At 46.7% G+C, this 278,455-nt stretch overlaps 1 protein-coding gene across 1 annotated transcript; it reads right to left on the bottom strand.

Annotated features, from left to right (window-relative positions):
- Positions 1-7,928: 7,928 nt before the first annotated feature.
- On the bottom strand, positions 7,929-234,285 carry LOC119449969 (glutamate receptor 1). The gene is made up of 17 exons (XM_037713288.2): positions 233,205-234,285; positions 168,782-168,928; positions 136,026-136,150; positions 134,041-134,164; positions 70,893-71,143; positions 68,924-69,082; positions 66,996-67,196; positions 64,655-64,762; positions 63,989-64,102; positions 54,165-54,380; positions 44,251-44,606; positions 31,378-31,576; positions 27,599-27,843; positions 26,111-26,219; positions 24,371-24,508; positions 16,749-16,844; positions 7,929-14,886 (listed from the first exon to the last, which is right to left on the bottom strand). The coding sequence occupies exons 1-17, from the start codon at positions 233,341-233,343 to the stop codon at positions 14,806-14,808; spliced, it is 2,808 nt and encodes a 935-aa protein (XP_037569216.1). The 5' UTR covers positions 233,344-234,285; the 3' UTR covers positions 7,929-14,805.
- Between the last annotated feature and the right edge of the window lie 44,170 nt (positions 234,286-278,455).

The raw sequence follows: 278,455 nt of genomic DNA on the forward strand, positions 1-278,455 counted from the left end.
AGGGGGAATGAGGGAGGATTAACGCAATGCGCTGAGGCTTACTCCGGCGCAGTTACTTTGCCCGCCGCAACAACACCACGGCGCGGTCTATAGCTGCGCTTTTGAGAACGGCTCTACACATGAGCGTGCTCGTTGCTCTCGTCGTATGTCATCGGACGCTCGTCGCTGGGCTTGCGACAATCGGCTCATGTTCAACGGTGACTGTTGGACGCAATGCGCGTTTGCCTAATAACTGGAAGTTAGTTTCCTGCATCGTATTACATCTAATTAACTTCTTCGCTAGTACTCAGAGGAATGAACGTGAGCGATGTAATCTGAAATGGCGTTCATTAGAGATACTGAATAAAAAAAAAAGGTATAAAATTGACCATGAATGCCTCGTGCAAGCTGAACGACGTTTCGATAGATGAACCTGTCTTCGCCACAGGTGCCATGACATCTTCAGAGAGTTTCATGTGGCAGGTAGGGTGGCGTCTTACATGGGTAAGAGACAGCGCATGCGTCATATATAACAAACAAAATATGCAAAATTTATTAAACGCCTTTTGAAACTAACCAATCATTTCGAAATAGTGCGAGAGGGATTCCGCATTTTCCGCATCAGCCATCTTCATGTACACATGGCACAGGACGTAGGTGGTTTTTGTTTGGAAATGTATTTTCGAACGGCGGATTTCACGCTAAAGTCCCAGGTCGCGTGCCTGCAGTAAATTGCAGCCGGTCGCAAACATTCGCAACGCCAACATTTATTTCGTGAACTTACGCAGAGCACGTCGCAGGCGCTTGGTACTCACTCTACATGGCATTTCATTCTGTTCAAAGTGGCGCTAGTACTGCTTTTAAGGTAGCTGTGAGACTGACTTGGAGCGTTACACAGCTGGTTGTCACAAAGTGCTGAACTTGCTATGCCAGAAAGCGATATCTTGGCGTCGACGAGTCATTTAAAAATTAAGCATCAGAGCACATTCAGTGGCATTGTTGTTTGCGACATATGCGCAAGCTTAGTTTATTGTTTATCACCACATGAAGATTGCATTGCATCCGTGTTTCAACGAGAAGTCAGCCTGGCATGTTTTGCAGACGTTAGGTTTCCTGCCACAAAAAGCATTCGCATGCGTGTAAATACGTGTAGCTAAGTCGGTAATGCTAAGTCGGTAAGTATAATGTAATGGTAATTAAGTTTCTTACCCTTAGTAATTTTGATTGGGCTTAAGTTGTGTAATCACAATTATTCATAATTAGGCTTAACTCACCTTATTTACCCCTTATTATTACTCATTTTAATTATTAATTTATTGTTAATCAATCGAAATTAGGCTTAAGCCATCTAAATTACCTATATTTAAATCTGATTAGGCTTAAGCAATTTAACCTTAGTATCGATCAGGCTAAATAGCTAATTAGTCTCCATTATGCTTACTTACAGTCCATTAATCTTAAGGAGTCTTATTTAGGCTTAATTAATTTTACTGTAACTAATCTTATCAGTCTTTTATTAACCTTAATTGCACTTAATAGCTCGTCAGTACTTACTATATATAGTCATAATCGTAAATCTCAGTAATCATATACGTAGTCATAAGGCATTCTCATATGTACCCCCATAGGACCTCATGTATATACCTATGGAGTGCATCGTGTTACGCGTTGCATACAGATTTTCGAGGAAATTAGCCCTAGAATGCGTACGCATTAAAATTAATATGTTCAAGTGTTTTAGGGGCAGCATACCTTTTGTGGGTTCCAGAAAACAAGCATGCGCAATGCAGAAGACAGCTTCCGATAGAAATGAGGTTGATATGACGGATTTGTAGCGCCGACTTTATACGTACCGATGATGTAACCCAAGGACTGGAGTCCAGTCGAGTGGAAAATATGCTGTCATGACCCCTTTTTAAATGCAATAATGTAAATCGCCAAGAAAGCTCGGAGTATTCGAGACATCCACGCTGAAGCTTTTATGAGGCGCAACCATGAAAAGGAGAGGGTTGGAACATGAAAGAAAGTCTTTCATCGAAAATGACGCCATAACATTGTACTTTTATGTTCTAATCCTTCCTGTCCTCGTAGTTATGCATCCGAATTAACTTCAACTTGAACATCCACCAACTAGCCCGAGCCTCCATCCTTATGCGACCCATTCATGTTGCAAAAGAAGAGACCGTGGCCGAAGATTTCTATCTGCTTTGCAGCTTTTCTCTGAACGAAATACAATGAGAAGTGAAGTTTACCATTCGTAGTATGGGAAAGATAGAAATTTGCACGACGATATCGCAACCTGTTTCCGCTTATATAGAGACCACAGTTCGATCCGCTAGGCAAAAACGTACGCGTGTGACGTCGAAGTTCTTCGGAACTCCTCGGCGCTATACCCGAAAGTCATGGGTTGGCTTCTGCGATCATCGCCCCTCAGCACTGCCGATTCACCTTCTACAGGCGCTCGTTTGGCCTCATTTCATGTCGCGCACGCTTGTCGCCAGCAGGTCTGCGACCATTATCGCGTCCCGGAGCAAGACCACTGGGTTGCCAAGGGAACGGAATGAAAATCGGGTTAGGCTTCCTCGCGCGCCGTCGGCGGGGCCTATATCTAGCAGCTGCGCGCCTTCGGTGATCCGCTAGCGTATCGCGGCCTGTGGTTTTGCTGCGTAGCGCCGTCGTCTTGAGTTCGCTAACGTCCGCTTCTGCTTCTTGCTCCAAGCGTTTGTTGGAATAAATAATGCACGGAGGAGCAAGAAATTCCACAGGACGAAGGTCCTGTGGAAAGGGCCATGCAGCTGTGGAGGCCAGTATGTGGCCGGAAACGTGATACAAGCGAAGAAACGAGGTAAAAACAAAAGGAGCAGCACAAGGCAATCGCGAAGATAAACGGATATAGGCTGAGCGTGGCAGAACAAGCCACAGGGCAGGGACGCTGGATGAAACAGAGAGGAACAAATGCCCACAGCGACGCCCGGGCAGAACGAAGCCGAACGGGTCGGGTAGATTGGAACCGAATCGCGATGAAGGCGGAAGGGAGGAACCCGCGGCGAAACGAATGCGAATGGGAAAGTGACTGTGACGCGGTAAAGCCAGGGGACGACGGGTGGCGTGGAAAAGCTGTGACAACGCGATAATAGCAAAACAGACCGTGGTGGGAAGCCGAGCGAGCGAATAAAGAAAAAACAAAGGGACTCGGTCGTCGCGGTGCGCCAAAGCTAGAACCTTTTCGCGGAGTAGTTTGAACGAGATGGCGCTTTTAGGCAGCGCGCCGCACGTTGACTCAGCGAAATCGCACGAATACGAAACAATAACCGCTTCTGCCCTGCAACTGCTGTCGGAAATGCAACTGGGTATTCGCTAACGCGCTGTGCTTCATTCATGCTGCAAAATGTGGAACAGCAGAGGGAAGGCGTGGACAGTATAGTTGGCTGCAAAATAGTAGCTGTCATATTAAGGAATGGAATGAATGTGTGTGACCTAGTCCGCGGACCGTTGCTACATAACGACTGCCTGTGTTGCCCGCCATTCCTCACGATGCACGGCTTTCCTCGGAGTAAAAAAAACTTCACTGTTCCGCCAGCGTTGTATCGCTAACCTCTAAAGAAAGTACTTCAACCAGGGAACGTTGGCAAGAGTGTGTACCGCTCATTACACAGTGACAATTAAAGGGAGCAGCACCGCTTCCTGGCGTAGTAAGTTGCTCGCACTTTGTTCATATCCACCCCAACTCACACGCAAACTTACGCCCACTATATAGCCCACGTATCAAGAAAAAGTGAATGGGCTAACTCTTAAATGAATGCGCCGAATCATGGGTGACAGTGACTGCACAGACTACGCATGGATGTTCGAAGCTGAACGTTTCGTAACAGTCCACACAGATAGGGATTGACTAGTGATAATACGTCTTTGCTACAAGCAATTACAAAGTACAGGTCGTCTACGTTCCAAGCCTTGTGCGCAGCAAGAACAAATCTATCGTAATTGAGGCTCTAGAGCACTGCACGGGCCGATTTTTTCCGATTTTACGTTGGGCTGCCCGCCCGAGCCCGACCAAGTGTCCAAGCGACCAAGACCCGGGCCCGGCCCGGGCCCGGAAATAATCTACGTTACCCGCCCGGCCCGGCCCGCCACCCCTTTACCTTAGGCCCAAGCCCGGCCCGAGACCGAAAAAGATCACCGAGCGGCATTAAAAGAATAAAATAAAGAAGAGAATGAAAGGAATTTATTCTTAAGGCATAAATACATGTCATATGCAGTTATGAACATAATTTGAGCGGTATGAACGCAAATACCAGCGCGCGAAGTGGTACAAATGACCCTGCCGAGCAGTATGGGCGTCTTGCGCTAGAGATTGAGGTTTAGTAGCGGCGCCTGGTGGCGGCGAGAAAAGTTATCTGGGTAGTACCAGCTTGGGTAGTATTGAGCCCTGGCTGTGGCGAAGCACGTTTCTAGCCCAAGTTTTGCGTCGATTCGCACTTTTTTCTGCCCTGTTGCGAGTGCGAAAAGGCTGCTCACTTCTCACAGACCACGCCGACCACGCTGCGAGCTGGCCGCGTAACGAAAACGGACTCTCCGTGTGCCGTGGGACGTAATGCTGGAAGCAGACGGAATCGGCGACACCGATCCGGAGAGACCTATAGCCGCGAAGCCTGCGCGTGACCACGGAAATGCATGGCGCGCCGATGCGTGCTATAACGCTGAGAAGCGCGTCATGCGACAACTGGGCTCCTCTCTCGCGCTATTTCTGAACACGCTGGGCCACCTAGTGGCCCTGCCGAGAAGTTCGCGCGTAGCCTCCGAGATGAGAAGCGTGACGCGCCGGTGCCTGCGAACGCTGAGAATTGCTTCCTCGCTTGCCGTACGCTCAGTGCCACATACTCGGTGACAAAATTTGGCGAGACGATCATTGAAGAGCGGCACATACCTAGTGCATTCATGGCGCAGCTCGCTAAAGCGTTGTCGTGGAAGGCGTTCATTGAAAAGCGGCTCATACGCAGTGCATATGGGGCGCCGCCTGCAAATGCGTGGGGTTGCTGTCTTTGAGGAACCCTTTGCGACGTGGGTTCGATTCCGCTCAGCATCGGAGAAATTTAAGGGATATTTTAACACGAAAGTGTTTTATGCCGGGGTCCACCAAGACTTCACTGACGTATTTCCGTCACGGAAATACGTCATAGAACATAATACAAAGAAAGAAACCAGAAGAAAAAGTTCCACAAACATGCAAAATTTGGAAATCGAACCCACGACCTCTCGGTCCGCGACGATAGATCGCCGAGCGTTTAACCCATTGCGCCACAAACGCATTTGCAGAGAGCTGCACAGACGCGCCTTATATATCTAACACTCCTCCGTGTACCCGAGCTCTTGCTCGGGGCCGGTGCCGCCGCCTACGAGCAGAAAAGAGAAGTACTGCATTATGACACTAACGCGCACCGACAGTGAACGCTTCGGTGGTCTCAGCACTACGACGCCTCGATGCCAGCATTCGAAGGGACGCTGGCATCAAGAAGCACTACCAACGCCACCTAGGTGGCGTTCACCGTACTCAGCACAGCGGAGCGTGGCCTCCGCAATTAGCTCTGAAAATGTTTCTGAAGTTGATCGCGGAGGCTGCAATTACGACGCGCTGTACGCGCTGATTTGACTCGGTGACGATTCAGTTACGTGCTTTGTCTTGCGTGTTGTATTAGTGTGTCAGTTACGTGCTTCGTCTTTCGCGTTGTGCTAGCGTGTGCAGCGTAGTGCAGCTTCCATATGCACGACGGTTGCTCATGGTCATCGACGTTGGTAGTCGTGATGGAGGAGACGTGCCACCAGGCGTCAGCGTGGGTGCATCAACGCCTAAGGGCGCTTTAGCCACAAAACACCAATAGACATTATATATCAATGTGCAATAAACATTACACTACTTCTGTGAAGACACGTTTCACTTTCGTGTTCTATACCGATTCCTATATAAGAGGGATCAACCACATTTTTTCGTCATTGTAGGGCGGCACATTCCCAGTCACACATACCTATAGTCACCCGAGTTGGCGTCGAAGACGTTCATGGAAGAGTGGCACACACCTGCTGGCACATATATCCAGTGAGCCAAGTTGGCATCATTCAGGTTCATTCAGGTAGGCAGATTCATTGACAGTTCGTTGAAATAAGGTTCGTTGAAAGCGGCATGTATGTACACATTGGCTCATACTCTGTGCCCGATGTTGATTCGATGATTGGTTTCGAACCCTCTTTTCTTAGTAAAGCTGCCCGATGCGCAAACCATTCGACCACGGACTACCCAGTGACCCATGTAGGCGGTAGATAGATAGATAGATAGATAGATAGATAGATAGATAGATAGCCCTCGGAAAGTGCGGGAAGTACCCAAAGAATGCTAACACAGTTAGTTACAAGTTACTTCCGTGATTAACAGTTTTGCTACTGTGTCCTTCACCCTCACCCCATCGTGACACTATTCTTGCGAAACTGCTGACATCTTCTCCGTCTGAACGTCTCGTACATTTACAAGTGAAGCTTGTCTATGTATAGCCTGAAGGTCCGTGTCTGTTCGCAGAAACCATCATATCGGCAATGGCTCGAGCGTCATCGTCTTCCACTGCTGGCACGTTGGCGCCCCTCGGCGCAACCGCGCGAACGCGCTAGTGCCGTTGTTCCCGCGTTCGTCGTCGTCGTCTTCCACAGCAGGTTCCGTTGCCGCTGATCATTCCAGCGTAGAATTTCACTTCTCGTCTGTCGTCGTAATGGGAAGGCCGCGTTTACGGGGGGTATGAGCCATTGCTTAAGGGGGTATGAACCATTAATTGTCTTACGTGACGGACAGGTTTATTTTTCAGCAATTTAATTTTGAGGAATTGCAAGCGGCAATGGCGGGCGGATGCTGCTAACCACGCCACCGAGCGAACTCGAGACATTGAACGCAAGCGTTTGCGGTTTGAGAAGAACTTGTCCTTCATCAGTGTGATCCGCTCCGACGAAGAGCGAAACAATGCCTTGAATGAACATTACTCTACTAGTGGAGGCCTTGGTGAATTTAGAGTTTGCGGTATGTTTACAGTTGACAAGAACTTTATTGAAAGGTCCTAAGGAAAAAGATTGGTGGGAGACCAAGGCTCCCTAATCAAATTGGTGGCCCCGCCCATGACGGAACCGGGAGGTGGTGGCTCTCGGCGACGTCGCGGGCCCTCTGGACGGCCTGCCGTTGATGCGTAAAGCCCATGCTTTGCAGTAGGGTGTCCCACTTGGACTTGTCGTGAATATTTATGTTTACAAAATTGCCGGAAGACGGCTAACCTCTATAAATTTTAATCCACGGGGACAGCACGGAAGAAGCCTACATGACAACGGCAAAAAAAATATGCATAAACGAATGATGAGACACTTGTATTGCTATAATAATAAAAAAAACACGTGTTTAGGTTTCCCTGGGTACGAGACAATTTCAGCCAGCCTGCAGAATTCAACTCATGCGCGTCGTAGGCATTTGGGCGACACAGATTCTTCGATTCACGTTCCTGCCTGGCAAATAAATTCCAATAGCGAGTTCCACATTTTCCGATGCATCACCCAACGAGGGTAACTCGACGAGTGAATGGTGACCTAAAAGCAGATAGTGGTCAGTTGCTTTTTTTCTAGTTTTTTCGTATCCGATCTGCAGTAAGTGCAGTTCACGGTGATAGTAAGTTGAAGCAAGAAGAGCGAATAGCGCTTGCGTTGAACAAATGTTGTGTGTACTAAAATAGAAAGAGAGAGAGAGAGAGAGAGAAAACTTCGTCGGAGCATAGAAGCTCGATACATGGTTCGTCTTTATTTCCGGTAGGTCCTTAAAGCTTGTGTGAGCTGTCACCCTCATGCGCGCAGTGCCGAATAGTGGCGATTTACCTTTATGCGGGCCTTCCGAAAAGAAGAAAGAAAGCAAGCCAAGACCTCTGTTTTGGAAATAACAGTTTATTGGCCGCTGCACCTCCACTGAAGTGGACTCAAAGGAAACTCGCGTTCACAAGGTGTCGAGACCTGCTGCCGACATGCATTGCGGGGCAGCTTCTTGTCATCACAATGCCTCGACGAGATTGGTCCGCGGTTTGCCCCGGCTTTGTATATCTCTTACTTTTTCTTTATTACCACAACAATAGTACAGAACAATGTTTCGCGACGTCGATTTATCGTTAGCCTCGAGGATTTGCTGTACGATTCTCTTGGAGCAAGAGTCGCGTGCTCTAATCACGATCGAACAACATTTCACAGAAGGTTCAGCATCGTCAAATGTAATGTGCAATTTATCATCTATGCGGTTTGTACTCTTTCAGAAAAAAAAGAAGAAAAAAGACATTGAGTACTGGGCTGGAATCGCCGGTGCTGAACACCTTCGCTCCCGACATCTGATACCAAGTTTGTTAAAGGTGATCGCTTCGCGCCTATTAACCACGATGGCGTGGCGAAGCTATACCGTCGCCACACATGTCATGCCTTAAACACAAAATTTATCCACATAGCACACAAGTGCAGTCACAAAACACGGCAACGTTCGGGAGTCGCAGGTTGTCCTGGTCTGCCGTTTTCCTATCTAAACCATTCCTGTGGACGGCGTCTGCGCTGCGTTCAGACGCAGGTGACGCTTGCCACTTTCCCGTAGCTTTGATCTTGACTTTTGCGACTACGGCTCCGCCGCATCTATAGGAGATAAACTTTTTTGGTAACATATTGTAACGCTTTAGGAAATGTCGCTTCTGTGCTTTTCGCACAACGCGAGGTTGCCACGAGCCGTATTCCGCACGTCATATACTAGTCCACACATATCGCGTGCGACGTGGAGCGAGCAGACCCAAAACTAAATTGGGCGCACTCTTGTTTGCGCGGTCTCCCACCTTCCTCACGCACGCGGTAATTGAGGACAGTACGTGCGGCCTCCTGGCATCGGTGAGCGCGCGGCGTACGGTATGCACGGGAAAACTGTTTTAGGGTTGTGGGTGCGCTGTTATAGTTGTCATGTGCGTAACTATCACGAGCAAAAGCTTACGGACCACGCTAACGAGCAGAAACAAAAGTTGTTCCCGGCCTGAGCGCAGAGCCTAAAATTGTCATATTAGCACCCGCGAAAAAAAAAAAAAAAAGGCTGGGAGGAGGGGGTAACGTCTACTTTGTTTCAGAATAATTCAGTACTCAGTAAGCGCTAGAGTTAGCACCAGCCAATCAGGAGCGAAAACACGCGAAAGCGCGTGTCCCTAAACTCCGCATCCACACGCGTCTAAGCGTTGTCTGCTCAGTCTCGAGTACGCTCTAAGAAGCAGCCTCGAGCGCTATAACCTGTCTCGTAGATTTCAATGCAGCGCTAGATTATCTTGAAAATAATCTAGGGTGCATGTTCTTTCGGCAAATAAATTTGTTTCTTCCATGGCCGCCGTGGACCCCAATCATTCGCTGTCGATAGCAAGCTGCCCGCGCCCTTCAATGATTTTGCCAGGGTTGTGTTCGATTGAAAAACGTATCTCGTGCCACTGAGATCACCCTATACTCACTTGATTTCTTAAGCACGACCCTATAAGGTCTCCTAAAATCTAGTGCATGACGAGCCTTTTTGTCTTCCCAACTGGATCAGAGGTAAAATACAACCGCAAACACCATACTTGAACCTCATGAATTGCAACCTCCTTCATACGTGCCAAATGCGCTCTTATTTTTATATCAGCAGTGTGAGAGTGCCTGCATTTCATGTGGCTGCTTTGGCTTTACACATTCATTTCTTAATTGGGGTGAAAAAAAAAGAACCTAGTCCCACTGTGCAACACACGCGAACACGTACAAAACCGGGAGTAACGTACATAACTGCAGAGCTTCGAGTGACTCATAAAATTAGATTAACTGGGCAAATTCAGAAGAAATTATTTTTCAACAGCGCTTTTCACGTTTGGTTACAAACAGATGGATCATGGATTGGCATGCACAACATGACGAGAAGTTTCACCTGTACGTTTTTTTTTCTTGTTTGTTTTTTCTAGTCACTATCTAAGTAAACATGATAAGAAGAACGCCACTTGTTAATCTTACGTTATATCTTGTGGTAAACATTTGAGCTCCACACAAGGGTACACAACACGTGGAAGGACTCGCGCGAAGGTAAATGGAACCATTGCCACACAAATATAACAGTCCCTGCTAAATGAATGGTTCGCATGATTTAAGGTCTGACTTGACAAACGTGAAGTCGAAAGGAAGATTTGTCATGCATTGTTTGGGTCTTTCCGCATGCGAGTTGTATATATAGCATTTTTTTAGCACTTTCGATTACTCGTAACCTTTTGTAAACAAACACTTCGGGTGAGTGGAAATGAATCAGCGAGGGAAGCTTTCACGAAGGCAACGTGACATCGTACACTATCTACAAGGAATAGAACGTGTGGGCACTACGTTAAAATGGGTGGCTGGGTACAACGGCAACAACTCGTGAAAAACAGCGATGGTAGTATTTACAACGGTGGCCTTGTCTGCACTACAAGCTTTTGTCGGGGTCACGCGGGGCCATCCGACGGCAGCCGGAGAAGGGTCAAGAGTTCACGAACTCACTGTACAATATTTTGTTCACTGTGCATTGGAGGATATGTTGGTGTCATGTCGAAGCACCGCGATGTTTTCTTTTGGTTACTGAACAACGTTAAAAACAGACGCTTATTATTACACTAGTGGCATACACTCGCTATTGTAACAACATACACGCATACACGCACACACACGCACGAGCACAAAAGCGCAACGTGATAGAAGCTCTGCGATACTTAAGTTTCGCGTACACACTACGAACCAAGGGAGTGCGGGCAAGCCTTTTGGCGGGACTAACTGCTTGTTCCATGTTTAAAAGAGTACGGACAGGAGATTTTTCAACTTGTCCTATGTTTGCATTTAAGTTCGAACCCTCTGGACTTTAGAAAACGTACTGGTAAGAAGAGCCAGATCATCTTGAAGTATTTATTATGACACCTCTTTTTACGAAGCAGGGGCCGAGTTCACTGAGACTTTTGAGTTCATTGAGACGTAAGTGTTATTGGCTATTGAGCTGCGGCCTTCCCCAATAATATGTCCAGCATCACCATTGGCTGAAATTTGTTCTTACGAAAGATTCTAGCGTAAGAGATTTTTGTGAATACGGGTGTAGTTTCGGTTTGTTTCAGTATTCAGGACGTGTGTGGGTCAAGATGTCACGCTACACTGGCTGTATACATGCCTGTGATCGCTGTATCTGCTAGAAGCGAGCGAAACGCGAAGAAGCGCGTGCATAACCCTTGTTTAATTATTACTTTGGAATGATATGATCGTACCTATCCTTATTGGTACGTGATGTCAGCGAATTTTGCTCTGTCTTGACGATGACGCCGGGTCCGGCATTTCGATATACGATTTTAGTGTCAAATTAAGATATCCTATAAGTGTCTCCCAACCTCTGTACTTGTTAAATTTCACCATTTTATACGTACTTGGGAAATGCGTGCGAGGAAGTTCACACAACTTGATAAATATGTGTCAGTAGGCCTTCAACATGTTCGAGAGGTCACGTGACTTCCCGGTAGAGTATACGTTAACGCCACTGGGCATATTCAGCGTGAAATATCTCCGCTGGGGAGTCGAAAACTCTTAAAAATGAAGTCAGATGTTGCGCCACGCATGTGACTTCCGATTAAAGAAGTTGACAGCACTGAAATAATTAGCAAGTCTCGCCACAGGACTTACCAGCAACCCATGGCTTTTAAGAGTGCAGGCTGCGCGCACTTTCTATCCTACAAACGCGAACGACCAAAACGCTAAGCCTTGCGAGTGAGTAGAGTGTGTGCTACGTTTGTTAACCACGGAGGCGAGCAACTCGCCGACGAGATGGGTAACAAAAACACATTTGTTCCAGTTGGCTCTGTGTTGAAGTAAACATGAGCACGTTGAGACGACGTCCTAAGCGCTGCATGATGCCTGTACAGACAATCAAGAGCGGCCGTATAAAAGCGCGGGTATTCTTACATTTCCCTCTCTTACGCATATTCACAAACAATTTTGTCGCGCAGAAAAGCGCGGTCAATGGGGCAGGTGTGGATAGGGACCATGCACGATGAAAGAAAGTTCAATGTTCCGGGAGTTGTAATGCAAATCTAGAGCTGACCGGGGGTTTACACGACGCTACGAAATATCTTGGAAATGTATTGTATTTGCGGTATACTATTTAGGAGCAAGAACAGAAAAGAAAAGAAAACGAAAAGAACATCCTCATGTAAAATGAAATGGAGTGACGCATACTTTGCGACCAGCAAGATGGAATCTAATTCTTTGGGACTTATCAGTTTGAGTAGGTGTCGATCGCGTGCGTCGCGAGATTTTTGTGATTATCGGAGTTACTGCACAGTGTATATTTTTAAGTTTGAACACGCATGTTATCTTCAGATATCACGCATTACCCACCGTGGTTGCTTAGTGGTTGTGGTGTTGGGCTGCTAAGCGCGAGGTCGCGGGATCAAATCCCGGCCCCGACGGCCGCATTTCGATGGGGGAGAAATGCAGAAAACACCCGTGTTACTTAGATTTAAGTGCACGTTAAAGAATCCCAGGTGGTCTAAATTAATCCTGAGTTCCCTACTACGGGTGTGCCTCATAATCAGATGGTGGTTTTGGCACGTAAAACCCCATAATTTAGACATCACGCATTGCGGAGTTCTTCTCGCACAACATTTTTTTTTCGTAGGTCGTCATTAATCTTGTTAATGACGACTTGACGCAACCCAGAAGTAGAGCTTTCCATAACTGGCGAAGACCGTTTTTTCCAGGGAGCCGGACAGTTGGGATGCCTTCGTACCTCTAAATATAAGTAGATGCAACAGCGCTCAACACTCTCTGGAGAAATATAGTACATAAGTCCTGCATTGTTTTCGAACAAACATGCTTTAAAAATTAAAATAGAAACACACATACAAAAAGAAAACACGAAGGATTTGTAACAAGTATCATGCGGCGATTGGAACTATGGACGCGGCGAACGCATAAACTTTGCGCTTGAAAAAGAAAAAAAAAAGAACGAAATAACGTAAGAAAAAACCTGTAGTGGGTGCTTGTGAACCTCCGTGAAAGAGGAAGCAGCGTATATGGCTTTGCGGTAGGTCTGATCCGGGTACTTATATTGCGCGCACCGCCCTCTGCCACCCCGGGGTAGAATGACCGTGCACGTGGCAGGCAACCACTCTCGTGCAACCGTTATTCTTTTGAACGCTGCGAATAACTGTCCTTTTTTGCTACTATTACTTGTCCTCCTCTTAGCGGTTCTGCCACTGACATATGTTTTGCACCCTGTGCCTGCTTTAACTACTTGTGAGTAAATTAGGAAGAGCTCCACATTTGGTTTCCGTGATGTAACAAGGAGTACTGCTTAGCGTAGCTTACGCCACGAAGCTGCGATTCACTTGGTGCTCGCTTTGAACCAGTCGTATCAAAAGAAATGCAATCCGTTGTTTATTGCGCTCTTAAGAAATCGTGATCCCATACCACGGTTACGATGTCATCAACTCTCTAATTAAGCTAGAAAAAACAAAACAACAGAGTGAAAAAAAATGTCAGTACTTCTTTGTTAGCTGAAGAGGGCCTCTCAAAAATGTGAGAGCTTCACCGAACTGCCTTCTTACAAATCAGACCTTTTGTGTGGCAAGATATAGAACTGGGCGAGTTTGTTTGGATAGCATGATTGTAAATGCCGCAAAAAACAAGGGACAACTAAAGAAGGACTACACACAGAAAAGAGCGTCTTTCTGTTGTTGCAAAGAGCGCTTGCGTGAATATGATGGCGCGAAGCGCGTGATGACGTCATCCGGCGAATAAACCCGCCGAAGCGGTGATGCGTCCTGTCAGACTGATGGAAACTAACAAACAGGAGGGGTTCGAAGACGCGTTATCGTGTTACTTTCTGGAATTCACCTATGTCAACCATTATTATCTCAACTGCCAAAGTCAATCACACACCCTGGACGTCCTAAGCGCGATAGAAAGGCGCACTCGTTTTCTTTTCTCGTTTTTTTTAACTTGCATGGTAAGAACCTACGAACTCTGTGCACGTAATGTTCAAACACTGTAACTATTTGCTTGCGCACACTGAAATTTCGACCCACATCTTTTTTTCTTCGCATTTTCATTCCCGGAGAACAATTTGAAACTGAGACAGCTTGTGGGAACAAGACAAGTAGAACAGTTCATGCTGTTCGTGGATTCCTCAATGTTGTTGATTTGCAGAATGCCAACGCTGACTCATATAAACAAATAAAATGAAATAGAAATAATAAAGGAAAGCAAGAACAAAAGAAAGAAAGGAAAAGAAAGTGGCGGTGGGAACTGGCGGTCAACGCTCAAATTCAAACTGTATGGACAGGAGGGTGCAAGCGAAAATGAGGCAAGAACAAGCGAAGTAAAAAAAAAAAAAAAAAACCCTTAAGCACTTCGCGACCATCGTGAAACAGGAAACAACAAACAAACAGGTGTTTCTTTTAGCGCCGAGGAATATAAGTGGTCCCAACGGCCAACGCGAGAGAAAGCATTCACATTCACGCATACACGACGAGCTCCTAGAGGGTCCCCCGCACACAAACGTTGACGGATCCCGGAGACGAAGACGCAGCCCACGTCGCTTCACGGCACAGTTGCTCCCGTCGTCGTTGACGCCGGAGGCCGTCCAGGCGTCTCGAATTGATTTCTTTCTTCGCCGTCTCATGGTACTTGCGCCAAAAACGCGGTCCAGGAATCGCTCTGTGCGCACGCGCACTTAGCGTTCTTGCGTGACACCGTGCCAAAAGAAACTTGGAAGTTTTAGACTTGAGTGTGCGTGTTGACTCCCGGGAACTCTCCGAAGCCGTCAACTTGGCCTAGGTTAGGCGCCGGATTATAGAGCTGTCAGAGGGCAGGTATGAGTGGTGGAGGTAGAAAGAAAGAAAGACAGAAATGACGGTGAGATGACCACTTCCGCAGCTCAGTATGGTCCGTCAACGTGCAAAGGGTGTGTGCTGCCCTAACGATATTTCTAATGGTGAATAATTGCCGAGGCACGCCGGGAAGGCAGAGAAAACAACGCAAGATCCGAGTGTGGGAGTAGCTTAAAAAATGATATCGGTAACCTTATGATGTCACTAGTATCACTATGTTTTCAGTAGCGGCGTAAGAACGCGCAAAATGTGCGTCACCCAACGAATCTTATCACATGTGGACATTTTTTTAATGATATGGTCCTCTCGAATTGGCGCCGGCTACTTATTTTCAATTAAAAATACGCAAATTGTTTGCTTGTATAGTTGGCTTTGTTGCAAGCATTGTGTATATGCAGGAAAGTATGATCTACAGGTGGAAGTGAAAGGATGCGATGAACACTAAAGCCACAAGACTTTAGTGTTGCGTTCCTTAACTGAATGAGGAAAAAAAAAAAAATAGAAAAAAATGTTCGAACACATAATAATGATTATTATTACAAGGCACAACAAAGAATAAAAAGATAAATGTCAAGAATACTTGCAAATAAGAAAGTCTAGCACAAGACATAAACAACATCTACAATTCTAGAACAGGCATACTGTACACTGTGAGACTACAGAGAAATATTTAGAACATAAAACTACAGTGAAATTGCTTCGAAATTACTTCTGTCTTAAAAACATTGCGCTTCGGCTCTTTTTCTATTTCTCATTCCATTACTTATGACGTAATTTCGACGGTGTAGGCGCTTTTGTATATACATGGCCATGTTCTTACAGCGTGCTGTGTCGCACGTAATAAAGGGACAATAAAGAGAAACACTGAGCCAGCTTAGACTGAAAGTATTCTTTCAAAACCATGTGTTCGTTAGGTTTTCTGTAAGATATTTTTTACCAGTGTATGTATACGTTAAGTTTTCTGTAAGATATTTTTACCAGCGTGGCGGCTGAGAGAAGATGAGTGGCTACGTTTATTGAGGGAAGCTGGTATGGCCATGGACGCTGGTGCGTTCACAACAGCTGAGGAATCGCTTGGATGGCGACCGTCTAGCTGGGAGCCGAGCACGTCCTTCGAACTCTGTCGAACTATATGCCAAAACCTTAGCGCCGGTAAGTGTTTTCTCGTATTTGGGCCATTTCGGCGCAGTGAATGTTCCCATAATTTGCTAAGTTCAGTATTTCTTTGTTGTATGATACAAGGTAGTCCATCGCTATCGACAAAAAATTAGCTAGGCGTGAGCAGACGGCGTCAGAATCCATGACGTCATGGCTGGCTTGTGCAGAAACTTGAAGGCGGGGATTTTAAATTTTGCGTCTTCTCCCGCGTATCAAGCTACTTCTCACTGTAACAGTGGCTTTTTTGTGCATTCTATAAATGTAATTTACTTATAAAGCTTGTTTTTCTCTCTCTTTAATGTCCCTTTAACAGCTCTTACACTCACGGAGCTGCTCGTTCATGGAAACTATCTGTCTTTTGACGACAAGCATTAGCTAATAGCATGGTAACTATTATGATAGGCCGGTGCCTGTGCCTACTAATTGCTTCATCGTAAGAACTGCATTATGGCTACGGCTGCCGACTAGTCCAACCCACTTTTAATTTTCGAATGCTGCCGTACATTCTCTTCTTTCGTGCTTGCTGTGAGCGAATGAGCGTTGTGTTAAACAGCATTGGCAGAATCATCGCGAGCAGCTGACCTGTTCGTGTGCAGGGGTGTCTACGGGGGTGGCTACGAACGAACACAAAAAAGAGAGGGGGCGTCATAATTACAGAGTATCCTGGCGTACCCTTCCTCGCTCTCCATGGTCTATGCCGCGGTCTCCATTCTGCGTGCCTGTGATTGACATGCGGACCTTTGCCTTCATGGCGTCGTACATGCTCATCTGCGGAGAAATAAGAGAGAAATAGACATTACAAAACATATAGCAACTAGAAGAAAGCCCAGTTGGCTAGCTTACGTTGGAAGAAGAGAAAAGATTATTAGAGAAATGAAAGAGAGAGAGAGGGGTAAGATAGATAGATAGATAGAGAGAGAGAGAGAGAGAAGTTGAGAGGAGGGAGGAAGGTAGAGAGAAAAAGAAAGAGCAGAATGGTAAATGCGGTCGATGCGGAAGCGCAGGAACAGCGTCACGCATTCAAATGCCTTCACACAGGACATTCGTTATATATAAGCTCGGAAGAAGGGCTGATAAGTGGCGAGGTCGGTGTTTAAGTATGCTCCGAACGGGTACCGTTCTGTCGTGCAGTTTCCCCAATGTTTTACAGAGGCAAAGCTCCTGCAAGTGAAATCGCGGACTGTAGCGCAACAAGTGGTCGACAGGTGGACGAAGTGAATAAATAACAGCTAGAGAACTTACCGTTCTTCAATTCAATGTCTGACAGTGGTGCAGACGTCTACGCTTTTCCATAGGGTGCACCGCCCGTGCACCCTATGGCTATGGTAAAGGCACCCGTGCCATTTCCCGTGTACCGCCTGACAGCAGTGCACGGGAAACTTTAGCCCCAGTCACGTGTCTACAGATCTGCCTAAAAGTCGTCAAGTTGTTTCTTTTTCGTTTCTGCGTGTTCGCAGCGCGATACGTTTCGGTAGAGTAAGCAGCCTTGTGATATCTGGCTGTAGAAGCCTCGAAAAGCTTTTTTTTTGCGGATTATTTCTGTTTATATGCATACGAGGGTGAAATCTGCGCTTGTTCGTGAGAAATATGCAGTACATGTTTTTCCCAAGTTTCTGGTCGTGTGTTGAATCCTAGAAGCAGCTTAGTTGTTTCCTCCACGACTCCTGTGTTTCGAAACTTTCGTAAGCAGCTGTGCCTCATGTGAAAGCGTTGCATACATATAGACCAGTACAGTTGCTAACAAGCTGCCCTGGTCCTCTTCTGACTGAGTAAATCAGCTCACACGTATCGTATACCTCAGCATGTTTATTCAAAAATGTCGGTTATTAGCTTTTCAACCTATCATTGCAAGTGTTGCTATTATTGTAACTTGTATTAAATATGGAACGAACTTGCATTGTACTATATTGTTTTATGAATTTACGTTCGAACGAAGAAAAAAAAAAGGATGTCGTACAGTAAAAGACACAAGGACGCCTTTGAGGAGGATCTTAGTGTTACAAAATTGATTAGGGAATGCGAGTGGGAATATTAAAATTTAGAACGTCTGGTAGCTAGCACTCCCATGGGTTGCCTTGCTTGCTTTTTTATATTTTACTTAAAGTGTGGCGCTTTGTTTCAGGGCATTATTTAAATGAGCCTCAAATACTCTTCTTGACGTGTTATCAGCTTGCCAAAGGTTTATAACAAGTAGAGAAAAAAAGAAAAAAAAAGAGAGAAGAAGTAGAAGGAGAATCCTGTTATATACGCCAAACTTCCCATCGCTCGGTGTTTGTTTTTCTAAGCCACGACGGACTGGAAGGGAAATTCGTTTAGTAACGTTTAGTGCACATCCGTAACATATAGCCTTCGTTGCTTATGACGTCACGTTTATTCCACCGTGAATCGGCAGTGCATGACCTTTTTTAAGATATTTAGTATTGCACCGCAGTGCATTGCGCCGTAATCTTAATGGACTAGTCAAAACGTATTATTGGGCTAGTTGGTTCATTACAGCGGCAAACGACGCCAAATAATACGAGGGACGAGAACGCGTACTTATGCACTCGCAGGAGGCTTGTTCTTTTTCCCTTCCCTTTGTACTCGTGCGTGTCTTGGGTTCATTCTCGCACAACCAGTATTTATGCTGCGTGTTCAAGGAATAAACGTTCAGTTGTTAGTGCGCCTTGCGATCGTCCCCGTCTCCTTTTCGCGTCCCTCATGTTATCTGGCGCCGTTTGTTGTCCCTTTAAGGACTACCTACTTCTCTGTAGTGGCCAATATTGGTCTCGCTTCCAACGCCACCGAAGTTATAACAATCTTGGTCGTAATAATTCCAAGAATTGTATCTTTTCTCGGGAGCATGAAAGACCACAGCGTTGGATAAAAATGGCTCTCCTTCTTAGTCACCCATTAGAGGTACTGTCCACTTCTGCGGAAAAGCTATTGCAACTTTCATAGCCCCCGGGAATAGCCCCAGCGAGGGTAAAAAAAGAAAAAAAAAAGAAAAGAAAGAAAAAAAAAACAGCAGTAACGTGGCAGCGTAGAAAAGGTCGAAGGTGGGAAGCAACTCGGAAAGGAATTGTCTCTCTGGGGTCCAACGTCATCGTCGTCTTGGAAAATTTCCTAAAACGGCGGCCGCTGTGGCGGCGGACCTTTTACCGTCGTGAGTGGCAGAAAGCGTTCATCATCTCCGAGTTGCCGCGTCTGCAAGTTTCTCCGTAATACCCCCTCCTCTCTCCTCCCGTTTCCTTCCGCCTCTTCCACCTCTGCCGATCACATCGCACTCGGAGAGGAATGACAGTGGAGACAAACTGCGAGGTTGCTGGCTGCAGAAACAAAGATCAGCCCGCCGTCAGGGCCAAATCGTGCGGATCTCACTCCACTTTTCATCTTCTTAAGAGAGAGAGGCAGACAGACACAGACCGGGGAAAGGGAGCGGGCGTAGAGAAGAGGCCATTGTCTTCGGCAAAACGCCAAAGCGCTCGGGGAGTGATGCTTCGGTGTCTTATCTGGCGCCCCGTGGAGAAGACGGCGCAGGAAAACAATGAACAATCCATGCTAAGCAGCGCAAAGAAAGAACGTGAAAAAAAAAGAAGTGGACGCGCCGACTAGGTCGGCGATTTCATACATCGCCAATGCGCCGCCTGGTTTCCAGGAAACAGTCACGGGCGTATAGCAAAGCAAAGCAGCTGCAACAGTGGAAGCGAGGACGATGATAAATGCGCTTCCGTCCCGGTTCTGCGTCTGTGCGTGCCCGTGCGTCCAAGGAAAGAGAGAGAGAGAGAGAAGAGAGAGAGAGAGAGAGAGAGAGAGAGAGAGAGGAGGTGCAAGAACGCGGAAAGACGGTGGGTGGGAAAAAGAAAAAGGCAAGTCGAGCGGCGCAGAAGGCGCGCGGCGTGGGACGTTGCGAGCAAGGAGGGTTGTATGAATTATTCAAGCGAAACTGTAGCATGATGTTCCCGCTTTTCGCATTATTTCGCGAGCTCTTCCTCTTCACTTTCTCCTCCCGCTGTTCCGAAAGGAGGGCACGCCTGCGCGCCGCCAGCCCTGGCACCTTTCCCGCCGCGAGGATTTGCTGTTTCTGCTGAGCTGGCTGTTTCGAAACGCACGGCGAACAAAGGGAGTCGAGCCTCCCTTTCCCTATACATAGTACGAAAGGAGGGGGAGGGGTGTGACAAAGGGAAGATGGCACCGTGATGGACATAAAGCGAGAGAGATTGAAAATGAGGCGATGCAAGAGTTTCTGGCCCTCCACATACAACAGAGACGCGCACGGGAAAACGAGCCAAAGATGAGCTTCCCTCCCGTCGCCAACCACGGTCCTGAATCGTAATCGTTGCCAAAACGGATTACGCGGCGAGAATTATTCTCACTCCGGCCTTTTCGCTTCGTCCCTGTAGGAAGCAAGGCGGTAAGGAAGGTGAGGGCGCCAGCTTTAATTTAACCGCAACGGTTATGAGAACTGGGTGGCAGCAGCGGCGGTGGTGCTGGTTCTGGTGAAGGACAGGGCTCGGAAATGAAAGGCCTTCAGAATTAACTTGTTAAAATGGAAAAAGGAAAATTATCTGGGCAAGATAGTTGTACCCAGTGGGGGCCAAAGGGGGTAGAGATTCAAGCGCAATGTAGGACACAAGGCTGATATAAATTGGAACGTTGTGTTCCATTATGTTTCCATGGAAGAGTGAGAGAGACAAGCGTAACATGGGGGCAAAATGTTACGGTCAGTTTACATACGTACACATAACAAAGACTTTTTTTTTTGCTGCAATGATAAGAATAAAGTACAAGGTACACCTATCTTAGTCTTACGCAAGTTGCAATTTATGATGTGGAGTCTGTGCAGTCAGCGTGCGAGTGCATTCAAGTAAAAAATGAATACCAGCTTTGCGAGAGTGGATAAAGACAGCTAGGAGTAGAGCTTTTACAATTCCAGGAAGACACAGCCACTTAGGAATTGAAAAAAAAAATTCTTTTGGCTTATAAATTTTCAAACTAAAAGTTTTTACCAACCAACCAATAAATTTTCAACAGTCAATTGTCAAAATTCACCTTAAAATTAGAAAATAAATATTTAACAGTAACAAGCTATCGGGGGCGAGGACTTACGGAGTCGCCATCTGTCGGAAGCGCCTCGCTTGCGTAGTATGAAGGATAACGCGGCGCGCTCCTCATAGGTTTGGCTGTCGGCGCTCAATGAATACACCGCGCAGGAGCCCTTCTGGCCATTTCTGTAAGTATTCTCCAAACGAGGGAAGTTTCTTACTGTCCAAATAACAATCTTGGGCAAACAGAAAGCGCAGAATAGTTTACAGGCGCTATCTCTTTACCGAATAGTTACAGTGAACGCCAATTGCGTGCGGTCGCTGCCATGGAGTCCCCCGAACCAGCTTCTTGCTTGAAAGGTAGGCACTCACTGAAAGCTGACTATGTGAAATATGTTATTATAGTGTGCTGTCTGTATAACCAAATGGAGCATAACAGAATGAATCCTGAATGCAGCAATTGCACGGGTTCGCAGCGACCTACTGCGCTTCTCCATGCATTTCCGCGCATAATGTTTCGCTTTCGCTGCGAGCGCCTTTTCGCACCGTGCCGTGAGCTTTAGGCCGCAGCATATGAACATTTGACAGTACACAAGCAACCGTTGTTGCGTGGACGCTATCAGAGCTGTTCAAAAATAATTTCGTTATAACTAGGGACTTCGACGCTATACAGCGACTCGTGATGTGCCATCGTGACGATTCAATATTTTTTTTTCTTTTCTTCGAAATTTTTGAACGTTTCAATATCGTTATTTCTCAAGTTGCGTCGCGCTGTATGTTTATTGGTCTTCTCAGCGTGGAATTTCCTGCTGCTTCTTTTTGTTAATCCAGTAAATTCATTGTTTGGTGCTAACACAGACATGAGCATATGCCATGCCTTTTTTGATGTGCTTTTTACCGTTCCCTTTCCATTCCGTTGAACTTCCCAGTATCTAGCATCAACAAGTTCATAGACGAAATCTTCATGACATTAATCGGGCAGGGCACGCGGGCGAGCTTCTCAGTGCGCGCTTTCTACTACTCACCGAGCATCGCAGCCCCTATGCCGTAGCATAAATCTTCCTCGCGTAAGTGCCTGCTACACACCAGAGTTGTAGCCGATGGCTGCGTGCCGGTTCTGAGTTTCGCAATCCAAGCCACACGCAGCTTCTTGGCCTGCGGTTACGTGTGAAGGCTGACACCGGGCTCCGCTGCGTATACGCGTCCGGCACTGCGGTACCGAGCAATAGTCTACCATGTCGGACGCCTTCAAAGGCATCCGCTGCCTATCATAGTGATTTCAAGTGTTGTCAAGCAGACATCCGAAGCGGGAAAACATCCCCACTTAATGAGGTGGGACTAAACTTTCGTTTTCAGCTCGCTTTGGCGCTTCCGAAGCAGACGACGCGGCCGCTGTGTCCACGTGATCCCTCATACCACGTCACGCCGACGGTGGCGCCAGCTTTTCCAGTGGTGGAGCTCGCCCCCAATAGACAGGAACTATATATAAGTGGTGGTTATTTACGTAACGAATGACTTTTTCTAAAGGCCCCGCAAAATGGAGAATTTTGGGCTCACAAACATTTGTTACCCGGTTCCACGGCTTTCGCTTCCCTGGAATTTACCACAATGTGCTTCCTCAGAGCGCGAGAGAGGGAAAGAATGGAAAAGTGAAACCAGCGCGTGATTTATGAAAAGTCGAAGCGCGCGAGACGGTTGCGGCCACGGGGAACGCGATCCAACAAGGAGTAATTGCGAAGCAGTCACACAATACAGATTCTTTTCTTGCGCTTTGCCTGTTGTATGAAATTGATGATGCTTTAGACGGCTCGACTATTGCACGCGCACGAGCCGAAGGCTTTGCTATTCTTTGTGTGCCACCTCCGCGGATGCCATACAAAATACTTTTGACTTCAGTGCGTGGCTATCCATAGGCGCTTGTTTATTGGATCTGGTTCTTTTGATTTCCTTTTATGTTGTAAAAAATGTAACGCCTTGCAGCCTGCATTCAGACTGGGCAAGCCACTATTACACGTTGTTTTTATTGCCCGGTGGAAACACGAGTGTAAATAATATCCTGTGTCTCTTGCGATTTTGTTTGTGTGATTTATTGTCATGGAACTCGTGCTGTTCTGATCTCTGTTCTTGTTAAACATTCATATTCTCCCTGTTCATTGTCATTGCTTCTTGCGCCGTCATCAGACCCATATCGCAGATCCAACTTTCTCTGCAGTCAAGTTTTTGACCTGTATTCGTGTACTTCGAACAGTATAACAATTTACCCAGGTCACGCAAATGTTTTCCTCGTTTGTAAACTAAAGACCGTCATTTGGTGGTTTGTAAGTCTCACGCGTACAAGAGACATACATTTGATGATGCTGAGTAGTTTCCCTTCTTTAAACGGTTACACACACTGATCCTTGCGTCATTCCTTACACGGACATATCTCGCTGTAATAAGTCTGGGAATATGATCTGAGAACAACTAAGATCAAGTGATCTCAGTAGGTCGCTGGTCTTGTGTACTTAACGTACGGTAGACTGTTAAACTTCGCACAGTTAGGAAATCCGATAGGAGTGCACGAACGGTGTGGCAAAGAACAACAATATAGATTTATATACCTTAAGCTGTGTCAACGATGCACCTGAGCTCCCTTGCGCATGACACATTCCGAAAACATGCATGGGCACGTGGTGTGCATAGACCTCGACACACCCGTCTGAAGCTCGGGAATGGTACGTTACGAAATGCGTTAGCGCCCTTCGGAGCGCTAAAACTGCTATAAGTTTTAGTGGAGTGCTAAAACTGCTAAAATTGCTTCGGAGCGCTAAAACTGCTATCTCACACTGCTAAAGCTAGTTTGAGATAACTTCCTTTTGAGCATGCGTTGCCGGATAGTCTTGTCTCTGCTATTTCGTCATTCTCGCTATGCAATTGGCTTTCAATGTTGCCTTTTATCAGCCATACACCCTACGCCAGGTGAGCCACAGTAGTCACCGAAATAAGACGCGTCTCATCGCATTAGGTAACCGGCCGCTCAGTACAACGACTGCCTTCGCTACACATAGGGCACCGCGACTAGCGGTGACCTGTCGTTAGGCACCGCTTTCCGAGAAATAAATTTTCTCGAACAGGTGACCTTGACTAGACGGCGAAAATGTACAGAGCCGCATAAGACTCCAGCGCGCTTATATATAGGCAAGTTTGCTGGGTACGGTAGTAGTACATAGCCGAGAGAACTCCGCAATAAAAACGCTGTCAGTTGTCGGCATCAAGCGAGTGCGTACTTACCTTAGATCTGGATGCCTCGAGCCTCGACTTGTAGCAGAACTCAAGCAGGGCCACCACCATAGCTAGCACGAGGCCACCGATGAGAATGTAGAAGCATCCGGCGACGTTACTCAGCGTCAACTCGTTCTGTGTCGACTCCTGGTGGGAAAAGGCGTCAGTCACGCTGTTCAAGTTTGCTCGAAGCAGTAAAAATTCCGTGTTTGTTTCACTGTAGACAAAGGCAACCTACGAAACAAGTGCCGAATTGCTGACCCATGCGTTATTTTGATGAAAAGTGGATCTCCATACTTCAGATAATTGAAAAAAAAAAAGATAGCTCAGTGTAAGATAACTTCAAAGTTTTAATTATTATTCATTCGATTCCTTTCTAAGCGGCACATTGTATAGGGTCGTAGGACATAAAAGGGAACACATTGTACGTATTCAAATAACTAATGGCTTCAGAGCTGGCTTATTAAAATGATTATTATAGGCAGTTCCCCTGTCAAAGAATGTTATCTCTTCGTATTGATTTCGGTGGAAAACAATGACAATCGACTGTCCTGAACGTGAGTAGGCGTTCGATACTGAATATGGCAAATCAATTCTGTGGAAATACGGTAAGAGGATCAATTGGTCCACAAGTTGTTGCATCTAAGTGTGCTTTGTCGTCGGCTGTGTGCCACGAAGCACACCAACGTTATGATTGATAACCTTCTTGGATATTTTGTTGCGGGTCTGTTCTGCTTTGCAGACAATAGCGCTCATCAATGTGAGCTGGTACGTGTCCCGTTTGCCAGATATGACCCGCTCCGTGTTACGGGTCAGTGCTTTGTCATATAAAGTGAATGGCTGTTTTATCGAGCGTTTTGCAATCCTAATGATTTATCTGCAATCTAGGGTAATACTGTGCGATGCCTACCGAAGTATATGTGTGATCAGGTTCTGTGCTCCATTTGAGTATAATAATGCAAGTGTTAAAAATTTGCCCCAGACTTGTGCAAGATTTTGTCCAACTGCACGTCTTAGGCATCCGAATAGCCATCCATTCTCACTTTTCTTTCATTTGCCTTTGAAAGACAGATAAAATCTCAGCGACGCCGACGAAGTAGCCACATATCTCCACACAGAATATAATATCTCTCTGATGGTTACAGAGGTTGTCCGATGAGCACCGATTGCTCACGTTGGCGCACTTCTTATTGTGATCAATGTTTAGTGGTTGCTCTGTGCATACACTATAAACCACGTGCATACACCACGTGCATACACTATAAACCAGCTAATAAATAGGTGTAGCACATGACCATCCTTAAGCATATGCTGTGATGACTGCCATTTTCCTTTTTATTTCTTTTTTTAACGTGAGTTATTGTTTTCTTTCGTGAGACATCACCGGTGAGCGTACGCATAATACTGAACGTCTCGAAGGCAATGCACTTGATGTCGGCCTGAAATTCAGTGTGGGCAAACGGCGCAAGGTAACACCCTTCTTCCCCTTGTACGTGTTTGATTGCGCTGTTTAGCCACAATGAATTTACCACAATTTACCACAACTGACTAGCTCAGTTGTCACTGCTTCTATATACAGTGCCGGCCCGGAAGCCGGCGATATGACGCGACAATGGACGGACATCACTGTCGGAGGCAAGCGGCGCTAACAGCTGTTCACCGGTTCGTGCTGTGACGTGTTGAGCGCCACAGAATGCACCTCTGCCGAAGAAGCCGCGCGCAATGACGACAGTCGCCAGGGCTGCTCACCTTGCTGTCGCCCGTCTTGCACTCGCTCCTATCGTACCACCATTTGTTTTCGAGGCGCGCCAGGTCTCCGTTCTCTTTGAAAGTCAGCACGGCCAGGTTAAGGCGGTCCCTGTCAGTCGAAGAAGGAACGTCATGCGTCAGCGTGTCGCATTGGCAGCGCCGAAAAATGGAGTGAACTTTTACGGTTATGGTACAGGTTTTGTGGAAAGCCTTATTTTATAGTTCACTTCATTTTCTTTTCTTTTCCTGTTACACCTCTGGCTTATCTTTTATTCATATTTTTTGGGGGGTGCCTTCGATGTAGCTTCACCCACATCGGGCGTCCACTTTTCTCTTCATATTTGCTTTGCATGGTTATTTTTATACTTGTAAGTATGAATACTTTTCGGGAACAAACTTCTCGCCTGCATTTAGGAGGCCAACGTGACGCTGACAAGTATTCAAACTTCAGCAACGAAGAATCGAATCCACTGCGGTGATTAAGTACTGTGACTTCCTGCTGCTGAGTAAAATGCAATTAGTTCGGTTCATGGCCACGGTTGCTGCAATGCGATGGCGGCGTATTCGTAAAACCGCTCGTGTACTTAGATTTAGGTGATTGTCAAAGAAACCCATTGAGTGAAGATCAACCCGGAGCCCTCCACTGCGGGGCATAGACGGTTCGGTTCAGTAAAATCAATCAATCAATCAATCAATCAATCAATCAATCAATCAATCAATCAATCAATCAATCAATCAATCAATCAATCGGTACAAATTATTCTGATCTCAACTAACACGTGTGTGCTCTCGAGAAAATACAGCTCAAATCATCTTTCTGCAATTTTCCACGGGCATTGTAGACTAATATAGACCATGCGTAGTGCAGACCGCGCAACGTGCGATGGAACGAAAAATGTGTAACGTTAAGAGAACCCGCCGTGGTTGATCTGTGGCTATGGTGTTGGGCTGCTCAGCACGAGGTCGCGGGATCGAATCCCGGCCACGGCGGCCGCATTTCGATGGGGGCGAAATGAGAAAACACCCGTGTACTTATTTAAGTGCACGTTAAAGAACCCCAGATGGTCCAAATTTCCGGAATCCAATAAAATCGTGGTTTTGGCACATAAAACCCCATAATTTAACGTTAAGAGACAAGACAGCGGTGTGGATTAAAGAGCAAATGGGGGTAGCCAGTATTCTAGTTGGCATTAAGATGTAGAAGATAGAGCTTGTTAGGCCATATAATTAGTAGGGTAGATAATTGGTGGTCTATTAGAGCTATAAAATGGGTGTCAAGGGAAGGAAAACGCAGTAGAGGACGGCAGATAGTTAGGTGATGTGATGAAATTTGAAAAATTGCGGGCACAGCTTGGTGTCAGCTAGGCACAAGACAGGGGTAACTGCATGCAGGTCGCTGGGCGAGCTGATGATGATGATTATGTTGGAGTCGACCGTGTTAGCTGGGCGTGCTATAAATGTTTGGCCTTCACCCGAGGCGTCGCGTACCTGAGTGTAGATCCGAGGGGTGTGGCCACCCCGTATCCCTTGGCGTCCAGATTCCCGCCCACCTTCATGGTGTCGCAGGGCTGGCGCTCGTTGATGTAGTCGTTTTTTGTGGACTCCATGAGGAAGGCGTACTTGCCCTTGGACTCGCGCACGCGCCGAATGCCTTCCTCGTACGATGAAGTAAACACCCGGCTGTTTGAGTTCATGAACTCCCACATGCGGGCGTAGACTGCGATTTTTGACCTCTGCGTAAGGACAGGCACGGGGAAGAAGAGGACGACGAGGAAGAGGGATTGAAATACAGTGTAATTTTTTTTTTGCCTATTTGAAAGCCTACCATTTCGCCCAACGGGCGTCGTCACAGGATGCTTAATGCGCAAATAATTCAAGGTCGAGTGGCAACCCACGAGTACAGGACTAAAATGCGATACAGTTGACTCCCGGTATATTTCGACCTCGGCTAATTAGACTTCTCACTTCATTCGAACGCGCTGGTGAAAGCTCCGGTGAAAAACCACACATTGCTTTGGAGCAAAAATTCGCGTAGTTCGAACTCGAAAGCCTGTCGCTTCGATTAATTCGACTTCCATGAATGACTTCCACGACATGAGCGCAGCGGTTACCAGTAGCTTGAACACACTACTGCTTCCCTATAGCCGTGAAGCTGTTACATATTTAATTTCTTTTTATTTTGTAGTGACCCACGCTTCTTCCGCCCGTGAAGCCATCCGTTCCCGCTAGGTTCGTGCCGTGCTACGCTGAGTCAGCGTTTGAACATGTCGGTGGTCTTCGCCTCAGGCTTGTTGAGTGTTGCTTCAAGAGCAAGAAACAAAAATACATTGCAGACTGCTGCAGGGAATAAAAATATTTAAATTCGTTCATTTTGCCACCGTTTGTTAACTCACCCTTTCGGATAGTTCGACTAACTCATGCGGCCTGTAAGGTGTCGAATGAAGGGGAGCCGGCTGTAGTAGGGAATAACATTGAATTACGCGTGAAGCGATAGTAATGTAGGGAGATATACATATCAGACAGGCAGGTTAACATGACTTAGGCGCAGCTATTATTAGATTAAAGATGAAAAGGGTTACAATCACAGCAGATAACGTTAACATAACGGTCGTCATAGTAACATAAAAGTCCTGGTAACATCCTGTCACACTAACAGCATGTAAACGTCACACATGAATACGCTGAGTTGACGTGAAAATTAAGAAATTGAACAATTTATGACTGACCTTGCATAAGACAAGAATTAGGTAAAACATCTACGAAGAGAAACCGATAAAAGAAGAAAGAAAATGTGTTGATGCAGTTGGTCGGATGGCCAGTTTTCTTCCGTGCAACATTGAGTTTTGCTTTTGGCTAGACGACATAATGATGGCCATTGTCGTTGAGCTACTGCACCAACAGCTTATGGCAACACCATTCGGTGGTGCAGCGCGATACAGCATGCATATCCATATAACAGCTGACACCGCAAAAAGACGGTAGTGCTGCGTCCCCTGCATAGTAGACTTGGCCCACTCGCGAATTCCTCCGGAACAGACGTATCTAGACTCGGCAGGTAATCTAAATTCAACAAGCTGAAAGATGAACGTTGTTTGTTTTTCGGCTACGTTTATTTTGGTAGGAGAGAAGCTCGGCTCGAGAACTCCCGCGAAGAACAACAAAATATCAGGGGGGGGGGGGGGGGAAGCGTGGAAATGCAGTGACAAAGATATAATGGACCATTACAACCAAACTTTGATAACGTGCTCCCAAGCCCCCTTCGTGTCATACCTATACCGGTTAAAAGAAAGTCGGCTTGTGACCACAACTCATGTAATGTACTCTAGAACGTGTGACATGCAAAGCTTAATAGAGCATAGCTTGCTACGCGTCCAGGCCAACAGTATAATGCTTCACACCAATAAAAAAGAGAGAAAAATAAAACCGTCGTTCAGGCATAGCGCGTTCTAGTCATGCAAAGAGGAGATGGAGAGAGAGAGTGACAAAAGAATACGGCGGTAGGACACCGACTCGCGCTGTTTCGCCTTTCGGCTTCTGCGTCACCACCGCGCTAACACCCCGGAGAGAAAATGAACGAAAACAAAAATAAAATTGTCTCGGCACGCGCAGCCGTTCCCGGCGATAGGAGAAAGCCTTTGAAGGGCGGGCTGCTGATACGACGAAAACGTCTTTTGCTTAGTCTAGTTTTCTGGCCCAGGAAAGCGAGCGACCAGCGGTAGCGCCCTAGGGATTCGCCCTAAACCGGTGACAAAGCGGGAGCGCCGGTGTTCAAAGCAATCAAGCGGTGCCAGGAAGCGAAGCGAGGTTTGCCCGTTTAGTACGGACCCCTTCTCCGCGGCTGCTCAATCTAGACGGCCCGATTTATACCGCACGATCCCGTAGTTTATCCACTAGAACTCACAGCGGGAATCCGTGAAGAACTATAAGAGACGCGGTGAGGTTGCTCGGATTTGACTATATAAGCTTCGGCTTTTAAATACGAAAAGTTCCGGGTTTAGTTCATCGAGAGCGGTCGTAAATCGATGCGCCGAAAAAGCGCAATCCGAGCAATCGCTAGTGCCACGCCGGACTATACTTCAGCTGATCTTAGCACACACGCAAAAAAAAAAAATAAAATAATAATGTCGAATCAAAGCTTTTTAAGTGAACCACGTCGCCAACGAGGGGTTGCTTTTTTGGGGGCATTTCGAGTCTACTATGTATCCTGCTTTAGCGGCTTACAGTGCCTAGTAAAAGCTATCAGTGTTGTTTTGCTTTTTAAAGCTCTACACCAGCCCCGACGCTGCTGCTTCTGTCTTGCGGAATAGCACACGCACAAGACAACGCTCACATAACTAATCGGCTTATATATGTAGCACTGTTTGTAGTAACCCCTACAGATGCGCCGGTTGCCGACTGTGTTCCATATACGAAATTACGCAGTGAAGCAATAAATGGTACCTAAATATTCCTGCAACAAATATACTCCTTTAAGTGCATATTTTTTTATTAAAGCGAATCTTTATATGTATTTTGTTCCGCGTCTGCTCATTCGGCTGCTTACCGACTAAGGTGGCTCGTTCCTGAGGGTACTGCAATAGTCAACAGGGCCGATCAGGGAGGCAATCGCTATGCTGGAGAACGCACTGCAGAAGATGAACAGTGCTATAGCATTTAGTGAACCGCTTCATGAAAGCTTTCCTTCACATAAATTCCGAAATACGCGCTGGGTATATATATATATATATATATATATATATATATATATATATATATTAAATTATGTTATAGGCGCTTTTTCCTGTTGCCTTATCAAATAGGCAGGAGAGTTACCACCAACGACCCTACTTGTTTTTATATTTAGTTGCTGTTTGGATATATGACGACTAGCAGGCAATAGGTTAACAACAATACAGCAGAAAGAAATAGAACGAGAGTATTCCTACTATTTTCATATAGTTGTATAGAACGATAAGACAACGTCGTCCTCGAGCGGAAAGCCTTTTCCTTTTTTCTAACAATGAGTCGCTGTTTTGCAATCGGCGCATCAGGTGGAACTTCCGGATTTCCTCTTACATTTCTCTGTTCGCCGAGATGTTGAAGACAACAGCGTACTTTAGGGTGCTCGGTTATACAAGGTGGGGAGTCACACACAAGAAAAATTGAGAAACAAATGTTGGCGCGCGAAAGAGTCTTAGCGTGAACAACACCCAGGTCGTAAGCAGTCAAAGGTATACGACGACAACAGGAGCGACACAAGAGAAGTGTAACCGAAATGCCGTGCTTACCCTGAAGAATTCTTGCGTGGAGGAGTACCACAGCGTGCCGTACTCGACCTCGGTCTGCTTGGCGAGGTCGTCGGCCGAGTTGATGGGCGTCACCATCCGCTCGACGGTCAGGAAGGCGGCCAAATTGGCCGTGTACGATGAGATGATGATGAGCGTGAAGAACCACCAAACGCTGCCCACCATGCGGCCCGACACGGACCTGCGACGCGAGCGTGGCCATGCAGGGTGCGCTTCAACGGCCCTGCCAGAGCGGCGCAGAAGCTCTGCGCTACGGTGTCGCCGCGTTGAGATGTACCGTGAATGACTGGCAACGACACCTCACTTCCGGCGCGTCTCAAACGTCTCTTCACGATAATAGAGAGTTTTAGCTTGTCCGGTATTCCCGTAAAGGCAGGCCGACAGGGCGTTTTACCGGAGGGACGGAGGCGTAAACGGGAGCGGACGGAGCGGTGCGGCCACCTGATGGAGCAGAGCTCAACCAAACAAACACAGAGCTAATATTGAAGTAACCAAATGTATTCTTTTTCGCTGCTGGTATGTATTTTCGCAGCGGCGTAATTGTGTCACGATTCTCCGCTGCCGGAACTTTACACCAGCCGTGAAGTAGAATCCACTTGCACGGTTGATGCAATATTGGCTCTGTGTTTGTCTGGTTCGGCTCTGCGCCACGAGGTGACGCCACCCGTCAAGCCTCTCACTTTTGCGCCTCCCGCACAACCAGTAAAACGCCCAGTCCGCCTGCGTTTACCGGAATACTGGACAAGGAAAAACTCTCTAATATAGTTTTAAACAGTTCGTATACGTATTACCCGTTTACGGAATACTGGGTTACTGTAGACGTAGACGCAAGTAGCCGAGTTGGTGGCGTCATCTTGTGGCATAGAGTTGAACTGAATAGTACGCATGTATATTACTGCCGTGACTAACCATATTGTATACTTAGAGGCTGCTGTAAAGCGTAGGCAACGAGGTAATAATCGTCGACGTGCATTTCTGTTTTATTTTTCATGTACGGCGAATACGAATGTCATATAAAACCATTTCTAGCGCGTTGTTTTCTAACAAAGCATCACGAGAGGTTGCTGCCAGCGTTGGTACTGCTTTCCACATCTCTGGTATAACTCGGTATTCCGTGAACGGTTTACATTACTCTATAGGCAAGCTCCATTTTACCATAGTGGCAATTAAGACTCGGATGATCCGTAATTGTCATTTCAAACACATACTGTACATTTCATTTGGACAGTCGTAACTTCGGCGCTTCTAAGAAAATAAGTAAACAGGGACCGTATTCACGGTCCCTGTGAAAGCGCTGTAAGTGTTCCTGGTATAATATTTTTTTAGGAAAATAATGGCATCAAAAATGCAGATATCAAGAGAAAATGCGCACTTTTCGTCAATTTTCCGAAAAATTTCATGGCCATTAAGGTGTTAAAGGTAGGGTGAGGGATGAGTAAGAAAGTGTCCGCCTCGCTCCTTCCAACAATTCTTTACGGTGCCTTTTGGCTTTGATGTCAACTAAATACGCACAGTCATGACTAAGTAGGGTGTTGCGCTAACATTAGATCCTTTCTTTGTCTCCATAAATTCTTACGGATGACATCGCGCCGTGGCATGCACGGTTCTACAAGAAGCAAGTTTATTGTGCCTCTATGGCGGTCCCAAGATGATTTGTGTGAACGCTGCTTTCTCAATTTCAACAATCAGTTTTCAGTTTGCTCCACGTTCTACCCACACCGCCGTGAATATGAGATTACACGTGATGCGCGCCACTCCTCCCTGCTCCCATTTCTTTCCTATACTTACGTTATCAGTACTATCATGCGCTCAAGAAACCGCCCTATCAGCGTAGGCAGATTTCAAGGCGCTACTTTTGTTCTCTGGAAGTCGCCATTTATCGGTATTATTTTAGCTCATAAAGGATAGAGCACAATATTGTAAAAAATGAGACGTAAAAGCGAGCCATCCTGCGGCGGCCACTTTGCTGGCTAGTCCGTTCATTGTTACTTCAGTGAAAAAAAAAAATCCCCCTGAGAAGTTCAGGAGCTAACCTAACTTGATTCTTGGAAGACTTTAAGAACCTAACGCGCGCTTCTCTTTCTCCTAGGAGGTTCGCATGATATTAATAATGATAAAAAATCAAGCAAAGTGCAGCGGCGTTCATTGCAACACGAGCAACTTTTTCGAATAAGCTCGGCAATTAAATATCAATCAAGGACTAAAAAAAAAAAGGGGGGGGGGAGTGATAACAGCCCAGCTGGGGAGACTTGCGTAGCTTGTGCCGTCAAGACAGATCATGGTCACCTGCACAGCACTTTTTTGTACTGTGGTTTCCTGGTTGCCAAAGCTCCAAAAGCTAGCTATAGATCTTGTGAATGTCGAAATAGAGACACATATTCAATTACTCTAATTAACTTGTCAACTTGCCTAATTACCTAAACGAGCTTAGTCATTTAGTGTTCGCAGATGACAGGCGCGAAGGAAGCGCGTGCTCTCGCGCAAGAATTCATAAACAGAATCGTGTGGGTTGTGATATATCTGGTTGGCTGCTAATTCAGGCATGCTGTACCTACTCCGTTCTCCTCAGTGGTCATCATTTCCCGCCTTGTCGTGAAGCGTCCCGCAGTGCTGATACCTTTTAATAAAATGAGAAGCAGACACACTTGAATCTGGCGAACACGTGTCATTCTTAGGCGGGAACTACGAGAATTCTTGCTTTCTTCCTTGCTAAAGCTACCTTTGTGAGTAGCTTTTTTTTGCACCAAGCACTGGTAAAGTTTTCTTTACGCTTTTTATTTAGTCTTAGGAACAGCGAATAAAATCAATGCTACAGAGCCGACGGATGTAAAAGAGAGCGGGGGAAAGTGCGGCTCACAACAAGATTACCTTCGTCAGCGCTAGTAGATTTCTCGTCCGAATTTCGCGGCAACCAGGCGAGACAGGTGTTACAGGTAAATCCAATTACGAGTTGACAGTCACACTTCGTCTCTATACCTACGCACATCCCCCGCCCACGATCTGGACTTGGGAGTGTCTCTGCATTATGCTTACCGATGTGGCACTGAGCCAATTTTGGCCACGCAGATTTGACAGCAAGCGTGCACGCGGTTTCACAATTTCGTCGTGCCCTCCTCCCGCGTTCGCTTCACCTTCGTTTCCTATACGCTTGGTTGATGGTGGTGGTGGGGATGGTGAGAGTGGTGGAAGCAGCCTGGTTTAGCCTACCAGTGTACGTATACGATCAGTTTCTAAACCTGTTGTGAATCCACCTAAACGTCGCGTCAGGAATACGATAGCCCGCATCACTATTATAACCCAATCCGGTTTTGTGAATTATGCATTGTGTGCTCGGTGGATCCCGCAGAGACATTGAGTTATGCTAAACCGAAATGTAACCTGAGCGTGGTATCAAAGTTCGTTTTGTTGCGAACTGCGGTTTCATAATGCACAGCTTCGTTTCAACCATCAAACGAAGTGTGCATTCCTGCCAGCTCGTCTAAATGCAAATCGTATTCTCTTATCGAGGCGAATAGGCAAATAGGCAAGCCTTATTTTATCTCTTGCAAGCAACGACGCAAACTAATATATTGTCTTATGTGCAGTCACCGTGTAAGAAAGAAGACTGATCCGTCAATATTTGATCAGCAAATTTCGTTTCTTGTGACGTAAAATGTGCCAATTCGAACGTTCTGGGAACAACGCGTTAGCAAGTGTCGGCTTTTATTTACATTCTATTTCGATGTTTTGTATTGTTTGCTTATTTATTTGAACCGGCCTATATCTACTATGCACTGTTCGCCTGAGCGAGAAGGTGATAGCTGGCATCAGATATGATGCCAACGTCTGGATTTTTCCAAGAGGGACCCCTCAACACCGCAAAGCTATATGACAGCTTGGTCATCTACCTTATAAGAAGCACAACATTAACCTAATCTATGCACCTCACCGGAAAAAAAAACCACTGGGGTTGCCTTTTAATGCATGTACAATTTTTTTATTTATTAAACGTCTCTCTCTCTTATACACACACCTTAATTAAAAAATTAATGAAATCTGACAAACTAGCAAGCCGCGCCGCCACGCGTGGCTCCGAATGCTATCCTGGACATCGTCAAATTCCGCCATATTGTCGAATCTGCCATTTTGTCAGCTTTGATTGGCTAAAGCGCTGGCTATGCCGTCCGTCTTAGGTTTAAAACGGTAACGTGGCGAAATTTGACAACGTGATGGAGTATAACAGCGTTCAAAATAGTAGCCGCATAACCAGTTAGCCTACCTTGCTGGACCTCGGTGTTGCAGCTACGTTTATTGCTGCCACTTAAAGAGCCGAGTAAACCCCTTTAAACCATAATATTTCGTGTCATAGCCAACCATGAAAGCGTTCGTGATTATCTGGAAAAGAAAGGGAGGAAGGAGGCCGGGGTTCTGATTTCTTGGTGTAGGAACAGGAATAGTCTACGCCAAGCGAAAGCAGCGTTCAGTTACCGACAGCCACAATGCTTTGAGGGATCCCCAGATGAGGCTAAGCAGCATTGCGCTCGGTGAGTACTTTGTATGGAGACCACTTGGGAACGTGTAATGGCTGGTGGCTCTCTGATGTCGCGTAATATGTAGTTCAGAGTTGTCCGCATTGAGCGAGACACTTACGTTGTCAGTGGCGAGAGACGTCTCCATCATGTAGTCCTAAACAAGAACTATTCAAACCACTATTTCTAGGTGATCGTATATGTGCGTGTGTCTGTGGATGAGGAGAGTGGAGGAAGGGCTTGAGGGTGAGGTGTGGAGGAGACAATGGCGCTATTGGTGGCTTCCATCGTGTCGTGTAATGGGTGTACGACACACCGGCAAATGGTCGTCATCTCCGCCGACTCTTCCTGGTAACATTCGCAGTCATGCAGGCAGACATACTGGAAGAACGACATGTAGTGCGTGTGCGAGAGAAAGGGGTTGTGCTGATGTGAGCAACGGGGGGGGGGGGGGAGGGGAAGGGTATATGTGTTTGAGGAGAAGACATGTACGGCGCACCGCCGCAGGTTGAGAAGGAGCCTTACGGAGGAGGCTCTCTCTCGGTGAATCGCAAATGACGCAGACACATGGGACGTTGGAAGGCGGCGGATGAGTATTTACAGCCGTCTTCGCGGAGCGCGCCTTTCCCGCTACGCGGCCGCGTCGCTGATGTGAGTATGCATCTTTTAGGGGGCGCCGAGAGCACGAGTGATTTGTGATGCGGTGCGCACGTAGCAGGCTATACGAGCCTAATGGAAAAGTGCGCCCAGTGCAGGGGAAACGCGCGTTAAGAAACGTATACGAGAGCCGACATATTTATTTCACGGGTTGGTTTTCCACGCTGCCGCGATTCCTTGTGTCGCTTCGGTTCTTGACCGACTGTGTTCATGCGTTTCCTAAGTGACGCGTTGTAAGAACGACGGTGACTTTTTCTGCTCTGGTAAAGCGAGGAAAGGTGATGTCAGACATTCTGGGGAAATTGTACTAGACAAGTTATTCGTGCTTAGTCATTGCACTGGAATGGTTTCTAGCTATGCTGAGAGAAAGATAACAGCGTTCGCCTTGCTTTTCCTGCAAAGCAGCGAGAAACAGCAAAGCTGTAATTCTGCCATTAGCCAAAGCCCATAACTGTATGTAGTGCTGATTGTCTCTCTAATTTTGTATATTCTGTTACTCTGCTTTTGAAACCAGCCATACAAACGCTATTGCTTAATGCAGTCCAGATAGTGCAGCCTTGTACCTCGCCTTTGTTTTTCTTGTTGGCGAGTTTTCATTATCAACAACACTCGCACAGATTCCCTGTTTGAACTTACCGCTTCGGCAGTATTGATGTTCTACAGTCAGATCAGCGACGCCATGTGCGAAAAGAATTGAAGACTTATTCGACACGCTTAAATCGTCATCTTTCGCGCATTCTATTGATATGTATTTTAGGAAAGAAAGGGAAACAACGACGTAATTCTATAGCTAGAACACTACCTGTTTGAATGATCATGTTCGCATTCGACGTGGCTTGTCTGCGTTAGTGTGCCTCTATTCGGTTATTGTTGTTAGTGTCGTAGTGCTGTTATTATTATTTTTTTCCTTGGCCGCACTCACGCTTTCATCACTATCACGCATGGAGAAGTGATCATACTTAAGTGGAACTAGGATGAAGCTTGCACAAACTTGCTAAATGGGGGCGATCAAGTCTTCTCATAGTGTGTTCGCTCTTATATGCTTCCTGTCCGAAATTTTGTTTTCTCGTGTTTTCCTCAGCTTGGCGCAAAGCTTTGTCCAGCAATCGCACTCGAATCTGATAAAGCGCTTGTCCTGTCTTTCTCTTGCTATGTCGTTTTCTGCGCCCGATATTGCGAATAAGTTCCAGCTCGCCTGGCTCGCCATATGTGTACAACGTACATCCGTCAGGCCTCATGCGCGCGATCCCATTTAGACCTATAGTGCGAAGCGTAGCCGCCAGCGCGGCAGCCGCGTAAGTACTGTAGGTAAAGAGGGGGAGGGTGGTGAGGGGTGTGGGTGAGATACGAAGTAGAGGACAGAGACAGGCGCGGAAAGAGGATGGCGGGCAGGACAGGTATCCGGAGCGGCGAGCAAGCGGGGGTCGTCGCGCAGCGATTCGGTCATCATCACAGCGAGCCTCGCGCTCTGCTGCGGCAGCAGTCTCTCATCGACCCTGGACGACAGTCTGCGGCGGGAATCGGGAAGCCTGCCCCAGAAGCGAGCACAACAACTTGCCTCCGCCGTTTGATCAGGCCCTCCATCCCCACCTGCCTTCACCTCTCTGTCACTCTCCTCCCCCTCCCTCCGACCCCTCCCCCCTTCTCCTCCTCGGCTGCCTCCTCTTCCTAACACGACTTCGATTCCAGCACCGCTCGAGCCATATATGCGGGTCTTATCGCGTTCCTCACGCGTGTCAGCCGGTCGGTGGCCACTGACAGCTGACCGGCTGTAACCGCTTCGCCGGTCGTTCGGCTACGAATGTCCTCGCCTCTGGAGGGAGGAAATAACCACGCCGGCCTCTCAGAGTCGTAGTACGTTACTTCCCCTAGAAGGCGTCAAGGTTTCGCGAAGCGTACACCACCATGAGGAGTGCGTTATGTAAGAAGCTTCCTGCATTGAACCGTAAGGTGCAGCGTCAGCGCGCTGATTTATGATGGAAGCTGGTTCGCACTGGATGGGTACTCATTTCGGTGCCTTCGTCGTAGTGATAGCGCTGTATGTCTTCCGGTGGAGCTAAAATGTATCGAGCAAGAATGACCGAATGTCTTCTTTCTTTTTTTTTCTTTTTTTTCGTAGGGGCAGCGTAACTGGAGAAAAAGCTATGTTAACTTCGGACGCGTTTATCACACCTTCTAATGCACGTTTATTTTATTATGTTTTTATTAGGGTTCTGGCTTTATAATATGCGTCGCCCTTCACAGGAACAAAGCAGTTGCATGCCCACCCGAAATTGTCTTAGGAATACGTGAATAAATGAACGGTAACTGCTAGAAAAATGTTTTTATGCTGCGTGTATACCTTTACAATGCTTGCTTCAGTACGTGAACTTCCTTGCCCCCTCCCCCTTTCATTTTTTTCTTTTCTTTTTTGTTAGACAGAGCGGAGCAGCTGCTAGTGGTATCACAGAGACGTACATGAGTTGCGTTACGTAGATATTTTTGAATATTCTAACACTAAATATTTGTCCAAGCATTGAAAATGTCCTACTGCTGTCCCGATAAGTATTATGCATCTCGTGCTCATCTCATTACTAAATTTTTTTCAGCACGTAATTTCTTCAGCAACTATAACCGGCATGACGATTAAGGTTAAAAATATAGTTTAATATTAGACTTGCCTACGGTCCCGGTGCGTTGAGCACATAACTGCCCTGAGTATCGGTATCTCGTAGTACAACGCCGTAAGTTTTCAAGCATCAAACTGTCGGCCATTCGTGAGCACATAACAATTCATGCTTTTAGGGAGCGACGCCCATTACCATCATAACGTCCTTTATACTGGTGCATTTTATATAAGAAGACATCAGCTGTGATGTCTGAGCAGAATGGGCACTTTTAGAAATCTCAAAGGAAAAAAAAATAATCAATTATTTTTAAACGAAGCGGGCTTGCGCGATTTCGACATTATTCTTACAGCATCAGCAGACTAATGACGAGCTGTATTTAGTGCTCTAAGGTGAAAAAAGAAAGAATGATATCCGCGGAATTAGTTATCATTAATGCTTAATGCAATCTCAAATAAGGGTTGCGGTAATTTGTAAATATACTTATGCAGTCATAACATCTTCAAGTACCTAAATAGGTTGCTCTTCTGGCGCGAACGTACAGAAAAGTATTGAGAAGACGAGGAACTAAGAGACAAGCTAACTAAAGAAACAGAGCTAGGGCGATAATGGCGGCAACTAAAGGACCTGAGGCGTTCCGATCAATAGCGACACACAGCCGGCTTAGTTGCGCTCCGAGTAAAGAACGAAGCAGGTAAGGAAGGCAGAAATTAAGGGCGCCCAACGCTGAAAGACATTCTTGTTAAGAGCAATATTCAAAGAGGACTCCCCTCTTTCGGCTTTATAGCCTGTAGTAAATAAAATGGAAGGCCATAACGAGGTGCTCGAGCCTAACAACGCGCGAATTCCGCTGCACTTTGGCGATATCGGAACGGCGCGGCGTTTCCTCCTGAGCTATAGTTGCGGCAGCATAATACCGTCTTCTGCCAGTAAGCAGCAGCTACAGCTAGCCTTGTCATCGTTCACTTTCACGAAACTGCGCCAGTCTCCTTTTGATCCCTCGCTTCCCGCATCCTGCGGGGGAAAAAAGGAGAGAGAGAGAGAGAAAAAAGGAAGAATCTTTGCCAAATGCGCCACCGCGATACAGCAGAGCCTGTCAGAGCAAATCGCCGCCATGTCATGGCGCCCTTACTTCTCCAGTCCCGTTTCCACCCGTATCGCTCGCGGCCTCCACAGAAGCGCGCCGTGGACTCTGTAGACTATATATCCTTTGTTCATCTGCTAGCGCAGCGAGGGGGGGGGGGGGGGGGACATATCTCTGCCTCGGGTGCAGGTCTTTGTCAACACGCCTTCTATTCGCACAACGGCCGCATCGATACAAGTCGTTGGTTGTGTGCGTACAGGATCCTTTGGTCTTCTCGTGTATTTGCTCCCAAACATTTTTTTAGTCCTGTCTCCTGTACCGCACCTCCTTCGCGCATCGGTAGCTGGGTGGGCATATTGGCGGCGGCGTTGCGAGGAACTTTAGAATTTGCCTAATATATCGACGAGGGCAAAATCTTGAAGAAAACTTTAGCCTCTCGCGGCATTCTAGAATGTCGATCTGTCGGGATTCGGAACGTCGAGGCAGTGGAGACGCAAGTGAGTTGAGTGTGCGGCGCGCGCTAAACTGTATAGCGAGCCGCGTGCCAAACAGCTGCGTGTTTGTTATAGATCGGAGCCGGCGCTTTCTCTCTCAGCACATTTGTTGCTGTTGCTGCTGCTGTGGGATGCTTAAACGAAGCCGGGAGTTGTCGAGTGCACGCCCCGCCCTATTTATGCACGGACGACGAGAAGGGTCGTTAGCATGAATGCGCCGAATATACATTCCTGCCCTTAGCACATCGTGGGCCTCTTCGTGCGAGCGATCTTTTTATTGCGATAGCAATTATATGGACACTCAAAAGCAGATTTCTGCCGTCGGCGTCGCCGTCGCCGTCGGCGTCGCCGTCGCCGTCGCCGTCGCCGTCGCCGTCGCCGTGAGGTTCCGTATGACGTCATTTGGAGATGAAATCGTCGCCGGTAAGTGGTTCTTGAGGGAAAGGGAAAGGTTGGCGCTATCTTCTGCAGCCCTTGAGGGAGCACGGCTCAGCGCGCGCCGAACGCTGTATGTGCGAGTGAAAGGGCGCGAGGGGCGCGTCTTTCACGGGGAGTGAACGCACGGCGGAGAACAAACGCGCGTTCTGCGCCGTGCTCGCTTAAGGGCTGCAGAAGTAGGCGTCTCTTTTCTCCTTTACAATCACCATATATGTAGAGCAAACGCGCCTTCTTCGGACACGCGAGAGGCCGTGGGGGAGGGGGAGGGAAGGGAGGCGACGTTTAGCTGCGGCACCAAGTGCCTATTTATATCAGAGGCTCCAGCAACAGTCACCAACGCCGCACGCATTTTGAGCTAACGCGGGCAAAACGCCGATGGCGTCGACAACAGTTCTGCGTGTTGTTGCTACCAAAGCCGCTCACCTTACTTCGTATGACATTGCTGTGTTGCTATCGCATTCATTGCTTCGCCCTTAGGGCGAAACTGTGACATTTTCTTTCTCCTTGTCTTTCTTATTTCTTTCTGGGCTGGCTGACACGGAAAGAAGCTTTGGTCGATTGCGCTTAGCCGGAAATGTTTTTGCTCTGACAATGTAAACAGGCATTGTAGCGGAAGCTTACTCTTCGATATGTTTGCCTTCACTGGCATCGTTTGCAGTAGTTGTGCGTGCGCGATAATTTTTTTCCCTCGTTATGAGTGGCCGGTGTCTGCTTAGAGCATCGACTCGACATAATGAAAGGCTAATAGCGCGTGCTTGTCCCTGTTCGCTTTTTTAAGACACTTGTAAGCGTTTTACAGCTGGGTCTCATCAACTTCGTGTCAAAATTTGTAGAAAAACTTACTCCATGGGGCACATAGTTAAACGAATGAGCGAGGAATCAGGAACAAAAATCATATCGCAACACCCCGTTCCTCTCACGAGCAAGAATTTCGCTACGACTGGCCTGGTTCAGGTATAAGAGAAAGCGTTTGGCAAAATTTCGCTCCTTTGATTTCTGACTCACCGCTCTTTGGTGTCATGCAAGGCGGACCTGATGACTTCTGCTCCTCAAGTTTTCTATTTTGTTCGGCATTGTAATAAATGTTATTCTTGTCACACAACAGCTTTAGGGCTAAGTTACCCATCAGCTATCCGTCAGTACCTGCAGGAAAATATTCGTCACCACCGATAAACTTTTGGACCATTATATAACTTTAACTTGGTGCGTTCTAACGAAATTCTAGTGTTATCCCAGGAACGTTTGTTAAAATCGTAAAGCGTGAATGCGCAAATAATTACTTTGTTGTTGAAATCAAGTGGTGCTACACTTCCTTCGCAGCCTTCCACTGCCCTAAAATGGCGTTTTACGTGCCAAAACCACGATCTGATTATGAGGCACGCCGTAGTGGGGGACTCAGGAATAATTTGGACCACCTGGGGTTCTTTAACTTGCACCTAAATCTAAGTACACGGGTGTTTTCGCAATTCTCCCCCATCGAAATGTGGCCGCCGTGGCCTTCCTCTGTCTGTTTAACTGATAAATCATACTATTGCTCTCACATAGTTATCTGTTAAACTGCTGTTCTTTATCTTCGGTGCATCCGAAACTTTGTTCTGAATTTCCCTCTGTCTATCGCTTATACGCAGACAAAAAGGCATTAGGGAGAGGACAGACCTTGTACGCTAAACGGTGACGCAGTCTTATTTTCACGGCATTACAAGAGCAATCTGTATTCGGCGCGTCCGTGCTTGCAGCCTTTTTTCGATAAAACGTTACTCTACAATTACAGCCCGTCGCATGCAACCACCATTATCAGCGGGAGCTGCAATTTCGGTATACAGTAGCGCTAACCCGGGGTGAACCACCGCTGATGTCTCGTGATATAGATATATACCCGTACATGGGTGATCCGCTCAGCAACACTTATCGAGATCACGGCTACTGAGTTTCGACACAATGAAGAATGCTAATAACGATCGTCTTCTGCTCGGGGTGGAAAAATATACGAAGAGAAAGAAAGGTTGAAAAAGACTATTTGATTTCGCCCTGGAAGTTGTTTAACTCGGAAGCAGCTCGCTGTGCAAGCACTTTCAGGAATCCTATCAAACTTAAGTTCGCTCACGTAATTTCCGTACCGGATTTTTCACAGAAAGTTTATGGGACGCCAAGAGCAAGAGCGATTGGGCATTAAAAACATAAAGAACGTGATGCTGGCTATAATGGAAGGGTGAAGTGAAATAATTCATCGGTCACCAGTATCAGGTCTATAGTACAGAAAATTAGAAGAAAAAAGAAGCATTGTGTACGTGGTTGAAAATTTTTGCTTAGCTACACGGCGACAAAGGCAGAGAGACTTGTGCACGCTCGGGAAAGAGTGTTTGGTAATCTTCTATAACTCAGATATTTGCCGGCACATAGTGGCAACACTTGATGACAACACCGCACGGGGGTGTGAGTTTCGTTCCAGTTATTGACACGAAGGAGATCAAAGACTCTGGCCACAAATGCGCCCGCGCTTTGCTCGTAAGTGTCTCATAATCATTGAAACTTCGTAATCATGCTAGATAAGCATCATGACATACGCTACCTTACAGAAGTAAAGGGCGCACTGCATTCTACATGTAAGCAGCCTTCCGCTCATACGTGTCTGAAACATCATCACAAGGTGAGATAAGCAACATAGGCCGCATTGCATCGTCCACAAGTGAAAGCTGTAACTGATTTAGCCTCCGCTGCCTTCCTCTGAGGCGTGCTTTATAGATTTCGGATCTTCATCACGATTCGAGATAAGCGCCACACGTCCCTTTGTTCGGAACGGAAGCCAAAGCTGCAGTAATGCATTTATGAATGCATTTAACTTACCGGGGGCCTTCCACTCAAACTTGTCTCACACCTTGTAGTATTGCGTAGGACCGAAGGCTATAAGGCATTTCCCTGACGTGCTGTATCGCGCAACATGCTTGCTAAGTGCGTGAACAGAGAGTCGAGAGTGAAGTTGCGTTTCGTGCTGCACTCGGGTGTGACACTGCGTGTGTGTGTTGGACGAGGGCCTGCGCGGGCGGCCTGCGCGTGTGTGTGTCCCGTACCTGGGGCAGATGTCGCATCCCTGCTGCATGAAAGCGCCCAGGGAGAACCAGAGACTGTTGTAGAGCGAGAAGTCGTTGGACACCGAGGGCCCCACGAAGGTCTCCTCGTATCGCCACTCGCGAGGCGAGAACCGGCTGACGAGGAAGAGCACCACCGAGACGCCCACGTAGGCGAATATGATGCACATCCAGATCTCTCGCGACAGCGGGTTCATGAAGGAGAACACTCCGGGCTTCTTTTTCATGGGCTTCTTGATCATGATGCTGATGCCCAACGACATGAAGGGCTTGGTGAAGTCGATCACCCGTTCCCGGGCCGAGGTGATGGTCAGAGGCGCGATCGCCATGTTGGCCTCCTGGAAGAGAAAGCACACCGCGGGGGTTGATGTGGGAGGATAACGTGACACTCGTTCCATTACCGTTGAACGAATGCAACGGAAAAGAACAGATCGTGCGAATGAGTTCTTTCTTGAAATTGACAAGGTGGTGAAATATTCATGAAAGCGAATTTTGACGTCTCACCTGAAAACGGCCCATGCGAGTTTCTAATACGAGGTACCATTAGAGAACTCGCAGCAGTTTCCTTTATAGTTACGGTGGTAGCTACGTGGGACTTTAGGACACCATGCGTCTACGTTTTACTTAGCCAAGAAGTACCTAGCTATACGTAGCACGTGTTCAGGTGGTAGCTACATGGTACCTTAAGGTACAATGTAAGCTACCCCCTTAGGTACCTAACATACCACGGAGATACGGCCTTAGACAACTTAATATACCACGTTGCTACAAAGAAAAGTGCTATAGGTCTTAACACATTGTGGCTGGCGCAGCGTAGCGAAGGAGCTTTATCACCAGTAAACCCGATTTACCTATATACGTAAGGCGCTAACACGAGCTAACAGCTGGCTGGAAGACAGGGGTAAATGAAGATCACTGGGAGAGGCCCTGGTTCTTCAATGAACATAAAATAGGAGGATGATAACGATGATGATGTTGATGATGATGATGAACGAGCTAAGGGTACTTTGATGGTGCAACGTACGAAGAACTCACTCTTTAATCTTCGTTCACTTTGCGGATTTCCGCAGAATTAATTAAACTAATCAATCCTTTGTTGCCGATTCATTCGCATTCTCCCCACCATCTGCTGCACTCAATCCTAGAAAAAGGTGGTAGCGTAGATTTCAGCCCGCGAACGCTGGCACACATACCATATTTTGCGTTGCTTGTTTTCTTTCTCTGTTCCTGTACCGAACACCTTTTAAATATTTGACAGGCGTGTTTGCCACACCTGTCAGGTTCTCTTATGGTGACACTTTGAAGCTGAACTACAGTATTTGACATACTTATACTCCAGTTACTAAGCAGATAGCCTTTTAGGCAAAATATATTATTCTAACAAGCCCGTTAACAGTCATCAGTTAATACGCACTGCCACGAAAACTCTACGAAAAGAAGGGGGGGGAATAAATAAGGCATCTCGTCGTTTTTTTGCTCACTTAGAGTTCTTGTTCATCGATTTCTTGAACGAGCTGATTACACTGCCGCAAGTTTCTTCTACATTTCCACTGTCGTCGTCGACGGAGCATATGCGCTAGCATGCATCGATTGAAGACATATGGGACGTAAATTCGACTCGCAGCGGGACGCCTGCAATATACGAATGAAAAAAAAAAAATAAGCGACACCATCAACGGGGATGCATTAAAGCTATTGTGCAAGCTTCAGTGGGCGCCCGAAAACGAAAACAGCGTTAACATAAACAAAAACAAACTCCCTTGCTGCCCTGATATGTTTTCAATGCACGTGCTCAAGAAATCAATACTTTTCAAAAAAATAAAGGGGAGAAGGGAAGGCAGCAGTTCATGCTCCTGCTGTTTCTGATGTTGCCTCGTTGTACGGAAGGACATTCGTGCGTGGGCAGAGCTGGGGGGTTTGAGGGAGGGGTAAGATGAGAAGAGGGAGTTTTCTATGAATGATAAGTTCTGGTTTTCCAGCTATGGGGAAACAGCGTGAGGAGTGGAAGCTAGGCTAGGCTGGATGGTGGCACGCTTGCTTGGGCCCATCATTAGGGTTGCTAGCCGCCGTCGCTGTTATAATTTTCAAATACGGGCGCTTTCTCTCGTTTCATGACGGCACCAGACGCAAGGACGCAATCGGAAAGCCGAGACTCTGTCGTAAGAGCCGGGAAACTAATAGCAGCCGCACGTGTTTCTGTATTATCATTTCTTCTTATGTTCTCAGCGTTCTAGCTTTCCTTCGGGGCTGCCGAGCCGAGCAGGCCCGCTCTCGAGATACAGCCTCGTCCCACAGTCTCGACCCCAATTCGTTTCCTTTTCCATCAGTATCCTTTTTCACATCTCTCCCGACTAAACAGTCCCGAATTCGTGCGCGCGTGTTCGCCGCGAATGAAATGCCCCGCTCTTTTCTCGATGCTATTGATCCGTTCCTTTATGCCGCGAGGTGGAAAGAATAAATGCGAGATAGCACAGCCTTGCGGTTTAAGCCGGAACTGTCGCTACTTCAATGTCGTGCGGATGGTGGGGGAGATGTTGGAAGGAAGCGGGCACAGCCAACTGGGGGAGTGGCAAGACCGCGGAGGGGGGGGGGGGGGGGGGAGGTGTGTGTGTGCTCTTGTCGCTGAAGGACATGTCTCGCCACAGGGGTATCGCCGCGCCGCGACCGCCCGCATGTACAATACGTTCCCTCGAAGAATCACGCAATTTGCGCAAACAAGGGCTTCCTGATTCGGGCGCAATTTTTTGCCCCAGCGCGTTCTGCGAGCCCAGTTTCCTTGCTTTTCATCTCACTCCAACTTCTTTTCCGCCCACTCCCTTTCTTTCTTTTTTTTCCCACCCTCTCTTAGCTTGGGAGGCCCGCGGTCGTGTGAGGCTGTTCTGCTCCATTATGCTAATTACACTTGAGTGTAGAGCACTGTGCACGCACCCACGCCCAAACAGATTTAATTAGCGGGCGCCGCCAAAACTTTCATAATGAAGAAAAGAAAGCGCAAAGAAGGCGGCGAGGAGATGGAATTATGTTTAAGGAGGAGGGTGTAGGAGGGACGGAGGGGAGAGGATGTGTAGTGCAAGATAAAATTGGACCTCTCTAGGCGGCTGTGAAATTGGAATTTCCCGACTATACAATGACTGCAGCGCATGCACCTCTTTCATTACCGGGGTGCCATTCGGCACCGTACATTGTCACACGGCCAGCCGTAATTGTCTTTTGTCAGTAGCCGGACATTACGATCGAGAGAAAGGCTTTTGATATTCAGATGATGCGATTTTGGTGCTCGTGCTGACAGCGAAACCAGGGACACGGAATGAAATAGATAGCGGATCGTCTGTATAGCTGGAATGGCGTTTCGAACGAAACACAGAAAGCGCATGCTCTATTGTCTGATGCAGGAACTGCAAGCTTCGCGTATACTGAGTTCAGTGAACGGCTCTGCCTACGTAACGCGTGAAACTTTTGCTCTCCTTCAACGTGAGGAGGTATAGCAAAAGCGGTCGATCGAGTTTACATTTTCGAGACGCGTCTACTTGATCCCCGGCATCGAACTCATGCTACTGAAAGCCGGCCCGAGCATTCAAAAACCTTTCAAGCCCACTTTCAACGGCTGTGTTTGGAAAGTTTCCTTCCCTCGAAGCTGTCGCACTGGGTATCATTTCGTTCGCTGTCACAACTCGCCGGCTCGCGTTTCCGAAAATATGTTATGCGTGGTGGGGCTTGCTAATCCTGCGCTTGAATCCTCGTTAAGCCATTAAATCCTGCGTCTCTTTCACGGTTGGAAATCCCACGTTGTTGGATCCGATGAGAACGCCAGGAATCGCAACGTACCCGTGCTGTATTTTCGGTCCGGGGACCGTGGGGAGTCTAGTTCACAATCACAGTTAAGAAGCTTATATGCCGAACGTTTTCACCACTCCTCGACAACTCTCATTTATTTTAATCACGGAGTTTAGCGGTCCAGAGCAGCACACGGTTTATGAGAAGCGTCATATAGCTGAATGCTGCTAGTTAATATTGAACATATCTATACGACGTGTGCCTAAACTGCACGCGAGTGAAAACGAAACTGGGGGTCTCATGATAAGTAGCAGAAGACCATAGCTACCGCGCCAACGGTGCGGCGTGTTTTAGCTCTCGAGCCAGAGAAGTAATGATCCCGAAAATTTCCATTCAAAATTGCCAAAGACGAGTCCCCACTTGTTAAAGCAGGAATTCACGTCGCATTGCTCGCTCGAAACGAGCCACGGTCGTCAGCTCATTTCAGGGCACGCAGCCGCTTACGAATTTTGTAAATAACAGTGCACATTTCTACAGTTCATATGTTCCGCGTCCATTTATGCGCAAGGAGCTGAAATTGGGCGAACTCATTTCCTCAACTTTATGAAGTGAGACGACCTTTTTGAACTTGGGAGTAAAAGCGGGCGTTGGCTCCGGTTCGTTGCAGAGCAATATAACTAGTAGAAAATCAATTCTCGTGATGGAAGCAAACAACTAAGAATTCTTTAGGGACGAACTTATAGTTCAGTGAAGGGGTACTTGTGTTCTGGGGGGGAAGGACGAGGGGGGCGGCAGAGGGTGGAAGGGGTGAGGGAGTAGCCTTTTTGTGTATACCATAACCGCGAAAACCGTGTACTCTTTTTCTACAAACGGATTGAACGAATACTATTTTCTTGTAGTATGCGTAGCTCTATATAGGATAATGTGGACGCTTGTGTAGAGTATTGCGACGTAGCGTTTACACGACCTTTAATACGCCCCGAAGACGCGGCGGACCGATCACACTCGAGGCACAGATTAGTCTCAAGATGAGTCCCCACAAGCGATGAAGACGACGAAGCCGATGAGATGATGAACATGTGCAGCCAACGAAGAAGTCACCAAGAAATGCCCACAGTATGTGTAGTCTGGGCTTTATAGACACAACGTAAGCGGCGAACATTCTATAGGCACCATCCAATGCCAACACGCCCCCGCACATGACCCTGTCCCGGCCATTTAAGGAAGTGTAAAATTTTGTGCGGTGCATACGGCCTCCAAGACAAAGAGCTTAGTCGACGCTGGCCCGAACCTGGCTTAGCCAGCGTTATAGGGTAAATGTGATCATCACCAGTACTCGCCTGGCGCCCGAATGACGTTACAATAAACTCGATGCCCTCGGGAAATCGAAACACAAATGATGGCATCCTAAATTATTCATCACGTGCTGAAGATCTGAGGTTGCACGACGTGATTACTATAGGTGAGTGGCTGTGTATTGAATAAATCGAAATGCATAGCTTTCGTGCCGGGAAGTGCATCAAGCTTTACGAAGAAGCTTGCTTCTCAGTCAAGCTTGGCAGCGACTTCGATAGTGGCGACAACATCAGCGTAGTCGTTCTCGAACAGCTCTCTCTACTGAGAATAACGCGTCATGTTCACTTAGAACACTCTGCGTTGCGTATTTTCAAATCTTAGCTAACCTACACATATCTTCAAGAAACAAAAAAAAAGAAAAAAAAAGAAAAGAAAAGAAATCACGCCCCACATTCTGTATCTGCGAAGTCCTCTAAAAGAACTATGTGTTCCTTGTTTTCGCTTTCTCTCGTTTTCTCCTCATGAAGACTGCACTTTCACATCTTCACGTTCCCCGCGTTTCCAATTCCTTCCGCTAATTATCTGCATGGAAGCAAACATTTGCTCGCCTAACGCTTAGTTCACGAGGTATCGTGGCTTTTTATGGCGCGACGAAGAGGCATTCTTCAGCCGCGGCCGTGGGAAGACGCTGAAAAAAAAAACGAATAAAAAATTAAATGAAAGAGGGGTTGTCGAGGTACTTCGCTTTGTCCTCGGTACTTCAACTCTAACGTCTCCTGAGGATTTCGCAGACGGAACTTCAGAAAAACTGAGAAAGCGTTCTTGACGCCGCATTCAACTGCGCCGTTACGGAGTGACTTTGGTGGTCCTGCATTCGCTAAAAATTTTTTTTAGGCACCGCAAGAGTATGCTTCGAATATATCTTGCATCATTAAGGTTGCACGGGCGCTTTCTTGAACTTCCTGCAAAGGCTTTCGGCTGCCGGTTCGCTCTGCGAAAGATTACTGAAGAGCGGCCAAATGAAAGAAGAATGAACAATGCAGGAACGGTGGTACTGCTGCAGGAAAGTTCATCGAAAAAAATTATGAAGCCCATGCGCTTGTTTTCAAGCGCACTATATGTCTGCGTCTTGAGGCGACATGCATAGGCGTGTAGTAGCGCAGTGGAAATATTGGAGACCCGGCAGTTTACACCGACATCCGAACTTGTGAGAGTACCCTTACCCTATATGGCAGTTGATATAGCTTTAAAATTTCTTCTGGCCTATATATATATATATATATATATATATATATATAACACCCTGACGAATGTGATGCGTAACGCACGACCTATATAATGATGAAAGATTATTCTGCAAGCCATCATTATAAATATTGGTTGCTCTGAACGCACAAATACGAATTATTTTTTCCCCCAGAATTGACGATAATGCTCATAGCGCACGCTATGCACAATACGGCTAGCTGATTTTCAAGACGAACGTCCAGTTAGTACTTTGCCGTGGATCACGGCTGGGCTATCATATATAGACTTGCAAATTGTGTTTATATTTAGTATCTTCTTTGCGCGCCGTGTTAGACTGTGAGACGCTTTTTCTTCGGTAACATGGAAGGACTGCAGCAGTTGCGTTGGATTTATTGCCATTTAATGTGGTTTATTCAAGAGGGAACTCTACAGTATACAGTGCATGCATACACTGTCATCAGAGTGGAGCACTAAAAGACGAACACCCAAGCCGTATTAAACACAATGCAGTTGCAACAATTCTTAAACTTTACCGATAGAAAAAAAGTTGTCGCAGTTTCGCCTGAAAGGCGAAGCATCAATTGCGATAGCAAACTTGTAGAGAGCTATACGGAGTAATGATACTAGCTTTATCAGCTGTATAAACTTGGACATGCAGCAGCATCGGCAACACGCAGAACTGTTGTTGACGCCATCGGCGTTTTGCCCGCGTTCGCTCAAAATGCGTGCGGCGTTGGTGACTGTTGCCGGAGCCTTTGATATAAATAGGCACTTCGTGCCGCAGCTAAACGTCGCCTCCCTTCCCTCCCCCTCCCCCACGGCCTCTCGCGCGTCGGAAGAAGGCGCGTTTGCTCTACATATATGGTGATTGTAAAGGAGAAAAGAGACGCTACTTCTGCAGCCCTTAAGCGAGCACGGCGCAGAACGCGCGTTTGTTCTCCGCCGTGCGTTCACTCCCCGTGAAAGACGCGCCCCTCGCGCTCTTTCACTCGCACATACAGCGTTCGGCGCGCGGCGACGATTTCTTCTCCAAATGACGTCATACCGAACCTCACGGCGACGGCGACGGCGACGCCGACGGCAGAAATCTGCTTTTGAGTGTCCATATAATTGCTATCGCAATAAAAAAAAAGGAATGCATCTCATAAGGCCCGTCGAGCAGACATTTATGCATACCGATCTAGCCTACAGTAACTTATTTCACATCCTTTAAGATTGGATCATATTGTTCATGTTGTATATAGTGTGCATGTTCTCAGGATAGGGACTAAAAATATTTTGTTGCATTTTCTCACTTGCTTTCACAACGAAGCTCTTACTGCAACTACAAGCTCTCGGAAACGTTATATGCGTGTTGTCAGTGTTCTGGAATAACTAGGTAATTCACCTAGCTTATTTTCAGAGTAAATTGGAGGCATGCTATGGTATAAACTATGCAGGAAAATTTCGATGTGTGTAGGGCTAAATTAAAGTTTATCAACCCTTGTTTAGCCTCTTTAGAGGCGTTATATGAAACTATTGCAATACTTCACTTCTCCGAGAGAACCAAAGACGGCAGCAATCTTATATTTTGAAAGAATGGGGGAGATGTTATGGGTGATGCCTACCGAAGGTTCAAAATGTGTAGGTGTGATGTCACAGATAGAGAGATAAAAATAACTGAAAATGTGTTGACTATTTGCATACTATCACAGCGCAGCCAGTCTGACGATGATTATGATGGGTATGATGATGGCACCTACTCACTTTAGGAAATTGGCCGAAAATGGACGGGGGAGGGGGGGATTTTAGAAACGTTTTAGGGGTATAAATTGAGAAACCTTCGCTTAGGTTAAATAAGTAAAAGCACTTAGAATATAGAGACACATTTGTACACAGTCAGCTAGTATGGCGGATAGCCTAGCCTAACAAACCCTGCGTCGTCTTCTTCGTCCCATTGATGAAAATGAGAAAAATCGGCGTCCACTGCAGCACGAAGCTCCAAATCAAACATACATGCATTTTTCAGAAAGAAAAGTTCTTTCCGAGAAACCCGTATGGGTTTCTACATGTAGCGTCGTGCTGCAGTAAAATTTGATACCAACGTTTTTCTTCCACAAAACTTCCTCCGCCTTACAGACTTTCGCAGAACCGATTTGCCGCATTCGTCGCTTTGATGATCGTCGTCATTGTGGCTCTGCTCGTAGCACTGTGCCAACGTGAACTTTGAAAATAATTAATGAATACTCTTTCTCTCAATATTTTAATGAAGTACACCAGGGCGTAGTCAGTCTTCCCGGTCTCTTCAGTTGAACAATGTATGTTTTTTTTTAAAATTCGTCACAAGTGGCCACAGTGTCCATAACACGTAATGGTTCTGGATAGCTACCTCCCTTTGAATTGTCCAGGGTCTTAATCTATTAATAATATTTATCCCATTCTTCGAGTAGGTAACAAACCCCCCACGGCTTCAGCCTTTCATGCAGGCGCGGCGCACACTGTAGCTGCATGGTTCGCGGGGCCGCCTTGATACACGCGTACTGATTGCAGTAGACCTCTCTGCCCATTAATAATGCAATAGCGTGCGCGGTAGCTGTCTCTCCTATCCCAGCAGCATATTCCGGCTCCGCGGAAGCCCATAAAAATTTCCGTAAGATGATCGCCGATCCTTTCCGCATGCACGATACAGTAGGCGTTAAGGAACTTGAGAAAACAAAAATGAACCAGATCCAGCTCGGTCAAAAAAAAAAGAATAAAAAAAAAAGAAAAAAGAACTAACAGAAAACTAGTTTAGGATGAGAGTTTCAGGTTAACTTTTTCTCCACTAACATTAAACTACAACGCCAAGCCGCTTGCACGCTTTAGAGGCACCTTGACACCGGTTTCAATTCAGGAGCATTGGGTAGGCATGTGTAATGAGGAAATGGTTTGTAGAGGTTGCAAGCAAGTACGCACCCGGCTGCTCTACGTAGCTGACGTGGAAAAAAAAAAAACTCAGAACGATAGAAAGACACCATGTCATGCTAATGCATAATGTAGGTGTGACAAAAAGGCACAAGAAGGCTAGTAAACTGAAAAAGAAATCACTGACTAAATACACATTCAGCAAGGAGTGAACTATACGAGTCGCTTTTACTATGCTCATTAGTAAACTGAACACGATTTGAAGCAGACGAAAAAGCAAAAAAAAAAAAAACTACTTCTTGAACCCGATAGTGTTTCCTTTCTTTCTTTCTTTCTTTCTTTCTTTCTTTCTTTCTTTCTTTCTTTCTTTCTTTCTTTCTTTCTTTCTTTCTTTCTTTCTTACTTAATTCGTCAGTTTATCGCTCCAGCGTTTCTGAGCTGCTGGGCCAACTCACGAGATAAGTTGCCCTCTTTCTATAGAACAAAGCCGTTGTTTTCCTCAGTCAAGTCCCTAACGTTACAAAAGTTTCTTTCGCATAAGTCGAAAGACACATTTGCCGCACAAATAGCACAAACAAGAAAACAGATTGACGACGGCACTTACTTTTTTTTGTGCGTGTCCTGCTTGCGGTAAATGTGCATTTCAGCAAAGTAGGCCAAGATGCACTTCTCTTTCGCGTAACGGAGGGACTCACCTGGCGAATGAGCTCGCCGACCATCCCGTTCCATCCGGCCTGCGAGTTGGCGTCTTGACCACCGTACTTCGAGTCGTTGACCAGCTTGAGCGTGTAGTTGAACTTGAGGTTGTCGGCGATGAGGTCGGCCAGGTCCTTGCAGTAGCCCTCGAACACGTCGTTGCCCGTCAGCACCTGGCCCGGCTCGGGCTTCTTGTACATCAGATAGGGCTCTTCCTGGCGCGCACAAACCACGGGGCATGCCTCAGCGCGCGCAGCCAGAGCTATAGTGGGCAATAACTAAGCCCCCAGACCGCGCTCTCCTAAATCTCGACTTCAGCGAAAGCGATGTGCTTACATTATACAGATATTACGTCACGTTTCTTTTTTTATCCCGTAGCCAACCAGAAGTGCCTCTGGTTGACCTTCCTGTCTTTCTGTACATCCTTTTCTCTCTCTCTCTCTCTCTCTCTCTCTCTCTCTCGACGTCACGAAATTGCCGAGTCTTATCAATGCCTCCAGCGTGTCACCGGACAATTTCCGCAATAATAAAAGTTTTTAAAGTGGTGCACGCTTTCTTTCTACACTTATACTCGATGGCGATATTCGCGTAAGTAGGAAAAGTCTACCTAATGTTACGTATATCTTTATCATAGTAACTCCATAAGAAGCCGGCATTTGAAACTAGTGAGCGAACGAAGCTAATTCAGGAGAAAGAACGGTAGGCATCATGTCTGTTACGCTCAATCACTTTCTGCCAGCGTAAAAGAGCATTGTGACGTCACAGTGACCTTGATTTTATATATGGTAGAAACCTATAGTACGAGCTTTGGTTCTTAAATGTGCGTCTGATATTATTCGTTAAAGTAACACGTGTATATCTACCACCATACTTTTTCTTGCGGTTCGTGCATTTCCCGTCCACGAATTCTTATGAAACAACTGCGTTCATAATCAGATTGAAAACCACCACTAGTAGGTCACGTTTCGCGTAAATGTTTGTAAAAGGTGGAATAAAACTTACCAGCCGAAGTGTTATCTATTTTAACCTCTCCACAGTACAGTATTTGTAACAGACAGAACAGGAGTAAGCGACCTTAACGACTAAGCAGAAGATGTAGAGCACATTTAGTTTTGATTCGGTATTCGAACGTAAAGACAGGCTTTTGTGTTGCATTGGACGAAGAAAAAGAAGAGGGAAAACGTAGCGTTGAAAACTGATTTTAAGTTGAACTTCGATTTCTCGCTAATATGAATAAACAGCGCCAGCGTAAGGGTCGTCGCCACATAAATTTTCAGTTGAAAGCTCACGCTGAGACCTTAGTGCTAGACAACATGAGATACGTGAAATACAAGGTAGTAGGGCTTTTTCGCACCATTAGGTTGCCTGATACAAGACAGGCGATCTCCCGCTTACGGCACCGTTGAGGCCAGGTTAGGCTCGCGAACAGCGAGCATGTAATAAGGAAGTGATGGAGGCGATAATGGCTACACCTGCTTGTGCGCTCTCGCTTTAATTACGCTTCTTAGGCAACGTCCGCCACCTTGTGAGGGTAAAACGATATGTGTGAGGGCGCGCATTTGCATAATTTCGCACATTTCTTATTGAATGGTGTCAGCCACACGCACACACAAAAAAAAAAGACAGGTAAAGAAAAGAGAGAGAAGAAAGTATAGATAAACGACTATGTAGCCTGCAGACAATCCGCAGGCTACATCACTGTGACCAAGGCTATAATTGATGGCTGTGGCCCGGCACAATCCACGATCTGCTGACTTAAGGCTCCGTCTGCGCACGCGCAAGTTCCAGGGCTCGTGCGCTAAAGGTAGCCTGCAAGATCAGCTTCTCGAAGGACGTGAGTTTGATGCTTCTGTTGCATAGAGATTTGTGCGAATAACGCTTTGGCTAATAACAACTGTGGGAGGAGAGAACACATGCTCGTGCGGACTCGGAACACAAGATCAAGCACAACCACAGCCACGCAAACACACAAAAGTGTGTACTAAGTCACTAGCAAAACAAAACAAGAAAAGTAGCAGTTTCGCCCGAAAGGCGAAGTGTCGATTATGATAGCAAATTAGTAGGCAGCTGTATACGAAGTAAGAATATTAGTTTTATCGGCCATATAAACTTGCAAACATTCGCTTACTAACTAAATTTAATTAGCAAGCACGGCGCCATGCGCGCACAGGTATACATGGAACACATCTCACTCGATGACCGCGGACACTCTCTGTCAAAGCCCTGGGGTGAGGAAGCATGACAGCAGCAGCAGCAGCGAGGTAATTGACCTTCGTGCTGCCTCTCGCTTCAACGCGAAGTGTCGAAACCACAGCGCATACGAAGCTGGCCACTCTCGGCGCACTTTGTCCACATCGCACATTGCCTTGAAGATTATGGCGCCCGCGCGGCCGTGCCACACGCAGCAACACCCCCCCCCCCCCCCATCCCTCCCCTCCCCCCGGTGCCTCGCGCGCGACTGAAGACGGCGGGCTTCCTCTCCGCTTTCATCGCTTGCGCGCGAGAGATTTAGCCGCGATCGTCGGCCGACCCTTGCAAGCTTTCACTCGCACACACAGCATACGTCGCGCCGCGATGATGTTATCATGCGTGGACATTATACGAAACGTCACGGCGACGACGACGGCAGAAATGTGCGTGGATTGGCCATATAATTGCCATCGCAATAAAACAGCTTTTATTCGGCAGTATATGACACGCTTTGCTGCTAAACATTACTTCTATTCATAACGCTGCTGAAGTTCGTGCCCAAGTGTTTCGCTTTATTTGGCAATTTCTTTTGAAATTTTTTGTTGTTGCTGTGAGTTTATTTTTCATTCATAGATTTTTTTTTCTTGACGCAAGCAATGTAGGTAGGCAGGGATAACGGGGTTCATATGGAGAAGCGTGAAGCAGTATACTTTCCGCTACTTTATTTCGCTTCAGGTGAAAATATAAATACATTCGTATGTGACAAAACTTGGAATAACGACAGAAAAGAGCAAGTTATCGCGCGCGAACACTGCCACAAACTTGCAAATAAAAGAAAGAGAACATGAACAAATAATTACGGCAACACGCACAGAAGAAACTCAGTCAATGCTTTTCCTTTGTTCCGCGATAATTTGGAAACTATAGTGTACTGATGTATCAGAAATATTCGCTAGGAAATAAATAAAGCGTCACCAAATTATCAGGGAGACGCGCGCAAAGGAAAACCGGGAGATACGTTCCTTACTGCGTGTATGAGTGAGAGAGAGGGAAAGGCAGACAATAAGGTAAACGCAGTGAGGTTAACCAGGCTAAGGACGATTGGCTATACCTTGCACAGAAAAGGTAACAAAGGGAACAGAAACATGAGGAGGACCAATGAAAGGTTCACGGCACGCCCGGAAACACACTCAAGCGTTTATCGTTAATTCAGTCACGAACGGTCATCTAAGCTGGTGTATTTTAAGAAAAGACACAGCACATCTGTGGATGCATACATCGCAGATTCCACGACTCCACAATCTTCTCTTCTGTGCTTATTGTGCTGCCTACTTTCATGGTTATTTGGGAAATAAAAAGGTCGTATATCGCCCAACCGGGATAGGCAGACTTATCAAAGTTCTTTTACGTCGCTGATTAGGGCACCATTATGGGCGGAAAAGAACGAATGGAGACATTTAAATATATTGAAACAGTTCTGCGCGCAGTTGGAAGAATTCTCGCCACTCACATGCCTCCTTGCGAATCGATCCCGCTCATTTTAGTTCACGAAATACAAAGATCAGCAGGCTAAGCGAGTTTAAAGGTAAAACCAAACGAAGACAAAGATAAGCTTTCAAAGCAATCCATGTTTTCATTTTGGTTGTCTCTCTCTCTCTCTCTCTCTCGACACGAACACAACAAACTGTGCTCGCACGGAGGTCGCATCGTCGCGCAACTTCCCGACACGGCGCGTGACGTCTCTCTGACGCGGCGCCTACGGCGCCGTACGACGGCAATCATCGGAACCATCGGAGCGGAACGACGTCAAAGGCGTTCAGACCGGCACACAGGCTCGACGAGACAGGACGACACGAGGCGTCCAATGCTCGACGAAGAGGCAGCTTAGAATAACAAAGGAAAGTAGACGCGGCGCGCTGGGCCACCACTTTATTTATTTTCCTTTGCCGGCCTGACTGTCAGCGAGTGACGGGGGTCACATTATCCTTTCTCTCGATTCAGGGCTGGTCTCTCATCGTTCTGTCAGCCGGGGCGAGCTCCGCGCGCAGACGCAGGCGTCATGCTGTAAAAAGTGGTACATTTTGGGCGACAGGGATCTAGTCATCCATTGTAGTGCTTGCCTCAATGCCGGTCAGACTTCGGCTGTTTGATTTCTTTTTTTCTCTCTTTTATTTTCTGTACCATTGCTGTCACACTATGCACTCTTCTCGCTGCCTGAAATTTCTTTTTGTCATCATATTTCAGTGGTTGATGTATCGCACTATAAGCCCGAAAAGGCTGCTGTCGTCGATCTCTCCTCAAGAGAGAGAAATAGAGCACGTGTGGAGTAACAGTCAACTTGCACCTATTCACACTTACAATTCCTGTCAAAGCAACTCGCAGCTTAAATCATAGATTATAAGCGTGAAAGTTACTAAAATGTTCTTTTGGAACCTCAGTAATATAACTGAGATTAAAAGCTTCAGGAAGCCAACGTTTGTTTTCATTGTGGTTTTTCATCTGCATTGCTTCAGTGACACTTAACATATCTCATCTATAAAGCGCCGAGCCGTGAGAAATGGGGAAAAAAATAAGAAAGAAAAGGAAATTTTACGAAATGAAACCATGGCAAAACTTGAAAGCGCTAACGAGGTCATTGCGCAGTGTCTCTCAACACGTTTATTTCTCTCCTGGGGATATCGGCAAATAGATCATGCCCCAGGGTGCGGTTGCTCAATGCGTCAACCTCTGAGTGTGATATCCGAGGACAGAAATGAAGAAAAAGAAATATCGAGTGGCCAAGTGCTGCTTTTCAAGACTTGTGTGAGTGGCTGCGGTGGTGTTCTTTCTGTCTGACACACGCTGACATCGTCCGCACGCCCATTACGTCCATCGCCGTGTTGATTATTTTTTTAATGATAGCGATTAATTTTATTAAAAGGAGTAGTTACAGTAGGTGGTATCGACTGTACTGCGTTGCTCACCCTTGCTTCTCTGGGGGCAGGTTCACTTGTAAGAAAGCTCGAGGGTTTCTCAATTACGTTTTTACGCCAGGTGGGGGCACACGACGGCGAAGTATGAGTGGAAACAGTGTGACACGCTACGTATTCGGTACGCAATGTGGGCAGCAGTGGTATATCAGATGGAGGAACCACTACATAGACGGAGAAGCACGTCAAGACTGCCGAGAACACCGTGCGTGCTCCCCGTGTAGCCCGGTGCTGCAGCACCAACTGGTACGCAGCACGAGAACCGGCGAGAAGGAAGGTTTAAGCCACCGGAAGCCACACGGATTGCAGGCCCCCAGCTACAGTACTCAGCCTATGATACAACCGCAGAGATTGGCACAATACGTAGCTGGGCACATGTCTTCATCCAGAAAATAAACCGTGTTAGTTCTCAGCATTCTACAGTTTCTTGTAATCATTCGGTACATCTCAAGAAAGGGTGCGAAGAAAGCACATAATATGCAGCAGTTGCCTCGCCTCAGGGTGGAGCCGAAGGAGGTGGGCGCAGACTCAAATTTCACACAACGGTGGCGTATGCACGCGTAACGGTAATTAGGTAACAAGAGATCCTTGTGCTCCGCGTCTGTGAAACTTTGTCGTACTTTGAAGAAATACTCCTCTAATAGACCTTGAAGTGTGCATGTCTGCTACTCTTGCTTTAGGATATCGATGTTGTCAGCAGAACTTGAGATATAAAGTTTACCAAGCGCGGAAGCGGGCAATAATGAAACACTGTGTTCGTAGTCTTCGCAAAACCAAGCCAAACAGACCTTTCGCTCGTGATAACTAGGTTTGCAACTTCAGCCACATTTTTTTCTTTAACCAAGCTCTCGCATTAAAACAGTTAACACCCCCTTTATGGTGAGTGCTGTCAATGTTAACAAGATGAGACGTTTTTATTCAATAATTCCCCCGTCTCTCTCTATCATTGTGTAAGGCTGCCCAGCAAATCAGAAAACAAAGGGGATTGAGGGAAGGCTATCCGGCTTTTTTTTATTGATGTGATATAAGCAGATGTTGACGCACAAATAAGGTGCCGGCTACTCCTTAGCTCTTGAATGGGTCTAACCTACAACATACCGGGTTCAACATACGAGAATACAGGTCAAATAACCTTCTCATACAAGCAACGTTTGCACAGCAACACGACAACGTAAAAAAAAAAGAATGTCGCAGTTTCGCCCGAAAGGCGAAGCATCGATTGCGATAGCAAATTAGTAGAGAGCTATTCGGTGCAGGGATAGTGGTTTTATCGACTGCATAAACTTGGACACATTCGCTTACTAACTGAATTAACAATCGTGGTGTCAGCGCGCACAAGCAAACATGAATATATCACACTGAATGAACGCAGACAACGACTGTCAAAACGCTGGCAGCAAGCGCAGGTTCGCGCGGTCTATCGCTTCAACGGAAACTGAGCGGTGAATGCACAGCGAATACAAAGGTAAGAGCCGTGTGGAGATAAGAGACGGTGCGGGCGACCGGCACCGCCGGGCAAAGTGCAGAGAAGTTGTTGGCCGAGGAGAAGCTGCCCTCCCCCCCTCCCTCCCACGCTGCCTTCCCGCTTTCATGCTTTCGCGTGGGAGATTGAGTCGCAAGATATGCCTTTGGTGCCGGAGCACAGCGCCGCCCCGCCTCCCTCCCTCCCATACCCCCACGGCCTTTCGCGCGACGGTCGCGTTTGCTTTCCGTCGTGCGTTCGCTCTCCGTGATAGCGCGCGGGGAGTTCGCCCTCCGTGATAGCGCGCGTCCCCCGCGCGCTTTCGCTCGCGCATACGGTGCGCGGCGACGATTTTATCGCTCTTGGAATCTGTACGGAACCTCACGGCGACGACGACGGCAGAAATCCGGTTCAAGTGTCCATATAATTGCTATCGCAATAAAAGAAAAACGTGGTACATAAAATGGAGAAGTTCAATCACTCCACACCACTGTAGAAGAAATCTCAAGAATATCCGGTAGCCTTATCCTTCCTTATTGTGAGGCGTTTGTGCTGGTGTTACGACCGGGATGAATGTGGATTCACAAACTACTTGACGCGGTCAGAGCGGCGAAGAGTAGCTATTGTCACAGCTGTTTGCAAGATACCGAATCCGTGCATAATTTTATTGCAACACAGTCGAACTTTATAGTAAACGTGTACAAAGGTCCGGAATCTGTATCATATGCAGAGTTATTCCGCTGGCTTTCAAGAATATCGCCATGGTTTCTCCGTTCTATAGTTAAGCCATGACAATGTCGCTCGTTAGTTACTTCAACGACCATGCATATGCCGCGCTTGCTTTCGCAGGCAGATAATGTTGACATCGCTGTCACTTTGTATATTTAAGAGCCAAACCTTCCACATATACTTTATCTACAATAGCGTTCTAAAATCACGTAAATATGCACGGTGGCTGTGTTTCATAAATATGTCTGAAATGTGTTGGCTACGGTGCCAATCGACGAGGCACATTAATAAAGTGCTCTTTGTTTACTGCACTGTTCAAACACGTTTCAAAATGCATACAATGGACGCACGGGTCGATCTATTCTATGCCCGAGTAAATATTGACATAAAAGAAATCTTACACCTACAGCGAACATTGACGCCCGAAACTTCTGCGTGACTGCCATCCGCGCACACGCGCGCTTCGAGTGGCTAAACCAGGTCAGCACACATTGTTTCGTTCTTCAAAGCGCCACTGCAAACAGAGAACACGAAACCTACACGTGGGACGCTTGGCCTCCGTCGCCGTGTATTCACATTTTATCTTGGCAGACGCGCCGGCTGTCATGCAAACCTAAGCGGAGAATCGTGTTATATTTTCGGTTATGAAAGAAAAGATCAGAGTAGAGGTGAGGGAGGGGGGGAGGGGTGACGTTAGAGAGATAGCGTGATCGTGCACGAATATTCGGTTTGTTGTAGACAGCGTTCACATATTTTGCTTTGTTTTGTGTAGGATCGCGACGGTCCCATGCACTGTGTCAGCAGCGTGGATGTCAACGGCGGCAAACAGCGTTCCGCTCTTGTGTGCACATGTTTGCTCGTAGCAACGTGAAAGGAAGTGAATATTGTTCAGCAGCGCTGAGCAAACATTTTACCAGAATGACAACGCCTACTTTTCGGACGGTGTTTTAATCCAATACCTCGCGCTTTTCAGCGAGCAATGGCAGAGTGCTTTGTTTGCGGAAGAGAGACTATAATTGATATTCTCATTTTGGGCGGGATGAAAGATTTTAGCATATCGTGTTCTAAGCGCTTATGCAATGAAACGAATGAAAACAGCTTCCACATCGATTCCTTCCCTTGTATCTTTCTCAAAGATGGCTCCATGTATTTGCTCGAACAATTTTATGAAATGACAAGGGCGGAAATTGCAACACGTGTCGTTTTTACAAATGGATTGGCAGTACTTTATGTAGACCCTTTCTAAAAAGAAGCAGATCCACAAGGGAGTACGGAGGAGGAGGAGGAGGAAAAAGATAAAAGGAAAGGCAGGGAGGTTAACCAGACGCACGTCCGGTTTGCTACCCTACACGGGGGAAGGGGTTTAAAGGGATGAAAAGAAAGGAGAGAGAGGGAAGAAAGTACTCGCAGTATGAACACGTGCGGTTGTCCAGCACTTCACAATCGGTCACTGAGGCCGGTCGACTTCATGAACTGTAACAATGCTCGCGTCGCTTTGTAAGCCTGCGACGCATGGGGATGGTGGAACACGTGATGTGTTTTTGTCATCTTTATGAGACCGAGCACGACATTCCCCGGAGTGTGTTAAACCGATTAGACAGGAGACCGTTTTCAGAGACAAAGGGAGTACGAGTGTTGTTCTTTCTTGGCTGCATCGTGTCGCGTTCGTGGAAATTCTGACGACAGATCCTGGGAACGGTCAGGTCGAGAGTTTGAGTTCATTTTCACAAAGATTTTGAGCAATGCAGATGTCTGAAACCGACTAGATGTCTGAAAATCAGCTACGGTCATGCGCCTACTGATGCTAGTCTCTCTTTGGAAAGGTTGTATACAATGAACATTGACAGAGAAAAAAGAAAGGATAGGGGTGGGAACCGAGTACTCTACCCATACTAACCCCTCGAAAATATTGACGTATGTACACGTTACCACGTGAAATTGCTGATGTACAGCTACAAAAAACATTCGTTCGGCAAAAAAACAACATTCTAACAAATAATGCGCTGGTGTTCTGCTGCGTCAGGAAGGCTACATAACGCCATACTTTCAGCGCGCATGTCGCAAACTGCTAGTTCAAGTGTAGCACCCATGCCAATAAATACGAAGCACAGGCGAAAGATTCTCTACCGCTATACATGCTTTTCATCTGCGCTCGCGGTAGAAAGGAGGCACGTGCACTACGCATATTGGTGTTCGCGCGTAACGACTACTAACTACTTCGTATTGTCCGATGCACTTACTCATTTGTTTACTACTCGTGCATGTGTTTGTTGGCTATTACGGGATAAATTCTCGTCAGTTCACGCTTTGAAAGGAAACGAACATTTGGAGGCATTTTTTTTTTCATCGAAGAATGTCAGAAGATGTACTCGAGGTCTTAAGTACGACACTGAGATTCACACATCAGAAGAGAGAGGAATAGGAAGGAAAAGAAAGAAGCAAACGCGAATTGGTTGTGAGAGGAGCACTTTACCAGAATGCTGGTCACGATGTAGGTCTTGTTGCTCTCGAAGCCCGTGTCCTGGTAGACTCGACGGTACTTGGGCGACGAAAGCTTGAGTCCTTTTAGGTCCGACCACTCGGCGATCTGGACAAAGTAAGGGCGGCCTTTTGTCATCACCGAAGACTTTCCTTGTGCGCGTGGCTTTTCTTTGGGAAGGAAAGCTACAGCCGCAGCTGCTGCTGTACAGGATTCATATATAGAGTGCCTACACTAACGTCTAGTATCTCTCGGCGCTTATGTGAGTTTAGAAATTCCATACATGTGTGTGCGTGGGCGTGTAGGCAGCTATCGACTTCCACATTACGTCGGTTCTTTCTTTCTTTCTTTCTTTCTTTCTTTCTTTCTTTCTTTCTTTCTTTCTTTCTTTCTTTCTTTCTTTCTTTCTTTCTTTCTTTCTTTCTTTCTTTCTTTCTTTCTTTCTTTCTTTCTTTCTTTCTTTCCGGAAGCCTGCTCAGGTTGCTGGATGCCTGGGCGGTGCCGAATTTCACTAGTTTCAGTGAGTGGTAGACCAAGCGCCCCGAGAGGACACTCGAAACTTTTTCCTTGGAATGCGATGCCAACAATAGCAAGCAACGTCGAAAAAGCAATGACGTAAAAAGAAAAACGTTTTTTTTCAGACACTTTTGTATCACGTACCTTCACCATCTCGCTGTTTATTGTCATTTCGACCACGTCGATGGTGTAGTTGACTCGGAAGCCTCGGTCGTCAAAACTGACGTTTCCAGTCAGCCCTTTGATCTTCGTCTAGAGAGGGTCAGTGAGAGAAATCACGTAAAAAAAGAGAGAGAGAGAGAGAGATAAAAAAAGAATGAGCACAGTGATCAGCAGTCCTTCAGTGTTCTTTCTTTTTCTTACTAAGCAGAAGTTTTATTTACTGTAGAATGAGAGCAGAAAGACTGCATCTGCAACTGACGCCACATTCTCACACTGCCGAGAAAAGTGCAGTTGAAGTGTTCCAGGGCGCCATGCTTTTTTTTTCTTTTTTTAACTCCCTCACGGTACCGTTTTGTTTGCAAGCTTATGAGAACATGACGGGGCATGAAAGGGAACCGATGTTTGGGAAGTGTAGGTTTGCCATTGTATTTGTGCTGTATAATCGAATGCCACTTGTCACTTATTGTATAGTTGCGCATTGCGGTGGCCGGGAGGTCGTCTTTCTTTTTTTTATTGTTTCTTATTTTGTTTGAAAAGAGAAGAACAGGAGTATCTTAGCTATTCGGTACCGCGGCCTCTCCGCAGTAAGGTATCTGAACACATCCGATGAGGCCATAGAAGCACGAAGCATAGAGTGCCTTCCGGTTTACTATATACTATACTTTTTTCTTTACTGCATGCTTGCGCGAGAGGCGTCGAAGGGTGCGAAATAGAGCAAGAAATAATTGTGCAAAATTGAGATTGGTATTACAGAGCTTTGAACGTAGTGGGACCAAGCGGTTAATTTTACCAAAAAGTAACATCAGCAATACTACATACGCGCATAACCCCTACCTGGCTTGGGTTATTTTGTGTGAATGGTGGTCAGCGTACGCCAACTTTGGGTATACGTTATTTATAAAGTATACTCTATTGTCGCACAGCCTCTCTTTGTACCAGAGTTACTGTATATCAATATCTTATGAGTTCGGGACTCCCCCACTCAATGCTTTCCAAAAGTGACTTTGAACGTCTTGCTGGGTCTATTATTGCAGACAGCAGCCGCAACGATAACGGGAGTCTCAAACACGCGACCCTTCGAGCTGTTGTCTAATGCCCGTGGGATGCACTCTTATGGCAGTAAATTGTATAAATGTACGTTCTAATTTTTTCTTTTTTTGTACTACAACTTATAAGCAGAGGCGACTAATTTTGTTGTTTCCATTTCGATTAAAGTTGACATTTACCGAAACAAGTCTCGCGTTATAACTTGTAATTTGCATGTGCACGTCAATGAAAAAAATTTGCACATCTGATCCGACAGCTGAAGCGAAGAGGTCTCAGTGCAACTAATATAGAGCCATTCGACAACCCCTTGGAAAGGCGCGCCGAATAGCCGAAAAGAAGTCGTGTAGAAGGCTGGTCTACGATAGGGAGTTAAAGAAGTGATTTATCGGGTTTAGCGTCCCAAATCAAAGCAGGGGCGTTGGTAGATGTCGTAGTGGGGGACTCCTGGTTAATTGTGACCACTTCGAACTCTTCACCGTGCACCCAAACATCGGTCGAAAAAGCGTTCTTGCTCTGTGCCACCATCGGAATGCTACCGCCGCAGTTGGGAATCGAACCCTCGACATCTTACTAAGCAGCAAAGAGCTCAGATAGGAATTTCAAAAAGCAAAACGTTAACGCTTAGTAATACTGGGCTATAGTTATACCAGTAGCTGAAGTTTTTCATGCATGACACGACGATGTACACTTTTCAGATCGTTTTGTCCATATCCAATCACTTTTTAAGCTCAAGCGTCTTTAGTAAGACACGAGAGGTTTGGGAGGGAGGCGAGGGGGGGGGGATGAGGGGAGTGTTATGTAAATCTTGTTATAGGTTTCCTGCAAATCACGTGGCCTTGCCTAGTGGGCCGTATCTGTTTTGTGGGTCCTTTGTAGTCGACCTCTACTTTAGCGTAAAGCTTGAGCGCTCGCAGTTTTTTCTGTTTATCAGGATATCTTTAGAACTAAGTTGCAGTAAGATACGAGAAATCTCAACGCACAGAGCACGGCCTTACGGGTCTTTTAGTTTTTTTTTGTTTACGTGATTAAAAGGAGATGTTAACTCAAGAGCACCGACTTTTGGGTGAGTTGGTTTTGCGTAGCAGAACATGGTCGAGCGCGCGCAAACAGGGACAGAGAAATCGTTAACGCCCGAATGCGGTGCTGGCTACTCGATCCCTGTATGTCGAAGAGGTAGCGTTTTGCACATATGCACCTATACACACACTTATGTCTAAATTTACCGGTTACACGTTGCACTGAAACACTCATAAAAAACAAGGGACGTTGCTCCTACCGAGCGAATGCGCTTGGCGATCTCTTCGCCGTGTTCCCAGGGCATGACCTTCTCGCGGCGGCAGTCGATGCCTCGGGTGTTGTTGTTGTAGACCTCGCCGCGCCTGAAGTTTTTGCTGAAGATGCTGGGGTAGTCTCGCAGGAGCTGCTTGAACGCGTGCAGAAGCACTTTGGCACCGTCGTGCATGAGAGCCGCATCGGCCTACGATAACGAAAATCAGATGTGACGTAATATCGAGTGGAGAACAAAAGAAAGGAGAGAAACAGGTTATCTGTTGAAAGCAAAGCCAGGGTTACAAAATCATGCTATATTTCTTTTTTTCCCTTCGGGACTTACGCAAACAGTTAAAGGTGGCACAACTAAAGGCTGTGGACTTGACTGACAAAGGCCGCAGCAATTAAGCGGAAAGCAACATGCAACTCGGGAGAACAGCTGAGAGCAGACGTGAATATAGCAGCAATATATAGCGCAACGTGCAAACATAATTATTTAGAATAATATTAAAACATCAAACTCACTTCTGATAGTCTTCTGTAGTTCAAAAAGACATCATACAATGTGACTCGCAGTGTAATGTTCTGACACAACTCAACTTAATAAAGTGTCACACAGTTCAGATACACAAACGACCAAGCAAACCGTCAAGAATCATTAGAATTAAAAAAAAAGTTAAGTTCTTAGAGCAAACTTGTACCTTGCTTTTCAAGCTGATATATGCAAAAGTAGGATTTAGCTTGCTTTCTAACTTCGTTGACTTATTCCGGAGTAAGCTGTTAGTTAGAGGCTGTGCTAAGGCTCTGCCAGGATTCTAACGAACTAATTAACTTAAACGCATGTTTCTTTCACCGAATTAGATTACCTACAGACGATCTACGTCGTAACCATAAAAAAATGTACAAGGCTAGAGACTGGCCTTAAACTTGTACAGAAGTAACAAAAAAGTACTATATTCCTTCTTGCACCTGTGCACCGCAGTAGGAAAGTGTCTGAAATTGATTACATTAGAGTAGAAAACGGGGTAACTCACGGATTTCTAAACAATGACGTCATGGAAAGACGGGTTAAACCGGCAAAATAAAATTAGCCAGCCAAAGCGGTGGAGAGACTGATACGATTCCGTTAAGCTGTCAGAAATGTTGGCAGCAAATTAATAATTTAGCCACCACATGCAGTGAATTTATCTGAATTAAAAAAGAAAAAGCAGTGACAGAGCGAGAGAGAGAGAGAGAGAGAGAGAGAGAGAGAGCTTTTTGCATAGTTTGCGATAGGGCATCAAAGGAAATCCCGCCACTATCAATACTCCGGCCACGTCACCTAGAACCTTCGCATAATTTCAAGCGTCACGATTCGGTAATTCCAGGCATTATAAATGGCCTTTTTATGGTTTGCTTTGTTTAAAGTTGGTAGTATATGTTAGGATATCCAAGGTTCATATCTCCAACCTGCCTCTTGATCCGTCAAAGCCGATTACCACCTTGAAGAGACTCGGTCAACTTCAAAGAAGACAGAACAAACTTTACTGTATACTTGCAGGAATTCCCGTGATGACTGAGTCTCAGCGTCTTCGACGTACGTTTGATCATCGTCTGATACAACAGTATAGGCCCGACTGTGATATTTAGCCTAATTCGAGGTGAACATCTCCAAACTTTATTAAAAACCTCTCTCCCTCTCTTGTATGTTTCGAACTTTCAAGTAACACTGGCGCCATATCATTTGTTGTTCGTTAGTTGCGAAATTATGAAAAGTGTGTCTGTTAAAAAGCCGCCTGTATAAAAATCACAGCAAACAAAACAAGGACTTGAATTAAATGAATCAATAACAACAAGAACACACAAGGAAAAAAAATGTTGATAAGTGAATCATACGATTTCACAAGAAAAACGAAAACGTTATTTCATGCATTGGAAAAACAATCTTTCACTCACCGATATTCTCTTCTTCTTGGGATCTGGCCAAGGAATCTTGGAGATGCGCTCTGTAAAGACTTCTTTGTAAGGAAGCGTTGTGTTCTGGACTAGCCGGAAGCCGGTGATGTTGACGGCGCCGAACTCCAGGCTTGGATTGTTTTGGAATTCGTCCATAATCTGCGAGGAAGATCACGCATGTGCAAAAGGAGCGGCCAAAAGGAGTAACTAGTCTTTCACTATTACGTCAGTATACATCAAATACATAACAATCGAAGTACAGTCATTTGTCACTATTTTTGTTGTAAAGATCATTTGCAATCCTTAGGCCATGCCAGTTATTATTTTCTCTAAGTTCATCTTATCCTCACTGTTGCTGCGGCTTTTTGTGCACAATCTTGATATTGAACAGCCAAATGATAGCGAACTACCTTTCGAGATTTCATGCCTCTATCGATGTGAATCTTTCCTAAGCCTTCCACCATAACCGTTCACACACATTCAACTGTATTTCGTTCGTATTTGGCCATTCCAATGTGTCTAAGATTCGTATTTATACTTCCGGCAGATTGCAGTCTGACCTTAGCTCTACCGTATCTGTGTTGACTTTAGCTGTCACCAACGTGATACGCCTTATTTGTCACGCCACGGCTCCGCTTATATACACTTCAGAGTAATGATCAGCGTTCTGCTCGTGGATGATGCTTAATAATTTAGGTTTCTTTTTCTTTATTTGTCCAGTTCTAACGACACTCACATTTTCTACGGTAACGTATATGTATTTCAGTCAACCCCTACAAAACGAAGACACGTACCAAAGCTGGCTTCTTGCCACAACTTAGGTTGATGTGGAGAAGCCAGATTGCCAGGACACTGTTTGAAAGCTGCGGACGGGCCACAGCTTAAAATCGCTTTAAAGTTAGCTTAATAGTACATGCGATATCTTACAAAAATCCGCAACGCCTGTTCGCTATTGTCATTATCAGGAGTCAGTCGCGACATCTGAGGCGTTGGCGAATATATATATATATATATATATATATATATAGTGGGCCGAGATGACAAAAGACAGATCTGGTGGTAACGGGGGGAAGAATAATAATAATAATAAAGAGATCGTGCTTTGGTTCTGTGCATGCTTGTCGTGGAATGTTAATATATATGTATATATCCCACCAGGCCGCAGGTGGCATGCGAAAACATGTATTCGTATCCCACCTGCGGCCAGTTGTTTTTTTTTATCCACGTTAATTTTCATATCTTAATCATTTTTTAAGTAAATAAGAACTGCAGATAATTTTCCCTATGTTGCCCGTGGTGTCATTGTTTGTTGGCTTTTTATAATATGGCTATCTATCTATCTATCTATCTATCTATCTATCTATCTATCTATCTATCTATCTATCTATCTATCTATCTATCTATCTATCTATCTATCTATCTATCTATCTATCTATCTATCTATCTATCTATCTATCTATCTATCTATCTATCTATCTATCTATCTATCTATCTATCTATCTATCTATCTATCTATCTATCTATCTATCTATCTATCTATCTATCTATCTATCTATCTATCTATCTATCTATCTATCTATCTATCTATCTATCTCTCTCTCTCTCTCTCTCTCTCTATATATATATATATATATATATATATATATAATAGCAAAAACATCCATTTAGAATAGAAAAAACATCCATTTATTTCAATGTGTCGGCCGGGGTCCGGCCGAAACTTCGAAATTACATGTTTCTTCTTGCTATTCTACGTGCGCCCGCAATTCTTTTTTTTTTTTTCATAATAATGAACACCGGGTCCGAAGAACTACTTCAATCATATTTATATATACGTCTCTGTGTGTGTACGTACGTGCTCGAACATTTCGTAGCCTTTCTACAACGCAAATAAAAAACAAATTGGCTTAATCTCGTGGTCCCGCTACTCATAAATAAAAAAAAAATGTTCGCGCAGGAGCACACTCACGAGGCTGGTGAGCAGGAAGTGGTAGTTTCGGCGTCCCATGAACGGGTCGCGCACGTGGCTGATGATGATCTGGCGCGTTGTGTCGGCGCTGCAGTCTAGCACGACGTACTTGCGCGACTCGCGGTCGCGGTCCTCCAGACGTCGCAGAAAGCGGTGCACGTCGGACGCGTTCTGCACGCGCTTGACAACCTTCACCTCCAAGTGGTACCGGTCTGTCGTCAGCTGGAACAGGTGCTGCAGTTTCAGCAGGCCTGCGACGTATACAGAGAAATGATGGCTCGCATGTTTGGATATCTGGAGGCAACGTTGAAAATGTAACCCTCGGCACAAAAAAAAAAAAAAAAAAAAAAAAAAAAAAAAAAAAAAAGAAAACGCCATATTTATGTTTATTTATTCTGAGGTGGTGCTTGGTTGATACTTTCTATGAATTGAAGCGTGAGCCATCTGCGGCCGTGTGCACTGTAGCTGCCTATAAACTGTGTTCCACCAGAAATTTACTTATAAAGCTTTTCAAGACGGTGACCCTATCAAGCACCGATCGATCCGAATGCTGCTTAGGGCCAAGGTAACATGTAATCAGTACTTTTTTTTGCTTGCATGTTTTCTAGCAGCTTACATGCGTGTTTAAATGAGAGCCTGGCGTCTTCCTTATGCAGTAATTCCAGTAGTACTTGCAAACGGTACGTCAGCGGCGGTTACTTCGTACGTTAGACTTCGTACCTGGCTCGATAAATACTCGTGGATTAGTTGTCTTGCTGAGGAATTTGCCCCTTTTGTACATTCGTGATTGCAGTTTGAAAACAAACACAGTTTACACATTTTAATTAAAATCAGGGGTTCTCTTTAGTTACGCATTCATTAAGGACACTAAAATGCATGTTTGGCAGAACTTGTGTAGCCTTGTGGCGGTGCTCACGTGACACCAGGGGTGCTTCAAGTATATTTAACATAGATTTTCCATGCTGTTCACGTTTGAAAACGTGTAGAAGAAAATTACCTGAAACATAAACATTAAAGTTTATTTTTACTCTGCTGAGCACAATTGGACGCCCTTATGCCTTGAAGAAGGCTGTTAATTGCGCTATACATATAGCATTGAAGGAGGCCGTGGCGGCCGCATTTCGATGGAGGCGAAAATGCAAAAACTCCCTTGTGCTTGCGTTGTAGTGGAGGATAAAGAACCCCAAGTGGTCAAAATTAATCCGGAGCCTTCCACTACGGCGTGCCTCATAGTCAGAACTGGTTTTGGCACGTAAAACCCCAGAAAGAAGAAGAATAGCATTGAAGGACTAGGTTACATTCTGAAAAAAAAATTGCTAAGTAGGAATAACATTTAGTATACATCAAAAACGTAATACGATTAACGCACAATGAAAACAGCTAAAGGCCAAGCGCTCAGCGTCAAAAAAGCGCGGTGTTTCATAAAGCGTTCACGGTAACTAAATTACTATGAAAAATGCAGCACAGTTAGTGTGATTTATATTTACTGGGTGTGTGGAGTTCTTTCGCTCTGATTTCTGATCTCCTTTCTGATCCGCCATAAGAAAGACCTTTCCTTCATAACAAAGGCTTTTCCTCCATAAGAAGGCACAAAAGTCGTGGGAATCGACCATTGCAGGATCGCACGGAGGTTTAGTACTTTTCGCTCGGTTCGCTAGTGAATGGGGACATTAATTATATTTTTTGTGTCCTTGTTATGCTTAATTCCACGCTGACCACTTTAATGTGCATCGTTCCGAAGGCTGAACACTGTAAAGTGCATGGATAGAAGAGAAATATTTGACGGCGTTTGAAGTGAAACTGAAAACTATTAAAATCCTATTGTTGTTTTTTCTGAATCCTCAGCCGTGGGACCAGTGAATGCTTGATTTATGTGGCCAACATTACCAGCGCTGTATAATTTCGTACGCGCGAACGCGCCTGCGTGTCATTACGCTGGAAAATGTATAAGTATTTGCATAAGAAAGAACATTTATGCTTAACATATATGTTTGTATATAAGCACCATCGTTTGTGCAGTATTGGTTGATTATTTCTCTTACAGATCATCAAGGCAAGGTGATTAGGCGTGGAGTGATGGTGTGGCTAAACAAACGGGCGAATACGCGTTTTTGTTTGTTTTCTTTATATTAGTTCCCGATTCTTAACTGAGACCATGGAAGCCACATATATCCAGCTACTTCGTTTACCTTGCGGTTGAAATAGTGATATATGTTAAATATATGTAAAAATTAAAGCAGGAAACGAGAATATGTTTTTTTCAGACAGGAGAATGTATTATCGCGGTCCAAGTAGAGAAATATATAACACAGTAAACTACAGCATCAGCAGCAACGAAAAAGAAAATTGAGTCATATTTCATACTTGCATCACTGTATATAGGAGTTTCAAGGAAGAATCGAAGTGATAAATAGAGCTACAGCGTCCAGCGACACTTCAATTCCCTTTGCTATCAACTACCTTGAATAACAATTACTTCTTTTGCGACTCTTTGATACGCTTGGTAAGCTTGAAGAGATGCCTGGGAGAACTTCCTGTTGAGCTAAACATTTCGCAGAAGCCATCGACCATAATTGCCAATGTAACGCGTACCCGAATGCTTCTAGAAAGCTATCCGCTTTATCAAAGAAACGGCGCTCCTGAAGTCGTATATGCGTTGCAGTTAGGGTATTTATGTTTGCGTTCGTATTTCATTGCATAATTCCGCAGAGAACAGAGCCGTTAACCAGCACATCTGTAGTGGTAGTATAGGTGGCTATTATATACAAATAAGCCAATTTGTCTCCAGCGGCGCAAGTGCCGGCATGGACGGCGGCTGCCCGCCTTCTGAACCCTCTCTCGGAGCCGCCACAAAGGGAGAGGGTGGTGGGAGAAAGGAAAGAGGGCTGTCCTTCCCGAATGCTTCATTTAAATCTTAAGACGATGTGCTGTGCTATGTGCTCTCTCTCTCCTCCCCATCTTTCACTCTCCCCCATTCCGCTCCCAAGTGTAGGGTAACAAACCAGTTGTGCTAAACTGGTTTCCCTGCCTTTCCTTCTCCACTTTTTCCTTCCTTCCTTAAGACCAGTGCAGAGTAGCCAACCGGACACTTAATCTGGTTAAGCTCACTGCCTTTCACCTCTTGTTTTCTCTCTCTTTCTCTAATCCTTAAGACGCCCTAAAGCCCTCGCATTACAGCATTATAAATTATTATAACTATTATAAACTAATATAACTCAGAGAGTTATAATAGTTGGCATTTGGCGGCGGACGCGTCCTTCGCGTCGGCGCCATTGTGTCGTATGTGAAAGTCAGACCGCCATCGACTACCAACCCCCGACTACCACAAAAACCGACGAAAGAGTCAAAGAAAGTCATTTGCTTTAAAAAAATCAGCAGCCCCTCCCCTGTGGAGGAGATGGGGGTAAGCGAAGCTTGTTGTGCGTTTCTTGATGTTCCTCGGAACGAATTGCACTGATGAGTACCGCGTTGTGCACGAACCACAACCGGTCACACGCACTGCAGCTGGCTCCGAAGTTCCAGTTGAGAAACTCGTGTTGAAACCTGTTCGTCGCACCGGGAAAGTTGGCGCTAGCGTTGCCGAGGCGTGCACCACCGTTGTCGGGTTCCTGAAGGGCAAGACGACGCTGTCGTTTCGCCTGGGCTTCGGAAGCCTTCACGCTAGAATCGGCACGTCGACGACGAGTCCTTTGCCGAGCGAGTTCGCGGCGCCGTTGCTCAAACGCAGCCTGCTCCTCGGCGGAACGCACCACGCGAGCCTTCCCATCCGGGCGCCGAAACTGATCCGAGGCGAGGGAAGCCCGGCGGAGCGCGCGCCATCCCCCTTTCCTTCCTGTTCCCTCCTCGCGACACACCAAACGACCCTGATTGGTCGCTCGCGTCACGTGATCCGGCGCCGGCGCAGCTTTCCCCGCACCTTCTCTTCTTTCTTTCTTGTCCCTAGCTCATACCCGCATATCCAATGCAGGTATGCGCCACGCGTGAGTTTTTGCGTGACTACAACACCACCGAAACTTGTGAGCCAATACAAGCTTCGCTTGAAAAGCATTTTGAGAGAGCTTCAGTGCCACCGCGAGAAGTTCCTAGGAAATTCCAGAACTCCTGGGAACTCGTGTAGACGGCGCTGTAAGGGATTGTTTCTCCGCAATCCGAAGAAGCTTATAGCTTGCATGCCGCAGGAGACGTGCACTGTTCGCAGCGCAGTTCATCGGCAAGCAGGAATGCAAAAAAGTCTGTTAATCAAGTTCTTCGTAAGGTAGAAATTAATGAGATATGACCTTTAATGTTGATGCATTGCTTGCATATTTGGGATCCACGAAACCGCAAATCACACTGAAAGCCTTTGCGGCGCAGCACGAAAGCGGCAAAACAGAGCGATGAAATACCACGCCACGGTGCAAATGCACCAACTTCGCAGGTACCATGTCTCCAAGAACGATGTGGTACGGTTCGCAAGATGAGTCTTGCGAGAGACCGCTGGCGTTGTCAACGCCAATTTCTTAGTATTTTTTTTTCGCGTAGGTTCAGGTTCACGGTAACAGTCTTTATTTATCGCTTCCCAAAGTTTTTCGCACGAAACGCCGATAATTTATTACTACACGTCATCTTCGATTGCACCTCTTACAACAAGAAAAAAAAAAGGAAAACATAGGATAGCGTATGATCGGTGTTCTCCATGCTCGTTCTTGTTGTAGCTGCTGCTGTTGGAGATGGATCGTTACTAACCTGCCCAACTTAGTCATAATACTGGTACAGGGTCAGAAGTTTAATGCACATACTTTTTTGAGGCTAACACCAGGTACGGTATAAACTACGAAGCACCTCTTCTGGATTTCTCTACGGCAAACATTTGCAGTAAATCTTCAGCAGAACACTATATCGCTGTTGAAACAAATGGGAACGCTGAGAGGTCGGCGTGCATGAGAACAAGGAAGAATAACGGCGTACAAGGCCCGAGTCTGTCTCGCAGGGCCGTTCATCACTTGTTCTTGCACTCGGCCACGATTCCATTCAACCATCTTTCTCCTATTTGGAACGCGCAGCTTATGGCAAGAGCGATCAATCGTTCTTCTCTGCGTGGTAGTTTCTTCGCATAACACAGCGCGCGCTGAACTCGTCAGTCTTCTTTCTGGCATCTGGTTGGGCGTGCAGTGGCCGAGGGAAGATCCTGCAGGCATATTGCAAATACTGCAGCGTGGTTGCTTGTTTACCTGGTCTTGTATAGTGCTCGGGAACTGTGAAGACAAAAATCTGCAGTGAAGGGAGATAGTTTGTTAGTTAAACCTGGTTTAATGGCACAAAAGCAAGTTAATCCATGATGTGCCAGCTACAAGGTGTCGGAAAATCAATAGTAAAAGCAGCAAAAGATGTAATGAACTAAAGCAGATTCAGAGACCCTGTTTCATTTAAGTTGTTCAGGACTGCTGTCGAGGAGATGTCACAGACATAAAGCAAAACGTAAACCACAAGAAAACGGCGTGCTCTCGACGGACCATCCTCGAGCTTAAAAGGGCCCTGAACCACTTTTCAATGGGTTCAGCAGAAGTGGAGTTATTGGCAATCAAACACGGCCTCCGCTGTGCTCCCCTTCCTCCTTCAATGCCTTGCACTGCGAAGTCTACGGCGAAGTGGGGCGGGGCCACAACGCTCCGCCTCGGAAACGTCAGCGTGGCGCGCAGTTCAAATTTAATTTTGGACTTCCGATTTTGGTGCCTACGAAGCGCTAAACGTAAGTCAAACGCGGTTGTCCTCAGCGAGCCGCAGTGCGCTAAGCCTGTGGACTTGTGGCGGCACCTCGCGGTGGCCGCGGTGTAGCCGACAGCAGCGACCAATAGCAGCCGTGTATTAGAGTGTACTTTATTACGAAATAAAGCACACAGAAAAGAGCGAGGATCATGGGGTCTTTTGAAACGAGAGCGTTTGAGAGAAAGGTGACTTCGCATTCCGCTTGCGAGCTCCACGGACCGCGTACGACAGCAGAACTTGGCTGAGGTGTTCACAACAGCGTATGCTACTTGCGGACTATTATTTCACCAAGCTCATGGAGTGGTTCAGGGCCCCTTTAAACAGCTTCGCTAGTTCAAAGGAATATGTGCCATTGCGCCTGGACTCTCCACTACCACCAGGATCGGCTGACATTTCGGCGTTACACCTGACGGCAAACGCCCAGGTTAAACAGCTTCGCTGTTAATAATAATAATAAAAAAATGGCAGAATGGAATGCCAGATAGCCCGCAGTTATGCATGTCAAATCAAGTCATGCACCGTTTCTCATGACAGATGTATAAATTGTTCACTTGAGGATATAGTTTAACCTATCAGTGCCGCAATCATACTGCTTGCAGAAAAAAAAGAAAGTAAAAAAGAAAAAAGCTTGAACGTGTGTTAACGTGAGAAAACACTTTATACTCGTTTATATTGATTGATTCCGGGTGAATAACGTTTTAAAGTGATACGGAGGTCTCTGAGGCACGCCGTAGTGGAGAGCTCCGGGTTAATTTTGACGACGTGAGTTTCCTTAACGGGCCCCTAATTTGAAGTACACAAGCGTTCTTGAATTTCGCCTCCATCGAATTGTTAATGCCGTGGCCGGAAGTGGAACGTGTGACCTCGTTCTCAACGCCTGTACGCAATAGCCATTGGCCAATCACGGCGGGTGCTTTTTTGTTTTAGAAAACTATACGGCTTTTCACCTCGTTACACCATCTCTGTAATCATGGCGCCTGTATCTACCACATGTTTGAGGCCTAGAGTGGTTGAAAGAATAGGCGCCATCCAGTCATATAGCGACCAAGGCGGCTGGCCAATGAAAATGATGCCTAATTATGAGCGCTTTTCGTTTCTAAGTTGCTTTTTTCCATAGACTGGCCACCTTGGGTAATCATATGTCCAACGTCACCATTAGGTGGAATTTACTCTTACGAACAATTCTAGCGTAAGAGCTCTTTTGAATAAGGGCCGTGGTTCTTATACATAAAAATCGTGGTGAATTCATGTTTGTGTCTGCAAACTGTTGTCGTCGGAGAAGGAAAAAAAAATTGATATTAGAAGCCCGTACTTGCAGCCCGCCTCTCCGGTTCCGGGCCAGCTGCGCTGAAGGAAATGGTAGTGCCACTTTATCAATAGCCGAATGTCCGCATTTTTTCGTTTTTCACGGGCTTTAATTCTTTCAAGCTTGAAAAAAAAAGCAAATAAAAGAAAGAAACGTTTATGTAGCACGTATTGGGCAACAAAAAGCCGGATCGGGAATTTTTCAGTATGGTCTTAAATTTTCTCATTGACACCTCTGCTCTGAATATAAAATTTGAGAAAGTTGAATAAATACAAATAACTAATTATGTGATTAGGCGAAGTATAAAAATAATCTGACTTGATCCAAGCGACGGCAAACAATATTACCTCAGTTCTGTTCAGCTACGTGGCACTTGCATATTTATAAATTTCGGCACGGGTTACGTGGGGAACATGGTGTCAGTTCACGAGCTCATTTGCATTTCACGTCCGTTAGAAAGCGGCAGCCGTGGCCCCGAACGGAACCCGTTAAGGTAGCACTCAATATCAGAACGCACTAGTCAGTATGCCATACCCGTGGGTAGCGGGCAATTTTAAACGCTGAGCGAACGCTCCTTCTTTCGCGGGCGGTTTCTTGGTATCTTGGTTACTGATAAAAGACAGACTGCAGTAGCTTTCGCTGTAGTGCACGCATTTAGTGAGGCACAAGTAGACACAGCGACGCCTTAAGTGATGGACGCCTTATAAGCTGTGGAACAAGTAAGGATGGTTCGAATGAAAAAAAAAATGAGAAATTGGCAGTTTTGCTCGAAGGGCGAAACACTGACAGCGAGGCAAAGGTTTAGCGTTGCGCTCGAACTCATTGGATGGTGTTCTAACTTAGGCGGGTACGACTAACGTGAACTCAACATACGCGGGTGCGCCAAAGTCTCTGGTAAAGCCTTAACACGCCTTGTAGGGCCTGTAATGATTTCGCACAGGCGCCACTACGCTTGCTGTAAAGAGCCGAGCCAGTAATATTACATCATTTTCCGATTTGAGCACTCGTATTCTTTTGAACTTTTAATATATAACTGTCCGAGTAGATTTAGGATAAAGGCCATGCGCTGGGAATGTTATGTTTATGACAGCTGTTTGCGGGCTCCCATTAAAAACGACTACCAACGTCGATGACCATGAGCAACCGTCGTGCATATGGAAGCTGCACTACGCTGCACACGCTAGCACAACGCGAAAGACGAAGCACGTAACTGACACACTAATACAACGCGCAAGACAAAGCACGTAACTGAATCGTCACCGAGTCAAATCAGCGCGTACAGCGCGTCGTAATTGCAGCCTCCGCGATCAACTTCAGAAACATTTTCAGAGCTAATTGCGGAGGCCACGCTCCGCTGTGCTGAGTACGGTGAACGCCACCTAGGTGGCGTTGGTAGTGCTTCTTGATGCCAGCGTCCCTTCGAATGCTGGCATCGAGGCGTCGTAGTGCTGAGACCACCGAAGCGTTCACTGTCGGTGCGCGTTAGTGTCATAATGCAGTACTTCTCTTTTGTTGCGATAGCAATTATATGGACACTCAAAAGCAGATTTCTGCCGTCGCCGTCGCCGTCGCCGTGAGGTTCCGTATGACGTCAATGGAGATGAAATCGTGACCGCGCGCCGCCGAACGCTGTATGTGCGAGTGAAAGGGCACGAGGGACGCACTCTTTCACGGGGAGTGAACGCACGGCGGAGAACAAACGCGCGTTCCGCGCCGTGCTTGCTTAAGGGCTGCAGAAGTAGGCGTCTCTTTCCTCCTTTACAATCACCATATATGTGGAGCAAACGCTCCTTCTTCCGATGCGCGAGAGGCCGTGGGGGAGGGAAGGAAGGGGGAGGGAAGGGAGGCGACGTTTAGCTGCGGCACCAAGTGCCTATTTATATCAGAGGCTCCGGCAACAGTCACCAACGCCGCACGCATTTTGAGCGAACGGGGGCAAAACGCCGACGCCGTCGACAACAGTTCTGCGCGTTGCCGGTGCTGCTGCATGTCCAAGTTTATACAGCTGATAAAGCTAATATCATTACTCCGTATAGCTCTCTACAAATTTGCTATCGCAATTGATGCTTCAATCCTCAGGGATAATTCAATCAAGACCTTGAGACCTGGTTTGAGCAACGTTGGCGGTTGAGTGGTATAGCATCTAACTTAGATATACGGCATGCATAAACATACAGCATGCATAGAGCTAAATACATGCGGAACCTCACGGGAACGCCGACGGCGACGGCGAAAGTTTGCTTGGAGTGTCGATAAAATTGCTATCGCAGTAAACAAGGAAGAGAAGACAAGCACCCTCAAGACGTGGCGGCGTCCATCATTCTTGTCGTAACGGTTCGCGCGCGCGGTCCAGCCGACAGACAGAAAAAAGCAAAAAAAAAAAAAAAAAAAATACTCCGCCTGTTTGCCGCGTGTTTCGCTTTGACCGGATTATTTATTCACGATGTAATCGGCCTTGCAGCAAAAGTTGAGTCCGACACGCTTTGTTTATGATTATCTTCTCTTCGAACCAACGCTGCAGCCTGCGTTCTTTTACGACTGATCAATAGGACGCGGAAAGTAGCGAAACACGGCTAAACCTTTCTCTTCAGTTTTCGTTCATCTGTTTGTTTGTGCGTTGTCCGGTCGTTTCGAGAGCTCCGAGGCTCCAGATGTTTTATTTTTTCCCCATTTTTTTTTCTTTTTACGAAACAAGCGAGCGTGTGCGTGAATCTCGAAAGTCGCTTGAGTTCATCGCTCGAGGATCCATTTCCACACCACGTCACTGCAGGGCTCCAACGCTCTGCATAAGCTGCGCTGATGAAGCCGAAAAAAAAAGCGTAAAGAAGGTTGAAGGAACAGCAGACGCACACACACGGATGCCACCGACTGAGAACCGATCAAATGCGGCAGAATTTACGTGGGCAGGCCGTGAAAGAGTGTCTTGAGCTAGAGCACTTGAACTAGGCGAGAAAAATTCCACGCGGCAGTGCTTGCTTATAGCAGCCATGATCAGATATTGATCACACCTTCTTTGTTCTCGACGCAGTTGCAGCCCTATGGACAAAGACGCGATGCGCATATCTGAACACTTATCCGCAAAGTGATATATAGTCCTTCTATGAATACCGCCGTGTGGACGAGAGGCGCAAGGAAGAGTAGTGTTGCCCGGATAGCTCTTCTCCGCTGAATGTTACTGACTTCTTCATGTAGATTTCTTTTAATGTGTTGTTATTCTTTGTGTCACACGTGGAACAAGAAATGATGGTACGTGGCTGAGAGAAGTGGTACGAGTAGGCGTAGGCCTAGAGAGAGGATGAGGAGTCCGTGAGCTGCCTGCCGCACGTACGTTCGCCAAGACTGTCCCTATACAAAAAGCGCCGTCTGAAGCGGGAATTGAAACTGGTTGGGAAAGCGACATGTAGCTATACTTTACTGTCCCCTTTCGGGTTTCCTGTTGCGTCGAAACGCATCTTCTGTTTCTTTTTCTTTTTTTAAAAATTCTCCCTTCATCAGCTTTTCGATGGGAACACGTTTTTTTTTTTTTTTTCGCGTGCCCTCGTATACTGATGTGTTCTTTCTTGTTCATGTTTTCGTTTGCTTCCCTTTTCTACGCCGACATGTGCAGGTGGGATTTTCCCTGTGTATATATTGTGAAATCTACCCAGTCGCAAATTGAAAGTGCAGGACTGCTGCGTATTGGTGTTTTTTTTTTTTTTTGCTTCCTAAGTTTCAGTGTACAGGAATACGATCCGCAAGGTGATGGAGGTTGTCAATAGCGACAATACAAAGAGAAAACGGAAAGGAAAGAGATATGGCATTCAACAGTTGAGGTAAACACGCCCAGGTGCCTAAGCCGGAGTGGGATAGAAATGGCGAGGCAGATATTGCGAGTGCCAAGCCCGATAAAGAAACACCGGGCCAACAAACACACGTGCAGAGTACACATGCTACGCACAGTTAGAGATGGCGGAGGGAACGTATCGATTTCCAAAGGAAGGCCGCCCACAAAGGTGCGTGCACAGGTAACGTACGAGTGAGCTTTCCGGCAGTAGAGGAAAGAAGAAAAAAAGAAAAACACGAAGAAAGAGGGAAGTGTAGAGAGAAAATAAACGTATAGGCTCCAAAGAAACATAACCCGTACGTCGACGGTTTCTCGTTCTGCTTGTTCGCAAAGCAGTGGGTTTACTGTTTGCTGAAGCAGGTATAATGGTCTGGGATGCGGGGCCGGGCAAACATCTCACCCGTCTTGAAACCAAACCGACCGACAGTAAAAAGGAAACGTCCGGCGATTGCTGGATATTCGAGACGGGATTTCAGAAAGAAAAATTACAAGATAAGAAAATCCGCACAAGGGTATGTACAAACTTTAAAACAAAGACCTGGTTTCTGAAAAAAAAAATATCGATATATCTATATATGTTGGCTTATGATATGACTAATAAAAATCGGTCCCCTCGGTTTATATTCTTCTCGTTCATATGTATCCTCTTTCCTTTTCTTACGCAAAGACATACAGTCGTATCTGCGTTAGATAAGGTATAGCATCATTCAGCAGGAGCAGTTTCAATGCTCCACTTCTGCCGGCCGTACAATGAATACCGAAACTCATGACTGCGTTTTTCCTTCGGTTCGGTGGCTATTCTTAGTGCACAACGTGAAGCTTCTTCCATCTCACCTGGTCCCCCTCCCCCTTGTTTTTTTCGCATTCATGTTCCCGGGGACGTTAGCCGAAGTGCACCTTCGTTCCATCGCCGTGGTAAGAGATGTGTGTTTTCCAGGATAGCTTCGACATCCTGCAATTCCTTGACAGATGCAACGCAACGAAGCCTTCGGGATGTAACAAAGAAAAAAAAATCGTGCGGTTCCGTACGAGCTGTGAGAAACGATTTGAGCGAACCTCTTCGTGATGTTTTCAAAGAACGCTGTTCTGGTTTAGCGACCATTTGCAAGTATAGAGCCCATGCCCAAGTAGGAAACGTTTCTTTACCGGGAAATATCTCGCTAACCGTAAACTTGCGGCGCGTCAAAACCGCATACACGTTCGACGGGAACCAGAGTCAATTTGTGAGTGTAGTGTGCAAGTATACACGGCTGCACACCGAACAGAACTCGCCCTGCACGAAGTGTTTCTCAAGTCGTAAACGATACGGTGCGATTACGCTGCAGTCTCATCGCTGCATATCAATCGTACACTCGAGTATCAAGCCATTCGCTGTTTACCGACGCTGCTCCGCTTCGCGTTTCTGGCTACAGTGATCACCGCGCTCTTCGATACTCGTTGCCGCCAGCCGAAGCTGCCCCATTTCGCGTTCATGAGGCAGCCTGAGCTCGCATTATGAACTAGGCTTTGCTGCGTATCGAAGAGGTTCCGGCTCGTTAGACGCTCTTTACGAGTCTCTATATCCTCTGCACACTATGCGCTTCGGGCTCATTTTGTTTGCGGTTAGGATCCCGCGTGCGCTTACATCACCGGACACTTCGGGTCGCCATGGTTCGCACTATCACCGTTACTGTCCCATTGTGCAACGCAGCAGTCAGCATCCTCAAAGAGACAAAGAAAGCTTCGCTTTAATATCTTCTAAAACCATCGGGTGATGATTGTCAATGTAAAGCCGTAGCTACGCGGTTTAAAGCTGGTGACATGTTTTATTGAGATAGCAATTATATGGACACTCAAAGCGGATTTCTGCGGCCGCCGTCGCCGTCGCCGCGAGGTTCCGTATGACAGTCAAACGGCGATGAAATCGTCGCCACGCGTTGTATGCGGTATGTCCGCGTGAAAGCGCGCGAGGGACGCGTGCTTTCACGGGGAGCGAACGCACGGCGGAGAGCAAACGCGCGTTCTGCGCGTGCTCCCTGAAGGGCTGCAGAATTAAGCGTCGCTTTCCTCCTTTACAATCACTATATATATATATATATATATATATATATATATATATATATATAGAGAGAGAGAGAGAGAGAGAGAGCAAACGCGGCTTCTTCCGTCGCGCGTAAGGCCATGGGGGGACGGGAGGGAGGGAGGGGAGGCGACGTTTAGCTGCGGCACCAAATGCGTGTTTATATAAAATCGTTGCGAGTCGAGAAGGTGGTAAAGACTTCCGACGCTGCTCGACGAGTTTCCCGTTCTGATCTCGTCGGAAACCTCCGAGCCGCCTCCAGAGGCAACGGCAATAGTCACCAACACCGCTCGCGTTCGGTGCGATAGCGGGCAAAACGCCAACGGCGTCGACAACAGTTCTGCGCGTTGCTGGGGCTGCTGCTTGTCCAAGTTTATACAGCTGATAAAACTACTATCCTTACTCCGTATAGCTCTCTACTAATTTGCTATCGCAATTGATGCTTCGCCTTTCGGGTGAAACTGCGACATTTTTTATTGTGTATACCACGATTGTGTGTGGCGACAACAAGGCGATGGCAGAGACAGTGGCATGACGATGATGGATTGACGATGGGGGAATAACCACAAAGGAATGAGAGAGGAATTACGACCACAATATGACGTTGTGAAGACGACTCAATGACGACAATGAGATGACGACAGAATGACGACTACACCATACTTACGATGGAATAACGATCGTATTACGACGACAGAATGACGACGATGCAAATACGATGATGAAACAACGGCAACATAATGACGATGACGGAACGATTACAACGGCCAATGTCACAAAAGTGCGCATTATCAAAGCGCGCGCCGCGTGTCACGTACACAAGCCATCGAAGGAGCAAGTAGGCACCGCGGCAACTTCGACAGAGGGAGAGAGCGCATACGCCACAGACAGCCGACGCGATCAACGGAGATTAGAAGCTTCGACAAGGTACGCGAAGGTTACGGTATCGAGAGAGAGGAGAGAGAGGGCGCGCGCCGAAACGCCCTCTCAGACCGCGATGCAGGGCGAGCCGAGAGTGAGAGGGAGTACGACAGCTCGAGCGTGCGCCAACGGATGAGTCGCCACCCTCCCCGAAGACTCTTCGGCATCCGCGGCCGAAAACTTCAGAAATGCCTCAGAAGATACCCAGGTTTTGTTCATGCTGTGGGAGCCCGACTCCGTCAGAAAGTTCGAGAAACGCTGGCGAAGGCAATAAAAGCGCCGTGCGGGAATCAGAAGAAGGATCAGACCGCGCCGGTGAAGAGATGGGACGTGAAGACTGACCATCTGCAGAAGGGGATTCTCCGGCAAGCTAACCGACGAGTTCCTCGAGCGTCTGCATTTCCGCAAGAAGTTCTTTCGAGATTTGCCTCGAGCTACGCCGAGATCGTCCAGCTCAAGACCCGCACGGGTGAATACAAGCGGACACTTTGTGTTCCTATTCATTCTGTACTTTACGCGTTGAACTGTTAGTGCTTGTCGTTAATTATTTTCAGAGTTTTGTTAGCGCCCATCTGAATTGCATTGTGATGGGCCTAGCCGAAGTGTACACGTGTGTATGTAACTGCCTTGTTTGAAGAATATATTTTGTTGTGTTTTTACAACTCTGGGCTCCCACTCGGTCTTTGGGCCACAACCGGCGTTCGCTGGTGCACCAGAAGGCCTCTTATTAATTGTTCGAGCTTTTGTGGGATTATTTTCGGACGCTGATAAGTCGGCTTTGGAATTTGGCCCGGGGTTGGCGCCTCGTTCACGGTGTGTGTGACAGATGGACAACGAAAGAATGATGACGATGGAATGAAGCTGACGAAATGACGATGACAGGCGTATTTGTGTTGGAGTTCATGTCTGCGCTTACGTCTGTCACCCACTACAGCAGGTCGCCTCTTTTTGCTCTATCTCCAGCAGCGGTTCGAACTATCTTCGGGACTGGGCCATCGTGCAAGACAGCAGCGAGCATCCTCAAAGTGCGGAGAAGAGGCAAAGAAAACTTCCCCTTTAAATGTATTTGGCAAAGTAAGTGAAGAAAAAAAAAGCTGTACTTTACCCACACGCATTTAACTTCGCAAGCACACCAGTCATAATGTTACACCCATTTTCGCCAAGTTTGATCTTGGTGACCCTTAAAGATTTATGAGGACAATGGGCTCAATCCCACGGCGCTCGTAAGGCAAGTACAGGATCTAAAGAAGTGACTCGCCCATTTGTCGGAACCCACACTCGCCGATACAATTCTCCATGAAATCAATGAGAACTGTGGGACGTTGCAGACTAAACATAGCATCATCCCTCAGGTTGTCTGGGTACCGGGACCTGCACGCTGCTTCGGCAATGAAAGAGCCGACATTGCAGCAGCGGATTTCTTCTCAGTGTCTGTTCCGCTGCTCACGTGTTCACACTGAGAGTAACTTCTTCCCTCTCCTTTCCTTCTTTTCATCCCTTTAAACGACTTCCCCGTGTAGGGTAGCAAACCGGACGTGCATCTGGTTGACCTCCCTACCTCCCTACTTCTCCTTCCTTCTTATCCTCCTCCTCCTCCCTGGAGCACATTCCCACGACGGAACAACAATGAGCGACCGTAAATCAACACTCAAAACTTTCAAAACCAAGAACAAGGAAAACCTGCGGCCGAACACGCTCTGCCTAAATGTCTCAGCAGAAAAAACCGAGTTGCTACGTCTGGCAGATAAATGTGAACGTTGCCTCCTAATACGCTTACATGTCTGCTGCTGTTAGAAACACTGTGGTTTAAAAGACGCCGCGCACGAAACTACTCATCATTGTTTCTCAGCCTGCTGAGCACGTGTAACATTCATTAAATATTTCAAGCAATACCGCTGGCATATCTTGATTGATATTGACAGTTCTGCAAGCAGGTGTGCACAAAAAAATTCCGCTACATTGAGACATCCCTATCTCAAGTTCAATCATATAGTTTATTTGCACGAACACAAAAGAATCCTTCACAGAGAATGCGAATCTGACAATTGATACAGCAGCGAAGCTGTACCAGTGAATTCTCACACCCTTTGTAAGTACTAGGGGTTATGGTTGCTCGCTCGCAGTCGAAACGGCCCTAACACAGGCTGCGTTACAACATCACGGCGTCAGTTTTTATTATTGCAGCGGTACAAATGCCTGGTCGACCTCCAACGTGGAGTCAGTATAACACGAGGTGAAAAAGAAAAAAAAAGTCGCAGTTTCGCCCGAAAGGCAAAGCATCAATTGCGATAGAGAGCTATACGGTGTAAGGATAGTAGTTTTATCAGCTGTATCAACTTGGACACATTCGCTTACTAACTGAATTAACAAGCATGTTGTCAGCGCGCACGCGCAAACCTGAATAGATCACACTCGATGACCGCACACAACCGCACACAACCGCTGTCAAAACGCTGGCGTGAGCAAGCGCCGCAGCAGCAGCGAGCGAAGGTTCGTGCGGTCTATCGCTTCAACGGAAACTGAGCGGCGAAAGCACAGCGCATACAAAGGTAGGAGCCGTGTTGCAGATCGCTTTCAAGATACGGTGCGCGCGACCGCCCGCCGCCGCGCCAAGTACAAGTACGCAGTTGCTCGAAGAACAGAAGTCGCACCCCCTCCCTCCCGCGCTGCCTTCCAGATTTCCTCCGTTCACCTGCGGGATTCCAGTTCCCATTGCGCCCAGTCGCAAGATACGCGTTTGGTACCGCAGCTAAACGTCGCCTCCCCTCCCTCCCTCCCATCCCCACAAGGCCTTTCGCTTGACGGCAGACGTCGCGTTTGCTCTCCGCCTTGCGTTTGCTCTCCGTGAAAGCGCGCGTCCCTCGCACGCTTTCACTATTGCATACGGCGCGCGGCGGCGATTTTACCGCCCTTGGACTTTGCACGGAACCTCGCGGCGACGGCGACGCCGATGGCAGAAATCCGCTTGGAGTGTCCATGGAATTGCTATCGCAATAAAAATATGGAATACTCGTTAAAATAAACCGCGCTTATGAGTTACTGTCTGCTCGAATGAGGCACACGCAATTTAAATTCTATTTTTAATCACTGATTATTACGTTGCAAAGCCAATTTGAGGCTCCGACACACGTTGCGTTGCAATTAAATTTGATATCGACCATGCCGTCGCGCACCGGCCCTCGTCGAAGGTGAAAGCATTGCGACGGTCTCGTTCGCGTACTCGCGTAGGCGTCCAAAGGAGCCGGGCGCAGCTACTGACTGAGATGTCGAAGTCGAATATTCGTCCATCAGAGCGCACGACAGAACTCGCCGAAATAAGCGCACCGATTGGCGGAGCAGCAATGCGCGGTGCTATATATAGACTGGCCACCGGCGCCGTCGGTCTCTGTGACCACATGACTTTTTGTACCATCTTCGGCCACGCCGTCGGATTTTCCGCTTCATGAGCTATATAATGCTTTCGCATTAAAACCTGTAATGAAGTTGTTCGACGTCAAGATTTGAACAGATGACCCCTAGTACACAAGCCTGATATTGAAACCATCACGCCACGGACGCATGCGTCGGCAAGCGGCATACAACAGCCTTTCTCGAGGGTAAGCTAGCGCGTTTCGTTCCGCAGTTGCACTAGAAACCGACGCATCAGAAGCATCACGCGTGCAACACGACACTAATGATCACTACTGAACATTTAAGCAAATCATATATATATATATATATATATATATATATATATATATATATATATACATACATATTGAGACGCACCAACCGTCTAAACGCGCTAGCTTGCCCTCGAGAAAGTCTGTTGTATGCCGCTTGCCGACGCATGCGTCCGCGGCGTAATGGTTTCAATATCAGGCTTGTGTACTAGAGGTCATGTGTTCAAATTTTGCCGTCGCACAACTTCATTATAGGCTTTAATGCGAAAGCCTTATATAGCTCATGAAGCGGAAAATCCGACGGTGTGGCCGATGGTGGTACAAAAAGTCATGTGGTCAAAGAGACAGACCGCGCGGGTGGCCAGTGTGTATATAGCACCGCGCATTGCTGCTTTGCCAATCGGTGCGCTTATTTCGGCGAGTTCTGTCGTGCGCTCCGATGGACGAACCTTCGACTTCGACTTCTCAGTCAGTAGCTGCGCCCGGCTCCTTTGGACGCCTACGCGAGTACACGTACGAGATCGCCGCAATGCTTCCGCCTTCGTCCACGTCGGGATAACTTAAGCGCCCTTGAATTTTCAGAGAGTAATAACGCTGTCATTTTTTTTTCAAAAGTATGAGTTTGCAAAGTGACAATGCCGTTTTAAGCTAAAAAAGGATGAAATTTAGGCAAATTCATGTACCGACCATCCTTTCCGTGCTATCGAGTGGCCCTGCTTGCAGTGCCCGTGGACGCTAGCACCACAGTTCTCTCTACGTCGGTGACAACCTAGGAATAAAAGGTTCATCATGTACGCTGTGCAACTCAAGCTTATTTTTGTATAAATGCGCGAGCCAATTAGGTTTGCTTATTTTTGTGACGTCAAACTTTTCTGCGTGTTTAGGACCGGTGTTTTGTTTGTACGCATTTGTCTTTGTGTCACTGATTTTAGGATGTAGCGTGGACGCCACGGCAAACTCTATGGATGATCCTGTCATAGCTGCTCAGCCAGAGTAAATGTTTTAGTATGGAACAACGAGCTTGTATTTTCCAATTGGCCTAGCATTTACAATACCTCAGCAAAGTCATTAGGCTGTGCGTGCATTCCAGCTGGCTCGGCTTTCTTGCAGAGTTGAAGAGCAGCTGCACTGAGGTTGTGTGGGTGGGGCTTGTTTGTAATTCTTAGGTTGTCATCGACTAAAGTAATTATTTTACGAAGCTTGAAGCGGTAATCTCGCAAACTACTTCGCTGCACCGTTCCTAGATGGCGCCACCAATTACGTTATACGCGTTCGGCGTTAGAGGCCAGATACGTATGATGAAGTGCCATGAACTCAGCAAGAAAGTTTCGATTAAAAAAAAAAAAGGAGAGGAATACATGTGAAGAACGACAATGGTGAAACTCCGTAGTGCACCGGAACAGAAGCCAGAAATATTTTCAGCGCCTTTCCTCTACAGCCAATCACAATTTTGCAAATCAGTCTCGTAGCTCAAGCATGCTACACATTATTTTTGTTTGAAATCGCAAAAAGAGATGCCCCGTACGTTGTACCGACTTAAAAAAAATGGCGTTATTTTCTGGTATCGTAGACTGATAGCACACGTGACCGGAAGTTTCTTGGGGCGCCCAATGCGGCCACAACGTCCGCAATACCGCCGAAAAGTCAAGAAAAGAAAGAGGCTCGTTCGGCTGTCATTCGCAAGATGCATCGTTTCGCGTGCCCGAACTAGTGGCATACGGAATTCCGTGCCCCGAAAAAGCAGTTACGAGAATCACCGTTATGACGGAGCGGCTTCTTTCGGGCGAAAGCACGCGCAAGCGCCGCCTCCTCGCTACGAAACGGCGCGGAACAGAGAGGCATTTGGGCGTATGGACATCTTTTGTGGTGGCTCTTTATATTTTTTCGTCATTTCTTATTTTCCGAGTTTCTCGAACTCAGCGCAGCTTAGCGGAACAGTGACCGTGCGAACGCGAAAGACGCAACATTCAACCACTTCCGCATGTTCGTTTTACTTTGCGGGCGAACCGCCTCATGGCCAGCGAGTTTCATTCTCCTTTTGTCTCATTCTTTCCTTTTTTTTTTTTGGTTTCGGTATCTATCTAACGACTTCGTTGCCAGCTCGCCGTATGGTCCCACTGGCGGCGATAGAAGCGCCGCAGCGCGGCTATAAAAGAAGACGACTTAATTGCGCCTGACGCCTTGGGACCTGCTGGTTCTATAGTTCTGTATTTTTTTTTCCCGCGCTGCTGGTAAGATATCACAGTAACTTTCCACGCTGTTTCGGCAGTGACTGCTGTCCAGTGACGGCTGCCTAAAGTTTTAACTAGCCCAAGTGCGCGAGCGTACGTTTTCTAAGTTTTCTGGGCAGTTTGATCTTATCGCTCCCACAGATAGAATGGTGGAAGTCGGATTTTAGGCAAGGGAACGCATGGTCCGCCCTGGGAGTAGAAACTGCGCGACCCTGGCGCACGGTAATGGGGTGCTCGTTTCGTCATAAAGTGTTTCAAATTAAACTGGGTGAATTTGCTGCGCTTTCGGAGAAAAGCAAGAGACAAGAAAGCGTCGATTTTTTTCTTTCCTACCGAGGAGATAAGACACCTGCGTTTCGCAGAAATACTGCACGAAATGACAGTCGCGGTGGGAGAACTAAGAACGCTGAATAGCCGGCGTAACCAAAAGAACCGCCGGAAAGAGCTCGCTTAGGTACCGTGCAGAGAAAGATACTTAGTAATCTGACTGACTTGAGTAGTTAGTTCATTTTGCACGAGGTTGAACGTTAGAGCGCGAATTGGGACACAGAAAAAAATCGGAATGTCTTCGTCCGTTCTTTCGTCTTCTACGTTATCAATGGAACTATAACACTCGAGGCATATTGAGAGAAGCGTTACTTGTTACTTAGCGTGTTTTTCCGAAACGCCTCGTTCTCACGAAAAGACGCTGCCTTGAGGCACTGACTAGGGCTTTATTTTTGTAAGGTTCCACTTTAAATGCTAATTCCGAGGGAAGCGGAATGCAACAACATTCGTGTACCGTGCTTGGCGCGCATGCTAAAGAGTCACAGCTGATCAAGTTTAATCCGGAGCCTTCCACTATGGTTTACCTCATAACCCTCATAACGCCTTCGCGAGCTTTCGTGACAGTGCCTACAGAAACAGTTCTGTTTTGTGTGTGGGTGTGGTTTCTTCTTCTTTAAAAAAAATATTTTTCTTTCTCTCACCTATCGCATCCCTTTACCCCTCCCTCGGTACGGGTAGCCAACCAGAGATCATCTCTGGTTAATTTTCCTGTCTATTCTTTGCTTTTCTCTCTCTCTCTCTCTCTCTCTCGGGGCGTTGACCTCCTAATTCAATTCAGTGTCATTTCATATTCTTCTTTTCTTATCATGCATCGCGCCGATTGGCAGATCCTTGCGATAACGGCGGTGCGGATGCGTCGGAACAATGGGTGGAGGGCGAAAGTAATGGAGAATTTAATACACTGTTAGAAAATATCGCCCGAGAAGACCTACGCCAAAAATAAAAAAAGCGTGTATGAAAAGCGGCAGGTACGCGGCACATACTTGGGATGAGCTTTCATTTGTTGCAGCACCCGCTCGTCCCGTTTCTGCCGGTCGTAAAAAAAAAAAAAAAAAAAAGCGAGCCCGAAGAGAGCGCAATTCACACCACGTACTTGGTGTCTTCAAAACCGTGCAGTGTCGCGGAAGTTATAGAGCTTCCAGCGTCAGCCGATCGGGAATGGAGTACTCTCAAGGAAGCCGAATATAATACGGTATATAGTATCGTCGAATTATAACCTATAGGGGTCACCGCGCCCGTGGACTGGCGTAATTCCTTAGGCGCTGCTGCCTGCAAACGTGCCTGCGGAATGTTTGTACACCGGGCAAAGGTTACCGGTCATCCGGATTTTGCCGAAAAACGGTAAATCCAGACTTCACCTCGTAGGCACAACAGTTTCTCCTTTTCATTCCTTTAAACCCCTTCCACCGTGTAGGGTAGCAAACCGGACGTGCGTCTGGTTAACCTCCCTGCCTTTCCTTTCTTCTTTTTCCTCCTCCTCCTCCTACGGACTGAAATCTAGCTATAGTGGCGAGATCTCGCTAAGCGGGATTTTATCTTGAGCAAGACGTGCGTTTGAACTCAGGTTGATTTATAGAACTTAATGAACCAAAGCTGCGTTCAAGCTGTGACAGAAGCTGTAGTTGAGGGCTCTGGAGTTATTTTAATCACCTGAGGCTTTTAAATGCTCACCAAAATCAAAGTAAATGACTGTTTTTGCGTTCGGATCCCATTGGAAGAGCTTTACCTGCCTCTACCTGCTCAAGCTCCTTGCACTTCTATGTCCACGCTGCCGAAGGCACCTTGAAGTATGTGGAGGTTGTCATGAAGTTAGTCACGAAGAACTTGCTCGTAAATTTCTGAGCTTTCACCCTTACTATAATCTACTGAAGTACAGGCCTTTCAAACGGAAAGCATCCAAGAAATGAGAGAGAGAAAAAGAGAAGATTAGATAGATAGCTAGATAGATAGAAATATTTCAGAGCTAGAGATGTTTGCCTACCCAAGCGGTTGTCTTGTTGCTTCAGATATTGTCAGTGAACGAGTAAAAAAAAAAAACAAAGCAAAAAAAAAAACAACTAAGCATTAAAGAATCAAAACATGACAACCAAAAAATAATAGGTCGCAAAATAATAAAAGAAACAAGAAAGAAACGTGCAAGAACTGCAATTCGTGAAAGAAGGAAGTCGGGGATTGCTTGAATATCTTATAGCTTTCAGAGATTAATCGAACTTACGCGTGTTTACAAAAGATCTGACTTTGCCAACTGGGCTTTAGTCCTTTCCGTGGCTATTCGCATATCGTTGCCATTCCATTGTTGACGGCTTTCTTCGCAGAAGACTTGGCAATCCTGGTAGTTATCGATAAGTGGTGCGCGAGCTCTTACTTGCCCAGCACTGCACCGTTTTTGTATGACGGAATGTGGCTCGTCGGACGAAGAGAATGGACTCCGTTGCGGGAATTCGGAAGCAAGCTCGAAGAGTTGAAGGCAACAAAAGAAAGAAAATAACTGAAAGGAAGATTTGGTGCTAAGAAAGCGTGGAATAGAGAGCGACAGACAGACAAGAAAGATAAAACGGAACGAAGTACCGTCGAATAAGAGAGCCGTCTGTGGTACACGAACGAAGGAGAAGCGTGCACACGGACGGGTTTGCTGAAGAAGCGATGGCGGCTTAGCTGAAGGAGAAGGGGCTTTGAGTGATTGTGCGAATGGAAGCGTCAGCGCTAATCTAAGGAAAGAGCGATCAGGGCTTAAATAACGGACTCGGTGTACTAGCGGCTATTTACACGTGGGAGCAACGGACTGCGGGGAAGTATATATATATATATATATATATATATATATAGAGAGAGAGAGAGAGAGAGAGAGCAGGACATAAAACCAGGACTAAATAAACCGACTGCGCGGAGCAGAGTGGTTGATAGATAAAAGAGGAAGGAAGATAACAAGAAAAGGATTATTTTGGATTCGGCTTTTCTTTACGGTGAGCCTGATAGCGTCTTAGCCACACGTGAAAGACACAGAATAAACCGTATGACGGTGGGTTGCCGATTTCTTGGAAGCAAAGCAACCAAGAAAGGAGCGAAAACTGCACCTTTCTCAGACACGCACGCACGCACGCACGCACGCGCACGCACGCACGCACACACACAAAACCGCAAAAAATGGAAGACGCTGTCGGGGAGGATTGTCCAAGCGGAGTGGTAATTGCGTGTTGTAAAGCTGCTGATACGTCCATTTGCGTATAATTGAACTGAGTGTGACCACAACGACAGGAAGACTTAGCAAGGTAGAAGTTTGAGCTGGTTGGTAGGTCACCCTGTATATGCTTACAGCGCAAGGCTAAACTTAGGCAAAGCTAAGTTTACACTACATACACTATAGATAAGTTAAATTTGCGCTGTAAACGCTGCAAACATGTGTTATTTTTGCGCTCTAAATGACGAAGGTATGACGAAGAAATAATGATCATGGCTGAACGACGTTGTTTGTTTCCAGTCTTCTCTCATTGACAACGCCTCCGTTCTCGTGTTGTTTCGGTTTTGACGGCGTCAGTGGTCACGTCTCCTGAAAGCTTAGCGCGGTCAACCATGAAAACAGGGAAATGTACAGCAATAAGGCTGCCGCTTGAAAAAAAAAAAAGAATGCTGGACAGTTTTGCCATGAAGGGCCAAGCAATGGCTTCAAAGAAAAGGTTTAGCGTAGAGCTTGAACTCCTCGGACGGTGTTGAAACTATACGAGGGTGCGGCATGTTTGCACGACGCACCACGCAACACAAGTCCTGCCCGCCACAAGTAACAGCGCCCGGGCAGCTGTCTTACAACGTGTCTTACAACGCTGGAGTGATGAGACGCCTGGGGCTTTATTTGCAGTTGAAGCCCTTAGATTTTCGAAAAGTAGCGAAATGCTTTGATCTCGCCGCCGAGCTATGCGATTGGGCGATAACTTCTGCGCGCCCTTGTTTGCGCCAGGAGCAGCTATAGCAGGCCACGCACGCCTCGCACGCAAAGTGCTGCAGTCGGGTGGATGACAATGGTTCAGTTATATACATTATAACGTGAGCTGAGTGAAAGCCCCTCCATGGCGTTTTCCACCGGCCAGGCGGAAGGCGCGCGTCGATCAAGGCGCTTTAGATATAGCAGCTTGGCCAAAAAGAAAGCAAGAGGAATGAGGAAACAAGACGACTTGCTTGGCGCACGCTACACGGAACTGAATAATGTTCTCCTTAAGAGTACTTTCCTACGTGTTAAACCGCTGGGGGGCAGCAATGAAAAAAAAAAAGAGAAAGAGAAAGAGAAAACGGGGCACGTATGAAATGTTTTTGCTTCCTGAAATTACCTGTCGCGGTGGAGTTGTATACGCATGTCATGCTTATGAAACACGTGAGTGCGCCGAAATGCGAGTAAATGTCTCTAAAGGTCGTCCGAATCTCTGCATGCTGTCCTTCACTTCTCTGCTGCTGTCTTCTACCCTCTTTCCTAAAGATGGATTACATTTTCCTATAAACGAATATGTTGCAGTTATCTATGCAACAATGGCGAATCGAATTACATAAACAATCAGTATTGCGCGTGCTCATCCACCGACTTGCACGCACGCACGCAGGCACGCGCCTCTGTTGGGGCTGTTTTGCGGAGTAGGAGCGTGAAAGTCATATGCATGGCGACTAAGTTTCTCTGCGTCCCAAATTTCTGGCATTTCGTAAGGAAGCCGGCGAAGACCGCCCGCGCTACCTTGCGAAACTATCGCGTTGCGCAAATGCGTATACCGCTGCCGCTCCTGGCGCACGCCGCATGCGCTGGCCTTTCGGCGGCGCGAGTTTAACTTTCACTCCAGACCACGGAAAACAGCGCGGCGCGTAGAATTTCCCGATGTCGCGGAGGACGTGGAGGAAGCGGCGAGGAGGTCTCCCTATAAAAAATTCAGCGTCGGCAACAGGAACCCCGGCCGCCGCGACTAACGAGAGAACGCTACGCATTTTTAAACCGCTGCGGCGCCCTGCGTATAACCGCTGTGTTCTGTGTCCGCGGGGCTCTTTTGCCATTCGCGCCGTTCTCTCATCACCAGCGTTAGGCAGGCCGCAGTTACACCCACCCCGTTTCCCTCCGCGATTCCCTTCTCGCTTCGCGGAGTCGTGCACAAAAGGTGTAATTTTAAGGCGAGCACGCGATCCTTTGTTGCGGGACCGCTTTTCTCGCCGGTTGCTCTGCTCGAGAGTTTCCTTAATCCACGGATTCAATTTCCGTTCCCGTTTGAGCGTTTGATCAAATCTCTCGTTTCCCCGCCTTGTTCTGTGTGCTGCTGCCGCCGTTTAAACGATGCTACAATGTGTACTTAAGCGGTGGTGGCGCGTTTTGGCTGTTCGCGCGTGCACAGGTCGCTGTTTTTTTTTCTTTTTGTGCATTCCTGGCTAGCTTCTCGAGATTGATTTACGTCGCATTTCCTATTTAGCTTGTTTGTTTTCTTTTAATATCTAGAATCGTGTGCATCGTGGATTATTCGTTGACGCTAATGCAATATCGCGTGAATACTTGTTTATAAGCTGCCAAGAAAACATTCCGCCTAATACCCTTTGCACGTATTGGACGAGGTGAACTGGAAAGGAAAAGAAATATAAAGAGGCAAGTTTGAGCAGCCGTATGCGGCGGAGATCGTCGTGGAAAACAAAAGCAACGAATTCGCGACAGATTGAAAAAAAAAAAAAAGTTCTGGTTGACACTTGTGATCATTCGCACGCTCTGCTATGATGTCGAGATGCTTTCGGGTTTTCCGCCCTCTGCACATTATTGTCGGGACAGTTCGTGAGAGGTGCATTTTTTCATTTTTTATTGACCTAAATAAAAATGGAGATGATAGCACGAACAAATGGCGCCGGCAACTCCTCTTCGCATCGGTGACAAGAAGACGCATTACACAAGTTCACAAAGCTAAAAAAATATAAAATTTCTAAGCGTCACAAATGCTATTGGCAGAGTTGTAAAAGCTTCCCATGCAGGTGCCGGAGATGCAAGCTGTAAGATAAATTCCTTCAGACACAACTACAAACGTACACCCTGAAAAGGATACCTTGAGGAGTCGTAAATCATGCGGAACAGTTTACAAATGTTGGCAGTTTTGCCCGAAGGATGAAGCATTGACAACGATGCTGAGGTTTAGCGCTGCACTTGAACTCCTCGGACGGTGTTGCAATTATATCCGCGTGCAACATGGCTCGACGCAGCACGCCAGGTAAAAACAGTTTTGCAGAAGGAACATCGACCTGGCAACTACCAGGCGTCTGAGAACGCTAGCGTCACGAGCGCTGCCAGTGGCAAGCTGCCCGAGATGAGACTCGCGGAAAACCGTCAGCATTCAGTCTGCAGCCAGTGAAATATTAGATCCGTAAAGAGCACTCCCACCGGTGCCAGTGAAATTAGATCGCTTTCAAATTTTGAACATTAATATTGTTTCGCAGTCTTTTTAATAATTTAGGATAAAAGGCGTACGCTGGGAATGCAATATTTTTTTTCTCTTTGCGCTCTGCAATTGCCAAAATTCGGACGAATAAATCAGTCAAGACCAAAGAACTTGGTCAGAGCAACTTTGGCGTTTGAATGTTATAACATCCGTCTATCATATCCAATGATTCATACGGGCCACCATATTAACGCCGACCGACGCCCACACCGACGCCGCCGCTGACGACACCGGCAAAAATTCGCCAGGAGTGTCCATATCGCAGTACAAAAAATCACGCCACATAGCCACTTCGTGTCTTCCTCGTCGGTGTTATTCTGTTCCTCATTAATATGTGCTGTACACAGCGCAAGAAGAATGAATTAAGCCTCAGGAATCGGCAAAAACACAGGGAGTACTGTTCCCCATAGAACCAGCAGCAAGAAAAAAAAAAGAAAATCAGTAGACATCAGCAGACATCAGCTTTGCCTTCAGCTTTGAACTCATTTACAGCAGCAGCATCATCTTCTCACAGTGGAGATCTCCATTTTGTTTCTATATTTGCTTCTTCATCACAAAGTTTGAAGTCTCGCCCGAAAGGCGAAGCATTGATCGCGATAGAGAATTAACAGATAGCTATACGAAATAAGATAAATAGTTTTCTCTGGCAGTAAACATTCGTGTACTAACTAAATTAGCAAGCTTGGTGACACACGCGCACAGGCAAACATGAATAGACCTCACTAGATTACCGCGGACACTCGCTGTCACAATGCTGGCGGCATGAACACCGCCAGCCACGGGAAGGAAACGCTTAGTGCTGACTCTCACTTCAGCGCATCTCCGCAACTTGAGATTACGTAGCCTCTCACACCAGGCCCATAGCAAGAGTGTGCACATGATAGGACCAACCACCTCGGCTCGTGAAGCCATTGCGTCCGCCGCAGATTACCTCAAAGATAGGGCGCGTGGGCCGCGGAAAGTGCTCAGCCGCGCATGCAGCCATGCGCAGCCACGGCCGGGTTAGAGGAAGAGACGCGCGCCCACCTGCCTTCTCCAACCCCTGCCCCCCACTAGCGCACGCTTGATCACGCTACCACGCGTTCAATCTCCTCTCCCCCTTTCACGCGTGCTTGATCACGTGACCTTAAACAGCGGCCGCGCGAAAGGACGGCGCGCATCAAGTCACCATTTTTTTTCGGCTCACCCTCGCACTGTATCCCTCGCAACCACACCATATGGCGCGTGGGGCGTGATCATGCCGTACTTGGACTTTATAGGGAACCTAACAGCGACGCCGACGACGACGGCGAAATTTCGCTGGGAGTGTCGATATAATTGCTATCGCAATAATAATCGCGCTCACCCGCTATAGGAGGATGGCCAAGGAGCCAGCAGTTAGATAATGGCTTGGGGGTGCGGGGAAGGTGCGGTTGAAGTATACTGTAATTGAAAGCAAGTATGTTCGGGCGGAAAGCGCAGTCGAGGTCGGCAGAAAACCAGATGGAATGATGAAGTTAGGAAATTTGCAGGCGCAAGTTGGAATACGCTAGCGCAAGACAGGGGTAATTGGAGATCGCAGGGAGCGGCCTTCATTCTGCAGTGGACATAAAATATAGGCTGATGATGATGATGATGTTCGGGCTTACATGGTAATCCCACATGCTTTCACAGGTTGCTGAGTTAAGGCTAGTTACATTAAAGACTCGCTTCGATATTGCTGCTGTAACATAGGTTCTAATCCCAGCTGTGCGGGTCGACAAAGTTTTGTTTTAAGGGGTACGTCAACTGCACAAATAGAAAGTGGATCTCACTTTCACTCGAGGGAAGCCTATCCTAAAACTGGTTCTAATGAACTGCAGTTCTAACTTATTCAGTTAAACACGCCCGTGTACCGTACTTTGGGTACAGGTTAAAGAACTCCAGATGGTCAGAAATAATCCAAAGTTTTTCTCTACGGCGTTAAAGCGGCGTTATTCAGTTGATTGAGTCTTCTTCCTCTAGTTCTTTTCTATGGTTGCACTCCGGACTACAAAGAAAGGCCGTAGTGAAGGACTTTCTAATGAACATTTGCAACCTTGTATTCATTGCCGTTAATTGAAATTTTAGTTTAAGGGTGTCTTTGAATTCTGCATTCATAGGAATGCGGCCGCCGCGCCGCATCCGCCCATCCAACAAGCAACTTCGTACTTCGAACCAAAACACCATGTAGCAACTGGATAGGTGCGTTGAGTAAAGTAGCTCTCCATTAAAAAAAAAGAAAAAAATCAGTACGAGGAAAGTCGAAGTTTTCGAACGGAACGCTGTTAGACTTAGTGATGCTTTACCATGCCTGCAATCAGTGGCTGTAATGTACAGTGGCAGTTGCGGCACAGCCGCTTTAAATTGCGTGAAGGGACTGTCGTAAGGGAATGAACAGCACCTTACTAGGACGCTCGTATATGTACAATACAGCAACAACATGCTGTACACGGTGGCATTGATGGCGCGTGTCCTGTTCACCGGATTCATTGTGATCCGACCGGACGCATTGGATGAAATCAAAGCACAAAATACACGGGATTTTGACATCAATATATTTGCGTGCTTACAGCCAAGAAAAGAAAGGAAAAGAAACAAAGATACAAGCAAGCATATAAAAAGCTAGACGCTCCTTGCAGAAAATTGTGGCTGAAAGGACTTGTGAGAGAAACGCAGTGTCTTCACAAGGTACCGGTGACTAACTATGGGCTCTTGCTCACGAATTGCCGCTTTATGTGCAGGTTTAGGAGTTGAGGAACGCGCCTCTGTGTTTGAGGTGGTACAGTACCGCAGGGCCACTAAGCGTTCACTACAGGCGAACGATGACTATTGCCTCTGTGATTCTGGCATGCACATTTGCGTCTGTTTCGTTCTTTTCTTTCTTTGTTTTGCGCGATAGACATGTAACAGTGTTCGGATAAGATGGCACGAACCAGATTAAGTACAAGTAGTCATTGCAAATGAAATTTTGCGTGATCAGAAATCACGGAGGCACATATCACACCACAAGGCTACAGGAATCATTACAAACAGTAAGTGTAAATTACTCTCACCAGTAAAAATTCAAAAGTAAACTTCTCACATGTGGCGTTATCTTAGTCTCGCACCTAATGGTTACGATGACGTAGAGAAAGAGAGAGGGAGAGATAAAAGGGGTGGGTAACCCGAAATTATCCTTGTTTGCTACCCTGCACGGGGGAAGAGTGAGGGGAAATTAAAGACGGAAAGAATGGCGGAGAGAACGTAACTGTTTTCATAAGTACTGAAGCTATGAATTACTAACTTGGATCAGAAAAAAATCGAAGTGCATTAATATACATTTCGCGACCTAATTAAAGTAATCATTCTAGTTTTATCTTGTATGCTAATTGACCCTGGAAATTAGGGATTTTATATTTTTTACGTCTGCACCGGTGAAGCAGTGACCGGAGGCGGGGATACCTGCTTGCTGCAGTATAGTTGGCTGTTTCTGGTCATTTATAGCACATGAGCAGGCACACATAAAGGAAAACCGAGCTTGATTTGGGGCAACAGCAGCGCTCTCAAATTCATTAGTGAAAAACGTGTGCGTGCATGCCTAAATGCGTGTGATTCTGCCATGAAAGACCGATAGTAGCGCACCTAAAATGGCACCTAAATTAAATAACATAGTACAGAGAGACAAATATAAATAAGAAGGACTCGATAACATGTAAGGCTTGTCGGCATACGTGCAGCGTAATGTTCTGTATACGTTCTGGATAGAGGTTGGAATTGGGCACAAGTTCGGAAGTATTCAATGCAAAAAAAGGAATAAAAATAAAAATAACAGGGCATTCTTGCGCTAGCCTCATGCATAGCGAGGGCGGCAGGTGCTGGGTTCCAGGAATGCCAACACACATACCGCAATCACGTGTCCCTTATGGAAATGAACGTTATACCAACGCCATACCAACGCCGACGGCGTTGGTATGGCGTGGCAGTTAAATTGCCTCTGAATATTTTCGTGCACTTTTCCAATAGCGCTTTGCGCAAGAATCGCAAAATTATCAGTGCCCAAACTTTTGAAACAGTTTCAAAAACCTTTCCCGCCTAGAAAGGGCAATTCAGACGTTGTTCATATGAAAGGACGCGACCTCTACGCTAGGTCCTTGAATTTGCTCTGTGTCTACGGGCAACTTCAAGCTGGAAAGTGGCATGCGCAGTCCAGCTGAACTGACAGTGAAGCTCAAGGTCTGCTTTAAAAATGAAAGCAAAACAAGAGAGGAGAGAGAGGAGAGAGAGAGAGAGAGAGAGAGTGAAAAGGAAGAACGTTGCTGTAAAGTGAGAGCAAACACGCAACTTTTTGAATTCCGCCGCTCTGGCTGAAGAGTGCCCGGGGTCAAGGCGCAGCCGAGAGGAAATTGCTAGTACATTCCGCAAGCTCGCTCATACGGCACACAGCGCACGTTGTGCGTGGTGCTGTTTATATTGTTCTCCGGGTTATATCGCGAAATGGCCTCTTCTGGCTACGTTCATTGATTTCCGAGATTATTTTTGTTGTTGTTTTATTTAATTTCCTTTCCCCCTCGCTTCGTTGCTTTTTACCACCTTTTGTTTTATAAAATTCCATTTGTTTTGTTTTAGTCGCTTGCAGAGTTCACGGCGGAAGCATGAAGCGTGAGAGGGCCCGCTTTGAAATTCCTCGCGTTTTTAATGATTCCGCGCACAGTCTTATCTGACTCTCTGAGAAGTCCGCTTCGTGATTTCTCGCCGGCCTTCTGCTTTTGACTGCTCAAATACTTTGCGCCGTATCTTACTTCTTGGGGCCCGATACGGCATGCCAGGCGCGTTTTGCATAATCTTGATTAAAAATGCCCCACGAATGGTTTTCCCCGACCGGTTTTTCTTTCTTTCTTTCTTTCTTTTTTTTCTTTTTTACGGCGCACCTTACGCTGATCACCTCGCTCCCTTTCCAGCTCCTCCCTTTCGCGCACGCGCACACAGAGTATCGTTCTGACTCCGAGAGGCAAGTATATGCATGTCCAAAAGTGTCCCAAAAATGTAAAGAAGAAAAGAGGGAAAATGTAATTTTTTTTCGTGTCAAAAATGCCCTCTTTTACAAATTTTCAGATTTCGATTTATTCAAAAGCCATCCGTGTTTATTTTTAATTGGCTTGATCCTACTATAACGTTGGGCGTTGCAGGCACTTCCCTCGTATTGATCTTTGTTCACACTAAGGAAAGTAATCAGGACACCGTGGAAGGAAAGATTGTGCTTCTTGAATACAGCTTACAAGTAGTCAGTTTAGCCCTCCTCTGAGATTGATAGTTGTGGAAGGCTTGGTAATAACTGCTCCTCAACGCAAACTAAAGTGGGGGTGAAGTGCGAAAACACCCGTGTACTTAGATTTAGGTGCACGTTAAAGAACCCCAAGTGGTCCAAATTTCCGGAGTCCCCCACTACGGCGTGCCTCATAATCAGAACTGGTTTTGGCACGTAAAACCCCATAATTTAATTTAATTTTTAAAGACTTTGCCTCCTCAGAATGTGGTTCTTATTACGGACTCAAAGGCTGCATTTCAACAACTCTATGGTGGCCTACCGTCCACCAAGTTCCCGCGCAAATCACTAGTCATCGTGAAATAACTCGGCAACAAAGGCTTCACAGCAAAGTTTCAGTGCATCCCCTGCCACATTGGTATCGCTTACAACGAAAAAGCTGATGCTCTTGCGTACGCAGCGCTCTACCATCCTCCTAAAGTCAAGCCCCCAAAGAGCAATAAAGTTCAACAACCTGACATTCGTAATCACTTTGGGTCACCTAAGTTTGCACCACATATGCCGTGCGTAACCAAGAGATTTCGTCGAGAGGAATCCTCACTTCTATATCGAATACGGACAGGATTTGCTCGTACACGAGCATGGTTACTTAAGACGAGGAGTGACAATTAGCCGAACTGTACGGCTTGTGACCAGACAGGAGACATTGAACACTTTCTGTGGTCGTGCCCGAAACACCGAGATGAAAGGGACACTCTTCTGGAGAACCTGCAAAAAAAAAACACACACACACACAAAAAAAAGGACCTTTCGCATGCGTGCCTGCAACACCTTATGTCCCCAGAAGGATCAGTCATAGCCCGCTAAGAAGCCTCACGTCTTCTTATTGCATTCTTAAGAGAGACTGGTTTTACGGACATGCGGTGAAACAACGCTCGGGCGAAGCAATTGCCGGCATTGATCGCAATGCTAAGCCTGCCTGTTGCTACAACCCACCACCACAACTACCACATTCCTCTGAGAAATACGAGTATAACGGCGTAAACAGGGAAAGGGTTCAAAGAAAATCTATTCAATTTCTCTTCAATAGTTATAGCTGGCAGACGTCACCCTCACACCTCTTGCAAAGGGCGGAACTTGAACAACTACAAAGAAATACGGATAAGTTGAAATTCTTTTGTTTGGTTTTTCATGGAAAGATTGGACTTGACAAGACATTATTACCAGCATCTGAAAGTGCAGTGCGCTTTTGTCACTCTAAGAAAGTCATAGATTTTATAAATCGCACTGATACGTTCAAAAATTCTTTTTTTCCAAGAACAACCCGTGAATGGAATTGTTTACCAGATGATGTTGTAGGATGTGAAACAGTTTATTTATTTATAAATGCACTCAGGAAGCGATCTTGATTTTTGTTCCTGTTGTATTGGTTGTATAATGATGCATTTCATTGTGGAAAATGCAATGTTTTTCTCTGTGTACAGTTACTTTTCAATCTTTTTCGCTATGTCTTCGTGATGTTATATCTTGCAACTTTTTGCCATCGAAAATTATGTATGCCCACTCCTGCTTAAGGCCTGGTACCCAGGCTAGCAGTATGGAATAAATAAATAGTCCAAAAGACCAAGAAGGCCACGGTGCAAGCGGCGACTCGCAACTATCATTTAACTAACATGAAAATATTTTCCTGATGTCTCAAAGCAAATCTTGGTTGCGAATGCACGCTTGTCCCGTCGCTTTCTTCGCCTTTGTGTTAAGTCCGTATAGCGTCCGTTATATGTACTCCACAGCGCCGTTATACCAACTCGCCCAACTTTTCGTCTTTTAGCCCCGAGACCTGGTTTGGTGAGCCGGAAAGAATGGAAAAATGAAAATCAGGTGGCGACGTTACGTTCAACTTCACGCACCAGGACGTAGAGGTGACGCGCTGGATTTTTACAGCGTCTCCGGCCTTGGTGGTCTCGTTCGAGTTCGACTTTAACTTGCCTTCTAATATGAGACAGGAAACTTTAATATAAAAACCCTTAGGAAGGTTTCTTTTTTTCTGCATAGAAACGGTCCGAATACGTGAAAACAGAATAAAAGTTGTGGCGTTGTACTGACATCACACGCTAAATGGGAAATTGAAGAAATCAAAGGTCGTCGTTCATTTTCTCCGTTAACAATCAACCTTCCTCCGCCTACGAAGCGGGAATGTAGTTTTCAACTAATGAACCTATTAATGTGAAACAATTAGATGGTTCTGTTTATTGTTTCTTCTAAGAAGGATAATAGAAGAGAGAAAAAGAGGTGTAGGCTTTATAAAGTTTGGAAGCAAGGACACGTCTATGCTTCCAAGCAGCAGTGATACCCGCGGGTATTTCGTCTGCTTCCGTGTTACATTATTGCGATGAATACTTTGATCTTATCTATTTGGCCTATTACACTGTTCCAGTATCCCAAGTTATCTACTAGCTTAGGCCACTATAGCAGTCTGCTAAAGTGGCCTAAGTCTGCTATAGGCCACTATAGCAGTCTGCTATAGTGGCCTATATGTGCTCGCAGTCCTGACGCCGCGGTGGTCGTTCCGTTGTCGTTATTCCACCTACGTCATCTGACTCTCGTCATGACGTCATCGTCACGCATCGTCGTCGTACCATCGTCGTCACAGAGTCGTTATAATGTCGTCATTATGCCAGAATCGTCATCACATTGTCGTCATTTCTTCTTCATTATACAGTCGCCGTCATGCCGTCATTGTCATGGCCGACCCTGGAAAGCGAGTCTCATATGCAAAGTGGGCCGATCCCGGAGGCGTTGTGTGTCGCATATAGCCAAAGCAATGGAAATCTCGGAATTATGACTACAGATTCTAAATAAAGGTGTCTTCATCAATACGGTGTCTCACCGCATTGCTTGAGTGCTAATCGCATTATCGTAGACAGCCATTGTGAGATGGGCTCCGCAGGAATGTTTGTTCGTGATAAAGTTTTATGTGAAAACTTAATTGTGGCAGTAATTCTGATCTACCGGCCTGTGTAAACCCGTGTAAGGAGAGCGCCCTTCCTGTTTCTCTTTCTTTCTGTCACGTCTCTCTCTCTCTCTCTCTCTCTTTATGTCTACCTCCTTTTCTACCCATTTTCTCTCACCATAGAGCAGTGTAGCGAACAGAAAATTTATATTCTTTCCTCTTTCTATTCCTCTCTTTAAATGCAGGAAGCGATCAACCTGATCGCCTCCAGAATGATTTTAATTCACTTGTCTTTTCCAAACTGGTCACTTTATGATAGAATTTAGGCTAACCAAAAAAGCTGGCTACTGCTCAGGGTTTCGGTGTGAATGGTCAGTTAGTAACCGTAAGCTTTGCTTTTCGCAAAGAGCCGTAAACTTCCTAGTTTTTGCGCCTAATCACTCAAACACTTGGATGTGCGTCAAACGCACTATAGACATTTGGAGACTATATACTGGCAGCATTGTTATGGTACGTTTTTTTCGAAAATAGAAGGTAATAATAGCAATCACAAATGAGAACTTGTTGAACTTGTCGGAACACGTGCGAATACAGGCCCGTGGAAGGTACCGAAGGAGCTACGAAAAGACGTCGAGCACTTGAGTGGGAGAATGTAGCCATCGCGACAGAAGCACGTTATGCTCCACTGGCACGTTTGCATTCCAATGGGCACACAAACGATGCACTATGGGAGAGCCCTGAAAACGGGCGCCGAAGTTCTTTGCTCGAGTAAACGCATCCGCAGTGCTTTCACTGACGTCAATAAATTTCATTGAGTACAGAGGGAGCATGCTAATAACCTTCTGCAATGAACAGGCCATTAAGTCAAGGAAAAGCGACGTTTCAATGCACGGGCCCTCTTCATATTGTGCGAATATCGAGAGGCACCAGCAAATTCGAAAGCGTTTAGCTCCGAAAAAAAAAAAAACTAACTAAGCAATATTCTCTTCGTGTTCCTCCGATGTTGGGAATGTTCTATGCGTTTCTCTTGGCCTGTATACTTGTTTACGCTCTCGTTTTTCTTTTCGTATACATTTTGTCTTCAGTTTCCTTAGCCCTCTCTGGATCACGTCACGAACGTATCCTGCGAACGAGAATTTCGTGTTAACGACTGACTACAGACAGAGGGATAAGCAGTTACGTTGAGATTCTCGGCGATGTTCCTTCGTGCTCGATTAGTGTCCGTTTATGTTACGACGCTTCGGTGATTACAGCGGCGCGTTCCGGAAACGTCGAGAGCAGCGGCGCGAAGACTCGTACCTCGTGGGTAAGGGGGGGGGGGGGGGGGTTTAGCTCATTTCTTTCTTCAGCGGTTTGAGAAGCTTTTCTTCGCAGCATGCATAGCCTCTCGCAGATTTGAAGGCGGTGGCAGGCCACCTGCTAATGGATAATTAAAACACGCAAAAGGTCCGCTCCTCTTCCCTCGGCTATAGCTCCTTAACGAGCGTCGTTATGACTCTTCTCCGCGCCGCCGTCGCCGCCGGCCGGTCGTTCGGCTGCGACCGTTACGGCGGAAAGGATTATCCGCTTCCTTACTCGGGTGCGCGCAGGCCGGCCATTCTCCTTCTAGGTCTGGTCGACTAGACTCAGAGCTCTAACTGCGCCGCCGGTGCAGTCGAGCAGATTAAGACCCGTGTGTGGCTTGGAGACAGCTTCGCACTCGGGTCTTGTGTGGCGAGGGGCGGGTATGCGAGCTGATCTCAGCGTCGCACTAACGCGTCTCGCGTGAAAGGAAGGTCGCGGCGGAGTGGGAAGGTCGCGGCGCTTGTGTCCCCCCGCCGCGCAGTAACGATTTAGCTTTTAGCTTCGTCGCGAAAGAGGGTTTCCGAGTAGCGGGGATAAGCCTCGCGGTGCGTTCGCGAAGGGACACTTCGTGAAACGCGGGGCAGGTGAAGAGAGGTGAGCGCGCGCGCTGCAAGGGCCGCGTGCAGGCGTTGTCTTGGCAGCTGAATAATTAATTTATTGCACGCGCGAGTGTATCAGACGTAATGCAAATATGTAGAACGGACCGCCCTGCTTTAGTTAAGTTTATCCATACAAATTTGGTTCGGTGGTTGGTGAGCTTAGGAAGTGTCGGTTTCGATGGAAAAGAAGGCGGAACGCCAAACCTTGCATATAGTTAGCAAACATTAACAGCTTCGACTTTGTAACGGGTACTAGAGATAGAGAGACAAAAGCAAAGGAAAGACAAGGAAGTTAACCAGAGGATATCTCTGGTTGGCTACCCTGTACCGGGGAAGGGGGTTCGAAAGATGAAAGAAAAAAAAATCTCTGTGGGCGCTGCCACAAAGTCTACGAAGGCACCACATAGTCATATGCAGTGTCAACGTCGCACGGATAAATTCAACTTAACTTAAAAGGGACTAGACACCCTACGTGTATATGAGAGGAAGAGACGTAAATGAGGATAAGTGCCTCAGACGGAGCTGTACAGCAACTATTGTGCTGAAATTAGTGTACAAAAAGTCTAGTGTACACTGGTTGCAGCACGCTGCATTCCTGACTTGTGCTTCGGATTAGTCTGATAGACAGAGTAAGGTGTTCCTTACCCGAAGAACCACCTTTTAAACCGCCTTTCACGCGGTTGAACATGCCCGAAGTTCAAACTTATACCTTGTTCTTATTCATCAGTGAAATGGCGCAACCCGCCCATGAATCGGGTGGCGAAAAGGCTGTTATTATTAATTTTTTGGGAGGAAGATAAGATGAAATGAAAGAAGTATCTTGTAGATGTGAATTAAAATGCCTACTGTTACAGATAGGAATGATAAAATATCTAACTGTTACAGTAAAAATTGTGTGAGCATAAGAAGTAAAAAGAACAATAATTATTTTAGCATGCAATTCTTTTTGTCTCGCGCAGAAAGTTGCAGAGGGCTTCGCAAACGTTGATGTGGCTGTGACCCAGTACAGTAGCCCCAAAAGAAATAATTACCGAGAGTCAAATTCAAGCCAAGGTTTTGGAAGGGTTCTTCTAAAAGTATTTTTTCTAATAATGAACTGGCGACACGTCAAAAAGAAGTGTTGCCGAGATTCACTCTCATTGCATAAAGGACACAAAGGTGATATAGCCAGACCAAACCTGTGGAGGTAAAAGTTCAGAGGAGGGAATCTGCACCGTAGTCTCGTAATCGTTACTTCAAATTTTCTAGTGGAGCACCATTTGTTGTTCTAAGGAAAATTGAGATGCCGGAAATCAGATGTTGACAGCGAAGATTTGGCGAAGTTATTTGTAGTAGTGTATTTTCTGAATCGCGCCGCCGTGATGAAAGCTGAGATTGGTGAAATGGGGATTACAGGACCAATCCGCACGGGACGCTACTGCGAGTGCATTTGCATATTCATTTAAGACTAGACCTTTGTGGCATGGCATCCACACTAAACGAACGAGACGTAAATACTTTGGGACGAGAGAATAAACTGCTTCTAATGGATTTGGCAAGTTGGACGTGGTTAATGAAGAACAGACAGACCGACAATCGGTTAAAATTACGGCTGACAACAGAGATGATGCAAATTTGCATAAAGCTTAAACAATTGTGAATGATTCCTCCTGAAAGATAGGCGTGAAATCAGGTAGTGGAATAGAAAAAGACCAGTTTAGATATGCGTATGAAATTCCCACACCTGCCTTCTCTTCACAGACGGAAGCACCAGTCGCTATCACAGTCTTTGTATCTGTATGTGTGAAGTGGTCTTCCAAAATACCATTCATATATTGATAGGGCAATTGTTTAGCATTGTTTGGAAAAATATAATCAAATTCAATTTTAGCGACTGGAATTAACAGAGGAAATTAGTAAGATCACCTCGCATAAGTGAACATTTAATGGAACCAATTATTTATCTTATTTTATTATTTTGATTTGAAAACACTTGACAGGAAATGGAAAGCGAGGAGCAAGGCTGGCAACTGCCACCGGAAGGGGCAAAACGCCTGCCTACTCTTTAGAAAGGAGACAGAAACATAGAAATGGAAGATAGAAAGAAGGGGAGGAAAGAGGAAAGAAAGAGCCAGATGACAAATCACAAAGAATAAAGTAGAACACACTGTACAGTTCGCACACAATAGCTTTTGTACGAAAACAACTTGAAAGCAACGTGAGCGAGACCAATGATGGTTAAAAAATGAGGCCGATTCAATAATGAAAACACATTGTGACCTCCTCTGGGGAGATGCATGTATCCTTAGGAGAGATTGTACTGTTAGGATATGAAATCGCCCGAGAAGAGAAGTCAAACGTGCTTCTTGTTATACGATATCATTCGGGACAAATTTAGGATGCCCAAGATATAAACGTAATGCGTCTCATTCTGATAGAACCAGAGGCCGAATTTTGTATGCAGGTCGGCAAGAAAACAACACGCTGACGAACTCTATTATCGGGCGAACATACATGCAATAGATCATAATGAAGGCATGCCGGCGCAATCCCGATCGACTGCTGCTAAGTCTACGCAGCATTCCTACTGCGCATGCTCCCTTGGAGGTAATGTTCTCTATACGCGGAGTCCAATGAAGTTTTTAGGCGTAAATGACATCCAAATATTTAAGTGAATTCACCTATCCCACTCTATTGCTTATAAAGAATCCTTGTACTCAGACTTTATGCTTCACGATAAACTTAGTCTTCCTCCAGCAAAGCCACAGAAGCTTACGCACTCTATTCCCTTTTTCTGCCAGCAACAGTTTTCTATAGCGCCTGTGACGTGTATCTGTGTCTCTCCTTTGTATGTGTGCCGCCTTCGCGCTACATTATGTCGGTAAGTTTTCTATCGATATCGCTCTCTAAACCGGAGTAACGCACCGTAAATTGCCATCGAAAAAAAAAATAATAATTTGCGCGGAAGATCGTAGGCTTGCACGGCTGGCTAGGTAGGCGCATCGTGAAGAACAAGCAATTCAATGCATCGCGTTATAGCGTAGAAACCCGCGTGCTTTTCGACGTCCTTTAAAATTCCGGCGTCTCAAAGATACAAGAAGCAGCTTTAAGAAAGAAAAGAGAGAGAGAAATAACTTTCGCGTCCCCCAGCAGTTCTATAGCGACAGGAAACCGTGCGCCGCTTGTCGCTTCGGCTCGCGCAAGCGAGTGACATCTGTCGGGAACGCGAGCTCGTCCGCCACCTTCGTTTCTCGAATTTGCATAATCGCATTGGCTTTCCGCGCCGGGCGCAAGAAGAAGGCGTATACCGTTGCTCGCGCGTGCCTCCGGTCCCGAGCCTACGGCGGCACACCACCGCTGCTTGCTGCCGCTGGGCGGGAACGGCGGCATTCGCTGCCAAAAACACACGGAAGCCAAATCTAAATTGCATTTGCGGCTGAATCGAATTCGTTTCCCTTTTGGATGTTGTTGATCGGCAGTGCTCCTGCTTGTTTTTTTTCTTTCCCTTTCGATATACTTTTGCTTCCAACGATGAAACTGGTGGGCAGAGTTGCACCCCCATGTCGAAAACTTCTCTGTGAATCCTCGTCAGCCTGTCAAAGTTTTTTTTTTTGTCAGTTAGACTGATGTCTCTGTCGCTCTCTCGCTGCGTCATTTTGCCGCCCTTCCCAGGGTTGCTAGACCGAAGTGCTTCCTCAGCGACTGCAGCTGTTAGCTGGAGTTCCCAAATGAAGTGGTGCAAGTCTTAGGGAACATATTCGTTTATGGAATGCGGGAGGCCAATAATTTTTTCCGGAACACGCCCCCAAGTATAGTGTTAAATATTTCTCTATTCTCCTTCTTTATATATATATATATATATATATATATATATATATATATATATATCGATCAGTTCAAATTTTGAAATTTTCTTTACACGATGTGGTCGGCTCTTCCGACGTCCCCGCGCATACTGATTTTTTTCCCTTCGATATTCCTGTACATAAATGACAGAGTATAATACTATTGGTGCGTCATTAACTGAATTCAAGGTTGTTGCGCCAGCTTCGTTGTGCTGTACGCCTTAACTAGAACAACAACATTAAGCACGTGTGTTGTCAAGCAGTGTTACGCAGTGGGTTGTTTCTTGCCCATGTACACGTCCCCTAAAAAGAAAAAAAGAAAAGAAATAGCAAATGTGGGTTTATTTTATTGATTTGATTGGGCGTTCAACACACAACATTTCTATTATACAGCGTGTAATTATGTCGCACTACCCTGCGTACCTCGTACCTCGTACGGAGGCACCCAGTGTATTTTTTTTTTGTTTGTGTGCGTGTTTTTTTTTTCTCTTTTTTTGGGTGGGGGGGGGGGGGGCATTTACATTATAATATATTGAGCAGCGAACGGCAGGAAACTCACCATTATATAATGCTGTCAAAGGCGGAGACAAAGTTAAGCGCAAGAAAGGAGAACGAACGAGAAGAAACAGACAGGACAGAGTACTAACTATATAGCCCTATTTCCTTGATGTAAGAAAGCTTTGGCTGTTCCATTCTTGACAGACCTTCATTTCTGACGTCGTTAAAACATAATTATTTAAATTTAGAATGGACGTGCTGTGCGATCGCTTTGAAGGGATAGAGACGCATCTGATAACACAATTTGCTTATCTTGCTGATTGGTGAGGCCTAAGCTCCCGACGCAAAACCCGGGCCTCGGGTTTCTATCGTGTTTCTATCGTCGTATAGGGTTTCTATTGTCGTGAGCAAACAGAGAAGGAGAGAGTCACGAATACCACATGAAAATAGAGAGAGAGAGAGAGAGAGAGAGAAAGAAATTGCTCGCGATAATAACGCGAGTCCATTGGCTGCCGTGTGCAGTACGTCGTGGTGTACGTCTTACGAAATGTTGGCCTTCCATCATTTTAATGGTCAAATGCTTGAAAATAGAGATTCCAATACATTTACCGTCATTTACGGCAACATGTTTTACAGTGTACCCATGGGAACGTACTGAGCAAACGTGAAATCCCGTTTCCGCAATCGGTAGCGCCCAGTGCCTTCCGCTGTGACCCGGCGTGGAGCAGTTTGTTTTCCACTGCGGGTACAAACCGATTTACAAATTCTGCAAACTCGTTCGAGAATTCGGGCGACCGCTCCATATCTAACAGGGGTATTTACCATAAGCTACCGCGGTGGCCATCCTCTCGCGACCACTATCTTGGGTCATTTGTGTATGCTTGCAAGACTAGCCCTGGGGGTGTTAGCGAGCGCCACTCATAGCCATGGTGGTGAACGTGGAACATCCTTAAAACCGCAGGCGTCACGTACCGGCAGCTTTGTAGCAGACAGGCAATCCGCCGTAGCGCGCATAGCTGTGGACATTACGTGGTCGAAAATCGGACGATATTATACCGGAAAGATGTTGGCATACTAAGATCGATTTCCAATTACCTTCTTCTGAAGGGCACTTGACGTTAATTTCCTTAAGCATCAATTTTAGATTCCGGAACAAGATGTCGTTCGCAGACCCCTGATTCATGCGGTAACTCTCATTTTTGTCGGTGCTATTCTGTTCTCTATCTTGTTATATTGCAGACAAAGCTGAGATGAGCGCTTGAACGCGCAGCGAACGGGGAACCAAGGCAATCTGGATACTTCCGGTCGTGCAGCCTCAGTGAATGCGTAAGTTTCCGGTCTAAGTAATTTTTTCTTTTTTTTTTACTGTTTTAATCAGTGCGTAAGCGGGCTCGCCAAAAACTGAAGGATAGTGTCGCTTCTTAATTAGCGAACGTATATGTCTCTTGAGACATCAGGTATCCTTAATATTCATTGCAGCATTAAAGATAGATCGTTCTGAATGGTGGCGCGTGATACGAATCTTTTGCCGCACATTTTGCCAGGAACTGTGTCCAACGATGTTATGGAGAATGATTTTTACGCCTAGATCAAACCTTTAAATATGTTCGGCGCCTTGTGGTACAGTGCACTGAAGTTAAAAATAAATCAAAATTTAGCTTTTGTTGAGGCCAGCCGGTGCGGCCGGACGGACGGTTTTGTCATAAGCATGGGCTCAGATAGTGTAACTTACGAAGTGAATTGTGAATACAGGTGCTAGGGAAAAATGATATCGGACTGTCATATCGTATACCGAATATTTTCTCTTTTCTAAACAAAGTGAATATAATGTTTTGGAAATTCCATTTGGTTAAAAAATGTCACAGTTTCGCCCTAAGGGCGAAGCAATGAATGCGATAGCAACACAGCAATGTCATACAAAGTAAGGTGAGCGGCTTTGGTAGCAATATGAATTGTAGTAAACATGAGCTGATTAAGTAAGCAGGTGCGCTGCGGCGTAAGTAGACCGACATGAAGAGAGACTCGATGACCACGAGAAGGCGCGTGTGAAACGGTGGTGTTGATGAGAAGCGCTTCCCGTGGGCAGCGCGTGCGAAGGGACACACCTGTAGCGCTGCACTGCCGATCCGGGCAGCATTGCATGTGTAGCGTGCGTTGGAAAATGTGGCCCGACTATTACTAACTGAATGAACAAGCGTGGTGTGAGCGCGCACAAACAAACATGAATAGATCACACGGAATGACTGCAGACAACGACTGTCAAAACGCTGGCAGCAAGCGCATACGCCGCAGAGGGCGAAGATACGTGCGGTCTATCGCTTCAACGGAAACTGAGCGGCGAATGCACGGCGCATAAAGGTCAGAGCCGTGTGGACATAAGAGACGGTGCGGGCGAGCGACGAGCGCGGTTGTTGGCAGAGTAGAAGTGCCCCCCCCCCCCCCCCCCCCCCCCCCGCTCCCTCCGGCGCTGGCTTCCCGCTTCCTTGCTTGCGCGTGGGAGATTGAGTGCGTTCGCTCTCCGTGATAGTGCGCGTCCCCGCACGCTTCCGCTCGGGCATACGGCGCGCGGCGAAGATTTTATCTATAGGGAACCTCGCGGCGACGGCGACGGCAGAAATCCGGTTGAAGTGTCCATATAATTGCTATCGCAATAAAAAAGTGATTTAAATTATTTGATAGGTGCACGCAATGTCATCCACAACTGGACGTCCTGTCAGCTGAGGTGCTTGCAAGTAATAACCGTTTCCTTTCAGTTCTCCGGTCGGTACTATTATAATGACAGTAATGAAGCAAGAGCACCGCACGTCACCCAGACGCCGGTAGAGTGCTATGTTCCTTGAAGGAGATGAGTGTGATAGCACAGCACCGCACATTGTTTTAGCGGAATCTTAATATGGAGCAGCTGCCCAAATCAGAAATTGCTTTACCTAAATGAAGGCAACATATTTGTATGTACGTGCCTAAAAACTAGACATTCTTGTTGAATGACAGGAAATTATTGAGCAGACGTTGTCACTGATAAGCTTCACGTGTTCGCCCAGGAACCAGCGCCTCTGCGCAGCAACCACGGCTCTCCTGCACCGGAATCATTCGGTACAGTTCGACGCTTAGCTTCTCACTGTCTTCTCTGCTTTGTCCCCTTTTCACGAAATGTATTTCGCGCCACAATCAAGTATATCTAGGAAGTCTGACCAAGGAACTCGCAAGAGCTCTGAAACGTCTCAATTCTCAGAAAAGTCTCAGTATTTTTCCCGTTGACTTGATTAGTGGCTGCAATTTTTTCCTCACCGTGTTACCTGACCAAACCAATCTTTGTCAAAACCTCGAGTAAGTCTCCACTTGCATCGGTCCGTCTTCCCCGCAGATCCATTAAGTGTTGCCATTCCTTATATCTGAACAGAAACGAACATTCGACAACTTCGAATATCGAATTCTCGAATTGAGTGTTAAACCGAATGTCAGAGGCTATTCGAGCCGTATTAGAAACTTCTAACATTCGCACACACTCAGCCGCGAATAGCTGTGCTCCAATCTTCGTTAAAAAATCGGAAAGTAACGTCTGATAATTTTTCTTAAGATGTACGCCGTAACCTCCGTAACCTGCACGCCGCTGTCGAAGCATCATTCCAGAAATCTGAAGTAAGTGCGTGCATTAGTGGAGAACGAATGAGCCGAACAGTGCAGGTCGTCGACACGATAGATCTAAAGCGTGCGTCTTCGCACTTCGACGGGCGCCGCCATGTTGCCGTATACGTAAGGCTCCCCTTGCGTGCGTTAGCGTTGAACGCTAAATCCTGAAAACAGCGTGCGTATGTAAAAACCCCACCTCCGTTTACCTACAGCGCATGCGCAGTGTGGAGCACGTAACGCTAACGCTAACTCCTTGCGTTCGCTACAATACGCTATATCCCCCCGAGACCCGAACACTACTATGAGATAACATCGCTCTTCAAGGTGGTTTTTATTGTCTACTGTTATGTTATGAACTCTTGAAAAACAATTTCTAAAATGGAAATACCACGGTTAAATACCACCGTACTTCGTATCCAGAATTAATATTTTGTGTAATCACTTCCCAGTGAACTTCGAAAAAATGTTGAAGGCAATCTTAGGAGAATATACTAAAACTGTCTAATATTTGAAGGGGTAGTGAGGTAGCTGAGGCGCCGTTAGCTGCTTCGTAACAACTGTGTGTATAATTTCGCTCTGTTATGTGTTACGACGTTTGTATGTCCCGAGATCAGAGCACGAACCACGCCGCCACGAGCCCACATGCAACGCCCTTCGATCTGACCCCGAGTGTTCACTGCGCAAACTGTGCGGCGAAGCAAATCGTCCAGCGAAAAACGAAAGCCTGCATGGCGGGTTTCTTCACGACAGCCTGAGCGCAAAGACCAGCGCGTACGTTTCAAAGCGCTTCAAATGTGTTTCTCAAAGTATAGAACTACCAGCCCAAGGAATTTAGAGTCGGTCCCGTGGTGGCCAGCCGCGGTTAATTCCGGCAATTTATGCCGCCGCTCCTGAATAACTAAATAACTACCGGCCGTCTGATGTTCCGGACTCGGGGTGAGCACGCAGCGACGCCGCAAAACGACGAAGCACGCACGCGGCGCCATGCGCGTACCGGAAAAGGCGTTGATACATGCGGCCGAGCGGAACTCCCGCCTAATGAGCACCGGAGATTCTAATTGGCTGGCGCGCGCGCCTCGTAATGGACCCGTCACGAATTTGAATGAGCGGTCAGGGTTCGTACCTCGACCGAACAATGCGCCCGGACGTCTCTCTGCTTAGGAAAGGCTGAAGCAGCGGAAACGGAGCGAGAACAGAGGGAGAAAACGTGGAATTGACGACGACTGACAGAGTGAGAGAGATGCGATGGGGGAAACGGGGGAGGGGGGAGAAAGAGGAGCCGATATATAAAGACGCGGAGGGGCACACAGACGGTGAAAGCGGTGCATTTCTCTATAGAGAAGGGGTACAACACTCTGACTCTGGAAAAGTGGGGCGCCTCGATGATGAAAGCGAAGGTTCAGAGGGCTTCAAAGCAATCGGATATACCGCATGCGAGCTCATGTCGTCCGAGATATAGTTGCCCGTGTGCCGTTAGCGTGCGCGGCGCGCGACCCCGTATGTGGCCACGAGCGTCTGGCGAGCCTCGGCGGAGTTTCGGGTTCCGCCACTTTGAAAAATCGTTTAATAGAAAGTAAAAAGGAGAGGGAGAGAGAGAGTAAACTAAGCAGGATGCAATGGGAGGAGGCCGCCGGCTTCGCTGTGTCGTCGGGAGCTAGTTTGTGGAGTGCAGGCAGCCAAGTAACGGGCAAGGGAATTTCATTCCGTTCCTCCCGCTTTTCGCTTTCCCGCGTACCCTCCACTTTTCCCTAAAGCGAGGATAATCAAGGCTTCGGCGAAATGGCGCTTTGCAAGGCTAATTGCGTGTTACTCGAGAGCGCGGAGCGGCCTCGCCGCCGCTCCCGCGGCAGCAAACGCTGCGCTCTTCCTCGAATACGCTTGCTTGTACCGTGGCGCGTATAGTGTGCTTCTGTACCGTGCCACTGCGGCTTGAACGCGTGTGCCGTGAGTGTCAGAAGTGGCGGGAGTGAAGTGGGGTTAGGTCGAAGTTTTCTTCCACCTAATCGAATTGAAGCAGACTGAATAGGCCACTAATGACTCGTTTGCGAAGAGCTTCGCTGCCGGGTCAATAGTAAAAGGGAGGGAAATTCCTGCACAGATATATCGATGCCCTCGTCGACGTGGGCTGTTAGTAGTGGAGGAACATGAGTGCTCCGAAAAAAACGTTGCGCGCAGGCGGAACGCCTAAGCGCGTAAACCCCTCGCGTCGCACTGAAGAGCGAGCGCTTCGCGCCTGGCTGGAGAGAATTGAACGTCATAAGTTTAGTACCAGCGTTTATAACGGCTAACGAGCCGGGTCGTCTGAACGCAGGGGACATACCCCTAACAACGGCACTCTCGTCGCAGATGATGCCGCCATCATGAAAATGAGTTCGCTCTGGGAACACTTGCGTTGGCTCGAAGCCGTTTTGTTTCACTAACATTTTTGTTACGGCTGTAACGAGTCCCATTGTTAGAGCCCGACACTCTCCGCGGCTATTTCTCATTCGCACCTTATGGAGACCAAATGCGAGCAAAGGCAGACCGCCATCTGGTTATAGAAATACGTTGCGCAAGTTTTCCCAACGAACTATAAGTGGTCCCGCGATTTGGTGAATTCCAGCGCAGTATCTCGTAATTTCAATTTCTGTGATAGAGGAGTTCAGTTTGCTTTAGTTTTTGGTTCTGTTCCGTCAGTTCAAATTGAAGAGGCACATTCGTTTAGGCTGGGGAATATGCAGCGATCTTTGTCCCGTCGGCATGCATTCTATCTCCTCGTTACTTCGGTCCACCTTTTACCTGGATGGTGATGATCCCTGTAGAAAAACTTGTAACACAAAAGACAACTACAACTGTACGGCATCCAGGCAGCAGTGACAACCTATTCGTAGGAAGCTGATATGAAAAGGCTGATTGATTGATTATTCATTCATGGTGTTTAACACCCCAAAGCAACAGTGGGGTACATACAAAGGTATACGCAGTAGTGGAGAGCTCTGTATTATTTTGTCTGTCTGTGGTTCTTTAAGGTGCTCCGACATGTCAGCACAAGAGTGTTTCATTGGGGTAGAGGCATAGGTAGTTTTTTTTTTACTAGTATGTCTTTGTCTCCAGCATAAGAGATAACGTCTTGTCAATTGACTATGACGCCGTTCGCATGTACATACTACAGCTAATCAAATGTGCGACACAGCTGATTCCATTGCGGGGCTTCAGCGATATTAGGAACAGGAAGATATTATGCTTCGTGTCACTACTTTCTTTTCTTCAATTTTTTTTGTTCTGTTTGTCGCACGCACGAAGCGGGACCGTGCTTATTCCTTTGCTGGAAAAAGTGTTTTTTTTTCGTAATTTTTTTGCCAGGAACCGGTTCATATCCTTTCCAAGACACGTCTGAAGCGAACTCCGCAACATCTGATATTTAGAGTTGAAAGAAAGTACCGAGTCTGAAGAGCAGATTACGTGGGAAAGAGAGAAAACGCACAAAATAAATGAAACATAAAAACAGAAAACAAGCTTTCATTCCTTGCCGAATCAAAACTTTTTGACGTCTACACGGCGCCGCGCGGACCTAGCAGTATGAAGTCACGTGGACCACCGGGACGCAAAGGCGTGAGAATGCTTGAGCACTCGAACGTGACCGGCACCGAAGAGAAGACGAGCCGACGCCTTATACGAGCGAATGCCGCCTCGACGGCAAGCCGCAGTAATAACGACCGCGCCGACCGCAGAGGCATCGTCACGGCGTTCCTCAACGTCCGCGAGAGAGGATGGGAGGGAGGGGGGGGGGGGGGTGCTCTGGGTGGTTGGAGGGACGTTCCAATTTTTCGTCCATGTGGCATGATATGAATTCCGAGCGAAGCCGCAGGCGATCGGGACTAATAAAAAAAATTAACTCAATGCGCAGATATGAATGCGCCGGCAAGCACCGATGGTATTATAATATGTGTTACATGCCAGCCCCTCCGGCAATTATCGCAGCACGTGGCGGAGCCCCGAAGCACACAGCAGGAAGGCCTGCTTATGGGTTATAAGGAAGCCGCCAGGCTCCAGGGCCGGAACTATACAGCGAGCTCCTCTTCGACGCGGTGAAATATGATATTCGGGATCGCTGCATGGGAGGATGCGCGCGGAACGGCGCGCGCATAAAGCAGCCACGATGTCGTCGCGTGAGCGAGGTATATGCCTATATGCAGCCCCGTAAGCTGCTTGTCGCTTGGCGCTGTGAGCAAAATCGAGCATTTTTTAATTTCCGGCCGTTTCGTAAGCGCTCCGCGAGGGGGCGGTCTGGGCGTATAGCTCTGCTAGCTCTGCATTTTGTCGTCAGCCGCAGCAACAGCAGCTGCCTCGTTTCCCGTGCGCACGGGGACGTCAGGCCTGTTTTGCGTTTCCTACGCTCGTTACGTAACGCTCGCTTTGAAGTTGTTGCGCAATGACGGCCAGGTAAAAACACGAACCAGGCCCGTGCTGTCTCGGCGATCTGACAACGATGACAAGTAAGCCTGCTCACAAGCCTAAACGCGTGTCCTGTATTTCGCGCAGGCTGTTTGTTACGCCAGATAAAGAGTTGGCAAGGAGGACAAGTGTTGTTAGCAGCAAGCGAAAAAAAGCTTTGCAAGGAACTGCCGACACTTGTTGTGCTTGGGCGGCAGGGACTTATCACTTGATCGAGCTAGACCCAGAGGCCCGTCACAACGCATACAGGGAACGCTAAGGGCGAAGATAGAGTTCAGGTGAGGTGCAACTGTGCTGCGTGTGATCTATCCAGTTCTGTATCGTGAAGGAATTTGAGAAGGAGCCGATACACGTCCCCACTAAGTGTTAAATGTCCACACGGGAACAAAATGTCACTTGCGCTTGTGTACGGAGATATTCAACGCTTGCGTCCATCTATTGAACGTTTAAGTTATGTATCAAATTAAGGACACTTTAACAAATAATTCTCAACGTCGCCAAGAGCGCGTGATAGCGCAGACACGATGACCACGACGCCTCAGGTCCTGTCTTGCACTGTTAGGGCCCATTCACACTTGCGACTAGGCGAGGTCGCGCGACCAAGTTAGTCGCAAAGCGACCAGTCGGAAGTAGTCGCAAATGGTCGCTTTTCTCGAAAGGCGACCGTTTCGGGCGAGTCGCTCGTTGTTCGATTTTTCAGTCGCGCGACCGCAGTCGCAGAACAGCTGAACCAATCAGATGCGAAGGAACAGGACGTGCGTATACGCTGACGCTTATTTGCCGCGGCGATGACCTTGCAAGCAGATGTGAACGGGATATCGCCAGATATTTCGGTTTAGCGACCTGTCGGTCGCATTTGCCAATGTGAACATCGTTCGTCTATGAGTAGCTTTCTGGTAGCCAGTCGCAATCGGTCGCGGGACGTCGTCTAGTCGCGAGTGTGAATGCGCCCTTACGCTGCAGTTGGCGCTGTTCTTGTTCAGAAAAGAGCCAAGTTCATGCAGAATTCATTGTCCTTGAAGCGCCAAAGCCTACGCTTACATAGTGAGTCAGTCCACAGCATCGCCTCTCTATAGTGGTCATAGGCGTACCAATAATAACTACCTGTCGCTGTCATAACCTCCAAGTTTGAGGGATAATGTGAGGGCTGCTGAAGTCCTATCTGGCAAGTTCAACTGCCAAACGTTCCAAAGCAGTTGGCCTATATATAGGGTGTTCTGTTCTTTAGCTGCACCAAAACAGAGATTCTTCGGCTCCTTCTAAAGCTCCTTCGGGACACAGAGTGTTAGATTGTGAATGGTGAGCCGTGTGGGTCGGCATGGAATGGATGGCGCGCAGCAGCCTGTTGCGCTCCGGTTCAGATTCATTCTCGTCATTGGTATTATCTTGTGCTATCACCATATAGTTGTATTACCAGATATACCGGGTGTTTCAGCGAACACATTCAAAAATTCTTCGAGGTAGCCTATGGCAAATAGCACAATTCTAGTTCATAAGTTGGTCTACTCGAAGAGGCGGACATTACTTGCACGAGAAATTGAAATGCATAATTGACTAATTAACACAAATTCACTAATTAAGTTTTTAACTAATTACCTGATGGCCCATATTGCAATTTACAAATTGTAGCCGTGGAGTTCGCAAGGCGGATCCACTTGGAACGAATTCTCGGGATGACACCAGTTTCGAGATAATTATTCTCGAACTTTGCGGAGAAATGCATTGGCGTTCCAGTTACTTGCTTAACAAAACGTCGCTTTATGCATTGAAGGACAAATGTAACTCGAACGCCAATGCATTTCTCCGCAAAGTTTGGGAATTAATATCTCGAAAATGGTGTCATCCCGAGAATTCGTTCCAAGTGGATCCGCCTTGGGAACTCCACGGCTACAATTTGCAAATTGCAATATGGGTAATCAGGTAAGTAGTTGAAAACTTAATTAGTCGATTAGGCATTACAATTTTTGTGCAAGTAATGTCCGTCTCTTCGGGTAGACCAGCTCATTAACCAGAATTGTGCTATCTTCCCCAGGCAACCTTTTAAAAAAATTTGAAAGTGTTCGCTGAAACACCCTGTATAATGCGACAGGCTTCAGACCTTATATCAGCCTTTACAAGTGGCGCTCGCACGGAGCGATATCCGGCAACTTCTGCAAGGTTAGGTTTACCTGCACCAAGCACCACTCCTCCTCCCTCTCCTCTTTGCCGAAACCGCGGCGAACGCTCTCATTCGAAGGGGCGAATACGGGATACGCAAAATCCTGCAAGTGCGCTTCCCCACTCATCTCGTTTGGCCCGCACAAGAGAGCGGACGTTGCCCTAGACAGCTCAAATAAATCGGGTGCGCCCGAGCTGGTGCCGCTGCCCTTGCCACCATATATTTCTTACCACATTCTCGATGTTATCCTATACCCTCGGCTCAATAGTGCCGGGAACGGGCGGTTCGCGGCCATCTGTGTCAGGCAATCTAATAGTGCGGAAAAGCCCACTTCCAGTGTTTCCCATATCACCTGTTCTCGCCGCCGACCGCGCGGACGATCGGAAATGTGGTGTAGCGCGAGCGGTTACCCCGTTCGGCACGAAAACGACGACGGCGTTCGCGTACGACGTGCCTTCTCTGATTGCACGGATCGCCTTTGACCTCGGCGCGTGCGCGCGCGCTTTACCAATGCCATGCATTCCAATTAGGACGTGCACGGGCCAGCCCCCATTTTCTCTGGCACGGATAAGCTTTAGCGAGCGCGCTCCTTTTTTTTGCCTTCGCACCGCTTTTGCGGCGACCGACGCTGCGCTCCGAAGCCAGCCGTGTATGCCTTGTATTCCTGCCTGCGGTGTATATATCTCGCTCACCGGAGGCACGCTGCGGCGACTAATGGGCTCGCGGCTTTCGCATTCGTCGGAGCGATTTTCTAGGCTGCGAGCGGGCACCCGTCTATAGGCCTAGCAGCGCCGCCTGCTGTCTTTCCTCCTATTGATATTTTTTTAAATTGTTTTTTTTTAAAGAACTTTTGCGATTCCTTCCACGTGTCCCGTTTCTCGTCGCCGTAGTTTGTGCTTTTTAATGGGGAAGAAAACCGCGGTCGTACGAAAGGCGCAGTTATAGGGAAAGAAATGCTGCGCAAATTTTCATCTTCTATTCCAGCGAAAAAAATGTACACATAGGAAAAGAAAGTTACACATTTGTCGAGCTTAGATGAAAGTTAGGACGTTCGGGACATTCGAGCCTGAACTCTGCAGTGCGCTGTGGTATTTCCGCCTCATTTTCTGATGGAGGAGAAATTGAACGTTTTCTTTACTCTTTCTTTCCGGGTAAGGTTTGCGGGGCGTGGTTCTGGCATGAACGTGCGCGGCGATTCCTGCTGAGAGCGCTGTAATTCTAGCTAGTCACGGCGGAACACACGCAAACAGCAGCCAAGGAAACAGTGCGGCACTTCAGTATGGGGCCAGTCTTGGCGTAGGCGACTGCCGCAAAGCCGCTAAAGTTTATGCACAGGTTGTCTTGGTAAAACGTTTGATTTCACATGTTGCGCCACACACGTGGTTCTGACAGATCGCAACGAAAGGGCGATGGAGTAATAGCAGCGAAAAAAGAGAACATTCATGGTATGCGCGAATAGGCAAACACGGAAAGCGCTTTTGTGCGAGCAGTATAGAGAACACTATACGAAGAACGTTCGCGAGCTAAGAACGGTCATCGTAGCACGAATGCACGTACGCTCGTACCTAAGCACGCGCGCAAGAACATGGGGTACGGGCGCGGGAGAATGTACTTAAATAATTTGTTTGGCCTTCAAACACTCCCCCCCCCCCCCCCCCGCCCCTTTAATACTTTTCAAGACTTCGATGTAAGAAAAATGTGTAAAAAAACATCGCATGCTTTCATATTTAAAAATAGCAACAGACCTCCTTTCAAACCGCGTAAATAGCAGGGAAAACGTTTTCTTTACAACTCAAATTTTTTTTTTGCACCAGAAAGCGCACGCGACTGTAAAATTCTGGAAATAAAATTCGCAAGATGCATTACCTTGATGTGGCCTGGTTTGGTATGCTTAAAAACCTTTGGACGTCTTTAGTTTGAAAGAGAATTAGTGGCTCAGATAAGAAACTGCAAAAGTGGCGGCTAACCTCAGCCTCAACGACGCACAAGCGAAAGCTTTGCTAAATGAAGCGAGACATACACGTGGGCGACGAAATAGTCTTTCACTCGCTCTTTCTGTGTGTCTTGTATAACATTAATCTTGTAAACGACGTGGAATAACAGGAAAGCACAGCATCAAAAGGCTGCTAGTGACGCGCGGAACGCTTCATCCGTGGCACGTAATTAAAGCTGTTTCAATTAGGCGCTTCCACGATGTGTGCATTCTCGGGCTAATGGTTTTTCGGTAAAAGCACGAGCGCTAGATAAGTTTTTTGTCCTTCAACACAGACTGAGGAATGAAGTGAAAAATAAGATTTTCAGTGCCCAGGTTTGCTAAAAACTAAAACCAGAAATAGAATATTGGAACTTCTCACGACATGCCGAAAGGAAAGTTTATACGTACACCTTGAAGTGTAATTGTAAAGTCAGGTGTTAAAGTGCAGCCACTCGACATATTCGTTGTGCATAATTTTTTGACGTCTTGTTTTGCCGCGCTGTCCGCGTGCATGTTGTGCGGACCATTAATTTGGTTCCTAACTATCGTTAAAGATTAAGTTTGCATTGTTATGTTTAGGCCTTTTTGGTTACCCTTAGTCGATTTGGTTATTCTTCTTAATGCTCCCTAGACTTTTGCTGTTGGGTCCTGAAGTTTGAATAATTCATGCGCAAAGCTGAAGGATTCAACGTTTGCATTTCACTGAAGAGAATGAATAATTTCGCTGCACTTTATCTTACGAAATCCGTACAGCACACTCAAAGCTACGCATAACGTTAGTTAGTGAGGAATGAGAGGAAGCAGGATAAGGGCTTCGTGCAGTGTAGCCAATGTGCGCCTCTAATCTATCCGTGATCCTTCAATACATCATCCACATCCACAGGAGGTTTAAATGCGGGCAGTTGTCGAGGCCGTCACATCGTTTCTCGTTCTTGACTGACTGAGCGATAGGGTGCCTTGACTGCCCTGCACAGGTTTGGTGGATTTGTTGTGACGATGCCTGACGGGGAAGCGGCATTCATCGACAGCTCAGTTCCTATGCTAACAACATCGTCTATACACGAGCGAGTTCACCAGCTCGCCGATTGGCACAGTGCATATGGCAGTACGGTTCTCACAGTACACAGAAAAAGCAGATGTTTGCACAGGACGCCAAAGCGCACTTACAGTGGGCATGGTGCACTGCGGCACCTTGGCTGCGTGTGTTCGTTCCATAGGTGAAACGTTTGCGGATCTGATAGATAATGGTGTAAATGCATCAAAATAAATAGAATGACAATGAAAAGGTTAGCACGCGTCGTGTTTAATTTTTCAGAATTTATTTAACCGCTTCCCGAAAGCTTCGGTTCTCATAGATTCCAACTTGGCCTTTGGATCTGATATATACAGTACACTGTATATATCAGCATAGGCGGGCATAAAGTGCCCCGGAAAGGCTGGCCAACGTTTCGATAGGTGGACCTAGCTTTGTGATTACTATAACTCGCCGAGGATCACGAGGCCGCCATAAAAAAAAAAAAAAAAAAAAAAAATCCCCAGCCCTTTCCTTGTCGAGAAAATGGGGGTAAGCGAAGCTTGTCGTGTGTGTATCTGACCTACTACTTTTCCTTCCCTTTCCTTCTACTTTTCCTTCCGTTGCGTTGTACGATTCTCTGCTCGTCGCTGTTGTCGCTTGCGTTCGATGTCTCGAGTTTGCTCGGTGGCGTGGTTAGCAGCATTCGCCCGCCATTGCCGCTTGCGATTCTTCAAAATTAAATTGCTTTAAAATTAATTATGTCCGTCACGTAAGATAATGAATGGCTCATAACCCCTTAAGAAATACCTCATACGCCCGCAAACGCGGCCTCCCCATTACGACGGCAGAAGAGAAGTGAACGCTGGCATGATGAGCGGCAACCTCACCAGCTGTGGCAGAAGACGACGACGACGACGAGCGCGTGCCGAGCACGAGCACGAGCGCAACCCGAGAGGCGCCAACGAGCTAGCTGTGGAAGAAGACGACGACGCTCGAGCCAAAGCTGATGATGATACCGCGTACGCGTACACCTACCCCGACATAAGTACAGTGGCTAGAATGGGGAAGTGTGCCGAGCGACAGGCAGCGCCTATGGGGTGCATTGAAGCCGCCGGCAGGTAACCGCGAGGGGGCGCGCGCTGTCGTTGACAAGTCGCCCGATGCGAGTCGCGCCGGCTCTTCTGCTTCAGTGACGCCGCCCACCCTGACCTGTGGAAAGTTACGTTCGTTTCTTTTTGTGCTGCAGCAAGTCTATATGTGTACTAATAGTGAGAAAACATTGTTTCGTATCTGGTTGCTACTATCGTACTGCTGCCCAATTTTTGCTCACCCTGAACTGTCTTAGTTTCTACGATTTGGTCAAAGCTCCCAGCAGTGGCAACTGTGAAGGGGGCGATCTGACACTTCTCCTCAGCATTGAGGATGCAGACCATGAACTGGACGCACTGCTGGATAGTGGGAAGGTTGGATAAGCTTCTCATATGATAAAGAAGTCCACAATGCGTTATTTACGCAGTATATAGCGCAGAAGCACACGGAAGGTGAAAGCAACTGCTTGTGTATTGGACGAGAGCATATATATATATATATATATATATATATATATATATATATATATATATCGACACACAAGGAAGACGCACACACAAATCAACCTAGCAAGTTCAACTGCCACAGGCGCCTAACGCGACAAACACTCAGTTCTTAGCGCTGTGTCCCGTCTGTTTCTTTCGCCGTCCGTGTGGTTCTGCGCTACTGCGTAAATAATGTCATACCAACTAGCCCACCAGTCTGTCGTTTTGATTCCGCAATGCTACCAGACCGTGATTACCCTGAAAAGGTGAGCGACTCGCGGCTAGTCTACTGCATGACAGGGTAAATATATACCCTGTAGTCTGTGCGCAAGAGACGTTTTGACGAGCTCCTTGTTGCCACCGGCAAAGCCATCGAACAGGTGGCGATGTTCACCTAGTTCTGCGTCAATGGAGGCCTCATTCACCCTTCGAAGAAGCTCTTCTCATTTGTATAGACGCCCTTGAAACCACTGTTTTCGATGTGGTTCAGTTACAACGAGCTGCACAGTGACAGCTTGGAAGAGCTTGTCTACTGTCTGCACAAAAACGACGTCATATTGGGCTCTGCACCGCATGGCCCCAGCCTTATCAACCAAGTTACAAAATTATTTTTGGTCATCCGTTTTCCCTTCTACACGAATGCACTCAACAAAGAGAGAGTCTTCCCGTGAAAAGAAGCACCTGAAGCTCAGTCGCGTCACTTAGCAGAGAATAATATAAGGCTGACAACGTTCTGTTTGAACTGTTTGTGAACAATTTAAAACATTTTTTTTCTCGTGAGAAAGAAAGCACCAGCTCAGGTGCGTCGCGTAGCAAAAAATTATCGATGATGGAGAATGGTTTGTTTTAAACGGATTGTGAGCCACTTCTCAAAATTTAGATGTTTGCGTAAACAGTGCGTCAAAAAATAAAATGTTTGCTTCCGAGTTACCACTGGGAATTTTCTTGCTTGGCGTTCGTTAAGGTGTCAGCCGGAGTAAATCGTCTAAAGCAAGCTACATTCTACCATCGACGCACGCTCAACCGGATTGTTACCTTGGCGCCTTTCAATTACGAAAGGGCTACCATAGCCATTCTATCGCCATTTGCCGCCATGCACGAGCGAGAATATATGTTACGAAGCTTTCTTTAGTGCATATTCGGCTGCGCGCGCGGACGATCGCATTCCACGCAGCGCCCTTGCACGGCGGCTGGCGGCTAGCACTTTTCCCTGTTTATGTAACTTCTATCTGTTGCTAGAGGGAGACACTGCTTGCGAATTCTGTATAACTCCACCGTTAGATAGGTGGTTCAATCAATCAATCAATCAATCAATCAATCAATCAATCAATCAATCAATCAATCAATCAATCAATCAATCAATCAATCAATCAATCAATCAATCAATCAATCAATCAATCAACCGGTCAATTAATCAATAAACCAATCAATCAATCAATCAACCGGTCAATTAATCAATAAACCAATAAATCAATCACTCAATCAAAGCATAATTGCTTTCACAACAAAATTCCACGGTGATGAGGCAATTTTGTGAGTGGAAGTGGCACGCTAAATGCCGATAAACAATTTCAGAAAGGGAAAAGTTTGACATGATCCTAAAACTGCACGAAGGTGACGGCGTGGTCTCTTTTCACCAACTATTGCTCACTGTCAAAACAAAAAGCTAATTAAATGGCAACAGTTTGCAATATTCTGAATGTTATAACTCCGTGAAGTAATGTTAAAAGTTACAACGCTATCGCGCTTGCGATGCAGGACGTCTACTTGAAGAAGCATTAGAGGAATCGTTATTGTATTGGTCGTAGCTTTAACTTTATCTGACATTGTGAAAAGACTTTACCATGGTAGGTTTTTCCGCGGTCGCAAATCGGTAAGGCCGGGATATTAATTTACAGTGGCTGTATTGCGAGGACACGAAGTTTGTTTCCGAACTCTTCAGGTTGGGGTGGCCCTGACACCTGCTGTCACGTTGTCTGGTGATCTGCAACTAACAACCATGTAACGTCTCTTAAGTGCCACGCTTTTGAGTCTACGGCGGAAACACATAATTTTCTCGGCACTCGGCAGATCACTCGGGATATTAGGCACAAGATGCTCATGGAGGGCGAACGCAAGCCTAATGTTCTAAGCGTCTATACACTTTAGATAACGGACAGCAAACGCGCAAGCTCACGGCTGCATATATGCCTTGCGCAAATCTCAAAATAAAAGATAAAAATAAAAGAGACTATTTATTGTGCTCTACACTTCCTAGTGCTTTAGGAGTAGCTTGCAGGAGGAATAAACCCAGTAGCTTTCGTTGATATTGATAGCTAGCGTACTCAGGAAATCAATCAGCTGAGGATAACTTTGTGAAGCAGGCGTTTATCTGTCGCTATTCGAGAAGCTTCCTATAGTGTGCGCACACATTTTAATTCTTTATTCCGCACCGCTAAACTTTTGGCCCCTAGCGCCGCTGACCTCGTCTAAGAGATAACATCTCGTCTAAGTGATCAAGGTCTAAGAGATAACATCGCTCTGAAGCACGACTACGACCAATCGCTCGTATCACCAACTGGCCCTTTCATCATGGTTTCTACTGGCACTCGGCCTTCGATACACTCTACGCAGACCTTCGGCGTAAATCGCTATATATATATATATATAAAAAAAGGGTCACAAACACACATGCTGTTTGCAGAGAGGCGATGCGCAATGGTGCCTAATATCACCGCAGCAACCGATGACGAAAGAAAGCTTTCCAGTACGCTCTCAAGCCTGTACGGTTGCAGGCAGGAAGTGGCATTGGAGGGAGGTGGGGGCGGGTGGTGGAGGAGCAGGGGATACGCGCGGTACGAGGCAGGAGTTCCGGAGACGACACCGTAGTCGATGCCGGTACTACGGTACGAGTGGCCTGCTCCGTCACGGCGGCGTTGCTAATGAAAGCGGCGAGAAGTAGCGGGCTACGTAGCCGTAGCCCTACGAGAGGACTCTGCCGCAGCAGCCACCGCGGGACCCCGGAGATTAGGAACAAGGAAAACTGACCCCGGTTCCGCGGCAAGGAAGAGGACGGGAAGATAGAGGGTGGGGGATACTGCGACACGCTTTCGTTACGGCTCGCCGGTCACTTTCTTTCTTCTCGCCCGCTAATGGCGGACGGCTCGCGATAGCGCGCAACGAAGACGTCGGAGGAGTCGCGTGTACCGAGTGTCCCCGGTACACATCTGACCTTCTGGCCCGTCTAGTCCTCCTTATTTGGCGAGCCTCTTAGCGACAGGACGGCACAAATTTCGGGCCTGTTAGGTATACATAATTAGGGTCATTCGGGATGCTTTCCTCGTCCTCTCCGTGTTCGTGCTGTGTGTTCGCGACTCCCGTTCTGGTCATTGCGCCTGTCCCAGTGTATCTTTTATTTCATGTTTTTTTTTCTTCGCACAAACGTTTTTTTCTTATTTTAAGTTGATTGCTGCGGATGCGAATCGAATAGTCAGCACCGACTTCTGATCTTGCTGACCCCTCTCTGGCTCTTTGATCTTTCATTCGCATTAATTGATTGCTCTTTCATGCTGTCAGTTTCAGCTTGACTCTTATTTGAACAGCATAGGTGTGACCACCAGACACTAGTTGGCCTTTTGGTTATTACAAACAACACAGATGATATGCTCAGGTTATAAAGAAACAAATGAATAAAGAAAAGAAAAGAAAGAAAGAAAGAAAGAAAGAAGAAGAAAGAAAGAAAGAAAGAAAGAAAGAAAGAAAGAAAGAAAGAAAGAAAGAAAGAAAGAAAGAAAGAAATGATGCAGGGCTATCTGCCTTGCACCTGCAACTTGTGTATGGAGGTGACGAAAACAGAGATTAGCGCGAATCACATTAGTGATGTGCCTTTCACAGTTGCGAGTCAGTACTAGTGCAGCATGACCTGCACGGTTGACTGACTGACAGACCAACCAACAGAAAGTAAAAAAAAAAAGCTTGCTAGCTGCAAAAACAGACAGGCGGACAGACTAAGAATTTGCAAGAATTCGACTGCAAGAATTTGACAGGCTGACAGAATTTGTAAATTGCAATATGTGTCATAAGGTAATGAGATAAAACATAAATAGTGAATTTTCGTTAATTAGTCCATTATGCATTTTAATTTTCGATGCAAATAATGTCCGCCTCTAAGCTTACTGTCTCTGTTTGCTTCGAATCTTGTCTTCGCACATTTACAGGCAGTAAATAGCGTCTCTAAGTGCATAGAAATCAGTGGCTCCCGGCTTTTAAAACAATTGCTTTCAATAATTATGAGCTTTAATCCTCCAAAACCTGATTAGAAAGACGCTATTTTGAAACAATGATATAAATACAAAAGTTCAGCCTAAATACATTATTCACGGCGTTCTTCGGACATCCTTCCTTGAGAGCCGAGCCATACACTTTGTCGCTAAGCGTATTATACACCACGCTCGAAAGTCAGTCGAGCCTGAAAGACAATGCAGTGATGTGACCTTTGGCATATATGCTTGAGTGCGTTATCTTAACTCAGGCAGTCATAAACGGCAAGCAAAAGTGTCGTCCTCACGGATAGATTATGCTGCCCTAGTATTCGGAGTCACTCACGGAATCTCAAGGGTAGGCAATATTGCCAGAAAAATGAAAGAAGTGTCAGTAAAACAAAGAGAGCTCAGTGACATCTCTGTGCTTTTTGCGGAACGCCTGCCTCCCAAGAAGGAGAACGGACGATTACCGTCACACAGACCTGAGCTCTTAACGCAGCTGTGAACGACTCTCGCGGAAAGCAGCCCCTCCGTTATAAGGTCTTGATCGAAGGGATGGCATGCAAAAACACGGTTCTTCTTTATCGACCCAAGCTCTTCAAGGCGCGGGCACGAAGACCGCAGAGTATAAAAGAGCGAGCGAGGTAGCAAGCGAGAGAAAGGGAAATCTCATCTCAGAGGCCCAGCAATAACAGCCGAGAATGTGGAAAGCAAGAAGTCACGAAGAAAAAAAAGACACACACACACAAGATAAAGCGCAAAGAGCCGACACGCAACACGTCGAAGACGGTGAGAAAATTTTCACTGTCTCAGATTCCGCGGCACGTAATCAAACGGAGCCGCGGCATGGTCTCGATTGAGGAGACGCAGGGCAAGAAATGTACTGCTGGGACGCTGCGGCCGGCCCCATAGCGAAACAGGGGGCAGCAGAGAAGGAAGCTCGAGCTTCAGTATTTTTCTTTTTGTTATTCCGTCTTTTTTTCTTTCTCGCTTTGTTTAGTTCTGCGGAACAAGTTCTTGCGGGATTCGGAGGCTGCTCTTTTCTCCGAGAACTGTCCTCTTCGACGTGGTTGGGCCCCTAGCTACGCAAAAGGGCCCGGTGCTCGCGCGCTGAACCGAAGAAAATTGGGATCTCTCTGCGCGCGTGGTGCGCGAGAACAGAAGAAGCGGACGTGCGTGGCTGCTGCGATGCTGCCATATTCGCCTCGGGGCCAGCGGACGTGTCGCCGGCTTTATACGGGAGCGAAAACTTTCGGCACGGAATTACGCCCGACTGGTGTGACTTGACACAGGGATGAAAGAGCTTTCCCTGCCGTTGGCATCTTTGTGCTACTTCTTGAGTGTGATTACCGAAAAATGAAGTTCGCGATGGAGGACGAAAAAAAAAAAAAGAGGACGAACCAAGTGAACGTACGTTGCGAGAATGTACTGTTGGGCCAGTTTGGTTTTGACGTAGCGTGACTTTCCAGCTCAAGTACAAGACAACCGAAGAGATGAGACAAGGCTATGCATTCAAGACAAGAACGCACCTGTCTGCAAGTGATCCATCTTATTTGAATGTGGCTCGATGGGCATGGAAGCATTCTTTGGCAGTTTGCTCCTCGACAGTTTGGATGATGTTTTGGCAGTCGTGTTAGACCATGTCGAACGACAAAAATTATGGTGAGGAATTAAAAAATAAAATAAAAGAAAAGCCATGTCGAACGACAGCGCAAAATGTTTGCGGGAGAAATTTTCGCACGTGAAACGAAACTTAGTTTCATTGTATAGCCTTGTGATTTTTTTCTTTCACCCGCCGCGGTGGCTTAGTCAGCTAAGGCGTTGCGCTGCTGAGCACGAGATCGCGGGATCGAATCCTGGCCGCGGCGGCCGCATTTCGATGGAGGCGAAAAGCAAGAACGCCCGTGTGCTTGCGTTGTAGTGCACGTTAAAGAACCCCAGGTGGTCAAAATTCATCCGGAGCCCTCCACTACGGCGTGCCTCATAATAAGAACTGGTTTTGGCTCGTAAAATCCCAGAAAGAAGAAGATCCTTCATCTCTTGAAATTTCATCTCAACAGTCTTTCAAATTGCTTACCGCCCATTTATCTTATCTTATCTCGATTGATATATCTTGTATAAGCCTGCCCGGTGCTTGAGTTTGTAGCCAAGCATATGAAGGCGTAGTTATTTTTTCATTATTTTTTTATAAGCAAGGATGATACATTGCGTTCCAAAGCAGCCAGGGATTCAAACTTAACGAGGCTTCGGGGACCGACTTCAGAAAGGTTTAGTTTGTAAAGGCCGTTTGCCGTTGGCCGGCAGCTTTCGCCAATGATGCACACGTTCGACATCAGGATTGGCTGACATATGCTCCTATAAACAGCTTTAGTATAAGGACATTTTTCTGTATATGGGCCACGAACGTTTTTTGGATTCTAACGCGCAAAGCTACTTTGAAATCCATGACTTCACGCACAAATAGTGCATAGTAGGCATAAAATTCAAAGGGAAGCTTCGGCCTTCATATTTGGCCTACCTGCTAGTAATATGCTTTTTTTTTTCTGGCGAATATACGCAAATGGATGCTTAGAAGGATACTTGACCGGTATAAGAAGGTTAAATACTGCCGTTTAGTGTGCTTAAAACTTGAAGCTTGTCATGAGAAAAAAAAAAAACGTTTTAATAATTGTAACCTCCCGAAACTTGTCCAGGACCTATTAAACGGTCGAGTTGTCATAAAACAGTTTTTTTTTCACCGTCGTTTGATCTGAAAGGAGAGAAAAAATTGTCATCCACCCGAATGTACCGCGAAGGTACAAAGCAAAACCGTACGGTTTTCTAAGAAAGAATGCTTCGCAGTCGAGGAAAAGTTTGTCCTGGTCCAGTATTAGAACCCGGGCCCAACGCCTGTCCGGGGCGATCGCTCTACCATCCGAGCTAACCGGGAGGCTAACAGATCGCACCGCGAGGGCGAATTAATCGACAACTCGAAACACAGGGACACTGAATATGGAAAACAAGTTCTGCAGAATCCCGTGAGGTGGAGGCGGTGTCATGAAAGGTAAAATTGTCACCCGCTCGAATGTAGCACAAATATACAAAGGAAACCCATGTAGATTCGTGCTACATTCGGGTGGATGACAATTTTATTCGAGTTGAACGTGCACCCACCATCGTCAGAGTCGTAGAGGTATAGGATGCTCTTCCAGCGGTAGTGCTTGATCACTTCCACAATGGCCGGCAGGTAGCGGGGCCGCAGGCTAATCCCGTACAGTGCCGGTCTCACGTCCGTTATCTGGGAACACGAAGCAAATTCAAACTTACGTAATTCGAACCCATTTCGCTGCTCTTGTTGTAATTGCCAAAGTGTTGGTGCACACTGCAAACATGAAAGTGAAAATGCCAATCGAGCAAAAACTATGCGGAGTTAAAGCCAATATGTCGAGTTTCGTTAACAGAAAACGACACTTTAATAAATATAATGTGTTCGAGCCAAAATGGCAATAAATGATGACCAAGCTTCGCAGAAGCGGCGCACATCAAAATTTGCACGTTGATTGCCCATCCCGTTTTTATCCAACAAATTTAGCAGAGGAACATTACGAATAGCTTAAGTTAGAGGGCATGTTGTAGTTACAGAAATAAAGTCAGCCAGTGCTCGAAGCATGAACTTTCGCTAGAAACTCCGTGCCTTGCTGGAACATTGCTGTTGCATTGTTGCTGCATGGCTGTTACAGTTGACACATTTCCTCACTGTGGAAAAGGGCATTACCAAAAACCATTCACTGGTACAGCAATGGATTTCATGGCGCATACTGAGCATGTATATGTATCAAATCACGTATTTAGCGAAATAACATCGAGTACTTATTGTGCCACTGTCGTCGATTTTATTCGCAAAGACAAAGACTCTCTATCGCATTTTGACGACTGGTTGCCTGTGCAGGCGCTACTCGAAGACTGCCCTCATCCCTCGTCGGCCCACAATGCTGTGAAGGCACTTTTGTGTTTCTCAAGAGCGACTGGCCTTTGCGAACGCCTTTGACTTAGTTGTGCTCTTCGCGCTAGTGCGCGAACTCACCGCGTCTTTCCTTCTTCTTCTCTCTCTCTCTCTTACCCTTCTGTTCCGCCTTTCCTATCCCCAAGCGTGGGGTAGGCAACCAGCCGCATTTATAGTTAACATCCCTGCCCTCTTCTTTTCTTTCTTCCTCCTCCTAGGCACGAAATTTCTTGTACAAGGTTATGCTTTCAGTACTGGCCCAGTCCACTTCTTCATTCATAACATTACCTCCTAAAGTAATCAGCCAAAAATCTGAATAATGAATTTTTGTGAATTAACACTGGTATTGGCGATTATTTCGTAAAAAAGTATGTCTTTCGCTGCAATCAAACTTGGTCGTCAAAAGCTTGATTTTATCTCGGATTCCTCATCCTAATAGTTAGACGTAGTCGCCTCTGAAACTCATGGTATATTGCGCAGCAGTTCTCATGGAACTAGCTAAAGCCATGTTAGTTCCTATTCTTGGCGTAATAACGGTAGATGTTTGACCAAGTAAGAAAACTACAGCCTATTTCTTTTTGTTTTCTTTTTGTTTTCTTTTTTTTTACAGTTCATAAGCGTGAGAGGAAGTTGTACAAATTATTATGACAATGAAGACTGGTCTCGAATGCAGCGAAACATTTCTGTTTCCGCGCGCAAATGCAAGGCCACGTACAAATACCGCAGCACCTGAATCCGTCGGCACAAAGAGCTGCGAAAAGGCCTCACACAGAAGGTATCCTTCCAAAATAGGCACGGAAAAGAAGTTTACCCAAGTGAGACGAGACAAAACTTTTTTTTCTATTAGACCGAAGGTGACTCAAATGTTAGAGTCGCAGTACTTTCTATTTCTAGAATAGCAAATCCCCCCAAAAGAAGTGTGCGGGCGAAAAAAAGTGATGCACGGTTGCGAAATGATGGAGGATGCGAGAGGCAGCCCCGAATAAACGTGCACAAGAACCAAGACCGAGAGAAAGAAGGAAAGAAGAGAGAGAGAGAGAAATAAAAAATGACAAAGAAAGAAGAGAACGCGGGAAACAAATCAACGGCAAAAGCGAGGAAAGTTTCGCTTCCTCGAGTTGAGAAATGCGCGGCTTGTCGCGAGTCCCTTTCTTACCTGTGGAAATGCGGGGCTCACAAAGGGCATCCGGAAGGTGTTGGCGTACGATGCCAGGGTGGCGTAAGACGTGGCCGTGGTGGGCGCGATGATGGAGAAGGTGCCGTTCTTCATTATTGTGCACACTGCGCGCGCGCACGGGAGTTTGTTATGGAATTGGTTGTGTGGGAGCGGGGAAGGGAGGTAGATATGGAGAGAACGGACGAGGGTCGTTTAGGGATAAAAAGCCAGATAGAGAGAGAGAGAGAGAGAGAGAGAGAGATGGGCGGGCGAGGAGGAGGAAAGAAGAACAGAACGATGCACAGGTGAGCGAGATGCGTCACGGCAAGCAAAAGCACAAACAAGATGAATGACTTTGCTTTCCGCGAAAAGCTACCTGGTAATGGCCTGGACCTGCCCTTATAAGAGAAGACTTCTTCGAGGAACTTACGACACGGTGAAGGTTATAAAAACGAAGAGAAAGAAGGCAGAGATGGGTGGTTGGCACTCACAGGTGATATATCTTGTGTAGGCTGCATGCATACATGCATTGCTATATCAAAGTTGCTTTTTGCATCCAACATGTACTTCGGGTTTCGTTTTTCTTTTGTGTTTTTTTTTGTCAATTTTGTCCACTTGACGTGAAGATTAAGCGTGCCGGCAATCCTGTTCTTGCTTGCGCCAGGTCAGGTGATAGTAGATATTCTTAGACCGTTTTCTTCCTTTTTTTTGTTAATGGCTGTCGGTGCGCGCAGTGGCTGTCGTTGGGAAGATTAATATGCCCTGACAAACGTGGAAAAATTCACCGTAACACATCTACCCTGTTTGGGCACCGTTTTAGGTGCGCGAAAATTATTGTGATCCTTGAATCGGGGAGTTTTGAGAAAGGTGCTTCAGCTTTTTTGTTCGTTTCATGTTCATGTGTAAACAACGTGTTACAACAGGACTGCTTAAAATTTGACCAGTCAATGCTTAAATGACTCATCTGGCTGGTGAACAGCAAGCCAACTTCAAGGAGCTTTTGGCAGTGTTCTCATAACTATTTTTTCGTCATTTTAGTGGTCGTATGAGATCATCAGTGTGACGAAGTGGAGGGTGTGCGTGGTGATGCCCGATTCTAACGGCGCTACTAACATTGTAGCGGACGCATACTCAACTGATGTAGCAGTTGCCTAAGTGGTAAATATTTCCAGCTTTCTTTTTTTAGACAGGCAAACGACGCTTTTCGTCTGTATAGTGTCATAGAGATGAATAATCTTATTGACGACAGTGTGTTTGTCAATAAGTGAAGTATTTTTCCGCTTTCAGGCTTTTGGTTGCTGGGACAAACCCGGCTTTCGAAACCTTTCTATCAGCGTTATCAATATCGTACGACAAATTTTCCTTGGTTTACTTTTGAAAAACCCCGAAGAACTAGAAATTTGGGAAGATATCATTATGTCTATACTGAGTGATATTCAGTTCTAGCGTTTCGTCGTTTATGCATCTTATCGTCACTGAAAAGGGAAATTATATTTGGAAAAAAGAAAAAGAAAGCAGATGTTATTTCCTCCTAAATGGTGTGCCTCAGACAATCTCAAGCAACATATGATTACAACAAAATATATTGATGTGATACTTAGGAACTCGAGAAAGAAGAAAAAATTTATTCAAAATACACCCACTGCGCTTAAGAGGAACGATGACTAAAAGCGAAGCTTTCTACTAATGTTGAAAAGCACGTAGTACACAAAAGACATGCACTCAAAGTTAAAAATTCAATTATGACGACAGGGTCATTACGTAGAAATGAGGAAGGTGATTCGCACTATGCATTGCACTCTTATTTTCTTGTGCTAACCTTGGGCTATTACAAAAGTTTTCTCCACAGGACTTTGCTTTTTTCAAAGAGAAGCTCGAAGAGTTTTGATGCCCACTCCTTTGCGCCGCACTTGAATGCGCACTTGAACTCTGCTGACACAAGTAGCTCCAGGTTGATGTCTCCCAGGACACAACATTTTCTATTTGCTCACAGGTTTTTGTACCCACATGTCTTCAGGGAAAATTTTAACGCCGCATGTTCCTTCCCAGAGTAGTTCAGTCCCGAAGAAACTGGAATGCTGGGCAAGGGACGCCCATGCGCCTACTTGTATAGCGGTGGCAACTTGCGTAAGCCATTTTAATATTCACGACCTCCAGCTGCCGTAGTTGACGCGCAGTGACCGCGCTTTAACCTCACAGCTTTGTGCCGTCAGTGTCCTGCGAGCAGCGTACGCCTTTGCTGCAGAATCTGGCATTTTCCGCGTGATCTAACTGTGTGGGGGCGCAGTCCTCGTTAGCTGGCCCTGTACACATCTCCTGATTATCCAACCTCATTAACCTTAGTAGACCGATGAGCAATCCCTATTCTAATAAAGTGTTATCATGATCATACTTCCAGTATGCTTATTGCATCATTGTGCCGCCACTTAAGAGAGTCAAGCTAAAAGTAGAACGCTTGAGGGTATTGTGTGGCCGGCTGATAAACGCGCAAGAAGTGCTCGGCAGATGTTGTTTTCTGTAGAAGGTGATAGGCACCATACTATCTGATGAGATCAACAATGGACTAGGAATCAAAGCGTCAGCCTGGAGATAACGCTTTGACAAGGGGACTAGTCTTCTAAGGAGATTGGTTCTAGGCTGATGTTGGTTAATTGATTGATTGATTGATTGATTCATTCATTCATTCAGGTAGGTTGATCAACCACCACCCGAAATGTTGCAGGAAGTACGCCTTAATTGGATGGGAGGGGAAACAATTAAAAAAAGCAGCAGATTTCACCCGAAATGTGAAGGATTGTTAACGATAACGAAGCATTAGGCAATAACACAAAGTAAGTGTCGTAATTTTATCGGCTGTGTAAATTGCAGTGTACATTTCATTACTAATTAAATTAACAAGCGCGCTGTCTCACTCACTCAGGCAAACATGAACAGAGCTCACTCGATGACCACGAACACTAGCTGTCACAAGGCGGGCGTGATGAGATCGCAAACGGAGGAGAGCGAACGCTTCTGGTGCTTTTCGATTCAACGCGTCTCATAAACTTGAGTTTATTGTACCTTCAGCACTAGGCGCCCGGAAAGACAGCGCACATGCAGCAACCAGTCATCTCGGCTCGCTGAACCTTTGTACCCGCAAGAGAACCTCTAAGATAGGGTGCGCGCCGTGTACGCGCTCAGCCGCGCGGACAGCCATGCGCAGCCACAGCCGGGCTAGAGGAGGAGACGCACGCTCACCTTAAACCCCCCTTCCCCTTCCTTCTTCACGCGTTGCGTGCGCATGAAGTCACCGTCTTCTCGGCTCACCTTCGCATACTTCAACTCGCACCGACAGTAAACGACGCATGGGGCGTGATAGAATCCTATCACACTTGGAACCATATGGAACCTCACGATAACGCTGACGGCGAAAATTTGCCTGGAGAGTCTATATAATTGCTGTCGCAATAAAACAGTTTTGTAAAAATATTTTGTTACCAGTTGCTTATCACTTCAACTTACTAATTCTACAAGCCAGTCGTTTTGCTTGGATCTCTCTGACAATGACACACTACGACACAAATAAAAAGAACAGCCCTTTCGTTTTGTTTTTCTCGATAACCTAGTTTTTCTTTTTTTGGTGACGTGAATACTTTCATGGCTTTGAAGTGTCCGACTTTACGACGCAGAGCCTGTGCTGCTTGGGCAGCTTCGCTCAAGGCGACTGCCATATGCTGTCGCCACAAGGGTGTTGCCGATATGAGCTTCCTGATAACGATCTATATTATGTCGTCATGCCAAATATACATGTTTAGAAAAGATATAAGAGGAACTGAACACTAGTAGCATGTAGCATCTTCTGCACCACGTAGCGGCGTTCAAAGAGAAGAAGGAAGAACATGAGAGGAGCGCACTTGCCACGCAGCATGCGCACGGGATATAGAATGAAGCTCAAGACAAGGTGACGCGTTATCCGTTTTGCCCAAAGTCGTTGTCTGTCCCCTACGACGAAGCCAGCTTTTCCTACAAAAAAGTACCTGGCTTTTATAAAGCCGGTAATGAACCTGGAACTTTCTCCTATGAAAATGTCACTCTACAACGAACTTCTCCATTAATACACCATTGAAGTGAAGTGCATGCAGTAAAATAATATCCTTAGGTCAGGATTTGTATTCATTTTAATTAAGGAACAGCAAAACAGAACGCTGACCGAAGTGGTGGGGTCGAAGGGGTTAATAGTTTCAGCTTCCACACGGAAGTCTTGTTCGGAATCCCTTAATATGCAGATCAGATTACCCCACGAGGCAGTAGGAGTGGCTCGCCCTACACGGGGCGCTAGAAAATCATAAACGGGACGAAAGAAAAAGTTAAATGAAGCCGTCGTCAACAGCCGAACGAGACGTATGCGAGACGACAAAGGAAGTGTCGTGGTGCTCCAAAGCATACTATTCGTTAGCACCTACCAGTACGTTCTCTAAGTGAGACAGCGCAAAAGTGCAACTCTTCGAGCAATAACTCCCTGTGTGTCGTTGTCATTGCTTCAAGTTTTTGCGCGAAGCAACTGCAACTTCCTTTAACAGCGCGCTATATACTTGGAAAGATGCGCGCAGTGCAGCGTATAGCGATCTCGACTCTTTTGTCTAAGCTTTCATTCATTTTTATTTCCTTACTGGTGCCCGCCGGATCAGTTACTTTTCCTTCCTTCTGCATCGCTGACATGGTGTGCTCGCGCACAGCGAGCCCGGCGAGAGAGAGCACCGAAGCGCCTAATCATGACAAACGGAGGCTTTGCCACCTTATTGATTTTGCGTCGGCGCAGTCCGTTAAGCCCGTTAATTGGCCGGTCGATATCCGCACGGTCGCCCGGTATCAAAAGCGACCCGCACCGTTATCCGCGGCCATCTCTCCCTGGTGTTGTGTTTATTCCCACCTTTACATTCGTGTTTTTTTTTCTCCCTTCCCCTCTCTTTATCTCGTATTCGTTCACCCCCCCCCCTTTTTTTTTTTCTCTCGCACCTCCTAGTTGGCCCCGGGGGCGTCTCGTCGTTTCTATCCGTGTGCGCCAGCCGCAAGGGGTGTTGATCGAGAGCAGAAAAGTGCTGCTCGTTTCGCGTCCATCAGCACCTCATCACCGAAGCCACACGCTTCGCGTGCGTTCAATTCAGCGGACCTCTCCGTGCGTGCCGCTAATTTCCTCAAGCGTGTCGCATGTGTGTGCGTAAAGTGTGTGCTCATGGTTCGTACCTACGCCTGCTTCGATATGCCTACATTTTTTTTTCTCAGGTCTTTGTTCTGCGGGATCAGTCGCACCCGTTCTCTAATTCCGTCCTGCGTGTCGTAAGTAGGCACAGTCCTTGCGAAAAAGTTTGGATGCCCTGGGACACTAACCTAATGACTTATATCTATCGCCCTAGGCTGCAGCAAAGCTTCTGCGTATCATTTCGTAGTACACCGAAACTAGGAGAGTCAGCCGCAGTGTAAATTTGAACTTCCTAGTTCAGAGTGGTGGAAGATGTACACGGGCTTTATGGCCCGACACAGGTGACGGTCCTGCTCGTACAAGAGCGGATTTGAAAGTTTCGACGAAGGTTCTGCTGGAGGAATGGCTAAGCCATTATTATCCTTGGCTATTTGGACAAATGTTAGGAGGGCTTCGTTTTTATGGAAGATGTCATTGCCATGCTCCCCCTACTGCGTTTAAAAAAAATGTTTCATATCTTCCGTTCCTGGCATCCCTGAATGTACGTGGCCGACTTCTTCAAGGCGTTCACTAAACACGGACCATACACCGGTAGCATATATTTTGTAATGTCGTATCATACGACTAGGTGCGCAAATAGGAAGTTTTGGAACTAAATTTAAGCGCGAATCGCCTAACGATAGTACCGAATCGAATATATTGCGCACGTTTTCTTAATATATAGGTCGAAAACAACGGGAGCCTTCCTCATAATTTCATAGTTAAGACAGCTGACTTTATCTTTCGAATCCATCGATTCGCGACTATAGGAAGGTAAACTGTCACTTACGTATTTGTTACGAATTTGATTTTCAATCATTCGCATCTCATGGAGGATTATAAAAAAACAAGTATTCAATTTTGAAGCAGTATTTTCGTTTATTAAAAAAGAATCAAACAGCTTATGTTCTAACTGAGTACTGAATCGAACAGTACGCAAGCGACCCCCCCCCCCCCCCCCCCCCCCACACACACACACACACACACGCGCGCGCGCACGCACGCACGCACGCACGCACTCACGACAATCTATAATTTAACGCTTTCTTTCGCTCCACGTCATGCGTTCAAAACACGATCCGTAAACACCGGTTGTAGCACCAATAACTGTCAGTCTCGAAAGTGATGTCGGGGGGCCAAAGACGTCGTCGTTTCGCTTGTCGCAGCGTGACACCGCGTTATTAGGGAGGCTCGACACCGTCTCTGAGGCTCGAAGGGAGCCCGCGCACGAACACGGCAATGGAAGAGGCGGTCGTATACCCCGGTGAGCGGCGGCAAAGACACGCGCATGCACGACACTGAAAGGCGCCTTCACCGTGTCACCGCAGGGGGCAAGGGGCCTGCGTTCAATAAAGACGCCGCGCCGCGCTGCTTCGGTGGCGGCTGCCGGCTCGCGTTTTCATACTGTGTCATTGCATCGAAAGGGATCCCCTTGCCTGGTTGCTGAGCTGCTCCTCCTCACACTAGCTTTACTGGTTCTGTCGATTGGGGAGAAATGCAGGGAGGAACAAGAAGCACAAGGAGTGAGAAAAGGACGCCGACAGAAAACCAAGTGCTGCTGTTTGAAGGGGAAACCCTCTCTCCGCTCTAGATGCACTTGGCTAGAGTAAGTGACGGACGTTTCCAGTGTATGGGTATATATTGCTATAGTTGCCCTCGACAGGCCTACTTTTAGGCGGGCTTCTTTGCATGACAGCTTAGCGCAAGGACTTTAAAAATTGTGTCGTTTAGTGGTCAGAATCTGCGTCCTTAATGCTCGCGTATACATTGGCTGTGTTCTTTGGTTTGTTTGCTTCTCAAAGTGATATGAATTCACGACATTAGCTATATTTCTTCCGGGTATGTATCAGCTCGCTCGGATTACTGCTTGCCGACGGCAATCTGCTGTCGTAATAGCGAAGCGCTCTTCGAGAGTGCTGTTGTGCATCTCTGGATAAAGTTAACGTACACACGTTTGGGCATTGCAGCTTGCTAAAGCTGCAGTGTCCTGACTGAGTGAAATATCCAACGAGGAAGAGGAGAGCGGGAGATTACTACCAAAGAAAACGATTCGCAAGCAACAGGTCTCTTTCTTCCAAATCGCTTCGTACTATTTATATATCTTCCTTATTTCACAGCCACTGCCTTATTCTAGGCCACTCTCCCACAGTGAGTTAGTTCTTTTAATTCCAAACTTTGATAAAAAGTCGCCCATGCTGTCTCTGTTACTGCGTCTCACTTAGGGACATACTGAGGATGTCTCGTATATAAATTGAACCAAGAATGAAACTTCAGACTGTGTCGCAACAATTCCGAGTTGTACCTGCATAGATGCCCTTAAACGTTCTTCTGCACACCCCCACATGAAGCAGCCGGACTAAGAGAAAGTAAAGCCATAACTTGCGTGGTTCTTCTACGCCCCTTCTTCATGTTGATATGTGTTTGCACCAGGAGTATCTATAAGTTGACACACTACATATGCCCAGCACTTAAGCTCGGCACGCCGTCATGACTAGCAACCAAACTTTCTGCTCGTTCCGAGGCAGAGAAGTATGCCGACGTTCCTGCATTGCGGCTCAGGTTCTTGCGCCGAAGTTGCACCATGTAGCCTTAGCAAAGCCATAGAAGCCATTGCGATGTTGATCCTCGTGGGAGAAATTACTTTCTCGGAAGGCTCCTGCGCATGTGCTGCTGGAATATTGCATAGCATACTTCCTGTGTATGTTTACAGTCGCGGTGCACTCTGCATGTACATACACTCTGCTTAGCTAACACAATAAGGTAGCGCTGCGCCGTTTCATCATTTGCCGAAGCTTTCTGAGACCATATTTAATGCATACTGGCGCGTGTTTATAGTGGATAGTTGCTAGCGTGATGAACGGCATCCAGTTACCAAGATATCTATTGAGCTGCGAAGTAATACGAGCAGAGTATTTTGATCACGGTCAAAGGATGAGAGACAGTACAGCGTCCCTGTCTCTCCTTTATCCTTTTTTATGTTCTAAACCACGCGCAATGTACAGCAAGCCCAAATAACATATGGGGCAGCCAAGCCTTCTGTCGCATACAGCGTCTGTCATAGTCAGTATTATCTTGGACTATTATCAGTATTACTTGTCACTTGACGACTCAGTATTAACTTGTCACTATTACCTTGGACGCTAAAATCGATCAGAGGTGTTTGCTGAATTTTCGTGTCTACTAGGAACCTTATACTAGACTTCACATAGCCGCCGGGTTTGCAGAAGCTCTCAAAAACGTGTATTTATAGTGTATTACTTCATCGTTGCTCTCAAGCGTAGGAAATACATTTTTAGCTATGCGGTGCGTTGAAGTGAGAAATGCCGCCATTAAATATATCAGACAGAACGAAAACGTCCCAGAATAGCGATTATAGATCAATTTCATGCGACATAACGTTAAAGAAAGGAAAGAAAAGAAAAGAAAAAGAAGACAAGAACTCGATTGCACGTTGCTGTTTAAGATACACAAAATCACGAGTGCAACGTCCTGCAATCCTCTTGCAGTGCATTTTCTTTAATTCATGCCAACGCTCTTTCCGGGCTTAACAGTCATGCGTATCGAAAGCTCCAGCAGAATTCGAAGATGCATAAAATGCGTGCTATCCTCTCATGATTGCGCGCGTCATTAGATCTTCCCTACGATGTCGGCCGCATTTATTTGATGACGCGAGACCGCCTTGCTTCATGGGCATCGACGCCCATCGGGAGGACATTCCAGAAAGCCGGTGCCTCTGCTGAAATGCCCGAAAAAAATTATTTCCGTTCCTTTTCTTTGATGGCTGCTTTGGAATGTGGAGATAACATTAGGTAAATGACCGTAGCGCGGCTGACCTGAAAACGAAGCGAATGTCCGGGCTGCCGACGCAGCGTGTTCACAAACATCTAAAAATTTGCAAAAGCGATTCGAGGTCCATTTAGATGCTCTTGAAAGGAGGTCATAGACATCTGAGAAAAGGGGGGGGGGGGGGGGGGGGCGCTCAGCTGGGATTTTTGCACTGGCACTGCAAGATGGCGTATGGAAGTCGTGATAATGACGCCACTATGAAATTTTAAAATCTGCAACAGTGTGCGGGCTACGTTTAAATGAGCTGTTTTTCGAATTTAGTAGCGATACCGTATACAGTTGCAAGTGGATTGTATACAACATGCACATATTATATGAACGAGATGAAGGGAAACCGACGGGCCCGATGTTTGTTAGTCAAAGTCTTATAAACCCAACATGCTGTGAAAAAAGAAGAAAAAAAGCACAGGGTAAATTACTCGCTTTTAATCGGAACGTATAAATGATAAATAAATGGAAATGAAAGTGGACGAAGAGAGAATTCGAACCCACGTCTTCGCATTACGCTTGCGATGCTCTTACCAATAAAGGCCGGTCTCGATCCGGCCAAAAAGGCGAAACAAACTTGTGTCTTTCAACGTGGATTTGCTCAGAGACCGATGTAGTTGCCAGGAACGCTCATCTTTCAAGTATATGTATATAGTCGAGAAGAATAAAAAAAAATTCGAGGGGCTCATTGTATTTTTAATCACAGTCATATGACAATCGATCAAGAGATAACCCACATCTTTCGTATTACGCGTGCCGTGATTTACCAATTACTACGCTACCGCGGTGGTCATCCACCCTTGCACTTTCTTGGAGCCAAGGTGGCAGATGCGAAACATTCCGTTGCCTTGGCCATCAGCAGCGCTGACTGGCACTCCAAGGGCTGTTCCTGTACACGAGAACAAACGGCCCAATCAAGTGACAAAGTCATCTGTTGTAGACACTTCGATTCAGTCACATCAGTTGGACTACTTCAACAGACGGCCATAACTAGCGCGACTAATAGCAATGCGTTACTGTCTAGTTAACGAAGTTTCGCTAATTGACTCGCTGCAGGCAGGGCGGTTCAGCCAGCATGGGAACGCTGGATAGTACATGGATTTGCGTAAACATTCGTCCATCTGGCTTTAAACGGCTTCGTGACTATTCAAATTGATAATTTTAAGAAAGTACTGCGTTATAAATAATTAAACATTATTAAAATTTCTCGATGGCGGCATTCCAACACAGGACCTCTAGCACAGAATCACGTCATTGAAACCATTACGTCATGGACGCATGAAGAAGCGAAACCGCTACAATTAGCAGCGATTGTGCGTGTTCGTAGAGTCTAATTGCCTTCTGCATTAAAAAAAGAAAATATACATTGGTTTGGAATTTAGGCCACTGAAAGCAGATCTTAAAGGGGCTCTGAACCACTTTTCATCGAAGTGGAGAAAGACATTTGAAGTGAAAATAGGCTATTTCAGAAATACTTTGCCGCAAAAAAGTAATTCCATGCGTTCAGCAGAAGCGCAGTTATTAGCAATCAAACTCAGTCTCCGCTGTGCTCCCGTTCCTTCTTCAATGCCGTATGGTAATGGCCGAGAGCCCGATGTGCGACTTCTGCAAGTGCGAGGAAACCATAGATAGATCCTCTCGGGAGCACCTCTTGTGTACCTGTCCTCGCTACGACGTACAATGCCTCTCTCTCAGGACAACTTTAAACCGACTGGACTCGAGACCGTTCTCTGAGTCAAAGATACTCGGACCATGGCTACACCCGTCACTGAGACAAAAAGCGATTCGTGCATTAGTACAGTATTGGAAGTGCACCGGTTTAGGAGACCGCTTATAGTGTCCCTGTACATCGTCGCACGCGTACTCAGTACTCACTCTCTTCCTCTTTTCCTCTTTCTATTCCCCTTACCCCTAGTGTGGGGTAGCAAACCGGGCGCTCTTCTGGTTGACCTCCCTGCCTTTCCACTCCTCTCTCTCTCTCTTGCACTACGAAGGCTACGGCGAGGTGGGTCGTGGCCGCAACGCTCCGCTTTCAAAATGTCACCGTGGCGCGCAGTTCAAATGTCATTTTGTACGTTGACATAGGCGCCGCGGTTCACGATTTTGGTGCCTATACGACGCGCTAAACATAAGCCAAACGCGGTTATCCTCAACGAGCCGCAGTGAGCGTAGCCAGTGGACTCGTGGCGGCACCTCGCGGCGGCCGCGGTGTAGCCGATCGCAGCGAACAATAGCAGCCGCGTATTGGAATGGGCTTTATTACGAAATAAAGCACGAAGAAAAGAGTGAGTAATATGGCTTCCGTTGAAACCAGAGCGTTTGAGAGAAAGGTCACCTCGCGCTCCACTTGCGAGCTCCGCGGGCCTCAGTACGACAGCAGAACTTGGCTGAGATGTTGGCCGCATGCTATATACCCGCGAACTATGTTATTTCACCAAGCCCAAGGGCTGGTTCCGGGCCCCTTTAAGCCCCAAGCATAAAGATCAGACAAATCCATGCACTAGCCATCATTCTTCCCATGGAGGCTGAATGATCCCAGCGTTGGAGTTTCCTCTAGTGATTAGAAACTGTACGAACGCGGGCCACTGTAGCTTTACTATATGCCATTAGCGTCATCACGCTTGGGATTGTTCCGCCGCAGGAGCCGCGGACGACATTGCGACGTGCAAGTTAAAAGTAACCGATCGCGAGGTGTTAACTGGCTATCAGCGCCGTCGTGCGCGCATGATTGATCCAATTTCTAGCTTCCCCCCGAGGCTATTGCAGAGCACTTGGAAATAGTCCGTCCTGTATAGGGAACCTATACACGCAGTCTATCTACAGCTACCGTGTTCCTATTATTTTTGCCCGCACCTGAACATTAAGAACGGCTGCGAAGGTGCAGACGTTATTTCGCCCAAAGCTTCCGTAGTAGCAAATGCGAGCAATGATAGTAGCGACATGTCTTGCGAAGACGGTTTAGGCAAGCGAAGCCGAGCGTGCAATAACGCTAACTGATATTCCTCTCGGGAGCCGTTTACCGCCATACGTGTAACACCGAACTGTATTTGGTTTGTATACGCTTTCCAGTTTGGTTAGAATATGGTATACGCTTTCGTGTCGTAATTATGGGCGCTGTTACTATTAGTCCTAACTTGCATGCAGTATTCGCTGATGCTATAGGCGAAGTAATAAAATTTAGATCTCTCGCGTTTCTTTTGATTTCTTTTTTTTCTTTCCTATTTTGTAAGATGCGAAGTGTGCACTTGGGATAAGAGAAGGTCGTAAGGCGAGAATATTCGGAACGGCTTTCTTGTTCCCAAAAGTGCCCTTACGGGACTTGTTCTTAAGGAAACCTAAAGGCCCAGTTTTATTGCATAGCCGCTTAGGGACGCGGATTAATTTCGACGAAAACAGACCGTCTGGGGCCTCATTCCGCGATGTTTAAGCGCGCCGAAGAAAATACAGAAGCGAAAGCTGACTAATGCCGAAAGTTTTAAGAGCTCACGCTGCAAAACCATTTGGCTTCCGTGGGGCCGTATAACGCCGCATTAATGCTCGTGCGCGTTGGAGTTATCGAACTTTATTCCGACGATGGGGAACGACCCCTGAATGATAGGACTATGTACAGGCTGGATTTTTCATGCAAAGTGGCATCAACAACAACTACAAAAAGAGTACGCGTGGTTAATGGTCCTTTGACTTGAATGAATTAGCGAAGAGTTTGACGAAAGCTTCTTTTGTAAGTTTTCCATACGGCGGATTCGGCTTATAATTCCACCGATACCAGGGTTAAGTTCACTCTGTACTATAAGCCGTGCTGACCAAACGTCGCTTGTAACGACTTCGGCGGGACGATATTTATGGCGTTTAAATGAAAGGATCTGATGCACCGTTTAAGCTTCTGCAGGCGCTCGTTATATTTTTGCTCAAGTACTTTTTATGGCGTCTTAATGCGAGCTAAGCTTGTTTCAAGTGTTTTTTTCTTACTTTTTTTTTCTTGCTCAGCATGCCCTCGCGCTGCAAATAGCCGACGAACAGAAGCACCGTATAGCGAGAATATTGTTTTCACGTTTTCCTGGTTTTTTAACACTTGGAGCTCAGATCGGAGATGAGCTGAAAGCTATATCATTCGTGCATGATCATCATCATGATAATCGTCATCACCATCACCCGAGTTTTATGCCCACTGCAGGACGAACGCCTCTCCCAGCGATCTCCAATTACCCCTGTCTTACACAAGCTGATGAGGTTCCAGCTAATCTAGCAGCAACAGCACCCAAGTCTCGGTACACGACAACAATAAACACTTCGCAGCTGAACCACCTAAATCTGTCTGAACGAAATCTATCTCCTGCTGATATCACGATGCGATCGAAGCCCGCGCGTCCTCCCATACACGGTGTTCGAGTCAAGACGTGGCGCCCGATTTCTTTTTTTTTTCAGTTTTACTGTCATTACGTGAGATTAGGGCCGTAGAGTGGACACCCATGCTGCGTTAGCAATATTTGGACATGTGCGTCAAAGCATCTTGCGACGCTTGCGGCGCTGAAGAGGCAGAAAAAAAAAACCCGCTTAGCTCCAGTCTTCTATTAACTACGTCAGCATATAGGTAGAGAGTGCGGTTGTAGAAACAAGGGCGGTTGCCTCGTGAAAAGGGCAGGCAAACAATCGTTCGGAAACTGCTCAATGTGAAGGCTGGCGCAGGGTTCGAAATGGGCAACAAGAGACAGACGCGAGTTCTCACGGTAGCACTTTCCATGTACTTAAGAATGCCTCTGTTCAATCAGTGCTATTTGTGAGTAGTACTGTCGTTTCAGTCTTTACAAATTCATCAGTTGTTTTAGTGCTCGACTGCGGTGCTGTAGAAGTCGTCTGGCTTGCTTCCGCTATCTGTACTTGTGCGCAAAGTTTCACGCGCCGTTCGGTGAGCCCACCGGGTTATTTTATCTGCATACGTGTAGAAGGTAAAAAGATCAGAAAGGTAGGGAGGTCGGCCAGATGCACGTCCGGTTTGCTACCACACGCAAAAGAAAGGGGTTATGGGATGAAAAGAAACATAGGGCGAAGACAGAATAATTAGCAAGGAGGACACATGGAGCTGCCAATCACGCCATGAATAAATCACTGAGGCCAGTCGATTTCGTTCGATTACTGAGACCGGTCGATTTGCTTAAGAAGCAAAGCGGACTTACGACTGCTTTGCTTCGTAAACCTGCAACGCAATGGGCCTTCGTACAAGAATCTTTGTCTCGAAAAATGGTCTATAAGTAGTCAGTTCAAATGAACTTGAAGAATCTTGCGTTCTTTGTTATAACCATCACGAAACACGACACGTGTTCGGTCGTCTCTCTATAGAGTTGCACGAGTCCCACATGCGTCTGCCGTTCCAATGAAAAATGAGCAGGCTGTAAAAGCCACCCCTAACTGGAGGCGGCACAGTAAACTTGCAACTCGGCTGTAAGGGTGCGACGGTATCTGCAGCTTCAACGAATGGTCAAATTTGGTAGAATTCTAATTATAGTTTGAATCCCACCGGCGACAAACTATCCTATCGTCATTATTTGTACACTTCAGTAAAAAACCGAAGTCAATTTCCCGTATGCTTTCCTTAGCTTCGTTGTCAGTTGGCTTGATATGTCATGAGTACGTCACCTTCAGACATCGGAAATAACTTTCAGACATCGGAAATGACTTGTTCAAACGCTGAATTCACGTCGAGAACATAATGATGGCGTCGAGTGCTGTTGGGTATTTCCAACAACTTCTGCACATATACCACACGGCAAAATTACAGAACACTCTGGGAACGCGGGCCCATAGTTTAATGTCGATGGAATTTTACCTACAGCCCTGTGTCAGAGCACGTGCTTTGTTTTCTACCGCACTACATTGCTTAATGAGATTGCTCGATTCAAGGTCTGTGAACCCATCTTCAGTAGGCGAGGATGGGCAGAGTAGAACGCCGAGAGAAAAGGAACGAAAGAAAAGAATTTAATTTGTCAGAACAGCCGCGTGAAGTTTCCGTACCAGGGTTCCTGGTGGCAAACGGTCGTCTCGGTTTCCGATTTCGTCCAGAAATGCGGCGGGGAGTTCGAACGTGGCACAGCGTTTAATTTGGGGCTGGCCGCGGCCGAGGTCTAGCCTTCGCTGACCTCGGCACCGTTTTTCTTCCTTACCCGGGGACAGACCTGATCAGCGGAAAGCGTGTACGCGGCATTGCATGCAGGCGACAGCGTCTCCTCCCTCGCCTCTAATTGGAAACTTGATTAAACGGAAGTCGTGGGCGCCCAGGGTGGGAGATTGCACGAGCCGTGTCCCCCGTCCTTCAGACAGTCAACGCAGGCAAACCGGGCTGCCTGTGCCGACGCAGTGACTGAAATGGACGCGGGCTCCGACCGAGTCGGGAAACCTGTCTCATTAGGGATGCATTCCTGGCGGAGGTTACTAAGCTTTCCTGGAGCGACGAAAAACGGCCCAGGAAGAAGGGCAGGGGAGGGACGGGGGACGCTTTCAAAAGTTAAAAGTGAGGCCCTGCTCTCTCAGAAACGCTTGAGCGTACTGATTGAGTCGCAAGACCGCTGACTGACATGTGGAATAGAAGACCCTCGACTGCTTTTTAGATTATTCCTTTGCTTGTCAAATCTCACGACTGTCTTATATTTCCTTTGTCGAATATGGCTAGGAGTGGACTTTACTAAGTCTTTTGCATTTCAAATCGGATGGGCCGACGACGCCTCGTGTGATGACTGCGGTAGCGAGGAAACTCTCCAGCACCTTCTCTGTGACTGTCCTCGCTACAATTTACAGAGACGATCGCTCGCAATCGCGATAGCGCGTTTTGAGCAAAGACCTCTAACAGAGGAACTTAGTTGAGAATGCCGACATCACAAGCCATCGCAGCGGGGGGCGACGAGGGCACTGTGGCAGTTTTTAAGGGCAACAGACTTGGACAAGCGGGTGTAGCCTGAACAGATGTTCATAGTGCTGCAAGTGCTACTGTGCTACCTGTACGGACTGCAAGTCCGTACAGTGCAAGTGCAAGTGCTACCTGTACGGACTGTGATTGTGTGCCGGTGCGCCTTTCTTTCTTTATCTCTACTTTGCTGTCACTTTACCTCTCCCTCCTCTCTCTCCCCAGCGTAGGGTAGCAAACCGGATCTTCCCATTTGGTTAACCTCTCTGCCTTTCCCCTTTCTTCTGTCTCTCTCTCCAACAGCTCTTTCTCTCACGAATTAGGGGCCGAATTCAAAGCTTTTCGTTCGTAGGTGCTCTTTGCCATTGGCTGGCCGCCTTTCGTAATGAATATCCAGCATAAGGATTGACTGGAATTTGTTTTTACGCACGATTCTATCTCAAGATTTTTTTGTGAATATGGGCCCACGGACTGAATCCACAAAGATTTTCGTTTGTAAGTACTGTTTTCCATCGGCTGGGCCCCCTCGGTAATAAAAAAATACGCCAGTTCCACGCTTGTTAAATCTGATGAAACAGCGGACCTCTGCAAGCGTGGGTGTATAGCGTAGTGGGTATACGACGCTCGCCTTCGGACCGTGAGTACCCGGGTTCAAATCCCGGCTCGCCAAGAAAGTTTATATTGTTTTTTCTTTCTCTATGTCTCTCTGTTTCTTTGTCTATCTTTCTCTCTCTCTCTGTGCCTCTCTTTATCTTTGTTTTTTCTTTCTTGCTGTCTCTCTCTCGCTCTCATTTTCTCTCGCCCATAGCAAGTTGTGTTACAATCGCATGTACAATGCAACCATATGGATCCCATATGCATGGTTATGACGCTCGCCTTCAGACCGTGGATACCTGGGTTTGATCCCCAAGAAAGTTCATTTTGCTTAATTTCTTTATTTATTTCTCTAGCTCTGTCTCTCTATTTTTATCTCTCTGCACCTCCTCTCTCGCCACTCTCCGACCACCTGTGAATGGCGCTGATCAACGCTGGGCACGGTTCAACCTCGGCCTTAAAGAGCTCCGCTGTTAATAGGTCCGGCACCATGATTGGCTGGCGTCCAATCTTACGAAAAAGTCTAGCGTAAGTGCTTTTTCGTGAATCCGCGGGTCCTGTTTTTTAATGCAGTAGCATTGTACTGGTAATTCAATGGTGCTCAGAGTTTTGGGTTGCTATCAAGAACAGTTGTAGAGAGGGAGAGACGTAGAAAGGCAAGCAGGGAGAAAGTATGCGAAGAGGTGAGGAGCAAAGCCACCTAGATATCACAAGGCCTGTACAATTCGCTTGTAGACGTCATGCCATTAGGGCCGACTGCCACAGAATCTAATTGGAATGCTGCAGAGTAAACCACGGCGATTTTGACGTCACCGCTTTCGTCACGCCGGGCTTGGCAATGGAAATGTTGACCTTAGTAGCATGACCTCATAAGCAGAGTGCACAGGCCTAGATGGCGTTGTGAGGAGGGGCGCTGCACCAACGAGAAGGAGGCGAGCGCTGTCGATTACTTCAGCGTCACGTGACAGCGCCACCACCATGGTCGGCTAAGAGAAACGGAAGAGTTACGCTTAGGTGATTACGTCATCGATGTGCTACGGTGCACCGGTCGCGATGCCGATTGCATTATCCTGTCTACGCTCGGTGGATTGTGCCGGGAGCGTTGCCGAATGCATCACCCTCTTCGCTCGCTATATAAGGCGTCTGCGGCGTGCATTGCGTCAGTCGCCAAGATGCTTCGCGAGAAGGGGACCATGCCCGAAGAGGAGGCAATCGCTGCTGCTGCCGAGAGACGACGTCACTAAGCAGAGGCTCGACGGTAACGTTTGGCTGCGCAAATGTTTAAGAAAGGCACCGCTTGCTTGAAAGACGCACAAGCATCAAAACTTGCGTCATTTGAAAAAAAAAAAAGTGACCACAGAAGGACGAGAAGCTTTTCGCCGTGCAGAGGCAGAGGCTTCATTCAATTCGCATGTCTGTTGGGAGGTATCGTCGAATGATATAGTCCACCGAATACTATAACGCATTTTTATGTTTCTCATTTGTCAGATACTTATATGAGGAGTTCGCTATATTTTTCAGTTGTATTGTTGATTGTTGCACGTCACTGCTTTGACGTTTGCAAGTGGGGAACTGAACCACTCAAGCGATTGCATGGACATCGGGCCGCTTCTTATCGATGTAAATTAATGAGGCAAAACACATTGCATTTTGATTTCGATTTATTTTATCTGTGCGCAATTGCTGTTCACTTAATCACTGCTTTACGAGCAATCTACTATACTTATGATCGATAAGCAGGCTAAATATGAAGTATAATAACTGAAGGTATTGGAAGGAAGCCATAAACAGAATTTATTTACATTAATGTTCTCCAGGCATGAAGGACCTGGGCTGTTGTCAGGCGTAAGCATGCACATTGGTCTTCAGGAGGAAAACACAAAGTCTTGCAAAGAAGGACTTTTCAGTTTCTTGTTATGGAAAAAAAAATGATTTTTAGAAAAAAATATGGTGCTTTCTATGCTGACTTTAGCTCCTGTTCAGATTGAAAACGACGATATTTTTTTTTCAGTTACTGAGTGCGTAATACCGTCATCTCAAGTTCATAGTGAGAACTCATGAAAGAGAGGAGTGGCACTGGTAATTCATTATGTAGACATTACATTACCGTCCTTCCCGTGGCCGCTCATACCAAACAACGACGTACGAATCTGTGTGGGCATCGTCCGCTCGGTTTACTTCAAATCGTTGGAGCTTCTGGATGCTCGCCAGACGCTTAGAGGATTGCAAGAGGATGGCGGGTAGCGCGGTCTGTGCTCACAAAGCTGCCATTTATTTGGGGTTAGCTGGTGCTTCATGACGCAATAAGCGCGAAGCTGAGGTAAGTCGCTCGGGCAGGGCAAACCCGAGAAAGCGCCGAGAGCGTAGCGTCTGCCGTGCCACGCAGACTCTGCGTGTGGTAAAGCCGCCAAGTTTGCGGGAATGATCCTTGCCACCGCATTATAGTTTCGTCAGACATCTGCAGTTATGCAGTCTTGTAGGATACAGCTTGAATGGATAGCTGGCGTTATGCTCTCTGGAAAACGGGGCATATTGCCCAGCGATACCGCGGTCGTATAAATCGGAGTCTACAGCCCTGTCTAGGTGAGTGACATTTGCTTTATGCGCGCTTGAAAAAAAGAAAGAAAGAAAATAAAACAAGAATACATGTGATGACGTATTGCTTGGCAGGAACGACTCGGTTTGTCGTGTACTCAGAAGTTTGGAAGGGTTCTCTTCGGACGCTTATTCACTTCAATCCTGCGCGTTATTTGGCCGCTTCTGCTGTTATAGGATGCCTTCTGTTACGCCAGTGGAGATGGGAGCCACCATTTATAACTTTGATTCCAAGCGAAAACCAAAAAATGGGGGAAAAATAGGGGGTAGAAATGTCAGCAAAGGGAGTTAAACGATCGACTTTTCGCAGTGTACGAGTATACGAACACCGCGTACAGGAAAGGTAGCACCCATACAGATGCAGAGCTGTATTTGTTCTGCACTTTCACCAAATTATGTTCATATCGCAGTGTATGTCCTTCTTATGACGCGTGCGAGATTTTTTTCTTCTTCTGTACGCGCCGGCATTCGTTGCAGTCGCGCAACCGATGCGCTTATTTTTAGTTCTGTGAACATTTTGTTTTGGGTGTTGCTTACGTGTGCGTGCGCGGGACCGTGTGTGTACGCATTCGTGTGCCCGTGTGATTGTGTTCATGTCTGCGTGTGCAAAAGGAAACGCGTATATAAAAAAGAATAGCGGCTTCTAAGATGTCCTCAGGCACTCTATGAGCTGCGTAATTTAATTTTTATGAGCGTCAACCCCTTTGTCTCTCTACGCACACTTCTTGCCGCATCTTTGCTGCTTAAGGGGAAGACCAGCAGTCCCGCAATGAAGAGCTTAAGGGTATGTCTCCTGCTGTGTGCAATGAAGCACTTTTTATAGCAGTTTCAAAGTGGAAAAGTGTGTATGTGTGTGAGGTGTGGGAAGCCGCTCATGTGGCCGGTAAAAGTAGAGCGGGAATGGTAGAACTTAGAAGAGTATATATATATATATATATATATATATATATATATATATATATATATATAGTGCAACTGACGGTGGTCTGTCAGCTGCACTTCGCTCCTCCAAGAGGCAGGAGGTGTCTTCTGACAAACAGAACACACGCTCCTGAGCAACACTTCACAATGTGATGACCATGGTTTCAAGCATGGACACGGGACCCTCAAAGAGGTGTAACATAGTGCTATTGCATTCATCTCGCATTCACCGTTAAATCGTCACTGAATTTCCTTTATTTTTGACCGCACTTGAACTGTTTCTGTTTCAGTCTTCGACACACGGGCGCGATACGTTGAGAAAATCTCGAGCATTCTTTTACAAAAGAAATTTTCAAGCGAAGCTCGTATTGCATCACAAGTGTCGGTGCGTTGCACGTGTGACCGCAAAAAAGTCTCTCTCTCAAGCAGCGCGAAAATAAAAATTTCTCGTCGGGCTGCGGATTCGAACCAGCGCCCTCCGGGTTGCGAGACCACCACGCTAACAAATTCAGTCACTGTCGTTTTTTTTTCTTTCATAGTATTTATTACATTAACATGTAATCTAATAAAACAGTCACTATGCATAGTCACTGTCGGTTCGTCACACGCTCCCTTAAAAGCGGAGTTTTGTATGCACAGGTGGTCGGCAAGCGCTAGTGCTCGGCACGAGCTCGTGCCACTGCTCCCGGTTCGTCGTCGTCGTCGTCTGCTTCCACAGCTGGCTGCGTTGCCGCTAATGATTCCAGAGTAGAATTTCACTTCTCTTGTGTCGTCCTGCTGCGTTTACGAGGGTATAAGCCATTGCTTAAAGGGGTATGAGGCATTCAATGTCTTATTTAATGGACAGATTTAGTTTTTAAGAAATTTCATAGAAATCCATCCAGAATGAACGCGCTCGGGAAAGGCCTCGTCGTCGACGTGCCAATTCTAGCCTGAAGGCCTTCGAAGCGCATGCGAAACGTCATCGAAGAGCCGCTTACCGCGAGTTGAGGGAGCACGATGTTGAGGCCAAACGTCAGCGAAGAGCCGCCGACGCTGAGCTGCGGGAACGCGATGTTGAGGCCAAACTTCAGTGTCGTCTAGCCCTCCAGAAACCCGAAAAAGGTGTTGTACGCCTCGGCAACGCTAGGGCCAACTTCCCCGGTGCGACGGCCAGATTTCAACGCGAGTTTCTCGAACGAAACTTCGGAGCCAGCTGCAGTGCGTGTGACCGGTTGTGGTTCGAGCACAACGTGGTACTCGTCAGTGCAATTCGTTCGGAGGAACACTGAAGAAACAAACGATAAGCTTACCCCCCCTTTCCTCGACAGGGGAAGGGCTACAAATTTTTTTTCCTAGTTATAAGTTTACCGCTGCTGTTAAGCTGATGGCATAGAAGAAATTAACCTAAGCTACGCAAGAAAGTTATGCTCTCCGGGGTTTAAAAATTACGCTGCTCGCAGGAATACTTGCCAGAAAGTAACGTGAAGGCAAAAGACGGGTCGCGATACCACCTCACATTTGTTGCACTTACACTCAGCTTTGTGTTTGATCGCCGAACCAATGGAATGAGTGTTCCTAACGTGTAGTCCACTCGTCTGCTTTTATTCAGCGCTTATGTGGAGCGCACCTTTTAAATGATGGTTCACAAATGGTGTTGCTTCAACGAACGAATCGCCGGATGTTTGAAGGGGGCCACAGTTGTCCAAGGAGGCTGGCTTCTGGCTGGCTTCTGTGCCACGCTGAGTATTTCGAATAAGGAGCACAGAAAAAGAGGCTGTGAAAGAAACTGTGATATCTACGAAAAAAAAAAGAAAGTTCTTTAGGATCATTGTAAATAGCTCGTCTCTTTTCGCCAACGTGTCTCTCTTTGAAGCTTAAAAGGGCGCGCAGCTTTCATTCTGCGCTGAATAATGCGTATTCGTCGCATTTTGAATCACTCGCTCAGACGGTTCGTGCTTTCAGAGCCCTCTGTACACTGTCGTCGGGCCTTTGGACGGACAGAAACTCCCTTTACCGTAAGAGCGTCCATTTAGAAGGAGACGGGGGGGGGGGGGGGGGGGTTACGCGAGTGGCAGCCCTGTCTGGCCATTTCTGCACATTCGTCGCGTTCTTTATCTTGGCTCTTGCTCACCGTGGCGCTAGAAGCTGACTGGCGGACGGTATTGCGGCAGCTGCCATTTCAATTTCTTTTTAATGCGGCCCATGACAGGCGACCGCCTACGCGCGAATTATCTCTCCGTCTGGTCTCTGCTCGTAATTACTTCATGAGAAGTAGTCAGTATATCTACAGGTAAAAAGAAAAGTAAATGACAGAAGAATAGGAGGAAGGTGGAAGGTGAGCAAAGCGAACCCAAGATAAGCCACTGTTGCTATACGAGCTCGGTCCGTGAAACTCGCCAGGCCCTGTTTTACTTAGGCTGCAACGAATGGGCCAGGCGCTTTTGTGATGAGTCCCAGGATCAAGCGCTCTCTGTTTGCTTTATGAGTTAGTTCTGCTTCTGCACCTCTTGTACTACTTCCTTTTTTTTCTTCGGTTCTGCCCGTTTCAGAGGTTACGTCCTATAATGAAACGTTTATCTTTGTTCTTACCTAAAAAAGTTTTACGAGAGATCCTCGAGCTTCCTCATAAATTGTTGGTGGGCTTCATTACCGAAATGACCATGGCGTCATTCTGACTCGATCTCCTTTCCATCAGCCTTGTTATTTTTTGGGAACGGACGTTTCAGTCGCGTACCTCGCCGTGGCTGTGTGCGGTTCTACGCGGCCTAATTGCCCATGTGCAACAAGCGCGTTGAGCAAACGAGAGCTGTAGAGTGGCTAATGGGAATTTGCAGACATCCGGTAAGAGACGGAAAAGAAAGGTATACATAATGGCTGGTGCTCGCGATAATTCTTTGCTCAACGTGTAAAGAAAACGTTTGACGCCTTCGCTACAAGGAAAGCGGGATATGTGGATATTTTCTCAACCGAACTCGTTCGGTTAAACGGAGTTCTTTCTTACTGCACGTTGGTTAGGAAATTCACCTGCCCTGGCGCGTCCAATTGCTCTATAGGTGATTGGTGTGGTCATTTGGAGATAATCCTTCATTTGTACAAAACGTTCCAACTAGAGAGAATGAGAAGTTTCAAATGTCGCATTGTGTGCGTTGACGCTTTCGGTGTTTACGCTTACGCGTTTGAGTGTTTTTCTTCGTAATAACATGCACTTTTGCTTTAATATGCTACTGCTTAATCGCAGAGCTTGGTACAGTTATATTTGTTTCGAAGTGGGTCTAGTCCGTGACAGAATGCAAACAAAAAGCAATGTAAGTAAGCTCAGGGGTAAGTAGCGTTCCGAAAGCGTTTCTTGAGCCCGCCACGAAGGACGGACTACAGCAAAGAACGCCCAGAGTACCTTTGTATGTCGAAAATGCACGCAGATGACCCCGCTTTTAGTTCTCTTTTTTAATTTTCAGTGTTTATTTTTATTTCTCGCTTTGTGAATGCTTTACCTAATGACTCTTTGCACGCACGCACCTGAAACTATAGTAGTTTCAGCGCGACCTGGCTCTAACGGCAGTTGCAGAAAGCAAACGACAACCAATAGTCTTTCACCTTCTGGAAAAAAGAAGTTGCGCAATGAACTAGTGATAAGCCTAAAAATTTGTGCTTGGAGAACAAGCATAAAACATGGGTGGAGGCAATGCTTGTTAGAAGCTTAATGACTTCCAAGTGGCAGGTACCAACCCAAAATTGAGCGTGTTTTTGTTATATTAGCCTCTACATGGCTAGCGCAGCAAGAAGGTTATGCAGTGCATGCGGCAATATTGCTGTCGACGTATAATCAAGCCATCTAGTAGGCAAGAAGTAAACGTAGTAGAAGGTAGAGCTTTTCGTGTTTCTCCTTACATTATAACCTGGCTTGCGGAACGTCTGTGCTGTGGTTGGTTCTCAAGTGAGGAAGCACTAGTACCGCCGTTTCGTGCGTATGCAAGAACCATGGCTGCCATATTTACCTGCTTGCTCGAACGTCGGCGCACATGGTGCAGAGATTTGAACTTGGCTTTATTTACCTGCTGCTTCAGTCGTAGTTCTAATTTGATCTCTCTTTTGACTTATAGATGAACTATGCATTTAGGTTGGCACACGTGTTGAGGAACGCTGAGGGAAGTGAAAACGAAAAGAGAATAAGGTGCAAGCGCCCCACTCAAGGGGAGAGATGTAAGCTTCCCTGATTGCACGCATTAAGCCAACACGCGGCCAAAATGGATTGCAACGTCGGCTACTGCAACGTTGGGAAATGAACAGTTGGCGGCCCGAAGGTCAGAGAAGGGTCACGAGTTGCTTGACAGAATCACTCGGGAGTCCTGCGCGTTTCTCAACACAAACGACGTTAGCGACGCAAACGCACTAGCGGCCCGCTGTGGCAACCAAAAAATGAAGTCATCCGCCTGGCAATTACGGGAACCGTGTAGGGAGATTGAGAAGAAAAAAGAGTAAGGTATGCGGGTTATTGCGTTGAGCGTCAGTCAGCCTGAAAAGCACAGAAAGCCAGGCAAAGTCATTTTAGCACACTTTAGCGGCTCGGTAGTTTTGTTTCGTTTCCCGGCGAGTTGCACTAGCCTGTCTGTCTTTCTGTAGTGAGTTTTCTTTCAAAATAGCTTACGTGTATAGTGGACTCATTTAATATCATTTAATAAAGCGGACTCGACATTCTTTATTATCATAACTTCATTAAAGTGCGTCTCCGAGCGGAGGCGGTGGTTTTTCGTTTGTTTAGTTATCACTGAGTGGTGAAAATTGGGAAACCTTGGCAATGGTTGTATAAAAAAGAAAGAATAAGCAAATGAAGTAGGATTGTGGAGCTTCATGAGAGGATGGTTTTCCTAATAGGACGAGGCGGTGGCATGGCTCTATCGTCCTTGTTCTGAACATTCGTGAATGATTTGCGAAGGTGAGCGGAACGAACGATATGCGGGTATTAGGTTATTATTTTAACCAAGCAGGCGAGGAGTGCCTAATACGTCTTCATGTAGTTTTTAAGAAGGACGAAAGAATGTTTGATTTTGACTGGTTAGCGACCATGTCAACGAGCCTAGGAACTGCGGGTTTGACTTGCTCAAATTACAGACATCCACTTTATAAACGATGCGTCGAAAACTTCTATATTCACTAGTCGATTCTCTTTCAGTGTCCAACACTTTCAGTTGGTGTTGCTGCAAATGCATTTCGCTTTCCTTTAAATACATGAAAACCAACAAAACCAATGCAGAAAAGGATGGACAAGAGGGTAAACAATGAAATCTTTTGATTAATTCCTTCGTTTTAATTATTATATACTCGCAAAGTTCTGGTTCTATTGTTTCTAATCTACCCATTTTCAAATATATATATTTTTGGGGTGTTTTATATACCATATTTTATGCTTTGGGCTACCCATTTATTGGCTTATACCCACGAGTTGACATATGCTATTATACCCACGAGTTGACATCTAATTATTATATACTCGCAAAGTTCTGGTTCTTTTGTTTCTAATCTACCCATTTTCAAATATATATATTTTTGGGGTGTTTTATATACCATATTTTACGCTTTGGGCTACCCATTTATTGGCTTATACCCACGAGTTGACATCTGTTATTCATATATGACTACACCAACACCTAAATCTTTATCTTCTTTGCCTTTCTTTGTGTTCTTACTCCGCTAGCTTTATAAAGCCCCAATTAAGCCACACGATTTTTCAGTCAGTAGGTACTAGCTATTAAGTCTGCACTTTCTTCTTGCAATGGTCGAATAGAAGTTATGTGAACCATTGTACTGAAAAAGCATAGTTGGAAACTCTAAATAAATATTCTGTTGTGGAGCAGGCTCTCACCATCGGTTTATGTCACAAAAATGTTCCCAGAATGTGCGTCACCGCAACTGCGCTCAACGAAATGGACTACACACAGCGCAATGTGTGTGTCGAACGATAAATTATGAGAAGAAAAGCGGCAGACAATGTCGACTTTGCTAAAGACAAGGGTATAGTTATAGAAAGTGGGAAGAAATACATGTTAGACTGCAATGCGTATCATGGATAGTTGATTCTGTGTTATCTATGTAACGACATGGAAACTAAGGCAAAAGAGAAGTAGTGGGCCGTATTCCTGCAGGGAAGCTGACTGGAATTATAAATAATGCCTAAGACTAAGCGAGTTGAATGCAGTAATCAACATGTTCGCGTAAAAACGAGAATGACAAAAAATAGCGCTAAATGAAGATTGCACACACGTTCTAGCTTTTACCGTGCTTTGTTTTAAGTGACACAAGCTTATGTAGTTTCCGCGCGACGCAGCAGTTTTAACACAATGTGATGCGACGACACGCAGAAAAAACAAGCAAATAGCCGTACGACTATATAGAAAATAACGAACGAAAGGCAACGTTGCACTGACGCCTGACGTAATGCATGCTGTATAAAAGTAACTTTCTTTAGCAAAAGCAGTGCGTTGGTGGCTCCAATGCGAAGATCTCCGGAAAGGCGTTTCACTGTAGAAACTTCTCGCTGTAGAAATTTTCGTAAGAAAAATTTTAGCCAATCCGGATGCCACACATATCATTAGCGAAAGCGGCCAGCCAATGGCAAAGCGAACTTACGAAAGAAAAGCTTTGTGAATCTGGCCCCTGATTCGGACGCATAGTTATGATAGAATAGTGCGCTGATGAATGTTGGCGTACAGCTGGCGTTGGTTTAGTATTACACATCGCTTCTTTGCAGTGATGAACCACAAGGACTGAAGCTTTATACCATGTTTCCCAATCATGCTACACAGAGAGAGTGAGCCAATCAGGTACGCGATCGCACGAGCGGGGCGAGTGGGCGTTGTCCCTGCGCTTCTTGGTACTCGGTGGCTGAGCGTTTTCTGCTCAGTCTTGCGCAGCTAAGTCCTGAGCTCAGACCGTGAGCGTTGGAAGATGCCGCCTAACTTTCGCTTCAGTGCCGTGTAATTGGGACCCAGAATACAGCCTCTCGCGAGAGTAGAGGTGGGTGCCTTCACCGTTGACAACTTCGTGCGCTTAATTAACGCAGCAAGCTGTGCGAGTTAGTAATTGAACGTGTCTTAGGGGTAGGCAGCGCGACCAGGACGAAGCACCCGGTCGCGCAGCCCACCCCTAAGAACACGTTTGTGTACTTGTTGCGGAGCGCGCGTGAGCAACGACCAGTCTTAGATTTCTTTACCTTTCAGCACTTCAACCCGGTATCCCCTATCCAAAACACAGATATATCGGGCAGAAAATGGCGGGGGGGGGGGGGGGGGGAGTGTATCTAGAGGTTTCGAGACGGAAATAGGCACGACGAAAAATGGTAGGGCGACGGTGCGGTGGTTCATGGATGGCATTGCTGCAAGACGGATCGTACGGTACTAGCACAGTACGCGAATTGTTTTAAAGAAATGTCCTTGTTATGCCAAATTTTATTGTTGTTGCGCTAGAAGTAAAATCAAATCTCGAATCAAATAAAACTGGCCCACCGCTTCTGACGTTCTTAGCTGGCATAATTTAATTGATTCTCGCCTGAAAAAACGAAAACGTAGTTCTCATCACAAAGGAGGAACCTGTTGCAGCTCGTCATCGGTGAACGTGCAACTTTGTAGACTTTTCTTTTTTTCGATTTCATAAAAGCCCTATTGTTGACCACGGTAAACTCGCGGAAGCGCGTAACTATAGAACGGTAGATTATGTACCGCAGTACTGTTACACGCTAGTGAAATCTATTGTAACTTCAGAGATTGAACTTGAAAGCAAATTGTAATTGAAAACCGTGAGAGATTGTACTTTATTGCTGTAACATGGGTGTCGTGCTTGGCAGCTCATTACTGCAAGAATAACGGTGTTTTATTCGCGTTATTGTGCGCACGTAGCGCGTTTACGCATGCCTTCCAAACATGGAATGGTAATGCAGTTTTGTATCAAAAAGATAAAACAATAAAACTCCTTGCTTTTATAATTGAGAGCGAGGTATGACTGTGCATAATGATCCACCATTCCACCCTCGGAAAGAAAAAGAAAAGGAATAAAAAGAGTCAAGTGCGTGTTTAGCATTCCGGTAAACATGAAACAAAAGCCGTCATGGCCACTTGTTTTCAAGCGCTATCAGAGCGTAATAACTTTGTCGTTGTCTTCATTTCAAGAGTCGCCTAGATTAAAACCTGTTTGTTTGTTTTACGGGTCGTTTATAAACAGCGTATCCAAGGCCCCACTTTTTGTCTTGGACACTGCCGCCACATATACGCAACAACACTGTACGGATAATGGATACAAGATGATGTATATTAGCTACAGATAAGGAAAAAAAAGTAAACAGAAAAGCTGCATTGGTTTTGTTTCAGGTACTTGCGCCGCTGTTAATTAATGCAAGATAATAGCGTCCATTTCCTTTTCTTATTGTTAAAAATGGTGGAGGGAGAGAGCCTTCGCAAGTGTTGCAACTGCATAATGCGCAGCACGATAATTACTGAATCACATTTTTATCACCTATGGCGAGACCCCTTTCTGTACTTAAACGGGAACTAGGCGGTGTTAATTAAGGAAGGTACCTGTCGCGTAATGCAATGCACTAAAGAAGAAGAAGACCGGTAAGGCTGCTAATGTCATTACAAATCTTTTATTTCACAATGCTGCCCTTAATACGTCGTGCGAAAATAATCTCACTTACTATGTTTCGCCAAATGTAGCAAAACGAAATAGTTTTTATTTTTATTCGGTCTTCGAAAAAGTTCACCGAACGCTGCCAACTTCGAAAATGAGCCATTTGGAAGGAAGAACGTGTGATATTGCATTCTGCTAATGTGCGCCAAACGATAGTAGTAATTGTGGAAGGCACGTTCAACTGTCGGCTTTTTTAAAACAGCACTCGAGATCAGCACTATGAATTCAAACCGATGTCTTTTGAAGGCACGGGTGCCCTTATGCAATTCAGACCGATTTCGCGTCGTATTTTACTTAGACATATGAAGTCGGAAGCGAAATAAATTAAAGGAATGGCACTTTGTGCGATAGATACCGACGGCAACAGCGCTTCCATTCAGCATCTACAGAGCCAGTACTGCCACGAAACGTGTTAAACCACGATTATTAGACATTTTTACCTGGAGCTAGCAAGTGCCTCAATGTCTAATGTGAATATACAGTGCAAATAAACAAACAATGGCAAAGCGTTTCCGGATAACGGGAAGGAGACGCTCAGGAAGAGCAACTTTCGGTCCAAATTTCTACGCTACTAATCCCGTCTGTAGCAAACACTTGACCACAGAATAACCAACCAGCCATCTCACAAACATAATTTATGATCGACCTAAAGGGGGAAAAGAAACGAACAGCCACAGTTTCGCTCGAATAGCGAAGCGCTGATAGCGATAGCGATAGCGATAGTAGACAACTACACAAAGTAAAGTGCGTATTGAGGCACCACCCTCTCCTGAAATACAGTTAATCATAAAAAAGTTTATCGGCAGTATAAATTGCAATAACCATTCGCTTGCTAAATAAATCGACAGGCATCGGGGAGTGAACGATTCGTGCTGCATTTCGGTTCACCGTCTCGGAAATTGGAGATTACACGACCGTCTACACTAGGTGCGCAGAGGAGGACACGCGCTCACTCCTCCCCTAGAGCATGCTTGTTCACGTGACCTCCAACCTCGAGCCACCATCCTTCTCGGCTCACCCTCGAACGCTTTCCCTCGCACCCACAGCGTACGGCGTGTGGGGCGCGATAGGATCCTATTGAAGGACGCAAATTTTTGGGAGTTATTCTCGACCGACAACTGTCGTGGGCTTCGCACATCAGTGCAATGGAAACCAAGTTACCACAGTTATAAACGTGCTTCGCTGATTAGCCGGCACGACATGGGGGGTGGGAGGGGGGAGGGGGGGGAGTCGCTTCACTATTACAAGTACATAACACACTCTTAAAACAAGAAATTTGTTAATCCGCACCTATTCTTCATGGCTTGTGGCAAGCTTCTGGGGAGCGGCTTTAACGTTCACTGGCAAGAGAACTTAGGATGTGTCTTGGCGCCCCTCAAGCAATCTTGAGATCTCTAATCACCGCTGAGACTCGTAATACGCGCTATCCAGTTATACGTACGGTTGAAACTTGTCGACACGCTTACCGCATTTTAACGCAACATGACAAGCATCCACTCAACTAGGCCGTCAGGGAAAGGCACAAGAGCAAAATCCGCAAGGTTGTTCAGGAACATAAAACTTTATTACCTAGCTTCGAATTATACCAAGCGGATATTACTTGTCCTCCTTGGATGCTGACAACACTGAAAACTGAATTATCGGTTGAGGGTATAATAGCTAGTAGAGGCGCGGAACAAGTGTAACTATACAAGATTTACACCTTATATTCTCAGTATATCTACGTGTATACAGACGGATCGTGCCATAATGTTTCCTCTGCATCAGCATTCATCATACCACGTTTGGCATTACAAAAAGAAAAATTTCAATTATACTGAGTGACATCTTTCACCATCGCTGAACTTTTTGCTATACTATTGGCATTGCGCTTCATAGCATCAGTAGAGAATGCGCTAAAATGGGTAACTTTTAGTGATTCTAAGGCCGCGCTCGCCTCACTAAAAAGCAGACAAAATTGGTTGAATACATGTTTATTGTGCGAAACTCTGAAAACCTCACAAACGCAAGTGCGAAAAATCACGTTATATTGTTTCGGTGGAAACCAGGTCACTGCAACATTCCTGGAAACACTGCAGCAGATGCAGCTGCGAATCGGGCGCACAACGAAGAAACATTTAACCTTCCTCTTTCACGTAAGGAAGGCAGCTTGCTCCTTAGATGGTTATCGGGTCGTTTCACCAAAAATACCTTGTGTGATCAACACTCCGAAGCTTCCGAGTTATGTTATATAAACCCGTGTATAAAACTATCAATCCTTCGAAATCTTACAGATAACCGAAAATTTGAGGCATTACTGCACCACCTGCAACTTGGTACAGTATATACGCGGCCATTTTTGTGCGGGGTTAAACGCGTCTATAGTCTGCTGTGCTCGTGTGGCCGCCCAGACGAATATGTGCACCAACCCCTCCTCGAGTGCCCAAGGTATGAAACTGCAAGACGAAATGTGACGGAAGATCTAATGCTATAGAATGACGACCATTTACTTTAAAAAAATAATAATTGACTCATCGCTAACAGCGGGGCATCAGAGAAAAGCGCTTGTCGCTTTAGAAGTTTTCTGAAAAAACACCAGTATCTTGGGTATGTATTAAATTTTAGCGTCCGCTGAAAGATAAATGTATGATGTAAGTCTGTGCTTGTAAGCTTGTCAAAAGTTCATGTAGTATTCTATGCATGGATATTCTTACGTTCTCTGCACTCGTCTGTGAAACTGAACTTCATCTGTGAAACTGAACTTCTTTGTGTTCTCGGACAATACGAATCACATGTGTTTACACATGCAACTGTGTGCATTTTCAGCTTCTGTGTGTCCCTGGACTCGTGTGCAGAACTTTTTGATATTGCTGACTGACCGTTCCTGGGATTTTTGTTGTGCTGCATTTTGTTACAAATTTTGACGAGAAGTGACGAGGAGTAGCCGGTGCCACTTAAAGGCGCCAATCTCTCTATTATGTCATGTCAAAATAAAAAAAAGGCCTTAATGCGCTTAGAAATTATACAAAACTTCACGGCGACGGCGACGACGACGGCGGAACTTCGCCTGGAATATCCATGTAATTGCTATCGCAATAAACGCTCCTTCACAAATGTATGCAAATCTGACAAGTGACATATCAAAAGACCCTTAGGAATTACTAAGAGTCTGTTCGTTAGCTCAGGGGCTCGCTCACACGCAGCGGCAACACAGCGTTGCTGCTGCGTTCGAGCAAGGCCATGGCTGGCTCTTCTTAGTGGCGGCTCCCATGCAGGCTGTGTTGCAGCACCACGCTGTCAGCCTTCACTAGTCGGCCTGCGTCGAAGCCGGTCACGAAGAACAAACAGCCACGACCGCGCTCGAACGCACCAGTAGCCCTGCGTTACGTTCAACACCAAGCCGGCAGCTTTCTGCGCCGAAGCTCCGACTCCAAGCTAAAGTGAAAAACTCACGAAAAAAAAAAAAAAAAAAAAACGTGCAAGTAATTTGTATATTTGAGTGAGGTATACGCAGGGAAGTTTTTACGTTAGAATCGTTGATAAACACGTTTCAAAGCACACATTCGGGACTCTGGCTGTTAAACACTACGTTTGTTGCATATCGCTGCTATCTTATTGCGACTGAGTGCAAGAGCGTGGGTTCGATACGTGGCCCAGCTTGTCGCGACAGCATTCAGGTGCGTCTTGATTGCAAAAAGGCATGCGCCTTAAGCATAGTATAAAGCATCCAAGTTGCTAACAGTTGTAGGGAGCAGTCTCTTGTCGCCCATATGAAGCTTTGAAAAGTCAATCAATCAATCAATCAATCAATCAATCAATCAATCAATCAATCAATCAATCAATCAATCAATCAATCAATCAATCAATCAATCAATCAATTAATCAATCATTCAATCAATCAGTATCAATTAATTATCGTCAAGTGAATTAAGGCACGCATATAGGCATGAATGAATGAATATCACCAGCTAAACGCGCTGGGGGGGAATGTTAGTGTAGTAGCAAGAAAAACGAAAAAAAGAACAACTAATGTATTGCAAAAAGGAGCAGTCAGCGTCTTACGTTTTTTCGAGGTCTGGTAGGGGTCGTCGGATTCAACAATTTCGGTGTGCGTGGTGACGCCAAAGAGAGGGTCTCTGAGGTTGTGGACTTCCATGGCGTGCTCGTAGGCGTAGCGGAGCTCCTCCTGGCGAGGCATGAATATCGCCCCTGCAATGGACAGTAGAGTCACGTGAATTAAACTGTACACGTGATGGAAAAGAATGATTGCGATTTTTACAGCGTAGGGACAGCAGTGCGAAAAGGTACGAACGGTAAAAGCGAATGAATACAACGATTTATAGGCAGTGATAGCACGTTTGCAATGTGACCTATTTTCTAAACCCGACCTTTCCATAAAAGTCTGTCGCAAAATTCAAATGTCCTGTGCAAGTGCAGCGCTCGTCCTGTGTTCTCTCTTGTCCGTGCTTTTTGGCGCTGTTTTAAATATGAATGACCCTGGTACCCCGACGAGCTTGCGGCCATGAACGGCATAGCCATTTCATTTTTAGCATGGGCGTGGCTTATGAACCTTTAGAAAAGGAAAAATTGAAAGAAAGAAAAAAGTGAGGAAAAGGAATAGAGAAAGAAAAAGAAAGACAGAAAAATGAAAACAAGAAAGTGAGACTCGAACGTCCGGGCACAAAAACAGACGAAAGTGCCAAATAAAGCTATTCGTTTTAAATGAAAGGCGCATCAATAAACTACACATCCAAGGAAGGAAAGGTGTAAAACTACAGTGTTGTGTACATATATAGCACCGACCATAAAGGGAAAAAAAAAAAAACTGTTTATCTCATGGAAAGGAGTGCCAAGACTCAATCGATGCGCTTGGATGTCTTCAAAGCATCATCGAAATTCTTTATGAATAGTTTGTTTTTTAGTTGCAAACCTTCCCGCCAATTACACCTACACCTATAGCGGTGGGGAGGAGAAAGAATAACCGTTTATTAGTGGCCCCAGTGACAGGGCCCTGACTCCTTAGTCTTCGTCAGAAAGAATTACTTTATGATGTTGGAAAATGATTTCCACAGCTGTTGTTCGGTACCCCGTCCGGGAGCGATCCATTCTTCCCAGTAGTTCGATTTAAGGGGGGCAGATGGTATTTTGTTGATAGGTTTTCTTTTTATGTGTTGCGCGCTTGGGGCGTCCCAAGAAAGTGTGTTTGTAAGAATGCATGCAGCTTCCTGCGAGGAGTGTGCCGGTTTGTGCTTTCCTATGCTTAATGAATAATGCTATCCTATGATTAATGCTTGGCGTCTAGTCTATATTCTGGTAGACCTTTAAGGATAACGTGGTTGCTTCCTACTTCTTGTAGGATTGCGCTATTAGGGGTAATTGCTTTTTGTGCAAGTATGGCTCATGTGTGGTTGGCCAAGGGAACGAGGGACCCAGGTAATTACATTATCAGGCTAGTGCGCATGCTTTGACATTTCCCTAAGTTCCCTGGCGGCCATACATCGGTTTACGAGTTATAATTAGTTTGGTGTTCGAGTTAATGTAGTTTTTAAGCATGCTTTTATTGGGTACCGGTAGTACGTTTGTAGATTTGCCTATAGCGTCTTCGTTATCGGTGATTCTGCAGCTTTGGTTTACGTCGTTGCGACGCGTCATCACTCAAGCGATTTCCTTGAGTTTTCAACGCTGTTGCTGCTGGGGTTCTGGGGTATCCTTACGCATATTTAGAATTAAGATCTATTTCTTCTAAATACGACCTCTCTTCTTAGTTATATCGGAGTGGGCCTTGCGTGTAATATATTGCGTCCATAGTGGGTATGGATTTATGCGTTCGTGCACGTCATTTCTGATGCTCTGTTCTCACGTTGTGCATCTCAGGATTTACGGCTTTTCGGTGAAGAGAGAGAGAGAAAGCGAGACGGGGTGGGGTTAAGCCGAAAAGATTTTTTTTTAATTCTTCGGTTAAGCTGTGGTGGTCAGCGCTCGGACGACGACGGCAATATAGTTGCCATGCTGGGCACGCATTCGCTGACCTTACACTGGTTGTACCTTTGTTCTGTGTTTTAGACTTGCCTTATAAATATAGGTATAACCCCTTGCGTACAGCATTATATAACATTACATAGGAAGCATCTCTGCGCTAAATGCTAAACTAGTTACCGTGCTAGTTAACCGAAGTGCGCGAATGAACGGCTTAACCTGCTTAACGGAGGCAGTTCAGTCAGGTATGAATCGTTTCAGGGTCTTCTCAGTACCCCCTGGAATAGTTCTCAGAAATTCGAAGTAGTCGTGCCTATGGTTCTGAGATGCACCCACTGGAAGATACCTGCTCTAAATTCACACAGGCGCGAGTAGGAACTTAATTGGCGCACACTTATTGGTAATTACCTGAATGATTGGCGTTTTGACGCCTTGTTGTAGTATCCGCGGCGGCGGTTAAAGTGCCCTTGATGAACCCGGTCACGCTATCAGGGTGAACCATTTACAAGCGTTATCGGAAGTATGGGCTTAAACGTGGCGTTTATTTTGATCAGCTGGCGCTTTGTTCTTGCATTCTTCGTGCGCATAAATTTTATGTGAAAGAGAGTAGCCGCGTAACGCTCAAACGCGTTATCTCATACCATGTGTTAAATGAAAAACACGCCGCATAATGGCGCCCCGCGTTTTGCAAGAATTCACAAGGCGGCACTGCCGGTTACATTAGCGAGAGCGGGGCTGAAGCTGCTCTCAAGCAGTTCATACTTGAAATTATAACACTGAGGGAGAAGCGACTGAATTGTACGAAGGCCTGTGACTGTCGGCGCACATTTCTTTGCGAATGTGTTCATAGTAGCGGCCTCTTTACTATTTTTCTTACATTTCTTTTTTTTGTTATCTGTCTTTGCCCTTTTCTGCAAGTGCAAACCAATGAGACGCGGCTGTGGTTAGCCTAATTGCAGTTTCTTCTCGTTCTTTGTCTCTATTCCTCTCTTTGAGGGTGAAAACAAGCGGATGTTACAACAATTGCAAATGACAGCGGCACACATTGCTTATCATTCCTGAAAATCCAGGAGAATAAGTTTATACAGTACGATAGCACAACCGCAGAAAGCACGTATTCTCAAACGCACGCACGCATGCCCAAAAAAAAGAAAAGAAGTGAGAAAAAGGAAACGTAAGTTGGAACCCTGACAGCGGTGCATTATTAACAACTATATACTGCAATATGCAAATGCCACCCCCACCCAAAATTTCTCTTGCCATCTCAAATTACAATTTCTCTGGGTGCGTTCCGAAAAAAAAAAGCAACAAACTCTGCCTGTGGTGCTATAATTTCAACCTGTTCTACGGTTGCTGTTTTTCTTGGGTGTGAGTGTCGGATAACTTTATGTGCAGCATTTCGCGTTGTGTTCTGATTATTCGTCCCGTCAGTTTTTGTTTGCAGTGTGCCATGTTGCCGTCGCCTTTACATTCCGCGTAAAAGATGAACAACCAACTAATATAGGCGAACCTATAGGGTGTGTGATTGCGTGAGACTTTTCCCGTATTTGGCTGCTTGCAGCTCGTTGCTTCTTGTATATGGAACATTATTTTTGTATCCGCTATGGAACATTCCTTGCCTATCTGAACGGACTCTCGTTATTCCGAAATCTACCACGTCTGGATATAAATTCTGTCTGGTCACGTATCGTCGAGTTCATTTCGAAGAGTGCCTATACCGTACCTGTCAGTTACGCAGCAGCTATGAAATTATTCTCAATTATGAGAACCCACGAGCTTGTCCATTCAATCTGATTTCATAACTCTTCTGTATCTTTAACATTTTTCGTTTATGCAAGTAGTCACCCAGAGGTCCGGCATGGCTCAATTGTCGTAAATGTAAGGGTCGAGCTTTCTTCGCCAAGCTGCCCGGCGTTTGGCATGGTTCGCCGGTTCTCGTCGGATATATTTGGGGATATATAGTTACGAAGCTTTCGTGTGCTCCCAATGACAGTACCAGAAAATTGGCTTATATGAACTTTGTATTCTTACTTCCAAAGTATACTGTGATAAGCGTACCTTTGTTCTGCGTAATAAGCAAGTATATTCCCGCGTAAGACCTGCACACATAATGTCGGCTCATAGCGCATCGCCCTCGTACAATTTAGCCATTCAGTATGCGCCAATGGGTGTCTGTCCATCCTTAGTTAACCCTCCAGAATCGGTGTGTGCCACAGTGAAAAGAACAATGACGCTTAAATATCCTCAGTGGAACAAATATACGTCTTCAAGCGCATCATTCCGAGCGCATCATTTCAGAGCTAGGCTCTAAAAGAAAGAAAATCTCCAGGTTGAGGACTTGGCCCCTTTGATTTCGCTGCGCCTTCTCTCGTAGCCCGACATGCGTCACTGGAAACTAAAACCCGCTCAATGTAACGCTAGGCGGTTCTCTTTAATAAAATCGACTGAATGGTAGGTGCGAATAAGCACTGAACGTGCTTAACCACGGGCCCTTCGATTGCTGTGGCCTCGATACGATACATATAGGCCCGGGCGTACAAATACCAACCTCGCTTTTCACTGATATCGACGAAAACAGCAGCGCTTGTGATGACATTTTGTGTCGCTGTGTTGCGCGCGAACCCCCTACCAGCACACACACGCGCGCACACAAATACGCACCAATGCATCTAGATGTACGTTGAAATGGACAAAATTGAAACGCACTGCATGCTAGGTATGTTATTTATTTACTGAGTCTGAGTTCCAAAAAACAGTAAATTAAAAGTTTGAAGAAAATCTCGAGCAGGTGGCCGCTCCGGCGAAATTGAAACAGCTGCTCACGTGGTAAGCAGAAACGTTTCGCAACACAGCAGATTTCGAATGCGCACGAGCTGGCTCGCGGAAAGATAAACGAGCAGTGTGTCGGTCGTGGAACGGAAGACAGGGCTGCGTTCTGGGTATGTAGAAAAAAAAATACAAGAGCGAAATATTCGAAAACCGCGAGAAATGAACGAGAAAGTACGACGTCGCGGGGAAAGGTTGGTAGCGGCGCCGCGCAAAGCTTTCAAGGACCCCCTCCGCCCCCCCCCCCCCCCCTTTCTTTTCCCGCGAAACAGAGCCGGAGTCCTTTCTTCGAGGCATGTCAAATGAGCCGTGGGATGTTGCGCGCGCCTTCAACGGCCCGAATCGGCGCAACCTGTGCTCGTGACGGGCCCTTACAAGCAGCCCGCCTGCTCCCTAGTCGATAGCGCAGGTGGGCCATTCTTGAACGGGAGGTTAGTGAGAAGAAAACGTAATGGGAAACGGCGCCAAAACACGAAGCGTAAGCTCAACAGAAGTCTCTGTTTTCGCTCGATGTAGCGTTTAAGGCACGGGCTGAGACGTCGAACAAATGTTTTCCTCGTGTTGCATGCCGCAGATGCTACCGTGGCTGGTTTCGAGAATTCGGGAGCACGTGCACCTATCGGATTTCCGCTTGACTATTACATCAGGCACGCTAAAACGTGCGAGAAATGTTATTTGTGACAAGATGAAATGCAACGTGTGGATGGTTTTATCAAATATTTAGAAACGATGACGGTAATGTCTTGTGTGCATCTTTGTCGTACTATTAGATGCTCGTGTGCGTAGGATAGCCGTCACCGATGTGCGTTTGTTAGTGGATGTTGACTGGGTAATGTTTATGTTGAAAGTGGAACGGGGTCAACAAACTTGGCGCACTGAGGACAAAATGTTCAAAACTCGCTTTTGAAGCCACCGAGGAGATGGCTGACTGATGATTTTGGAGGAGATAAGGTCCCAACGCGATACAAGGGCTGTGAGAGACAGTAAGTGTGGTTGAGAGGCTTAACGTCGCGTGCACAAACAGTCATCTCTACCGCCTTGGTCAAACTGCGAATCCATCTGGCGAAAACGGTGGCTCTGCAGAATTGGTCGAACGCACTCTACTAGACTGTAGAGTGTGTAACGAAGAAAGGGCTATATACAAGGCAAATATGACAGCACTCCACTGAGGTCCTGGGATACTGCAGTGCATATTTGAGCCCTAGCGTTCTCTAACAACGCAACGGGAAGCCCTGAATTGCATGTTCACCTTGATCTCATCAATGAAAACTCTAGCTGCCATTAGAACTCCAATGTGCATTCTAAAAGATAGCAGCACTGCAATCACGATGATAAGTAGAGCGCAAATGCCGATCACATAAGAAGTCACATACGTCGTTTGACATTGCCGCTTCGACTACAGTACGCACACGTAACCCTAGACTGACATCTTCTGAAACAAGCCATCACCAGTTATTTTCGGTCTTTATTCCTGTGCAGACCTGTACGTAACAAATATCAAGTAAGTCATGACTTTTAATCAGTTACGTTATTTTGATAATTTTGTAATTTAACGATTACTTTGTATACTTATGCAAGCATGTATTCTACTTACGAAAGAAAATAAACTGAAACTGAAACTCGATAACGCTCACTGTAATTCAATTAGTTTTTTTAATAACCAGCTGCGCGTAATCAATTACAACTTTGACGAAACAAGTCATAACAAGGGGCGCAACATTTAGCACTTGCAGCTGGCGGGAACTAGAGTCCAAAGGGATGAAAACGTGTACATACCTATATAGGTTATCTCCTTCCCAAAATCACCGACCTGCAGCTATGATTACCTTGCAGATTTGCACACCTCTCTTGGAAGCCCGAGCTCAGAACTTTTCTCTTATAATATCTTTTTCTCTCTCTCTCCCCTGGAAACAAGCGGCCTTCACAGGCGGTAAGAGCTGCTGCTAAATTTTTCTTCGCGTAGTGCAGTCTGTGACTTCTGTGATGCAGAAAGCTTCTGGCAGTTAAACGCACATGTTTCTTTCTGTTTGGTACACGTGATTTATATACACATATTTTTGCGATTGCAACACACGAACATTATTTTTAGGGGTGAATGATATGCCAGCATTATATCAAATTACGTTGCACATTTTGCCACATTTGCATAGAACGTGACCGTTTGCTGGCGTCGGCTAAAATGAGTTGTTTAAGTCTAAATGGCTAACAGGTGAAGGGCGCCGTGAGCCCTAGATGTCCAGCAGATGTTACTGCTGTTACTAAAGTTGTGCTGTTACTGAAGTTCTTAAGTGATGTGTATGTACTTAGATTGTGATTGAAAACCCTTGGCAGAGTCACTCGGGGGCGTTGTGTGGCGGGGGTGGGCAGCTGGCATGGCATCGTGCGCTGCATGGCTCAAATGCTGCATCTTGCGTTGTGTTGTGTAAGCTCGTCACCTTGTTAGCCCGTGTCACGATCCGGTTTTCATGAGGACGCCCTGAACCACCCTACTTATAGATTTTAGGTGTCTTAAGCTCTGTCGAAATGCGGCGATGGCGCGGAGCGATTGCTGGCATATCTTGCAAGGCTAGATCCGCCTGAAGTCAACAACATCCTCCTAATCCTCCTCCTGAAGACGGACGCCGCCAAAACTGATTTTGTGAAGTATCGGTAGAATGACCTTCGATGGCATTTTATTTCTTTCACTTTATCACATATATGATCAGAAACGCGAAAGTTAGCATATTTTCCAGTTAGTGGATTGCTGAAAAAAAAAGTTAATCTCACTTCTGCTTTTCTTCGCTTAAGCGTATTTTCAGATGTAGTTTTCTTAAACTATACCAAAAACTAATGACCTTCCATAATATTTCACACAGCCGGCAGTATGAAGGCTTTACCAGTGGCTTGCAGGACCCGACATTATGGATGAAATGTCGTATTGGGGGCGGTTCTGATGAAGAAATGTCGGAAATTTTCGCCGAAGGCGATATTCTGCTATTTCTTTCTTCAATCTGTCGTTCAGAAATTTTCCGCGCTAAGGTGAAACGATTCCGCTGTAAAACCGCTGGTTTCCGTTTGGTTTCGGAAATTGCGGCCATTTCGTTTCTTTCTTTCCCGCTTCCGGAACGGGTCCGGACTGATTTCGAAACGGAAGTTACTCGGTGAGCCGTTTTATTGGCGAAATTGGCGCGCGTCCATGACCGTACCGGTTGTGCTACGTGCACATTATTATGGTGAGCCAATCCTTCTCTTCCCCTTGCCTAGCCTGTGCAAGCGATTCCGAGAATCGTTTCGGAGAATTTGCTCGGGGCTACCCACATGACAGTTTATAGCCTTAAGGATCCCAAGTCATAGTAGCCAAGCACGTCTTTCGATCTTGGTCCGCCGAGGAGCCTGGCTAACAAGAACTACAGAAGGTGGTGCCCACAGTGGACGTACTAATTAAATTACGATCTGTGCTACGCTCCTTAAAAACGACCGAAATCACAGTGTAAGTGCAGCCGCCCAGAAAGTCGACTGGTACGTATAAACATCGAATACGTATAACGTTCACGTATAACATCGAATAATTTCGCAGCTTTAGTATTCAAGATGTGTAGAGGGTTATATGTTCTTCTCTGGTATTGCGAAATTTATCATTTTTACGTTCAAACCATCCCTTGGCATGGGTGTCCAGCATGGTCTGTTTCACAGTATCCTGGACGTCGTAAACACCGACCATCGGTGAGGGCCGGTATGCGTAGCTCTAGATTTAGTGCAATAATTAAAGGCTAACCCAAAATGCTTTCCATTTCTTACAATTTCTCTTCTCACCACACACTTATGCCAATTCCTGGTTGAACATGTGGGCAAAAGCCGCAGGTGGAGCTTCGACAGCAAAGAAAATTGTGCATAATAATACCGGCGTTTGCGTGAATTCGAGAAGTGGCGCGTCGCATCGCATTTCCAGCACATCGCATTCATGTCAGTGTCGGTAATGTGCTAGAAAGACGAATCGCATTGATGAGACTGGTGAGGTAGTTCGAGACAGGGTAAGTCGAGTCGGGTGGTGCATGCATGTCAATGCCGGCGTATTGGTGCATGTCGACGCTGGCGGGAGAGAGACGGCTGCAGCCGTGGGATCTCCTCCACTCACCTGTGGAACATGAGTGGTCGAAAACAGGTTCCAGCTTGTTTCGGTTGAAGGGGAATGCACCACATGTAAACGCTGTTGCACAGTAATTGCCGTGATGCGCTATAAAATGCTGCACGCTACTCTCGCGTGCATATAAACGCGGTTAATACCTAGAAACAGGTGGCCGCATCGTTCGATCATCGAAAGCGTTTGAATGGCGGTATTGACAACGTATACTGACTGTTAGTTGGCACGTTATTGCTGCGTTGTATCATCGTGTTTATTTTTCGAACGCAAGGAAGCTGTTTTCAGTGAAAGGGCTTTACGATTTGTGTTTGATGGAGGTGGGCATCGGCAGTTCGCCAAAGAAGTGGCTAAATTTCTTTCTGCGGATTCTGCGAACCAAATAAATTTGTGTGCGGTGGCACTGTTGGTCGGTAGGATAACACACACACACGCCGAAAGTGTGTGTGTGTGAGAGAGAGAGGGAGATAGAGACAAAGTAATTTTCTGTGAGGTCCTGAAACCCGAATGTACTTTTCTCTAATAGAAGAATCACCGGTTTACTAATGCTGAAAAGAATGTGCGAGCGCTCGCTCGATGTATTTCATGATTGCGAATCCTGCTTATCTGACATGTACATCACTACTTTAATTTCCTTTCCGTGTTGCTGCTACTTCATTTTTCGAGCTCAGGCTGAGATGAATGATAACAGAGAGAAAAAAAAGGAGGAAACACCGCGTTATGAAACACGAATATCCGCTACCGCCGCGTGCATTGTCTCTCGTTCTTTTGCTCGACTCATACAGAATGAGCGAGTCCGAATTGCGAAAAGGTCACGCGTACGTCGGTGTCTAGAAGCTAGCGAGGAACGGAAGAAAAGGTTCTGGTTCTCAAAGGACCACTTAACGTCAGCGGTGAATGGAAGGCCAATTTGCCAAGCCGAGAAAAAAAAAAAGAAGAAAGAACGACTCGACACGAAAGGAATAATAGTCAGTGCTCGGTCGGCCGCTGTGGGAACGAGCGAGTGACAGAGAAAATAAGGGAGGGGAAAAGAAGTCTGGGGTGGTCACTTTGCGGAAATGAGCACTCCTTAATATCCCGATCGAGGCGTTTCTACTCCAGTAGCCGGTTCCCGCTTCTCAGGGTGCTTTTCGTTCTCCATCAAAAGAAGACACACACGCCAGCTGCTTTTATTGCTGACGCTTTCAGTTCTGTTCGCTCAGTTTTCGCGTCGTCAGAAAAGTTGGAGCAGCGAGTTGACATTAGTCTCTCTGTAATGCGCTCCGGTGAAAGAGAATACCCGCGTGGCTGCTGGCTGGAGTACGACGTCGCCGTAGAAGAGTTCTTTCATTGCAGCTGGCAAAACTGAAAGATGGGTAGAAAGTTGGAAAGAAAAGAAGCACGCGAGAGAGAGAGAGAGAGAGAGAGAGAGAGAGAGAAGAGAAAAAGAAGGAAAGGGGCAATAAAAAAAAAAGGTTCGTCGTAGTCGTGAGGGAGATGTAAAATCACGCTGTTTTCGACGCGGATGCAAGTACAACGCGCAGCGCTTGTGTGGCCACCGCCAGCCCGATAAAAAAAAAAAAAAAGGAACAGGATATAATTTAAGGCTGAGAGCGCCTGGCTTGGCGAAGAAGAGTTGGGATGTGAGAGAAGAAGATAGGAAGATAAAAACAGTGAGTGCGGTGAGTAAACCTTAGTGGGTATGGTAGTCTCAAACCAACTACGCATCTAACGTGGCCAGGCCATATATTATTCACCGTAGACTTCCGAAAGGGCGAGCACGATCGGGTGGCGTGCGTGCCGCGTGCAAGCTGCTTGCTTGTTCGGCTGCCATCGGGGGCGCTTGGGGTGAGTTGCCCGTTCGGTTTACAGTTTTATGGCTACGTTACATGAGTGCGCCCCGCCGGACGTCCGACTCTATCGCCTGGAGATTTTGTAGCCTCTCCCGGGAGCTCGCCCGTTGACCGGAGACGTGGATCCAAGGAGCTCACGTTGCCGTGCAAAGCCAATGATGGAAGGACGACTGCATGACTGGCCATTGTTGTCGGGATTTCATGCTGAACTTCCGGTTCGTTTGGGGCGGCGGCACGAAAGAGGGGTGTGTCTGCACGTGTGTAGTCTAAAGGATAGCTGCGTGTCCATAAGGCTCCCGGTTAGATATGCTCGGGTATACGTGAGCGCATGAATTGCGCGCATTTAGAGAACGGGCTGAAAGCAGCAGTGCGACTTTATTGTAACCAATTGTGTATGCGTGTACTTCGTTGGTTTTGGTATGTAATGGCTCATAGAAACGAAAGAAATGGGTAAAGACCGAAATCAACAACGAGAACTTATGCGCAGCATCGGTGAACTCTATCCATAGGTTTGTTCGGTGATGGCAATAGTTCTGGAAAAACCAGGAGAAAATGTGGGTGAATAAATTTTAGAGGCACTTTCACGTGGTTAGGGCTGACTTTCGATTTTACATTGGTACAACGTTTCGTGATAGGAACAAACGTTTAGCGTCACAACGAATGACTGAGCCATTTCTGCCATAGAGGAAAAAGTTCTTTTATCTAATAACTTTACCAAAAAAAACAATTCGAGATTGCTTGCGCTCGTCATCTATATAAGAGTGCATATTAATCTTAATAAACCGAAAGAAGCACAACACGGTAGCTTGTATAAATCATGGGAAGCTTGTAAGTGATGCCGCAGTAAACATCCTGCATTTATGAAAGTACTCAATTCTACCTGTATTAATAATTGGCACTCACGCAGACAAACTTAGGGCAGAGAGCGAGAAAGGGAGAGAGAGAGACATTGTTGCTATTTCCTGCAGGGCTTTAGGAAGCACGGTTCAGCGCGTGGCTACGTCACTCTGCAGCTAGGGCCGCTGATCCTTCTCCTCTGATGTAAGAACGTTTGCTCATTGGCCCAGGTTAGGTCACCGGTCATTCTTAGTAACACTAGGCATGATAGCGAAAGATTCGCAGTGACGATGGCTCATCACGGATAGCACTTATAAGACAGAAAGAAGGTTTGTGACTACAGATTCTGATACTCCCGAAGTGTACGTCACCAAAACAAATGAAAAAAATGGTCTCTTACCAAACACCTGCGGCTCCATCAGCCCCCACATTCCTCTTTAAGAGGTTCTCAGTTCACTTTCTATTCGTTCATGCCAACCAGACGCTTATGAAGATGCTCTTTCTTTTTCTTCTGTCTTCTTCTTCCTTTTGCTTTTTCGTGGTCCATAGGTACTTATGCGCAAGCGATCTCAAGGTTCTAGCTTCCACACTCCTAAGCAGGGTATTCTGGAAGAAGAGGCAATAACTTCATGTCAAAAGACAACCGCACAGAGGCCAAGCTGTCAATAGGCAACCGCTTCCTCGGATTACTTTTTTTTTGTGTGATGTCTACTCGACTCTCGATTCCAATTTCAGAAGAAGGGTGTCGCTTTTCGTGTGCTGCGCTGTTCTTTGCGGTGGGGAGCGCACGATGTCAATATTGATTCTTCCTCTTCAGATAAAGAAGAGCTGGCACGTGGCCCGGCGATTGATGAGCGTTGGCAAGCTCCTCCCCCGAACTACTGCGCCTCCCTACACCTCCCGCAGAAATCTTATTCGCTTAGGTCGGTCCTATTCACTCGCAGGTGTCGTCTTTCGTACGCTTTCCCTTCGACGTCAATGCTGGGAAGTCCTTCGCATATGTGCGGCGCCAAAAATAATTACGATTCAACGCGCTTGGCGTTGGAATTTATTAGTTTGGATTTCTGAGTAGGGAGTGGAGCTATATTTCTTAATTTTTATTGTACTTCTCGAGAAGAAGCCTTAGTGCAGAACGTTTCTCAAATTTCACCTGTTGAATGTTACGCGTCTTTCTTCCTCTTGCGAAAAGAAACGGACTTACTTTTCCCGCACCTAATTACGTATCTGGCGAATTCGGGCGTGTTTATTAGGCTTCAGTGGTAGGTGTGTCCGTGTAGGAGGTACCGTTATGCCAAATTTTACGTTAGGAATTTGATGTTGGAACTCTCCGACTTTGTTACTGCAACGTTTCAACTGCCTTTGTCAGCCGTTTGACATCGCCCGTAGGCTCGTATTCTATGAGCGTGCATGGCGATTTAACGGCTGATGCACCCACATGCACATATGACGTATATCACATGCGCACGTGGGGTATGTGGCCACTGGCCTGTAGAACCAAATTAAGTGATGAACCTGGACTCGAAAGATGGGACAGGTTTTCGTTAAAAATGCTCTTAACAGTGCGACGTCGTAATGCAGAGAACAGAAGGCTGAGGTAGGAATTCATGTTCCGCAAGGCTGCTTCAATGGCGACATCTTCACATGCCGTAGAAGGCATGACGTGGTCAAGTCTGGCAGTGCAAGAGATATTGAGAACCGGGATCACGTAAGCTGCAACTATCACAGCGCGAGTTTCCCCTTGAGAAGTGCATCCAGCGTACATGCTGTTAAAGAGTTCCAGAACGTCGGATTTACCATCTTTTACCAACGGGTATACCTTCACATATCGGCGTAGCGGGCAACTAGGCAACTGACAGCCTTGCGCGCAGAGCGTTGCAGTTCAAGCCAATAAGAAGTCTCACCAGGACGGAAAACAAAAATTGGTGTGGTTTAGCTTTGGTTAACCCTGGTTGATAGCGAAAGCTTCACTGCCCTCGTTAGGCCCATTGTCGAGCTGTGGCCGAGGTGTGGTTTCGCAATCATATACAGACATGTTTGCAATGAATACGGTGTTTATTCATCATTCTTTATGCCTATGAAGAATCTGCTGTGATCAGTAAAGTAGTGAGACTTGGTTGCAACTCACAGCCGGGCCCAACTCTTCTGAGGCTTCATGATATTTGTTTGTGGGCTGTCATTCTCAAACATCCGAGGAATAAGCTTGTAAATAATGCAAGACAAATTGTGAGCAACGATAACGTCGGACTATAAACGCGCCTTAATGCTCTCTTGTGGTTCGCCCTCTAGCTCTCAAGGTGAAAAGTGTTGAGTCGCCGACGGCTGCCCGAGGTAGCGTAATGAAGCTTTCGCTTCAAAAAAGACATGACGCAGGTCATCTTAAGCCACTTCCATTCGTTCTGATCTCCACACCACCAACCTCGTGTGATTAAGGGACTTGACAGAACTGAAGACACTTTCTTTTATTCACACCCGCACAGGGTCACTGCAAACTCCAGTGTGGTGGTGCAAGGCAGGACTTACCACATCATAGTCGTATGTGCCTTGTCAAGTTCTTGGTGACATTCACCACTGCCTACTCGAGTGTCTCGAATTTGACGCGGAGAGTAAAATATTAATAGGTTGACTGAAGCGAAAGATGGCCCCATGCTCAAGTGCAAGTGACATCTTGTTCCCGCGAGAACATTGGGTTTTTAGCAGAGAGGTACTTCGGCTCCTCCTAAAGTTCCTCTGTGATACGTGGTTGGAGTGTGAACAGTGAGCCATGCGGGTCGACGGTGCATTGGATAATGGGCAACCTGTACCGGTCCGTGTCAAGTTCACAAACAGTGCTGTGCCTTGTTCCATATGCAAAGATATATTGCATACGTGTTGGAGTAGACATTACTAATAATGGGCAACCTGTTCCGCTCCGTGTCAAGTTCCTTGGTATACCGGGTGCTGGTGTTACAAGATCGATTGTGACGGGCTTCAGACGTACTGCGTTCGATAGCTGGCGCGCGGGCGAAGTAATTGACGGAAAATTTCGCAAGGCCTAGTCCGCTTGCAGCAAGCAACACTGTTCCTCCTCCTCATCCTCTTTTTTTGTAATACAGAAGCGATTAAAAACTGCCTAACTTGCTGATTATAGTGCAATCTAGACATGACATTGTGTGGATCACTACACAAACAGTGATATGCCTTGTTCCACATGCAACGATGTATTGTATACGTGTTGTTGGAGTATAGACTTTACTAAAGTTGGTTCTCTTTGCAAAAATTTAAATTTACCTGTGCAATAACATTGCCGAGATAAGTGGTGGCAAATACCCGGTAGCCTACTGCTCGAGCATTTTTTTCGTGGCCAGTAGGAGTTGCTGACGAGCCTGGACGTTCCGCTTTGTGAGTAAGTCATACCCAAGATTGTTGAAGCGCATTGACAACGGGGACAAGCAAATGGACACACGCAAGCGCTCAGCTCAACAAGGAGCCCGTGTCGCATCCTTTGTGTTTCAATAACAGCAGGCAAACGAGGGAAGCATCAGCCATGGAGCCAACATTTCAACAAAATGTCTCGTCTTCGTCTTTCTCGAAGAAGTGTTGTTGTCGAAATATAGGCTCCAGGCTGAGGATTCCCTTGTTTGCCCACTGGTGACCACTTGGAATCTCCATTTCTCTGTGAATCCTTAATCTTGTTTGGAACCCTTTATGCTTGCAGATCTGTTCCTCTTCAAGGAACAATAATTATGCGCGTGGAGCTTTTCTAACAAGAAAGACTCCGCACCCCGCGTTAAAGAAAGGAAGTTCCCTCATGATGTCGATAATCGCCTTGTGACATGGTTACACTCTATACGAGGTGTGATATTTTGAAGCGTGTAGCACAGCAAGGTTGAGGGGCACAACTCTTGATAAACTACGAACGAAAGCCGCGGAAAGAAGACATGCTACATGTGACGTTACTTTTCATATAAAGGCATTATTGATGCGACAGCGTCAAATGGCCCATTGGCTGAAAAAAAATTAGCCTAGCTAGTCCTGGCTTTTGAGCTAGGCTAAGCACTACCAAGTCATCCCCAGCATTTCCCGGAATTTATTGTTCATTGATCGATTATCTATTAGACTATTGATTGGCTATCAATTGGCTATCGATGACTGACTAAGCTTAAGTAGTCCCAACCTTGCTTAGTTAGACTTAGCCAGGCTCAGCTTCGCTAGTTCACAGGGGTATGTGCCATTACGCTTGGACCCTTTCTGCACAGCCGCTAGGATCGGCTCACATTTTCTGTACACGACCCACGGACTAACGGCCGGCTTAAACAGCTCCGCTGTTAAAAGCCGGCGACATCTGTAGCAGAGAAACTTCCCTGTGGCTACGACGCCACGTCAAGAGCAAGCTAGGTGACGCTGGCTCGCGCTTGCTTTCTCGGTCAGCTCGGGCCTCGATGGAGCAGAGCCGGCGAAAGGAAACACCTGCTGCCGCGCTGTTGCCTGAGGGGAGAGGGAATCGCCGTAACGCCAAGTAACCCTCGCTTTCACTCTCGGAAGCCTGTGTTATCCGCTCAAGCTCTAGCTTACGATTTAAGTGCGCCTAGGTAAGGCCAAATCAAGACGCACCAAGCGACTCAACGCGCTCGCTTGCCCGCGAGGAGTTCATAACTCGAAGGACCGCTCAGCGGCGTTCGATCGGCCATTAATGCTTTCGCCTTCACAACTCATAAGAACTGCATAGGTGCCCTCGGATTTTTTCCCTCTGTCCCCAAAGTCATCCACACAGCCTCGGCAGAACCGAGATTTAAGACTTTATGGTATACTTAATTGACATAGTAAATAATAGAGGGAAGTGGACAAAGCCATCTGTGCGTGTGGGACAGAGAGGCATCGAGAGAGGAAAGACAGGGAAGTTAACCAGACATACGACAGGTCTGCTAACCCTCTACGGAGAAAGCAGGATTGGTGATGGAAATAAAGAAGTAAGAGAACTGATAATTCACGTGCACAGTGTAACACACAGTTCCCACAAGCGTAATCAGTGACCACAGAAAGAGGTGGACCGCGGATGATAAAACAAGAATAGGAGGAGGTCTTTTCAAGCGGTGACTTGACTGAAAATATCAAAGTTCTTAACAACCAAAGCAGAGCAAACATGCCAGAGCAAGGGCAACTCGATTGACCTTCGCGCTTTGAGTGATCTTATCTTATTCTAAGCTCACGCACATTACAATAATGATCCATAATTTGACCAAGACAACGGCGTGAGCAACACCGCCTTGCTGTAAAAAAAAACCGCAGTTTAAATTTTAAAGAATTTTTGCGCTGACTAAGGCGCGAATAAATGAGCCATTACCTTCAGTGAAGCCTTGCTGGCCGACTGATCTTTGGCAATCACGCGTGGATTCATGGTTCATGCAGGTCGCATTGCGCGCGAAAGTGGAGCGCTTCTGAAGCCTAAGAGTGATTGCGTATTCGAAGCCCCCCTCTCCCCTTTCCTAATGAACCCTGGGGCAATGAGCCAGAGAAACGTCGGAGTTATTTGCGCACCGCCTTTGTGAAACGAATCGTCATTTGCTGTGCCGCCTAATCTCGATATAATGGGCGCACAGATATGCGGCCCCAGCCTTCTCCCTGAATAATGTCTGCAGTCTGTGTGCCAGCGGATCACGTTTCGCAACGAAAACACCCAATGACGACGTGCGGTGAATAAACGCGTGCCGACCGAAATGCCGTACATCTTTTATCAGTAGTTTAGCGCGCTAATGTAAAAACAGGAAATATCTTTTTGTGTATCTCCTAATATACAATACGCGTACGCCACTGCGCAAACTTTAGCCAGAGGGAGAGAAAGACTATATCTTTAATGAAAAACTGGACTTGTTTGCCTAGTATTCTACGTCAGTAGTTATTGGGGGGAGATATGTTATGCGCAGTAGTTAAACAAAGGAACGAAGAGAACCTACATCCACGTGCACGCACCGACACTCAGACTGTTCATAAGCTCTCATTAAGGCCTGTAGCTTTTAAATGTAATAGCAGCGCGTAGTTAGTAGTCAATGCGAACTTGCAAGCTAAGCTTTTATGTAGGGCTTTACAGGACAGGTCTCTCTGGTTTCAGTTGACGTCGCAGACTCCCAGAATGTTCCTTCTAAATCGAAAATTATGCTGGCTTTGGAAGCTCAAACGGCATTTATATTTTAATTAGCCTCAACGTCAGGACCGCTAATCAAAAAATGTGGCAAGGGCAGGAACACTCGCAATTACTTCTCGAGCAAGAAAAGAAAGTAATATATAAATGCCTTATGCTTCATTTCAACAAGAATTCAGAAGTAACGGCGTTCACGTCAAATCCAGTGTTCCACGCAACGAAGGGCTGCCCTAGTCATAATTGCAGTGTATGATAATGTATTTGATCCTCCGTGGCAGATGATGAAGGGAATTTCTGTGCATTCAAGTTTAAGGACGACGGATTTCAAGCACTGAGTGAAGGCAGATTTCGCGCACGAAAGTGCTAAAAGCATCAGCAGCGGCGGAACGACGCGTCTGCCACTGGTCTAGCGCATACCCGCGGGTATTAAACGCAGCACTCAACGCGATCTTGCCATCTATACGCCGATCGCTTTCTTTCTGCGTTGCGCGAACAACGGGGAGTGGAAATGGCGAGGAACAAGAGTGCTCCCCATGGTCGAGCTCAGTGTAGCATCATCGTCATGTGGGGCCGATTAGAGCGACGGCCGGCCAGTGGCGGCAGCTGGCAGAGCGATGATGAACGAGCAGTGACGACATTGTACCCGACTGTGGAGACATGGCCGATTGTCTTTGTCATTGAATGATCGCCCCAGGCTTGAGCACGCTATTGTACACTCCGGCAGCTCGACAGTGAAACTTGGCGCTCCTTTGCTGCTGCCTTTCATCTCTGGCTGCACGTCGAAAGCGGCAGCAGAAAGGTGAAGAATGAAGAGCAGTTTAGGGGAAGGGGCCCTCCAGGCTGTGCGCGTGAGTGTATGTTAAAGGTACGAGCGCGCGCGCGCTTGTGTGTGTGTGCGTGCGTGGCTGTGTGCGCGTGTGTGTGCGCGTGTGTGTGTGTGTGTACTTGTTAGTGACTGTGCGCCCTTGGAAGAATTTGCAGGAGTTTCTCCGGTAGCACTCTAATTCTCGTAATGTTTCTAGGAGTATTGGGGTGTTATTTTCTACATCACGCGAAATTCTCTAAATGTATCCATGAGTGCGGGGGGTGAAAATAGCTGCAGTTGTCAGTAATTGAATTAAGATGATAAAATAGTCGCTAGAGACTGGCAATTATTTTTCCTGCATTGCACTCGTAGCCATGACGCGCAATAGACTTCGCGCCGGGGCGGCCCTTGCACCAGTCATCTCTTGTGCTTGGGATCGACCATACGAATACATTGTTCAGTGTCCGAAGTGCTCCGCTCCTGCGTGTGCAGCGGATGCCCGCCATATACTTTGGACGTGCCTTGGGACAATAACAGTTCACGAAAGTGTACTTTAAGGTGTGAAATTGAACAGTGATAAAGCCGAAGGCTATGAAATATGGACAACACATTTTATAAGCCGCTATTGCAGTATCTCTATGAGACGGGCCTGCATGCTTATATTTGGTTTCAGACTGACGTTACGTCGCACGGCAACCCAAGCGAAATAAACAACAAAAGTACTCAAACGTAGTCCTTTCGGTTATAGATAATAGCCCCAAAGTTGGCAAGACGTTGATGATGAGATCCGCTTTTAGACTTGTCAACCTTGCTCATAAATACTTGCGGATGCGTACATAGCTCCATAACAAGCCTTCGCTGAAGCCTCGTGATGCCTCATTTACTGTCTCTTTACTAAGTCTTGCGCAGCGCTGCCAGAGGCCTAATTCGTTTGTGTAACCCGCAGCGCGCCACAGACACGGATTGCCACCGCCGCATCGGATCTTTTGCAAGAGCGCTACGAAAAAAAAAAAATCTGAGCGCGACAGAACAAGAGAGCCAGAACGGTACTTCGAAAAGAGCATAAGCTCTCCCAGAAGTGCATATTTTCCCGCTGCCCGCCGAATGATGCCGTTCATATCTGCTACTCGAGGCGGTAGGAGCGTGGAAAACGGCTCGACGGGAAGAGCAGCAAAAACAACAAGCACGGGAAACGTGACTGCATAACGAGGACTTCCAGTTTCTTATTTATTTTTGTACTGCTATCGGGATCCTTGTTAGAAATGGGGAGGTTGCAACTTGCAATCGTAATCACGGTGTCGCCCGGCGTTTTGCGTCGTCTCATATCCTATTTATTGCCTGCTTTGTTTGCGTTCCTCCGCAATAGCCAGCCTCCAACAACAGCAACAACAAGGTTCACTCTCAAGGGAAAGCACTTTTCTGCATGGTCGATTGCGTTTTATTTTTAAGGATTTCAGTAAAACCATGAAAGACAGGCTAGATAGACGCAAATAATGTGAGGGCCTTGTTTTCTCCCTTTGAAGCCATTTAAAAGCCGAGCTTAACAGAAAAGGTCCTGAATCGGCTTTTCAGTCACGCAAGGCAAGGATCCCTAACTGGGACTGACTTGATAGCTGGTGACGCTGTACTAAACCAACTAGACGGCTGCGCTTGACTTTATTCCGCTTTTCTGTGGTTTGTTACATGTTTCATTGTCAATGTACAACGCATAGATAGGGATCAAGTATTGATTTCGTGCGAAAAAAAAAAAGATGCATTGCGGTGTAGTTTCTTTTTCCGGCAGAGACACGGCTGCTTATTACTGCGACAGTAGCTTTGGTGAAAGCTGAGATAAACTTGGCTAAGAGATAGGGTTCTCTGTTCGGCTGGCGTAGGTGCAGAGCGTTACCTGAGTGCATATTATTGTAACGCCGCACACGAGGAGCGTAGAAAAGAAAGTAGAAGCGGCGCGAGGTTTTTGGCGGATCGGTGGTTTCGGACCATCCCATGTCTTGTCTACCCTTTGCACTGTAAATAAATCCATTCTTCATCCGTAACAAGTGGTGGAGGTGCTGGGTACTGGACGCCCTGGACAACCCAGTCCTCCAAGATCTTCGAAGAAGCAGACGCCTGGCCGGACTACCACCAGAGCCAACAAGCATGGCCACTGCCGAAGCAGGCCGGTCAACGAGCACCAACAAAGAGGGCATCGATCAAGTCTGTCAGCGACCAAGGCCACCTAGCTACTGGACGCCGGAACGCCGCATATTATCAGGTAAAGCAGATGAAGACGTGGATGACTGGCTAAGGCACTACGAAAGAGTGAGCCGCCATAACGGGTGGAGCACGCAAGTGCAGCTTGTGAACGTTGCAATTTTTCTCGCCGGCACCGCACTACTTTGGTTTGACAATCATGAACGCGTGCTGACCACTTGGGAGACATTTATCCAGGAATTGAAAGCCTGCTTTGGTGACTCGAATTCAAAAAAGAAGAAAGCAGAACACACGCTTTCGCGCAGAGACCCATTGCCTGGCGAAACGTGTGCAATATTGAAGCTGTGTGGAATTGTAAACGCGAATATGTCCGATGAAGGCAAAGTAGGACATCTGTTAAAAGGCATTGCTGAAGACGTCTACAATTTCCTAATCACGAAAGAAAACCTGAACACCCCGTCCGAATTCAGGCAGCAGTGTCGCGCGTTCGAAGCTTTGAAGACCCGAATGATCTTACCCAAGTTGGGGCGCTTGGACAACGTCACCACAGTTGCCAGTATGGACGTCGCTGCCTACCAGGACATCGACTCGATCGTGCGTCGAGTGGTTCAAGAGGAGCTAGCGCGACTTCAGGGAGCAGACGCTGCTTATCAGTGCGCGTTTGACGAAGGAATTCCCGACCCATGCACCACCATTCTGGTCACGAGAACGTCGCAGCGAGCGCCGACCGCCATCTGAGGAACCACATTTAACCAACGCCAGCTTTCCGTCCCTCCCGGCAACTCTCAGTCGCCGTCAGCCCTCACCAGTCCGTCGTGGTACAACGGACTACTACCCAACACCACGACGTGTTGCAGCGGAATACTCGATGCCACGACAAGCTCCTGCGGAATTATACCCGGAACCACGCCTACCTGCTCCATTTACTTTCAACCGTGACCTACCCGTCTGCTACGCCTGCGGTTGCCGAGGACATATTGCGCGCTATTGTCGCCGCCGCCCGCAGCGAGCGCCACGTTTTTCGGCGTACTCAGCTCGAGTGCACGAAGACGCGCCCGCGCCATTTGGAGTTCAACCTCTGCGGCAACTGTGGTTGTACCAATCGCGCGATGAGTCCCCTGTCTCCGAGCGCAGCCTTACACCGCCGCCGAGCCAACTGCGCCGTTCGCCATCCCCGCGCCGTCGTCGGTCGCCTTCCCCGCCGCAGCTGGGAAACTAGCTGGTGCAGCCAATGGAGGTGCGGTCGCGGGACGGTCAGACTCGCTAATGCCTCCGTTTGTTGTTATGCTGAAGAACAATGTGTGTTTGTGTATAGACGGTGTAAATACTACTGCTCTTGTCGATACTGGTCCCGCTATTTCAATTATGAGCCTGCGCTTCAATGATCGCTTAGGACAGAAAGTTATGTTTGCGTGGGATCGTAAAGAAACTTTCCGTGGAGTTGGCGGTGAAGTGTTACGCCCTGTGGGCGTTTGTTCAGTTTTGGTTGCGATTGGAGGACAGAGTTTCAGAGCGGATTTCACTGTTTTAGTCCACGCAACTCATGATGTTATTTTAGGCATAGATTTCCCACGCGCATCCAGTGCTACACTTGACTGCGGGACTGGCGAGATTTTACTACGGAGCGCGTTGCCACTCGCCATACTTGATGATTTGCAGACCGATCAAGCCGACGTGTTTTCGCTGTCTCAAGATGTGTTCCTGCCTCGTGGGACTGCCATGTTTGTTCCCCTGTGCTCTTCACGTGTCCGGATATGATCGTGCAGCGGTCTTGTCGAGCCAGACCACAACAACGCGCTTAAGAAGAATGTGTTGGTCCCTCGATCTGTTCAAGCCATCGACGGGTGTGCATCCTTGTGCACTGTGGACGCTTCTGCGGAGCCTGTTGCACTGCCTGCCGGCCTTAAATTGGGAACATTTGAAGAGCAAGCCACAATTGACGTACGAATAGTTGCAGCGGCTTCAGACATCAGTCGACCATTGCCCAACTATTCGGACGACTGGCGACGTATGATTAACAAGTCGTTGTCGTCTTCCGAGCAAGATGTACTCCTACAAGTGCTTGCCTGCTACACGTCAGTCTTTGATTTTGCTCAACGCGATCGGTCTCGGATGTTGCCGGAATCCCGCATGCACCACCACATCAACACAGGGCGAGCGACTCCGATACGTCAGAAACCCTATCGCGTATCTCCCACGGAAAGAAAAGTCATCGCCGAACAGGTCGATGACATGCTGCAGTAAGGCGTTATTCAGGAGTCTTGTAGTCCTTGGGCCGCTCCTGTTATACTAGTGAAGAAGAAAGACAACTCATGGAGATTTTGTGTCGACTACCGCCGCCTCAATGCCGTCACAAAGAAAGACGTGTATCCCTTACCGCGCATTGACGATGCTGTTGACTGTCTTCACTCCGCCTCGTACTTTTCGTCGGTTGACCTCCGGTCCGGATACTGGCAGATACCGATGCACCCGTCTGACAGATAAAAGACCGCTTTTGTTACGCCTGACGGACTATTTGAATTTAATGTCATGCCATTTGGTTTATGTAATGCCCCAGCAGCCTTCGAGCGATTTATGGACTCCTTCCTCCGCGGTCTCAATTGGGAGATCTGTAATCTGTATGCGCTATTTATATGACGTGATTATTTTCGGCCGCACTTTCCACGAGCACAACCAGCGGCTTGGCGTTGTTTTGGACTGAATCCAACAGGCTGGCCTCATTTTAAACTCTAAGAAGTGCCATTTTGGTGAGCGTCAAGCCCTTGTGCTGGGATATCTCGTCGACAAGGATGGTATACGGCCAGACCCCCAAAAGGTTTCTGCTGTGCGCAACTTTAGGCAGCCGAAGACAGCGAAAGACCTCACAAGATTCCTGGGCCTTTGTTCTTACTTTCGCAGGTTTATTAAAGACTTCGTCCAGGTTGCTTGTCCCCTGGCTAACCTGCTTCGCAAGGACACTCCCTTCGTATGGTCCACTCAGTGCGAGGTTGCCTTCGAGCAGCTGAAATTTTTGCTCATCTCTGGGCCACTTCTCCGCCATTTCGATTCGGAGGCGGTCACCGAACTGCATACTGATGCAAGTGGTGCGGGCGTTGGTGCTGTGCTCGTCCAGTTTCACGACGCTCGCCAACGCGTCGTTGCCTACGCAAGTCATACTCTGACGAAAGCAGAGAGAAATTACAGTCATGGAACTGGAATTTCTTGCTGTTTTCGCCATCCACAAGTTCAGACCATATTTATACGGGCGCCATTTCAAGATTGTTACCTACCATCATTCTCTCTGTTGGATCGTTGGACTGCGTGACCCAGCTGGCCTGTTGACTCGGTGGGCCTTGCGGCTCCAAGAATTCAACTTTTCCGTTGCATGCAAGAGTGGTCGGTGCCACACAGATGCAGACTGCTTATCTCGTCTTCCCACTCAGAGCAACGGCCCTGATGATGACGATTTCAACGTCACTGCCATCTAATCCAACTTTCCTGACTCTGCCGTCTTCCAGAACGATCAACAGCGCGACCCTTCACTAAAGCCGATTATTGATGCGACTCGCAGATCCGAACGGCCTACACCATTTGTGATTCGTGACGGTCTGCTTTACCACAAGAATTATTCTAACAATGGTGCTCCACTGCTCCTCGTCGTCCCAGAATGCCTGCGCCTTGCGGTACTTCGGGCCATGCACGAGGACCTTACATCTGGGCACCTTGGATTCGCTCGAACGCTCCACCACCTCCGACAACGTTTCTATTGGCCTCAATTGTTGAAGACAACCAAGCAGTACGTTGCCAGCTGTGATGTCTGCCAACGCCACAAACAACCGACTATGGCTCCTGCAGGAACTCTGCAACCAGTTAGACCGCCGACTTCACCTTTTGAGAAAGTGGGTATAGATTTACTCGGTCCCTTCCCCAAGTCTTCCACTGGGTGCCGCGGGATAATCGTGTGTGTGAATTATTTGTCAAGTTATAGTGAAACAACGGCACTTGTCTCAGCTACAGCAGCCGATGTTTCGGGGTTTCTTCTGCATTCTATTATCCTCCACCACGGAGCTCCTCGTGTGGTGATAAGTGATCGCGGCCGGTAGTTCACCGCTGACGTCGTAGAAGAGTTAATGCACCTTTGTGGACCTCAGTATTGCCATTCCACGCCTTACCATCCGCAAACCAATGGCCTGACCGAGCGCACCAATCGTACCCTTGTCAACATGCTTTCAATGTATATCTCAGCGGATGATAAGAACTGGGATACCGTATTACCGTTTATCACGTATGCCTTTAACACAGCCAAGCATGATGTAACAGGATAGGCACCTTTCTTTCTCCTCTACGCTCGCCATCCTCAAAGCTTCATCGACACCATACTTCCTTTTTCACCTAGCGAAGATGCTTCTGTCGCGCAAATATTGTGTCGTGCTGAAAAAGCACGTGGAATCGCCCGGCTCAGAACCCTATCGTCGCATGCTCATGCCAAGGCTCGCTACGACGCACAGAATTCGCCGGTCAGATTCGCCACCGGTGACTTCGTGTGGTTGTGGACACCGGTTCGGAAAAGGGGACTTTCCCAAAAGCTTCTCTCCAAGTATTCGGGCCCGTTCGTCATTCTAAAATGCTTGAGTGAAGTGACCTATGTCGTCGCTTAAGTGACACCTGATAACCGCCGTTCAGGCAAGACGCAAGTTGTGCACGTTGCACGATTGAAACCGTACCATCGACGCGCACTCTGACTCGCTCGGTGAGCTTCGTCTGCCCCGGAGGAAATTGTAACGCCGCACAGGAGGAGCGTAGAAGATGAAGTAGAAGCGGCTCGAGGTTCGGCTCGGACCATCCCATGTCTTGTCTACGCTTTTCACTGCAAATAAATACATTCTTCATCCGTAACAAAAAGTTGTCGCAGTTTCACCTGAAGGGCGAAGCATCAATTGCGATAGCAAATTTGTAGAGAGCCATACGGAGTAATGATATTAGCTTTATCAGCTGTATAAACTTGAACATGCAGCGGCACCGGCAACACGCAGAACTGTTGTCGACGCCGTCGGCGTTTTGCCCGCGTTCGCTCAAAATGCGTGCGGGGTTGGTGACTGTTGCCGGAGCCTCTGATATAAATAGGCACTTGGTGCCGCAGCCACGTGGCCGCAGCTAAACGTCGCCTCCCTTCCCTCCCCCTCCCCCCCTCCCCCACGGTCTCTCGCGCGTCGGAAGAAGGCGCGTTTGCTCTATATATATATGGTGATTGCAAAGGAGGAAAGAGACGCCTACTTCTGCAGCCCTTAAGCGAGCACGGCGCAGAACGCGCGTTTGTTCTCCGCCGTGCGTTCACTCCCCGTGAAAGCGCGCGCCCCTCGCGCCCTTTCACTCGCACATACAGCGTTCGGCGCGCGGCGACGATTTCATCTCCATTTACGTCATACGGAACCTCACGGCGACGGCGATGGCGACGCCGACGGCAGAAATCTGCTTTTGAGTGTCCATATAATTGCTATCGCAATAATATGTTGGGAAAACGGGTGCTTCCGTGCCTGCCTTGGGAAAGAGAAGTCAAAGGTTTTGTTCTAGTTCTTCGGTGGTTGCCAGTGTGCTGCCTTGTGTCACGGTAGTAATTGTTAGCGCAATTTATGAACGCCGTTGTAGCAAGGTGCAGTGCAAAATAAAGTATTCTATCTATGTAAGACGTCATACATTGTTAGCGGAGAGGGAGGCAATCACTGCCATTTTTAAACGACTCGTACACCGAGTGGTCACGATCGCAGTCAAGCTGGGTCCCCTGTTATGGGTAGTGGGTCCGGTTGACAGGAACGCGTACGGCTCTGATCTGGCACAAAAATTGTGCGAAGGTGTAAGAAAATTTTCTTTTACTGAAAGGAAGCATCCTACTTTTCAACAACATCGGCAGAACCCATCTCACGATGACTGTCGACAGTATTCGCATTGAATCAATATAGCGACGCAACTTGTTGCCACCGTCAAAACAACTTATACGTGAGACGTGTACTGCGGCGGGACTCCTCTGTCGCGCTTCTCTAAGAACACTCGGAGCCATCTAGCACCGCCACCACGAAGCTTGCGCGTGGCCTCCGAAATGCATGGCGCGCTGTTGCTTGCGAACGCTGAGAAACGTTTCATGCGGCAACCGGGCTCCTCTGTCGCGCTTCTTTCATGACTCGCGGCGCCATCTAGTGGCGCTGGCGAGAAGTCCGCGCTTGGCCTCCGAGACTAGAAGCGTGGCGCGCCTGTGCCAACAATCGCTGAGAATTCCTCCCTCGCGTGCCACGCACCCGATTGCACATACTCAGTGAGCCAAGTTGGCTTGAGGTTCATTGAAGAGTGGCACATACACAATGCTCCTTGTCGACGTCAAATAGTTTGAACAGTGGTGCATTGAACAGTGGCACCTACCCTGTCCCGCATCTACAGTGACGCATGTCGGCGTGAAAGAGGTTCACCGATGAGCGCCACAGATGTACACAATGCCACATACTCAGCGACGCAAGTAGTTCCAGTGGTTGGCCTCGAACCCTGTTCCCTCTGTACAGCCAGGCCGATGCACTACTCATTCGGCCACGGATAACCCAGTGATCCAGGTGGGCGGGAAAATGGTTAGAGGCAAATATAGATAGGCCCCGGATTGTGCTTGAGGTGCCCTCAGAATGCTAATGCATTAAAATATCCGTGCCATAAGCGTTATCAGCACGCGATGCAGTAGTTCCTTGCGTTCTTATATTGCCGCATGTCACTTTGGTCGCAACACTCCCGAAAAATCCTCAGGCGGTAGCTTCTGATTCCAAAATTATCACATTCTAAAACAGAACGAAACTAGCGGAGGAGGTAAGTGAAGTCAAAGAGAGAGAGAGAGAGAGAGAGAAAAACGACATTGGACGAGAATAATTAGCACGCCGTGCACATTAGCTGTACTTGTGCTCTGCGCACGAACTTCACGTCATTCTTCTGCCGCATGCTGTGACTTGCGTGATGAACGCAGGCGCACATATACGCAAGAATACTCGTTGGCGCGGGACATCTACGCGTTTTATGCAGATTCGGTCCCTGTAGGCCGAAAGCAGCCGATCATTAGAAGACGAGCCAATTTTATGTATACTTGCTGCGGCGCCTCGTGTCCGCGTTGGTCACTGCATGGTCATTAACGAAGGCGTGCAACACGCACACACAAACACGCGCACGCAAAAATGAAACAACCATTAAACTACGCACTTTCTGGAGAAGAAGCTCTACAGTCGCCCGCATGTGTGCTGGCGCGTGCGCACTCTAGCTGAAGCGAGACGGTCTTCCTAGAATCGTCCGTTTCGTAGCGATGGTTCATCGCGCCTGACTTCGACCCCCTCACGTTTCTCCTTGTTCGATTATTTAAAAAAAAAACGGCGTCCGTCGGATATAAACGGTTCCAAGGAAGGGAAAGTCTTCGGCGCATGCAAAGCAAAGGCGCCCCTGTCAGCCGCAGGAGCCGGGACCGGGCCATATTTAGGCGGGACCATAATCTATGCCGCAGGCGCGTGCGCGCTCCCTATACACGTACGACAAGCGCGTGCAAGCGAGCCGTACTCGAGGCGCCCGTGGCGTCGTCGCGGCGTTGAGCAAAACACTCCGTGCACGTGGAAAAATAGGAACACGCGCCACCCTGTTAACGGTCGGCCCCACCCTGCTTGCCCAGCGTGAATACTCCGTTCTATTTCTAATTAGGAGCCGGCCCCGCCTTCTTTCGGTCTCCCTCATGTGAGCACAGCGTTGACCAGTTGGTTACGCAAGTCGTATACACGGGACGATGCATCTTGCCGGCGCCCGCGCTTCAAATAGCTCGATGTGTCCTATTTGCGAGTAAAGCAAGAAAAGCGTGCCTGAGCTTATAGCTATTTGTGGCTATAGAGCTTATGGAGCTTATGAGTGTTAATGGATGTTTGGATATTTACGAAACATCGCGACCAACGATAAAAAGAAAGATAGAAAAAAAATCAAGGAGTATAATTGAAGAGTACGTGCCAATCTAAACTTTCTTGGTTACTTTTTGTAGTCTCCTCCCCGCTTGTAAGGGAGGAGACTCCCTCACAAGCTTCGCTCATTTTTGAAGAATAGATCTTTGTTAGAAAAGGCTGTCGAGGTACTTGCATGCCTTTGTGTTAGAAGAAAAATGCAATTTGCTTGCCTGTCAGTTAAGAGCGTGGATCCTTAAGGTTATTAAAATACAATGAATGTGTGATAGGGCATATGCTTGACACATGACATACACCCACCTGCGCGCTAAAATGAAATATTTCAGAGGCATTCTTTCACGTAAACCGTGTGCCTGCAAGAATTTACCCCGCGTTGTCTCATGCAACCACATGCCTGCTTTTACACGCGTGCACGCGGGATGCGAAGGCGAATGTCTCGTTTCTGTGTAGCCAGTAATCTCTCCTGTGCGTTGCTAACCACTACACAGCCAAAAGGTGACAGTAGTTAACAATTTCTATCACGCTAGCGATGACGGTACTACAGCGAAGGCAAGGCATGCAAGGCCAGATAAATTAGCGTTCTTTCTTCGCTATGTTGTCATCCCCTTTGCAACGATACAAATTGTAAGGCATGCACGAACAAGCCCAGCTGTGCGCATTTAAAAATGAAAGTAGGCCGCGCTCGTGTGCTTTACTTTCATGCTTTACTTTCAAAGCACTGCAGTTGAATATAAGCAGCTGAGGATAATTATAAATATGAATAACTGAACGCACCAGTACGTACTGCACTGCGTCTTGTCCCATTTGCCTAAACAGACAGTGAAAAGAAACGACGAACTAAGCGGAGACGTCATTGCCAAAAGTGTACACGTGTTCAACTTCTTTCATCGCGGAAATTATGTCGGACAAATATCATATTTACTTTTGCAGCCCTGCCCATTCATCGCTGAGTATTATCCTTCGTTGCCTTTCGTTTTTAAAAGCACCCCTAAGTTTAATCCATGACACGAACATGATACGGGCGTACACATTTCTCTAACCCCCGGAAAATAATGAACATAGGCTCGGTAGCGAGGCACCGACTACACGCGTCGCAGGCAAATGGTGAAATAAAAAAATAAAAAAAAATAATCTCGGAGCCCTGTTGTTTCGTTGTGACGGGGCAATGAAACGCCAATTACACTTTGGAAACTGGCCCGCGAGCGAGGATTCATGTTCTGTGTCACCCTCCATCTGTGGCTCTAGCTCCAGCGTTCGGCGTATAGACTCGCGTTCGTTCTTTCTTTTTCTGTTTTCTGTTTCTTTTTATCGGTGCTTGTCTTTACGGTGCGGCGAAGTTTCAATTGGGAATAAGCCGCTGTTCCTGGGCGCGGATTAGGGAACTCCGATAAAGAAACATTTAGAAAATAAAACCGCAAACAGAGAAAATAAAGCACGGAGGAAAGATGATTTAGGACCACGTTGCGAGATACGCGCGGGTGTCTGATTGGCTCCAAACACGAGCCGTTCGCGCAAAGCGCCGTATAGCTTCGAGGAAGTCCGAGAGCAAGAAGGAACGAGTTCGAAGCTGGGGACAGGGAGACGCGCGGTACCTTTCTTTTGTTATCGCGACGGCGGAGTATTGAGTGGAGAGGCAGAAATGAGTAGATTGTAACTGTATATGAGGAACGGGAGGAGCTGAAAGACGAGAGTGCGATAGCGATCGGGAGCGCGACGCTGTTGGGGTTGTTGTACACGTTCGAAGCGGGAGCAGAGAGCGGGAGAGGCTTTTGCGATCAGAGCGAATAACGGCATCTGACACACCGTTACAAGCTGTTGTATCGATTTTGTCTTCTCCGAAGCGCGCCGCGCGACTGCCTGGTCGTTTGTAACGTTTCTTGCAGCAGAGTTTAAAGGTCGGCGAGTTTGTAAAACCTGCCGAATGTTTTTGCTGCTTCGGAATGCCAAACGAGCAGCTTATTATTTTTTTCATACGTGATGTCATTACAGGGCTAGTTGTTGAAAAAAATTGTTCTATCTTGGTAGGATGAACGCGCAATTTATACTCGGCGTCTGGCGAGTGCTAGAGTATCACATATTGCGATGTGGAGTTGTTTCGTTTAAATGTGATACGCCTAAAACCGTTCTCTTCGTCGTTGCCTCTCGGTCCGTGGACTGAAATGGCGATCCATTCCATCATGAGAACTACCTTTCAAAAAAGGCAACAAGCTGACCACCCTGAAATGCTTAAACGTCTATCAGTCGATCCATGTCGAGTACACTATTACTAATACGAAAATATTTCAGTATGAACTGAATCAAATCCACAATTGTTCGTTTATCCGTTGCTTTAGAATAGAACCTGATTGGTTCCACGCAACATCAGGACACAGTTGGTATATTTTGACTGCTTATGTAAAGCAGCTGAGCTGATCTCGTAGCAGCATATTTCATTTCAAGGTTTAGACAATATGCGACACATGCTACACTGTAAATAGAACCTGCGTAGGGGTTCACTTAGAGCCATCCTATTTAAACAGAGTGACGAAAGAAAGAAAGACCAACGTATACATATAGGCGACAGTCACAATTTGATATTGATTGGAGTACAGAGACTCCTGACGTCGGTCCCTTTAGTATACTCGCAACCAGCGATCCATCCATTTCCAGTGGACGGGCGGACAGTCACCGCTCTCTTGCAGGCAACTGGACACCTATATAGCTTCATTTTGAGAAGTGCTTCCCCCACCTCTTACAAGGATCGGCGAAGATGGCGCCCGAAATGACATTTCCGAGGTGCGCAAAAGCACGCGGAAGATACATCGAGTGCAGAGCATCGGCGAGGCCGAGGAATTTCGTCTCGGACGAAAGCCGTTGCCCTTTTAGCCCAACCACTTTTCGCAGCCCGCGCTCTGCGACACCTAAAGAACCGAAAGAACAGCAAAGCCAGCTTAGGGGCTGGGCGAACGCTCAGAGTTCTGTCCTCCCGTCGTCTGGGCAGCTTCTCCGCGGCGGGACGACCTCTCTCGTCCACCTGAATTTGTCCATTTGGTCGCGAGCAGTGGAGGGGTACTGAGGAGGGTGTGGGGTGGACGGTCCCCGTGAGGCTAGGCTGCACGAACGAAGAACGATGCGGTGACTTCCGGTCGCGGTTGAGGGCGCTTGAAAAATGACCGCCGGTCAACCTGGGACCGTGGCGTCGCTGCGCGGGCGCCTGTCCGCAGACTGAACCGCATTCCACTCGGCTTCCTTACCGCGCGCGAGCCTTCCTCGCGAGCTCGAGCCCGCTTCTTTTCCCCGCACACCCGTGCCTGGGCCAGGCGGCGTTCTTTCATTAACTTGGGGCCACCAAAGTGCTGGCACGTCGGCGACACGTCCGACGCAGCATCGGCTGTGAAAGGAAGATGGGAGGGGCACGCGAACGTTGTTAAACGAGCGCAGCCGGCTGGAAGGGTGCGGCAATTTATTTCGACGTACTTCTCGCCGTAATGGATTCATCTGTCTCGCAACGACGGTTTCTTTGAGGAGACGCGACGGGTAGACCACAGACTTAAGCATCGCGCAGACTATGACTGCGCGCGCATCTTGCGATTTGCGCTTAACGCGGGGGTCGCGGAGTGGCTTTTGAGAGGAAACGAGAGTGACGTGTCCGAGGCGGCGCGTCCGCTCTACGCTAATGGGGACATAGTTGAGTGCCCCTTAGAGTCTCCTTATGGTGACGTTTACACGATGTGATGTTTTAATACGCCGCCAAGACCTCACAGTCACGTCGATGACGTTATTAGCGACGCGGCAAAGAAAGAGGCCGAGTCTCAATACAACGGAGTTGTTTAGGAAAACGTGCCTAAACAGTTTCTGCGATGTATTGCCTCGTGCTTATTGTATATCATCATGACCACCATTCTCCCTAATAAAAGGATGCAATGCTGTCACTATAGAAAAACACCGGTGTATATTTCGCACTTTCGGATTCTTTTTTATGATTAGGAGCTGTTGCATTCAGTTTACAATTTTTTATCCTCCATCGGGATGAATCCTTCAAGGACCCGTTTTCCTTTACGTATAGCGCGGAACAGCCGACTTTCGGGGGTGTCCTTTGGGACCGAATTGGCCGATTTGATGATTGGTGAAAGGAAGACGCAAAAACTATCCACTAGAATTCAAAGTGCATTGATTTCGAGCAATCTTTTCTCTGTCAGAGCGCCAACGTAAAGGTACTCTTCGTTAGCGTTCTGCTTTTTTTTTTTCTGTTTCTTGAAAGGGGGTCGGGCCATTCAGTATCATAGGTGTCTACATGTGGTCCGCAAAAAAAGCTGAGGCCGTCATCAAAAAAAAAAAAAAAAAGAAAAACGAAAAGGCTACAGAAATTTGAGAATTGTCAACTAATGCGTAAGCATTCTTTGGCTCGGCTGTTCCTTCGCTTTTGCTTACTTATGTTGCTAGCTTATGTATGTTTACCCATCGCTTCTACCAGAACCAAAGAATGCTTACGCATTAGTAGACAGTTCTCAGAATTTCTGTAGCACTTTTTGTTGCTTACCGTGTCTATTCTGCTTAGACAATATCATAATGTTCCAAGCACAACTGCATTCCATAGAATCACGTGGATTTTAATCTTCTTTTGGTGCGTTGTGTACAATGTTTTATTCTGGATTAGACAACCTGCATTTCTTCTCTGGAGGCTGGGAACCTGCTTCATATTATATTATTGTTGTATCATTTTATGCTTTTGTATTTGCACCAAATGGCTATGTCGAGGCGACGGCAACGTGACCAGCTTTTTTTATCGATAATCATCCTATAACGTCGTTTCCGATCCGCTTCTGAACACCTTTCCTATTCTTGCTGTTGATTATTCCATAGTTCGGTCGCTGTTGTTGTTCCTTCTGCCGACTGTCATTTTTGGGAGTATCATTGTATACAATTTTATTGCATCAAATGACTATGTCGTGGCGACAGCTACGTGACCAACGTTTTCATCGCTTCTAAAGTTACCAATCACATACCCTTACATTACTATAATGATTAAATGTCCTAACTTGACCAATTACGCACTGCTTTCCCAGCTACAAGGCTTTGCGGGACAGACATGGGGGGTCTAGTTTGACGTCAACCTGTCTACTCTGAACTCGGTTCGCGACCTTGAGAAGCGCAATGTCGCCGAGCAAGTGTTGCGCGAAGCGTTTCCCTCTGAAAACGACCCCCGGGCGATGAAGGTTTGCAAAAATCCTGGCATAACATAGCATTACGTAGCAAAATTTCATTAAAATCGTAGCATAACGTAGCAAGACATTGCAAAACTCGGTAAAATCTTGGCATAACATAGTAACACATAGCAAAAACTTAGCAAAACGTTGTAAACCTTGGTCGACCCCCAGCTACGCTGTTTCTTCAGCCTTGCACAACTACTGCAAGCTGCCCTCATTTTTTTGTCTTTTTTTTTGCGTTGTGCGACGTCGTGCGACCTAATGGAATCATTTGCCATGTATTTGAAAGTGAAAAAAAAAGTGTGATGGCTCTATCTGTACTTTTGAAAGGAAGTTACACTTTATTTTTGTATTCAAACTTTTACCTGAGTTATGACAATTTTTAGTACTCCTTTGGTCACATCCAAATTGAAGTAAACTTTGAGGTGAGCTTTCCTTCGGGAAGATTATTTTGTTAAGTCGCTTCGATACCGGTGTTACAGGTGTTTGATTTTCTTTTCCGGTGTTCCTTCTGCAAAAGAGCAAGATGATCAAATGACGAGCTCTCACTGGTGTCATGCCAAATACATATGTGGCCGAAAGGGAGGATGAACAAAATGCAGTTTCCCTGATTAAATTTGGGTTTCATTTTCTTTCAAAACAGTTAAGTATTTGTCGTCGTATTTGGAGGCTACGCTGCTTGATTAAACAGTGAGAGCTGAACTGTGCTGTTTTCCACAGGGGACGAATTAAACAGTATAGGTGAATAGCTCAATGGTTTGAAAAGGTTTACGGTTATGTGATGACCGACGCTACATGTGGTAACCGTTTAGAAATGCTGCGCAAAGCATTTGCTGAATAGACTTATCCTGATCTCTTGGTTATGGCGCCAAAATACGGCGAAGAAGTTTACAATTAAGAAAAAAATTCAGAAACGGACTACGTATCTTCTCGCTGCATGCAACGTAGCTCGGCTTCGTTATGCATTGAGTATTTCGTTCGGGTTTTAGACAGCGCAAAATCCTGCAAGCATAACACTAGAAGTGAATACAAACAAGACGTTGATTTTAAGGACTGTGCTGCAACGTTTCAGCTAAAGTAATATCATTGAAGCATTGTAGACTCTCGCCAAGAACGAACCTGTATATTCAGGCAGTGCCTTGCTGCTACTCTGGCTAAATCTCCTCCGTCCACGCGCTACCTCCGCTTCTGCTAAGTAGCGCCAACCTTTGGCATGCGCCGCCGTTCCCTGATTCGTCGCTCATACCAGTTCCACTTCCGCAATTTCCGCTTCCGGGGTTTCCGTTTCCGGTTCTTTCGCTTCCGGAATTTCCGGTTCCTGAATTTTCGCTGGTTGCACGCTCGTGCCCCTATGTAGCACTGACGTCGCTCCCGCCTAAACCTAGCAGCGGGGACTACGTAAGGTCCGTTTGACGCTGGAAGCTGAGGGATGAGCGAGGGAGTAACGCGGAGGAGGAAGGTAGGTTGGCAGTACTTAACCTGGTCAGCGAGCGAAAACGTGCACGGAGAGGGGGGGGCTTTATCTCCGGCCACAAAGACTGCTCGGAACACGTGGTTCGCACAACCTATCATTGTTTTTAATATCGCAGTATTACCCTCGCTCGACTTTCATTTCCCATTTCCTGTAACATTGTTGGTACGTCATGCAGCCGTTATTTTATGAATGGCATTATGTACCGAAGATGTCGTGCTGGTGCGCGCCACCTACTCTTGGTTTCCGGATCAAAAAGTATTATACAGCAACACGCATGTCGTTCTATATACTTACGCATACTATGTTGCTAGTATGTAATTGTGAGTTGACGCTCAATGACACTACTCAAACACACTAGTCAAAGTAAAAGCGCAAATAAAATCATTGATGCCAATATGAAAAACAGATCTTTTTAAACCATACTTGTGCGCAAGGATTACTCTCTGGTTACTATGCATTAACTAATACTGTATCTCCGATGAAATTAATATGTGTCACCGGGCAATCTTTGTCACTGCCTTTATCTAATTCACAACGCTTTCAGAAAAGCACGCTCCGCGCTGTGAAGACACATCGAGCAAGCAACTCCGTGTTTAAATCTTGCGTTGCTGCAATATCGCGTCGAAAACTTGTTACACAGAAAGCCGCTTCGCTTCGTTGAAAGGTCGTCACACGTGATTCAGTACCAGCGGGGTATTGTGCGGCACACCTTTTCCTAAATTCTCAGCGCTGCTTATCCTATATTGGCCGAGACGGGCAACGCCCGTGCTAGCCGCCCCCACGATGTCAACGCTCCAAATATTGCGACGGAACGCTTTTGCAATAAACATGTCAGGGGGCGACAGCTTCGGTATAGACCAAGCGGGTAGATGTTGGGCGTTCAGCCACCCCGAAACAGGATTTGAACGAGCTGACAAAAGCGGTCCACTTGTTCGCGATGGCTTGTCGAAGAAGAAAGTGGCATTTCTGGGTGCGCGAGCGCTTGTCAAAGTAGCTGTAGGGAGTAGTGCGTACGCGTGAGCAGAATGGGTCCTCGCGATAGGGCCGGACATCAGAGAGGGCTTGTTGTGTGAACCACGTCACAGTAAAGTTGCCCCCGTAAAGCTGCCCCCGATAAACTGAAATTTAATTGTATTCTATAATGTTCTATAAAGAAGTTACGCGCAGTGAACCATAAGCACTGACAAACTCTGTTTTTGTTATATTACGGCGAGTCAGTTGATGGAGACTCAAACTTAGTTGTTTTGTCACTCTGTGCAGATTAACGACAAGGCAGCTGCCATTTGTTGCTGGGGGTAGAAATCGACGTCAACCCACAAATGGTGTGAAATATTAGACGCAGCGCAATTTAACAGTTGCCCGTCGTTTTGTTGCGAGGAGAGATTGCAAAAGAAGAGCTTTGTTGCAATACTGCAAAGCCGCTCAGGCAAAGCACGCTTTACAGGCTGCAAGTACTGTGGAGCGTTGTCTACATACCGCATTTCGGGCGACTCACCGGCTGTACGCTGCGGCATGTGTTGATGTTTTCCTTTCGCGCTAAACAAGCGGTGCGGATGCGCAGAAAGTCATTACCACGGGAAGGGAGGTTCGCGTGAGTTGACGGGACTCAGCGGGGCTGACAAACATTTTTTAAGCGCTTCCTGAATATTTTCTTTTTTTCCGAAATTCGTACAAGAAATATTGTGCTTGACGAGGACATGGTAGCCTGCTTCGCACGCGTTTCGCCGGCGCTTCGCCCGGGCTTTAACGCGTTACAATAACTTCCGGGGTTGTGTATGCTCTGCAGGCAGAGTAGGGGGTTTGATAACACAGAATTTAGTATTTTCTGTTTACGGGAAGAAAACAAAAATTGGAGGACGCTTAAGCTTCGTCTTTAAGAGTGGAACACGATAGCATTGAAAGATCCCTGCATGCTTGTCAGGCTTCCCGGCAACTGCAGCTTTCTTTTTTCTCCGCATTCGCCTGTGCGTGCCGCTGTTGGTATGGTATAAATGCTGGAAGAGGGGCTTGTGTTTGAGTTTCGTCGTTACAGAATTATGTGTTCTCGCACATTCAAATTACAATCCGACGCTATCATGTCTGTAGGTTGTGTTTAAGTCGTACTTCACGATTTTTCAGACGGATTTTACTTTGAGAAATTCAATTTTGTTCATTAACGCTTTGCGCCACGTGGAGAGCCTGTTTCATCGGAGAGCCAAAATCATCCATAGTTCAGGATGATTTTCTCCGCCACCGACGCCGGTGTGCCCACGCCGACATCGACGCCGACGCCCGATTTTCTGCGACACGGGGCCCTTAATGCTATCGCGTTAAAATTTTTCACGGAGTAGTTAGGTAGTATGAACTGTGGTTTAACTGGAGTTGTTGGAAGCAGAAAGCTTCGGCTTCTCCATTTCACTCTTACAAGAAAATAAGGTTGATAACAAATGAATACTTGAGTAAAATGAAAAAAAAACAAATATGTCAAAACTCACTACTCCTTACAATTTCTCATATGCTATAAGCGTGCGTTTCACGTTCACCTAGATTTAAAAATGAGTATTACTTAAGTGCTGACGACAGAACGGGATAACGTCCCGTAATAGGTGCGCACCAGGGTCACTGCGAAGCGGCGTCCTGTTTTGCAGTCGAGTGCTTACGTCAATTTCTATAAGACGCTCTCGAAATAGAGCACCGACGTGGGTACGACTTGGATAGGAGAAAAGCAGGAAGGGGGGTGAGGATCTCACGAAGGCGCACGCTGAATCGAGGAGAATCGGCGGACCCCTCATTTCGGCGTATGCCGCCTGCTTCTCGGAAGCACGTTTCTGTAAAATGTTCGAGGTAATCCCATGACGTACTCGGAGTGAACCGGTCCGCGCGCGATTGTTTGGGACTGTTGCGCAGTGGCCTGTTTCAAACAATGCCGCTCCCGAGTGGCAGCTCAAAACAATTTCTGTGCGTCCTCTGAGAAGACTTGGTCGACTGTTTAAAGGTGCTATTTATTTCTTGTTTTTTTCGTGTCCGTATGCCCTTATAAGCATGAAGATAGAGAGAGCGTTTGCCTGCATAGTCGCATGGATAGACTTTTAAGGAGGTTTGGGCCGGGTGGCACTAAAGCGTCGCAGTTTTTACTGCCCTCGCGCAGCATTGCCCGCGTTTAAAGTCTCCCAAAGTGCCACGCGCTACGGTCATTGATCAACTTTAGTAAAATTTTCATTTAGGGAAGTGCACTCATGTAGACCTGTTAGAGATTACATTTCTATACGTCATAGAGAACACTACTATAAGACTTCGTATACGAGACAACTTAGCCACATGGATGCCACCCTCCTATACCGAGTACGATCAGGACTGGCCCACACTGCCCCATGTATGTCCAAATTAGTGGTGCTGCTTCTCCATCTTGTACCGAGTGCAATAAAGTGGGTAACATAAATAACTTCATCTGGTACTGCAAGCGTTTCTGTCCTTAAAGGGGGAGACTTCTGAACAACAGGTTTTGTACGCGAGGAAGCAACACGCATTCTTCTCACATTTCTACGACAGACACACTGATAGACACATGGTGACATATTTAGCGCAGTAAGAGACGCTCAGGCGGAGCAACTGCCGGTCAGGTCTGTATGCACGCACCGACAAAAAAGTGCACAAAAATGCCAAGTATTTGTGCTCATTGTGATCTTTTCGATGCCATCTTTTTTTTAATCCTTCAAAAATATATTTATTCGCTTCTACTGCGTCACTACAGACTATAGGCTAAGCTAAATCATGTTCATTCCGAGGCGCACCTAGTACAAATAAGCGTCTTTCCGACGATTTGCTGCTGTATTTTAGGAAGCAAAGAGCTGTTTCTTGCATTGGGCTTTCCGTGATACCACTTAGCGCACTTCCCCCGTTCCCCAGTATTGGGTAGAAAACGTACTTACCGTTCAGCTTAACGTGTCTGCCTATTTTCTTTATTTTGTCTCTCTCTTTCTCACTTCCACTCTCTCTCTCTCCATTTCCAAGCACAATATACATACAGTTTCTGCGGTAGCTTCTGATTCCTCTCGTAACACACTTTGAGGATGCTGAGCGTTTATGAAATGCAGTCTTGTGAAATGCTTTTCGCCAAAGTAAATGTTTTGGAATGTGATCGGAGACAACTAGTGCTGCAATGCGGGCTTGTTGATATGGTATCTTGGAATACGATTGCAGCGCATATAGACGCGGACGCAAGAAGGCACACGAAAGAGCTCCACGTACAAAACATCGTACTGTGCAGAGCGGGGCTTATGGAATACGACAATTTGTTTTAGTTAGTGAATTGTACTCTTTGTGCCTATCTATTTTCCTGCTGCTTCTACTTTATTGTAGGGCTGGAGCGTTCAGACTTGGGCAGATTGATTCGCGAGTAACTCCTCAGTCAGTGTTATTGACAGGCCTTCTCGCACGCGACGCAGTGGACAAAATGAAGAAAAATGCCTGGTGTGCGCCGAACAAGAATTCAGTTTTTCAACTTTCTCTCTATTGTAAATCTGGAAAGTAAAGCGACTGAAAATGGGGAAAATATTGTTAGTTCGTTGCTGGAATTTCTTCAAGTTTTGATATGCATGCTGGAAACTGCTTTTTCTATACTGTGAGAGGCACGTTTAGGTGAACAGTGGAAGAAAAGGGGACCGTTTCGTCAATTGTGCGACGTATGTATAAAAAGGCACAGGCCTGCGCGGCACACGCAGCACAGTCGCAGCGTAAGCTGGTAGAGCTGCGCAAGAGTAGCTACAATTTCGGCACCACGCACAACAAGGTTTTGCGGCAAAGTGTCTTCGCCTCGATTTTGACGAGAACGATATGAACTGACCGCAGCGATGGCGAGCTGCGGTTGTGATGATCTCTGCTCGGCAGTCTGCTGAGCCCGATTATGCTTGGTTGTAGCTGTTCGCGTAGCTCTACGATTCGCCTCTTGAGCAGCGGTTAGTACCTTGCGAGGAGACGCCATAACGTGTACCGAAGAGGTACGCACAATACGTGGCTCACATCTAACATCGGGATAGCGTTGATTGCGCGCCTCGTCTGAATCGCATCGCGTCTGAATCGCATCTCGTCGCACGCGGTGGTTGCAGGCCCGTTAACTAGATGGCGTCACCATACTGTCGGAGGGGCAGAGGCGCAGGGCGCGTATAAATTGAATATTTCTTCTGCCTGATAGCAAGCGCTTGCGTGGCTCAGTGGTGAAGTATCTGACTCCCACGCAGGGGCCTGGGTTCGATCCCGGCGGAGAGCGGGTACTTTTTTAGCATTTCCCGCGATAGCGGCTACGGGGCGGCGGCGGCAGCATCATCGCGACCAGAAACGGCTATTGGAATGAGCCCATAACAGCTTACGCTGTAAAATGTGCGAAAGAAAGTACTTCTCTTTGGTGGGTAAAAAATTCATAGAGCGGTTCGAAACCATGGGAGGAAACACGCACAAACATGCGCAAACATTTATGGCTATAAAAAGTGCAGTAAAAAGATTCTATTATTCTTCTTTAATACTACGTCATCTGCTTGAATCTGCGTAAGTGTACAGAAGCGGAGCAGAATCAGAAATAAATATGGTGCGATGAGTCGTGTACTTTTCTCCCTTTGGACTGCTACGTCGCTTAGGCAGAAATATAACACACGAATGCATACGCTTTGCTTACTTTTCCCTGCCATTTCCTTTCGCTTTAGCAAAATCTCTCGCTATTTTATGTATAGACCCACACATGCTGCTCTGCAGAGTTTGTGTTCAGAAAGCAAATAAGGAAGTTTACTTGAGGAAGCCCATGCGAGCCATCCGTCATCAGATACTAGCAAATTTACAAATGTAGATGTAGTCTTAATCACGAACACGTGTGTCAAACTTTTCTTCCATTTAACAGCTTTGTTTTACATTACACCCTTCGTTAATTAGTGTTTGTGCAAGCGTAGTAAGGTTACCGCGATACAAGATATTATGCGTGTCTTGTTTGTTAGATTTACAACCTTCTTCACTCGCTCAACTACGAATAAGCTACCGTTGTGAAGGTAAGAGGATTAGCGCATTGGATTTCCAGTTGCTTAGAGCTAATCCTTCTGTTTTCCCATAAAGGCTCTTTTAAAGCGAAAATTTCTTTGGTTCTTCATCCTCGGTTCGGCGTTAGTCATCGTTTCCTCGACCCTCCCCCTTATACCACACCCCACCCAAAGTCAGTGGGAGACCGCGCTGTCCAACTCTAACCAAATAGGTTCACATCAATCAATCCTAAATAAAGATTTACCCTCTATCCCTCTCGCCGGATAAATTTATGGATGTATATACTAAGCTTACATGTCCTTCAAATGCAAGTACCAGCAAATGGGCTTATACCACCATATCCTTAGGGGTGGGCAGCGCGGCCCAGACGAAGGACAAATGAAGTATTCATAAACATGTTCAGTAACCAACTCGGCCAGCTTGCTGTGTTAGTTCAGTTTATACCATCACTCCATTGTCATCCTTTCATCGTAGTTATTCCTTCTTCATTATTACATCATCATGCCATTGTCTTCGCACAATCATCTTCATGCCTTGGTGGTCATAGATGTCATGCCATCGTGGTCGTTTCATCGTCATTCCGGCTTCATCCTCCCAGTATCGTCATGCCGTCGTCGTACGTGACGTCGTCGTCCTATCAGTGTCGTTAACCTGTGGCGCCATGCCATACTCGTGATACCGTCTTTGTGATACCGTCGTCGTCATTTGAGCGTCGTCATTCCTGTGTTGTCGTGCGTGGGATCAGCAAGTTCGAGCGTCTCCTTCGGCTAAACGCAAACATTCCATGAGAGACAAAAAAGAGGGAGGAAGGGAGGAGAGAGGCGAAAGAAAAGAAAGGCAGGGAAGGTAATCAGAACAAGAATGCGGCCTGCCGCCCTACACTGACGGATGGGACAGCGGTACGTAGTAGAGAGAAATAGAGAAATGTAGAGATAAACATAGCGCATGCACACAATCACTGCTGTTCACATGAGGCTGAAGTTGCAATTAGTGTGAGGGATAAACATAAACATTACCAGAGATTACGTTTCACAGGATGAAAGTAAACACAGTTGTAGTCATGAGCGTTAATTTTATAGCACTTAATTATACGCTTCACTTAAGCTTCGCTTCACACGGACTCCGGCATGTGCGTTAGATCTGCATAATTTTATATTTGCTTAGTATTCTTGGTTTTCGCGAAATCTTAGCCAAGTTATCCTAGTGCAGACTTCATAAATTAGTCCCGAATCCTGAGCTCCATTCTCGCTAAGCCAGCTTCGTGATACTGACGCTGATGTCAGCGCGAACACACCGCAATGCGCAGTTTTTAGGCGACGCTACGACCGTGTTACCCATTAATATCACTTCACCACTGTCGCGAGCGTAATTACTGCTTACGTAGGCGGGAGGCGGCGCGTAGTGCTACATTTCAAGCTCTATGTGCTAGCGGGTGCCATATTATGCTTGGTGTCGTTTATATCACATCTTGGTCGTGCATTTATATTCATGATTCAGCGACAAACAAGCACATATGAAACTGGCTTACAGCACGTCACGACAGCGGTTTGTGCCAGTGCACCGTGCTTTATTAATTCTCAACGAACATCATCTAAAATACACCACACGTAGTACAGCTGGTTCAGCAAGCTGAACATCGAGGACGATTCCCCATCCTCACAGGATGCTGAATTCGCAAAACGTTTCATTTGTAAGAACCATTTGTCATTGGGCGGCACCTTTCTCTACTAACCGCTGTTGTTGGCGAAGGGGTTTGCGAATACTTGCACGGTGAACTTTTGCGTCTATATTCGTCAAAAGCTTACCTACATTCCACGCAGAACATCAAAGCCTTGTTTTTACATGTTTCAGCTACGCGACAAAAACGAAGAAAACAGACTAAAGGCGAGATAATATTACATATCGCGATGGGGCAATTTCTTCGCAGCTTCTTGCCAAAGGGGATTAGTGTGGAAGAATTATTGAAAACGTGGAGATGCCGTGGCATTAGCAGAAACTGCAGTAACAAAGCAGTCCTGACACACGGACATTGACCACAGGAAAACAATGAAATGAAAAAGAGAAAAGGTACCCGAATTGGTATTTGGCTACTGGTTATATTATGGATGATACATAATTATTATAGTACACATAATATACACCAAAGAGACACTAGTATACTGGGGTGTACTGAAAAAACACTATGTTCCACACCGTGCTCGCCCAGCGCCATGCAATCATTCGGTCGCCGTATAAATGGGCGTTGATCAGAGAGCGGTCGACTGTGTAAATGGCGTTTCGATCCGCATTTGCCACGGCCCTGTGAGTGCGTACGGATGTTAGCTACTAGCTGCTGTACGATGGACCCTGGTTCGAATTAGGGTGAGCTCGAACCAGGGTGAAGCGAATCAGTGGACACAGTGCCGAATGCAATCGCGTCCGCGTCTGCTTCGTTACACAAGCAACAGGGCCTGCCCCCGATCAGTCCCACTAGTGTGTTCGAATGACAAATTCGGTCACGTCAGCCATTGAAGATAACCATTCGGATTCTCGCAACCGATCCGCTTTCCGCCAATGGGCCTCCTTTGCTAAACATTTTTCTTTCATTGCATCTTTTACAGCGGAGTTGTTTATCGCTAGGATTCTATGCATTTTTCGTGTGCGTGTGCAAAAATGTGGGCCAATCCTGGTGATAGTGCAGAAAGGGTCCAAGCGCAATGGAACATACCCCTGTGGACTGCGGTTGGTGGGCTCCGGGACCTGTAACGCGCCTTTGAACTACCATTGTCACACCTGGGACCCAAATAGGTCCCAGGAATAAGGGTAACTACGATCGGATCGTAACCCAAAAGGTCGACCCACGTCGGCCTTGTCTACATTCGCACCGCCCTCTCTTTGTCGGCATTCCGACCGCTTGCTTGCCTAGTTTACTGCCACTCTCCCGCGACGGCGTCGTCGTCGCGCAGGTATGAAAGACAAAGTTCCGTTCCCCATTTTGAATTTCACTTCTCTCGTCCTAATGGGGAGGCTGCGTGTAGTGCGCACTCCCGTCGACAGTTGCATTCTCGTCTCTGTTCCGGCCGTCGGTCTGCGTAGGCGCGTTGCTCCTCGAGAGTCGGCTCTATACGCGGCCTCCCCGTTTTGTGTCACCTCTGTGTCATGTGCTAAACAGCTTCGCTGGTCATCCACCTTCACAGAGTGCAATGGCTCATGATCTTTTTTAATCCGGATTATAAGCAGATGCGTGAAGACGTTATTACAGGGATAACTGTTTAGGATACTTCCCAAACATCCTCTTTCCTTGGCAGAAGTCACCTGGAAGGAAGCTTGTGTTTGACCACAGCGATGAATAGATTACCGCGGCGCATGAGCCGTAGTGAAGACGTCACTTTGGTCGTTCTTCCGTCATCGTGCTCTCCTCGTAGTTTTCGTTGCAGTAGTCGTTATCTTCGAGCAAGGTAGAGCTGTTTACGGTGGCTATGAATACTTTTCCTTGAAGGATGACGCACTCCTTCTGTTTCTTTTTTTTTTTGCATATTTTGATGTCCACCTTGCCTTGCGCTTCGTGTAAAATTCACGAAGCTTTTTGAGCTTCAGCTGTGTTTCCCATTGTCTGGCGGACTTAAATAATGATACGTCAACATCACCGTTCGCTATAGCTTCTGCTCTTATGAACAGTTGTGACGCACGATGTTTTTTGTGAATACGGGCGTGGTACCCGGTATAAGATAAACGTTGCTATATTTGCACCTTCTTATGTCTGAGTCCTGCGCATTGCGTTTTCTATTTAGTTCACGTTGCGTATTACATGTGATATCACATTGCTCCATGCTCCGTTAATATCAATGGGGCATCAGCCTTTGCTATCTGCTGAATGCAGTCCGCCTCCGCATCCTGTATTTAGTGTCATCCTCTACGTGCTTTGGAACATCTGATGCGGGCCTTGTTGAAAAAAAAAAAGTGAAGTGTGCTTTTTGAGCTATTTTGCTTTATCCCCTTTACGGCAATGCTTCGTTGTTGCGCAACTTCTTTGTTTTGTTCTAAAAGCTTATCCACGTATACTTCTGAAAATATGAGAACTCAAAAACAAAATCTGAAGTAAACATAACCGTAAGCGGAGCTGGGTTTTGAAATGTATACCTCCTGTGACATTCTTGATATAATCCATTTTGTGAACCTAACCTCCGAAAATCTTTTGAACGAAGTTTCGGTTCATAAATAGAGTGCAGAAAAAAGGGGCAAAGAGTAAATGTTTTTTCTGGGGCACAGAAAAAAGTCACAGGCTGGCGCGGCACACGCAGCACAGTCACAGCGTAAGCTGGTTGAGCGGCACAAGAGTAGCTCCGATTTCGGCACCACGAACAAGGTCTTCGCGGCAAAGTGTCTTCGCCTCGATTTTGACGAGAACGATGTCAACTACCGCCCGGCGAGCTGCGGCTTCTAATGCTCTCTGCACAGCAGTCTGCTTAGCCCAATGATGCCTGGGTGTTGCCGCGCACGTAGCTCTACGATTCGCTTCTTCAGCAACGGTTCGTACCTTGCGAGGAGACTTCATGACGTGTACCGAAGAGGTACCCAGAATACGTGGCGCACATCTAACATCGGGATAGCGTTGATTGCGCGCCTCGTCTGAATCGCATCGCGTCTGAATCGCATCGCGTCTGAATCGCATCTCGTCGCAAGCGGCGGTTGCAGGTACGTTAACTAGATGGCGCCACCATACTGGCGGAGGCTCGGGTCGTCGGCGCATAGCTGCCTATGCGCGCAGGCGCAGAGGCGCAGGGCGCGTATAAAGGGAATATTTCTTCTGCCCGATAGCAAGCGCTTGCGTGGCTCAGTGGTGAAGTATCCAACTCTCACGCAGCGGGCCTAGGTTCGATCCCGGCGGAGAGCGGGCACTTCGTTTCTCAGTTCCGGCGATAGCGGCTACGGTGCGGCAGCGGCATCATCGCGACCAGAAACGGCTATTGGAATGAGCCCATTACCGCTGACACTGTAAAATAAAGACAGCGAAGCACTAATAGGGAGAGTGCAATGGTTTCGGGATACGTATTTTTAGGGCATGGCGTCAGATAAAAGAGCAATCGCTGCATTGTGTATTTAACAGATACTTGCACGCTCTCTGTGACAGTCACTGCTGTGGGAGCTGTTTTTTTTTCTGTGTACTTTTTTCTAGCTGTAAGGGACAAAGAGTGCAGGTGGTGTAACGGGCGGTGTAGCGGCCTGATACCAACATCTGCACGAATTTCGAACAAGCGGCAATTCGCACCATGCCCGTTCTACACGCACCTGTGACACTCCACAATCTGTTTTGAGACGCACTTGCGCACGTCACTACGCGGCGCCCATACAGTAAGGCTACAAGAGCAGTCTGCGCAAAGTGCATGCGGCCAATTTCTTCGGCAGACGCCTACCAAGCGCCCGATGACAGTCGAGTCGAATTGAAGCTCGTTATTATTTGGGCGCTTTTGGGCCATGTTTCACTATTCACTTGTAGCAGTAAGGCATAGCCGCAAGAAAGCTTGAGCAGTAACAAAATAAGCGCGCGAACCGTACGAAACAGCCGCGTACGCTCACGTTAGTATAGACGGCCGTTAACAGAGCCCTCTGAGAGGTGCACACAGTCCCTCCGACATTATGCTTCTGCAGAGACCACCGCGGGGAGGACCCACGTTTCGTGCTCCCTCGTTGGAGCGGCACTGCGTCTCGCTCGCCTTTCATTTTACCTTGGCGCGATGCACGCGTTCAGGCTATTACGAAACTCGTTCGTGGCAGGATCGACGCGGCAGGCACCACCAGCCATGAGCAGCCGAGCTATTGCTGGGGCGCTTATTATGCGCCAGGCTCTCTGCTCCCCTGCTGATTCATCACGAAACTGCGCCGCGGCTACCTTTCTCCGCGCATCGTCGCGATACTTCACTTTTCCAAAAGTCTAGATGCAACACTGCGCCCACAACCCTCTCGCCCGGCTCCCAACGCTTTTCTTATACTTGTCGTGCAACCTACTTGAGGTGCTGGCTCTCTCTCTCTCTCTCTCTCTCTCCGCATTCACCCGTCTTCATTCAGTCTCTCTCTCACTTCTTGCTTCTCTCTTTTCGCTGGCTTAGCTTCGCGACCGGCCGACTGTCAGTCGTGCTAGCCGACAGGGGCGTGTGACAGAGAAGCGTCGCTAGGCGCGAGCCGTGACCGATGGGGCGACACTTTGGAGGGATGAGGATTGGGAAAGGAGGAGGGAGCGACACACAGCGTGGACGAGGGAATGGCAAGAGGCGATGGGGCCAACGGGGCAGGGGAAGGGGGGGGGGGGTTCGCGTCTGAGCCCTATTTCACCTAATCTAGGCCGGATTAAAACTCCGAGCGGGCGAGCCGCGCGTAATGGGCAACGGGAGATAATTTCTCGCGCTCCCATTAACGTATGCGCCTGACAAAACGGGCGTCGCTGGCGAGGCGCGGCTGTACACCTCGTCGTGCGTCGCAGCGGGAGGACCACCGGATGCCGCTCGTTTCGGGCACAACAAAAGAGCGCCCCGCTTTGTGGGCCAAACAGCTGCGCTGGGTGCGAAATAGAAGTGAGCGCGAAGTCATTGCTTCATTTCTTTTTTTTTTGTTGCGTTTAAGCTTTGGCGGTAGAATTCCTGTGCTTATATGAGCTGCTTCGGGAGGTCTAAACTTCGTTATTAGTTCTCGTCCTTGTGCGTGCTTAATATCCGAGAGCCCCAAAAATTGCTGCAGGCACTATGAAATAGCTGGAGGTATGATGGAGCTGCGAGTGCAGGCGTTGTTGGTCATATTTTTGATGGCTATGTACGTAAATAAGCAGCTTTTACCATTTGTATAGCTTCGTTTTTTTTGTTCTTTCAGTGAACTGGTCGCTTGGCAGAAAGACTACAAAACACAGAAACACGAACGTATTCATAGCTTTTCATGATGCGCGAGCTCGTGGATTGCCTTCCTCTTTCTGATGCTTTAGTAGCAGAGTGTTGTGGACGCCTTTAGAGCTGAGAATGGCACTCTTATCCTCCGTATTTTTACGTTTGGGTGATAGGTGACTCATCAGGTCGAGGCAGTTAATTATCAGCCCAGGCCTTCGAAAGTGTCGAGTTAACCTACTATTTGAACGAAGTCGGTAAAGTCTCTTTCCACACAATTATTCCCTCTTGAGGAAATTAATGGGGTGTGAACAATGCATTATCACTCTAGATTATAGAACATTTTTACTGTGTATAGAATATAACCCTGCTTATACGTTAACTTTCCGAAAAAGAGAAAGAACCACAACACGATTGGTTTTATATTTTTCCTAACCGAGCACGTAATTTTTGCTTTGTGTTTCTTCACTGAGTATCATATCCACATAAACAGTACACTTCATAGATTATATTGTACCCACGAAGGTTAACAGGGGTGTTCTAAGATTATTACTCTCCTGAATGTCAACTTCAAATGAAATCATATTGCTACGTGGAAGCGCACGTAGCAATATTTTGTTGGTCCCAGATTACGGCGAGAGAGAAAGCGAGAAGGCAGGCATGTGTACCAGGAAAGCATCGGGATGACTACCCTATGCTAGGCGAAGAAAATAGGTGAATAAAAAGAAGATAGAGAAAGAGGCAGGCTGGGAATGTACGCAGACAGCACCACGCAGTCAAAGGTGCTCGCAAAAGTCACTCGCTTTCCGAAAGCACAAAAGTACCTTCCTTGATTTCTGGGTCGATGATAGGAGGCGACGGTGTTCCCACGGCGTCTCTATGGTCAGTGGGAAATCGTCTAGTCACCGCAGGGTGTTCAATATTACAGAATTGCATTCAAAATTACAGAATGGCAAGACATGATATACAGAGGGAGGTTCTTAAGTCTGCGTCTGCATTGAGACCTCCGGAAGTTATAATGACGTGTTTTAACGGCTGGTTGCTTTATCGCCTTAGATAGGTTTACTGTGTTCGAAAATATGCGCAGAGAGAGGGAGAAAAAGAAAGATAAGAGGAAAGACAGTAAGGCATATGAAACTGTGGCACCCTTCCAATAGTATAGATTAATCTTTTGTGCTTAAAATATGGCGATAAGAACTGCCAAGTAGCGATAAATCAGCTTATAAAAAGTACGTAATTTTTAATAGTCATCCTAAATCTATATCACTGCTAAAATATAGGGTTACAGACGAGCACAAGAGCGTAGACGCAAGAAAAAGCATTGATTCTATATAATTTACTTCATCACGCCCCCCCCCCCCCCCTCCCAATTTTATAACTATAACAAACACAAGTCCACTTTTCATTGTGCAATCTTTACGCGTATTCTGGATACACAGTGATTACTAATACATGCTAGAGAGTGTGTGTGTCGGTGGGGGGGGGGGGGGGGGGGTTAAAATGTCTATAATTTTTTTTGGCCTTCTTGCCAGCATGTCGTTGATTATTTTGCGTGTATCCTCGCTGATACGCACATGATTGCTGTGAAAACCGTATTTCAGGCAAATAACCTGGCTTAATTGTAATGTCCGACGTATAATTTGTGCTACGCTGAGTCTGATGACTAAAATTTTTTTTATTTAAGCGCAGAAAACTTAGCGCATAGGCTACAGTAGCGTTTTTTGACACGCTGGAGCGAATGAACAGTTAACTGTTCATTGATTTTTTTTTACAAATGTGTGCTCGATGGTGCGAAATAAAAGTAAGCAAGTTGTTCGAATTTTCCTTGATCTTGAGCTATGTTTACATGTTTGGCCTTTACGGGTTAAGTGGTTTGTCGGTTTTTTTACCAAAATTTTATTTCAGCGAAACTGGAGCCACGTGCCGTGTCTTCCGTTCCAGGGCCCGTTATTGACAAAAAGCTGTTACGTTATCTCTCTGCTTTCCTATAATATATATATATATATATATATATATATATATATATATATATATATATATATATATATATATATATATATATCTGTTACGCTACAATTGTTTGTAAGAGCAAATTCTAGCCAATCCTGACTCTGAGCATATTATTAGCGTCGGTGGCCGGTTAATTGGATATACCACACACGAACGAAAAGCTTTGTGAATTCGGCCTCAGTTTCTTCGTGATTGTTTTTCAGTTTGAACCGTAAAGCACCAAGACCCCTACCAATGAACATAGTGTGCAGAAATGTATTTCGCAGTCTAGAACGAAGACTGGCACCTTTCGGCCGTTTGCAGAGTTAAGGTAAGATTGAGTATAAACAGCAGGCCAACGTACCGCGTTGCTTCGTCTAACAACGAATAATGAATGCCAGCACGTCATTAATCATGCCAGCAATGGCTGCATGAAAAGCCGGATTTCACTCTAGACTGCCCATTAGAAATCTCGCTTGAAACGCTTCGCACGGTAGTGTTATCACCCCTGCGCAGAATTTCAACCAAAACATTTCCGATGTAGTTTTTGTTTTCTTTTGTTTGCTCTTATTGTACGTTAGAAAACCGCCGCAATTAGAGAAGTGTCGCTTATTGTATTTTTTTTGAGGGAAATATAAGCCTGTCAAACGATGCTCAGATAATGGTGCTGCACTGAAGAAAATATTTCGTCCCTTTTCTTTTTTTAATTATTTTGCACGGTTGCAGAATAATTAATCACAAATGATCGAGAAACGCCTCTGCATGTGTTCCTCGTGCCTTTAAGCTTCATTGAGTGCGTAACGAAGGCGATCCGCGGCCCGCTTGCAATGGCAAATGCCCGCTTAATAAAAACGCTTATTAGCGCGCATTAGCCGCATCTATAACGAACGAGAGCACGAGATGAAGGACGCGTTTCTGTCTTTTCTTCCTTTAACTCCGCCATTGTTCCTGAAACCGCACGTCGGCCGGGTTCTGAGCGCTTCCTGCATTCCTTTAAAAGCTGCCGGCTCTTCCGGTAAAACTTCTGGAGAGATTAAAATTTTATCGTTCAACATTGCGTGTAGATACGCAATTAATGACTGCTCCAGCGCACAAGTACAGGCGTTTATGCCAAGGGAACAAGGGTAAAGTGGGTCTAATGAAAGCGAGTGCACGACAAGGAGAGCGTAAAACCACCATGATCGCCTGAAATCAAACTTGTCACCTCTCGAGTTCCCGTCCTTTCTTTTGTGCCAGATAAAACTTGTTCGTAGAGTTCGCTACGGTGAAGTACTTACAGTACTTATAGTTAACGTTCTCTCTCTCTCTCTTCTGCTTGCATTTTGAGTAACTTTTTTCTGTTCTGGGCTTGGATGACGACAAATTGAATGTGGGTGATTGAATTCCGACCGCGGCTGTCGGCTGCTGAGCACGAGATCGCGAGATCGAATCCCGGCCACGGCGGCCGCATTTCGACGTGGGCGAAATGCGAAAATACCCGTGTACTTAGATTTAGGTGCACGTTAAAGAACCTCAGCCGGTCCAAATTTCTGGAGTCCTCCACTACGGCGTGCCTCATCATCATATTGTGGTTTTGGCACGCAAAACCCCATAACGAATTTTTTTTTTCAGATCACCGAACCCAAGAAGCATTGGTCTCGGTCACTTCTTGGGAGAAGGACGAGGTTGAGAACGCCGAGTGCTAATGAAAGAGCGTCTATAGCGGGATAGTTCAGTAGCCAGGGATGCCTGAGCACCATAGCGACTCTCCCTCTCGAATAAGTTGCTGTGGTGGCTTAGCGAACCATGACCTTCCTTTCTGGATATCATGTCCGTCCTGCGAACGCCCCTCTAACCAGCTCCTGTTTTCCTCTCCTTTTTGCTCTTTACTGGCAGTGACAAATGCATTCCCAGTAATCTAACCATGAGGAATTTATAGCTATACATCCCGCCCCGGTAAGCGCCGTAGCGCCGATTGTAGCTCACGTATCATGGACGAAAGTACTACGAATGGACTCTTCGTTACCCATCATGAACCTGTCTTAGGGTGAAATGCATTGAAATGTTGGTAACCCTTTAACTTTTGCGCAGGAAGAGATGCGTACAAGCGTTTCCGGTCTATTAAGCTGTCATGATAACGAGTGTGCATCATGCTCTTGACATAAAAATTACATTATACAGAAAAAGTCAATTTGATTAAAACGTCAATGTGATGCATACTGACACCTCTGTGGCGTAATGAAGGTCGACTCTACTAGCTCAATCTGTGGCGCGTCAAAAAGATATGCGTTGGAGAAAATTCATTAGTAAATAATACAGCAGTCCACGTCAGGATGGGCTCTATGGTGAGCTGTTTATTGCATCATGCAGCGATGGTCTAAGTTCGTGAAGTACTAAGCTCCCTGTCAAGTCTTATTGAACAGGCACCACCGCTTCGTGTGAAGCACTTCTGGTGATAGCAAAGGTGCAGCTAGAAATGACAGCGCATCGCGCTGAATGCATGCAGCATCTATAAAAGTGGCCTGGTGTGCGTGTCCCGCGAGTCACAAGCAGATTTTTGTATGGGCTTGTGCAAACCTTATTGCTGTTTCCTGCCTGTAAGGCGAAGCTAAGCGTCCGCAAGTTACACTCGATTTGCTATTAACATTTACGAATATCTTCATCTTTGTGGGGTGCTAAGCATAATACCTCTTCTACGCACACAATGATTCGTATTAACTTCCCATTGCTTTAATGACTTATTAGATTGCTGCCACATACGTAGAGCTGCAATGACTTTACCCTAATGACATTTGAGGCATTAATGCTTTCGCCACAGCTGTATCGCCCATTTTTCTGCGCACTCTAGTACCAAGGGTCTATATTAACCAGAATGTGCCTGTAGGCGTACGAAATATATATTAAACCACACAAAGTATTTTTCGCTAGAATACGTGTGTTCGCTGGTACAAACTGTTATACATTGTAGCCAATTCTTAATGCCGCATTTGGCACTGGCTGCGTTGGTTACTTTGACTGAAAGCTATATTTGTTGACTATGAAGCAACAATCAACACTTTTCTGTTTAAACATTGTTTTGTGTTGGATATTGATAACAATGGGAAACATTTCTCAAGGTGCAACAAGACTGTATAGTACTGGGCCTAGTCGGTACGATGGCATTCTATACTGAGCTGGTTCCCGCACAAAGTCAACACCAATAATTTGTTCGTCCTTGCCGGGCTTGGTAGTGTTTTTCGTGAGAAAACCAGCGCAGTCAAGTGAATGATTTTTCAAGGTAAAGTGAGGAATGAATAGTTAATCGAATAATTTTGCAGAATTTCAGGCGTAACATTATCGTGGTGCTTAATGTCTGTAAACCAAAACGTATAGCGCTACCGCCAAGAGTAGCGTCACGAAATTTCAAGTATAACTCATAAAATGTCACCGAACGTTACACATCTAATGCCATGTCTAGTGCTCGTGCGGGAGGGATACAAGTTAGATCTATTGATAAATGCTAGGTGGTTGTACCTAATGAATCGTTGCATATTTGCCTCCTGTAAAATTCACGCAAAGATTAGCGGGTGACGTGTAGGCGAAAAAGAGGACGCCCTGAAGGCTGTCAAAGAGAAATTTCCGGGACCGCAACAATCCTCGTCGGTACAATCTACCAGTCACCCCAACTACAGCGGACTACTGAATGTGACCCTCGATAGCCTATTTACCACAGCCGAGCTTGACGCAGCCTTTGGCAAGCTTGCAAGAATTGCGACTCCGGGCCAGAGATAGAATAAATATCAAAACACTTCGCAATAGCACCAACGGAGCCAAAGAGGGCATCATAGGTTGTACCAATGAAAGTGGTAAACTGCATAATACCGGTGGTATGGAAACAAGCCGACTTTACTATAGTTCCTTAACTAAACAAAGCCATTACAATACAAAATCTTTGACCCATCTCGCTGACGTCGTGCGCCGGAAAGATTTTAGAACACATGGTTCACGATCGACACTCTCCGTATTTTGAAGATAACCAGAAGATTCTATACACCATGTATGTGTTCAAATCGCACTTGTCTACACAATATTTCCTTCTACAAATCAAAGAATTCGTTATTGACAACCCCAATGCTACCCCACAGAGTGCTTTTATAGCCCTTGGCGTTAAAGGCGTCTTCGACAACGTGCCTCATGAAGCCGTGTTGACAAACCTGCAGAACACCAACTGCGGGCAAAGGGTCTACAACTACGTCGGAGACTTCCTCTCTAATCGAACAGTATCTAGCCCTTGAAAGACTGCGCAGGGACAACTTTGCAGCTTCTAAAGAGGACACTCCTCAAAGATCAATGATATCTCTATTACGTTTCAACATTGCAAGGATGAAACTACCTCATAGACTGTGCGGTATCGTGGGAATCGATTATGCCATTTACGTGGACGATATTACATTCTGGATCACAGGACGCTCTACGGAGGAACAGCAAGGCGCCTTACAGGAGGGCCGCAATCGCACGGAGATTTGGCGGCTTCCCCTGTGTGCCCGAAAAATCAGAACTGCTTGTACTGTGCAGAAGTATGAGAGATCGACCACTGCCTTCAACGCCCGACGCTGAAGTGAAGTTTATTGGCACCATCGGTTGATACTCTGCGCGTACTGAGACTAGTTTTCCAAAAGGACGGAGCCGGCTCGGCCATCCTGCAGAAGCTTCCTTCATTGTAAAAACGCTTGTGACAGCGGAGATTCTTCTGTGACTGTCTCTGCAAATGACTGACTCTATTATTTTTCTTTTATCTCCTCATCTATTCTTCCCCTTTCCCCCTTCCCAAGTGTAGGGTAGCCAACCGGGCACGTCCTTGGTTAAACTCCCTACCTTTCCCTCTTCGTTTCTCTCTCTCTCTGCAGAAGTTTCAAAGTGCCATCACTTTAGCTACACATCTGGTGAAACGACTGGCGAGCAAACGACACGGGCTCAAGGAAGAAGGCACGCTAAAACTAATACAAGCCCTAGCCACCAGCCTTATCATCTACGGCACTCCGTATTTGGGACTCAAGGAGGCGGGAAAGAAGTTGAACATTTTCATCAGCCAAGCGCATAAACTTGCGCTGGCGCTCCTGGCAAGGAGGGAGGAGGAAAAGAGGAAGGAAAGGTAGGGAGGTCCAACCAGACGCACGTCCGGTTTACTACCCTACACGGGTGGGGGGAGGAGTTTAAGGGAACAAAAGAAAGAAAGGAGAGGGAGGGAAGAAGGTACTATCAGTGCGAACCCGCTCCCGGCAAAGTCCTCAACAGAGAAGCTGCTCCAAATGGGTGTTCACAACACCCGGGAAGAGTTAGCGGAAGCTCTCAGAGTCAGCCAAATCGAGCGACTCAAGCTAACGGCACATGGTAGAGCCACCCTACGCCGTCTTGGATACAGAGAAGTGCTCGAGCGATGCAATGAACGCGAATATACCTCGCAACATGCATCCGGTGTACCACAGCGGCAGACGAGAGGCAAGAATCTTCTTCTTCTTTCTGGGGTTTTACGTACCAAAACCAGTTCTGATTATGAGGCACGCCGTAGTGGAGGGCTCCGGAGTACTTTTGACCACCAGGGGTTCTTTAACGTGCACTACAACGCAAGCACACGGGCGTTTTTGCATTTCGCCTCCATCGAAATGCGGCCGCCGCGGCCGGGATTCGATCCCGCGATCTCGTGCTCAGCAGCTCAACGACTTAGCTGACTGAGCCACCCCGGCGGGGTGAGGCAAGAATCAAGGAGGTGGTGGAAAGAAAGAGAGAAGGCAGGGATGTTAACCAGAAATGCGTCTGGTTGGCTACCCTGCTCTGGGGGTGGGAAAGAGGGTATAGAAAGATGAGATAGAGAGAGGAAGGGGAGGAGGAAGGACACGGTGAGCTCTCGCACGCACGTGGAGGGCCTGAGCAATTTAAAAGTGTTCACATAGCCCAGTCGCCCTCAAGAAAGACAACAGTACCTTCACAGCTTTATGGGTCGACGAACAATGGGGACGATCTTCGAGTAGTACCTGCACGGACAACGGCCGATCGTCCAGTCGTCGCAATGCGTTCGATCATGTTTGTCTTTCCGAATGAAATCGATCGCAGTGACACAATAAATGTTCGATGTTCTCTTCGCTGCCGCAGACGTCGCACGGAGCACTTTCGGTCAATGTGAAAGCCACTCCTGACCACAGCCGGTATAGAAGCGACGCCTTACGTCGGTGAATCCCGGGTGGAGGTCGGAGTTGGAGCGAAGGGTTCAGTTCGTGTAGCCTGGTGCGCCTTATATTTGGGGTGTCCCACTCAGTTAAAGATAGCTTGCGTGCCAGCTGACGAAGCTGCCTTGCAGCTTACCACTCAAGAAGGCGTACGAGAAAGATGGCGCAACGAGATACGTCGACGCCGCTCAATACCTGAGCGAGACGGCGCACGCGGTGAGCGTCACAGACAGCATGAAAAGAGCTTAATGCAGCAACATTCTTACTGAGCGACACCGACTCGTCAGAAGAGTCTGTGATTGCACTGGCGACAACAACCTGTCAGGGACAAATTACAATCTTTACAGTCTCGGAAGTATCATGCAGATATTTTCAGAAAGGCCGTATCTGCACAGTGGCACTACTTATACTACTCAAGCTACACAACCCGCCAGTCATTCGTGTCGCGTGGACGCCTGGGAACATAGCGGCTGATGCTGCAGCCTGAGGGCATACGAAGCGGGCATCCCCGAGAGGCGATCGTGTTCCGACGCCCGTCCCAAAACGGTACAGAGACATTCTAGAACACTGCAGATTAGACGGAATGAAATAGACGCTTAGTGGGCAGGAGGCCAGGCAGCCCCCTACGAAGACTCCAAACAAATTCCTTCCCACCACGCCACTTTATTGGACAAAGTACATCCCACACTATACGAATAAAACTGTCAGTTCTGCGGAATACCCTATACTCTTTATCAATACTTTAGGAGTGTAACGGTGTCACGGAAGTGCCAGCGAATAGATTGCCATCAGAAGAGCACTAGGGGGACCTGCTGACCAGTGGTGACCCGGAGGACCAGCGACGACTAGTGGACCGAGCAAAGCTGACAGCCGAGGGCCATGGCATCCCGGATTAAGGAAGCCACTCACCTGAGGGTGACATACACAAGATAGTCGGCTTTATCATTATAATAAAGTTTACTTCATCATGAACATTGTGGTATATTTTACGAAGGCACACAATCAGTGCGCACGTACTTAACGCTCCGATCACCGTTTTCTTCTGACGCATCAGTACGCAAAGATCAACAAGTTTCGCACAGCGAGGTTAGGCGTTCTATTTATTATTACTTGTTGTAGTGAACGTAGAAATAAACTACCTGTGCGTTTCCACGGAAGTTGCCTTCTGCGAGATTGTCGCTCCTTTTCCCAACTCGTCTAACCGTGTAAGCATAGTTGTCTAAGTTGCATTAGCTGCCCTTTAGCAATGAAAAAGAAAAACCTTGTTTACAAGGTTTTGGCCAACCGCCATCGCAATCGAAGAAGTTCACATACTGGTGTGCTGGAAGTTCGTTATGCGGGCAATCGAAGTCGTCTACCTCAGGGGCTAGCCGTCTAGGTAATCCCGGTACTCCTGCGCAAGATTACTGTCAGGATTCTGATCACATCTCTGTCAGTGAAATGGTTGCTAAGGTATTTTATTTTCAGCCTGTTTGCCGTAATCTGGAATTATGGAAGCTAAAGGGTACATAAACAAGTCCGTATAAGACTATAAAATTGGAAAAAGACAGGCTGAAGAAGTGCAAGATAGAAAAAAAAGAAAGAAAAACAGTCCTCTCTGCTTATCTTCGATTCTGCTGAACGGAAAAATTTGCGACCAATCGAACTGGTTCTTTTCTGTGTGTTACTTCAAAATAAATAAATAAATAAATAAATAAATAAATAAATAAATAAATAAATAAATAAATAAATAAATAAATAAATAAATAAGTAAATAAATAAATAAATAAATAAATAAATAAATAAAAATGTCTGGTCTAAAACGAGCAGTAGAAGTGGCCGATGTCAGGCTAGAATGTATTAGATTAGAGTACACTGAAAGGAACAGAAAACCAGTTTTCCACGAACGGGAACATTAGTGCTTGTGCTGTTTTTTACTTCCTACTCTTTTGTTTATATAATTTTTTTATTGCGCTAGACAGGCACACGTGTGCTGGTACACACGTAGAACAAGTAGCTGTGCGATTGTTGTTTCACAGCGCGGCACAGGAGAGGCACACATTGCTGGATCTCCAGAAACACATCACAGCTCTCGTACCGTGCTTCTCTTGCTTTTATACCTATTAGGATATTTCGAGCCTTTTGTTTAATTTTTCTTTGTTCACAATAATTTTATTGTTCGCCTGCATGAATATTGATGCGTTAATTTTTGTATGTATGTTTTTGTCCTTACTCCTTTATCCACATTCTGCTTAGACTGTAGTGAAAGGTTCGAGGTTTGATCACTCACTCACTCACTCACTCACTCACTCACTCACTCACTCACTCACTCACTCACTCACTCACTCACTCACTCACTCACTCACTCACTCACTCACTCACTCACTCACTAAATCAATCAATCAATCAATCAATCAATCAATCAATCAATCAATCAATCAATCGTATGCTCATTATCTACTCTTTCAGATATGTGATGAAGAGCTCTACAAGTTCTGGTTTAAGCGCTACAATGCGGGAATTTCACATGGTAGAATCGTTAATGAGTGAGTGAGGGATCAAAAAATGATGCAGTTTCACCCGAAAGACGAAGCATCAATTGCGATAGCAAATTTGTAGAGAGCTATAAGGAGTAAGGATAGTACTTTTATCAGCTGTACAAACTTGGACATGCCGCAGCACCGGCAACACGCAGAAATGTTGTCGACGCCGTCGGCGTTTTGCCCGCATTCGCACAAAACGCGCGAGGCGTTGGTGACTGTTGCCGGTGCGCGCAAACGCGCAGAACGCGCGTTTGTTCTCAGCCGTGCGTTCACACCCCGTGAAAGCGCGCGTCCCTCGCACCCTTTCACTCGCACATACAGCGTTCGGCGCGCAAAAAGAAGATAGCGCCAACCTTTCCCTTTCCCTCAAGAACCACTTACCACCACCGGCGACAATTTCATCGCCTTTGACGTCATACGGAACCTCACGGCGACGGCGACGACGACGGCGACGCTGACGGCAGAAATTTGCTTTTGAGTGTCCATATAATTGCTATCGCAATAAAAACAAGTACACGAATAGCGCAGATCTCCATTATCATGATTGCTTTTCATTCTTTTGTGCATTTTTATTTTTTATTAGAGATTAAAAACAGCGTTCTTTCAGTACCTGTGTCGTGTTTGGCGATGGCTATGAATTTTATCCCTTTTCAGCTTTCGTTTTATCAAAAGCTGGATGTTTCCTTGAGTGGTGTTAGAAGATCTCCAAATATAGCCGAGTGTACATCAGCAGTCGCGACACATGATGAACAGGATATTGAATAACTCGCTGCCGGAACACAAGCCAAGAGATGTAAGTGAAACACAAAGAAACAGGGTGGAGTGTGCGCTTGTGTAGGAGGTACATTTTCATGGGAACGAGCCCCGGACACACAAAAACAAGATGTATGAAAGAAATCCTTTTGTTAGAGGTCTTCTACAGAACCAAAGAACAGCTGCCACAGTTTTATAAAACAGTGTTCTTCAGATACGCATAAATCATTAGATAGTGTTACCATGACGCACAGTTACCATGACGCTAAAATCACTAAGATTACTTTCAATATACTTTTTTTTTATGAAGACTCTCTTTCAGAGGTGCAGTTACTGCGTCATAAATGGCATCAATCGCATGGGGTCATATTCAAAGCTTCAAAAAACAATAATTAATGTTCGCGTTCGACGTTCGTCTATCAACAAAATAACGCTTCAGTAATTTGCTTTTCATATTGAATACAACATTTCGGGCTTTTTAGCCTTAGTGCATATATGGCAATAACTTTATTTTTTTTTCAGGAAACACTACACTGAGGCGCACAGTTTCCAGTCTGTTTTATTGTAAACAAATCTTTCTGCATTGTTTCTTTTACGGAGAGAACTTTTGTGGTGTTCTCCTGCAAATATTCCGCTTCTCCGCCTCTTTCATTGCCCCCAGCCCCTCTTCTCCCCGCCCTTCGAAAAAAAAAAAAAAGAACAGACGAAAAAGAAAGAAAGAAGAAATAAAAATAAAATAAAGAAATAATATAGCTTACTCGCTTTTTGGTGAGACCTGTTTCGATCTCACGAAATCTTGCTTGCCTTTAATGGGAACCATTGGCAATATTGAAGGCTTGCTTTCTCTGTATATACGTTGTACTTTCGGCGAGAGCAACATGCGACAGCCTCAATATATCTTACTGCTGTAAATAGCGATATTCACAAACAATGCCATGAACTCTGAAATTGTATCGGTGCATTCACGAGGCACATTATAATTTTATATGCAATCGTAAGAGAAGTGTTTTTGAAGACTGCTTTTAGATTTGGGAACAATCATTACAAAACTGAGGATCTATTCTTACAGGTGAGAATATGCTTAGCTGGCACGTGTACGTGTACCATATGCAATAAGAAGTGTGGCTATATCCTTGACTATATTCAGCACTGACCGCAATTCACGTAAGGGCAGTTCAAATCTTGGTTTACCTGGGCATCTCAATTTCACGCCTAAGTAATTACTGTAGCTATGTATCTAACCAAGTTTCAACCTCATGCAAACTTCAGAACCCGATTGCCTTTTTCTGTACACGCTATCGAAGCCGCATTTATAAATATATCTTTATTTTACGTTTAATAGATCACCGATGTCGTAGTCAGACACTCTTAATCCGAGTGGGAATATGAAGAATTAGATCTTTTTCTTCATTATGACGTTCTGCAGTGATTCTTTTGTGCTTTATTTAACGACTCGAGAATCTGCCAAGCACCGTTCGACTCTCTATCTACGCCGACGACATCTGTAACTGGACGTCGGGGGTGACATGGCTTCAGCTTCGTGCTCGGCTTCAGAAGGTGGCCTCACCTACATCATGCTACCTTCGTAAACAAAGACTGGAGGTGACGTGGGAAAAGTGCGCAGTGGTGGCATTTACCCGGAAGACAATGTCTGCATACGGCATATCAATCAACGGACAAGTGGTATCGTTTAGCAGGAGTCACAGGTTCTTGGGAATTGAGATTGACAGAGATCTGTCAATCTGTCATCCTCTTAAAAACGCGACTTAATCTTGCTGTTGAACTGGGATCTGTAAAATGAGTACGCAGTGCATACTCAAATTCCACCACTCTTGAGTTTAGGTATATTATTTAATAATAAAAAAGAGCGATCGGTGATAAGTCTTTATACTTAAAACCATGCGTAATTGCGCAAGTGATTGTAACATTTGGAAGCTTTTCTTTTCCCCAGTAAAAGAGGCTTTAGAGGAATCTGTTCGCTGAATTTGAATCGTCATGAAGTTTTAGGAAGAACATGCTGGCGCTGTCGTGCAGCACTTGGGACATTCTTTTTGAATTTGCTTGTTAAAGAGTGTTGCTGTCAATCTTATGGTGTGTATTACGAAGCTGGGTATTGCTTCAAGCCTTTAAGTAACCTCACAGTATGCTATCAGAAATGGCTATATTTTGACGTTGTACTGCAATGCAGTCTATATATATACGCCCACATCAACAAGACGTTGATATACAGGGTGTTTCAGCGAACGCTTTCAAAATTTATTTAAGGTTGCCTGTGGCAGATGAGCTAGTCTGCTAGAAGAGGCGGACATTACTTGCACGAAATATTGAAATGCATAATCAACTAATCAACAAAAATTCACTCATTAAGTTTTTAACTAATTACATCATGACCATATTGCAATTTACAAATTGTAGCCGTGGAGTTCGTAAGGTGGATACACTCGGAAATAATTCTCAGGATGACACCAGTTTCGAGATAATAATTCCCGAACTTTGCGGAGAAATGCATTGGCGTTTTAGTTAATTTTGTGCTTCAATGCATAAAGCGGCGTTTTGTTAAGCAACTAACTGGAACGCCAATGCATTTCTCCGCAAAGTTCGGGAATTAATATCTCAAAACTGGTGTCATCCCGAGAATTCGTTCCAAGTGGAACCGTCTTGCGAACTCCACGGCTACAATTTGTACATTGCAATATGAGCCATCAGGTAATTAGTTAAAACTTAATTAGTGAATTTTTGTTGATTAGTTGATTATGCATTTCAAATTTTTGTGCAAGTAATGTCCGCCTCTTAGAGTAGACCAGCTCATTAGCTAGAATTGTGCTATCTGCCACAGGCAACCTTTAAGAATTTTTGAAAGTGTTCGCTGAAACACCCTGTATATAAAACAACCACATCCACTAGCTGCTGTACACGTCCTAACGGCGCGGTTTAATCACTTTGATGAGTACCAGTGACCTTAAAAAAATCATTTTCCCATTATGGCTTATGCCAAGCTTACAATCCTCAGTCGCATATTAGGAACACCTTGAAAAATTTACTCTGAACAAGTTACCATTTTATTACCCTTAGGGGCAAAATATTTGTCCATGAAAACAACTGCTCCTTCGACCAGGTATCATAAGGTATGTGAGCAAAAAGTTTTCATTGTCATGGCAATGGGGGATGCTGTGAACAGCTGTTGGTTTACAGAATTGAATTCTTAATGCGTCGCATGATCTTACAAAGTTTGTTCGTGTCACCGCTTGCGAGAGAAAGCACTTTGTTCACGAGGCGCTATGCACTGAATGTCCGTTTAGGTGCGATCTAAAATCTGTGTCATCGCTACAGAAAAAAAATGAATGCATGTTTTTTAAGCAATCCATCAACGCCTTCGGGCTTTTGTGATAATACGCTTTATATAGTGCGCGGAGGCTCCGTCTGAACGTTCCCAGCGCGATACAAATTCTTCCATAATGATTCCAGGAGGATTCAACATTCCTTCCTCCGAGGCATTTCTGAGTCAGTGCCGTTGTATTCAGTGCTTCCTTTAAAACGTGAGCACGTTGTAGACATCAAGGTTTATGGTTGGTGAAGAAATTCTGATGGTAATCGCATTTTACGTATGGTTTATTCCAGCGTAAAGGGCGATAAGAAAAATGCATGTATTATTTTTTAAAGAAAAACGTACCTTCAAAAGAGATTTAATCCCAAAGTGATACACAGGTAAGAGGATTGGAACGGTCGGCGTGCTGTCTTTGTTTCTACACATTTTAGCAGATGTGCTCAGATGCTAGAGGCCTTCAGAAAAACTAAAATAGGAAAATGTTGGGAAACCTTTCGGAATGGAGACACATGTCAAAAGAAGCATTACGTAGGTACATTGCACTACAGCAAAACGTAAATTTCTAATTATAATCTAGAAGTAAAATATAGCGGGATATTTCTCTATCGATTCAACAGGTGGCGGCACGCAGTTTCTTCTCTCACGTTGTATGTGTGTGGACCAAATTTTGTTTAATGTGAAATAACGTAGCATGAAGCAAAGTTAGGTTGGAATAAGTCAAATAGATGCGTTTATGTTAGGTGATCCTCCGGATTATAGGTCTTTGCTTGAAGAGAAACTCCTTTAATAAGCGAACTTATGTAACCCGGCCCAGCCATCCAGAGGAAAGGCGCATAGTAACAGACTCAAGAGGTGTGCCTATCATAAACCCATCTATTTGACCTTACATTTAGAAAGTAATCATGTAGTTGTTTTAAAGAGTCGAACGCTAGTGGCTATGCCATTGGATGAAACAACACCTACCGCTATTAACGTGCTAGTGGGACTGCATCGGCGGGACGTTGGCGCGAGCAATCGCCTATATTTAAGTGTGCGTCAATGTGTCCACGAGGGTATACCTTAACTTTAGGCGGGATATTATTTCATGATTAAATTGTGGCAACTTCCTTTTCCTAATATTTCAAGACAAATGTTGCTAGCAAGAGCGGATGCCAGATATCCCTTTACGTTGGTGTTTACCAGGGTGTTTCTACATATGTCTCTGTCTTTTTGGCTTGTTTTATATTAGCTGTCAAATTTTAGTGCTTGATATCGTTATTTTACTGCTCATTGCTTGTAAAACTGCCCTTTCTTCCTCGATATCATTGTGTCTCTATAGGATAAAATTAGAAGTGAGACATTGAGTCAATGCTGAGTTGCATTACTGTACGCAAACTACGTTCGTATGTATATCATGCTAGTGACCCAAAATTTTAATGTTAGGCTCAATCTTTCCGGGAGTTATATCGCAGCTCAACGAAATCAAGGTATATGGTACGATACAGTGTGAACACTCAAGTGGTCGCGAACACGTACTGACGGACGAGGTCCGGGCATCGAAAAGCCCCTCAGAGTCGTGCTCGGCTTACCGATGGGTATCCTGTCCGGAAGTCCCTTGGCGGTTTCCGCTTCCTGTCCACGCAGCAGCAACGCCAGCACGACGACCAACAGTGCGTAGTGGAACCAGCCACCGACGAGAATTCCGCTTCGCCTCAGGCACCACCACATTTCCGCGGGGGCGACGCGCGATTTCTATAGCGAAGCAACAGTCGCCGAGCGCCGGTGTTCCTGGCTTTTTTTTTTCCTTTTTTTTTTCGCCTCAGAGAGAGATGGGACTACGGTCCTCGCGACGGCGGCTGCACCGGAGAGCGTCGCAGAGGTCCTGCAAACTGCCTCGGCACCTCTGCGGACCCGTTCGTGACTTCCCCCATCCTATCTGGCAGAACGATGCCACGTGTTGAGCCGGGTTAGTGGCGGAATCGCCGCTGAGGAGGGTCGTCGGCAGACTGCGATTTCTCTCGGCAGGACCGGCGAGAAATTTTCATAAGCGTCTCGGGGGGTCACGCGGTGGGGGCGTAAACCGAATGGAAAGGAGTGCAAGAGAAATTAATATGACTGTGGACTGCGAAAAACTGCCCCCGTGGTATATTCGTCGGCCTCGGACAACCTTAAGGTTCCCTTCTTGCCTAACAAATTAAAAAAAAGGCGCACCTATATTACCTAATACGTAATTAATGACGAAGACGTCCAGAACAAGAAGGAACAGCGAAGACTTTCGAATGAAACAGGAAAGAAAAAAATTGAGACAAAGTAGAAGCTGGAGGCACAAAAGACCGAAATTAACATCCGCCGAAGCTTACAACAAAAGAAGACGCACGCACGCCCGCGCGCGCTCGTATCGTTTCGCCGGTTAAAGCGCTCTACCACGTCGCTGCTCGCGAAGACGACGGCGACAACGACGACGGACTGTTGCACCGTCCGACGCGCCGGCGGGCTAAGCTAAGCTGTTTCTCCTCGCGCGCGCGCGAGGTGCGGAGCGCGCCGACGGAGCGCCTCCTCCGGCGGCGCGCATTCTCCCTTCTCCCCCCCCCCCCCCCCTTTTCCTTCCTCTCCGTCCTCCTCCACGGAGCATGCGCGCCGCATTCCTGTCCCGACGTCCCGCGCCTCGCTTCCCCACCACCCGCGGCTGTGCGTCCCGACGCCGGTGTGGAAGCGCGCGCGCTCGCCTCTCTTTCCTTTATACGAGTCCCTCACGTACGGCCGCCGCTCCCACATGCCGTTGCTGCTTGCTCCCGCGTCTGCTGCTTGCGCCTACGGCTGCTCCCGTGGAGGCGGGAGCTCCTTCTCTTGCAGTCTGCGCGAGTGTGCAGCGGCTGTTAGCATTATCTCTCGTGGAAGCTGCGCGCTGCGCTTTGGGGGCCTCCGCTATAGCACGGCGTCTCCCCCGGTGTGTGTTCCCACGTGCCGCCGGGCGGCGTTTGCGCGGAATGAGTTTATAGGTCGCACGCGGCAAGAAGCCGGAGCGAAGGGCTCATTCAAACAGTGCTGCTCTTTATCAGTCTGGGCTAGAGCTGCCGCCGCGTGGTCAATTTACTCACCTATCTCTCTCCACGCCACGTCGTATTTATTTCTTGGGCCCCGGCCGTGCGTGTATCCTTCCGCTTGGCTCACTGTGTTTTTGTTTGATGTCGGGATCGAGCAGATAGATGGGATTCCCTCGGGAAAGAAAAATAAAGGTAGGCTTTTAAAGCTTGCCAAGGGACTCCCGAAGGAATAATGAAAGGTAAACGCTTCGCGTTGTTGTTTAGAGGAAACATGGTTTATTTTACTGCTTTTGTTCCGTGATAAGTGTGCAAGGTGAGAAGAAACGGCCGAGCAACGTAAACACTGTACGCTCAGTTGGTTAGTTGTTCGTTCATGCAAGTGAAATACAAGCCGACTTGTCAGAAGATAACAATGTTTTCATGGAAAAGCGGAGTATTGTGTTTCTGCGCGAGAAGCTTCGTCTTCTCAGTGTCATACTTAAGGAAGTATGGTACCGAACTTGTGCAGCAAGCTTAAGGATTTTATTTATTTTCTCTGCAGCAATTTTTGTTGCATGGTATGAACCGATTGTTTTAATCGGCTAATTAAGGTGTTGGTACGACATCCGCGAAATAAGAACTCCATCTTTCTGCTATCCAATTCTCGAACAATGCTTGGCAGCTAACTGATATTGCTGTAGAAGGTGAGTTCGCACTTGGGATTATGGGCCCGTCTCTTGCGTTTGGATCACATCGTGATACAAAAGCTTGAGTGTTTAAAGGCGGTACCGAAACCCCCCTCAAGTTGCGTTAACCTGGAGTTTATTGCTGCAGTATCTTTGTATAGGTGTGGTCTTAAAGCAAAGAACTCGTGACAAAGGTTGAAGATATGAAAAAATAGATACGCGCGAGATTCTTCTAAATAGCCGAAAATTTGCACATTCCTTTAGCGGCATGGGTCTCAGAAGGTTTCTGGAAGTGTGAGGACTGACAGCTTCTTCAACTGCTGAGGCGTGTGGTTGACTGGAGGTTGTGTTGCAAGCACATCGCATTGAAAGCCTGTGGTAATGTCTGGCCACCTTTATGAAATGGCTTGATACGCTATCATGTCCGCGCAGAACCTTTCAAACAATGATTACGCAAGCCGATTCTTGAACTGCACGTGTTTCCTTTCACAGCTGTAATAGGCCCACCTGATGTGCCACCGCATTTGGCGTTCACCGCCTGATGCTCTCGCTCTTCATGGTGATGCCCTATAATCCCCTTATCCCTCTTAATCCGCTTCCGCCAAAGGAAAGTGGAAGAACACTTCATTTAGGGACCGCCACCACAACTGGGAAGGCGACGTGTTACAACACGAAGAAGACGCGGGCGTCAGCTCTACCAGTGCACAGTTGTCGAGCTGGCGTTCGCCAATCATGGCAGCTGCTGGCGTGATCTCTCTCCCCAGGCGCTGCAGCATCGGCAGATGGACTGAGAGTAGAATCCTCGACCGCTGGCCTCTTGGCCGTAAATTCGAATCCTCGCGGCACAATGAGAATTTTTATTTATCTTGTAATGGTCTCGCAAATGATCTTGGGATTTCATTGACGACACCGGTGGACATAACAATAACCTGGGTAGCGGAGCCTATAACTTCTGTCACCGTAAAACAAGCTAGGATCCCTGGGAGCATGACGTCAGGCACCCGGGCTTCTTAAGGCAATCTCCCGTGACGTCTTGACGTTATTCTTGTCCTGCTTTCTTATGGGTAACCATGGGAAATGCCCACATGTCGTGTTTAATCATGGAAGCAGCACGCCGTATCTGACGTTGTTTGAGGTGGCCATAAGTGACTATGGGCTTCAAGATTTTCTCGTGACGCTCGCTCCTAGTTTTTTTAGAGCGCGGCTCTTAGCCGCCCGCTCCGGCGTTGGGCGTCGGCATGTTTCGGCGTCGTAGTTCAGCGTAACCGAGTGAACGAATACAGCGAAGAATGAAAGAGCGAACGCGGAGCGCAGCGGCGGATGAAAGACGGTGATAGCGATGAGAGCGCGAGGAGGAAGGCGGAGGAGGAGGGTATGGCGAAAGCGTTAGAAGAAAGGCGTAGTGCCACGCAAGATGGTGACGACCGCTACGAGATGGCGCCAGAGTAGCGCGCCGTGATTCACGTCCTGAGGAGTTTTAAGCCATTGAAAATTTTTTTTCATCCATGTCGACGACTTCCCTTGTTCGCCTACAAAGGTTTCGTCTGAGCTAGATGGCTTACGATTCCTGTAGCGCACAGCCTCAATAAAAAAAAAGAAAAAAAAGGAAGAACGTGAAGTAAGCAACGCGACACATGACTTTCGTGTTGTGTTGTGTTGCCTGTTTCATGTCCTCTTTGTAGAATCAGGCTGTGTACTACAGCAGTTCCCCTGTTCGCTCAGTGTTGAACACTTTGCCTTCGTCTGCCTGTAAGCCTTTTGTCTTGCCTGTAATTACTCTCACGAAGTGCCTTTGAGACCGCTTGTGCCAAGAGAGAGAGAGAGAGGTGGAGAAAAGAAATGACAGGGAGGTCAAGTCAAGCTTCTGGTTTTCCAACTACAAACATTACGAGTTCCCAGACTTGCTACCGTGTACGAGTATCCGGTTTGATACCCTAAACGTAGGGCGAGGGGATATGGAATAGAAAGAGAAAGCGAGATAAAATTAATACTGCGCACTTGCAAGAGGATATACCGCATAACTACAAGTAGTCACTCAGGACTGTACTCTTCAATAGCCGCACTAGTGCAGGAATAGTTATTCGCGCTATCGATGGATGTGGGTCACGGTTCCAGAATTTCAGACTCAGAAAATGCTCTAGAAAGCGAGCCGCCTTAATGTGGTCTCTCGAGAGAGGCAGTGGACGTCGTAGGGAGGACATTTACACAACAGGTGCTCGATGGTTTCCTCGCATTCATGAGAGCAGCACGTTGCCCAATGGACCATACCAATGAGGAAAAAAATGAGCGTTTGCAAGCGCCACTTCCGACCATTTGAAGTGCAGAGGTTATGCCAGGAGTTTCAGTCAAAAGGATGTTTCACATCCACCGTCATCACCATGAATGGCGCTTGCTAACACTCCCCGGGTTAGATCTTGTACACACGCATAAACACCCAAGAATGTGGACGTCGGAACAGCCGCCGGCGCAGCACGATTGGTAGTACAGCGCACGAGTAATGCGGAGGTTGTGCGCTCGGGTCCCACCAGCAGCAAGTACTTTTTTTTCGTCCACTTTCATTGCCATTGAGCTTAACATTTCTACACTTCAAATAAAACAAATTGTCCCTATGCTTTCCTTGGATTCATTATCAGCTGGCTTCATATGATTGTGGCAAACAAAAATCGGGCCCCTTGGTGCTCTTCTTAGTCGCGTTCACAAGAAGTGTGTTGCCATCTCAGAATAGCGTGGCTACTCTTTCCCGAGAATGTGCGAAGTGAACTTGTAGCAGTACAGAGGTGAGCAGCCTTGTCTAGAACGCGGGAACGGTGGAGAGCCCCGGAAGCCAGCGTTCCCGCGTTCTAGACAAGGCTGCTCGCCTCTGTACATTTCAGCGCGCAAGTGCCTTCTTTTCTGGGAAAGGGGAACAGTTTCATACAATTTGCCCATGTTCTACGCAATGTCAACGAGATGTCAAAAGTTAGGAGCTGACATACTTACTGAGAATATTTTTGTTTTTAAACAGTTTGTGCAAGGATAAAACGTGCCTTTAAATTAACATGTGTAATAACCAACATGTGGTTTTGTAAACTTGGTAATAATCTATTGCCTTCACATGCTATTTATTACAAACTGTAAACGATCAGTGTGGTCTCTCTGTTGCCTCAATAGTTATGTCACCATCAAGTAGTTTAATCTTTGATCGATTAGAAAAAATTTAACTCTCGTGATCATTTGTGTCGATTCAGCCATTGTTCACGCTATGTAACATGACTAGCGATTCAATTGAAATTCTGCCCTAACACGAGAAAAAAGCTGAAAATATTTGTTGTCGCAACAGCTGCTTTCTCGCACAATGCGCCCTTCTCTTTTCGGTTCTTTATGAGCGATTTTCCAGAGTGAAATAAGCCAAGGAAACGCTTACTCTTTGTTAAGTTCCTCGCACCAGAGGCAATGCACTTAGGTTGCTCTACACATGTACTTTCACCGCACTTGCTTCATTCGCAACAATTTTTCTCCTTCCTAATTTCGCCGATTAGTAAAAGCGCAGTTGCAAGCCCGCCTGAATCGTGTTAGCTGAATGTCAGGCACTGTCTCACATTTTTTTTTTCACTGTTGTGAATTTCGCAGCTTCTCCAGGCTACCGCCGAAAACTAAACCGAAAGGGAACAGATAACAGTCATTCTTCTTCCTTAACAAGTCACCCCGTCATCTAAGACAATCATTCTTTCTGTGATCGACGGCCGGCCCGTTGAAGGATGCAGCAACAGCAGAGAAAGAAATAATGCCCTGCGCGATCCGAAACACACTCCTCTCTCTTCCTTTCTCCTAGCTTCCTCTTCCTCTACCTCGTTCACTTCTAGCGCGGTTTTCGCTTTCGCTATATATACGGACGGCAAGAAACCGCAATCTGCGGCTTGCGGGAAAAGGGCGGCTCGGTAGTTCGGGAAAAAGGGATGGCGTACAGGGTGGAAAGGGAGGGGAACAACAGCCTTTCCCCTGACCCCAGACAGCGGCGCGGCTCCCTTCGCTCCCGCGTTGCGTCAAACCGGTGGCCGCGACGCGCGGGAGGCGAGACATCTTCGGCCGAATCCTCGCCGGTTGGCCGAGCTTGAAAAGGAGCCGCCGAGCCGAAACCTCGACAGAGACCGGCGGCATCGCAGCCCAAGCCCGCCCCCCGCTCCCCCTCCTGCCGCAACTCGCTCTCCTTTGTCTTGTGCACCGCGTCGCTGGTCACCAACCATTCATACATCATCACCGCCGGCGCGCAGCACCGGGGTCGTCGGCGTCAACGCCGATGTTGCGGACGGGGAATACCCGCCGGACTCGGGTTTCCTCATCGGTGCCCCTGTCTCGCCCGTCTGCTGTGCGATCGCTTCGGAGCATCGTCCATTCGCGCGGAGGCGTACATGGCTGGGCGCATGCGACTCGAACCATCTTTGTAACGCTTCAGGGACACCAAGTCGAAATTATTTTCGTTAACGCAATAGAGCGGTAGTTTACACTGATTAGTCGAGTCCCAGGAACACTGGGGAGCTAACGTTAGTAAGGGAAAGTGCGTGCGGCTGAACTGCCAAAGCTGAGGGTCCGCGAGAGAGGTTGGTGAAAATTATACAACGCTCCTCTTGCGAGGCAATTGCGCGTCTGTTAAGAGGAGGGCTATAATGGTAACATATTAAGGCTTCAATTGTATTATACTGTAACAGAAATGGCATGTTTGATTCCTTAATTGTGACGATATCACTCGATGATATATTTATGGCCGGGGCAGAGACTCCCTTAAACGGAGACAGCACCGTTAAGCCGAGTCGGACCTAGTTCGTGGCTGGTTGCGAAGTATCGTATGTTATCATCACACTGCCATTTATATGCGTGCAACTTTAGGCTTACGCGGGGAACAAGTGAAGCATTAATAATTTTTATAAATGACTGCTCTTGACGCAACTTCAGTGAACATTAAATACGTGGAAAGGGCTGTAAAGGTTGAGCTGTCAATTTAGAGCGAATAAAGTATAGCAGAACACAGAAAGTAGTCACTTGTCTGTACGCATCATTTGACCGAAGAAACAAAAGCCGCGAATAACTACTACTCGACCAAGGCTTTGAAATAGAGCAATGTTGAACAACGTCCACCGTTTCCTGGCGTTGGCCTTTTATTTGTTATCTTGTTCGGTGCAAATTACACGGAAAAGCCAAAGCGAATCAATCAACCTCATATCAACGTTCTCCGGAGCCCCGTCGACGAGGCGAATGTGTAACAAATGACTCCCGCTAAAATGACTCCCGTTAAAAGGATGAAAAGCAAGGGGTCGGCACGCGACGTAAGACGAAGCACCGTGAAGAGCAATCTACACAGAGTACAGCAGCGTTCCACTTGGCTTCGTGCGGCCAGTTTTGAATATTAAACACGTCTAGAGTGAGACGTTGACGGGAAAAGGACGACCAGCGCTACGCCACTTCTTACCGGAGGCCACCCGGGCATGCGAAGATATGAGAGGGCTCATTTGCGTATAGGCCCCGGCTGCTGTTGCCGTCTCGAGCACACAATGGCCTCCGCAGCGGCTGCCGCAGCTGCTGCAAGACAAGTGTCGCGTGCAGGGCCTTATCATTCACCATAAAATTGCCACCGTATGCGTACGTACAGGAGGCTGTGCGCCCCCCCCCCCCCCCCCCCCCCCGCTGCTTTTTGGCAGCGAAGATGGGAAGCGTCGTCGGCGCTCCCTTTCTTCGTGGTCGTTCATCATATCGGGCCGCTCCACGCGCAGTTTGTCGTAAAGTGCTGCTATTCAAAGGGAGATTCACTTAAGCGGCCGAGCCGCCTACTCGTCGCCGACGCCTGGACCCTGGGAAGAAGAGAAGACATACATGAGCTAAGGGAGAGAGAGAGAGAGAGAGAAAGAGGAAACACAACTTTGCCTGATCAAAACCTTCTTGACCGTGTAAGCATTATAAAGCACCCTCGTCTTCACAGCTCCGCCATCTATATTTTGTGTTGTTCATATTTGAAGGAGCGGCATGCAGTGAGGCCGAAAGACCGTGGAATGCGACGACAACGAAGATCGTCAATGGGTTGAAGTATGCGCCTGTCGTCCTTTTTATATTGCGGCGCAGAGCAACGCGCCTGCCTATCGACGTGGAGGAGGCGGCGCTTTTGTAACTCACAAAAGCATCTCCATCCTCTAAACGAAAGCCGTTCTTTTATGCCTCCGTTGTCCGCGCTGTGTGGCACACAATTTGCTCGTTCATCGTGTTGGCCTGCAACGCTCGTATTTTTACGCTTTTGTCATAACACTTAACCTATGTAGCACACTGTCACGATAGTCATCATCTCTCCCTGCAACAGTGCAACAAATAGAAAATTCTGTCACGCTTTAGCGAAAGAGCTTTCTATTCAGGATCGCATATGGCCTCTATCGACAATTTTTTCCCGCCCCCACCTGGACTCTTCTTTGCTGGGGATATTTTGATTATGCTAGCAGACTCGTTCGGCAAGAGTGTAATCTGAGTGCACGTGTTTGCGTCCAGAGCCCCGCCGAGGGAACCTGCTATGTGATCACATAAAAGTGACAATTGATCCTACTTTGTTAATCGTTATTAGCGCAAAACAAACAGGCCGTATGAAGACGAGACAGAAGAGAGAGAGCGAGAGACAAAACTGTATTTAGGTGGGGCATAGAGAGGGTTGGATCCCCGTGGTTGGTGGAGCCTTCAGTCCAGGCCCCGAGCGGCGGTGCCGGAAAAGCACTCGCGCCTCTGTTCTTCCCACATTCGGTACCGTTTGTGGCTGGTAAATTATGATGGTTGATAACGGTAAAAATGTTGAAATCCCCAGCCTAAGGCACCACAGCCGACTGGCCCAAGGTGAGCAACTTAAATATTCCTCGGCGGGAGGAAAACAGTATTCTGCATTCGAAGGTGTTCTCACTCCTATGGCATTTGGCTCAGCCAAATGCTGCTTAGCTTCGCTGATCAGGGGCCGAATTCTCAAAGCTTTTCTTTCGTAGCTGTGCTCTGCAATTGGCCGGTCGCCTTCACTGTTAACATGTCCAGCATCAGCATTCACTGTAATTTTATCCTACGAACAGTTTTAGCGTAATAACATTTTGTGACCACGGCTCCTGATGAATACCGCTGTATACAGCATGACGTATTTGGTGGTCCATGTGAAATATCCATTCATCACCACGTCACCTGAAGTAGAATGCCAAGGCTGTCACTAGCAAAATCTGTCTGGATACAATTCAACGTTCTCATTCTCTCTGTCTCTCAATCTCCATACGTGAAATACCTGCGCGCATTTGTTTTCTACACAACGGCAACTATTCGTCTGGGAATACGAAGCTCATGATAAGTGGCAAACCACTAATTCGTATACTATGTATGCGTGTAGTTTATGAAATGATGAGTTTGAACAGACATTTTACGGAAAGATGATGCCACGAGGAAATGAACTTTGCATAGGCTTTCCTGGAGAACCGCTAATTTTCGTAGGGTGCTTTCAGTGGGCGTTATCCTTTTAGCCCAGGAAGAATGAGTATGCGTAGACTCGGACGGATCCAAATGGGAATGAGATGATTGAATTATACAGGTGAGAACGTGTTTATTCCGCTGTGCCAGACTGAGCGTGACACAACGATTAACTTTTCCGCGCCGTCCATCGGGCGTGCTCCATGGTACGTACAAAGACTGTGCACGTGAGATGACCATGCTGCTGCAGCAGCAGTAAGGAACAACAACAACATCAAATTTATGAACACCTTTGTGAAGAGGGTCACTCAAAATTATTTCTGGTTAGTTTGGTTGGAACAGACTGGGCTTGTGCACCGATGGTTTGGCGCTACGTCTTTCTGTTTTCATTGATAGGCGGGGAATGGTTGAAGTCTTTGTCATAATGTGCGCGAAGTGCACCAATGTGGTTATATGCGTCATGGTTGGCGAAATGAGTAGATGTATGACGAAGACGATCAACTGTGAAGACGAGTAGCGAGTGCGTCGGGGCCAAACGCACGTGCTCAGTGCACGCGGCGAAAAAAAAAAAGGAAGCAGGCCGAAGTGCGCGAGGGAGACGTGAAAGAGAGACGGTGAGCGTGGCAGATGTGGTGGGACCGAGAAGATGCTGTTCAGGCCAGGGGGAGTAGCAGCCTGCCGAGTTCCGGGCCCAAGGCTGCTGCATGCCCCCACCTGGGCACACGCACCTCATCAAGCTCCTTCCTGTAGCCCGCGGTTGGCGAACGTCGTAAGGGCGTCCAAGCTGGGCAAAAACAGCGTCTCCATCGCCGTGCCCAAGCTTCGGATGGCGAACCCTGAAAGGACGTCCGGCCGTGGGCTCCTCTACCAAACACTGACGCGTTACACCGCCGTCGACTGCCGCTGCCTCACCAGGGCTACGCCAGCGTCGAATCCCGCTGCCAGCATCTTCGCAAGTGTCACAGTGTGTCCACCATCTGTACCATGACTCGGTGATATTTTGCAGCGGAGCTGTATATGAGTAGAATCCCGGGATTTCCTTTAATATGTAAAAGATGAGTCCGCCTAGCAAATTATTTCATTTGTGTTGCTGTGTTGCGATAGCGCTATGGAAAGGCCACGTATACTTAGGACCACGGTGTAAGAAGATAGGTGTTCCGACGGCACGCCCGCGCTGGGGCGAGAGAGCGGCCACTTCGTGTGACCGGAAGTGAGCGCCGCCGCTAGGGGCAGCACGTGTTCAGGAGGCCTTGGAGAAGCGGCACAACAGTGGATAATTTACGACCTCCGTCAGCATTTAAACACCCATACCCAACGATATGCAATTTTTCGTTATTTAGACGCCAAATCCTGAGCAGGTAGAAGGTTTCATGCCACTTACAGTCAAAATACCGTCATTTCAAACACGAGAAAGACGCGTCGTCTGCTCGAGCAGACGGCGCGCTGCGCTTACCGCTGCTCGCCGCGTCGGAGTCAATCGGAATGTCGGCAGGGACGTTCCTCCAACCAAGTAGAGTCGTTTTAAGCAGGCGAACGACATATATTCATCGAAATAAAGCACTTCTGCCGCGCGTGCCCATAAAAGCGCCAGCAAAGCGAGCGAAACAGTGGCCCCCAGAACAGGTGCTGCCCCTTGCGGCAGCGGCGTGCGTAGAGTCACACTAATGGCATATTCGGGTGGTCGTGTTAGAGCGCTCTTGTAGCTCTACAAAGGTCATATAAAACAGTTACTAAGCGTTACCGTTTGTATAAACGGGTTCATCTGATGATAACAAAGAAGGATCATCACTTCCATAGTTGGTTATTGTCGTAATACAGCTTTAAAGTTGTTTTTCACCACTTTTGAAGCACGGCCAGAGCGCTCTGAAACGACCACTCGAATATGCCATAAGTGTCCGCGCCTCGCGCCGCCGTCGGATCACCTTCCTTTTTTACACCGTGGTTAGGACTCCCGAAGCGCAGCGTGAACAAGATGAGCGGCGACGGGAACAGCAACGTCCATATGCACAACAGCGTGGTGCTCAGGCTAGGCACGACACTGTCTTACACCGTGGGCAGTACGCAGCGGTTCTTGGCAAAAGCAACCCACGTACAGTTAGGGCGCCTGAAGAGCAGGGCGACTACGATGAGCGACGAAAAGAACATCAACGTCAATATGCCTGAGCACAACGACGTCGTGCTCAGGCTCAGCAGGACCCAGTTCAAGGCTACGTCACATTGGTCTGTCGGATCTAGTGATACAGCTTCACTGGCCAACCACCTTCACAGCGTGAATTCCGGTTCACCTCCTGCGACGACCGAGGACGAAATTCAAAATGAATCAGAAAAAAAATAAATACAAGAGTACAATACAAAATTCATGGGTTTGATTACAGATATATCAGAGCATAAGTTTAGCTGCAAGTTTAGTTACTGAACTGTCTGGAATAATTAGAAATCACTGATTACTACACCAAAGCACAGAATCGTAGACTTTAGAGACCCGCCACGTCAGTACGAGTTTCGCGAAACTCCTGGAAACCCGGAAGTAGAAAGCGGTAGTAATGAGGTCACTAATTATTTCACACTCAAGAGGGTTGCATAACTGAACATCTGCCTAGCAGAGTGGATGTGACCTCACTCCCTCCTCTCTCGCTTCTCTCCTGGCACGCACTTGCTCGCTCGCTTGCTCGACACAGCTGCGCGCGCGCGCGCTCGTTATATGTTCTGACGTCAGCACCGGAGAAAGCGCGTTAGGCGTGCTGCGTGCGCCGCTCGCTAGGGGGCTGCGCCCCTCCAAGTGGCGCACGCTGCGCTTCCTCCTCGCTCTCCCTCGCTGCTCGCCCGCATATCGTGTCAAGGGAAATACATTCCTTCGCTTACTCCTTCGTGTTCGGTTGGTGAGATGCGTTTGCCCTGGAGGTGGTCGACGAGGAAGCCGCCGGGTGAAGCACAGCCTACCCACAAGAAGACCTACAGACGATGGTTCTCTGTGTCTGTGTCGTTCTTCCAAAACACACACACACACAAAGTTAACCTAAAGAACACCAACGCCGAGGTGCAAGTGCCACTACGAGAGAGAGATTCAACTTTTATTGGTTCCAGCAATTCACGAGTGCGGACGCAGCCTCCCTCCGCCTGGCAAACGGCCGAGATCCCCTGGGTCACAGCGGCAGCCTCGGCTAGCTGGATGGCCCAGACCTGGTCTTGCTGGTCTGAGCTGAGCAGCAGGGTCTCCCACTGCTAGAGACCTCCCACTGCTAGGAGCCACTACGTCCTGCAGTGGACATAAATATTGGCTGATGATGATTACACTAAGTGACACGCCATGTAGCAGTTTATAGGTAGCGGTACAAGAAAGATAGAGAAGGTTTGAGGATAAAAAAGAAGAATAAAGAGATGTATAAAAAATCCTAGAATGAAAAACATGTATGGCATACCTGAATAAATCAAGCGGGCAAGATAACTGTTTGTCATCGTCCCGTTTCTAAAAGGATGCAAAAGAATAATAAAAAATGTCCCAGTTTCGCCCTAAGGGCGAAGCAATCAATGCGATAACAACACAGCAATGTCATACAATGTCATACGAATGTGAGCGGCTTTGGTAGCAACTATGAATTGTAGTAAACATGAGCTGATTAAGTAAGCAGGTGTGCATGCGGCGTAAGTAGACCGACATGAAGAGAGACTCGATGACCACGAGAAGGCGCGTGTGAAACGGTGGTGTTGATGAGAAGCGCTTCCCGTGGGCAGCGCGTGCGAAGGGACACACCTGTAGCGCTGCACTGCCGATCCGGGCAGCATTGCATGTGTAGCGTGCGTTGGAAAATGTGGCCCGACTATTACTAACTGAATGAACAAGCGTGGTGTGAGAGCGCACAAACAAACGTGAATAGATCACACTGAATGACTGCAGACAACGACTGTCAAAACGCTGGCAGCAAGCGCATATATACGCCGCAGCGGCGAAGGTACGTGCGGTCTTTCGCTTCAACGGAAACTGAGCGGCGAATGCACGTCGCATAAAGGTCAGAGCCGTGGGGAGATAAGAGACCGTGCGGGCGAGACGAGCGCGGTTGTTGGCAGAGGAAAAGTGCGCCCCCCCCCCCCCCCCCCCCGCTCCCTCCGGCGCTGGCTTCCGGCTTCCTTGCTTGCGCGTGGGAGATTGAGATTGCGTTCGCTCTCCGTGATAGCGCGCGTCCCCGCACGCTTCCGCTCGGGCATACGGCGCGCGGCGAAGATTTTATCTATAGGGAACCTCACGGCGACGGCGACGGCGACGCCGACGGCAGAAATCCGGTTGAAGTGTCCATATAATTGCTATCGCAATAATAATCATCATCATTAGCATCGTGTCTTGCCACTTGTCACGATGATGATGATGATTTATTGGCATCCCCTTTGAAACGGGGCGGCGACAAATAGCCACCTAGCCTGCTTGATTTTGAAGTTGAAGTAGAATTTATTTTCATCAGTAGTACAAAAAAAAATAACAGGTCATCAGGTATAATCAGGTGATCAGGTATACTATACATGTTCTTTATCTACCATTTTTGCATACCTCTCATTAATCTTTTTTTTTAATTTACCTTGTACTGCTACCTATGATTTTAAGAGATCATGTCGTATCAATCTTCTCCCTGCTTTTTTTACACCAGTACTCTAACCGTCTCTTGCGTATCTCTACGGCTGATCTGTTGATGTTTCCTTCCACTTTAAACCCAAGCGCTTCTGGGAGTCGCACGTTACCTACGGTTCTCGCTGGGTGGATCCCGTCGCATTCCATTAGGACGTGCTGAGTGGTCTCTGGATCTTTACTGCAGCATACACATGTCTCATCTAGTTCCGAATATTTGCTCCGGTATGTTTTCGTCCTTAGGCAACCGGCTCGAGCCTCAAGTAGCAAGGCACTGCCCTTTCTGTTATCGTACAGATTTTCCCTTCTAATTTCTTTCTTCTCCATTGCCCTTTTTGTTTCCATTCTTGGCATCCAATTCACGGTCTCTATTTCTCTCACTTTCTTTCTGATGACTCCTGGTTGTTTATTTATAGTTTCGGTCATCCTGTACTTGGTTGCCAACTTCCTTGACCTATTTCTCCATTCTGTGTCCACGCTTTTGATGGAGAGACGCTTGTGCACTTTAGACGCCCATTTATTTTCATCCATGTTCCTGAGCCTTTCTTCAAAACTAATTTTCCTCTGTGCTTCTCTGACTTCAAAAGAGGCCCAACCCATGTCACCCTTCACTGCCTCATTTGTGGTATTACCGTATTACCGTATTACATCGCCCCAGAGCATAGCGCCCCCTTGCGGCGTCGGTTGAAACGTACATAGCTCCAAAGCGTAGCGCCACCGTGCGGCGCTCACTGAAATCTCCGGGGTTTCGCGGAGAAAAGGAAATGGGCGTGGGGCGGTGGAAGGAGACCGCCGATGATGAGCGGGCCGCGGACGCCAAGCGTAAGCGTGCTGCCCGCCAGGACCGCGAGGCGAAAACAAATGCGAACCGTCCACGTGGGCCCGATCCCGCAAACCTGGAACGTTTCACCGGAGCAACGGTCAATCACCACATACACAGCTTCGCTGGTCATCCACCTTCACAGAGTGGAATGGCACTGAACCTTTTGAAGAAATTTAAGTTCGAAGAATCGCAAGTAGCAATAACGGGCGAATGCTGCTAACAACGCCGCCGAGCAAACTCGAGACATCGAACGGAAGCGACAACGGCGGACTGCAGGCATACAGGCGACGTCAGTGACGTCGTTCTCTCCATCGCAGCCGAACGTGTGTGTAACCTCATAATTGAGAAATACTTTAATGAGCCCTCCGCATTAATCCAGTGATAAACACCGCAGCCGCACTTTTCAGCTTCGCTGGTTAACCGTCTTCACGGAGTGGAAGAGCTGACGAATTTTTTTTGTTTGCAATTGCTTTTTTAAGAAGCTAGCAATCTAAACACGACCAAACTCGCTTCGTGACAGTCTTCAGAACTCAAGAAGCAGTTAAGGCGTCTACATACGACCACGCATACTTCTCGTGTCATAAATTATCATCACAAAAATGGTGATTATCCTCCCCTGTATAAGGGACATGGTGTCCAAGACTACGCATGAATAATCGGCCCTTTTTTATACGATGGTAATACCGAAGACGGTTCAATGTCATCTTGCAGTCCTCAGCCGCGAATTTAATACCAGAGTAATTTAAAGCACAGCTCGCTAGAAATGCTTGTGTGTCTGTTAGCCACAATACTGCTAAGCAAATACTCGAAATAACACGGCCATATAATCGGGCTCTGCTTAAGGAAGGGCTAAGTCACTTTGCCCTGCTCGCACCCGCGATTACGAGACATTCTATCGGTGCCACGCGAACGCAATTTGAGCGGGCTGTCTCTCTGACTGCATTTCCAGGAACGTTTCAGCCGTTTCCTAGCAATGGTTGCCGGAACTCGGAATTCTTGAGCAGACAGCAAACTCGACCTATTAAGCGTAACGTCGCTCGATTACGCGTAACGTTGCGAGAGTTAGTTGCGTGCGCTACGACTGACGACGTTACCAGATGCGATCGTGCACAAAAAGCGTCAAAGGAAAGCAAGAAGCACAGCTTGAGGTTAAGCAGGTGCTCCAGAACAAGCGGGCGTTTCCGCGTTGCTTAAGGGAAATATCAGGGAAGGCAATGATGGACTCTCGACCGCCACCGAGACAAACGTCGTCGCCTCCACGCTAATGCTTATTACTTCTGATTCTGCTGCTGTTACGTTCCGGCGCTGAACTTATGTGTTTGTCTAATATATACTTACGATTACTTACCCTCTTTCCTCTGCACTATCAGAGCCCTCATCAGTGCTGGTCATCAAGGGCACGGGTTCTCTAGTGTTCTCGCCGTATTCCGCGTAGTCCCACTCCCTAGGAGTGGCGCGCATAGTTGTGGACGAGATCTTCTTACTCAACAAGAACCCCCCCCCCCTCCTCCTTGCTCTCCCTCTCTCTCACTCTGCGTTTTTTTTTTGTGTTCGTGCGAGCGTCGGCCAGCCCTGAACTGCGGCGCGGTGGCTTCGCCTTCTTCGAATAAGGCGTCCGGACGGTGGTAAGTCGGTTCTCCTGGCTCCTCGACGTTCTCCTCGTAATGAATTCTCCGTATGCATTCTGTAATTAAAGAGCCTCCTTAATTAGGAAGCTCGATGGACTGAGGCGCCGCCTTGCAAGCACCGTGACGGTGCGAGCCGAGGGAGGAGAGCAGAGAGGAAAGAGTAGGAGGAAGAAGAGGGGAGTGCTCAGGTAGTATGCAGGTGCAATTAGCGACGCCTCCACGTTCGGGCGTTAATGTTTGCCGAGGCTTACGGCGGCTGCCGAGACGCCTTGCGAACAACCTCCTTTCACCCCACTGCGGGGGGGGGGGGGGGGGGGGGGGGTTCTCTCACACTGCCATACAGCGTGGTGCACGTTATGCAGCGTTCCGCTGCTCCCGTACGAAAGAGAGATACAAAAATAAGGAATGTTGAGGAAAAGAAAGAGAGAAAAAAAAAAAAAACACGCCCTACAGTCGTTTGTCAGTTCCTGCTCGCGTGTATTATTTCATTTATTTCTTTTGATGAGCCTCGAATGAAGGCGGTCGCACGTTTCGAGATTGTACAGCGGAGCTGCTGGAGAGCTGTTCTGAATATGGATGAACGAACGGCGCTTGTTTACTATACACAGAGCGGGTGGTATTAGTACCATCTAATCTCGCGCCGAGAGCATTTTAATAAGATAGCAAGTGGGACGATCCTCATCGAGACAAGTGTTTCAGAGACGTCAGTCGTGTTGTTTGAGATGTCGTAATGAATTCACTTAGTCCTCAGCTTGCTCGGCTCTTTATTGTGTCGCCGACCATGCTTGCCCTGTGCCAGCAATAACAGGGTTCGACGTAGGACATCATGCATGCGTAATGAATGCCAGTAATGAGCTCGTCGAAAGAGTTGTTTGGAAACACATATTTTATTGTATGTAAGACAACACATTGTATATATGACTATCAATAAAATAATTTATAATGAAGAAGGGAAAACGCTTGCGAAGTTTGCTGAAGAGGCCTTGTGAGAATGCCTCTACCCTTTCGTTGTTGAACAATATTTTCGGTTGGTGGTTTTTTAAAGGAAAAGCGAGGATAAATATGCAGTAAAACTGATTTGGGCGAGTTGGTTCATAGCTATTCAAAAAGGAGCAATGCGACTGAGACGGAGGCAAAGAAACACGTGGCGTGGTTTTGCGCTTCTTTGTCTCCGTCTCAGTCGCGTTGCCCCTTTTTGAATAAATATTATGTTAACCTACACTCCATATTGTACGTCTAGTGTTGCGTCTATACGCCTGCCATGCTGAGAGCGAATGCTAGTTGAAATTCCCACACTGAAATTCCCGAACTACGTGTCGCTAATGACGTGATGGATTTTGTCAGCGTTTGCTCGACTCTAGTTGCTGGTCACCAATAAAAAGTAATTGCATTGCGTCCAGAAGTAAAGATTGAAGTTGGTGACTTCTGACGACTCTTGCTGCATGAAAAAAAAAAAAGAGGCCCAAGTATGCGAACGTACCTATAAATCTGCTACTTTTGCGTATTATCATTGGCGCCGTAGTTTTGATGCGAAAGCTAAACAGGAAAGCCCCGCGCGCTTCGTAGTGAATTTAAGAAAAGAAACAGCGCGAACTGGATCTTCATGTATACCCTTCCAAATGCAAACTGCCCTTGTCCGAAAAATGCACCAAACTGTACGGGTGTGCCAATAATAATTTTGAGACCCAATCGGAATGCGAATTGAATAGTTCCAGAAGCGAATTGAATAAAATATCGAGTAATTTTCGAATTCTTTTCGAATAATGAGCAGCCGTTTTCAGAATTAGTATGAAACAATTTTCACGTCCTAGTATTCCTAACGTTGGCAAGCTTCTGTCACTACATTGCACGTTATAAAGCTATGTTTATTAAAAGCACCAACGAAACAAGTCGTTAGGAACAATCAGCAGTTTGTTCGCATGAAAAGGACTCTACAGAAAGGGAGAATTATCACTCTATAGTCGGTAAAGTCTGGCTTCCTGAGCAATGTACGGCGTGCTCCGCTGCGTAAGTTGCCACGCTTGTGGGGTTGAAACTTATTGTACTTTTGTTTGAATTTTATATTTATTGCGCACAGTTGCCGTTCTAAAATATTCGGTAACTATTCTAAAAAGATATTCACCTTTACGACTATTTGATTCGAAGGCCGAATCGAATAGGACAGCTATTCGATTCGCTATACGAAAGCTTTGGATATTCGCCGAGCCCTACGAAATAAAGTGGTGAACAAATAATTTAAGCGCACATTTAAGACAGCGAACAAGAACAAAGTGTTTTTGCATCGACCAAGATGACGCATGAAGACTAAAAGAAGTCTCCTGCACTGTTTTACTTTTTAGGTGGCAGAACATACTGTATAGTAAGATGTTATACCGAAATTCGAGTTCCTGCAGAAGCGCTATATCGCTGAATACGAGTTCGAGTACCGGCAGCGTGAGCACAAAACAGGAAAGCAGGGATCATTACCTCGTATTCCAAAAACCAACGGAACAGAAACGAGGTGTTGTTTTATTATTCCATGCAAGTTTATTCAGGCGACACGCCTGCGTTGAGCACTCTAATATATTTTTTCAAAGTAAAATCACCGGCCTAGGGCGTGCTTCGTGCTGAACTTATGGAAATAAACAGCGCGAACTGGATGGCTAACACGGGAGCTTCGACTGCGCGTGCGACGAGACACGGTGGTCTTTGGTCAATTTGCATTAAAATTAAGTTCAGGGGTTTCACGTGCAAAAACCACGATCAGATTATGAGGCACACCGTAGTGGGGGACTCCGGCATAATTTTGACCACCTGGCGTTCTTTATCGTGCACCCAAATCTAAGTACACGATCGTTCTTGCATTGTGCGTTTGATCCCTGTAGCCGAGATGAAACCCGCGACCTCGAGCTCAGCAGTGTAACGCCAGAGCCTCTGGGCTGCCACGGCGGGCTGTCATGTTGCTTCGTTATCCGTTCTTCATTTCTTTTTTATTGCGCACTTCTCAATAAAATGAAATAAATAAAAAGAAGCCTGATTTGATGCACTTCAAATGCAGGAGCCTGAAGGAATACCCTAAGGCTCGTACAGGCCTTAGTGATTAGTCGAATCACATATGGCTTGCCCTACCAAATCCTGAACAGGGAAGAGGAGAGGCAGGCCAACACGATAATTCAAACAGCTTTCAAGGCGGCTCTTGGCCTGCCTAAATCTACCTCCACGAAGCGCATGCTAGCTTTGGGAGTACACAATACTTTCGACGAACTGAGGCATGCCACTCTGATGCGACAGAGGGAGCGCCTCAGCTTCACAAAAACTGGTAGGGCAATATTGGCACGACTTATTATCCCAGCATACCCGATTTATCTCACAGAAGAGGCCGTACCTCTCCCTCCTTCGGTGAGATCCAAAATTACACTAGCTCCAATTCCCAAGAATATGCATCCCGAGTACAAGAAGGAAAGGCGCAAAGCACGCGCACAACATATTCAATCGATGTACTCCAATAACGCTAGGCACAATACGTACTACACGGACGCAGCTGCGTATACAGAGGCTACCGGGCAGCGCTACCAAAGGAGAAACGCCCTGGCAGTCTTGAATGCGATCAGCCAGCAGCAAATTACCACGTCGACCATGGCGGGCTCCCCCACCTCGGCCGAAATGTTAGCAGTGGCGATCGCGCTCGCTCACGTGGAGCGTTCGGAAAGGGACTTGGTCGTGGTCACTGACTCCCGGGAGACATGTTGCATGTTTCTTAAGGGGCGCGTGACTGCAGCTAGCCTCGCGATAATCCCCAAATCGTTCAACCACCGCCATCGCCTACTCTGGTGCCCGGGACATGCGGGGGTACAGGGGAACGAACAGGCTAACGCTTCAGCTCGAGCGTCTACTAACCGAGCGATGGCGTCCTTTTCGAACCCCAACCCCTCACAAAATCCCATCAATTTAAATGTAAAAGACATCCTTGCTTATCAGCGCGGAGTCCGCAGAAAATACCCGCCGCCTCACCCACAACTTAGCGGGGAAGAGGCCGCCGATTGGCGCAAAATACAGACCGGGGTATTCCCCCATCTAAAACTGCTAAATTCCATGTATCCCACCCTCTATAGGGCCACGTGCCCTTGGTGCGGTGGCATACCTACACTAATACATGTGACCTGGGAGTGTAGTAAGCACCCTCATAGGCCCACTAATAATATCTCAATGAAGCAGTGGGAGGCACAGCTCGCCCGTTCCGACTTGGCAGGACGAAAGTCCTTAATTAGCCAGGTCAGGCAGGCGGCAGAGGCCAGTGGGGCCCTGGACTGAGGGGCTCCGACCACCGCTATACTTAAAATATTTTCCAGCTAAATAAAGTTATATATATATATATATATATATATATATATATATATATATATACGTCACATCTTATTTGTGTGTGTGTAATTAGGTAGATTTCAACATTCTCGTGCTTTTATCTCCAGTGCTGCTAATTGCTCGTTGCAGAACCGGGCTGTCCGCCGCACTCTACCACAGCGCTTGAAGTTTCCATGAAGAGTGAAATGAAACCCCCCGCAATGGTGCGTTCCTCTGCGTCTTAACACTGGGGGCAGTGAAGGATTTCCTCATGCCTCCATATCCCATTACTCGCTCGCTCATTCACAAACAAGTGACACGTGTTCCTGTAAATGCGCTCTCGCAGGTTTCACGTGTTCAATTACTTGCAGTAAGAACTGTTGATACTGGTTGCTTTTATTTTCGCCGCTCAGTTTGGAAATCCTAGCAAGATATATAGTCACTCACGTTTGCGGTGGGCGTGTAAATAAGCAACAAAATGCGTTTTTTTTATGTTTAACATCGAAGAGGAAGATTGTAGAAGAGCAAGGGAGTCCCGCGCGATTCGTGCGTCTAGTTGTGTGCGTAATAAATGTCATGCAATACTAAATTACTGAACACGAATTGAATCTTTGAGGAATGGACATTGCATTGGGTGAACGTTAAAAAAACCCAGGGGCTCAAAATTAATCCCGAGACCCGCACTACTGCGTGCTTCATACTCTGATTGTGGCTTTGTCCCGTAAAACCCCCAGAATTTTTTTTAAAGAACGCACTTGGTTCTTTCTGTGTGTGCGCCCAAGTAAACCTTCAGGGCAGCACAGGAGTGGATACAGTTAATGGCTCAATATATGCCGACGACACTGAAGCCTGGCCTCAGGCGCGGGCCAGGCTTCAGCGGCGGCAACCAACCATGAGGGCGTCTTATCTCCGAGAACAAGGCCTCAGTGTACCTACCGAAAAGTGCGCATTGGTTGGCTTTACCCGCAAACAAATGTCATTGTATCCCGTTTTAATCAACGGTGAACCTGTGCAGTATGTTAAGACGCATCACTTTCTGGGTGTCATTATTGACCGCAACCTCTCGTGAAGCCCTCATTGCGTCTATCTGAAGATGACGTTATCTGCCATTGCTCAGGTCTTCAAATTTCTCTGTGGGAAAACCTCGGGTGCACCAGTCCATTATATGCTGCAACTGTACAGGGTACTGTTCCTGGGACCCCTGCGTTACAGTCTACCAGTTTTGTCAAATACATACAATACCAACATTAGTGTTCTGGAGAGTATACAAGGTCAAGCCATACGCACATGTTTGGGGCTGCCTCGATGCACCTCGACACCAGCAACAATTGCCATCACGAGAGACCATACGATCCAGACACACGAAGCTGCCTTCTCTCTCAGAGCGCACATTCGCCATCTGTCAAGGCTCCCCGACCATCACTTAGCTTCCCTACCAGCCGAGAGACCCCAAGCAACCTTTTAACGTGTGATTAGCGATCATCGAGAGTGTATACCGTCATCTTGTACACCGGCGGCGAAGCCTTCATCTCCCTTGTGGTGCCTGCGACAGCCTCAAGTGAAACTTGCTGTTCCCAGAATTACAAAGAAGGTCACTCATCCGTCACCGGCTCTGAAGCAACTGACGCTGTTATTACTGTACCCAACTTATCATGACCTCATACATATCTATATACCGATGGCTGGACCTCACCTACTAGCACAACTGCGGCTTTCGTCGCTCCAGCTAAACAGATTACAGTTAAATTCAAAGTATCATACATATGTGGGTGCTTGCTTCGTAATAAAACACTGTTGTAAGTCCTTCATGTCTTACCAACATACCCAAACAGTCTCCTAATCAAAGATGACTACATCTACGACGCCAGATGTAGCAGATGCCGCTATGAACTACGTCACTGAAGACAGGGCATGGAAATGGGTCATATTTTGTGACCCTAAGGCAGCTCTTCACATTATCGAATGGATGGATGGATGGATGGATGGATGGATGGATGGATGGATGGATGGATGGATGGATGGATGGATGGATGGATGGATGGATGGATGGATGGATGGATGGATGGATGGATGGACGGACGGACGGACGGACGGACGGACGGACCTGTCTGCGCTACGACGTGCAACGCCTCTCTTTCCGGACAACTTTAAAACAACTGGACTCGAGACCGTACTCTGAGTCAAAGGTGCTCGGGCCGTGGCCACATCCGTCACTAGCACAAAAAGCGATTCGTGCCCTCGTGCTTTACTTGAAGTGCACCGGTTTGAGAGACCGCTCATACAGTCCTTGTTCATCTTCCCACGTGCACTCAGTGCTCACTCTCTTTCTCTTCTTTGCTTTCTATTCGCCCTTTCCCTTACCCACAGCGTAGGGTAGCAAACCGGACGTTCGCACGGTTGACCTCCCTGCCTTTCTCTCCTTGCTTTCTCTCTCTCACTCTCTCCATTCGCACTAAGAACATTCGCGCCTATCGAATTCGGCTACAGGAAGAAATTTCAGGGCCGCGTTATGAAGGTTGACCCATAATTAACCCATGCCAAAACGTGATGCGAAATGCCGGCGCTCTCGTCCTTCAACATTTCAGACATTGATTGAATGCTTGTTATTCAGTTTAGACAGCATTCAAAGCACTCCTTGGGTTTTTATTGCCGCATTTTTCTACACGTTTGCTTAGGCATCTTGCAAAACCATGCATATCGTTATGTCCTTCGAATGGGATGTCGGCTTTCTGTTTCTTTTTTTCGATTAAGCAAGGAATCGGCCAAGTATACGAAGAAAAATCGACATCATAAATATTTGAGTCTCACGAGTGCTATTCATGTAGCCCAAGGCCTTAGAGTTATAAACAAAGAGACGATGTGAAAAAATGGTGTAATAGAAAAGCCAAAGAAGAGAAAAAGAAATGTATGCGTATGAAGGTTTTGAGATTGAGTAAGACGCGAGCTTTTCTTCCAGTTATTTCTTCAGCTTTAAGAACGCGCAGATGGGATTTTTCTCACGAACCACGTTATTGCTATACAAGAAGACAAGATGAACCTCCAAGGAAAAGCAGAGGGTGGGTTCCTACTGGCATAGCCGCGAAAGCGTAAATAACGCTCCGCACAAAACTCGAGAATCTCGAGTGCAAGGGCTCCCGCGATTCGTATGACTGCGATGAATAACTGAACATGACGAAATGTTCACCAGTATGTTCTCTGCAGTATTTCTTCTCTGATACGCGAAAACAAAGATGTAAGGCGTACTAACTGCCGCAAGCAGTGGTCTTTTTTTCTTCAAATACCGCACGATCATGAGAATAAGTGCTAGTGGCATACATTATGCGAGATATTTGCATTGTACTATCGATAGCTGGAAGTTTTCGGAACTCACCCTTTTAATGCGAAGCATTCTCTAGCTCGTTCTTGCCACATTGCGGCAGGTAGGCAGGTAGCTAGCTAGCTAGGTTCCTGTCTCGCCTCGCTTTATGAAAAAAGCAATTAATAATTTTTGACCGACTGTGGAATCAAATTTTCTGTCATCGAGCACAGCTGCCCGTTGCTCCACCCATTAGGCCACGATCACTTTTTTTTTCTTCTTTGATTAGGCAGCGATACCTAGCGTAATCGCGCGCATAATACTCTCGTTCCAAAGCCAGCTACCTCTTTGAAACGCGCGGCGCATGCGCCCCGAGCCACTAACTCGTTTTCTTACCTTGTGACATCTCGCGCTCATAGGCGCCGTGTGAGACTGCACTATCGCCGAGACCAGCGCCCTTTCCTGAATACTTTCCTCGTACCACACTGCGTAGAAATTGTGCGACGTCGGGCCGACTTCGTGATCGCCAAGTTAATCATGCTTCAACATTTCTTCGCCGGAGTACAAATGCCATCGTCGTTTTTAACACACAGCTCATGACAAAGCTATAGTTACGTACGATTACACAACACGTAGACGCTGATGACGTAACAATCCGTGTTTCGTCCACTACCTATGTAGAAACCAACGATTGCCATGCCGTAAACCCACACACACACAACTACGCAATTTACGCAAGCACGTTGGCTCACTTGGTGTCGCCTTTGTGGAACACCAAGCAATGCTACATAGCCAGGTACCTGCAAAATGCTTCGCATAACATCGATTCCCACAGTGTGCGAGATCTCTCCAATTTTATTTACCATGTCGAGCTTATTTCATTCTTCTTGCTTCTCTAGAATTTGTTTTTGTTCGGTATCGTCTCGTAAAGGCCTGTGTGTGCGCTTGTATGTGCGAGACAAATGGGAAGCACCGTGAAGCGAGGGACAGAGTTTATTAACTCACGACACTCTAAATACGTTGACGTTTGGTACTCGCATAAAGCGCACTAGTGTAATTATGATGATGATAATCTTAGGAAGCCCTGCCAATTAGTGCAGTTCTTATATCTCCAGAGTTTATGGCGCGGAGTATCTAACCACGAGAATAGAAATGTTCGTGCTATTTGACTGTCGCCAGGAGCATGTCACTTTTCTGTGCTTTTGTTTTGCTTGTCTCATCTAGCTTCGTCTTTTGTTTTGTTACTCTCGTATATGGTGCTCCTACTCTGTGTGTGATGTGTGTGATGCGATGTGTTGTGTTCTGCCTTCCTCTTTGCTTTTGTTTTTTTTTGCTTCCTGTTTTATTTCCCTTTACTTTTCTCTTTTTCAAGTGCGTGGGCGTGGTGTTCCTAATAATATTAATAATAATAAAAATAATCAGCAGTCATTTAATCAATCAACCAATGATTTATTTACCGTATCCAGGAAGAACCATAAGGTACGAGTGCTGGCGCACGCATGCACTAAAAAGCAAAAAGCAAAAAAACTATAAATAATAATAATAATAATAATAATAATAATAATAATAATAATAATAATAATAATAATAATAATAATAATAATAATAATAATAATAATAATAATAATAATAATAAAATCCTTTCTAAACTTGCACCTCCACTGTTCTGCAAGTCTATAGTACTGTAAACAGGCAAGACGGGCAAGGCTCTAAACATGTCCCTTAGGAAGCTTGCGCTCAAAAGGGGTAAAAAAAGCCTCGCACACGCCACGTATAGAGAATTGGCCCTGTTGCGCCCGGCTCACATCATCATGCCCTGCCGCTCGATATCCTTAGCGTGCCGTGCATCAAAATGTGTTGCACATCTCTGAGCAACGTCTGTACACATAGAGCACTGGGGAAAAGGAGCTCATCTTTTTTTATGCGTCCGTTCTGGAATGAAAGGCTTTCCTCTGGTGCTGCCCGGTTGCTGGGACATAATGAAGAGAGCAGCACCGGCAGACACGGACACGAGGCCGAAGAAGGCAGGACAAACCCGACGCACGCTGAGCGAGCGGCAGCACTTAGCGGCGTGTCTTGTTTGTTCTTGTTATAATAACGTTCGTGATTCGCGCGCTACTTCGAGTATATTTATTGCACCTCCACTTTGTTCCTCTTACATGACCAAACGTATAAAAGGTCCCGTGCTTTTTAAGATTTGCTGCAATGCTGACAGCCTTTTCCTTCATGTTCTCTATATTTCTTTCTTTTTTGCTGGCTCATTCCTTTATTTTTATTTTTAAAGACCTGAAAGGGACGAGATAATGGCACTTGGTAGAGGATGTTAGTATTTACACGCCTACTGGCTCTTTCAGTTGATCGCCGTGTGCTGATGATGACGCTGATTTCTGCACTATAGCACATACCATCAACGGCCAACATCGGCCAACAAGCGGCCGATACACTTAAGCTAAATAAGAAGAAATGAAGAAATGCAACTCAATACAAAGGCTGTTTCACATGCTGCGACTGCAGCGAAAAAAATCGATGCCGTCGCACGCGTCGCAATGCGATTTTCAGGGGATCCAGTCATGATTGCGATTTAACCAATGCGACTGGCGCGACGCCCAAGGTTACTTGCTGCCAGGTTTTGTGGCGCACGCCACATAATTCTTTTAATGTAATGATGAAAACTTGTACATTATAACATTATGGACCTTTCTTTATTCGGAGCAAAAAATACTCGTCTTTTGTAAATTTAAAAATGTTTTGAAGTTTTAAGTTTATTTTGGAGTGTGCAACGGCGGTTTCTGAAATTCAGCGTGAAGAGAGACGGCGTATGTGCCGTCTGCTTCTGGAGAAATGATGTGTGTAGATTTCTCGTGATTGCGCATAAGCAGTGCCTTCTCCTTGTCATATTCGTGCACCAAACGCAGCAACTAGCACCGACCCGAAAGCCCACGTCTGCACCTTAAGGAAGCCGCAAATGATCTGTGTTTGATTACTGAACATGTAATGGAAATTGTGTTGTGAAATTCAACCTTAGTGCTAGCCTGGTTCGTACATCGTGGTGCGTGTGCTCCTGCGTGGCTTTACTCCTGCGCGTGCAGGAGCAGGCCCCACGAGAAAACTGAGAACAATCTGAGGCAAAATTTGTCGGCCTTGTCTCTGAAAAACTGCACTTTCAACTTTCGGCAGATAGAATTGAACGTGCGCATAGGCTTGGGCGAATACGCCGAAGGCAGAAATAGGCCCATTATTGTCAAATTCGGAACGCAGAAAGCTAAAGCATTGATCTTTTCGAAGCGTTCCTTAATTATAAGTTCACTATAAAGTCAGATTTCTTATTCGCCACGCGCCATGGTACGTAAGAAGTTGAGCGAGTTCAGTAAATCACTAAACTCGGTCACTAGATTAAACCACAACAAACTTTTCGCAGATGGGGAAACGCTATGCTTACGATGCAAGCAACGATAGCGTTTACGAATGTCACGGTGTCAATCTCTCCAAACCTACAGACAGTGCATTTGAAGCTGCGTCATCTTCTCGCGCTTCAGAGAATGTTCTTCTATCGCCCAGATGGGCGATAGAGGGACATCGAAAAAAAAAAAAATAGGATAACGCGAGGGGTGGCGGCAACTTGCTCTCCGCATCTGTACTCTACACTAACATCCGTAGCCTTTACATGAAAAAAGACAGCTTCAATGCTCTAACAAATGATTCCGGAGCGGTCAGAAACCTGGCTGTCAAGTAAAATTAAAAAATACTGAATTGTTTCAGTATAATAAAAGGTTTGTTGTGTACCAATGTGACCGTGGTGACAAAATTGGCGGTGCAGCTCTGATCACAGTGAATGAGAATTTCCCATGCTTTCTGTTCCCAGCAATTAGTAGTCCGGAAATAATTTGATGTTGCTTAACCATTAATTAAAAAAATTATTCTTGACGTTTGCTAGCGTTTACCAAGCTGTGCTAGCGGTCTTTTTGAGGCGCTATATGATTGTTTGAATGAAATTACTGTATAGTTTCCCGAAGTGCCTATTTTAACAGCGAGACTGTTTGAGCCGACCGTCAGTCCGTGGAGCGTGTACAAAAGTTCTGCAGGCAATATTGCGTATTGTTTTTGCCTATATATGAATGACATCCCTGATGGCATTTCATCTACTGTGCTTCAGTTTATCGATGATTATGCTAAATGTACAAACTAAGTTCGTGGTGCAATGACATAACATGTAACGCAGATTGCTTTTCCGATTATTTATGATTTATCGGTAAGTTGCCACTTGACGGTACTTTGCAGCACAACGTGGACACACTAAGTTCATGGTGCATTATATGGCTTATAAGTATGAATACTACGATGAGCGACCACGCAACTTCTTTGCTGCCAGGAAAAGCTCTCCAGGGCATGTGTATGAATACTATTATTTTAATAAATATCTGCGTGTTCATCTCACTTGTTTATCATGCTCTACTTAACAGCCTGCCAGCTCTACATTGGGTTCCTTTCGCCATCCTTTGTATGCCTCTTAACAGTGCGAGTTGCTTACAAAACTTTAATTAGCTGAGAGCTTGAATATGCATCCATAATAGAAATTCTCCCTCAATTAGCCTGATAAATTGGTTGCGATCTTTACAAATTAAAGCAGCTTGTCTTATTCTCCAAAGAAAATTAATTTAAAGTATGGAATTTTACGTGCCAGAACCACCATCTGATTATGAGGCACGCCAAAGTGAGGGATTCCGGTGTAATTTTGACAGCCTGGGGTAGTTTGATGTTCACTCAATGAACAGTACACGTGCTTTTGCAGTTTGCCGCCATTAAAATGTGGCCGTGGTGGCCGCGATTACATCCCGCGACTTCGTGCTTAAGTAGCAGCGCAACACCATATAGCACTAAGTCTCAAAGACAGGTACCATTTTATTCTTTCCTATTAAGTGGCGCAAGGCAACGCCTGCTGTAAAGGAGGCTCTCTCTACAAAGTTTTGTTGAAAGGCACTATCTTCATTATTATATGAGCGGTGTTACACAAAATGCCCTAAAAGTGTTTGTTACTTACCACCCTACTCAAAACTGCGATCAGGGGCAACTGTTGAAAAAGGTTTACCTTCTGCTATGTGGATGATTGGGTATGAGCATTTCATCCCTTTTGACATTTATAAATCTGTAGAACCAGCTACCTGATAGAGTGCTTACTATGGCTGATCATGCTTATTTGTGCAGTGCTGTTGAACAATACATATTGACACAATGAATGTTTTCCACATTCGAAGTACTGGAAAGATGCTTGTTTTACAATTCTGCCCTTTGGTTTCGGTTGGTGCTAGTATTGCTTGTTAGATTGTGCCTTTGGAAGTTTAAGGGTTCAATAAATGATGAACTAAATGTAAGTGCAACAGCTTTTTTTTTTTTTTTTTTTTTTACCTATGGCTCCCATCGAAATGGTACTGCCACGGTTAGCAATTCAACCCTTCACCTTGTGTGAGCAGCAGAACGCCAGAGCCACAACGGCAGGGGAATAAATTGGAGAACAATTCGTTATCGACAAGACTAGTTTTTTTTTCCTTCCCTGTATTGTACGTAAAAATTGCAATAAATGAGTATGTCATTGCAAAAAAAAAATCAGTTTGTGGCACATTATTGAATAAACTGCATATTGTGTATACTTGAAATGCTGGGAATTTCTTTTAAAATCCCAGGGTAAAACGCTCTTGCAAGTATAGCATGGTACTTCACCGCTTATAGAGTTGGTAATTATAGAGGATATCATTATATGAGTTTACAGACTAATAAATGCGATCACAAAGTTATTAGAAGCTGTTTTTAGAGACATGTTAGGCAACATTTTAGGCATGGATATTTCTGCATGCTTAATAAGCTTTAAAGGATGCAATCATTCGCAGGAAGGGATGCAGCTGGCTGACTTCAATGCACAATTTTGATTTCATTTTGTTTCACCTACATAAAGACAGGTGGTTTGCCTGTTTTTCTAATTGTTGCACGTGTTTCACATGACGTTGCAGGAGGGTGCGTTGTCATGGTGCCACTCCAGCAAGCCAATAATGCTACGTAACTATTTAAGTGCCGTTCAAAGAAAGGGTTAATACAGGTGCTGTAAGGATACAAAGTGCGCAGCACATTCAAGGTTTATTGGTTTCTGTACAGTAAAAAAATTAATAATAAAAACCAAAAGATTCTTTATGAGAGAAAACATGCAAATTAACTTGCATGAAGTATTCGAAAACCAATTGACGACGCTGTTTATTCAAGCCACAGAGTGAAAGATGCTCTTCATTAGAAAATTCATTACGTTTAGCCTCCACGTTTGGCATGTCAAATTTATTAAGCAAGTGAGGTAAGATCACCTTTCAAGATGCATCGGGAAATTTACGCGTGAAAAAACCGACAGGAAAGGAATGCAACTAAAGGGTCGTGCGTTCAGCGCAATGTTGAAACTTCTGGTTATTTGCTGTCTTGTTATTTGCCCTTGCCGAGGCTGCAATCATTTAAACTGCTCCGTACGCACGATTTTTGTACGCTACTCAACACAAGAAAATTGTGACGACCCCAAAAGGCCATGTCGTCTCGTGGTGATCGAACACCTCGCAGTATTGACAACTCGCAAAGGTGTGTCTAGAGCATACGACGCAAACGTGAAAATGCACTTCGTTTAATACGTAGCGTGTCAACGAACACATAGAAATGGGAGGATGGAATCTGCGGCACAAGTCTTTTATTCTCCCTTCGCGTACGTACCGTATTCAGCAATCCACGTCCGCGCGTATTGCCCTTGTTGAGCGAGACACCATTTCCCAAAAACAAACCGCGAAATAGATATCGGCGCAATTTCGACAGGAAAATCGCAGAGATCTCTGCGACGTTACGACGCTGCGACCAACCGGTTGGGTGGGTCGGCACGGGGTCGGCACTGCGACTGCGATTTGCGTTGCATGGGACGGAAACCGCACTGCCGGTGCGATGAAACAGCCTTAAGAGTTGTCACATTGCGTTGCACGGGAGCGCCAGGACGCATGCGCCCGCGCCAATTTTCTTTACGCCAAAGACTCGGGAATGGCATGGACAAATTTATAGCATTTCATTAACCGCTTCGCTTCACATAATTCTGAAATACTGCTTTGCCAATTTCGCACTATGCAGCAGCAGAAAGGGTTTAAGAAGTCTTTGCAGGTCAATATGCTGGTAGATAAGTGAATAAAATGATACCTTCGCTTTATGAACTGCCTTTTCACTGTTACGGTCGACTGCCGGCAAGCATGGCACCGGTTGTCCACGTAATCATTTCTAGTTTTCGCGATAACTAAAACGCCCGTGACATCTCGCCCGGAATCGCTCGGTATGACTTGAATCAGGGATGCGAAGGCGGACATGACGACAGTTCTTGTGTTATCAAGAAGATGAGAAAACTGGCGATGCGCGGTAGACTGGAATTGGATAACACCCTTCACGCTTGCGAGGAGTCACTAAGGCCTCTTTTAAAGTTTAAGATAGCCTTACGCGAAAGAAAGGGTATTCCTAAAGTAAACATTGGTGATCTTAAAAAATAAACGTTTATTTTCGTTCAAGCGCTCAGTTTGTGCTGCAGTGTTATCTGCTTTCTGGCATTTTTTGTGTAATAAGTAGTGCATTTACTATTTATGAAGTCGCAATAATCTCCTATGTACTATTTTTGTTCGGCACTTCTTTTCTCGTGCCGATAGTGAACACGCTCCCTATTTGAATATGCAGATTGAGTCGCGCCTCTGGCTTCACGACAGAAACGCCGGCCGACAGAACAAGGGGCAGAAGTGTCTCGCCATTATTATCATTACTTTCTTAGCCTTCGCCTTCTAGATATTTATGTTTCCTGGTCGGCTGATTTAGGAAATAAACGCGATGGCGCCCTGCTGTGCGCATCTCCATATGTCCATTATATCAGATTATACGATCAGTGTTGTAGGAAAATGCTCTACACGATGCCGGAAAATTGAAAAAAATTAAAGCAATAAATCTCTCAACCCCCTTTCCGCGCAAAGGCACGTGTCGAGCTAGCACTGACGTGACTGTCAGCCGTCTCACTTTATCTGACCTGCCCATATAAACAAAACGAGAAAAACTAGAAGAAAGCATCTCGCTCGCCAGCGTGGTGGAACGCAGTAAATAAAATGCCACTGGTGGAACTCGGCAAGTAAAATATGTTGACGAGGTCGTCTACAATATCAGAAGAACGGTATTTCAACGGCATTTCAGTGAGAATCACTGCTGGACAGCAAATTGACGGTTTGCTTCTTTGCTACGCGCGGCGCCATCTGTCGGGCTTGTCGCGCGACATTGTACGAGGAGGAGGAGGAGAGCGCAAGCGGCTAGGACGGCTCTCTGTTGCAGACGTTCAGCGCGAAGGGCAAGGTTGGCGTCGTGAGCGTAATTAGCTGCATGTTGCAGTAAAAATATTTCTGTAACAATTGCCAAATGCAATGCAAGGTCATCATTATCATCAGTCTATTATGTCCACTGCAGGAAGAAGGCCTCCTCCCTGCATACTCCAATTACCTCTGTCTTGCGCTAGCTGATTCCAACTTGCGCCTGCAAATTTCCAAATTTTATCACCCCACCCGACAACGTGGCACGTGGCAACACCTGACAACGAGGTAACGCCTCAAGGGTAGGTAATCTCGCCTTTGCTCTTCAAACATCACAATGATGCAATTACCTAAAGAACTAAGCGAAATAGAAGAGCTCACTCACGCATTTTACACAGACGATAAATCAATATGGACCAAAGCAACATCTGCGATTTAAAAACAGAACGTACGTAATACAGGAGGCAGTAAATCGCATCGAACGTTACTTAAACAAATACGGACTGCAATGCGCACCCGAAAAGTCAGAACTACTAGCGCTCAAAGCGAGAACTCGAAGCAGACCACCAGCCTACGAGCAACCCGACCCGAGCATAGCACTTAACGGAATCGAAATACCAGGAGTGGAGTCGTTGCGAATCTTCGGCTAGACGAGTCGGGAGCCGCGACACTCCCCAAACTTCAAACATCGCTGACCCAAGTGACACACCTCATTAAGAGAGTTGCAAACCAAAGGCACGGCCTCATAGAACAAGACAGACTGCGTATCGTACAGGCGCACATCACGAGCCGGATCGTGGATGGCAGCCCCTATCTGGCCCTTAGGAAAGCAGACATTGATAAACTAAAGATCTAGATTAGAAAAGCAACCGAGATTGCGTTGGTAATTCCCGAAAAACCATCTCTGGCATGATTACTCCTACTAGGCATCCACAACATGTGGGAGGAACTCGCAGAAGCGTACAGAACAAGTCAGATTGAAAGACTTATATGGACTCGCACCGGTAGAAGCGTGCTACTTCTGTTCGGTTACGATGCGGAGACAGCTGCGAGATCGGACGACAAATTGCGACTCCCAACGAACATACGAGACTTAGTCTCAGTGGCTCCAGAGCCCCGCAATATGCATCCAAAGCTTCATAAGGAAAGAAGCCGGGCAAGAGCAAGAGCACTACACAAGAATTTCTCTGTGGATCCTAACACAAGAAACACGGATACGGAAAGTATCCAAGAATACCTGGTTTCGCAATAACCGCAATTAATGCTCAAGGCGAAGAAAAGGCTCCTGCACAATACTCGCAAGAGACTCGGACACTGCCGAAGAGGTGGCAATAGCACTGGCCATCTCCACATGCACCGAAAATGCGTAATACTGAGCGACTCGTAATATTCGTGTAGTAATTCCCAACAAGGCAGGATATCCACCAAAGCTCTGAAATTCCTGCACTGTGAAATTCCTGAACTTGGACTACCAGCAAAGGCTGGGGAAACAGGCCAGAGAAGCAGCAACGACCAATGGCTACTTGGAGTGAGGAGTCCACCCGCCTTGGGTGAAGAAAGCAGTCTTTCTCACTGATTCAGATTATTAAACGTTTATTCTTTTTTACGTCACCCAACCTAGTTTTCTGCCGTCCTCGACTGCGCTTCCCTTCTGTTGGTATCCATTGTGTAACTCTAATGGTGCACCGGTTATTCGTCCTACGCATTACATGGCCTGCCCAGCTCCATTTCTCCCTCGTAATGTCAACTAGAATATCGGCTATCCCCGTTTGCTCTCTGTTCCACACTACTCTCGTCCTGTCTCTTAACATTACATGTAACTTTTTTGTTCCATCGCTTCTTGCGCGGTCCTTAACTTGTTCTCGAGCTTTTTTGTTAACCTCCAAGTTTCTACCCCATATGTTAACAGTGGTAGAATGCAATGATTGTACAGTTTTCTTTTCAGCGACAGTGGTAAGCTTCCAGTCAGGATTTGGTAATGCCTGCCGTATGCACTCGAAGCCATTTTTATTCTTCTGTGAATTTCGTTCTCACGTCATGGGTCCCGAGTGAGTAATTGACCTAGATAAACCTACTCCTGTACCGACTGTAGAGGCTGACTGGCGATCCTGAATTCTTGCTTCCTTGCCAGGCTATTGAACATTATCTTTGTCTTCTGCATAATAATTTTCAACGCCAATCTTACACTTTCTCGATTAAGGTCCTCAATCAGTTGTTTTAATTCGTCCCTAGTGTTGCTGAACAAGGCAATGGCATCTGCAAACAGAAGGTTGGTGAGATATTTGCCGTTGATCCTCCTCAACCGTAAGCTTTCCCAGTCTAATAGCTTGGACACTTCTAAGCATGCAGTGAATAGCATTCGAGAGATTGTGTCTCCTAGCCTGACCCCTTTCTTGATAGGTGACATTCTACTTTTCTAGCCGAGAGCCAAGGTATCTGTGGAATCTTTGTAGATATTGCCCAGGATATTCACGCATGCCTCCTGTATTCCTTGATTACGCAATATCTTTATGACCGCTAGTATCTCTACTGAATCAAATGCCTTTTCATATGTATGTAAGCCATACAAAGAGGTTGATTGTACTCTGCAAGTTTCACGATTACCTGATTGATGATATGGATGGGATCCATTGTAGAATATCCCTTCCTTAACCCAGCCTGTTCTCTTAGTTGATTGGATTCAAGTATTGGCCTGATTCTATTGGAAATTATCTTGGTGAATATTTTATACAGTACTGAAAGCAAGCTAATGGGCCTTCAATTCTTCACTTCTTTAACGTCTCCCTCCTAACGGATTAGTATAATGTTGGCATTCTTTCAGCTCTCTGGTACACTTGAAGTCGTGAGGCATAGCGTATAAAGGACCGCAAGCTTGTCAAGCATGATATCTCCTATGTCTTTGATTATATCGACTGTTATTCCACCTTCTCCTGCCACGTTTCCCCGGGTTATGTCTTACAAGGCCCTTTTAATTTCATCGCTAGTTATAGAAGGTGTCTCTGTACCCTGTTGACTTCTTCGAACGCAACGTCAAGCGACCTTAAAAAAAATTCACAGCATATCCACGGGGTGAATGATGATGAGTGGGCGAAGCTCCGGAGGGAATCATCGGATCTCCCGCTTAAGGGGACGCTAGCACAAACGCGTTAGAAACGTGCAGTACTCTCTAGTAAGGGGGAGCGGCCACAGCGTCTTACGCAGCCATTTACACATGCCGGAACGTGCACCGCGTTTGCCGACGCCATCACATGACTGCTGAGAGAGTATACCCCCCGTATTCATAAACGCTCCTCGACTTGAACTTGACTTGCCACCGCTTTGGGCAGCGCGTTCGAAACGCGTTGAAGGTAAGGCGGAGAGGCCACATCGTCTTACACCAGCTTCTTACACGGGCCGTAACGCGCTAGCACAAACGCGTTAGAAACGTGCAGTACTCTCTAGTAAGGGGGAGCGGCCACAGCGTCTTACGCAGCCATTTACACATGCCGGAACGTGCACCGCGTTTGCCGACGCCATCACATGACTGCCGAGAGAGCATACGCCCCATATTCATAAACGCTCCTCGACTTGAACTTGACTTGCCACCGCTTTGGGCAGCGCGTTCGAAACGCGTTGAAGGTAAGGCGGAGAGGCCACATCGTCTTACACCAGCTTCTTACACGGGCCGTAACGCGCTAGCACAAACGCGTTAGAAACGCGCTAGAAACGTGGCCTTTCGTTAATGTTGGGTATTTATTGCCATCATGGTGCGTGTGTCCCATGTCCGCTTCGTGGCGTAGTGGGCTAACGCCGCGCGCTCGGAAGCGAGGGGTCCCTGGTTCGATTCCGCGCTACGGACACAACTTCGGAATTTTTTTTCTCATTTTTCTCAGACTGGTTACGCACTACGACTACGACGAGGGACGAACGGGTGCCGCTTTAAGGAGCTTCGCCCCTAAAAAACTCGGTGCTCGAATGACCCATTGAGCGAAATGCAGCTCCACTAACGTGAAACCTGGGGAAGTGCGAAGCATGCAGTGATGCACCGCTAATGGGCTCATACTGCCTTAAGCAATGACTCATAACCCCGTAAACGCGGCCTCCCCTTTACGATCACAGAAGAGAAGTGAAAGTATACGCTGGAATCATGAGCGGCAACGCAGACAGCTGTGGAAGACGACGACGACGATGAACGCGGGAGCATTGGCACGAGCGCGTGCCGAGCGGGAGTGGATTGCTTACCTATGACGACGACGACTACGACGAAGACGATTACGACAGGAGACACCGACAGCCCGGGCGCATAAGGTGCTTCGCACCTATTAATGATCAGGATCCATTTACTGACTCCCTTAGCTCAAATACTGCGAAAAGCAGCTTGAACATTCGTTTAAGAACGTGTTTGAGAGTTTAATACAATTTTGAGAAGAACTTAGAAAACACACGTAAAACACCGAGAGACCTCTACTGCCAGCTGAAAAACTCTCAATAGCTTCAGAGCCGTATTTTGCGGACTTCCGCACCCAATGCACAGTCCGCAGGGGTCAATTCGGGCTTTAAATGAAATTTGGGCCAAGGGCGCTGAGCAGAAGCGGGAACAGAAACGTACGGTGAGGGTTAAGAAACCAGAAAGGCTAAAAAAGATGCATTAGTTACAATAGGGGAGGGGGAGGAGGAGGAAAGAGAGAAGCGGAGGGCAGGGAGGTTAACCAGAATAACGTCCGGTTGGCTACCCTATACCGGGCGAATGGGAAAGGGGAACACAAAGATGACAGGGAGAGGGGTGTGTCAAGTGTGCGGCAGGTGATTCTATGAAGCAGGGAATGATTTCAGGCGCGTGTTCCTTACTACGCATTTATGTAGCGGCTCAGCAGTTCGCGATGCAAGAGTTAAACAGATTTGATTCTTAGCAATGTGAAACGGAGGTCATTTTCCGCTGTCAATAAGATTCTGAGAGAGGCATACTTGTTTCCTAATCGCGTATTAGAAAACAATATCTACAATTTAATATCCTCATACGGGCGCTGTTAATGTGTGAAGCATTACTCAGATACACCGTACTATGTAGGTCTCAATGGTCTTAGTCAAAGAATAAAGATTACAAAATACAATTTTAGAAAAAAGTGGTCATCTTCATTCGGTTGAAGTTAGGTTATTGTCCTACGTGCATTCTTTCTTTGTCCTGTCTTTACACAAGCCAATTTAATCATGTTTCATTAAGCCAGCTACCAAATAGCCCATCTAAGTCTCTTAATCTTCGTTTTAGTTTTTCTGTTTGTCTTCCTATCAATAGTCATTTCTATCTACATGCTGTCGTTAAATAAACAGTACTATAGAAGTTTATTACCTTGTGCAATACTTCTGCAGCTAAACAACGAATCGTCATGGCTGTGATGTTAAAGAAGCATTGCTCATCGACTTTGAGATCACTTATAAAAGGTAGGCAGGGTGATTACCGGGAACAAAGGGCTGTTTTGTGCTTGAAACAGCGTCGTTATACATGTTTGCCGCAATGATTCTTTGACAAAGTGGCTCGGTGATATGGCAACCCAAGGACTACTTGGGAACTGGAGGCCATACAAAACACCATTGTTTTCTCTCAAGTAAGGCGCAATATTTTTCATTTATTAAACCGTCGTCCGAGCGCATCCGCTCTTAAACCGGTCGGTTTCTCAACGCCTATACGCAGAAATTTTATCCCGAGGATTGTAAAGCGTTTGACTGGGCGTCTTCACTTTGCCAAGAAATAGCCAATCATCGCGGGCATTGACTGCCACAAGTCTCCCTTCGCATGTGGTCCTTGTGTCGCATCTCAAGACCATAAATGGCGACACGTGCGTAATATACGTTGAGTATGGCTGCAGTCGACTGGCGGTCGACCGCGCTATTTTCAATATTTTACGAGCGCGAGCTAAAGAGACGGAGAAAATGAACTGCGACGCATAAATGAAGACGCAGAGCCTCTCAAATTCAATATATGTGCCGCCTATAAACGCAATTCACTCGCGTTGCTTTCGGACACGCACTTAGCAGGCAGGTGCGGGTGTGCAACAATGGTGGCTGGCTGACGGCGGCGCTCTCTGACACCGGCGGCATACATCAGCGGCCGCAGCAAGAAAGTTTTCCTGCGTGTCAGGGCTCGGTCGGAGACCTTTTGCGCCGGCAGTGCCGGCGACGCGCTGCTTCTTTCCACCGGTCCCTTTCACAGTGCGCGCCGCCGCCACTGACGAAGCAGCTTTCTGCGCTTGGATAAGAGGGAGGGAGGGGTACGGGGGGACACGAGAGAGGAGACAGAGCTTCCCTTTTTCCAGCGCCTCTTAGAGTCCCCCCCCCCCCCCCCCCCCCGTCTCCCCCGACCTCTGCCAAATCTAATTTTGAGAACAAAGAGGCTTGCACCCTGCTCCCTAGGCCGCGGCTTTTCTAATGCCGCCGACGCCGCGAGTGTGTTTTAGCTCGTCTGAGCACGTGCGATGCGATTCCATACCATATACTGATGCTGCTCCCTTGGCTCGCGTCTGTCTCGCGAAACCATTGTTCGCGCCGCGCGCTTATACCTTTGGGTTTGGCCTTCGTCGCGTCGAATGGAATGCGCGTGCGCTCACACTTCCTACGCGGCAGTGTAGACTCGTCGCGGCGGAACCGTTTCCTTTCTCGTGCATCGTGGCTCGTGTTTGGCATCGCGGAGCGCCGTTTTCGGGCGCCCTTTATACTTTTCTTGCTTGCTCAGCGTAAGCGAGCATTGTACTTGAAGTGGCGCGCGTAAGCTCATCCGCGCGTGTACGGCATTTTGGTCTTGTCGCTGCGGTATATGAAAAACTTTGACAGCGCCGTCTACGCGAGTGTCGCGAGATCCGTATACGAACTGTTCTGAGTACTGTTGCGTTGCGTCGTTGTCATACCAATGGCACTAGAGTCGAGGCCAGTGTAATACTGAGGGAACTGAGTCATTCTGTCTGCACTTGCACTTGAAGTGCATGATGTAATAGGGGCCAACCACAGTTTCCTTTCCACTTTAATGTGGACGTATGACGCTCCACTATCACGCGGCAGGTAGCTTGGTATGAATGAAAGAAGAAAAAAAATGAATGGAGACGAGGACGAAGTGGCAGCCATATTAATATGTTATTAAACGTGTCTCGAGGAGCTTATGTTGAAAGAAACATGTGATGAAATAATTGCGCATTTAGAACTTCGGGGTGGGAAAAAAATTCAGAGCCCTTCACTACTGTGAAGATGGAAGCCAGCGAAGCTAGTGGCTATAGTAGGTCTGCTGTAGTGAATACTGCTATAGTGAATTTATATATTATCATTATTGATTATATTGAGTGTCTTCGGCATGTTCGTCAAAGAGCAAGGACACCAGCGTTTTGTTTTCGCCCGGCGCGATGGCCAAATAGTGCGTTTGCTGCGGCAAGTCCGCCCCATCGTCATAGACTAGCGTATGAGCCACAGCGTTCATAGCCGCGGCACACTGCACGGCAGCGTCAGGATCCTGTGAGATCTCTCCCGCTCCTGCTCTCGGCGGCTCAGACCCACATATCCCACGCGGGTATGAGCTACACGTGATTTCTTTCTTACCTCCCTTCTGTCTTTCTCTCTCTCTTTATTTCATTCCTTCCTTCTTTCTTTCTTCTCTCTTTTTTCCCTTCTTTCTTTCCTTCTTGTCCCTGGCTCATACCCGCATATCCAATGTGGGTATGCGCAACATTATTTGTCTATCGGTGATCGTGACGTAGCTCAGGAGCATGTGATATTATTGATGTCATGGCCACTCAGTCATGTTAGTCATCTGTTTTCACCTGTGCTCAGGCACAACTGGCGGTAAACCGCCACGGACATGGAGCCGAAATGATGATGATAATAATGTTTTTTACTACGCGCGGACACGATCCTGGGTGAACTAGCCCTTAAGAACGTCGCTGTAAAAAAAAAAAAAAAAACTTTTAATTCACTCTTTGCCAAACTACTACAACGAACTTCGTAAATATAAATACCTAGGCAGCTTGCAGGATTGATGCCATTTTTGAAATTGACAAAGTGGATGTTAACAATTCCAACTTGCCCCTAGTAATCTCTCTCCATGCGCAGGTCTTGTGTTAAAGAAATTAACATGTAAACAAGCGAATGAATAAACAAGCAAATAAACAAACGGTAAGCCAAAATCTACGCAATTCTTTCGCAAAATGTGCGTCTTAGGCAACGGATAACACTTCGCATACCTTCCAACGAACTTTTTGTGCTTCATGATGTTCTAATTTCTAAAAGCCTAATCTCAGTAGCCTTTTGTGGCCACTCTTTCCATGCGTATTTGTTCAAGGAGAATAAATTCAATTCAACTCAATTGAATTCAATACATCCGCGTAACTTGGTGTGTGCATTTCGGACAGACCAGCATCGCCTGGTGAGCAGGGCCAAGCTATCGGCTCAGGCCCAAGGCATCCTGGACTAGGGACGCGGCCCAACTCGGACGATTTTACCGTCTGCTCATTTTTGCAAATAAAGTTTATTCGTCCTCCCCCTCCACGGTAGCAACACGTCTGTGGGGCCTTGCGCGGTCCATCTGTGAAAGGACTCTAATATATTTTTAGCGTAAGTGTTCTTTTCTCGTTATGCATACAAGGTCAAGCCACGCGCACATGTCTAGGGCTACCTCGGTGTACCTCAACAGACGCAATAATTGCCATCTCGAGAGACCACACGATTCAGACACACGTAGCTGCCGAATCTCTCAGAGCGCATATTCACCATCTGTCAGGGATCCCCGACCGTCACTTAGCTTCCCTACCGGCCGAGAGACCTCAAGCGACCTTTTCACGAGTGATTAGCACTCATCAAGGTTGTCTACTGTCATCATGTAGACCTGCGGCGAAGCCTTCATCTACCCTGTGGTACCTGCGACAGTCTCACGTGAACCTAGCTATCCCCGGAATTACAAAGAAGGCCAAACATCCGTCCCTGGCTCTGATGCAACTGACGCTGCTATTACTGCACCAGACATATCATGACCACATGCGTACTGTTACAGATGTAATGAATTTATTTCTGGGGTTTTACGTGCCAAAATTACAATATGATTATGAGGCACGCCGTAGTGGGGATACCCGTATTAATTTCGACCGCATGGGATCACGGCACACGAGGGTTTTTGCATTTCGCGCTAATTGAAATGCGACCGCCGCCGCCGGAAATTGAACCCGCGACCTCCTGCTTAGCAGCGCTACGCCATAGTCGCTAAGGCACTGCGGTTGGTAGGCTTAATGTGTGCGTACAGACGTACGCACGACGCGTGTGAAAGTCATAGAGCAATGTTTGCCAAACAACACGTGACACACAGTTTCTTTGTCTAGCCCCGCGTTGTTTGGTCCAAGTACGTGAGTAATGTTTCTTGCCGAATAGAGAACTGGCGTCACTCCGTAGTTGCAACTGAGTTTGTGCCATTGGATTTGTGACCATTGTTTCTCCAATCCCCTAGGATGGGTATGCACCTGTTGTGTACTTCTCTATGCTTACACTGTAGGATGACGTGACAGCGGCTAAGGACCCGTGCCGTCGTCCGTACCTTTACTTTGACAGAAGGGCGAAGGCGGCGAGCCGAGCGGTGGTTGCGACGACCAGCGTGGCTGGCTTTTAGAACGACACTTCGCTTGCCGAGCTTGCGCCTCGAGCACACGCTGCGCATCTTTATTTTTCTTTTTTTTTTCTCAGCATCCCCGCGCCCATGGGCGCTACAACACCTTTCATCAGCATTCTTCCCTCGAGAAGCATCATGCATCGCCTTTGTGATTGTGACACAGACAGTCAACAGGTACAGACGACAAGACTGTGCTCGTCTTATGCGCTACTGCTGCTACCTCGCTACTTCAGACAAGGTAGGCGTCGTTTAGATTCCAATATTGTGTTAGATCTATGTGTAATTGCCTGATTTACGGGTGGGAACTCCAGATACTGCTGACTGTTGTCTCCCAACAGGGACGATCAACGTTCGCTGCCTGATACAGTAAGAGTTCGGTATTACGGAAAGCCAATTGCTTAGGAAGTCTAATTGAAGCAGCTTTCGGCGGCACGGTGGAATGGGCTGTCAACAGAAAGAGGCTGAAGGACTTTCCCTCAGCCCAGACATGCAAAGAAGTTCTCTGCCTCCCAATCAAGCAACTAATATTTCTCACAAAAGTAGCTTGACTTGCGACACATATGACCTTTTGCGGGCACTCGCGTTTGCTTTACAAACGTTAGCAGCACTGATGCTCTCTGCCTTCATCTTGTTCTTAGTATTCGTTTACCCTGATCTATCAAAAAGGAACACTACCTTCTTCGCGCGCTTTTCTGTACCGTACAACATCGCAGTTATAACGCTTCTAGAGCGCCTCTTTTTCTTCTGAGTTGTCCTCTATTGCTTTCCAGAAGAGGTGCACCAAAACGTTGCGTCATCATGACGCGCGAGCTCATCACTCTACCAAGCGCGTCAGATAGTTTGAAGTTCCGCAACGTACCGCCGGCTCTTGCCGGTTAAGGGAGCAAGAGGCTCCCGCGCCGCCCTAGGCGATGTTTACCTCGCCCTCTTCATGGCTTCAAAGACCACGGTTCCCAATTTGATTAGCCAACCTGCACCCAGCGGCACATCCCAGAAGTCGTTGGCGAAGTAGGAAGGACTTCCGGACGGCAAAATAAGCCCTGGCTAAGCATGTTTGTCCTAACGGTGCTATATATTTCTGAGAACCGCCTTCAGGGGCAGAAAAAGGCGGATAGAAGGAGTTGCTGTGCCCAGAGAAAATTGTATACACGTACGAAGCGTAGCTATCCCGTTATAGCTGGCTTCTTTTTGGTACTTGTTGCTATCACGCGCAAAAGCTGAAGTTCCAGGCATTGCTGGCGAGTTACTTGGGCTAAAGAGAAGCAGGTACTTATACGTGTTAGCAGAGCGGAACGAATGGAAGAGACACTAGTGTGGGTGCTTGTTTGTGTGCGTGCTTGTGTGTGTATGTGCACATGTTTCCTGACTCATAAAGGATAATTTTGTCAAATGAATCCTTCGGTGTTATGCATATTAGATAATCGAGACGGCCTATTTGAGAAGCGTAGCCGCACGGGGAATAATAAACAAAAAAAAAGGAACAATGGTACCAGTATTCGCAAGCAAACGACACTGTATTGCAAACGACACGAAGCAAATAAAAATGCGTCGCAGTACAAATTTATGCAATGCGTCGAACATAACTAAATCCAATTCCTACTCACATGGAAACTCCTGCGGTTTCTAAACGCTTTAAGACAGTCGTACTTGGCTACACAGATCAGGGGCACGTAATACTATGCTGTTCTGGTTCAAAATTGCAGTACGGAGTCTTGGGTACCTTTCCTGGCCTCATCACGATGGGGGCAAAATGCAGAGGCTCTCCAGTATGGAGCCTCGGGTGGATTTTAAAGAACCGCGTGTGGCAAAGATTAATCAGGAACGATCGTCTACATCCTCTCTCATAGTCTATGTGTTGTTGTGGCTGGATAAACCCTATTAAAATATCATGAACTAGTCTTTAAGCTTTCTGTATGTTGCTATGGCTTAGTTCTTCCCCATGTTTTTCTTTTATTCTCATGACACGTTGGAGCAGAGGAATAACCAGTGCCTTTACGCTCTTTACGTGGTGTCAATATCTCTAATACGCGCATTTATTAAAAACAAATTTAAAAATCGCCAAATTGAACAGGATACTTCTGTCGTTGCTTTGTGTTTGCCGCTCTGACTTTAAATTTTGGACGTCTACCACACGGCGGAACCTAGCAGTGGGTGACACCTATGGCTGGCGCGGACATCTCCTTACGCACATTTAAAGTAATAATGATCGTTTTATTCCTTTTCACCGAAAAGAAGGCTTCAGGACCAAATGCTGAAAGCCAGATGTTTTGCATATTAACGATAAAAAAAACGAAAAAGAAAACATGATATTAAAAGAAAGTCATTCAGACACAATGAACGTTACGTCATAGCTTAATCAGGCTTTAGAGGAAGCGGCAAGCGAATTGCGCGGCAGTCGAGTCATGACTCTACGTTGAATACTGCGTTGGCGAAGCGAAATCGTACCAAGGAGGCGAGAAGCGGTGAAGCAGCTCAGGCAAGGGGAGGCGGCGTTCGAGCTGGTGTTTTACGGAGCGAAGCAGCTGCGCGAGACGGGGCACTGGCGGGGTTGGCGGGAAGAGAGTGGAAGAGAGCAAAGTGTTCCCGCGGGCCACCGGAGACCGAGAAGTCGGCGAGGGCGAAAGGGTGGAGGAGAGGCGCGACTTGACGAGCCCTTAATGAATCCGTAGACGGCAAACGGCGCGAAGCGAAGCAGCCGCGCTGGCGCACCTGCGATATTCTGCACCGCGCGCGCGCAGCCAGTGGAAGCTGCGGTAGGAGAAACCGACGCGGGTTGAATTCGCGGCCGACTCGAAAGCCATCACTGCTATCGATCGGGGCTCTATTCGCGCGGCGGCGGCAGCTGCGGTGGCAGGCTAAAGGTGCGCGCACGGTGTGAAGAAGTGAACATTGTCCGGCGCCGCTTTCGGATTCGTCGTCGTCGGTAGCGGCTTATCAACCACATGCAAGCGTTAGGTTCCATGAACAGAACGATCTTTCTTATCTCTGTAATCTTTCCGTCTCTTCTCCTTCTTCCCCGCACTGCTGACCTATGTTCAGATCTCAGGCGTGTGCTAGA

Source organism: Dermacentor silvarum, chromosome 4, assembly GCF_013339745.2.
Source record: "Dermacentor silvarum isolate Dsil-2018 chromosome 4, BIME_Dsil_1.4, whole genome shotgun sequence".
NCBI classification, from domain to species: Eukaryota; Metazoa; Arthropoda; class Arachnida; order Ixodida; family Ixodidae; genus Dermacentor; species Dermacentor silvarum.

Coding starts and splice junctions, on each gene's coding strand:
- LOC119449969 (XM_037713288.2), bottom strand. CDS start 233,343: ATGTGGTGGTGCCTGAGGCGAAGCGGAATTCTCGTCGGTGGCTGGTTC. Junction 24,509..26,110: donor GCAAGACGGGCGACAGCAAG/GTGAGCAGCCCT, acceptor TTTTCCCACCAG/GAGTCGACACAGAACGAGTT. Junction 14,887..16,748: donor ACCATGGAGAGCGAGGAAGG/GTACGCCAGGAT, acceptor GCCCTCTGACAG/CTCTATAATCCGGCGCCTAA.